General features: G+C 46.6%; 8 protein-coding genes, 1 long non-coding RNA gene and 1 pseudogene across 22 annotated transcripts; 3 read left to right on the top strand and 7 right to left on the bottom strand.

The window, feature by feature from the left end:
• Window positions 1-33,423: 33,423 nt before the first annotated feature.
• LOC110127090 (fatty-acid amide hydrolase 1-like) lies at window positions 33,424-43,074 on the bottom strand. Its single transcript, XM_020877166.2, has 7 exons — window positions 42,867-43,074; window positions 42,448-42,547; window positions 41,972-42,015; window positions 41,237-41,276; window positions 40,720-40,828; window positions 35,365-35,510; window positions 33,424-33,776 (listed from the first exon to the last, which is right to left on the bottom strand). The coding sequence occupies exons 1-7, from the start codon at window positions 43,028-43,030 to the stop codon at window positions 33,648-33,650; spliced, it is 732 nt and encodes a 243-aa protein (XP_020732825.2). The 5' UTR covers window positions 43,031-43,074; the 3' UTR covers window positions 33,424-33,647.
• Window positions 43,075-64,392: 21,318 nt separating this feature from the next.
• Window positions 64,393-97,422, bottom strand: LOC110127089 (fatty-acid amide hydrolase 1). The gene is made up of 17 exons (XM_070467190.1): window positions 97,292-97,422; window positions 96,107-96,250; window positions 83,042-83,423; window positions 75,173-75,286; window positions 73,190-73,324; window positions 72,858-72,991; window positions 72,569-72,775; window positions 72,278-72,318; window positions 71,933-72,057; window positions 69,684-69,809; window positions 69,072-69,169; window positions 67,566-67,665; window positions 67,273-67,313; window positions 66,271-66,310; window positions 65,667-65,775; window positions 64,994-65,139; window positions 64,393-64,775 (listed from the first exon to the last, which is right to left on the bottom strand). The coding sequence occupies exons 1-17, from the start codon at window positions 97,420-97,422 to the stop codon at window positions 64,647-64,649; spliced, it is 2,202 nt and encodes a 733-aa protein (XP_070323291.1). The 3' UTR covers window positions 64,393-64,646.
• Window positions 97,423-100,359: 2,937 nt separating this feature from the next.
• On the bottom strand, window positions 100,360-123,454 carry NSUN4 (NOP2/Sun RNA methyltransferase 4). Of its 4 annotated transcripts, none has more exons than XM_070468211.1 (6): window positions 123,319-123,454; window positions 119,076-119,419; window positions 114,215-114,369; window positions 110,766-110,926; window positions 104,372-104,496; window positions 100,360-103,767 (listed from the first exon to the last, which is right to left on the bottom strand). In XM_070468211.1, the coding sequence occupies exons 1-6, from the start codon at window positions 123,409-123,411 to the stop codon at window positions 103,491-103,493; spliced, it is 1,155 nt and encodes a 384-aa protein (XP_070324312.1). In that variant the 5' UTR covers window positions 123,412-123,454; the 3' UTR covers window positions 100,360-103,490. The 4 variants fall into 4 exon arrangements, with proteins under 4 accessions (XP_070324312.1, XP_020732786.2, XP_020732794.2 ...); XM_020877127.2 differs by lacking the exon at window positions 123,319-123,454 and adding an exon at window positions 121,438-122,901 and having other exon boundaries at window positions 100,360-100,922; XM_020877135.2 differs by lacking the exon at window positions 123,319-123,454 and adding an exon at window positions 119,916-120,262.
• LOC139035249 (uncharacterized) lies at window positions 122,917-139,633 on the top strand. Its single transcript, XR_011487895.1, has 2 exons — window positions 122,917-123,152; window positions 139,481-139,633. It is a non-coding gene; the product is annotated as an uncharacterized lncRNA (long non-coding RNA).
• A 1,715-nt stretch (window positions 139,634-141,348) lies between these two features.
• UQCRH (ubiquinol-cytochrome c reductase hinge protein) lies at window positions 141,349-151,627 on the bottom strand. Of its 6 annotated transcripts, none has more exons than XM_070468213.1 (6): window positions 151,501-151,608; window positions 149,659-149,765; window positions 144,939-144,965; window positions 144,318-144,465; window positions 144,062-144,207; window positions 141,349-141,561 (listed from the first exon to the last, which is right to left on the bottom strand). In XM_070468213.1, the coding sequence occupies exons 2-6, from the start codon at window positions 149,710-149,712 to the stop codon at window positions 141,529-141,531; spliced, it is 408 nt and encodes a 135-aa protein (XP_070324314.1). In that variant the 5' UTR covers window positions 149,713-149,765; window positions 151,501-151,608; the 3' UTR covers window positions 141,349-141,528. The 6 variants fall into 6 exon arrangements, with proteins under 6 accessions (XP_070324314.1, XP_070324315.1, XP_070324318.1 ...); XM_070468214.1 differs by lacking the exon at window positions 151,501-151,608 and adding an exon at window positions 150,034-150,057; XM_070468217.1 differs by lacking the exon at window positions 144,318-144,465 and having other exon boundaries at window positions 151,501-151,627.
• On the top strand, window positions 150,121-168,290 carry LRRC41 (leucine rich repeat containing 41). Of its 3 annotated transcripts, none has more exons than XM_020877150.2 (10): window positions 150,121-150,354; window positions 154,174-154,260; window positions 155,046-155,116; window positions 161,122-162,268; window positions 164,989-165,249; window positions 166,192-166,356; window positions 166,447-166,545; window positions 167,095-167,217; window positions 167,440-167,515; window positions 167,612-168,290. In XM_020877150.2, the coding sequence occupies exons 1-10, from the start codon at window positions 150,156-150,158 to the stop codon at window positions 167,829-167,831; spliced, it is 2,448 nt and encodes an 815-aa protein (XP_020732809.2). In that variant the 5' UTR covers window positions 150,121-150,155; the 3' UTR covers window positions 167,832-168,290. The 3 variants fall into 3 exon arrangements, with proteins under 3 accessions (XP_020732809.2, XP_020732811.2, XP_070324311.1); XM_020877152.2 differs by lacking the exon at window positions 150,121-150,354 and adding an exon at window positions 150,433-150,547; XM_070468210.1 differs by lacking the exon at window positions 150,121-150,354 and adding an exon at window positions 150,609-151,333.
• RAD54L (RAD54 like) lies at window positions 156,376-195,299 on the bottom strand. Of its 2 annotated transcripts, XM_020877153.2 has the most exons (19): window positions 194,651-195,299; window positions 194,487-194,573; window positions 192,822-192,944; window positions 184,127-184,187; window positions 183,290-183,425; window positions 182,751-182,820; window positions 182,343-182,631; window positions 181,178-181,302; window positions 177,318-177,468; window positions 174,775-174,901; window positions 173,671-173,745; window positions 173,391-173,521; window positions 172,765-172,875; window positions 172,496-172,619; window positions 171,863-171,941; window positions 171,391-171,570; window positions 168,717-168,880; window positions 168,392-168,617; window positions 156,376-164,829 (listed from the first exon to the last, which is right to left on the bottom strand). In XM_020877153.2, exons 1-18 carry the CDS (start codon window positions 194,651-194,653, stop codon window positions 168,404-168,406), a joined length of 2,250 nt encoding a protein of 749 aa, XP_020732812.1. In that variant the 5' UTR covers window positions 194,654-195,299; the 3' UTR covers window positions 156,376-164,829; window positions 168,392-168,403. The 2 variants fall into 2 exon arrangements, with proteins under 2 accessions (XP_020732812.1, XP_020732813.1); XM_020877154.2 differs by lacking the exon at window positions 156,376-164,829 and having other exon boundaries at window positions 168,214-168,617; window positions 194,651-195,298.
• Window positions 195,300-213,759: 18,460 nt separating this feature from the next.
• Window positions 213,760-214,158, bottom strand: LOC110127067 (HIG1 domain family member 1A, mitochondrial pseudogene; annotated as a pseudogene).
• Window positions 213,760-231,496, bottom strand: LURAP1 (leucine rich adaptor protein 1). The gene is made up of 2 exons (XM_020877113.2): window positions 230,862-231,496; window positions 213,760-220,933 (listed from the first exon to the last, which is right to left on the bottom strand). The coding sequence occupies exons 1-2, from the start codon at window positions 231,057-231,059 to the stop codon at window positions 220,412-220,414; spliced, it is 720 nt and encodes a 239-aa protein (XP_020732772.1). The 5' UTR covers window positions 231,060-231,496; the 3' UTR covers window positions 213,760-220,411.
• Window positions 219,981-243,439, top strand: POMGNT1 (protein O-linked mannose N-acetylglucosaminyltransferase 1 (beta 1,2-)). Of its 3 annotated transcripts, XM_020877109.2 has the most exons (23): window positions 219,981-220,072; window positions 220,856-220,927; window positions 235,278-235,448; window positions 236,057-236,171; window positions 236,298-236,416; window positions 236,914-236,979; window positions 237,071-237,184; window positions 237,933-238,050; window positions 238,250-238,348; window positions 238,508-238,635; window positions 238,767-238,837; window positions 239,066-239,141; window positions 239,341-239,424; window positions 239,514-239,555; window positions 239,764-239,822; window positions 240,179-240,251; window positions 240,334-240,462; window positions 240,547-240,672; window positions 241,638-241,702; window positions 241,890-241,934; window positions 242,168-242,303; window positions 242,546-242,655; window positions 242,754-243,439. In XM_020877109.2, exons 3-23 carry the CDS (start codon window positions 235,329-235,331, stop codon window positions 242,839-242,841), a joined length of 1,983 nt encoding a protein of 660 aa, XP_020732768.1. In that variant the 5' UTR covers window positions 219,981-220,072; window positions 220,856-220,927; window positions 235,278-235,328; the 3' UTR covers window positions 242,842-243,439. The 3 variants fall into 3 exon arrangements, with proteins under 3 accessions (XP_020732768.1, XP_070324319.1, XP_020732769.1); XM_070468218.1 differs by lacking the exons at window positions 219,981-220,072; window positions 220,856-220,927 and adding an exon at window positions 231,009-231,026; XM_020877110.2 differs by lacking the exons at window positions 219,981-220,072; window positions 220,856-220,927 and adding an exon at window positions 234,672-234,803.
• The last annotated feature ends 354 nt before the right edge of the window (window positions 243,440-243,793 follow it).

Here is a 243,793-nt window from a genome sequence, read left to right on the forward strand (position 1 = left end):
GATGGTTTACAAGGTGGAATGCCAGTCTCCATGAGGGCTGAGGACAGCAGAGATGGCCACCCTCCAGCAGAGGTCTAAGGCCAATCTCATTCATCCCTCGTAGGAGTTCAAACAGAGAGGTTACTCTGGGACACAGGTATATGTTTCTTTAAAATGCAAACAGTAAGACCAAATGCAGTCTGGAACGAAGCTCCCTCTCTGCTGAGGGCCGTCTAGGGTTCCAACCCTCAGTGTACTCAGCACTCACCCCTACGGGCAGGTACAGCTGTGGGGCCTGACAAGAGAAAGGATTGGGCGCCCCCTGCTGTCAGGCCTCCAGAACTGCGCCCTCTCCCCCGGGTGCTCCCTGGCCAAGTGACCCCACCCCAACCCCCAATCACACAAGGCCTCCTCCTTTCACCCCCACCTCCAGATGTCCTTGGTTGGCTCAGAGAACCTGTCCCACCTTGGGGCCCAGATTCCTCACTGGCAGCTGATTGGAAAAGGGGATGGCCCAGCCGAAGTAGGAGCAGTTGGCCGGGAGATGGAGTTTCACAGGCTGTCTTAGCAGTTTTTTTTATCTCCTATGGGGCCAAGCAGGTGGAGAGACTAACACAGGAAACTGGCTTAAAACGGAGAAGACTGTGACCCAGGGGAGGGGAACAGGGAAGAGGAATCTGATGGGAGGGGGCGGCGAGAGAGCAGAAGGGCACAGGTGAGAGGACAGTGAACAGGGCTGGTGAGGTAGGCACAGGTGATGGAAGGACAAAAGGTCTGCACAGGTGAGGGCACCATGATCTTGGCGAGACTAAAGTGGGCAGGGAGGGTGTAGAGTGAATGAGGCCACCAGGGAGTCCACGGGCAGGAGTCGGTGCCCCCCACCACCTGCCGTCCACCGGTGCACACCCGGCCCTGTGTGTCCAGCCAGCCCTGCGACTGATGGCCAGGCCCCTGCTGGGGCACTGAGGGCAGGCACTCAGGAAAGGCAAGCAGCTTGGATGTCTGTAGTCTCTGGACTGTGGGGCACACTGGGGGCAGTGGGCAGAACAGATTGAGTTCAGAGCTGGGGGTGTTCTAGGGGACTGTGGTTGTGAGCCAAGCCCCAGGGGTCCTCACACAGGCAGGCCCAGCCCCTCTCTCCTGTCACAAAGCCCCAAGGGGAGGCCTGTCCCGCTGGGCTAGGGTCCAGAGTGCTCAGGCTTCTAGTCCGCTGGGCCCTCTTCAGGGAAGAACAGAGCCCTATGTTCTGACCACCACCACCACCACCTCCTCCCACTACACACACACACACACACAACACAGTGTGTCCCACCTGGGACAGCCATGCCCAAAGAGGGGAAGGGGCAAGATCATGCTCTTCTCTCAGCCCCATCTTCCTCCAGTCCCTTGCTGTTTTGTGTGCGTGTGTGTGGGGGGGGGGTGCTGTTAAGGAGACCATACGTACAGATTGTCCCACCTCAAATCCATGATTTCTGCCTCCCAAAGCACTTACCCAATCTGTCCCCTGAAAGAGAAAAGCCAACTTCATTATCTCCCTTTCTCAGCAAAGGCCTTTTGGGAGCAGGAGGGAGGCAGGCTAGGGTGGGCAATGGGTAGCTCTCCTATTGCCACTCAGCAGATGCGCTGGGCTAGGACCTGGGTGTCCTGCCCTATCTGGGGCCCTGTGGTGGGTTCATCCATCTGCTCTCCAGCCTCTTGGAACCTTTCCAGACACGCATTTCACAGAAGCCAAAAGATCTGTGGCCATAAGGAGGGGTGAGGTCCTGGGGAAGCAGACTTGAGACCCACCCCCTAAGTCCAGTGAGGTTGTCTTGGTCATAAGGTGAATGCCCCTAAGGGGTCTCAGGGCTCTGGTACCAAGAACGGCCACTCAGGACCCCAGATGAGGAAGCACAGAGCAATGAGATGACCAGGGTGGTGCTGAGCTTCCCACATCTCAGAGAGTTCAAGAAGAGGCTGGAGAAGGAGGCTGGATGGGATGCTCTTGAGAAGTCCTTCCAGACCTGGAGCCCCCGACGCTCCGAGTAGGAATGGGAAAAGTCACCCACCCTCAGTAGGGACCCCTTGCTCCCCAATCCTCTTCCTCCCCAGCACATAGTGAGAAGAGTCTGAGTGGCCTCATTTCTCCAACTTCCCTCCCCCGACCCCCAGGTTCACCCAGGGAGCCTGGAGTCCGACCTTAAAGATGGCCCAACCCAACCCCTGCAGCCACCCCCTCCGCGAGCTCCCCCATCTCCAATAAGCCTCCTGCTCTGCCTGACTAGGTGGGGGATGGTGTGCCAAGGGGCTGGGGAGGGGGGCTCATCAGCAGTCGCGGGGCTGCTAATAGACCATCCTCGGCCACATCCTATTACCGAGCAGCCCCTCCTAAGCCCCCCAGCCTGGCTGGCCTGCGCCTCTCCGCGGCCCCGGGGACCAGGCATCAGATTGGAGTCAAGATTCCGAGAGTGTCATTTGCCGCCGTTGATGGTGCTGATAATAGGGACCGGCTGGCGGGCGGGAGCGGCGGCGCAGAGGCGGATTCTCTATTAAGGCTTCCCCCCTCAGCGCAGGCAGCGAGTGTGGGAGGCAGGCCAGAGAGAGTCCGGTGATGGGCTGGGCAGCTTGCCTCTGCCGCTGTCTGCTTCATTAGCGCAGGCTGGGCCTTTGGCAGGCAGCTTGAGGCCTGGGCAGTGATGGGGTCAGAGGACGCCAATCCCGGGAAGAGGGGTGGAGGACAAACGGGAAGCCCAGCCCACCGCTTTGCCGCCTGGTGCCTGGAGAGTCAGCCTACTCCCATCCCATTTCACTGCCTGGGACCCAAAGCCTCTGATGCCAAAGGGAAGGGGGAGGGGAGTCCTTGCTAAGCTACCTGCTTTCAGAGCGGAACCATACAAAAGGCTAAGAACATACCCACACCCCCACCCACGCACATATACACATACACACCCAGCACCAAGGAAACCTGCCAGAGCCTCCTCTCAGGAGCCGAAAGCCCTGCTGGGAGCTTGGCTAGTGGGTGTTCTTATAGAGGACATGGCTGCCCCTGCACTCCTCCGGCACCACCACTGCCCAGTCCCCTCCATCACCACCCCCCACAGTGCACAGCCTCCCTATCTCTATCCCCAACCCCATCACTGTTGCTGCTCAGCAAGTGGTTAAGTGCACAGACTCTGGAGCTCCTTCAATTACTAGCTGCATTACCTTCATCATCTTTAAAATGGGCATAATTAGCTGGCTCATTGGGTTAAAATGATTAAACAAGTTACTACACACCAAGAGCTTAGACTAGCACAGGGCACATAATACTCTGCGCTGTTATTATAATTCCTGTTCTCACCATGATCAGTTTTATTACTGCCATCTCCATACTCATCTTCCCCACCTCCACTACCTGCTTTAATAGTGGCAGCAGCTATCATGTGCATAGCATTCACCAAGTTCCAGGCACCATTCTAAGTACTTTACATATATCAACTCGTTTCATCCTTATGACAACTCTATGAGGTAGACACTATTATTATCAGATGAGGAAACTGAAGCACAGAAAAGTTATAAAATAACTTGCCTAAGCCTACACAGTTCACAAATGTCAGAAGCAGAAGTCAAATCCAGACCGAGTTCTGATCTGCTATGCCAAGCTGTCTCCCACTGGGCCCTGCTTCCTTACCTATGGTATTGGCACCTTTTGACTGCTGCCAATACTTCTCTATCACCTCCCTCATTATCAGCACCCTAGCTCTTTCCCTCCTCTCTTAGCACATTAGTACCACCACCACCACTCCCTCCATAACCGTCTCCATCTCCATGATCATCATCAACTCTATGTCAATCTGAACCACCACCAGCTTCTCAGCCCTGTTATGCACAACCTACCCAGAACCCAGTCTTGCTTCTGCCCTCCCCAGGCTCTGTGCCCTTAGAGGTGTGAATGTTCCCAGAGATACAGACATGTTCATGTGGTCAGATCTGGAAAAGACAAAGAAATTTAAATTGCTATGAAGCTATTCAGGTGCCAGCTAGAATTTAAGGTTGGCTGGAGCCTGCAAGATATGTTTTGCAATGCTGACTTCTCAGTTCCCCCAGAAGGCCCAGTATGGTTTAAACACCCTTTTAGCATTCTGAGAGCCTCTAATGTTGAAAGACACCTTCTACCTCACAAATAGATGGGTTGAGAACTGACTTATCTACACAGACACAACCCCCACCCTATTAGGCTACTTAGAAGTCTGTCTTCTCAACCTACTGAAACCCTGGAAGTAAGCGGGGGACACAGCTGCATTCCTCTCCTTGTCCAATTTCTTCTCCAATATGTCCTCCACCTCCCACCTCCACTCCACAACACATACCCAGCACCCATGAATAAATGGACAGATGAACTCCCCTTGGGGCTGGAAGGGGAGGAAGGATCTTGCTGCCCATGGTCCTGAGACAGCTTTGCTCTTTAGGGATACACGTGCATGCGTGTGTGCTCAGTTATATCCTACTCTTCGCAACTCCATGGACTGTAGCCTGCCAGGTTCCTCTGTCCATGGGACTTTTCCAGCAAAAATACTGGAGTGGGTTGCCATTCCCTCCTACAAGGGATCTTCCTGACCCAGGGACCAAACCCATGTCTCCTGTGTCTCCTGCATTGCAGGCAGATTCTTTACCACTGAGCTACGAGTGAAGCCCTTAGGGACACACAAGTTCCCTCTTATCCTTTACAGATAAAAACTAGTCTTTCATTTTTCCAGGGCCTGTTACAAGTTACCACTCCCACCACCATTCCCTGAGCCTATCCCTATTTACAAGGCCCATAATTATTTGCTGAGCCTATCACTATTTGCAGAGCCTTAATTATGTGCCAAGTTCATCAGTGTTTGCAGAGCTCATTACCATCTGCAGAGCACATCCCATCACTGATTCCTAAGAGTGTCACTGTTACAGATCCCATCATAATTTGCAAGGTATGTTACTGGTTTTTAGAGTTCAAGAATTCACAAAAACCATCCCTATTTCCCCTTCATGGATCAGAGCCTTGTCGTGGAGAAGGGGCCTGCATAACTCAATGAAACTATGAGTCATGCCTCACAGGGCCACCCTGCAAGACAGATGGGTCATGAGAGTTCTGACAAAATATGGTCCACTGGAGGAGGGAATGGCAAACCACTCCACCATTCTTGCCGCAAGAACCCCATGAACAGTACGAAAAGGCAAAAAAATGACACCAGAAGATGAAACCCCCAGGTCAGAAGGTGTCCAATATGCTCCTATGGGGAAGAGCAGAGGGCAGTTACTAACAGCACCAGAAAGAACGAAGCAGCTGGGCCAAAGCAGGAATGACGTTCAGTTGTGGATGTGCCCAGTGATGAAAGTAAAGTCCAATGCTGTAAAGAACAATATTGCATAGGAACCTGGAATGTTAGGTTCATGAATCAAGGTAAATTGGATGTGATCAAACAGGAGATGACAAGAGTGAACATAGATATCTTAGGAATCAGTGAACTAAAATGGATGGGAATTGGCGAATTTATTTCAGATGACCATTGTATCTACTACTGTGGACAAGAATCCTTTAGAAGAAATGGAGTAGCCCTCATATTTAACAAGAGTCTGAAATGTAGTACTGGGGTGCAATCTCAAAAATGACAGAATGACCTCTCTTCGTTTCCAAGGCAAACCACTCAGCATCACAGTAATCCAAGTCTATGCCAAACCACTGATGCTGAAGAAGTTGAAGTTGACCAGTTCTATGAATACCTACAAGATATTTTAGAACTAATGCCAAAAAAAAAAAGTACTTACTTTTCATCATAGAGGATTGGAATGCAAAAGTAGCAAGTCAAGAGATACCTGGAGTAACAGGCAAGTTTGGTCTTGGAGAACAAAATGAAGCAGGGCAAAGGCTAACAGAGTTTTGTCAAGAGAAAACATTGGTCATAGCAAATACCATTTTCCAATAACCCAAGTGACAGCTGTACACATGGATATCACCAAATGGTCAATACCAAAACCAGATTGATTATATTGTTTGCAGCTGAAGATGGAAAAGCTCTATGTAGTCAGCAAAAACAAGACCTGGAGCTGACTGTGGCTCATATTATGGGCTCCTTATTGCAAAATTCAATTCTACTTTCAGAAGAAAGTAGGGAAAACCACTAGCCCATTCAAGTATGACCTAAATAAAATCCTTTATGATTATATAGTGGAGGTGATGAATAGATTCAAGGAATAAGATCTGGTAGACAGAGTGCCTGAAGAACTATGAGCAGAGGTTGCCTCTATAACATTGTATAGGAGGCAGTGATCAAAATCATCCCAAAGAAAAAGAAATACAAGAAGGCAGAATGGTTGTCTGAGGAGGCTTTACAAATAGTTGAGGAAAGAATAGAAGTGAAAAGCAAGAGATAAAAGGAAAAATATACCCAACTGAATCCAGAATTTCAGAGAATAGCAAGGAGAGATAAGAAGCCCTCTTAAATGAACAATGCAAAGAAGAAGAGGAAAACAGCAGAGTGGGAAAGACTAGAGATCCTTTCAAGAAAATTGGAGATAATAGGGAACATTTCCAGAGAAGGCACTAGCACCCCACTCCAGTACTCTTGCCTGGAAAATCCCATGGATGGAGGAGCCTGGTAGGCTGTAGTCCATAGGGTCGCTAAGAATCAGAAACGACTGAGCGACTTCCCTTTCCCTTTTCACTTTCATGCATTGGAGAAGAAAATGGCAACCCACTCCAGTGTTCTTTCTTGGAGAATCCCAGGGACAGGGGAGCCTGGTGGGTTTCCATCTATGGGGTCGCACAGAGTCAGACACGACTGAAGCGACTTAGCAGCAGCAGCAGCAGGGAACATTTCATGCAAGGATGGGCACAATAAAGGACAGAAACGTAAGGACCTGACAGAAGCAGAAGAGATTTAAAATATAAGAATACACAGAAGAACTATACAAAAAAGGTCTTAATGACCAGGATAACCATGATGGTAAGGTCACTCACCTAGAGCCAGACATCCTGGAGTGTGAAGTCAAGTGGACTTTAGGAAGCATTACTATAAAGATAGTGGAGGTGATGGAATTCCAGCTGAGCTATTTAAAATCCTAAAAGATAATGCTGTTAAAATGCTGCACTCAGTATGTCAGCAAATTTGGAAAACTCAGCAGTGGCCACAGAACTGGCAAAGGTCAGTTTTCATTCCAATCTCAAAGAAAAGCAATGCTAAAGAATGCTCAGACTACCGCACAGTTGCTCTCACTTCACATGCTAGCAAGGTTGTGCTAAGGTAGCCTTAAAGGTAACCTTTAAGACAGGCTCATCAGCTTCCCTGGTGGCTCAGAGGTTAAAGCGTCTGCCTGCAATGTGGGAGTCCTGGGTTTGATCCCTGGCTCGGGAAGATCCCCTGGAGAAGGAAATGGCAACCCACTCCAGTACTCTTGCCTGGAGAATCCCATGGACCGAGGGGCCTGGCAGACTACAGTCCATGGGGTCGCAAAGAGTCAGACATGACTGAGCGACTTCACGTTCAAGATAGGCTTCAGCAGTATGTGAACAGAGAACTTCCAGATGTACAAGCTGGGTTTAGAAAAGGCAGAGGAACCATGATCAAATTGCCAACATTCACTGGATCATAAAGAAATCAAGGGAATTTCATTAAAAATATCTACTTCTGTTTCATTGACTACACTAAAGCCTTTGACTGTGTGGATCACAACAGACTGTGGAAAATTCTCCAAAAGATAGGAATACCAGACCACCTTACCTGTCTCCTGAGAAACTTGTATATGGGTCAAAAAGCAACAGTTGGAACCTTACATGGAAGAACTAACTGGTTCCAAACTGGGAAAGTATGACAAAGCTGTATATCATCACCCTGTTTATTTAACTTATATGCAGAGTACATCATATGAAGTGCCAGAGAGTGGATGAATCACAAGCCAGAATCAAGATGGCAGGAAGAAATATCAATGATTTCAGATATGCAGATGATACCAGTCTAATGGCAGAAAGTGAAGAGGAACTAAAGAGCCTCTTGATGAAGGTGAAAGAGGACAGTGAAAAGGCTGGCTTAAAATTCAGTATTCAAAAAACTAAGATCATGGCATCTGGTCCCCTTGTGCATGCATGTTAAGTTGCTTCTGTCATGTCCAACTCTTGTAACTCTATGGACTGCAGTTTGCCAGGCTCCTCTGTCCATGGGATTCTCCAGGCAAGAATACTGGGATGGGTTGCCATGCCCTCTTTTCAGGAGATCTTCCCTTCCCAGGGATCGAAACCGTGTTTCCTGTCTTTCCTGCATTGATAGGCAAGTTCTTTACTGATAGTACCATCTGGGAAGCCCCTTCGGTCCCATCACTTCATGGCAAATAGAAGGGTAAAAAGTGGAAGCAGTGACAGATTTTATTTTCTTGGGCTCCAAAATCACTATGGACAGTGCCTGCAGCCATGAAGTTAAAAGAAGCTTGCTCCTTGGAAGGAAAGCTGTGACAAACCTAGACAGCATTTTAAAAAGCAAAGACATCACTTTGCTGACAAAGGTCCACATAGTCAGAGCTATAGTTTTTCCAGTAGTCATGTGATGTGAGAGATGGACCATAAAGAGGGCTGAGTGCTGAAGAATTGATGCTTTCAAATTGCGGTGCTAGAGAAGGCTCTTGAGAGTCTCATGGACTGCAAGCAGACCAAATCAGTCCATCCTAAAGAAAATTAACCCTGAATATACATTGGGACTGATGAATGAAGTTGAAGCTCCAATACATTGTCCACCTGTTGCAAAGAACTGACTCATTGGAAAAGACCCTGATGCTGGGAAAGATTCAAGGCAAAAGAAGGGGCTAGCAGAGGGTGTTATAGTTAGATAGCATTACTGACTCAATGGACAAGAATTTGAGCAAACTCCAGGAGATAGTGAAGGACAGGGAATCCTGGTATGCTGCTGTCCATGGGGTCCATCCACAGAGAGTTAGATGCAGCTGAGCAACAGAACAACAACAACATCCTTATTTGTTGAGCCAAATCCCATATTTAGATCTAATGGTTTACAGAGCCTGTCACCATCTGCAGGGCCAAGGTCAAGGCAGAGTATACACAGGGTGCTCAAGCAGCTCTTATGATCCATCCTCCCCAAGCACAGAGTCAGAGAAAGACAGAAGGAAATGGAGTCAGAAGGAAAGAAAGGAAATGAATAACAGAGAAATCTGTATTAATTTAACAACACTCCTATGGGCCTAGGTCTGTGTTGGGCTCTGTAAACAAATAAATGGCATGATACAATTGTTCTGGAGTCAGACTCTGTGTTAAGTAATGTGTAGTTATGATCTCATTTTATCTTAACTATATTCCAGAGAGATGAGGAGGATGTCCCTGGCTAGGAGACATTAAATAACTTACCCATCATCATAGAATTTAATAGGCCTAGAACTTGAACCTGGGTTTGTTTGTCTCCAAAAACCATCTCTCCTGCTTTTCATGGGATAAAATGGAGGGAAAGGGAGGTGAGAGGGTCCAGAGAGGCCGGCTACCTGTCTGAAAAATAGACAATGCCCTGCATTTAAAATAGTCATAAGGGGGAGGTAGGCATTTGAAAGCTTTCCTTTGAGTGCCCCTAGCCTGATGCGGACTGAGTCCAAGAGGGGACCGAGCAGTCCACTGAGCATCTAGGACATCCTGTCTCCCCACCTTGGGACAGGCCAGTTTCCTCTCTCCACCCAGTTCTGAAGCTCCCATGGCCTTCAAACCTGAGCATGAAGACATCAGAGCGACAGAGAGGCTTGTCCAGGGTGAGATACAAGCCCTGGAGACAGAGAGACACAGAATGAGAACCATCAAGATTCAGAGAGATAGCCAAACCAGAGACAGAGTCACAGAGACAGATAGAGAGACAAAGTCAGACACAGGGAGACCCCTGAGAAAAAGAGAGACCAGGAGCAGCAGAGACAGTGGGTAGGAGCTGGGAGGGCATGACATGGGGCAGGGCTCAGGGCATCAGTCTGCAGGAGCACCTCTTCGGGCCCCACTCAGAGGGTCCATAGCACTTGGAAAAGGTGGGGGAGGCTCCTATTAAACAGGGCCTTCCCAGGATGCTCTGGATACAGGTATGAAAGAATCTGCTGGACACTACCCCATTCCTTGGGCACAGAGCCCAAGCCCATGGTTTAGGCCTATCTCTGTCCCCCTTTACCATCTTGTGGGTGACTAACAGATTGCCACATTGAGCTTAAGTGGGCTCCAAGCCTGTGGAATCTGGTAGATGAATGCTTTCCCTGAGCTTGACGTTTTAGCACTCTCCTCAATCATCAGCACCGAGTCACCCCACACAGGCAAGCAATCTTCCTAAAACAGCACACTTGCAGGGCAGACTCAGCAGGCAGTGTCCTGAGCGACCCCCTTCCCTCTGGTTGGCCGCCCCTGCTATCCCTATATGGAAATCCTCTGATTCCTGCCGCCAAGTCTTGCCCCCCAGGCTAGATAATTGGCTGCCTTTCTTGAAAAGATCCCTGCTGATTTCCAGCTGTGTCGAGGGTACAAAGTAAACATGAGATGCTTGGGGGACTTGCACACAGTAGGTGCAATCAATTATCAAGGCACTGTGGGCAGGGACCCCTTCCTCTTTGCTGGTCCCCACCTTCACCCCCAGGGCCAGCGTGGAACCCAAACTGGAGAAGAGTGAGTTGGACTTTGTCTCTTCACCTGATCAGAGAAAAGATATCTAGGAGGCCCCAGGCAGACGTGGGGTCTCACTCCAATCTTTATCCCACTCGCCCCTGTCCCCAGCCTCAGATGGGCCATGGGCTTCTCTCTCCAGGAAGGTAATGGCTTCTGGCCTGAAACAACTGAGCCACTGAGCCGCTTCAGATCGGTCTCCCTCTCCCCGATCACTCCTCATGTACATGTACGTGGGGGCTGGAGGGAGGGGGTTTGGGCTCCCCTCCCCTAAGGGCAGACTGCCCAGACTGGCTCCCCATCCTCTCTGTGCTCTCCTAGGTAATAAGCCTGAATGGGGAAGGGAAATTGTAGTGGGTCCCAAGGGGTCCCCCTTCTCCCCAGCCTCCCTCCTTTGAAGGAGGGATGTGAGATTTCATTGGCTGCCGGGGGTTTTTCTGCGGTCTGCCTCTTCTAAACTAATTATAATAATAACAATAGTAGAAGTTCCCACAGCTTGAGCACCTACACTCTGCTAGCCACCCTGCCACATGCTTTACATCTCCTTTATATAGTTCCTAGGAGGAAGGGTCATTCTATCCCCATTTTAAAGATTGGGCCTGAGGCATACAGAGGTGAAGTGCTTCCCCCAAGGATATGTATCTGTTGAGTGGTGCAACAGGATTTGGATCAGGGCAGCCTGGGGAGAAGGAGGGCCTGACCCAGCTAAGGACCACTGAGATGCCACTGAACCCAAATCCGGAGATCCCCTGGATGTGTCAAGGTGGGTGCTTTTCCCATCTTCTTTCTCTTTAATCCTGCAGGCCTCCTCCCCTCCCCAGGGTGTACCCCTGAGGTGGCCCCTCCCCATAGCCTATGCTGTGTGCTCAGTTGTATCTGACTCTTTGCGACCCCATGAACTGTAGCCCACCAGGTTCCTCTGTCCATGGTATTCTCCAGGCAAGAATACTGGAGTGGATTGCCAATTCCTTCCCCATAGCCTGGCTGCTGATTAACTGTGACTCAGCCCTCACTGCAGCCGGCTGATCAGACCTGCTCCATTGGCAGCCAGAGGAATCCTCCCTGATGAACTCAGGACTCTCACACCTCTATGGGAGGGTCCTATCCGGTAGGTTGGGAATACCCAAGAGAATTTCTTCCTGATGGTCTGATTCCTCCAGGTTCACCTCCAGGGGGTTCCAAACCAGAGAGGCTGGAGCTCCGGGAAGGTCAACGAGAGAACCAAGCCTAGACAGCATCAGGATGTGGCTATGCTTATACAAGGAGGGGACTCTCCTCTATCATGCCCAGCAGCCTGAGATACCAGAGCACATCTTCATCCCACCATAGAACCCCCCTTCCCCCATTTCCCAGGATCCAAGGGTCAGCCCAGACTACCTAAGGTGGATCCCAGATTTTGAAAGTAATTCTCTCTCTCTCTCTCTCTCTCTCTCTCACACACACACACACACACACACATATCCTCTTCTCAGTGACAACAATGTTGTGTGTGATGGACACAGGCACAGATATGCACACAGCACAGGGGCTGGAGGCAGCAGCTAAATGTTTGCTAAAGACTCATTAACCCTGACCCCACTTCCCCATTGATCGAGTCAGCCACAGGGTCACTCTATCACTGCCTAGGGCATAGGGTAAAATATCCTCCGTGCCACAGTAATTGCCCTCTGCCACCTTGGCAGTATGCACTGTCTGCCAATGCACAGGGCTGGCCTCTCTCAGAAGCTTGGTGTGCATGTGTGTGATGTCCATGGTCATTTTGTGTGTCCAGGATGAGTGCCTGTCTGTGTTAGTGTGGGCCCTCAGTCGTGTATGGCTGTGATGTTTGTGTGGGGGTGTGAGGCTAGGGATACACATATCAGCAACCACAAAAGCATACATGTTACCATCGGCATACACTGAGCATGAAAGCATGTGTGCTCCCTGGACACACTCCAGTCACACACAGTGAACATTTTACAGATGAAAAGTGGCCAAGACATTCCTGACAGCTTGCTTGTCTTGGAACTAAACTCTGTGCCCTTTTCCTAGAGGGTTAGCAGGAAGCCTAGCCCTCTTTCCTCAGCCTCCTTCCTGACCACACCTAAGGGAAGCAGCAGGCCCAGAGACCTGGTGAGGAAAGTCTCTGACTCCCAGCCCCACAGAGAAGACCCCAGCCAGAGTCACCAAGAGGTCTCAGCTTATTTCCCAGCCCAGCTTCATGCCTCAGTCCCTTCCACCCTATCGCAGAAGCCCAAGAGGAGAGATATTTAGAGATATGGGCCACGCTGGGAGACTCATACTCAACAACACACACTCACTCACAGACACTGGCACACACTTGTCCCTGGGGTCCTTCTAGGGAGGAAGGCAGGGAGGTCTGTGAGAGAGTGCAGGCAGGAGCTGTGCATCGGGACCACACATCTGCAGAGCCCAATGTGCAGCCGCATATCCACCTATGCCAGGGGCGTTTCTGCTGGAGCAGCTGCGAGGCACCAAGTCTGAATGCAGGATGGTGTGTCTGTAAACGGTAAACGGGCCGCCTATGTCTGCAAGTGTGCATGTGAACGCTCGTGTGACTGTGAGCCAATGTTGCCTCAGTGTGTGAACGATCGCAGGCTTGGCTTACCTGTGATGCCGAGCCTGGATGTGTCTGGGTACACGCCTCTGTGTGTTCTCACGTGTTTTGCAGCTTGGGAAACACAGTGTGTGTGAGTGTTTGTGGGCTTGTGTACGTAGGATTATCGTATGTAACTCTTTGTGTGTTTGTGACTGTAAGTGTGTGATTGTGTGTGAGCGTGTGCCTGGAAAGGTGCCGCGTCCCGGTTGCGGCCCCACCTCGGGCTCCTCTGCGGCCGGCGGCCTCCGTCACCCAGCTGGGAGCGGCGGGCAGCCCGCCCGCCCCGGGGAGGCCCCGCCCCCTCTTCCCGAGTAAACTTTTCCCAAATCCCCGAGCCGCTTAGGGCGAAGCCGCCCCCGCGGCCTAATCCGCGCCCCCCGCGGATCTGCATAATCGGGTTAGCTGCCGCGCTCCCTCCCGCTCCCGCCGCCGCCGCCGCCGCGCGCGATTCTCTCGCTGTCACTTAGGGGGGCTCAGCGCGATTTGCGGCCTAATCCCCCGGGATCGCTCGGCCGCCGCTCCCCGAGGGGCCGCCAGATTGTTCCCTTCATAATTGATTGACTCTATTTGCCGGATTGGGGACTTCAAAGCGCCGGCGGCGTGGGGGCGCCTGGGAAGGAGCGGGGCCCGCGGCGGGTCGGCCTGCCTGGCCCGGCGAGGCCCCTGCCCCGGCGGGCGCCGTCCTCCCCGCGGCCGGCCGGGCCCGGAGCCGGGAGGTGGGGCAGGAAATCCGCCCGTGAGGACAAGGGTGGCGGCGGCGACGCCGACCCGGGTGATCACGTCGTGACCGCCCTTGGCAGCCGGCGGCGAGCTCTGGGCCGGCTCAGTGCTCAGCGCTCCCGACTTTAAACCCGCGCTCATGACCTGAAAGCCTGCAGAGTGTGAATAGCCACCCCCCCCCCCCCGCCCCCAAATGATAGCTGAGGACTCAGGTTCAGAGAGATCGCCTTCGTCTGGGAACACCTTCCAGAGGGCCGCGCTGTGCTAGGTGCTGGGACCCAGCTGTGAGCCTCACTGACACCCGGCTCTCAGGCACATACGCCCAATTTCAGTGAAGAAGGTGGGGGTGGGCACGTAAGAAATAAGTCAGGAAATAACATGCACAGAAAATAAGGCAAAAATAAGTGATAGTAACTGGGACCTGGGCAGGTAAATTAGCCTGAGCGGTCAAGCAAGGCTTCTTGAGCTGTTGATGTGTACTCTGGAACCTGAATGCTAGGGAGGAAGCTGCTCTGTGAAGAGCTGGGGGACAGGCCGTGGGGCAGAGCACCAGCTCTTACCAAGTAGTAAAGCTAGGCCTGCAACTCAGGCTACCTGACTCCAACTCCCAGAGGCTGAAGTCTCCCCTTTCCTTTTCCACCTGCCCAGCCTAGACTAAGCCCCAACCTCAACACGGGCTGAGCCCTTAATGTCTAGACCGTCTTGTTCAGGCACTTGTCCAACTCCACCCAGCCCACCCCGCTGCCGGCTCCTGGACTTGCTGATTTGAGCTGACCCCTGAGTGCTTCTCTATCTCACTGATCAGAGACTGCTTAAGTGGGCAGTCCTACACCCAGAGACTTTTTGGAGCTGTGGTCTGCTGCATCCCCCACTCCTGAGGAGGCATGGGTAAAGGCATGAGGGAAAGGCAAAGGGTGCTGGAGGGGTTTCCCGCACCCTGCCCAGCCTTAGCCAAGCTCCCAGGAATCCCTGGCCCAGACACGGGAATCCCCAGAAACGCTTAATTAATTCTTGATTACCCACTGTCTCTGCAGCTGCCATTAACCACCTCCCCGGTCAGGGCCCAGTTAGGCCATGTAATTAAATTAGTGCAGGGAGAACACTCCCAGGCAGGAGCAAAGTACTCCTGCTGGGCCTCTTCGATATTCCAGGAGACTGATAAGGAAAGGCTCAGAGACACCAGGGTCACACAGCAGGGCTAGATGAGGGCTCAAGTGTAACTCCCCCGAATCAGTTCTGGCTCCCTCCTTCCACCTCTCTTGAGACCTCTACTCTCAGCATATATTTTAAACCTTAAATGTCTTCATAATGACAAGAGATTTGCTTGCTGTCCTTAATTAAATTTATGCCAATTCACTGAGCTTTTGGAAGGGTGGATTTGGGGCAGGAGAGGGGAGACCCGGATTTCCAAGGAAGCAGGAGATAGAGATGAGGGGTGTTCTACGGAGACATTTCCCACCTTCAGGATCAGGGGGCGGGGCAGAGGGAGATGGTTACAGCAGGATGGCAGCATGGGAGGGGGAACGGGGGCACCGCAGAGGACTGAGATGGTCCACAGAGCTCACTTGGAGAAAAGGGGGAGTCACTTTCCTTTTCACAACAGAAACTAGAGGAAATAGCCTAAAAAAACACCCTGAGGGTGGAAGTATATGCACCGTGTAAGCCAAGGCAGAAGGGGCTGGAGAATCTGGGCCTCTAGAGTGAGGAGGGCCTAGCTGAAGTCTTCACAGCGACATCCTATGAGCCAGGCCTCCCTCCCTGCATCTTCCCTCCCTCAATCCTGGAGGATGCTGGCTGACAGCCTCCTCCCCCAAACCCAGCTCCTTGTCACTTCAGAAAATCAGAAATAAGCCTTAGTGATTAGAGGGAGACGCGAGTGAGATGGGGCTTAGAGGCCCAGGCTCAGGGAGGTGTTAAGAGGCGAGTGGGACTCAGAGTATTAGGGGGGCAGAGTTAATAGCTTCTCTGGATACCCCTCCCCCCAGGACTGTGGAACCCAGGGGAGGAGGGAGAAGGAGAGGGAGAAGGCAAAAGGATGAGAAGATAATGGGGAAGAGAGTGGAAAGGAGAGGAAGGGAAGTAGGAGGTGAAGAAAAAAGAGCTGATGGGAATGGGGAACAGAGAGAGAAAGAGAGGAAAGGCAGGAGGGATTGGGACTGAGGAAGAGGAAAGAGTGAGACATGAAAGCAAAGGACAGGTGAGGGAAATAGTAGATGGGAAGAAGAGAAGTACAAATTAAATCATAAGATGTCATTTTGCCTATTTGGTTGAAAGATAATTTTTTAAAGATAATAGCCAGTGTTGATGAGAGCAGAGGATATGGAGAATTGAGAGTACAAATTGGCACAATCTTGGAGGTTCTGGAGGTGGAGAGCATTTTGGCAGTAATTATCAGAGTCTTAAATATGCATCGCCTGGGGCCAAACAGTTCCATTCGTGGGCATCTACCCCACAGCAATGCTGGCCTCTGTGCACAGCCATGGAAGGACAGAGGGGGCTGCTGCAATGCTTGTCATCCCAGACCTCAGAAACAACTCAACATCCATCTGACCAAGTACATTATGGAGCAGCCACACCGTGGATTACTATGTACCCAGGAAGAAGGAAGAACTCTGCTGATGTGGAGAGATGTAGCTGATGTATTTTTCAGTGAATAGAGTAGGTCATTAAACAATATGAATAGTAGGCTTCCAATATTAAATGTTAAAAAAACACTTAAAACTACGTGTGGTGTACATGTGTAAATGTATAGAATCAAATATCTGAAAGGAAAGAAAACCCCTGATTATTGACTGTGGGATTTATGGGGCAGGAGGCAGGGTGGGGACTTAGCTTTTCACCTTGTATTCTTTTGCATTGTGTTTTTACAATGAGGTTTTTTTTTTTTCAAACTATGTATTAGTTATGTACTAATAATATTTAAGAATACTGCTTTTTTAAAGAGGGCTGTGGAGGGAGGGGAGGGCGGGAGTGAAGACTGGGAAGGATGGAGGCAAGAACAGGAGAGAGCTCGAGGCAGAGAGCAGAGAGGAGGAGAGGAGTAGCAGGCTTGAGGGGTGGGAAGGGAGGGGGGCTACCACCAGGCAGTGCCCCAGAGTGCCCAAACACATTCCTCACCCCTTTCCCCATCCCAGAAAATCTGGCTGAGGCCTGAGTAATTGAAGGCTAATTGGGTTTTAGGCTTGTTAATGCTCCTGCGAATGTTTGCAGTGAGGAGAGCCAGTCGATCCGGATAAATGACTCCCCGTGGGACTCCAGGGTGGGAAGAGACACAGAGGGGGGAGGGCCTTATGGATGAAGAGCAGGGGCGCAGAGTTTTTTAGCCCACCCTGAGGGGAAAGGGGTGTGCAGGAGAAAGCGGAAGAGCCCTCAGACTTTTGTGAGGTAGGGGAAGTGGAAGGGAAAGGCCGGGTCTGGGGCTGAGCAGTAGTGGGTCAGGGTTCAGGCAGGCAGCAGAGAGGACACCAGGAGGGGGACCAGGGCCTATGAGCCCAGCCCAAAGCCCACAGACTATAGGTCTGCTCTCCAAACGGAGTGAAGTGAGAAGTCTGGCCACCAGAGAAAGTCATTGGAGGTGCCACCGGGGCCTCTGCCCACACTCAGGAGCGGGTCGTTTGGCTCACAAAGGGATGGGCCCCTTTTAGAACTATTCCCTGGACTGAGCTGAAGTAGACCCTTCGCACCTATTGGAGCATCCTGTACCATCCACACCACAGCCCTCCCTCCCAAATTCCCCACCACTGAGTCCAGCCCAGGAGCCGTCCAGCCAAGAGGCAGCTTGCCCACTGGGAGGGTCTCGGAGGCTCGCCCTTCCCTAACCAGTGGGCATTGTTGGCTTATGACTGTGGAAGCTTAGGGAGGCACCATGACGCTGACGTAAAGGCATTGGAAGCGGGGAAGGTGCTGGAGGAAGCACTGCATCTCTAGTTCTCCCTGAAGAAACCGGCTGATGCAGAGGAGACACCGTGAAGGGGAGTCAGGCCCAGGCAGATAAAGAAGAGAGGGAGACTCTTAGCATGGGAAGGTTTTGTCTTGCAGAGTAGCTGCCCTGGGGAGCTCTGTGTGCTCCAAGAGCTGGAAATCCTGACTCCTGACTCCCAGGAACCCATGAGGAGGCCCTTCTGCGGGTAATCCCCACCCTCGATAATCCCTTCTCTTCTCCAGGGGTCAGGGATACAGGATGTGCTTTTAAAGGATCAGCTGCACATTTGTTCCCTCCTCCTCCTCCTCCTCAGGCCTGACTCGGGGACTCGGGTCCCTGTAACAAGGCAGGGAAACGTTTAATGAGTTCGTATTCCCTAAGAGCACAGTGACTGACAGCCGCCCCGGGGGTCACCACTCTTCTTGTCCTAGAAGACGATGCAGCAGCTGCTGGGCTGTGTGTGTGCGTGTGCATGCACACCTGGGGCTGGGCCCGAGAGGGGCTGGCCAGGGACACCCTTCCCACGAACAGAGGCCACCATGAGTGTCTGAGAAAAGGGAAGGACACGGGGACTGCTGTCCCTTTGTGGGGTACCTCTAGCCACACGGCCCAACCCTTTGGTTGGTCTCCTCACATCACCCTCCACACTCAGCCCAGGCCAGCTTGATGGGAGGGAGGCCAGAGGCTGCCCACAGTGGGGTTTGAAGGAATCGGGGGGCATGGTCGATGTGGAGGCCTGCGTCTGCATGGGTAATGAGGCCAGGGACTGGCTTGTCAATAGCATTTAAGTACTTTTCTCCCATTTTCAAGCCAGACTGAATTATTTATTCGCTTCTGGTCAATCGCTGGTAATGTCATTAGCATTTGTCCATCAAAGCTAGGGAATAGAGGGGAGTGGTCCCCCTCAACAGACCCCCATATCCCAAACTGACTCTCAAAGGTCAATCAATCCAGTCCCCTAGCCCTGTTCTCAAGTCGCCCAAGGACCAGAATTTCTGAGACCATGCTGGTATCCAGGACATTCTCTGTCCCCAGGACATTCTCTGTCCCCACATGCCACAGCTTCTAGTCTAATGTGAGAAGAACCCAGAGAGTGGGCATCCCTCCTTTTCTTCCCACACACACCCCATCATTAACTTAGAAAGCCGGCCCTCCCACATTCAGGCATCACAGTCACAGGCTGATCTCTCGGAAAGCGAGCGAAGCTGGCGTAGAGGACCTGGGTGGACGGTGGGGTGGAGGGCCCTGGAGCAGACAGTCTGAGTTGGGGCTGTGCCTCTTCTCTTGTTTCAGAGCCTGTTCTGCTTCCTCACACTCAGCTTCCCCACAGACTAGGCTCTCAGAGCAGAATTCTGCTCTTCTCACAGGATGCTACCTGCTACCCCCTCAGATGAAGCTCTCAGACCAGGTGCTTTCTCTCTCCTCAGTCAGCCCCCTCTAGACAGAATCTGCCTCCGCTTTCAGGCCAGGATCTCCAGACTGGGTCTCTCTCCAGGCTCAGTCCACAGGACAGCCTGTACCACTGAAACCACAGGGGCCAAGGATTAATCCCAGGGGAAGGACAGCTGGGCTTCTGGGCTGCAGGCATCTAGGTCAGGAGCTCCTGTATCCAGGCCCTTCACTGATCAACCTAATCTTCTCTCCCTAAACTTGAGACTTAAAAAGGAAAGTGAAGGGTGAGACTTCTCACAGAGATGTAGGAGGGAGTGTGCGGGGGGCTTATGGGGAGTGCTCTGGGGAATAATGCTCATGAAAAAGTGGGGGCAGGACTGGGCAGAGGGAGAGGTCGCACGGTGATGCAGTTGTCACAGCAGCCTCAGCCAATCCCTCAGGAAGCTCTGGCACTAGAATGTTCTTTCAGAGTCAGCCCAGATGGAGGTGAAGAGGCCAGAGCTTTGTATGCCTGCATTGACCAGTCACCCTGTGGACTGCCTCCAGGGAGAGGGCCTCCCTGGGGAAGGTAGCTAAGGGCAATACTCCAGGGAGGAACTTGACCATGAGCCCTCAGAAGACAACACTCTGGCAGCTGCAGGAATGAGTGCCTTGGCCCTCAAGGAGGGTCCAGGCGTCACTGAAGCATCCACTGTGGGCTCTGGGTAGCACGGATGGATGGGGCACCAGGAGTCTCAGTGGGGTGGCTCAGTTCATGGACATGCAGGTAGCTATGAAAGTTGATGACATGGCCGGCCAGATTGTTCCAGCGAGCATAGCAGGGTAAGTTTTGGGGCCACATGAAGGGCAGGCACAATGTTGGGGACAAGGCAGAGAGAGTTAGGGGACACCAGTGGACCAAAAGTTTGGAGGACAGGGTGGGGGCAGGGGGCGGTCTTCTGCCTGCAGCTCCAGCCTGGGTCCAGGCCAGGGCCTGGTGGGCCCGGCAGGTCTGGGCAGCCCGAGTGATTGGGAGGAAGGCCCCCCTCAGCACTGCCAGCTCCTCAGTTGATAAGCAGGATTAGCCTCCTCTTCCTCAGGAGGAGGGGCTCGGCTCCTGCATCAGCCACCAGCTCTGGCCCTAATCCCCCTCGCTTTCTAATCCACCCACGACTTTCTTAGGCATTAACGTTGGGCTCTCAGCTCCCTAAGCACCACCCTGAAGATGGGAGCCAGGCTCTGAAGGGAATTAGGCCAGCCTCAGAGGACGGCTCTGCAGACAACTGGAGGGAGGCTGAGAACCACCCCCACCCACCCGCCTCTCCTCCTCTGCAAGCCACCCCACCCCAGACAGGGTCCAGGGTCTCATGGGGTCTCTTCCAGATAGAGCCAGGCAAGGAGGGGGTGCAGAGAGAGGCTGAAGAGGAAGGGGATCCCCTCGGCTGTGTGTGAAGTCTGGGGTTGGTGCAGACAAGGAGATGAAGGTAACCATAGCCTGGCAGAGGCAGAGAGACAGGAGAGTTCAGGACACGCTGTGCCATGTGAGATCCCAGAAGGCCAAACTTAGGCCAGGTTGTGTAGGGCCTTGAGTTCCCCCTGCTGAGGAATTTGGACTTTCCTTTGGGAATAGAAAGGCGCCTTGGTGGGAAAGTGGTAGTATTTAGAGCAGCTGCTTTGGTGCCTGTGAAGGACTCGGGGAGAGGAGCAGAGACTGGGGGTGAGCGGGCAGGCAATGAGACCCTACCAGGACACTCGCCCAAGGTCACCCAGCACCATCTCCCAGTGCGGTGGGACAGCACAGCGCACCCAGTGGTGGCAGGGGCAGTTGCGGCCCCAGTCTGCTCAGGGGCTCCCTGTGGAACTGTGAAGGAACACCCTGGGGTGCCCTGGAGAGGCGAGATGGAGCAACAGCCCATTAACTGTTGGCATCTGTCCTATCAGGCCTCTTCATTATTCATTATTAGTTATTCAAAACAGGGTGCAGCAACCAGGCCACAGCCCAGGGACAGAAGAAGTGACCTTCACCTGCCCCACGACACCTCCCTCCATCAACCCACTCCTAGATTCGTCAGAATGACCACCCACGGGCTACTTTCCTCTTAGTGGGGCCCCAGGCAGGGAGCTGAGAAGGCAGGAGAGGGTGTGAGGCTAGGAGTGCCCAGGTCCTGGAAGCCCGGAGGGCCCATGTGTGCTCAGGAGCTGCTTCCTGGCAAAACCCAGCTTCTCCCTCTCCACCTCCCAGCCCCTATCCTGGGTTAACTCGTCTGTAGATGCTTCTTGTTATTAGTAATTCATTAAACAAAGTACTCACTGAAATTCTCCTTACCGCATCCCTTGGGCAGGGAGGCGGCCGCTTGCCCATTTTTTACAGATGAGAAAAGTGAGGCTCAAAAGGCAGTCACTTTTCCTAGACCCACACAGCTAGTAACAACATAGAAACCAGGGAAGCAGAGGGGACAGCCACCCACAATCCCAGAAGACAGAGCGGGGCAGTGGTTACAAGCGTGACTGTTATAGTCTGATGGGTTGGGGTTCAAATCCAAGGTCTGCCTGCCAATTTCTAGCTGGGTCCCAAGTTTCTCATTTATAAATGAGTTGATAATGCTGACTCACAAGCCCCATTCTGTGAACAGAGACACAGGGTCGCAGTGGGAACCCAGGCAGGGGGCAGAGAGACACACAATTGCTGTTCTCGCTTCCACAGGACCCTGAGTGGACAGGCAGAGGCAGAGGCTGGTCCCCAGCTCTGTCTGCTTCCAGAGCTCTCAGATGTACCTGTCCGAAGGGGTTGGCAGGCAGTTGGGGTCCCCAGGCTCCTTGAGGGTGGGTGGGCAGTAGGGCCAGGGAGTATTGAGCGGGCGGTGGGATGTTAAAAGGCGGGAGGTTCATCACGGCGGGTTCATTAGGCCACCCCGGCAGGCCCCTCTCATTGGGCCCCGCTAATGAGCTTGCGCTGGATTATCCGCTCCCACCTCCGCTCGGTTTACTCTGTCAAATCGAGTTTGCATTTTAAATGGGAATTTGACAAGACGGGCAATTTGTCTGCTGACGAGGTTAATGGGTGTTAGCCCTGCGGACTAGGAGGGAGAACCCCTGCCCCAGCCCAGCCCGGCCTCTGCCCAGATCAATGACCCTGACTGCTGCTCCTCCCTCCACTGCAGCCACCCTGGGCCTCCCAGTTGCCAGAGGCTGTCCCTGTGTCCGGCTCACCACCTTCAAGCAGTCTTCCCAAAGGCACCCTGCTACTGCTCAGGTGGCTTGACATCCCCTCCACCTGGACTCAGGGCTCCTGAGGGCTGGGCCATATGATGCCTCTCAGACTAGGGGCCTCCCCTCTCAGACTCAGGTTCCCAGGGCAGGGCCATCTTTCCCCTCAGTGTTGGGCTTCCAAAGTCTGGGCAGTGTCCCTTCCACCTCCCTCTCCCACATGGGACATGAAATGGAGCCTGGGTGGTGGGGGTAGGGCGAGCTGGCATTGCCACATTTCAAATTTTAGCACTGGAATGTGGCTGGAATGGTTTCTAATCTTGGAGCCCCATCTAGACCAAGCCTCAATATTGGGGCTCACTGGGCGAAGGGGCTGGGGAACCCTTCTAAGACTTCCTGATGGTGCCTGACTTCCTTGAGCCACCCCCTCCAAGGCTGAACAAGAACCCAGGTTCCTGGGACCTCCACAGGAGCCCAGGAGTGGCACCAGGCCAGGGTGGGCTCAGACTATAGAAGAAGATGCTTCAGCCGCCCCTCCTCCCCAGGGCCCAGCGCCCTTCCCCGCCCTGGCTAATGTGCCACAATTACCTCCTAAGTGCCCAAACAAATGTGGCTGCTGGGGAAAGTGACACGGGCTCCAGGTGATGGATTCATGCCATCGGGGAGCCAGGCGGAGCGGGCCCCGAGCGGGGGGGCAACACTAATATTGTATCAGCGTCGGCGCCGGCACCACGAGCCGGTGATGAATATGTGTCACTTTACACGGCGCACACTCGGGGGCCTGGCTGCGCAGGCATGGAAAATAGAGTGTCTGGGATTAATGATATTGAAAATGATAGAGAGCAGATTGGAAATGGCTTCGCCTGCCCGACCCGCGGAGATGGAAACGTACCTCACAGCTATCTGCCCGGCCCGGCCCCCACCTGCCCCCCACCCTCCACCAGTCGCAGAGGCCCATGCACCATGAGGACCCTGCATCTCTTTCCCATCAGCAGCTCCTTGGGCTGGCACTTATGGGGGTACACCTATGTGCAGAGAGAAGGGCATCAGGGAAAACTCAGCCCCTGACTGACCTTTGATCTTGGTCCCAGCAGACCCGTCACCCAGTGAATCTTGACCTTGGCCACAGAAGAAGCCCTGACCCTGACTCCCACTGAGCCCTGCCTCTGGCCCCTGGCTGAATCTGCAGGAACCTGAGCCTCCTACCTGACCACAGGGGATGAGCAGTGGAGATGGGGTGGTGCAGGGATAAGGCGGGAGAGTGTGGACCCCTCAGCATAGTATATCCCCTACTGGAGGGCAGTCAGGGTCCAGTCAGGCCCTCCATGGTGTAGACTCCTGAGCCAGTAAGCCCGGGAACAGATGCCTTGTCCGTTGATGTTATTTTTAATGTTTAATTAAATGCTGCTTTTATGACTGTGTCTGCACACATAAATAAGTGTGTGTTTATGTGTATGAGTATGCTCAGTTACTTAGCTGTGTCCAACCCTTTGTGACCCCATGGCCTGTTGCCCACCAGGCTGCTCAGTCCATGGGATTCTCCAGGCAAGAATACTGGAGTGGGTTGCCATTTCCTCCTCCAGGGGATCATCCCGACCCAGGGATTGAACCCATGTCTCTTTCATCTCCTGCTTTAGCAGATGATGCACCTGCTTTTCACCACCGAGCCACCTGTGAAACCTGTTTGTGTGTTCACAAATATACCTGTAGGGTGTGTCTGGCATGGGTAGGAATGTAGGTACTGGGCATGTCCTTTTGTGTGCCTTGGTGTGCACAGGCATCTATGGGGATTCTGTGCATGCTTGTGCCTTATCTTAGGCCACTCTGTGCAAGGGTCTGAGTATGCCTGTGGTGTGTATGTGTCTATGTGTGCCTGTGTGTATATGCTTACCCACAGATGGAGGGACTCTAGTATGTGGGCTTTGGTCAAGGAAAATTCTTGTATGAGGCCTAATCCTAATCACAGGCTAAATTCCCATCATTAGGGCAAAATGCCTTTCCCTATTGGAATGGCAGCTATCCTACTGGGATTCTAAATTTGCCAGATGGACAGCAACCCTGAGATCATCAGCCCAGCCTCAATGTCCATCTCAACATCAGTCCCCACACACCAAGATGAGGAGGATTCACCTACGTCAACATCATCCATTCAGTAAGTAAGTATTGGGTTGGCCAAAAATTTCATTCGGGGTTTCTGTACAGTGTTACGGAAAAACCTGAATGAACTTTTTGGCCAACTCAGTACTTCCTGAGGGTTTGTAACGTGGCAGTTACTGTCTTTGATGAACAGGACAAACCTGTTTCTGACTTCTTGGAAGGTACAATCCATTGGAAGACACTAAACAAGCAAACAGATAAGTACACAGATAATGCCAGTGTAAAAAGAGCCACAAAATAAATATTCAGAAAGCCACAATGGAGTTAATGGGGTGACAGAGCCCAGTAGAGGAAGTGGTCAGGACAGACTCCTCCATGCAGGTGGCATTTGAGCTGAGGGATGAGAGAACAGTGTGTGTAAAGGCCCTGGGCACATTCCAGCCCCTGTAAGGAGAGAGAAGTCAGGGGAGACGCAGGAGGGGAGTGAGGCCAGGACAGATGGGGCCTAGGAAACCAGGGTGAGGAGTTTAGGTTTTGTTTTCCGTAGGATTATGGAGCCACTGGAGGGGTGAACCAAGAAAGTGGTAAGATCATATTTGCATTTTAAAAGAAATTGGAGGTGTTGAGAGGACAAGTAGGAAACCTTCCAGGAGGTTCTGGTCTCAGCACCAGGCCCAGGATCTATATCATCCCCGTCCTACCAGAAGCTCCCACATGCACCATCATTAATACTAAATACTACCAGCTGGTGCTTCACTGAGGCCCTCCCAGCAGCATCCTGGGGCCTTGGGTCCCCACACTTTCCCCGGTCCTGCCAGGACACCCCTACCTGGACCCTCTTTGCCTCACTCTTCATCCCATAGGATCTCCTGGAAATGCTGTCTCCCCAAAACCACCTGAGTCTTCCTGGCCCTTCTCTCTTCCGAAGACCAGTCCTGGGAAATCCAAAAGCTATTGTGAAGATAGCAGGAGGGGAGGAGGGGGCCTCCCATTGGCCGTGAGAAGCCCAGATCTAGGGAAGCCTCCAATTCTGAAGGGTGAGGCGCAGCTCCTAGGCAGCCCCCTCTCAACCGTGGGAACTCTGAAAACCACCCCCATCCGCACGTGTCCTCACAGGGTCCTAGCAGAGTGGTACTACACAGGGAACACCCCAGTCTGTCTGCCTCCGAGTGTGTGAGCTGCTGGAGGGAGGAATCCCAGGTGTCTGGTTCCCTTCAAGCCCACCACTGGCATGCAGAGGCCCACGGAAATGTGAGCAGAAAGGAAGGACTGGCATCAAGTCCCAGGGTTGGGACAGGAAGCAGAGCTAGGTGACCTGACTCCACCCCCAGAGCCAGCACCACTGCCCTGCCCGGGGGAGGAGACAACCTCCTCCACCCACACCAGGCCCCCCAAAGGCTCCCTGCGGGCCATGACTTCTTTTGGAGGCAGTGGTAAGAGGGGGCTGAGGTCTCTGGGCTGCATCTCTCCCCCTGCTTGGCTCCTGTCTCCTGTCTTCTGCTCACTTGCGTTCTCTCTCAAGCTCTCAAGCTCTCAATCTCTCCCGGTGTCTCTCTGCTGCTTTCTCTCCCTCCTTCCCCGCCTCTCCCTGAGTCATTTGCAGAGCGGAGATGGCCTAGTCCATCTGGGAGCGAGAGCGCGGCTGGTGACGGAGGCGCAGGTAATAGCCGAGTGGAGGAGAGAGACGTGGAAATTTATGACATTGAAAATGACTGAGAGAGAGTGTGTGTGAGAGAGAGAGCGTGGGGTGGGCGGGAAGGGAGAAAGAGGGAGCGTTCGTACTCTCTCAAACCCACACACTCACAGGCTCACGCTCCCGCCCTACCCCTCCCTCCAACCTTGCAGAGAGGAGAGGACATAGGGGAGAGGGCTGCCAGTCCACAGAGAGGCAGGCAGGAAGGCAGACAGACAGATAGTGGGTAGGGGTAGGACAGACTGGGCAAAGGGAAGGAGGGGGAAGAACAGCAGGGAGACCAGGAGACAGCGAGACTGGGGACTTCTGGGGCAGAGAAAAGCAGTATTTGGCTGTGGTGTCTGCTTGTCCCTGTCGTGGTCCCCATTTCAGGAGCTCTTATCTGAGGGCAGGGGTGTCCCCATGGTATATGGCAGCAAGGAGTCTGGGGCCTGAGCTAGAGCTGGAGATCATTTAGGGCTGAGTCTCAGAAAGGGCCAGAATCTGCTCCAGGCTGCCCAGAAGGCCTCTGTCCTCTTTGCATGGCTGTCTCCCCAACTCCCCAACTGGGTGAGGGGGGCAGGAAGTGGATGGACTAGCCCTGGAGACCACTCAGCTCCTCCTTCTGACCATGGGAGGAAGGCCAGAATGACCTGCCCATATCCTCTTGAAGTCACAGGAGAATTTGTTTCTTTGGGGGTGTTAAGCCCCTAATCCTTTCTGCCCTAGCCACTCCTAGACCACCCCCCCTCCAGTGGCGCTGCTGGAGACAGGAGTAATTAGACAGCCTTCAGAGAACTAAGCCCCCACCCTGCGGCCAACCAGACCCAACACTCCAGTCCCATCCTTGGCTTCACTCTGTTACCTCCTGGCTCTAATGCTGCTGAGTCCCTTCCCAGTGGAAGACCTTAACCCTGGGCTCAGCTCTTTGCTCAGATTCCTTCCTTCTCTGGGCTGAAGTTTCCTCATCTGTAAAACACCTACACCCATCCCCCTTGGGCCAGAGAAGCAGTGCCAAGGCTGAGAGTGGACTCTGGTCTACCTAAGCCTAGAGACTCTTCTCCCTTGGAAAGTGTGGGTCGTCCTAGCTCTAAAGGTGCTCTCAGCAGTTCTGGCTTACTTTGTGGGTGAAGGCAGAGGAGACAGAACTCCCAGGCATTGCCCCCCACCAACCCCATCACACACACACAGCTGTCTTCCAAGGAAGCCTACATATCAGGTACTCCAAGGACAGAATCTTCCATGCCTAGGTACCAACAGAAGGCTGAGGTCACACAGCTAAGAAAGTCTAAGCCAAGCCCTGGCCTACATGCCCAGGCCATGCACCTGGCCCCTTGTCCTGCCAGATGTGAGCAAGATAGGTGCCTTAGGGCTCTGAGAGACCTTGCCCACCATCTCCAGCAGCTTGGAGCCCAACTCTGAACAGGTGTCCAGATTTCCCCAAAGTGAAGATCATTCCCCACTCTACAGCTCTGCCCCCATCTCCCTGCCAGCCTTACACTAAGACCCCTTCCTCTCTCCTCTCTTCTTCCTCCCCTGTTCTGTAGCCCTCTCTGCTGGAAAACTTCCTTGGATCAACCCCTCCTGGACCAGAGCATCTGAAATGCGGTAATTGAAACATAAGCTTTAGGGCCAGAAAGGCCCCAAATTACAGCTCTGTCCTTGGGTTGAGTGACCTTGGGCTCTTTATTTAATGTCTCTGAGCCTCACTTCCTTATCTGGCAAATGGAGCTACAAATGTCTGGCCCCAGGACTGTGGGAAGGATCACAGGAAATCATGGATGTAAAGTGACTAGCACAGAGGAGGTGCTTGGTAAATGCCAGTTGGCATCTGGCCCCAGGTACCACCACGACTGTGTCTTAGCTTTCTGGAGCACTTAGAGGGATGAGGGTGAAAGCTAAGGGTGGGGAGAGAAGGAAGAACAGTGGCAGCAGCTTCAGAGGACTCTTGCTCACTTGGAAGAAATGGAGCCAGAGCTATAGGGGGAGACTCAGGGCAGCCCCAAGAGGGACCTCCCCATTTTGAGACCCAGGAGGAAGCCGCCTGGTCTAGGGTGTTCTGAGGCCCTTGCCCTCATTCTGGAGGCAGCTCCAAGGCAGTAGTGGTTGCTCTGTCTGGGGAGCAGTGGGGGAGGTGAAGAGTTCACTAGGCCCACAGGCTGCAGGCCGAGGGCCTCCCACCCAGCCCCCGTGCCCTAGCCCAGCCCATTGTGGCCGCATAAAAGGTGACGGATGGTTAATGGGGGAGATAACAGGATTCATAAGGGAAATTTATCGGTCACTCTGGTGGTATAAATATGTTTATAGCAGACCAAGGGGAAATGAGGAAGCCCTAATAAATCACTGTAAAGCCACCAGCCATTAATAGGCGAGTGGCTGCAGGAACCCCAGTGTTGGTGCTTGCAGACACCCCCTCTGGCTGCCCGCTAATGGCGTGGCGGGGCTGCAGACTCATCAGGCCGGAAGCTGGCCCCCCTCACCACCATGGTGGGAACAAGACCCCAGGGGCCACCTCTGCCAGACCTGAGCTGACCTGGTCACCTTTCCATGGCCCCCTCAGTAGACCTAGGCTCAATCAGACTGGAAGGGGGCTGAAGGGATAGGATGGGGGTGGATGGGGTGTCCCAAATCTGGGAGGCCCTGGGGCACAGGGATGAAGGAGGATCTGGAGTCAGACCTGACTTCAAACCTGGATGCTGCTAGTCCCCAATCCCTGCCCTTCTTTGAATTTTCTTGTCTGCAAAGTGACTTCACAACCTCAGAAAGCTGTTGGAAAGAAGAGAAAGATAACTCACTAGTCACAGGGCTTGACACCCACAAGCCTCAATAGGTGGCAGCTATTCTTAGTCTTACTTTAGGCAGGGTCTTCCCCTCTGAGGCAAAGTGCTATGCACACATGAGAACACCCGTGTAAAAGTGGATTGAATTGTCCCCATTTTATCAGGAAGGAACCTGAGGCTCAGAAGTTAAGAGGCTATCAGAAGCCACACAGCTAGAAAAGAAGGGGCTCTGCTTGATTCCCAAACCTAGACTTTACCTTCTGCCCTTTAAGCTCTACTCCTTCCTTCTTTCTGGGGGTTCCTTGTCCCCACCCACAGCAGAAGAAAGGGCCCTGAAACCCTAAAGGCAAAGCTCTGGGAGCCAGGGCAGCAACTTGCTGGTGCTGGTGACCCAGGCCTAAGCTCCTTGGCCTCCAACCCCTCCCCTCCGGCACGGCTCCTGCCCTCACCCTTTGCAGAGCAAGTGCTAGACTCAGTGACTGTGAACTCAGTCCAGAACCAGGCTTGCTGGAAGCCTTTCAAGTGATCTGCACAGAGTGGTTTGTACTTGGCTTTTCCCATCCAAACTCTTGGTCTTGGTCACAGTCTCAGACCTGACCAAAGGCCCCTCTAGCCCATCTCACTCCTTCATCCATTTGGATGTATGTTGCTCCCTCCACAGGGCACAATACTCACCAAGGCCCTGCCCTTATGCTACTTGACTGAAACTTCGTGGGAAAAAGTCACACCTGGATCATAGAACAGAATGGAGTGTGTGCTTAGGCTAAGGCAGGCAGAGCAGCTAGGGAGGCCCAGAGTCAAAGAATGAGCAGCAGCCCAGTAGGAAAAAACGTTTCCAGAGAGGAGAGCCTGGGAGGCAGATAAGACTTCCTGAGCCCCTGGGGCTGGCTGGTTTCACGTCTCCTCTTTCAGTGCTGAGAGGCCGCACAGAGACCCCCGCATCAGGCTCTGTCCTCACTTCGTCCCTGATCTTCACCTAATGCTCCCGGTCACCTGACTGCACAGCAACCTGCTCCCCAGTTTCTGCCAGGACAGGCTCCTCTGCGAACTTTGCTCCCCACCCTATCCGAACTCCACATCTACCCCCAGGGTCCCAGCCAGCAGTACAGCCTCCCTCAGCCCAGGAGGCCTGGGTCTCCACCTGGACGTGGGGAGGAGGAGCTGCTCCACCTCTACCGCCCCCGCTCCGCGGAGAAGGAATCAAGGCACCTCTGCCTGTCCGCTTCTCGGCGCGTTTCTCCAGATCTCTGTCTCTCGGTCTTGCCCCCCTGTCTCTGCGGGTCTCTGGCTCTCTTCCTTCCAGCCTCTCTTCCCCGTCGTCGCTCTCTCCCTCCCGGTCTCCGACGCCGTCTCTCCCGCTTCTGCCTCCCGAGGCCGGGCGGGGGGGAATCGCTCCGTAAATAGGCGGATGGCCCCGGGCGCTCCGGGCGCAGACACTCGTTTTTAGAGCCGGTAATTGACTCCTTTCAGTTGATAATTCATGGCTTGCATATGCGCTTTAATACGGGCGCCCGGGGAGGGCGGCGGGCGGGGCGGCCAGTGCGCGGAGCTGCGAGCAGCGGAGCGGCCGGGAGCCGGCCGGACTCGGGCGCGTGGCGTCCGGGCGTCTGTCCCGCCATGTGAGGGAGGGGGAAGGCCGCCTCCGCCGGGTCCGTCTGTCTGGCCCACGCGAGACCGGTGCGGGGGGATGAAATCTGAGTGCGGGGAGTGGGGCGCAGAGGCTCGGACAGCGCCCGGGGCAGCGAAGCGAGGCGGACCGTCAGAACCTTCAAGATGGATGGGGAGGAGACGGACACCCCTTCCCCTTGTAGCCGAAAGGGAAACTGAGGCCCAGAAAGGAGATAGGTCTTATCTGCATACCACAGCGCAGAAACAGGGCCGGAACCTCAGGTCCCGCTTCCTAAAGGGTCCTAGGCTGGGGCCTCAGTCCCAGCCTCCGTAGAACCAACCACGCCCCTGGGGAGATTTCCTGTCTCTGAGCTCAACCCCTCTCCATGAGCGAACCACCCTAAAGCTCTCAGAGTGGCCCCCCAGGAGGAGCTGGGGATTCTGGATACAGACTCGGAGACCTGAACCGACTTCTCGCCCCCTGGTGACCCCCAGGCCAAGAAGGAGCAACCCTCTTCCTCTCCCACCTGGCCTTCACCTTCTATGGAGGTCTTATCCTGAGGCGGTGACTGGGCCTTAGATGCCATCATTATTTCCGTCTTACAGAAGAAACTGAGGCTTGAAGAAGCTGGGAGACTTGCCCAAGGCCGTGGAGGAAGCAGAGACAAAACCTGGACCTGTGGGCACCCAGATGAAGCTCCCCACGATGGGAAGTAATAGGAGTGGGAAAAGGAGGGCCAGGAGATGCCCTGTCTCTGGAGGTTCCATATACACCAAAGCACCTCGAAGAAGCCCCTAGGAAGAAAGGCTCTGAGAAGGCCAGTGACCTGCCTACAGTCAGGCAGACGGGCGTGGGGGTGGGGGTGGGGGTGGGGGCGGGGAGGTAAGGGTTGGGGGAGGTAGGGGTGGGGGGAGAGGCTTCTGCTGAAGAAGGTGTTGGCAGGAAGTGAGAGGTTAGAGGTCAGCACTGGAGCTGGAGAGGAAGGCAGTTGTTGACCCCAAACTTCAGCTCAGGAGAAATGAGAGCAGCCCAGCCTGTAGGGAAGTCTGGAAGTCTGGCTCAGGGCAAGGGTTCCCATTTAATTATGCTCCTTGAGCTGGTATCTGCCACTCCCTTTCCCCAAGCTAATTTTAGCCAAAAATAGGATTCTTCCCCCATCTCCTAAAATCTGCAAATGCACCTGGTTTATTCCTGGTCCTCCTATCTCACTACACCACCCAGTATGGAGCTAAGACTGGGAAAGTCTTGATGACAAGCGAGAAGGCCAGGTAATGTCTGGACTATGTGAAGCTCAATGCTGCCCCCTGGTGCCCAGGCTTGTGCGGCTAGCAGGGTGAAGGGAAAGGAGGCAGGAGACATTTGAGACAGAAAACCTCTCTGCTCCTCCACTTCTCTGAGCCTCTTGACAAGGTGTATGTGTTGGTGTTCAGTCGTGTGGTGCTCTTTTATGACCCCATGGACTGTAGCCTGCCAGGCTTCTCTGTCCACAGGATTTCCCAGGCAAGAATACTGGAGTGGGTTGCCATTTCCTTCTCCAGGGGATTTTCCTGACCCAAACATCGAACCAGGTCTCCTGTTTTGCAGGCAGGTTCTTTACCTGCTGAGCCATCTGGGAAGGCCTTAGACCTCCCTCTTATGGGATAGGAAGTACAGAGAAGGAGCCATACTAACCCCTGACTGAGAAGATACCATGAGGATCCTTCTCCTGCAGAGATCTCAGACTCTGTGCTAGAGCCTAAAGAGAGGTGGAGGCCAAGGTGAGGTCAGCATTAGTCCTGTCCAGCCTGCACCTGGACACCCCAGATGGTTGTTTCTATTGTAAGTGGAGTCAGAACTGCCTTTTTAGTATGATTCCTGGGGTCTCCATCTTAGTTCAACACGGGCCTTTTTCTGCCTAAAATTCCATCATTTTTGTTCCTGAGAAGGTACTCAACAAATGTAGAATAAATGAATGGATGGGTGAATTCCATTTATTTGCACTGGGATATTATCTCCAGGAGTTCTGGGCTATCAAGCGCAGGGAGGAATGAGTTCATAAGTTTGCCTAGTTGATTGGAAGTGGGGCCACAAAGAGGAATGGGATAGAGGAAGGGGAAGTTTTTTGGGAGGAGAACCTCAAGAGAATTCAGGTGAACAGAAAATCATAGAGGAGATTGAGGGCTCAAAGAAGGCTTCCTGGAGGAAGTGACATTTGACACAGGACTTGAAGGGCAGTGAAGACAGTGATGATGTTTAGTTGAGGACAGTATGGACAGAGGCACAGGCACACCTTGTGCTGGCAAGAGGGCTCCAGTTTGAGAGAAAGGAGGGAGGTTACGCTGTGGTGGAGCCATGCCAGAAGAGGCTGCAGAGGTGCTCAGGAGGTGCTGGGTGTCAGGCCAGAAAATTTAGCAGCTCATGGGCAAAGCTCTGGACTGTGAGTGGGGGACTAACTCCCAACACAGGCTGTGTTCTGACTTGGTTTCACTCCCATGGCCTTGCTCTATGGAACTTTCTCTAGAAAATGGGAGCCATGGCAAGTTCTTGATTAGAAACGTGCCTAGGAATCACCTCTCCCATAAGAGTCAAGTACTGGCAGGTAGCACAGACTATATCAAATCTAACCCCCTCAGTTTGTAGATGGTAAGACTGAGGTCCAGAGAGGGGAAGTAACTTGCCTAGCATCACACACCAAGCCAGTGGCAGAGCCAAGATTTGGACCAGGTCTCCAAGCTCTCTGCTTGGGGCCTTCTCCCCTCTGCTACAGTCTGGGATAGCATCTCAGAGGCTGGAGGAGAGCAGCTGGAAGTAGCAGGCCACAGGAAGTCTACAGCCCTGCCTCCCCATCTAGACCAGAGATCATGAAGCCAGCCAGTCAAAATGTTTATTGAACCCTTCACCCTGCTCCCCATGCTGGGATAATCTGGGAAGTCTGTGTACTGAGCAGCCACACAGAAGGACAACAAAGAAAACTTCTAGTGGGCTTCCAGGAGGAGGAGAAATGAGGCGGATCTGGTATTCTTGAGAAGGAAGGAACATTGAGAGCAGACTTGGAAGAGGTTGTAGAAAGACCTCCAGGAGAAGGAGTGTCTTGTCACTTGGGTTCCATCTGGTTCTTGACCAAGGTCTCCACCTCCTTCATAAATCGGAGACACAGTTCTTCTTCCCATGGCAAAGCGATACACTGCACAGCCACCGAAAGCCCCACAGATCCTCTCACCGCCTGCAGGGAGAGAGGGCCTATGGACTCAGAGCCTGGTTCCTGCTCACAGGCCCCTTGCCCAGCCATCCTCACCACCCATAGGTGTGTGTTAATCCAAATATCTCACCCCCAGTCTTTATTAAAGTAGACATGCCCTGGATCTCAGAGTTCCAGGCTTCCTCAGCTCTCAGCAAAACCTGGAAAAACTGTTCTGCTTTGCCTACAATTCTCCAGGGTTAGGATGGAAAACTTGCTCCCTGTGTAGACAGCTGACTTTAAGGATGAAATATAAAACTGAGTATCCACCCCAGCAAAGGAAAAGAGAATGTGCAAATCCCTGACCCAGGACCTGACTGCACTTCTGCAAGGAAAGGGGTGCTTTGACAACCAAACACAGCTCAAGGAACATGGGGGTTGAGCCTGAGTCCCTGCCATGAAAATCAAACATACTTGTAGGCATTCAAACATGTTTTCATTGCTTTAAGATACCATATAAGCCCTTACTTGCTTTTGTCTGTGGAGCCAGGTCCCATGGCTTCGAGTCCTGGCTCCTTCACTTCAGCTGGCTATGTGGCTTTGGTCAAGTCCCTTAACCTGCCTGTTCTTTCATTTCCTCATTTGCAAAACCTCATGGGACAGTTATGGGATTTAATGATTTAATATATATACAGCACTTTTAAACAGCTCTTGGAACAGAGTAAGTGCTCAAGACACATTAGATAGTATCATTATTGTTATTTTCACAGAATTCAGGTCAGCAGTTCCACTGGGTAACTCTAGCACTAAAATCAATTTCCAGGAAAAATAAGTTACTTAATGTCTGACTCAGACATATGCATACTTTTCAGAGCCAGTTTCTCTTTCCCTCTCTCTCTTCCTCTCTCCCACCCAAGTCAGAGCTGTTATTTTAAGCCATGAATTCAATAGGTCCATAGAAATATTTCCTTGTGAAGCCCTCTCTGAATTAATAATAGCATTTTTTCAACAGTTCCTACATACAGGGCATTATGCTAATTGCTTCAGTCTTTTTCGATTTAACCTTTAGCACAACCCCACAAAGTGAAAGTAAACCCCAAAAAAGTGAAAGTGAAAGTCGCTCAGTCGTATCAGACTCTTTGCGACCCCATGGACTGTATATACAGTCCATGGAATTCTTCAGGCCAGAATACTGGAGTGGGTAGCCTTTCCCTTCTCCAGGGGATCTTCCCAACCCAGGGATTGAACCCAGGTCTCCTGCTTTGCAGGTGGATTCTTTACCAACTGAGCCACAAGAGAAGCCCAAATCTTGTCTTCCTAGAGAAAAAACTGTGTTTAGTTCAGTTACATAGTGACCTGCTAACCAGTCCCTTCACCTTGTAATCTTCACAGTAACCTCCTAGCCTTCACCTTGCTTCACCGGCCCTGTCTCTGGGACCGACCTTCCCCACAGAAGTGTCAGGGAAACCACTGCTTTTGCACAGTATTCTCCCCTGACAAGGGCAAAGGCTGACTTGGAGGTCAAAATAGTGTGTCTTCAGTGATGGGGTGAAACTGTAGCTGAGGTGGTAAAGAGCAAACACTAAGAGGGACCGGCCCCACCCCACCCCAACAGGCAGAGAGGGAAACTGACCTCCAGGAAATTTTTGTCCAAGATATCTCTGTAGTAGCCTTTATAGAAGGCCAGTTCCTTCTCATCCTGTGGCGTCACAGTGGTGACGGGCACCACGCCGGCAGGGAAGTTCAGGACGTTGTAAAGGCTCAAGTAGGAGGTGCTTGCTGTAGGAAGATCCAGGTTAGCTCAGGAAAATTATCAGCTCAGAAAACTCAGGGGACTTCCCTAATGGCCCAGTAGTTAAGAATCCTCCTTGCAATGGAGGGGGTGTGGGTTCGATCCCTGGTCAGAGAACTAAGAGCTCCCATCCCTCGGAGCAACTAAGCCCAAGCAGCACAACTAGAGAGTCTGTGTGCTGCAACAAAAGATCCCGCATGACACAATGAGAACTCCAAGTGCTGCAACCAAGACCGGAGGCAGCCAAATAAATAAGTGATCAATTTTTTAAAAAAGAAAGACAGGTGGGACAGAGTGTGGGTGGGTGCCCCCTTGGGATCTTTCCTGGAACTGCAGCCTTCTGCTTGCAATAGCCGTTTCAGTGCAGGGAGTCAGACAGCTGCCTACTGCTCCCCACAGTGGAGGGAAGGAGAGAGTCAGAATCTGCTCTGTGCAGATGGCCAAAAAGCACATGAAAAGATGCTCAACGTCACTAATTACTACGGAAAGGCAAATCAAAACTACAATGAGGTATCACCACACACAGGTCAGAATGGCCATCATCAAAAACTCTACAAAAAATAAATGCTGGAGAGGATATGGAGAAAAAGGGACCCTCCCATCTACACTTACATTCATAAGAATGTAAATCAGTGCAGCCAGTATGGAGAACAATGTGAAGGTTCCTTACTGTTAAAAAAAAGTTAAAATAGAGCTATTCTATGATCCAGCAATCCCACTCCTGGGCATATATGCAAAGAAATCCATAATTCAAAAAGATACATGCACCTCAGTGTTCATCACAGCACTGTTTATAGTAGCCAAGATATGGATGAAGTCTAAATGCCTATTGACAGAGGAATGGCTAAAGAAGATGTGGTATGTACATACAATGGAATATTACTCAGCCATAAAAAGAACAAAATTATGTCATTTGTTACACGGATGGACCTAGAGATCGTCATACTGAGTGAAGTAAGTCAGACACAGAAGGACAAACACCATATGATACTGTTTATATGTGGATTCTAAAGCAAATAATACAAAAGAACTTACTTATGAAACAGAAGTCATGAATATAGGAAACAAACTTATGGTCATCAGAAGGGTGGCAGAGGGATAAATTGGGAGATTTGGATTGACATATACAGAGGAAGTGACAAATAGATTCATGGGATTAGATCTGATAGAGTGCCTGAAGAACTATGGATGGAGGTTTGTAACATTGTACGGGAGGCAGTGATCAAGCCATCCCCAAGAAAAAGAAATGCAAAAAGGCAAAATGGTTGTCTGAGGAGGCCTTACAAATAGCTGAGAAAAGAAGAGAAGCGAAAGGCAAAGGAGAAAAGGAAAGATAGATCCATGTGAATGCATATTTCCAAAGAATAGCAAGGAGAGATAAGAAAATCTTCCTCAGATATCAATTCAAAGAAATGGAAGAAAACAATAGAATGGGAAAGACTAGAGATTTCTTCAAGAAAATTAGAGATACCAAGGGAACATTTCATGCAAAGATGCTCAAAATAAAGGAAAGAAGCGATATGGACCTAACAGAAGCAGAAGATTTTAAGAAGAGGTGGCAAGAATACACAGAAGAACTATACAAAAAAGATCTTAATGATCCAGATAACCACGATGGTGTGATCACTCATCTAGAGTCAGACATCTTGGAGTATGAAGTCAAGTGGGCCTTAGAAAGCATCGCTACGAACAAAGCTAGTGGAGGTGATGGAATTCCAGCTGAGCTATTTCAAATCTGAAAGATGATGCTGTTAAAGTGCTGCACTCAATATGCCAGCAAATTTGGAAAATTCATCAGTGGCCAAGAACTGGAAAAGGTCAGTTTTCATCCCAATCCCAAAGAAAGGTAGTGCCAAAAAATGCTCAAAGCACCACAAAATTATACTCATCTCACATGCTAGCAAAGTAATGCTCAAAATTCTCCAAGCAAGGCTTCAGCAGTATGTGAACTGAGAAGCTCCAGATGTTCAAGCTGGATTTAGAAAAGGCAGAAAAGCCAGAGATCAAATTGCCAATATCCACTGGATCACAGAAAAAGCAAGAGAATTCCAAAAAAAACTTCTGCTTCATTGACTACACCAAAGCCTTTGACTGTGGAAAATTCTTAAAGAGACGGGAATACCAGACCACCTTACCTGCCTCCTGAGACATCTATGCAGGTCAAAAAGCAACAGTTAGAACCAGTCATGGAACAAAGATATGGTTCCAAATTGGGAAAGGAGTACATCAAGGCTGTATATTGTCACCCTGCTTATTTAACTTATATACAGAGTACATCATGTGAAATACTGGGCCAGATGAAGCACAAGCTGGATTCAAGACTGCCGGGAGAAATATCAATAACTTCAGATACGCAGATGACACCACATTATGGCAGAGAGCGAAGAGGAACTAAAGAGCTTCTTGATGAATGTGAAAGAGGAGAGTGAAAAAGCTGGCTTAAAACTCAACATTCAAAAAACTAAGGTCATGGCATCTGGTCCCATCACTTTAAGGCAAATAGATGAGGAAACAATAGAAACAGTGATGGACTTTATTTTCTTGGGCTCCAGAATCACTGCAGATGGTGACTGCAGCCATGAATTAAAAGATGCTTGCTCCTTAGAAGAAAAGCTATGACAAACCTAGAGAGCATATTAAAAAGCAGAGACATTACTTTGCCAACAAAGGTCCATCTAGTCAAAGCTATGGTTTTTCCAATAGTCATGTATGGATGTGAGAGTTGGACTATAAAGAAAGCTGAGTGCCAAAGAATTGATGCTTTTGAACTGTGGTGTTGGAGAAGACTCTTGAGAGTCCCTTGGACTGAAAGAAGATCAAGCCAGTCAATTGTAAAGGAAATCAGGCCTAAATATTCATGGGAAGGACTGATGCTGAAGCTGAAGTTCCAAAACTTTGGCCACCTGATGCAAAGAACTGGCTCACTGGAAAAGACCCTGATGCTAAGAAAGATTGAAGGCAGGAGGAGAAGGGGAGGACAGAGGACAAGAAGGTTGGATGGCATCACCAACTTTATGGACATGAGTTTGAGCAAGCTCCAGGAGTTGATGATGGACAGGGAAGCCTGACATGCTGCAGTCCATGGGGTCACAAAGAGTCAGACACGACTTAACTGATACACACTACTATATATGAAATATATAACTAATAAGAACCAGCTGCATAGCACAGGTAAACTCTACTCAGTACTCTGTAATGGCCTATGTGGGAAAAGGATCTAAAAAAAAAAAATAGCGGGTATATGCATGTGTGTTAGTAGCTCGGATGTGTCCGTATCTTTGCGACCCCATGGACTGTAGCCTGCAAGGCTCCTCTGTCCATGGGATTCTCCAGGCAAGAATACTGGAGTGGGTTGCCACTCTTCTCCAGGGATCAAACCTGTGTCTCTTGCATTGAAGGCAGATTCTTTACCATCTGTGCCACCAGGGAAGCCACCCTGGCCTCATTACATTGTTTTTTTTTTTTTTAATTTGACTGTGTCAGTTGTGGCTCATGGGGTATGTGTGTGTGTGTGTGTGTGTGTGTGTGTGTGTGTGTATAACTAATTCACTTTACTATACACCTGGAACTAAGACAACATTGTAAATCACTATATGCCAATAATTTTTTTCATATATAAAAAGAATCCACACTGCAAAGCCTTACTCAGTGCCAGGCACTACACTCCCCTCTCTACACTGCTGAGTCCTTGACTCCTTCCCTCCTCTGTGAGATGAGGATTACTATTCCCTGTGTACAAATGGGAAACCAATGAGGCAGACAGATACACAAGTAGTGGCTGGCAGAGGATGCAGCTATGCCCTCCAGTACTCAGGACTCCAAGAGGGCTGGAGTGCAATCCTGAGTTGAAAATGTAGCTCCTCCCAGGAGCCACCTGTGTGCAGGGAGTGAGCATCAGAGTGTCAGGGAGGTGGACAGAAGACACTAGAGCAGAGCCACATGTGGGATATGCCTTGGGCGACCACTGTAGGGGGACCCAGAGGAGAGGAGCCCAGGCTTGAAGGGGATTTGCATTCTGCATAGCATTGCGTCTGAGACCTGCGCCTGCACTACACATGGGTGGCTGCCCTGTGTTGAGGCTTGCTTGCATCTGCAGGTGGGCTGCTGGGTTGAGGCCACCTCTGGAAGTGAGGCTACAGAAAGCATAAGAGTGAATGGGTATGCTAAGAGAAAGAAGTCAGACCCCTGCACCTCATACCTTTTGATTTTACTTATATGAAATCCTAGATGAGGCAAAACTACAGTGATAGAAAGCAGACCAGTGGTGGTGTGAAACACAACAGAACATGAAGGAAATTTGGCTAATGATGGAAATAGTCTCTATTGTGATTAGGTGGTGGAGGAGAAGGGGAAGACAGACAATGAGATTGTTGGATGGCATCACCAACTTGATGGACATGAGTTTGAACAAACTCTGGGAGTTGATGATGGACAGGGAAGCCTGGCGTGCTGCAGTCCATGGGGTTGCAGAGTTGGACATGATTGAGCAACTGAACTGAACTGATACATGTATACATACATATGTTAAAATTCACCAAGTTACTTAAAACTGGTGAATTTTATCTCATGCAAATTATACTTCAATAAAGTTCATTTAAAAAGTGAATGGAGAGACTTTCCTGGTGGTCCAGTGGCTAAGACTCTATGCTTCCAGGGTAAGAGGCCTAGGTTCGATCCCCGGTCAGGAAACTAGATCCTGCCTGATGTGACTAAGATCCACTGCAGTGAAATAAATTAAAAAAAAAAAAATTGAAGTGAATGGAGGAAATCCCCTGGTCGTCCGGTGCTTAGGACTCCGTGCTTCCATTGCAGGGTGCCACAGGTGCGATCCCTGGTCAGGGAACTAAGATCCCAGAAACTTCACAATAAAGCCAAAACAAACAAACAAACAAAGGGAATGAAAATTGGTAGGGACTGATAACGGGTATGAGTTTTCTTTTCAGGATGATTTAAATGTTCTGGAACCAGATAGTGATGGTGGTTGCATGACATTCTGAATATACTCAAAACCACTGAGTTGTAGGCTTTAAATGGTGAATTTGTGTTATCTGAATTTTATCTCCATTTAAGAAAATTTTTTAAAATAGTAACTAACATCAGAGGTAAAGGCCAGAGGCTGTGGGAGGACTCAGAAGTCCTGGACACCACACCCCCACCCCAACCCCACCCCCTGCCAAGGACCCAATGTTCTCTCACTGTTTGCCTTGGCAGGATAGCCAATATAGAAGGCGGGGTCCAGAGCTGGAGACAGCAGCACATCCAGGTCCAGGGACCTCCACTTGGCTATGAACTCTTGCTGATATTCCTGCAGGAATAGTGGCAGGCAGGAAAGGTGAGACTGGCAGAGGTCACTGTTCGCAGGACAAAATCAGACGCCACCAGGCTGAGTCAGGTTAAACACCAGGAAGAATTCCCAGGCTGTGAGGTGCAGACTGAGATGGGGGTGGGGCAGGGGGAAGTCAGGGTCTTCCCAGGGGCCAAGGAGGAGGGATGGGAAGGACAGTCTCAAGCTACAGTAATCTGGGGACAATGTATCATCCTTGCCCCAGGGAGACAGACTACATTAACCTCCTGGTCATCTTCCTGGTGCAGCTGAGCTTCCCCTGAAGGCCAAGACAGAGATCTACCATCTGCTGGGCTACTTCTGTCACCACCCAGGGGTCTGCTGCCCCAGTTCTGGCCATCCCTCGAGGTCTCCCCAGGCAGGTATTACCTCCACTGCTTTGTGCAGCTCCCACAGTTTCTTGGGTGTCCTGGGGAATGAGGAAGAAGGGGAAGTCCAAAGGTCAGCATGGGAGGACTGCTTTTTATACAAATGAGGCATGACACCCAGGAGGCAAGTTCTGGACTCTATGCAGGCTGCAAATCAGCTGATGGTCTGGGAATCACCCTGTATCTTGTCCCCTGGCCAAGACCCATTACCTCTCCAATGTTCCCAAGAGGACCCATCCCCTGGTCAAAGCCCCACCACCTGTGACAGGAACCCACAGGGTCCCTTGAAACCCCAGGTCCCTTCCCCTAAACTATGAGGCCCCAGGTCAACCCTCAGGCTGCTCCAGCCCCAGTTCCAACCAGCACCTCAATTCCAAGCCCACCGGGCGAAGCCCAACAGCAAACCCAAACCAGACTCCTCTCCCAACCACATCCTCACCCCAACTCCAATCTTAACCCCAACCCTGACCCAAACCTAACTTCAACTCAGGTCTGACTTTTGTCCCAACCTAACTCAATTCTAGTGTGTACTCAGAGTTCAACTCCAAAGTAAACCCCAGTCCCACCCAAAAGTCTAAATTTAACCCCATGCTGGGCATGATTCTAAAGCCCTTATTAGATCCCAAAGCCTTAAACAGCCCTGCTCACAGTGGACAAGGCCTCCAGCCACATGACCCTCACCCAGTTCCCAAGGAAACCCCTTGTGAATTGGACCTGAGGAGCCTTGATCACTTACCCTACTCCATACAACATTAGCCAAGTCTGGCTAACCCGGGGCTCCTGGAGGTGGGGAGAGAGGGGGAGGGCACTTTCAGAAACCATAGGGCGATGTCATCTGCCCGGGACAGGGGTCTAGGAAGGGAAACTGCCCCGCTCCCCCCCAGACCCCTGACCACAGCCCCAAACCCGGATCCCCCTTTCTAAATCCCCTTCCCTCTCACTGAAGCCCCATCTCTCTGAGCTTCTCTGAAGCCCCCTCCCCTCTCAGACAGCACTGCTCTCTTTTGACCCCCATCTCCCTTCTTTCAGTTCCTCTCCCATTGAGTCTTTCTCTGAACCAGCACATTCTCTGGGCCTCATCTTCCTCTCTGACCTGACCCCCACCCCCACCCCACTCCTCACCTCCAAGGGAGCCCCTTCCCCTTTCTGAGCCCCTTGTCCTCTCTGGGCCCCTTCCCACTCCAGCCCCTCCCATTCTAAACCCACACTCACGATATACTTCCAGATCCAGGCCAAGAAACGTTTGAGTGAGTCTGGCAACCTGAGAAAGGTGACTATTTCCTTCATGGAGGGGTCCAAAATGTCCCCCTGACTGAGGAACCACAGACACACAGCTGGTCAGTTATGGCTTTCAGCTGGCCGTCACCCAGCCATCAGCTTCCACACTGTAGATAAGCTACAGAGAGAGGTTTGACCCAAAGAAATACTCTATTCCCAGCAGCACCACCCCAGAACATGTGCGTCCTAAAGGCAGGGCTTCGTTGGGTGACTTGCTGCTTAGGGTCACACAATGAGCCAGAGGCACCAAAGCAGCCCAGGCCTGCAGCTCCCCACCTAGGGCTCGGCTGCCACCAGCCCCTTCCTCAACCCCATTTCCACCACACCCCACATCTGAGTCCCAGCAGACATACAGTTTCTCCAGAAGGCTGGCCCCTCCATCAGCAAACAGATTCCCTAGGAACAGGTTAAAGTAGGCATACTCTGTTCGGGGAACAGAGAAGGGGATGACCTGGGGAGAGAGAGGCCGAGTCAGGGCCTGGAGCTCCTCCCGCTCTGCCCCATGTTCTCTCTGCATCCCTCAGGAATTAAAGAGAGAATACCACATCAGTTCCTCAGCAAGCTTGGGAAGCATTTGGGCTCTGCCCACTCCCTCACCCCCACACAGAGATGAGGCAGAATTTGAGCTGCTTGCTTAACAGTGATCCAGCCCCTTGCCAAGTGCTTTATTGGGAGCTCATTCTATCATCACAGCCACCCAGTGCAGTAGCAACCTGAGGCTCATAGAGATGAAGAGACTGGCTCAGCAATTCTCAAAGGGGTGGTGGGGCAGGGACAAGTCACTGGGGCATGGGAAGTAGGGGAAGGAGGGGGGCACTCTGAGGACAAGAGGCTCCTTACAGCCATTTGATGGAGACAACAGAAACCCAAGCTCTAGGAATTACAGGACTGAGCCTCAGAGTTCCCGCTACTGAAGGGGGATGCCTTCCTCAGGGGATGGGACCCATTCTGCCCCCACCTCCACTCCGTCAGTCTCCAGTAAGCCTAGGGGAAACACAGTGATCTCACTAGCACAAACTCAGAAGTAACCTTTCTCTCCAAGAATGGACCAGCCCAGCATCCTCACTGATCTGGCCTCCCTCCCAAGGGTTAAGTAAGCCTACCTGGTGTCCTGCATCCCGGAGCAGCTTGGATGTGAGCTTCACAGCCCTGGCCATGCTAGGTGATGGCTGGGTGAAGCCATCTGATTCATAGTAGCCAATTCGAAGGGGACGGTTACTGGAGTACACCTTAGGGAAAGAGGGGCTGGGTAGGGCTCTGAGGGGAGATTGGCCAGAAGACAAGGTGGCCTCATTCCAAGGGCCCCTTGAAGCCTCCCTATATACTCTCCAGGGTTTAGGTCCTCTGAAGAACCCTCCAGAAGAGGAAGAAATGGATGGGGACATGACTGATTGGATAGCTGGAGTGGATAGTTAAACAGATTCACGAGTGAATGGGTGGGTATATGAGATGGTAAATGGGTGAGTGGGCAAGGGTTAAACAGATAAATGGGTGGGTGGATAAATGAATGGATGGAGGTGAGTGGGCAGGCAGGCAAGTAAGTACATGAATAGACACAAATATCTTAAAGCCAAAGAAGGGTCAGGAGAGGAAAAGAATGAAGAGACCAATAGAGGCAAATAATAGATAACAGACTGACCACAGGCTGATTGCACTACAATATGTGTAGGGAATCAGATGAATAGACACTGGCTGAATGGTAGACAAAGACTCTCCCTACGCAGCAGATCCTGGAGTCGGATAGGGCTGGGTTCCAAGTCACTATGTGATCATCAGAAAGTCATTTCACTTCCCTTCAGTTTCCTCACTTGTCAACGGGAGGAGTGACACCCATTCTATAGAGTGAGTGTTAGTATGAACTACAAACAGCCACCACACAGTAGGTACAAATAAGTGTTCCTGAGTGAGTTCATGCAAAAATGAAGAGGCAGAGCTAGAAGGGTCTGGAGCAAAGTTCTGGTTCAACATCTTCATTGTACCAATGTGGAGGCTGAGGCCTAGAGAAGAGATGTGACTCGGCCAGGGTTACGTAGAGGCCTAACAGCCCAGCTTCCCTTGATACCAGGCTCTCTACACCACACTTGCTGAGTTTACTGCCCCTGTGTGTTGGGTAAATGATGATGGAGTTCCTCTCTGGAGTAATATCATCTATGGCTCCAGGTGGCACAGAAGCCAAAGCAGCTGGCATCTGGTCAGGTTGGGGAATGAACTGACTGAGCATGTGGGCTTCCCGCTTGCTGCACCTTGGGCTGGGAAAGGAAGGCTTCCCAGGGAATGGGCCTAGTGGCTGGTTGTTGAGGACTGAAGGGAGAGGAGAGGGAGCCCTCCAGGCCTGCTCCCTACCCAGCTCACCTGCTCCCTGAAGGGCAGGAAGGGTGTGGTGGGGTCCAGTCGGTGCATGTGTTCACTCAGCAGCGCTCGCAGGCACAGTGCCAGGCTCTCCACATCCCTGGCCATGGGGCCAGCCACTGTGATCCCTGAACAGAGCGGGTGGAAAGAGGCAGACATGTCGCATCCCTTCTGCTCTGGGGACCCACATTGCCTGGCCTCAGAGGGTGGGACCCAAGGCCATGATCAGGGCAAAGTGAAGAGGCCCTGGGGCCATCTTGGGTCAGGGGTTGAGAATGAGTGGAGTTGGCAGACTAGCTCAAACAACCTTCTGGCCTTACGGGAGAGTCTCCTCTGGGGCAGAACACTAGGAGACCAGCAAGCGAGGTGAAAGCTAGAGAACAGGAAGCACCTCTCCAAGGGGCAAGGGTCACTGGACTAGAAAGCCAAGCAGAACCTTCCCCCATACTCCTTGGTCACTGGTGGTGCTGGTCTGTCTGAGATACAGTGAAATGTCTTTGGGAGAAAGGCAAGCACGTTGCCTTTGAATGGATGTGGCCAACACAGACAAGAGCTTACCTGCTTTCTTGCCCTTGACAGCAGAGGCAACTCCAGAGTAGCTGCAAAACCCACCCACCCAGAGCCCAGCTCAGCACCTGAAGGGAAGGACTTAGGTGCCAAAGAGGCTTGAACACCCAGCCAGTGCATTCCCCCAGGGCCCAGCACACAAGAATAAGAGCTGCCCCAACCCTCCCATGACTCTTTACTGTTCACAGCATAAATCTGAGCCCTTTTACTGCCCTTCAGGGCTCTAAATTATCAACTCTTTCCATAACTTCCTTTTCTAGCCCTTCCACACATACTCACACATTGCTCCAGGCAAAATAGGCTGCTTATAGAATTACAGCCTTCTAGATGCTATTCGACGGACATGAGTTTGAGCAAGCTCCAGGAGTTGGTGATGAACAGGGAAGCCGAGCATGCTGCAGTCCATGGGGTTGCAAAGAGTCAGACACAGCTGAGTGACTGAACTGAACTGAACTGAAGATGCTTCTCCAACTCAGCATGTTCATCCTTCAAAACCAAGCTCAAATGCTGCCTCCTCCAGGAAGCTTTCCCTGCCCTTGACCTGCTTGTAAAACTTGGCCTTTAATAAATTCTATTGAAGAAAATGTCAAATTCATCCCTCTCTTTGACCCTCTCTTAAGCCAGGATTCAGTTCAGTTCAGTTGCTCGGTCGTGTCCGACTCTTTGTGACCCTGTGGACTGCCGCACGCCAGGCCTCCCTGTCCATCACCAACTCCCAGAGTCTACCCAAACTCATGTCCATTGAGTCGGTGATGCCATCCAACCGTCTCATCCTGTGTCATCCCTTTCTCCTCCTGCCTTCAATCTTGCCTATCATCAGGGTCTTTTCAAATGAGTCAGCTCTTTGCATCAGGTATAAGCCAGTTGGATGTTAAAGAACACAACAGGGCTGGGGGCTGGGTCTGAGAGTGTTCTGTGTCCCTGTTTAGGGCTACACAGTGTAGGTAGTCAGAGTGGGGTTGAAATATGGGTGAATTGGTGGATAGATGTATGAGTGAGTGCAAAACAGATGGAAAAATTAATGGAAATATGGATGAATTGGTGGGTGGATGGATGAATGGAGGAAAATGTGGATTAATGGATGGCTAGTTGAGTAGAGGATGGAGAGATAAATGTCCAAATGAACGAATAAATGAATGGAAGGAAGGATGTATGTTAAGTTCTTCAAAGGCTTGGATAATTGTCCATTTTGTTCACTGATGCATCCCAAGTACCTAGTTCAGTGTCTGGCACAGAGTAAACACTCAATAAACATTTGTCAAATAAATTAAATGGCAGATGAATAGTGAAATTGTTTGATGGATAGAAACTGGGATGGCGACTGCAAGGATGCATGAATGGATGAGAAATTGATATTGATGGATAAGTGGATGGATTGATGTATGAGGAAGGAAAAGTGGGGGGGAGTAGATGAACAGATGGACGGATGAATGAATTAATGAAATAATAAATAAGTGGACAGTCTACCCACTCCCTCCTGTACCAAACGGTGTGTTTAGCTGCAGGGCTGAGGCAGGAGTTACTGGAAGCCCTCCTACCTTGTCCACTTCCCCTGGTACTGAGCAAATGAGAATCGTTATATGGACAAGACCCCTAGTTCCTCCAGGCTGGGCTGAGCCAACCCAGACCCCCCACCACCAAGTACCTGAGACGGTTTCCTGTGACCCGGATACCACAGACACCACAAAAGCTGGCTGGAATACGGATACTGCCTCCAGTGTCGGTACCCATGCCCAAGATGGAACCCCCTTCTGCCAGGAGAGCTCCTTCACCCCCTGAGGAGCCCCCAGGCGTCTTCTTTAAGTTCTGAGGGTTCAGAGTCTGTCCATAGATGGGGTTGCTGCAATCAAAGCTGAGGGAAGCAGAAGAAATGGGGCTGGGAGGGGAAGATATAACTGGAGAAGACTGCTCTGCCCAAAGAGAGGCCAACCTCCCTTGGAGTCAGCCCCAGGACCGGTGAGCTCCCCTCGTGGGCCAGGAAATTCTTGGTGTCCCTTCAGTTGAGGCAAGAGGCTGCTGCTGCAGGAGAGACCAATCAGGACTCCTAAAATGAGAATCAAGGAGCCCACGGCCCTGCTGGATAGTGGGGAACAAGTTACAGAGACAGATAGAAATAGATGCACTACCGGCTGAGTGGGGTGGGAGGAGAACAGGGAATGAGAACAATTAGAGAGCAGGAGTAGAAACAGAGATGTAACTTTTCAGTACCTCTGGGCCTGAGGGCCCTTAAAGACCATGGAGTCCACCCAAGTGTTGTCAGATGAGGACACTGAGGCTCAGAGTGCAGAAAAGACTTGCCCAAGAACCTCCGTCCCAAGGTGTACATGACCAGCCCCACCTCACCCTCAGCCCTTCAGTGGCAGCTTCATCCTGGGCCCATCCTTGGTCCCAGCCCCGGTCCCGGCTCTGGCCCCTGCCCCAGCCCAGGTTGACCTGCCTGTTGCAGAGACCTGAGCAGTGTCTGGGAGATGTTGGTCTTAACAAAGGGAATAGCTCCCTGAGCCTTTAACACTTTCACAATGACTCCGTCCTTGGCTGCCGGCTTCTCCAGGAACTGGGCCAGGCCACAAGAAGAGTCATGGCCCTGCAGGGAAGTGACACAAGCTCCAGCCCCTGGGGGTCAGAGTGGAACCAGCCACCGAACAGACTCTCTCTTGCACTCCACTCCCACTCACAAGCATTCTCTCACCTGCTGAGATGCAGGCGCTACACCCTTAGGATTCATGAGTGACAGGAGAGATCAATGGTGAAGAGATTGGGTTTGGGAGCCTGATGGCTGGTTTGGTTTCCAGCTGGCCACTTTCTAACCATGGGGCCTAGACTGGGCAAGTAACTTGCCAATGTCACACACTCAGATGCTCACATGTACACATGCGTGTGTATTCCCCAAGGCTTACCATGCAGTCATAGGTGTCCTTGAGACTGATGGGGACCCCATAGAGGAGTCCTCGCTCACTCTTCTTGAGTTTCTTCAATGCCTGCAATTGATCCTCACATTCATCTAGGAAATCCGTCAGGCAATTCACCTCCTGGTGTGCCTTCAGTGCCTGAGCATCATTGAGGGAAACCAGAGAGGGGCTCAGGGCGTGACCAGGCGTAGGACACTGAGTCACCTCAGCCCCTCTGCCCATCCTGATTCAGAGCAGAAGTGACGGATGACTGTGGCACAAGCTCCCTCCCAAGCTGGCTGCAGTGCCACAGGGTTACACCTGTCCCCCAACTATTCCACCCAGAGCCCCAGGATTGGGCTCTGACTGGGACTGCACCTCCTCTAGGTAGCTGCAGAGGACACTCTCCAAACTCAGCTCGTCAGCATGCAGCTTCTGAACCAGCTTCTCCAACGGCAGCTCCAGAATGGGCTTGGGGTCCAGTTCTGGCTCCTGCAGAGACAGGGGGGGCAGGCAGATATCACACTGCTCCACTCAGGGCCCCCCCACCATCAACATCATGCCCAGGTGGACACAGAGTACTCATCACATGGTCCTGGGCCCATCCTTAGCTTTAAAGACATCTCCCAATCAGTCTCCAGGTTGGCATAAGAGCCCTCCAGGGGCACAAGTGTCCTCCTCTGTGTCGGCCTCCCCAGAGTCCAACCCCAGGGCCCAGCGCAGAGAAGGCCGGGCCCCTCCTCATGCAGCTATCCAGCAGGGCCACCCGAGGAGTAGGAGGAACTCTACATGAACATCTTGGGATGCAGGGCTTATGAAAAGTGAGGCTCAGTTCTGTGAGGTTTGCCTTCAGGAGTCACCCCCCAGCATCCCACCTTTCCTTCTTCTCTGGTCCTCCCATACCTGCTGATCTGACCTTGGGGAAAGGTCAGGGTGGCAGGAGAGCTGGGAGCCAGCCTTGACCACAGCCCTGGTCAGTGGGGTAACTCAGGTGAACCCCTTCCCCTCCCATGGCCTAGGTCTCCTCAGAGAGGAAAGTATCAGAATACAGTCATGAGTCAGCCATACAGCAGAGCATAGACAAGCCCCCCAAGCTGCCCTGAGCCCAGCCCCTGGAGTGTAAGGCAAAGCCTGAACCACCCTGAGGACTCCTAATCAAGGACCCAGCACACAGTGGGCATTCAAGAAGATGAAGTTGCCTCTCTTTGTCCTCCATGGTCCCAGCTGAGCCCCTGATGCCTTCAAGTTGGAATGTGGGCTGGGTGGGCCTTTCTTGGTCCTGGAGGGGAGGTAGGGAGACAGAGGGATTTTCCTGGGAGGTTGGAGCTTCGAGGCTTCTTGGACTCTTCCAGTCCTCATCTTATTCTCCTCTGTAGCATCTGACTGTTAGAAACTTTCCTTCTGGAAGCTCTCTATGCCCTCAACACCCCTGACTTCCCTCTCCCTTCCAGCAATTCCTGCACAGTCTCCTCTGACCTTCTTCCTCCAGTAAATGTTGGTTACCTCTCTCCCTACCTGTCTACCTTCTCTGGGGAACTCAGCGGCTAGTTCTCCCCATTTCTCCAGTCCAGACCCACTTCCTATCAGGCCTCAGGCCCCTTTACCCACCCATGGGCCCACAGACATCCAGGACTCATTATTTTTCTGTCAAACCTGTTCCTCTTCATGAGATTCCTAACCGATGACACTTGTGTCATCAACACAGTGAATCTCAGAGGCCTTGGATCCTCACCCCAAGTTCTGATCATGGCTAGATAAATACCAACACAATTACACATAAAATGTGTTACAACACTTAAATATACGTCAGGCCACCTTCTAAGAATTTTATATATAATAGTTTATATTACTCCTTGCAACAACTCTAGGAGGTAAGCTGTGTGATTTTCTCATTTTACAGCAGAAGAAGATGCTGAGGCAGAGAGCTGTTTACCCAAGGATCTAGATTCACTGGGAAGTGCAGTCCCAGCCACCATTCTCTTATCCACACTCAGTGCTGACAGGTGGTTCTGCCTTCTTCAAATCTCCCACTTCTGACTTCTCAGACTCCTTCCTGCCTAGAGCCTTCTCTGTCTCTCAGTTTTCTTCTAGCCTCCTCTCTGGCCTCCAGGCCTCTAGTCTTTACCTTTCCAACTCAGCCTCTTTACTATGGCCAGAGTAACACGTGTAGTTGTTGTCCTCAGTCCCTCAGTCATGTCTGACTCTTTGTGACCCTTTGGTGTGTAGCCCACCAGGCTCTTCCATTCATGAAATTTTCCAGGCAAGAATACTGGAGTGAGTTGCCATTTCCTCCTCCAAGGACTGTCCTGACCCAGGGGTGGAACTTGAATTTCTTGTGTCTCCTGCTTTGGCAGGCAGATTTTTTATCTGCTGAGCTATTGGGAAACCTCAAGAATACTGGTGTCGGTAGCCATTTCTTTGTCCAGGAGATCTTCCTGACCCAGAGATTGAGATTGTGTCTCTTGCATTGCAGGCAAGTTCTTTACCGCCTGAGACATAACTGCTTGTATAAAACCCATGCCATGTTCCTAGTGCAGTAAGTACCAGGTAACTGAGAATATTGGTGTATCTATATGTGAACACATTAGATGTTTATGGTGACCCTTGTAGAAAGAGAATGTTGTTGCAACTTTATTCTGAGGGCTCCCCTGGTGGCATGATGTGGACAAGTGCCCATCATCCACATAGACCCTGGAAGCCATTGCTCCCTGGCAGTTGTCCTTGTGGCCACTGGTGAAAATGACAGCCTGACAGGAACTGGGGAGAGATGGGAGAGAAGGCCAGGGAGGTGTGACTGCCCCCCGCCAGCGCTCCAGTGACCTAGGGTGGGGGGCTTTCAAGGGTCCGAGAAAGCGTTTTACCAACCCTGATGAATGGAACAAATACTAGAACAAATTCATGAAACTCACTAGAATCCCACTCAGCAAGGACAACATTATTGCTGAAATGAGAATGTCACTTGGAAAATGCTTGCTGTATACCGAGGCACCACTGTCAAAATTATTAACTTGTGGACAATAATTATAATGTCACTCCATCATAGAAGTGAGTAGGTTAAGGCACAGAGGAATTATTTAAAATGTAAATGTTAGAGTCAGGATTCGAACACAGGCAGTCCAGCACTGTCTTAACTACCACACTCTTAACCAGCGTGTTACAAAACTTTTCCAAAGGCTTTTAAGATTAGGTTCAATGAAATTTATATGACATTCTAATAGCAATGTTTATTGTTAACAACAGAGATCCCTGAAGACTATATAAAATCTCAAAAGGTATCAGAAGAGCCAGGAATTCTGCACGTCACTGCTACTGGTTCAGCAGAAACTGAGCGAGACTCAGCCTAAGGAATGATGCATTAGTGTTGAAAGTCTCTACTTAGTGAGACTGCAGGTCACCTAATGATTCAGCTTATTGAGAGAGCTTAATAAAGCTCTTAATAAAGCTTGAAAGATAGGGACATCTTCAAAAGATGATAGCCATATCAGAAGAGCCCCACAAATTTTCAAAAAAATCAACAAATTATTCAGAAATTATTACAATAATTTGATGAAAGAATTGAACTTCAAAAAAAAAAAAAAGAATTGAACTTCAACTTATATCACTTTTAAGCCATTTTAGTATATAGTTTAGAACAAATCACCCCCTCCAGCCAAGCCCCACAGCTCCCAGGACATCTGGCCTTCTGCACACTCAGCTAGTGCTGCCTCCATGTGTGGTTTGGAAATCAAAGAAAATGCACTTCAAAGTTTTTAGTAAATTGGTTATTAATATTTCCAAAGTGGTCATTACATATGTTTAATATCAAAAAATCCCTCAACCTTCAGGGTGGCAGTTTCCACCTGAAGTGACCAGAGCCTCCTAGCCAACAGCTGTCAGTCAGTAGACTCTACAAATATTATTTTCTAAGTGTTCTATAGCAGCAGTCCCCAATCTTTTTGGCACCAAGGACTGGTTTCATGGAAGACAATTTTCTCATGGTTGGGGGGTTGCAAGCAATGGGGAGACTCTGTAAATACAGATGAGGCTTCGCTCACTCACCTGCCACTCACCTCCTGCTGTGAGGTTCCTGGGGTTGGGGACACTCCCCCGCCTCCCCACCACTTCATAGAAACAGTGCCTTACCTCAGGTACTCCCTCTGGTACTGCCTTTCTTGTTCCCTCCTCCTTTTGAAAAAACTCCTACATATCCTTCAAGGCTTAGTTCCACAACCACTTCTCTGTGAAGCCTTCCGCACACAACCCTCTCCAGGTAGCAGATCACCTCTCCTGCCAAGTCCCACAGCTTTGAGGGCATCTGACCTTTGCCACCCTCAGCTGAACTGCCTGCCTCCCTTCATGGTTCTTGCAGCTCTGCCTCCATCACACCCCACCCAGACTGGGAGCCTCTTTAAGGCAAGCTTGGGTCAGACATCAAATGTCAGATTATCTGAATAATGCATCTGTCCTCAGGGTGCAGCAGAGGCAAGACCCAGGAGAATCCTTTGTGAAATGTTCCTAAATGGAAATGAATTGGATTTGTTTGAACCCTGTGAGGGTTTGACCTATGTTTCAGCCTCACATCCGCCTAGGTCAGAAAGCTGCTCACCTGACCTTGAGGGTAACCCTGGCAGAGGAGTGATCTGAGTGGAAAGGTGCTCAGGACAGACCTGTATAACTTTGTTGGGAAGAGAATAAGGTGCTGAGAGCCAAGAGACTTTGAGGGAAGGCTGGAGACTCCATGGGTGATCTCACTCCAAACCCTTTACAGTCTTCCAGCCAACCAGACACCCCTTTCCAGGTATAGCCTAATAGCTACCTATCCCAGATATCCACACGTACACCAACCAGATGCCTAGACACACCCAAAACCAGATATCCTCACACACCAGGCACAATCACATGGGTACATACTCAACCAAACATACAGACCCAAACCAGCCACACATATCCAGATGAATATACCCCAATGAATAACACATATACACTCAGCCAGGCCTACACAAAGACACATAAAAGAACACAAACAGCTCACAGCAGACACACACCCAGCCAGCACACAGGAGGGACACATTAGCAGACCCTGGTGTTTGCAGTGTAGGAACCTAAACCTACCACTTTGCACAGATAGGGCCTCCCCGCACACACAGGAATCCTCTCCATCACACGGAATCACTGCAGTAACCCCATTAGCCCAGATTTCCTCCTCCTCAACCAGGGAGGGGCAGCTGCTCTCTGGGGGCAGATTGATTTATCCAACTAATTAGCCCCAATTAATATTAATACACAGTCTCAGAAACTGCAGCAGCTAGGGCAGAGGAACTGTCCACCGGGGCCATCAATCACCATCCAGGGAGATGGCAAAGGACACTCAGGAACTCTGGAGCATGGGGACAGCACCTCAGGCACTACCCCAACCCCCACTCCCAGAGGGAGTCTACCACAATCACCAAAGATACCACGAGCCCACCTCTCCTTGGGCAGATGGGGAATCCAAGGCCCAGAAAAAGGATGGTCACATCGTGCAGGCTACCCAACAAACCACAGTCGCAGTATAGAGTTGTCTCTATGCCTCTCCCTCCCCACTCTCTGCCACTATGGACAGGCTCCTCTCGGGACAGACAGACCTACATCTCAACTGCAAGCCACAGTGAGTGCCTCGTTGTCTTCCACCATTGCCAGTCAAATTGGCAGATTCACAGATTTAGAAGACGAACTTAAGGTTGCCAGGGGGAAGGATGCAGGGAAAGGATAGTTAGGGAGTTTGGGATCAACATGTACACACTGCTATGTTTTAAACGGGTAACCAACAAGGATCTACTGTATAGCACAGGGAACTCAGCTCAATGTTATACAGCATCCTGTATGGAAGGGGAGTTTAGCAGAGAATGGATACCCGGAGACATGCATATACATGGCTGAGTCACTCTGAAGTCCACCTGAAACTACCATAGCTATACCTCAATATAAAATTAGAAGTTTAAAGGACAAAAAAATTAATTAACTCAGATTCACTTCAGAGCCTGTGCTCTTAACAATTAAAGGAAAGAAACATAACTTCCTGTGAAGACCCCACCTTCAGTGATCCCCAGTGTTTTGCATTTGTGATGTGCTCAGCAAACATTTGCAGAACCCCCACTTGGGGTATGAAGGGGACGGGAGGCAGAATTTGAAGACCAGGGTCCTGTCCCAGTGGGGTCTAAGGGTGCTGAGGGGCTGAAAGAAGCCTGGCCTCCTACCTCCAGTTGCCTCCATCAGTTTTACTTCAACAAATATCCCAGGTAAATACCCACCATGCAGCCAATCCCTGTGACAGGCACTGGAAGAAAAAGAAAACACACTGCCCCTGACCTCAAGGGGCTCAAAGGACACAGATGAAGGAGGAACTGATAGGGACACAAGAAGCCAGCTTAGGGAGCTGGTGGGGAGGAGGGGCGGGCGCTCCCTGTCTTCTGAAGGAGATGAGGTCATGGGAGGAGCTCTGTCCTGAGGTGGGACCCACTATTGGGATTGAGGGTCAGTGTTCACTCACCTGCTGCCGGAGACGTTCTGCCAGGGCTGCCATCCGCCTCAGAGCCTCCTCCCTACGCTTCTGCGCCCTGGGGATCTTGCTTCGTGCTGGAGCCTGTGGCCAGAAGAGCACGATGGCCCCCAGCAAGACAGCCCCTAGCAGGGCCACCAGGAATAACACCACTAGCGGGTGAGATAGCCAAATCATCCCAGGCATTGTGGGACCCTTGTAGATGCACCAACTGCTTCCTCAGGAAGGCTGCCTTTTTATTTGTCAGCTCCACCCTCCCACACCTATTTCTCAAAGGGGCAGGAGCCCCAGGTGTTGACAGAACCTAACTTCATCCCAACTAGTTCTTACAGCCATCTGGACCTTTCCTTATGCAAATAAAGTTCTCTCTTCCTCGGGCCAGGCAGATGAAGAGGCTGTGGCAGAAACTAGCCTGAAGAGGAGCCCAAGACACCAAGTGGGCAGGTGACTAGGCTCTGATCCCACTTCCTTCACATTCTCCTCCCTCATCCCACCCCTCAGACACCCCACCAGCACCCCAGCCTGACCCTCACCAGTTCTCAGTGGGCTGCTCCTATGGTTTCCTGTGGTTTGCAGGATAATCACCAAACCCCTTAACGTGGCTCTCAGGCCACAGGGAGGTGGACTGAACAGCCCACCTGCCCAGAATCAGCAGCTCATTCTGGGGGTGTCTGAGGCCCAGGCAGAGAAGAAAGGAAGGGACACCTGGGGATGCAGGCAAGGTTCAGAAGGCATTCATCCCAGGAGACATGATGTCAGGAAGTGAGGACCAAGGCAGGTAGGCATAGTCCTCACTCCTTCCTCTGCCAGCCCAGCTGAACTTTTGTTCCTGATTCCCCAAGCAAGGCCACTGCTGCCCCTGGGACTGAAGCCTCCCTAGTCTACTGCTTCACCCTTCCAGACCCATCTCCCATTTTATCACTGGACTAGGGACTCCCTACCACCAAGGAGAGCAGGCATCTTCAGGGTGGGGTGGGGTGGGGTGGGGTGGGGTGGGGTCGGGTGAGGAGGTGGATGTGACTTCCTGCAGGAAAGACCAAGAGGATATGCAGCGGCAGAGCAGGAAGGACTTGATTTGGGCATCCTTCTGCACCCATCTGTTCGGGCCTGATCCTCTGTATCAGAGAGGGAGAAAGGAGCAGTCGGTAACATCTGAGGCTGCCAGTCACTAGCAACCTGGAAAATGGTGGCTCTACCCTCAAGCCTGGGAAGTCAGAAGCAGATTTGGTGGCAAAGAGATGGGTCTGTGGTTCTAACGTTGAGTCTGAGCACCCAGAGCCGGGTTGGAGTCAGCAGTTGACCTACTGATCATGTCCTAAAGGGTAACCCCGAGGTCATCTACCCTCTACCACTCTTCACCATCTCCAAGAGGCCTCTGGAATTAGCCTTCTTTGACATTTGCAAACTCCCTGTGACTTCCTTCTGTTCTCCCACCGTTCCTTTCCCCACCCCAATGTGCTGTCACTGAATCCTGACTTACCCTGACAGCTCAGGTCCCCCAGGCACTCCTGCTGCAGAAACACTCCTGCTGCAACCAGGGCCTTGTTACATCACGCTTTCCAGAACTGCAACCCTCCCTTTCATCACCTCATTTTATCTCCGCATCACACTTACCATTCACTGAAATCATTGTTACTTATTTCTTACCTCCCTCCCTGAAAAATAAGCTTCTTAAAAGCAAGTACCTCATCAATCTTTTGCAAAGTGCCTGGCCCATGGCAGTTGCTCAATGATACTTCTTAAATGGATGAATAACAAATGGGTCGAGCCCTTTATTTTTGCCTTTACCTCTATGGATCTCCTCTATTACCTTTATGGCTCCTTTCTAGCAGCATTTAACACCTCTCAATTCTTAAAAAAAAAATAATAAAAACAAATTCTTGAAGACCTTCTCAGATCTACATCCTACATAGCTACCATGTTGACATGTTTCTTCTACTCCCAGCCAAGCTTCCCCAGTTATCTATACTTGCTGCCTTTATTTGCTCACCTTTCATTCACACCTCCACCCAATCCAGTCTGATTTATGCCAAGTCATTCCGACAACCTTCCCAAAGTTAATTCGGCAGCATTTGAAGTCTTTGCCTCCACCTTCTTCCTTAATTAATTTATTAATGGTTGCACTGGGTCTTCACTGCTACATGTGGGCTTTCTCTAGTTGCAGCGAGTGGGGCTACTCTTCCTTGTGATGCATGGGCTTATTTCAGTGGCTTCTCTTGTTGCAGAGCACGGGCTCACTAGTTGTGGCGGACAGGCTGAGTTGCTCTGCAGCATGTGGGGTCCTTCCAGACCAAGGATCGAACTAGTGTACCCTGCACTGGCAGGCAGATTCTTAACCACCGGAACACCAGGATTATCACTCCATCCTTCTCTTTTTTCTTTTTTTTAAATTGTATTTGCTTATTGGCTACACTATGCAGCATGTGAGATCCTAGTTCCTTGACAAGGGATTGAAACTGTGCCCTCATGCTTTGGAAGGTGGAGTCTCAACCACTGGACCTCCAGGGAAGTCCCTCCACCCTTCTTAAAATACATTCATTTCCTGGCTTTTGTGACAATGCAGCTCTTGGCTTAAATGTCACTTCCTTCAGGAAGTGTTCCCTGACACACACACACACACACACACACACACACACACACACCCCAGGATGAACCAGGTACCATTTAGTTTACTTTCATAAAACAAAATTGTGCTTCAGCTTTATGGCACTTCTAACAAGTGTCTTTATGTGATTGTGCATTTGGGGTCTGTTTGCTAGAAAAGTGGGAAAAGCTTCCTTCAGCAGGGACAATTTCTGATTGGTTACCCAGAGGTGATACCTGGGGGAGGAGTTCAATATATTTATTGGATGGATGGTTATGAAGGAGGTATCCTAGAGATGGGGAAGTGGATGGATGAGGACTTGCAGACTAGGAGAAAGTCACAGAGTGAATATAGACTGGGAGCTATTTGTCCTTACGGGCACAAATCAAGGTCACAGCTGTAGTAGGATAAATGTGAAAAGGGCCGGGGGCCAGGGCTGACCATGACACTCCTGTTTAGGATGAGAGAAGGAACAGGAGGTGTCAGATGGGTTCACTAATAAGTCATCCACTCCTCCATTCAACAAGCCTTTTTGGGGTACCCACTGAGTACCAGGCACCATGCTGGGTGCTGGACCTACAAGGGCAAACCCCACACAATCCTGATCCCAGGTCGTCTCATCTGCCGCCATACACAGGGACAGATGCCACCTGTGCCATCTGATGCCACATACAGACAGTACTACCACTCCCAATCTACATGTGGGGAAACGGGGAAGACCCGCCAAGGCTGGACGGGACCTTCAGGACATGATAAGACTTGATTATGTGGCTGTCTTTTATGCCCAGGTTATCTGGGGTATAAAGGTTCTTTCTTTGGCTCTGATCTGATTGATTATTTATTGGTAACTTGAATGAGGTTGGAGAGGTTCAGTGTTCAGATTTGTGGATAGACAAAGCTGGGAGGCTGAACAGAAAGTTTGAACAACAGAGCCAGGATCCCAAAGGCTCTCAGCGAGCTGGGGTTCTGGGATAACCCTACAAGATGGTGCCTCCTAGGGACAAGTGGGAGGTACAATACTGAAACCCTTCTGTAAACACCTGTCGCCAGATACCAGCAGAGGAGCACAGTGCTTGGACATGGCTTCGGTCTCCAGGGTTGTGGTCACTTAGCACAGAACTTGGCTCTCAGAGAGGGTTTACTGCATGTTCTTGGGATGATTGTGCAAACAAAGCATGTACACTAAGTTTAGAGTTGGGTATGTAGATTCAAGTTTTCTCTGCTCAAGTCTTTGACCTTTAGCAAACTGGCTGATCTACCCAGTGTGTGGGATCTTAGCTCTGACCAAGGATTGAACTCATGCAGCCTGTCTTGGAAGCACTGTATCTTAACCATTGGGTCATCAGTGAAGTCCCTGTCAGTAACCCTTTCTGAATTTCAGTTTTCTTATCTACAAAATGGAAGCAATAGTGTCCATTTTTCCGATGAGATAATGGATTATCAACTCCACAGCCTAATTGATGTTGGATTCTATTATTAAGATGCAGACCCTGCGTTCATGCTTTTAGGCATGAACAGAAGCATCAGGAAGCCCTTTCAATACAGCCTGACAGTTGTAAGAGGACAGCCACCCTTACCTTGGATTAGTGGGGCAGGTGGCTCCTTAGGTAGAAAAATGAAGAATTCCAGGCAGAGCAAGTACAGTGAGCAAAGGGCATGGAAATGGGAGGTATATAGTATCCCAAGAACTGCCTGAGGGTCCCAAGGAAGGGGAGGAATCCAGATTGGTCAGTTGCACGGTCAGGTGAAGCATGGCCTTGTGGGTAAGAGCCAGGAGTCTGGACTGAGTACAAGCTCTTAGGCATGATGAGATTTGCTTTTAGAAAGGTCACTCAACTGCCATACGAGTCCTGGCCACAGGACTGGAAAAGGTCAGTTTTCATTCCAATCCCAAAGAAGGGCAAATCCAAAGAATATTCAAACTACCACACAACTGCACTCATTTCACATGCTAGCAAGGTAATGTTCAAAATATTTCAAGCTAGACTTCAACAGTATGTGAACCAAGGACTTCCAGATGTACAAGCTGGATTTAGAAAAGGCAGAGGAACCAGAGATCAAATTGCCAACATCCAATGGATCATAGAAAAAGCAAGAGAATTCCCAGAAAAACATCTACTTCTGCTTCATTGACTACACTAAGGCCTTTGACTGTGTGGATCACAACAAACTGTGGAAAATTCTTAAAGAGATGGGAATACCAGACCACCTTACCTGCACTCTGAGAAACCTGTATTCAGGTCAATAAGCAACGGTTAGAACCAGACATGAAACAACTTACTGGTTCAAAACTGGGAAAGGAGTATGTCAAGGCTTTATATTGTCACCTTGCTTATTTAACTTATATGCAGAGTACATCATACAAAATGCTGGGCTGGATGAATCCCAAGCTGGAATCAGGATTGTTGAGGGAAATATCAACAACCTCAGATAGGCAGATGACACCACCCTTATGGCAGAAAGTGAAGAGGAACTGAAGAGCCTCTTGATGAAAGTGAAAGAGGAGAGTGAAAAATCTGGCTTGAAACTCAACATTCAAAAAACTAAGATCATTGCATCTGGTCACATCACTTCATGGTAAATAGATAGGCAAAAAATGGAAACAGTGAGAGACTTTATTTTCTTGGGCTCCAAAATGACTGGACAGTGACTTCAGCCATGATATTAAAAGACATTTTCTCCTTGAAAGAAAAGCTATGACAAACCTAGACAGCATATTAAAAAGCAGAAACATCACTTTGCCAACAAAGGTCCATATAGTCAAAGCTATGGTTTTTCCAGTAGTCATATATGGATGTGAGAATTGGACTATAAAGAAGGTTGAGCATTGAAGAACTGATGCTTTAGAAGTATGGTGTTGCAGAAGACTCTTGAGGGTCCCTTGTACAGCAAGGAGGTCAAACCAGTCAATCTTAAAGGAAATCAACCCTGAATACTCCATTGAAAGGACTGATGCTGAAGCTGAAGCTACAATCCTTTGGCCACCTGATGGGAAGAGCCAACTCATTGGAAAAGACCCTGACATGGGTAAGGATGAGGGCAAGAGAAGGGAGCAACAGAAGAGGAGATGGTTGGATGGCATCATCAACTCAATGGACATGAGTTTGAGCAAACTCCAGGAGAAAGTGAAAGACGGTCTGACCTGCTACAGTCCATGGGGTCACAGAGTCAGACACGACTGACCAACTGGACAACAACAACAACTCAAATGCCAGTTGGAGACAACCAGTCTGGAGTGGGGAGGCCAGGCAAGAAGCTCTTGCAGTGGACTAGGGAGTAGAGGAAAGGCTGAGACCAGGCAGTAGTCACGTGACTTAGAGAGCCTTGAGGCCACAAGACTGGTGGTCAGACAGGAAGAGGCAGTGGTTGGATTATGCTGTCACTCTTCTGGGCCTCCGCATCTTGGGACATCAGGCATAGAATAAATCAAATATTGATTCTAATTCCCCACCTCATTTCTATATGTGGAAAACAAAGGCAGGTTGGGTCATTCAGGACTTGATGACACTTGTATTATGTGGCCTGATCCAAGTCACCAGTAAGTACTTAGTCAAATCAGAGCCAAGGAAAGAGCCCTGGGGTTGTCCTGCCCAGAAAACCTGGGCATGAGAGATGGCCACATAATCAAGTCTCATCAAGTCCTGAATATCCCAACCAGCATTGGTGGGTTGTCCCAAGTTTCCTACATACAGAAACTATGTGCTTTCTAGCTGTGGGGCCTTTCTGCAAAGTGAGAACACAAATACACACAACAAGGTTAGTAGGATAAAATGACATGATGGCTATGAAGGGTCTAGATATTAGTTGGCTCATATTCAGAATGTTCTTCTCACTTGCCCTGATTAAAATCATTTTATCACTCCATGTATTAAGTTGGAGAAGACTCTTGAGACTCCCTTGGACTGCAAGGAGATCCAACCAGTCCATCCTAAAGGAGATCAGTCCTGGGTGTTCATTGGAAGGACTGATGCTGAAGCTGAAACTCCAATACTTTGGCCACCTCATGCGAAGATTTGACTCATTGGAAAAGACCCTGATGCTGGGAGGGATTGGGGGCAGGAGGAGAAGGGGACGACAGAGGATCAGATGGTTGGATGGCATCACCGACTTGATGGACATGAGTTTGAGTAAACTCCAGGAGTTGGTGATGAACAGGGAGGCCTGGTGTGCTGTGATTCATGGGGTCTGAGGAACTGAACTGAACTGAACTGATGTGGAGGAGAGTACAGCAACCCACTCCAGAATTCTTGCCTGGAGAATCCCAATGGACAGAGGAGCCTGGCAGGCTACAGTCCATAGGGTCGCAAAGAGTCAGATATGACTGAAGAGACTGAGCATGCACATTAAAGATGTAGGTCTTTAATAGCACACCTGCCTGCCTCCTTTCATTCAACAAATATGCTCCAGAATGCAGCTCTGAGAAGACAAGATCCTAGTCTGCTGCATTTATCACTGCAGTCCCAGCATCCAATACAGCTCCTGGTCCCTAGTAGATGCTCACTTGGTGTTCACTGAATTAACTAAACACCTTATAGGCACCATTCCACATGCTGAGTACTGTGATGAGCATGACAAAGTATAGTTCTCAGGAAGCTTATTTGAGTGGAGACACACACACACACACAAACCCAAATGATCCTAGTGACAATGGTATTAAGTCTAAGGGGTGGCATGTTATAAGATGTCAGAGGAAGCTGTTTTCCAAGTAGGTGATCAGGGAGGGTGACATTGGTGTCAAGTGTTCCAAGCAGAGTGACAGCTAACACAAAGGCTCTGGAGTGGGGACCAGCTTGAGATGATCGAGAGACCATAAGGTGCTCATGTGGCTAGAGCACAGGGAATGAGAGGAAGAGACATCCAAGATGAGGCAAGGGAGGTGGGCAAGGGCCACGTCATGTGGGACCTCAAAGGACTTGAAGAGGCCAGATTTTTGTCTCGTTTGATTGGGAAGTCATTGCAAGTTCTTAGGGAGAGAGGTGACTCAATCTGATATACACTTTTATGGGATCACTCTGGCTGCTGTATGGAAAACGGACTGGTTGGACAGGTGGGGAAGGAAGCAGGGACCCCAGTTTGGTTATTGGTGTCCAGGTGAGGGGCAGGAGGCTTGGACCAGAGTGAAGGTGTGGGAGTGGAACGCAGTGGGCACTTGTTTCCTCACCGACCACCTCCCCTGCCCGTGGCAGCACTTGGCCGCATCGTCTAACCTTTCCCTCATCCCTGATCATGATCGAGCCAACATGCTTGTGCCAAAATCTGCCACCCACACAGACCCCAGAGCCTCTCAGAAATGACAGACAGGCTTGGAGGAGCTTCAGCACCACTAAGAACAGGGCTGGGCATGGCCATGCTGAGATTAAAGCGGGGAATCCATAACCCAGTTATTGACTGGAATTATTGATTAGAAAGAATGGAAGTGAGGTCTGAAAGCACAAGGCTATCTTAACCAAAGAGAGAAATGGGGCAGGAAGCTGAGGCAGATGCTGAGTGATTCCATGGAAAGATATGAGCCAAAATGACAATAGCAGCAGTTATAAGAAATCAGGGCAAAGTGCAGCAGCTTCTTGGTCATCCCAATCAAGGTGTCTCTGTGGATTAGGCCCTCTAGTCAGCTCCCAGGGAGGCTCATGTCTGCCCTGAGACTTGCCCCACCGAGGCCAGGTTACTACTGACAGAAAGTACAGGTGCCACTGGGCACATGATGTGGAGGGGAGGACACCTCTGGAGAAGCAGGAAAATCTGGGCAGAGAAGAAAACCTTGGGAAAGCAGTTGTCCTGGAAAGAATCTGATGTGAGTCAGGTGGGAGCCAGGGGCCCACCCTGCCCGAGGGCTCAGGCCAGACACATCTTTGACAGCAAGAAGACGAGTTAGGGCTGGAGCCAGGGAGGCATGAGGAAGCTCTGCTTGTGGGCCCAAGCTGCCCCCAGAGCGGCCCAGATGAGCTACCCGCTGCCCACCAAGCAACACAGGCCCAGACAGCTCACTTCCACCCCAAACCACCGCCCTAGCTCAGGCCCCAGGCCCTTCCTCACACTAGGATCATGGAACAGCCTTGTTACCCGCTCCAGGCTCTGCCACTCCAGTCTACTCTCCTCAGCACACCTGGGTGATCTTTCAAGAGCACCTCATTGCCCTGGAGACTGGATTCAAGTTCCTGAACTGGCCCCCCAAACTCCCTTCATCTGACCCCCACCTACACCTCTCTGCTGCTCCTCCTGGGCCCACACAATGCTTCCATATACCAAACTCGTCCTAGTTTTCAGGCATATTTTTCCCTCTCCCTGGGATGTCCTCATTCCCTCCCTCAGCCTCTGGGAACCGTCTCTACACAACACAGGTTCTCTTCCTTCAGGAAGCCTTCCCAGAACATCCAGTTCTTGACTGGTCCTGCAAGCACTCTCTGCCAGATCATCTTGTCTTGGGCTTGCCTCAGACTTGCCTTCCCAGGCCTGTGGGCTTCCCTCCCCATACAGCATCCCAAAATCCCTGCTGCCCTGTGCCCAGCCCTGTGCTGGCTGCTGAGGACGAAGATGTAGAAACAGTGCCCCTTCGTCAAGGAGAGCCAGTGTGCTGAGGCGACCCACCTGCAGATGCCCACCACCCAGGGCTGACTGGACAGAAACAGCCCCCCTACTCCAGGACTCAGAGGGATCTGAGCTGGGTCTCAAAGGATTTAATGGCAGAGGAGCAGAAAGGGCCTCCTCAGCAGAGGGATAAGAGAGAAGAAAATGTCTAATGAAGTAGGGCTTAGTCTGAGGGTTGGGAGGCGGAGACGGGGAGGCAGTGGGTGAGGGTGAAGAGCTGGGGTTGCAAGAGCCACCCCGAAAAACCCGTGTCCATGCTGTGAGTGACAGGAACTAGAGGAGGTTTGGGAGCAGGAGACGGACATGGCTAAAGTCGGGTTCTAGAAGGGCGGGTGTCCAACCCCCGGGGCCCTAACAGTGATCGCCAGAAAGCACACACCAGACACCAGTTCTTGACTGTTAGTCATCATGTCATGCCCGCTGGCTGCCATGGTGAGGAGGGTGGTCAGGACAGAGAGCGGACCTGGGGAGGAAGTGAGGTCCAAATTCAGTGGGTCTGGGCTTCTTGTAGAGGGCGACAGGGGAGGGACTCAGGAGCTTCAGCCCAGGCCGAACACTCCTGGCGGGGCGGCAGCGGTGCCCTGACTAGGCTGGATGCAGCTCCGGGCGGGTCTCGGGCACTCCAGGGCCGTGTGGGCCGCGGTCAGGATAGCTGCTTGTCCGGGTTCATCAGTTGCTCCACCTCCCGCATGAACCGCAGACACAGCTCTTCCTGCCAGGGCAGAGCCACGCACTGCACAGCCACGGGCAGCCCCACGCTCTTCCTCATAGCCTGCAGGGGACACAGGCGTCAGGACCCGAGGCGTCCAGGCAGGGCCCCACCTGGGCCCGGGAAGCACCCCAGCTGGAAGGAGGGGCAGCACAGCAGGGCCCGCCCACAGTCTCTAGGGGTCCTGCCTTAAGAAAGGCCGACAAGGCCTGCGCCTGTTTATACTGTCCTCTCTACTAGAGGAAGGGATCCCAGCGGGGAGAGGAGGGGAAGGGACTCACCTTCTGCAGCATCTTGTCCCAGATATCGCCAAAGTAGCCCTTGTAAAGCTGCAGCTGGGCCTCGTCCTCGGCGGTCACTGTGGTGACGGGTACCACCCCCGCAGGGAAATCCAGGCAGTTGTAGAGCACAGTATAGCTGATGGCCCCTGAGACACAGCACAACGGGCTGGAGCAGGTCAGCCGACCTTCCGTGACGACTGTCCACTCCGAGCCCCCATCTTCCACCCTGAGAGAGAGCACTGGCCTCCACCAGCAGGGAGGGGTTCTCTCCTAGGGCTGAGACTTGAGTAGAGTGACAAAGCCCAGGAACCTGGATTCAGGGCAGGCTGGAGAGCCCGCTGATGCTGGCCCTATGCCTCCACCCCTGCAGCTTCATTGCTGTTTTCTTGGTTTATCTAAATCCCACCTGGACTTCAAACACCACTTCCCAAAAACCATAGACTCTGTAACAAGACCTCCAACTTGAATATCGCTGAGGACGAGGAGCTCATTCCCTCCCAAGGCATACCACCTGACTCCCATCTTTCCAGCCAACCAGACTGCGAGCCTATCGGGGTGGAGTCCTCCCCCAGGGCTCCTCTCCTTCTACTTCCCAGCAACCCCACCAGGCACAGGGCAGAACTCAGAAGAGAAGAGACAGGTGAGAGGGGTGTGATGGGGCTGCCAGCCTCACCTGCGGCCTTGCCTGGGCCATTCAGGTCTAGAGCAGGGCCTAGCATGGGGGTGAGCAGCACATCCAGCTCCAGGGCTCTCCACTGGGCTATCACGGAGTGCCGGTATTCCTGCGGAGGACACCCGCACACCCAGTGAAGCCCTCAGACCCAGCCCATTACATGGACTCTGCAGCACAGGCACTGAGGCGGGGTGACTGGCCCCATGCCTGCCCCAAATCTGAACTGAACCACAATAGGATGGAGGACCTCAGGATATTCAGACAGGGATGCTTTCAGGGGGCACCAAATGCTCCATGGAACCACAGAGACCACTCTTCCTGCCAGGGAAGGGCCACAGAGTGCTGGTTACAGGCAGCACCAGAGTGGGGAAGAGGTGTCCAGGGCAGGAGTCCCACCTAGGCCGACCCAGGCCCTTAGGATGGGCCTCCAGGCAAGTGAGGGTCACAGAGCAGGCCCCAAACGGCCCGATCCAGGGAGTAGGAGTGGGGATGATGGGCTACTCCAGGGGAGCAGAGGGACCAGTGCCCAACAGACCCCGAGGCATATGCCCTGTCCGACCCCACCCCCACCCACCCTACTCTAGACCAGGGGCTCTGGCCTCACCTCAATCTCATGATGCAGTTCCCAGAGCTTTCCAGCTGACCTGGACAGAGGGAGTGGAGTCACCGACCATGATGATCACAGCCATGAGGATTAGCAACATCAGGCCCCTACTCTCAAAACCTCCCAGATCTCCTTCCTCCTCAGACCTTTCTCAATTCCAGGGCACTCTGAGAGGAAAGCAGTGCAGGGCAGAAGTTCTAATCCCTAAAATTTATATCCCATGGAGTCCCAAGAGGGACTTAGGCCAGACCCCCAGCTACTCTTAGGACACAGAGCCGCCTGAGGTCCTCAATGCCTGGTGGTGAGAAAAGGAATGGGCTTCCCCCGTGGCTCAGCGGCAAAGAAGCCACCTGTAATGCAGGAGCCACAGGAGACACAGGTTCAGTCGCTGGGTGGGGAAGATCCCCTGGAGGAGGGCATGGCAACCCACTCCAGTATTCTTGCCTGGAGAATCCCTTGGACAGAGGAGCCTGGCGGGCTCCAGTCCACTGAGTCACAAAGAGCTGGACACAATTGAAGCGACTTAGCACACACACATAAAAAAGAAGGGAAGTCCACAAGTTGTAAGGGCCTGAGAATCAGGCAATTTACTCCCATCTTTTCTGCCTTGAGGCCCCGAGGGGCAGGCAGGAGCAGGTGCAGTGCAGTTCGGTCTCTACAACCAGCACTTCTCATGGGTCCCCAGTATCCCCCGCTCCTTGCCACCCACTAGCTCCTTTCTGGGCCTTTCCACCCATATCCAGGCAGGGAAATCTCCTCCTCTTCATCCTCTCCCAACCCTGCTCGCCCTCAGGTCCTTACTCTCCAACCTTTCCTGTATCTTGCTAAGACATTTTCAAGATTGCCCCCCCCAACCCCAACCAAGGCCACTGAGGTTGCCACCCTGCCTAGACCACTTCCAGACTCAGAAGCTACTTCTCTCATCATTTCCCATTGGAGAGCACTTGGACCCAGGTCAGGGGAACAGGCGTGTAGGCATCTGGGCATGGAAAAAACTCTTACTGAGACTTCATACTGTTGAGAAAGGCTGAGAACCTTGGGAGCTGCAAAAGAACAGACAGTGTCAGTGACTGTTTAGGCCGGGTGTGGCAATAATCTTCAGGCCACCTAGGCCTCCTCCCTCTGTCCTTCCCCGCAGGCCCCAGGTCAGCACTCCTCTCAGCACACAGGTTGGTTGAAGATGGAAGAGCATGAGGGGAGGAAAAGAGATAGGGTGGGGGCTGAGAAGAAGAGGAGGCTAAGGGAAGTGGGAAAGAGCCCAGTGGCGCCCACCCTTCCACTCCTTGTGTCCTCACCAGAGGCTTCATCATGAAAACCAGCAGTCCTTTAAGCCATCCGGGCAGCCTCAGAACTGAGATCAAGTACCCCAAGCAGGGATCCACGAAATCACCTTTGCTGGGAGACAAAGGGTCCGGTCTAGGTGCATCCACCCAAAGCGTCCCTCCTGGCTCACCCCCACCTGCGGCATCCCCCAGTCTCCACTCAGTGACTCTACCTCCCTCCTCACCAGACTCCGGTAACTGCAGCTTCCAGCCTCTTCATCCCAGCCTCTCCTTTCCAATAGGTGACATGTGTCTGCAGACCCTTTGGGATGCTTGGGCTCCACCCATATCCACTGGAGCTCCCCAAGGCAGGGCTCCCTGTCTCCCTCCATTGCAAACTCAGCTCGGAGCAATAAGAACTGTGGGCAGCATCTCCCTGGCCCAAAGATACTGCCTAGGGCATCTCCCCACAGATGCTGATGCCAGCCTGGAGGCATGAGTGGTGTAATCCCGAGTGGGTGCAGTAATCCTTGCCTCTGAGGCTATCTCTGCTCTCAATCTCAGGGAAAGGTCTCAAGCAGCTGATCCTGGAGCCTCACCCCTAGGGCCAAACTGAGGGGTGGCCCTTTCCACTGAAGTGAAAGTTGCTCAGTCGTGTCCAACTCTTTGTAAGCCCATGGAATAGTCCATGGAACTCTCCAGGCCAGAATACTGGAGTGGGTAGCCGTTCTGCTCTCCAGGGGATCTTTTCAACCCAGGGATCAAACCCAGGTCTCTGGCATTGCAGGTGGATTCTTTACCAGTTGAGCCACCAGAGAAGCCCAAGAATACTGAAGTAGGTATCCCTTCTCCAGTGGATCTTCCTGACCCAGGAATTGAACCGGAGTCTCCTGCATTGCAGGCAGATTCTTTGCCAGCTGAGTTACCAGGGAAGCCTCCCAGACCATACTTGGCTACTGACAGAAGTCCAGTATGTCTGGGCATGTCCCCAGGAGGCAACTTCACAGACCTGCCCTGCCCCCATCAGCCTTTAGAACTGAAAACATCCCCGTGGGACCAGCTTCTCAAATATGAGCTCTGCAAAGCCCCATAAAGCAGGTGTGATCCAATCTTCTGACTTTTCAGACAAGAAAACAGATCCTGCTCAAAGGCAGAAGATGTGGCACAAATCCGAGGAGTGTGGTCTATGCCTCTGCCCTCCTGCTTGACTCCACCCTTGTTTCTCAATCTTTCCCCAATAGATAGGCGACTTCCTGCACAACTCAGCCCAGGGCCAGGCCAGGGCTGCTCAATCCTGCCTCTCCGCACACTGGCACCTTTCCAAAGTCTCCCTGACAAGGCAGTTCTAGGCTCAGCTTGAAGCCAGAGGGGTGGTAAGGTCCCTGCCCAGAAAGCTCCAGGCCTTCTTCAGGTTCTGCCGAGGCCTGTCCTCCATCTTCCCCAGTGGCCTGTCCCAGGGAGGAACACAGCACTCAGACGCTCTCCTTGTATCTACCCATGTCCTGATCCCACCACCCACCCCCAAACCCAGTCACTCACAAGCTCTGTAGGAAGGTCGTGCCACCATCACTGAACAGCCCACCCATGCTCAGGGTCTCCACAGCATGGGGTATGTTGCTCGGCAGGAAGGGAACCAGCTGCAGAGATGGAGGCATGTAAGGTTCCAGACCTAGAAACCCTTGGGTCCCATCCCCCAAAACACACTGTCCAGGCAGCCCTCAGCCCTCACGGTGCCCTCACTGGAGCCACAAAGGCACCCTTGTTGGCCCATGATGGCTCCCCGTAAGATGTGTATCCTGAGAGGAGACTGGAACCACATATAAGTTGTCTCAGGTGAGTGGCCCCAAGCCTGCCACCTCAGTGCCTTGAGAACTCCTGGACAGCTGTGCACCACTCTTTGTGGTTGATGAGGAAGGACGACTCCATGCAGCTCCCACATCCCAGCTCAGAGGTGAGGTCACCATCAAGCATGTACCCCAATACTTCTGATCAGCCCCTTTTAACTGGTCCCCCAGGGGTCGAATTTGTGACCCCAATCTCAGGACAATCAGGGTGCAAGGGTGCCAGGGATGGGTGGCAGCCATGGGTAGAAGGCTTCCCTGAAGGAGAGGCAATGCCAGGACCTGTGGGTTCCCCTCTCCCCTAGCATACCGTGTGGCCAGCAACCTCGAGTCTCTGCTTGGTCTCCAGCAGGGCCCGCTTCATGGCTGGCGTGGGCATGGTATAGTTGTCAGTCTCATAATACCCTATACGCAGGGGCTGAGAGCTCCTGTAGATCTGGGGGCAGCACGCATGAGTCAGTCAGGTCAGGAGAGGGTGGCCCGAAGCAGGGCTCCCAGAGTTCAGAGCCACTACTCAGCCCCAGACACAGCTTTGAGGCTGCTGCCTAGATCCCCCAAAAACTGACCGCCAGGGAGGCCAGCCCCTGTTGTGTCTGACCCCTTCACAAAACACCTTCCCAGTGACCCCGCAGGTGGACAGAGCAAGAAGGAAGATTCCACAGGCTTCAGGTCTAGATAGGGAGATAGGCCCTGAGCAGGGCCGGGACTCGCCCCAGGCCACTCATCAGGGCAGAGTGGCAACATCAGGGCGGAAACCCAGGCATCCACAGCCTGTTTCGAGAATGCAAGTCCTGGCTCCCATAACAGATTGCTCCAGACCTTGGGACAGAGGCCTCATTACCTCTCCCCCCTCTCGGGAAGGGGCCCTTGGGTAGAGTTAGCTGAGAAATGGGAGCTTGCCCTCCCTCGTCCCAGCCCAGATCTCCTGCTGCCCAGGGGTCTTCACCGTTTCCCAGGCAAGAGGTCTGTAGCGAGTAACGCCAGACCGCTGAGAAACGGCACTTACATCACACAGCTTACACAGTCTACATTAACATGGTTTTACTACACCACTCCTGGAGGAGGGCATGGCAACCGACTCCAATATTCTTGCCTGGAGAATCCCCAAGGACGGAGGAGCCACCAAGAGCTACAGTCCATGGGGTTGCAGAGTCGGACACTATTGAGTGACTAAGCACACACTATACCACTGCTCACGTCTCTAACTTGACTACTGAAATCTGTTGTCCGTAAAGTACAGATAACTTTATTAGTCATTCTTAAAAGACCCTCAGCTCTTCAATAGGATCACCAAACAACAGTTTATCCTCCAAGACTCCTTGAACTGCTCTCCTCAGAATCCTCACTTCGCTGCACCCACCAGTCCTAACATTACATTATGACCCAATCCTAACCAACCCCCTACACTAACATGAAAGTGAAAGTGAAAGTGACTCAGTCGTGTCCGACTCTTTGTGACCCCATAGACTATACAGTCCATGGAATTCTCCAGGCCAGAATACTGGAGTGGGTAGCCTTTCCCTTCTCCAGGGGATCTTCCCCAACACAGGGATCGAACCCAGGTCTCCCGCAATGCGGGTGGGTTCTTTATCAGCTGAGCCACAAGGAAAACCCAAGAACACTGGAGTGGGTAGCCTATGCCTTCTCCAGCAGATCTTCCCAACCCAGGAATCGAACCGTGCTCTCCTCCATTGCAGGCGAATTCTTTACCAACTGAGCTATCCGCCGACAAACCAACATCAATAGTCTAACTTTGTGCTCCTCCCCCCTGCTACTAAGGCTCTGTGTGGGCAGCGCCCTCCCTCACCACAGACAGTAGTACACTCAGCCTTATCTGATCTACAGGCTGTTTGGTGATATGGGGGGGAGCCAGTATCTGACAGATCCCTGCCCAAAGACCCCAGTTTTCTCTGGGAGAGAGATCGCTCCGCTTTTAACTAACTGTTCTTAACTCACTCAGACTCCGTGCCAAGCATTCTGCTGGAGGCTGGAGATAGAGAAATGAATGCTGTAAGAAAGGCTCCTGTTCACTGTGTTGTCAAACGTGGAAGAGGTTCGGGAGTTCTCCCTCAAGCTGTTCTTAGCCTCAAGGCCCCTCCTATTCCACAGCGTCCTGTTCCACAGCGACAGCCCCAAGGCTCTGGCTCCCAGCCAGCCAATTTGAAAGGCTTGGGATTTCCAAATTTAGGAAAGGGCACCATCTGGTGGCTGTCTGCAGAGGTGCTACTGCGCTTAGTCACTAGGTGACTGCAACCCCATGGACTGTAGTCCACTAGACTCCTCTGTCCATGGGATTATCCTGGCAAGGATACTGGAGTGGGTTGCCATTTCCTTCTCCAGGGAATCTTCCCGACCCAGGGACTGAACCCACGCCTCCTGCATCTCCTGCATTGGCAGACGGATTCTTTACCCCTGTGCCACCAGCAGAGGTGCTAGTGCTGGCCTTAGACCCCCAGGGCTGGTTTTCAGGAGACAGGGCCTCCCAGGCCTGCCTGCAAGGGCTCAGAAGCACCACTGAGCCCCGAATCCAACCCCATGCCCATCCCCACCCCTGCTCACCTCCTCCCTGAAGGGCAAGGGGGGCACGGTGGGGTCCAAGAGGAACATGTCCTCACACAGCAGCGCTCGCAGGCACAGTGCCAGGCTCTCCACGTCCCGGGCCATGGGGCCAACCGCGAGCTGTACTGTGGGGCAGGGAGGGGAAGAGAGAGAGATCACCCAGCCCCGAGGGGTTCCGGGGCTGGGTCCAAGCAAGGGCTGGGCCAGGGCCCTGGAGTGTGAGCAGACAGGAGGTAGGAATGCAGACCTAGAGTGACCTGGGGGCCCAACACTGCCCCAAGGAGAGGCAGGAGCATAGGTGCAGACCCCCCTCCTCCAGGGCGCAGAGGGAACCACAGACCTCACCTGCTACCTGTCCATAGACACAGCCCTTCAGGCCACTCTTGCTGGATAAGAAACACAAGAGGTTGGAAATGGGAAATGGCCACCCCCTGCCCGACCCCACATCCAGTCAGCAGCCCTCAACTCTCTCACCACTTTGGCAACTAGGAACCAGGGGCTGGTGGTGCTGTGACACTATCTCCTAGCAAAACCCCAGTCAGGGAATCCCTGCCTGGAGCCCGGAGAGGTGGGAAGCTAAGGCAAGGTCACACAGCAGGACTCAGAGGCTCCCTCCACCTGCCACCTACATCCTACCTGAGGCGGTTCCCCGTGGGCTTGAGGCCGCAGATGCCACAGAAGGCTGAGGGAAAGCGGATGCTGCCTCCAATGTCGGTGCCTAAGCCCAGTGGGGAGCCCCCAGCAGCAATGAGGGCCCCCTCGCCTCCTGAGGAGCCACCTGGGCTCTTGGAAGAATTCCATGGGTTCATAGTCGGGCCAAAGAGGGGGTTACTGCAGTCAAAGCTGGAGGAAGCGGGAAGGGGTCAGCCCCTGTCATGTTGGTACCAGTGCCCCTGCCCCCCACGCTGCACCCCTGGGACCCAACCTGAGCATGGACTGGGGGATATTGGTGTGCACGAAGGGCAAGGCGCCCTGCAACTTCAGCACCTGCACCACCACACAGTCACCCTCCGCTGGCACTCCCTGGTTCAGGCTCAAGCCCAGTGTCGAGTCCTGGCCCTAGAAGGAAGGATGGGTGAGAGGGACATGGTTGATGAGCCAGGGGGGCTTCAACACACAGGGTCTGCTCCCACCACCACCCCACAGGCCAAGCCAGGACACACCTGTGGTGCCCTCTCAAGGCCTTTGGACCTAGGACTTCCTCTGAGGGTGACCCAGGACCCAGAGCTGGCTGGCAGGGACTGGGGCAGGGCACACCTTGTAGCTGAAGCACTCCTTGAGGCTCACTGGGACACCATAGAGCAGGCCCTGTCTTGGGACCTTGCACAGCTGAGTCTCACAGTCCGCCAGGTAGCTGGTCACACAGTTAGTCCCTTTGTTGACTTCCCAGGCCTGGGGGAGGGAGAAAAGGACATACGAGGCTGGCTTCTTTTGTTTTTTCAACTGTGGTACAATCAACATAGCATAAGATTGGCCTTTTCAAATCTACCACCAGTGACAGGGTAACCATTAACATGACCCAGAGCCAGGAGCACAGAGGGTTAAGTAGGCCCAGTACTGGCCCCAATGGGGACACGTGGCCCAGCTTTACCCAGGCTGTCTCTGACCTTCAACTCCAAGACAGACAGAGAGAGAGTGCTCCGAGGACCAGGACACTCAAAGGAACAAGATACTGACCTCAGATGTCCTCCAGAGATGAATAGAGAGTATGTGTGTGCTGCAAGGACCACGACACTCCAGAGGAACAAGATAGTGACGTCAGATGCCCTCCAGAGGCCGAGCTGGGGGGAGGGTGACCCTTGGCCACCCCACCCACCTCCTCCTTCAAGCTACACCGGTGGCCCAGTGAGGCTAGATCCCCATGTTGAGTGGCACCAGGAGTCAATGCAGAGCAGGGCTAGACCCAGGCTTCTGCTTCCTGGCACCCAGCACTCTCCTCTGCCCCAGGCCTGGCCCACACCTGCCCAGGTGAAACCTCCACCCCTCCCCAAGAACACCTGAATCTGAGGAATGGCTGGCTATTACCAGCTGATAAGATCATGAGTGTGGCCCTACTGCCAACTCAGGTATGTGAAATCTGTCTGCTGCCCAGGGCAGGAAAAGAGGAGGCCAATCTGTAGCCAGAATGCTCTCTGTGGATGCTCCCTCTGAAGGGCTGGAGCTTTTTCAGAGACATGGATTTGAAACAAGCAGCCCCATCTGTTGAGACTGTGTCCTTTCAATGCACCTGGCCCAGGGGTGTCCAGTCCTTTCTCCACAGTCCCTCTCTGTCCCCCTCTCAGCTGCAGTCACTCACACCACTCTCACATCCCTGGCACTCATGTCCACCTGCTTAGGGGCCAGAGTCACTGCCACGTACTCTCTTCCGAGAGATCATATCACATACAAGTCATTCTCACAAAGCACAATTTCTTCTTTCTTTTCATTTCAAACACATTTCTTGAGCACTTACTATCAACATATAAAAGACATAGTGTTAGGCCCTAAGGTACAAAGACAAATAAGACTCTGTCCACCAAAAGCCCACACATGTGCCTTGGGAAAGAGAAAGACAAGGCAAGCCCTACAATGTGATGAGAAATGTGCTATTAGTAAGTGAACGCTGAAGAGGAAACCCTAACCCAGACTGGGAGGGGAGGAGGGTTATGGGAAGCTTCCTGGAAGACGTGACTCCTCTCTGGGCCCTGAAGACTCATCAGGGGAGCCTGTTGCACTGTGCAGGGCAAGAGCAGGGAGAAGAGCCTTGCAGGAAAAGGGAACCCAGAGCACAGCAGGCTCTGGGGCCAGGTAACTCCAGCAGCTGAGCTGCTGATGCCCCAAGGCCCAGAATCCTTGACCAGAGAGGACGCTGGAACGCTGAGCGGGCAGCCAGCCAGGAGGCTGGTGCTTGGTCCTGGAGGGAGACTGGTGGAAGACCAGGGTAGTGGGGGAGACAAGGGGATGGTCTAGAGGGAGCTCTAACAGGGAACAGACCAGACTTGGTGACTGATGGGGTGGGGGCGGAATGGGGAGGGAAGTCTGGGCTAAAAGCCAGGTTTCTAGCTAGGACAACATGCTCAGTGTCCCCAGCACATGCACATACACAGAGCCTTCTCTCTCATACACACACACAGCTCTGGCTCCCTCCCTCTCTCCCTGGCAGCCCTTGGCACTGTGGTCCCACCATGGCCCTCCAGCCAGGTTTTCCCACAGCCTTGCAGAGAGAGAGGAGGAAGGAGCAGGGTCACTCCCTGGCCTTACCTTTCCCATGTAGGTGAAGAGCACAGCCTCAGGAGACAGGTCCCCACTGTGTAACTTCTGTACCAGTTGAGGCAGGGGCAGGGCCAGCAGCGCCTCTGAGTCCAGGTCAGGGTTCTGGGGAGACACCTCGGATCAATCCCCTACTCCCCCCAGGCCCCATGTGCCTGCAGCAGACACCTATGGCCCATGCCCCCAAGTCCCAACAACTACCAAGCATGTGCTCACTGTCACATGCCAGCCCATAACAGACATGCCCACCCGCAGCTGACATCATAAATGTGCTCCAGCCTGGGCAGGCCCTTGCCACCTGTGGACAGTACAGATCTATCTCTTCCAGAAGCTCACTCGAGGGGGGCCCAGGGAGAGGCCATGTCCAGGCTGAGTATTAGACCATTATGAAAAAATTTCCCAGGTGGCACTAGTGGTAAAGAACCCGCCTGCCAATGCAGGAGATGTATGAGACAAGGGTTCAACCCTTGGGTGGGAAAGATCCTCTAGAGAAGGGTATGGCAACCCACTCCAGTATTCTTGTCTGGGGAATCCCATAGACAAAGGAGCCTGGCGGGCTACAGTCCATAGCGTTGCAGAGAGTTGGACATGACCGAAGTAGCTTAGCACAGTGGTTGCTGAGTGTGGCCACACACCTTGTTGATGTGCTCTGAGTTTGGATTAAATGTTACCACCATTCCCATTGCACAGCTTAAAAAAACTGAGGTTCACAGAGGGGAAGTGCCTTGATTAGGACTTACAGATAAACTATAGTTCTCTGCCCATTCAGCACAAGCTGCCCACTGGCTGTCTACCTGCACCTAACTACTCAACCCTTTGGCAGGGGAGGGCAGAAAGAAGAAAACCCTGTCCTAGGTGGCTGGGGTTAAAGTTAGAGCCACATCCAAAAGAGAGGTTTTTTTCCATTCATTCCATACATATATATTAAGCATCTACTCTGTACCAATGACCATGCTAGACATAGGGATACAGAAGTGAACAAGAAGGTCACCTCCAGGCTTTAGGGAGTTTGAACAAGGTGCAGAGTTGGGAGTGAGGAGATAATTTGGTGGCTCAGTGATAAAGAATCTGCCTGCAATACAGGAGACCCGGGTTCAATCCCTGGGTCAGGAAGATCCCCTGGAGAAGGAAATGGGAACCCACTACAGTATTCTTGCCTGGAGAATCCCATGGACAGAGACTGGGGGGATACAGTCCAAAGGGTTACAAAGAGTTGGACACGACTGAGCAACTAACACAGATCATTTATAAGTAAACAAATAAGAATTTTAGATAGCCAGAAATAAAGAAAATAACATGGATGTACTGAGTAGGCAGCACACAGGTAGAGAGGGTGATCAGGGAAGAGCTCTCCAAAGGAGGGACGTTGGTCAGACACCCACTGCCAGGCCTCGGAGGCTTCCAGAGTCTCTGGCATCAGCCCCTGCCTGCAGACTCCCGCTGGCTTCCCCCTCAAGGGCTTTGGGCTAATTAGGAGAGCATCTGAGTTCAGCCACCACATCTCATCTCTAACCTCCTCTGCTCTTGCCAAAGTCATCAGCGACTTCCTCATTGCCCAATACAGCAAACATTTGACTCTTCATTCTGCTTTGAGTCTCACAGAGGTGTTCACAGGGCTGACTTCAGGGGTCAAGCACAGGCATAAGCCTGGGCACAGGCATACCCCTTTCCAGGGATTCCCTCCCTCCTCTATGCTGTTTCTGTCATCCACTCATTCAGCCAGTCAACACACATGTTCTGAGCACCTACTCTGTATCGAGAACTACATTAGGGCGATGAATTTAGAGATGGCCAAGACAGACAAGTCCCTGCTTTTAGAGCTTACCTTCAAGAAAACAAATTAATTGAGAAAAGAATTTGAAAAAGAAGGAAAGAAATTTTAATAACACAAGGGACATCCCTAGTGGTCCAGTGATTAAGAATCCGCCTTCCAGTGCAGGGGATGTGGATTCAATCCCTGGTTGGGGAACTAAGATCCCACATGCTGCAGGGCAATGACTGAGCCTGCGTACGCTGGAATAGCAGTCCCCAAACTTTTTGGCACCAGGGACCGGTTTCATGGAAGACAATTTTTCCACAGGCAGGAGGGGTGGGAAGGAGGTATGGGGGTGCGGGGGTTCCTCAGTAACGCAAGCAATGGGGAGTGGCACATGAAGTTTCGGTCACCTGCCGCAGAGCACACCTCCTGCTGCGCAGCTGGTTCCCAGCCCACCATGGACTGCTACTGGTTGGTAGGGGCTGGGGACCCCTCCCCTAGAGCCTATGCTCCACAACAAGAGAAGCCCACACAACTAGAGAAAGCTGGCGTGCCGCAATGGAGACCCAGCAGAGTGAAAGTTTTTTAAAATAAAATAAATTTTTAAATTAAAAAAAAAAAAGTAAGTTAACAAATGATGACAGATCACGATACGTGTGAGAAAGGAAGTAAACAGAGTCTGTGACAGAAAGAACAGCGGACAGACTCAGATGCGCGGGGCAGGCAGAGACATCATTTCAGCTACGACCTGAAGCACAAGAAGGAGCCAGACACAGGGAGAGGCAAAGGCTCCCGGAGGCTCCTCTGGGCACCTGCTCTTCCCTCTCTGATGCTGGGAGAAGTCATGCCTTCTCTTGGCTTCCGCTCCAGGCCCCTACACCTATCACATGGCCTCTAGATCGTCCTTCGGCCTCCGAATTGTCCCTCGCCTGACCCAACTGAGCTCAGACCCACTCGCTCAGCTATTCCCTTTGTCCCCTCTGTTCCTGTGTCCTTCCCCTGAGCTCACTGCCTCCTATCTCCTTTCCACCAGCTCCTCTTCACGCAAGGAAGGACGCTGCCATCTGTCCTCAATTCTACCTCCTTCCAGCCACATCTAATCAGTCACCACGCCCCTAAGCAGCTTTGAAAAATGGCCACCTCTCTGTCTCCTCTACTGAGACCCTTGCCACTGCCAATCCTTTCTCTACTGGGTCACACAGGGGCCACCTAGCTGGCTTCTGTGCCCAAGCTTTGTCACCAGACCACACAGCACACAGCACAACAACGAGTGCGCCTTGCCTGTCCCCTTCAGGTTGCCTCCCACCACAAGGTCCAGAAGATGCTTCTAGGCTGAGGTCCTATCAGACCCCCCTGCGCCCCCTCAGTGTGACACAGCTCACTCACTCCCACCTCACGCCCAAAGCTGAACACCCATCGCACACACCCACCACACAGCCTTTGAAACCCAGACTCAATATCAGGAATATTCTACCCCTTCCCCAAATTTGTTAGAGATACAACAGGGATTTTTTTCTTTTCTTTTTTCCTTTTTTAATGATACTAGGAGAGACAAGGAGAAAAAACGGATCCATGATCTACCCCCAACATACTAGATAACTCCTGCGTGCTAAATCTCTTCAGTCAAGTCTGACTGTTTGTGACCCCATGGCCAGGGCTCCTCTGTCCATAGACTCTTCAGGCAAGAATACTGAAATGGGTAGTCATGCTCTTCTCTAGAGGATCTTCCCGACCCAGGGATTGAATCTGGGTCTCTGCATTGCAGGCAGATTCTTTACAATCTGAGCCATCAGGGAAGCCCAGACAACCCCTGATGACTTTCTTTTTTTAAGGTATGCAAAATGGAAAGGAAACACTCCCCCCACCTCTAGGACCACACTGACAAGTCCCTCTTCTGAAAAGGAAGTCATAGTTAACAGTTTCTGATGAAACCTCATAGGGGAAGAAAAGTTTGTGAAAATCCCACAATGTATATAGTTGTTTATATATATTCTATTTTTGGACAGAGGGATTATACTATATACACTGTCCTATGCCTTGCATTTCTCCCCTCACAATGAAAATAGCAAGATTTTTTTCTGATTATATAAATATGTGGTCATTGTAAAAAATGAAAAATGGCCTACCAATTTGTGGAAGAAAGTAAAAATCACCAGAGAGCCCACCACACTGGGGTAAGGATCACCAGGAGCCTGATCACCACCATTCCCCACCTCACCCAGGGTGTCCACAGAGGTCCTGTGCATGTCAGCTAGAAGCTGTCAGTGAGCTCCTCTCAATTCTCAGCACAAATGTTCATTCTTTCCTCTGCTCTTCTGTGTTGACAGTTGATGACACTGTTGCTAACAGCTATTTTTAAGTCTTCAACTAGTTATCAGGCAGCTGAGACATTTTCTCTTTCACAAGACACCAGAGTAAGTCTGAATGTCCAGGAGGCCAATCTAAGAAAATGGAGGAAATTAAAATGTATATGGAGAACGCAGGGAAGTATACAAATAAGATCTCACCAAGCATGTGGCCATCTGTATGCCTTTTTTTCCAAGAATAGGATATTACAGCTATCATTGAATCACTGCCCCTCCTCAACCTGTTTTTCTCCTGAACCACCTACTGTCTTAATTTCGGATACCCTAGATGGTCCTTCAAGTTGTTTTTTTTTTTTTTAATATTATTCATGGTTTATTGTTGTTATTATTTTTTTAATCACTTCTGTTCTACTTCAAGATATACATTCCATTCAATCATGTGACCACTGACATTGACTGAAACAAAAACCATACTGTCTTCCATTCATTTACTGAATTGTTTTAAAATCAGCTTCTGGTTGGTCTTGGAGATGCCAGGAGATGGAACTACAGGTCAGATCCAGTTGAAGGGAGAGACATTTGTAATCCAGTGGGACTTTGGCAAAGGGGCTTGTAAGGTCTGTGCGGCAAGGGCGTTCAGGTTAAAACCAGAGGTGTAGAGGCACTGAAGTGTGGGCAAGTGGGATGGCTCTCCCAGTCGTCATGGTCTATCAATGGCAGTCCCTCACATCAGTCTAGAAAGGATATTAAAACTTACTTAGGGGGCTTTCCAGGTGGTTCAGTGGTAAAGAATCCACCTGCCAGTGCAGGAGAAAAGGGTTCAATCCCTGGTCTGGGAAGATCCCACATGCCATGGAGCAACTAAGCCCATGTGCCACAACTACTGAGCCTATGCTCTAGAGCCCAGGAACCATAACTATAGAAGTCCATGCACCCTAGAGCTCATGTTAGTCAACAAGAGAAGGCACAGCAATGAGAAGCCCACGTGCCGAAAGGAGAGAGTAGCCCCAGCTCATACAACTAGAGAAAAGCCCGTGCAGCAACAACCACCCAGCACAGTCAAAAATAAAACAATTCATTCAGGCAGTAAGGTGGAAGCAAATGGGCAAACACACGTTACAAATTAAGCCTCATGGTCAACAGAGTGTATGAAAAGCATGCCTCACTCTAAAGTTGCTCTAGAGTCCTGAAAGAGATGAACAATTTTGTGAAGTTCAGGAGGCGCTTGGGACCTCCCCTCCTCCAGCAGCATCTTGGGACACAGGAAGTATCTGGGTCCCAACTCACTTCTCTGCAGTCTATCAGGCAGGAGCTGTACCACAGGCTGCTGTATTCACCCAGGGCCCCCCTGACCTCAAGGCCCCCTTCTCAGTATAGGGCTGGGCTGAGAAAGCCCCAGAAGAAAGGCTGCTGAAACAGCCTCAAAACCCCCAGCAACTCCAGAGCCAAGCAGAAAGAGCCTTAGGGATGGGATGGAGGAGGGGCTTCTCCCTAAGCTCACGTGTGAGCTCAGCTAAATCGCCCACCTTCCCCAATGGCTCAGTGGGTTAAGAATCTGCCTACAGTGCAGGAGACACAGGAGATGTGGGTTTGCGTGGGTTCGATCCCTGGGTTGGGAAGATTCCCTGGAGGAGGAAATGGTAACCCACTCCAGTGTTCTTGCCTGGAGAATCCAAGGACAGGGGATTCTGGTGGGTACACAGACCATGGATCAAAAAAGTCGGACACGACTAAGCAACGAAGCACACAAACTGCCCACCTCCTACTGATCCCAAAGCTATTGTCTTCAAGACCTCACCCCCTGTGCTGACTGCTCAGAACAAGACTGCTGAACTAGTTCTCCCCTTCTTCTGCCAGTCACTAGAAAGCCAAAAGGGAATTTCCCTACTTACTCATCTGTGAGAGCCAAGTTTTGGTGTTCTGAGGCCAGGCTCTGACCCACAGAGGGTGTTTAAACAACTTTTGGGGTTTCAAGGCCAAAACCTGCCCTGGAAGTTATTGTTTTGTTGTTCAGTCACTAAGTCATGTCCTGCTCCTCGCAACCTCATAGACTGCAGCACGCCAGGTTCCTATGTCCTTCACTATCTCCTGGAGTTTGCTTAAATTCATATCCATTGAGTCCGTGATGCCATCTAACCATCTCATCCTCTGCTCCCCACCCCCATTCTCCTTTTGCCTTCAATCTTTCCCAGCATCAAAGTCTTTTCCAGTGAGTCAGCTCTTTGCATCAGGTGGCCAAAGTACCAGAGCTTCAGTCCTTCCAATGAATATTCAGAGTTGATTTCTTTTAAGAAATCTACCATGGAAGAGTTGGTTATTAAAAATAAGGAAAGGCTGTTGCTCCAGAAGGAAACTGGATGCTTGGATCCAGATGCTGTTGCTTGGAGCTGAGTGAGGGAAGACCCACCCTTCTACTACCCCACACCCCTGCCAGCTGGTGGGTTCCTTGCAACCAGGAGGAGAGTCATGTGGGCAGGAACTGTGGGCAGATTCCTGCAGCTGCCCCCACACATTCCTTGGAGCAGGCAGAACTCAGCTAGCTAGTTGCACAGGACTTGGAGTATCTGGAGCAACCAAAGTTCTCTAGGCTGGGCCTGGCATCACTGCAAGGATCCCTAAGCAGGGCACCAGGGAGCTCAGCCAGAGAAGGATCAGACAGTGACGAAGCTTTGCTCACGTAGATAGGGAAAGTGGCCAGTTTGGATTGAGTCCCTAAAAACAAAGTGATTGTTTACTTTCACTGATTGTGTGCCATGTCAGTGAGTAAGGGCTAAAACCAGATGTGTTCTTATTTCAATAAATAAACAAATAAGACATTTTCCTGATCCAGGAATGGTATGGTGTAAATTCATACCAGCACATCCAGCTAAAACCTCAAAGCAATCAAGGCCACACCCAGGGCCAGGCATCCAAGGCTGGGTTCTCCCTTCCTAACCTTTCTTCCCTGCTCCTCTCCACTGGAATGAGGCTGGATGGTTCCACCAGGCATCTGGGTTCTAGTTCTAGCTCCTGCCTCATCCTGTCCCATCATCTGGAATGCCTTCCCACCTTATCACATCCAAATTCCATCCAACACCCCTTGGGGCAAGTCTTCTCTCTCACAGCACAAAGGAACTGAGTTTGGTATTTTGACTTGTAACTGAGTCCAGCGTGTCACACCTAGAGGAAAGCCTCCTCTTACAGGCTGCTTCCCTCACCCCCATACACACACTGAACTGATCCAGAGGGAAAGAAGCTTGTTGACAGGTCACCCAGGGAAGGGCTGGAACTAAACCTATCCATGAAAGGAACTTATAACCTATCCGACTCCACAGCCAGGTGACAGGAGTCCACCTCAGCCGGTAACACCCTGTGGACTTGAGCAAGTCCCTCCCCAGCTCCCTCTGAGCATCCTCAATGAATTTGAACTGTAAGCTCTCAGAAGCCCCTTGGCCATCACTTTATGATTCCAAAGTCCTAAACCCAAGCATCCTATTGGTTCTCATCTTGCAGTTTAAGCGTCCAGTAAGTCCATGATCTTGAGATTATCTGGCACACAGCAAAGCTCCTCTTTGACCCAGTGAGGCGACAGCCTTCGACGACCTGCCCTGTCCCTTTCGTTTCCATTCTGCCCCTAGGCCCCATCTGGCTCAGAAAAGAGTACGGGATGCATGATGGCGAGAGGGGTGTCAGAAAGTTACAAACCTGCGCTGCCTACACACCTGAGCTGCTGGCCGCCCGCCCCTCCGCGCGCCCGGGCGGCTCAAAGCGCTGCTGCCACCCCTCCCCCTCCACACCGATTCCAGCCCCGGCTGTCACCTGGAGCCGGAAGCGCTGCGCCGCCTTGTCCATGGTGCCCAGGCCCGCTTTCTGCCTCCGTCTTGCCCGGACTGCCGAGGCCCGCGCTGTCCGGCGACTGGACCAGCGCAGGGCCAAGGCCGCCGCCACGAAGCAGCAGGCCAGGGCGGCCCCGGAGACGCCGGACAGGCCGGCCCACGGTTCTTCCATCACCACGATCTCCCGCCGCCGACCGCTGCAACCGATAAGGAACCTGCGCTCGCGGACTCCGCCGCAAAACCCGGCCTGGATCAGCCGGGGATCCAGCGCCCGCCTGCGCCGGAGGGAAGGCAGTGGCTTGTAGAGTCGCCTGGCCAAGCGCTGTTGCCTGGCAGCCGGCTGGAGACAGGTGGAGGGCAACGTTCAAGGTGAAGGGCCGCGGTTCCGCTGGGACGGCTCTCCAAGTCCTAAAGCTCTGGGCGGTGCCGAGAGGGAGGAGCACCCGCTTCCCGTGGGCGCCCCTCGGAAGCTCGAGCCTAGCAGCGGTTCAGCACCCGCGTCTGGCCTGGCCTCAGCCCGGTTTACCCAAGACCCTCAACTCACAGAAGATGCTGTGCAGCTCGAGCCACTTCGGGAAAGAGGATGGAGAGCAGCGACAGTCTGTGCTCGCGGACCTGATTAACCCTGCAAAGAGTTTAGCTGTATCATTCCTGGAGAAGCTTGTGTTGGGCTGTGTACCGCAGGGCACTCGCCTCTCCCCTGCGTGGGGCTTGGGGGTGCCAGCAGGAGAGGGGCACAGGATGTTTCTCTCAGGGAGCCCACCTGCTGCCCCCTCCCCTCCTCAGTCCTGGGACCCGGTGTCTTTAGGGAGGTGGGGGGAGGGGAGCGGATTATCTATATACACACACTACTTCTCCAGTCTAGGCCTCTCTCACAGGTCTTTATGTGCTTAATTTCATTTGTCCTCCCAACAGAGAGATGAGGAAAGCATTTTTATCATCCTCATTTACCAGTGAGATAACTGAGGACAAGAGGGATTAAATGACCCCCTCTGTGGGTCATGCAGGTGACTGAGTAGAGATTCAAACTCAGGTTTAATCCTAAACCATTGCTCTTCACCATCAAGCTGTACTACCATGACTGCCCCTGGAAGTGAGGCTGTGTGGGGTGGAATGGGATGTGGGGAAGAGTGCTTTGTAACGAAAACGCTGTCTGCCAAAACACTGCTGTTCATCCAGTTCTATCTTTACCTCTGAATCCATGCTTTTTCCTTGAAAAGGAGGAATGCCTATAATCTAAGATTGTTAGGAGGAGTCTATGAGATCCTGGCTGTGAACTGGGGAACTTGAGGATGTACCAGATCTTCAGTCTGGCCTCATGGAGCTCAAGGTCTGGTTGAGAAGGAAAAAAAACATGCATAGAAAAAACAAAAGCCATGCTTTGGTGGAAATGCAGAAATCATGTGACATGAATCCGAAGAGCAGTAAATACTGGGCCCTTGGACTGAATAGTCCTTGGAAAAGCCAGATAGCACAGTGGTTTAAAATTTGCTTCTGGAGCTCTTAGAGTGTCTGGTAACCCATCCTTGTTGCATGACTGTCCCCATTTCCTTACCTGTAAAATGAGGGTAATAGTACTCACTCTACTGGCCAATTCTCTAGTACTATTGTAAGACTCAAATGAGCTAGCACTTGAAATGCAACCAGAACAGGGCCTAGCCAATCCATGAATATTCATTATTATATTACTGTTGTTGTTCTTTATTATTAGAATAGAGTCCAGCGTGCTGGAGTCTATGGGGCCCGCAAAGAGTTGGACACTACTTAGCAACTGAACAACAACAAACAGAACTACAGAGACGGTTTTTCTGGCCTGAGAAGCCCAAGTTCAGGAACCAGGCTATCTGAGTTCAAATCCTAACTTTGACACTTACTGTGGAACTTTCAGTAAGTCACTCTAACCTCTTGTGCCTCAGTTTCCTTATCTGCACAATGGGAGCTAATAATAGTGACTCCTTCATAGAATTGTGAAGATTAAATGAATTAATTCAAAGAAAGAGCTTAGAACAGTACATGGTCCTTTGTAAGGGCTCAATAAATGTTGATTCGTTGTTATTTTAAGCAGAGTCATGATGCAAGTGTTTTGGAAAGGCAACATGGAGGACTGGGAGAGGCAAGCTGGAGGCAGAGATGTGGAATGGGAGAGCGGGGAGACTTGAGAACCCAGCAGGGAAAGGTTTCCAGGGCTCCACCTGTATTATCAGAAAAGCATCTGTACCTCAACACCACAACATTCCAGGAGCCAAAACAGCATGTCCCTGCACTCAGACTGTGTTCATATTTGCAGTCGCTCAAGCAGGCCCTGATGGGTTTCCTGAGCAGGATCTGGGTCTTCACCCACTCACTGGTGACCTTGAGTGAGTCATCCTTCTGTATCCTCAGCTGTTGAGTGGGAAGACATGTGAGTATCTTGCCAAGTGCAGTTGGAGGTAGGGGCAGGGCAGAAAGGATGAGGGGGAGAGCTTGCAGAAGGGAAGGAAGCTTCTCAGATTCCAGAGGGTTTGAAGCCTGTCTTTGTTCTAGGGTGAGAAGAGGGAGTGTGGTCTGGTTCTCAGTAACTGCTCTGGTTTGTTTCCCTTCATCTCTGTGAGCCTTTCCTCAATACAGAAGGGGCTGGCAGGAGTAGGGCACGGCCTCGCTCCCAGGAACTCACAGGTCCACAGGTGACACAAGATTCCACACTCAGAAGCACTACCTGTGGAGCACTTTATAATTTTTAAAGCACTGCCAGGTCTTGGCCTCAGTTGCCTGAGCCCCTTACCACCTCAGAGGTGGTACTATTATACTATTATACTCTCCTCAGAGGTAGGGGAGTCTTTGTCTTATCTGGTAAATGATTTCAATCCCACACCTTTCTATATCTTTGCTGTGTGCAAAGAGCTCCTCCATCCCTTCAGAAGAGAGCTATGTCCCCACCCTTGCAAATCTGAGCTGAACTTTGTGACTTGTTTTAACAAACAGAATGCAGTGCACAGGATGTTGTGCTAGTTCTGAGCCTAGGCTATGTCAGTTACAAATTGGCACTTGCCTTTGGCACTTGCATCTGTCTCTACAAAGATTAAATGGTGAGCCACTGCAGCTGAGGACTTTCAACACCCCTTGAAAGGAATTCAGAGTGGAGAGCAGAACTGAGGTGCTCTGGGGAAAACTGGCAAAACAGGTCTTCAGATAGATATTTTCAGGAGCCAACTTTATGAGCCCAATTATTGTATTTCCTCACATCTGTTGTTGTTCAGTCACTAAGTCATGTCCAACTCTTTGCGACCCCATGGATTAACAGCATGCCAAGCTTGAATCGATGATGTCATCCAACCATCTCAGCCTCTGTCGCTCCCTTCATCTCCTGCCCTCAATCTTTCCCAGCATCAGAGTCTTTTCCAGTGAGTCGACTCTTCGCATCAGGTGGCCAAAGTATTGGAGCTAAAGTTTCAGCATCAGTCCTTCCAATGAATATTCAGGCCTGATTTCCTTTATGATTGACTGGTTTGATCTCCTTGCTATCCAAGGGACTCTCAAGAGTCTTCTCCATCACCACAATTCAAAAGTATCAATCCTTTGGTGCTCAGTTGTCTTTATGATCCAACTTTCACATCTGTTCATGACTACTGGAAAAACCATAGCCGTGACCATACGGACCTTTGTTGGCAAAGTGATGTCTCTGCTTTTTGATATGCTGTCTAGGTTTCTCATAGCTTTCCTTCCAAGGAGCAAGTGTCTTCTAATTTCATGGCTGCAGTCACTGTCTGCAGTGATTTTGGAGCCCAAGAAAATAAAAGATGTCACTGCTTCCACTTTTTCCCCTTCTATTTGCCATGAAGAGATGGGACCAGATGCCATGATCTTAGTTTCTTTAATGTTGTTCCAAGCCAGATTTTTCACTCTCCTCTTTCACCCTCATCAAGAGGCTCTTTAGTTCCTCTTCACTTTAGTTTCTTCTCATATCTAGAAAAGCACTAAAATTCTTCATGGTGACTGCTCCCCATGACTAGTGGAAACTTTCTGCAAAAATATGTACCTGATTGCACATACTCCCCCTTCACTAAAATCACATATATACTGACCTTCCCCCTCTGCCTCTCTGGAGCAGTTTTTCAGAGCTATCTGAGATGCTGTTTCCTGGGCTATAATCTTCGTTTTGCCCCAAAGAAAACAGCTCACAACTCTCACACTGTGTAATTTTTCAGGCCAGCAGCTGCAAGAGAACTGTTTCCTTTCTCTCTCCTGGAACCCTACCAATGCCATGAGAAGAAGCCCAAGCTTGCCTTCCACAAGACAAGGCCATGTAGCGTAGAGTTTTGCTCAGCCCAGTTGTTCCTGCTCAGGCCCTTATACAGGTCCCAGCCACAATGAGAACAGCCAGCCACTTGAATGCAGATACGTAAGTGAGCCTAGCCAACCAATAGACTCAAAATCATAAACAGTTGCTTAACTGCCAGTTTGGGGGTTGGTTTATTACAAAGCAATAGCTAACTAATCTACCTTCCAATCCCCATCGCCCAGATGAGTAACTGAGCCCCACAGACAACCAGGGACTTGCTCAATACTCCATAGTGAGTGGGAGCCCACTGCAAGTCAAAATTGGATCTTTGAGACTCACTGCTGCCTCTGTAATAGGGATACAGACACCTAGACTCTAGAGCTGTTATCAGACTTCCCCAGTGGTCCAGTGGTGAAAAAACCACCTTTCAGTGCAGGGGACAAAAGTTCAATCCCTGGTCAGGGAACTAAGATCCCACATGCCACGGGCAACTAAGCCCATGTGCCACAACTAGAAAAACCTACAAACCTCAATGAAGAGCCGATGCAGCCAAAACAAAAAAAAAATCTGTTATCAAAAGTTCCTAGTCGCTAACCTAGAAACACACCAACCATGTCTTACCCTTCATCTGTTTTCCTCAACCTGTTTTAACCCATGCCATCCTTCGAATATACACAAAATGCTTTCTCCCTCCTAAATTTATTTGAAACTGGGAGGCAAGTTTCTTCACCATTCTGCCCCCTGAGTTTCTTCATCTGTAAAATGGAGGTATGGTACTACCTCATAGGTTATTGAGAATTAAATGAGTTCACTTTAGTAAAGTGTTTAGAACAGTGCCTGACGTATAGCAAGGGCTAAAAAATAAAAGAGTAAAATAATGTGACTAAACATGAGCCATAACAATAGCAATTTTATTAGAGAAATGTTTTATTTTGATCCTGAGAGCTACATATTTTTCACTTGGCTCTGGGGACATCAGTATGAGTATTGAGTCAGTTTGTATGCCCTAAGTTTGTATCCAAGACAGTGTGGAAGAAATTATCTCATGGGTGGCAAACCAGTTTTTGAAAACCAGACATGGAGAAAAGCACATGCCTCCCTTCTTGAGAAGCATCAGTAGGACATATATATTTACCTCATATTTCACAGAGGGTTTATTCCTGATAGCTTATGTATAAATCAAATCTTAACACATAAATCTATCTTACTTAAGGAACTTACCTGGGGAATCATTCTACAAAGTGAGGATGGCTTTTTATAAAATCAGTATACCTTTGAGGGACATTCAGAATTTTGACTAGAGATGGGCAGAATTTTTGCCTAAAACAAACCTGCACACCCAAGGTTCCCGCAAGTGACTCCGGTCTTTCTCTCTAGGGCTGCCTGTTACTGAACCCTGGTACAACCCAAAGAGGTCTCTTGCCCTTGGTTCTCTAGGGCTGGAATCTTTGCAAGGTGAATCCCTTTGAAACCAGATGGTGTGAGGCTGTTGTCCTCAGTGACTCTGACGTCACTGTACTGAAAGTCTGGATATTCAGCTACCAAGCCCTTTGGCTTCTGCTCAAGCTGGCAACAACCTGCTTACAACTTCCGTCACAAATGGGGTCCCCTAAGAGAGACAGAGCCCACAGCCCCAGCTGGTGCCCTCATCTGCTTCTGTGAGTTGGGTTAACATACTGGTAGAGTTAAAACTCCGGCTTCCCTTGTAGCTCAGTCGGTAAAGAATCTGCCTGCAGTGCAGGAGACCGGGGTTTGATCCCCGGGTTGGGAAGATCCCCTGGAGAAGGAAATGGCAACCCACTCCAGTATCCTTGCCTGGAAAATCTCATGGATAGTGGAGCCTGGTGGGCTGCAGTCCATGGGGTCACAAAGAGTTGGGCACAACTGAGCGACTAATACTTACTTACTTAGAGTTAAAACTCGGTATCTAATGATGACTGGCAGGCTGTCAGGATGATAACAGGTACAAAGAACTGTACTCATTTCTCAGCCTTCCTCAAACACTTTAGGCCCCAGTGTTTTTCTCCTTTGAACACCCTTCCTTTGATCTCTAATGACTGATGTCCCTCCAATAATCTTTACCCCCACCCTGCAGCACACACTGCCTGGCAACTTCTGTTCATCCTTTAAGACCCAATTTAGGGTCCTTAGGTTCCAGATGGCAGATGAAGTACATGCATTTACCTTCTTCATTAAAATAACAGAAAAACATCTTTTTAAAAGAATAACAGAGGTGTTAGTGGTAAGCAAACAAAAAGAAGTAAAATTTTTAAAAGATAGAAAGCAGGTGATATCAAACTGAAGGAAAAGGAAACAGTCTAAGACACTAGAGGGAGCCAGGGTCTTCCCCCAAGAAAGACCCGGGGAAGGTCCAAGCAGGAACGGACAATGAGGACAGTCTTGGGAATATATGGAGTACTGTTTGGAACTGCTGTGACTTTGGGGCTGTTCCCTGCCCCCTTCAATAAATAAACTATCCAGGTTCAAGTCTGAAGAAATACTCTCTAAACGAAGTACCCCTGTTTGAGAAGAGCTGCCACTAAGGGCATCAGGGCTTGTGAAGAACAAAACAAAGAGGAACTAAGTGACTCCGGTCCCCTAGAACAGACAAAGAAGGGGAAAAAGGGAAAGGGACAGTGATTTTGTAGGAGTCCCAGTCAACCTGCCCACTTCTTGGTCACATTCCCTCTGCTGATCAGTGAGCCCTCTGGGTCAGGGGAAAAGCCTCCTGGGAGGTAAGAATGACAAAACTCAGGAAGAAAGGCATACCACTAGTCACTTTCCTAATAATTCATCCATTCATCTCATCAGGTGCAAAAGGCTGAGTTCATTTCTATTCACAGGACAATATCATCATTGATGTATCCAAGTCCCTCTCATATCTTATTTACTCTTTTTATCTTTGTTTCTCAATCTTATCTTCCCTCCACCCATAAAGCAACTCTTATAATTTAATGCCTATTTTTTGCTTGTATATATTCTTTTAAAATGTTGTTTTATATGCATATATTTAATAGCTTTATTGAGATATAATTGGTGTACAATAAACTGCACATATTTAAAGTATAAAGTTTCATGACTTTTTTACATATGTATAGACTTGTATACATTACTACTGGCCACTCCTGGCCACTCCTTCAGAGACAGCCAGTCCTCACGGCTTGGAGGTGTACTATCTTTTGCTTACCAAATAAAATTCTGAGCCATAACTGGTATGTTTAATACTATAAAGATAGCCATCATGCCCAAGTTTCCTCATGATCCTGTGTAATCTAGCTTTCTCTAGGCAACCACTGTCTGTTGTCACTATAGATTTGTTTGTGTCTGATATTTTCTATTCTTTTGTTAAAAATATACATAAAACAGGTAAGTAACAAAGATTTACTGTATACTACAGGAAACTATATTCAATATTTCAGTATCTTGTAGTAACCTATAATGGAAAATAATTTTTAAATATATATGTGTGTGTGTATATGTTTCTGAATCATTTTTTGCTGTTCACCTGAATCTAACACAATATCGTAAATCAACTATACTTCTATTTAAAAAATATCAGTGAGAAAATAAGGAGCTGGTCCATGCCTGCTCTACCAGTGAAAAAAGACCAAGTTAGGGGCTTCCCTGGTAGTCCAGTGGTTAGGACTCCATGCTTTCACTGTTAAACGCCCAGGTTCGATCCCAAGCCAGGGAACTAGGATCTTGCAAGCTACACAGCCAAAAGAAAAAAAAGGAGACCAAGTTATACTTCAGTAACCACATAAATTCTCAGAGGCTGAACACAGCATTTCCCACTCTCGCTCCATGTCTAATGCAGGTCCACAGGGAGTTCTGCTCAACACAGTCACTTAGGTACTCAAGCTGATGTAGGTTCCATTGTAACATATGTTTCATGATCACTGTGGTTGGAATGACAAGGCAAACCCAAGGTTCACTCCATCCAGAAATATAGAAGACACCACTTCCACTAATATTTCATAAAGCAAGTCACATAGCTAACCACAGAGGTAGAGGGGAGGCAACCCTTCTGAGGAAGAGGAGTAACCTTTCCTTCAGGAAGAGGAGTAACTATTTCTGAAATGTCCTCATGCCTCCCATACCCACAAAATTGACTCTATGACTATAAATAAATCATGGTCGTGAACCACAATTCAGTAAGCACTCGTTTAAAGGAAGATCAGTGGCTCAGCTGGTAAAGCATCTGCCTGCAACACAGGAGACCCAGGTTCAATCCCTGGGTTGGGAAGATCCCCTGGAGAAGGAAATGGCAACCCACTCTAGTACTCTTGCCTGAAAAATTCCATGGACAGAGGAGCCTGGGGGGCTACACCCCATGGGGTCGCAGAGTCAGACACGACTGAGTGACTTTACTTCATTTTCACTTTTTTCCCCCTAGTGGCAGAGATAGTGACTCAATGGATAGAGGGAGTTTACATGCCTCAAGCAAGATCCTGGAGCAGTACTCCACCACAGTCAGCCAGGACTTGACTACAGTCTTTGCTGCCAGGGGTATGTGCTCAGTCACTCAGTCATATCTCACTCTTTGCGACCGCATGGACTACAACCCGCCAGGCTCCTCTGTCCATGGGATTTTCAAGGCAAGAATACTAGAGTGGCTTGCCATTTCCAGAATTGATGTGAGGCTGGCTCACTGACTACAGGGAAACTAGCAGAAGGGCACGCTCCTCAGCACCCCTTTGATAAGGTGTCACAGGGTCTAAAGTTAGAATATGGCCTGGGGCAAGCATGTAGGAAGGTCAGGTGAGTAGGGTGCAGGTGAAGCAGGTACTGGTCAAGCAGGGGAGGTACAAAGAGCAAGAGAACAGCCATCTCCTGGCTTAATGCTCCCAGTTGTTCTTTTCAGGATGGCACCTTCAGTTTCCTCTCCATCCTGGTCACCCTTCTGGGCACATCTGACTTTGCCAGCATGCCTTCTGATGGGCACCTCGAACTTCAGTACAAGCAGCAGGGAGTGCCACAGCTCCCTTTACTCAAAGAAGGGAGGGCTAAGGAAGCTTAAGTACTGGACTGACCTTCAGAAGCATTTCCTTATGTCTAACATCCTCATTCAGCAACTACTATTGATAATCACATTCCCAGTGGGAGGCTCCTGGAAATCTGATCAGGTCACTTCCCAGCTTAAAACTCCTACAATGGCTTCCAATTACTCCAAGTACTCACTGCTTCAGAGACCGCTGACTTCCGCCTGTTCTCTAACCTCATATTTCACAAGCATCCCCTTCTCTCTATGTTACAACATACTAGACCTTTCAGGTTCCAGCATATACTCAGTCACATGGCTCGTTATCTCTGCTGGAAGATACCTCTCATATACACACATCCCTTTCCTCTTCGTCCCCAGGTCTGTTTGAATATGTCTTCCTCCAGGCTACCCAAGTGGCTCAGTGGTAAAAGAATCCATGTGCTATCCTCCGTCCTGTGAGGGAGACACAGGAGATGTGGGTTTGATCCCTGGGCCAGGAAGATCCCCTGGAATAGCAAATGGCAACCCACTCCAGTATTCTTGCTTGGAAAACTCCACGGACAAAGAAGCCTGGTGGGTTACAATCCAGGGGGTCACAGAGTCGGATATGACTGAGCACGCACATCCTCCACCACGCTACATAAGGTCTCCCAGGTAATAGGCACTCTACACTTCTCTCAATACTTGGCTCCCTTGTAATTTACTTGTAATTCACTTGTAGTTTCTTTTCCATCCTGCCCACTAGGTTGTACATCCCTTGAGAAAAACGACTTGTCTGTTCTGTTCACCCCTCTCTCTAGTATCTAGGATTAGATCTACCACATGATAGTCTGTACTTTATACCTTATATGTACCAAACATATTGGTACTGGAGTGTTAGAGACACAAAAATGAATACGAGATTCCTGCCCCGAATAATTCTCAGTTCGGGGTTGTGATGAGGAGAGAAAGCACACAAGGGAAGCATTATATTCATAACATATACAGAGGGCAGGGGAAGCACAGAAAAAGAACAACTCAGTCTGCTTTAAAGGAATCAGAGGCTTCCTGGAGGAGATGGAAACCTGGGCTAGCAAGAACAGAGAAAATGGCATTTAGACAGAGAAGAAATTGTATCATGACACAGAGGCCACAGGGGATAGGTTGCGCTTGGGATACACAAATAACTTGTAAGAGAAGGGTGCATTGGGGGATAGGGAGATGAAACGCAATCAACAACCAGGGGCCACTTGACCCTGCAGGCAATGCAGAAAGAACAAAGAATTATAAGCAGGTAAGTAAATGACAGATTTGGGTTTTCCATGTGTCAGTCTTTGCTGCTGTGTAACAAATCATCCCCAAACTCAGTGGTTTAAAAACAACCATTGTGTTTGCTCATGATTCTAAGCATCAGCAAGTTGTGTGATCTTGACTGGGGTCACTCACGCAGTTTGGGTTATTTAACCACTTAGCTGAGGTTAGAAGGTCTTAGCTTGGTGTCCATCACATGTCTCCCATAGCTAGCCTGGGCTTCTTCACATAGCAGTAAAAAAGAGCCAAGGTAACAGTGAAAGCTGCAAGGCCTCTTGAGGCCTAAACTTAGAACTCACACAGCATTCATTCCGCCAAACTTAACTGGTCAAAGCAAATCATAGAGTTAGCCCAGATTAAAGGGGTGAGCAAACAGACTGTGTCTTAGTGAAGGAAATGGCAAAGTTACATTGCATTGGGACAGGATGTGACATTTAGTATATGTGCTGCCGAAGCGAGCACCAGGATGTGACATTTAAAACTTAAAATACCAAGTATTAGCAAAGCTGTGAAGCAAAGTACTCTGTATTTGGATTGAATCACCATGATCTATGTGAAGAATCTTGGCTGTGAGAGACCTCAAATCAGAAGTTCCTAGCAGGGTTTTATGCTACTCCGGTCATGTAGTCAAGTCACATGTATATAACCAGTTACACCAGTTGTAAAAGGTCAATAATTAAAATAACCCTGGGAGTCACCAGGGGAACTTCAGATTTAAATAGCACAATAGAAATACCAATACCTTTATCTGGGCTGTTATAGCCATGCCTTCCTGGAAACAAACTCATTCAGAAGGACAATGCAGATAGTGAAGTGCAGTTTATGACACCAGCGGGCCCAAGGCAGAGCCTCCTCTTAGCCAAGGGCCCCGGCCAGCATTTGTGAAAATCTTTTATACCCCATGTGTACGTGTCCAAACCCACCAGCCCAAATCCCTTGAGGCTTACAAAGGAAGGGTAAATACAATCACAATAACCCCATCATTCACGTGTTATGTGTTCAAACAGTTAATAATCAATAAGCCAGTGGTTACATTCCAATAGATACTGTCTGGAGGCAGGGGTGATTAGTGTCTGTTTTCTCTTAGGCAATGAGTGACCTGGATGTGATCTTCAAGATTCCCCTGCCCGGATGGGGTCTTATCCTTCCATTGTCATTCCCACAGGCGCTGAGCACAGAGTTCAGAGTCCATTGGAGAGGCGGCCTAGCACGATCAGCACCGACAGGCCTGAGATGGAGTCCAGGCCCTATGAATTCCTTCTTCATTCCCCCCTCTTAATGCTCTTAGTTTCCATAACGAGCATCATTTATTGAGATATATTGTACCTTAGCCCTCCTGCCACCCACATGAGAGAATGCTATCAACCTCTGGGTTACAAAATGCACAAGGCACTGTAGGAAGCAGGGCTCACAAAGCAGTATGATCAAGATTACTATAGCAACAGTTCATTAGGCATGGCTTTCACTTGATTTTGCATATCCTCCAAGGCAGTAAATACATCTTCAGACAGGTCAGGGATGTACACACAACATTTGCGCAAGTCCCTCCTTGGGCTGCTGTGAGTATGTCTAATGCCACCCTATTTTGAATTACTGCCTTCCTCATCTGAATCTGTTCTTCATTCAAAGCTTGAATGGCTTTAGTACTAAGAGGGCCTGTTTATTGAAATTAGTTAAGGCCTCTACCTTAACCATGATATCCGTTTCCCCTACAGAGGGTACAAACAAGGCAGCAAGATAATCATACCACTGGAACACGAATCGTGTCCATCTTGCATGCAGATAAGGCAGGTTTACTGGAGGCTGGTGTAGGCTAGGCTTAATTCTGCCATGGGTGAAAGCAAATCCTAATGTGCAACACCCCACCCAGCCAACAGGTAACCATGGCCATAAGTTAAGCCCACAGAGCCACTGGGTCCCATTGGGGGCTACTCAGCGGATTCCAGGATTATATTTCCAGTCGGAACCGGGCCACTGAGCAGACTGACTGGGGTGATAGGTAACTTCCAAGATTTGTTTACTATGTTCAGGGGACAAATAACAATACTTTTGGGTCTAGGGGATGGCCTCCAAATCCAACTTTCTGTTCTTCTTGTTCCCAGCAAATAGTAGCAGGGGCAATCAACTGTCCTTTCTCAGGAGTCATCCAGAAATATTCATCCCAGACCTGGTAGTATTGCTCAAGGTACCGGGAGGACTGTCCCCCTTTTGTAAGGGAGCCCTTTTCCTCTTTAATTCTCATATACGAGGTGAAGCTTTTGTTATCTCCGTAAGGCTGGTGTTCATGTTAAATGTAACCCTATGTCCCTGGCCCATTGATGGCTTCTTCTTACACGAGGAGAGCAAAGAAAGGTTATGGTTGGTGAGAGAGAGGAAAGTTCCTTTCTGTTGTTAAAGTCCCCATAACGGAGTGGCGATACCCACCAGGGGAGTCTGTCCATTACTGACAGGGGCATAGCCCCACATACCCAAGTTCAGAATTGCATTGGTGAGGCCGAGCAGCAGGAGTCGTTTACCCAGCTCCATCCTGTAGAAGGCTTGTCCGGGACCTCGTTTTCTTCTTCCTCCTCAGAATGATCTTGGTTTCCCATGAGTCAGTGGGGTCCTTCTGGGTGGTGCACTTGGCGTCCTCCGGGTCAGCGTAGTATGCCTCCTTCGCTCTGGTGTGATGGATCAAGGGACAATACCTGCAACTTTAACTGCAGTAGGGGTAGTTAGAATAACATAAGGGCCCTTTCACCAAAGGGCTAGCAAATCATGTTTCCAATCTTTGACCCATACTTGGTCACCAAGTGTAAACTCATGAATCTGTTTCCCAAGGGGGAATGGCACCCTTTCTTGTACAAACTTATCCGATTTATTACCTTAGCCAGTTCCATCTGCTGTGAAATCCTATCCCCCCTTACCTGAGGCAAATTTGTTGACACCTGTTTTATTATGGGAGGAGACCTTCCATACACAATTTCATATGGAGAATAGCCTTGGGACTGTGGGGTCATCCTGAGTCTGAGCAGAGCCATTGGAAGCAAGTCCACTCAGGAGCAGTCAGTCTCTCTGATCCACTTGGAGAGTCTCTTTAAGTGTCCGGTTGGTTCATTCCACCATCTCAGAACTCTGGGCCTATATGCAGTGTGCAGTTTAAAGTTTTGCTTACTTGTTGTACTAAATCAGCTACAAAAGCCAGGCCATTGCCTGATCCAATGCTGGTAGAAAATCCAAATTTGGGAACCATTTCGCTAAGCAGGCACCGGGCTACTTCTGATGCTCTTTCAGTCCAGTAGGAAAAGCTTTTACCCATCTCAAGAATGCACATACTATGACCAGCAGGTAATGGTAGTGTCGGTGAGGTTTCATTTCAGTGAAGTCCACTCCCAGGTGTTCAAGAGGTAGTGTGCCTTTCAGCTGAATACCCAGAGGTTTTTGTCTGAATACCCGAGAGGCAGCATTAACCTGTGAGCAGGCAGCATGGCCTAGGTGGGTTGCTTGGTGTGTTTGGCTTACCAGAGTGTGTGCCAGCTCCTCCGGTACCAATAATTTGCCACATGGCAATTCCCATCATTTCTTTTCAGTCTTGATGTCCCCTTCCACTTTGGAATACCCGAGAGCTGTTGTCCCTGTTTTATCAGGCTAGTGCCATCAGTATATAGGACCCAATTAGGGTCTGGAACCTTGAGCCCTTCTTTAAAACAAACCCCAGATACCTTACCTCCTCTTTGTAGATCTGTGCCTTCTTCTTCGACACCCGGTAACCTGCTTCCATCAACAGCTGGAGCAGTGCATTTGTCCCTTTCCAGCATTTTTCCTTGGTCTCAGGCAGCCAGCAGCAGGTCATCCCCGTATTGTAGGAGCTGACATCCATACTCTTCCAGATGGAATGAGTCCAGATCAGAAGCCAAGGCTTCCCCAAAGATGGCTGTGGAGTTAGCCTTTGTTATCTGGTGCTCCCGACTGGATCTTCCCATTCAAAGGCAATGATGGGCTGTGACGCTGGGGCGAGGTGTATGCAGAAGAAGGCATCCTTGAGATCTAGGCAAGTGTAAACTTTAGTCCTTGGTGGGAGGAGGCTAAGTAAGGTATAAGGGGTTTGGAACAGTGGGGTATAAAGTCACAGTAGCTTGGTTGACTAGCCTGAGATCTTGTACAGGCCTATAGTCCTGTCCTCCTTCCCTTTTGACTGGCAGGTTTGGCGTATTCCAAGCCGACTGGCACTCTACTAGAATGCCTGCTTGTTTTAATCTATTGATGTGGGGCAATATGCCGGTTCAGGCCTCCATCCATAGTGGGTACTGGCACCCTCTAACCGGGATGGTGCCTGGTTTGAGTTCCATTATCACTAGGGCGTGATGTTCAGCCAGCCTGGGGGGAGGGACCTCAGGGAGGTCAGGTTCCCAGACCTCAGGGAACAATTGAGTTAGCTTTCTCATGCTCTTCCGGCCCATCCGGTTCTGCCTTCAGAGGCTCATGCAACCTCCACTCATCTTGGGTTGGCAGTGAGAGAGGGCAAATAAGTCAGAGTCCATCCAGAAGGTGGGCCTCTCCTCAGGGGAGAAAGTCATCAGTGCTCCTAGTTTGGAGAGCAAGTCTCCTCCCAACAGGGGTACTGGGCACTCAGGAATGTAGAGGAATTCATGAATCACTTGGTGTCCCCCCCCCCCCCCCCCCATCTGACATTTTCTGGGCTGGCAAAACGATTTAATCATCTCTTCTCCCGATACCCCAGTTACATCAGTAGTCGTTTTGGACAGTGGTGCTACAGGTTTTGTTACCACCGACAGTTCTACTCCTGTATCCACCATGAAGTCAATGTTTTGTTCCCCTACTTTTAAGGTTACCATGGGCTCTCAGGGACCTGATATCTCTGAGCCCTGGCAGCCCTAGTTAATTTCCAAGTCAGCAAGCCCCAGAACTGCGAGAGCTTCCTTTTCCTTCCTTGCCTTAGGGCATTCATCCTTCCAGTGGCCAAAACCTCGGCACCAGGCACACTGGTTTGGCTGTAACTGGCCCAGGGCCTCCCTTGGGACCAGTTGAAGGACTGTCCTGTCCCTGGGGCAGATGTTTTCCGGAGGGCCCGAGATAGACTTTCCCAGAGCAGCAGCTTGCACTGTAAGTCTCTTGTCTGTTCTCTTTCATTCCCTCGGCTCTCTGGCAGAGCGCAGTCTCTGCTTAATTCCAACGTCTCCCTCCCCTTCTTGTCAGTACTCATGGGGAGAGGCGGGTATAGCTTGGGCGATTCGGTTGGAGCCGGATCCTGGAAGTGTTGGCCAGAGGTTTCTATCACCAGGATCAGAGCCTGCCCAAATGGCGGCTCTATGAACTCTGGGAAAGCTGGCGGAGGTGCGGTGGCTGTTGCAGAAACTTCACCTGGCCCTGGATCGGGCATTAAGGCGGCCTCCAGTCCTGGTGAAGCACTGGGAGGCAGGCGTGTCATTATCCAGCATGGGGGAGGGGTCAGGTCATCCCTGTCCAAATCCTGTAGAATTTCCTTTTTTATCATCAGTCAATTTTTGTGCCATTAATATTTTTCCCTTTCCCTTCTGGATACAGAACCTTGTCCAAGTAGGAGGGTCTCAAGCTAACCCTAGCCATGAGTCAATAGATGGATATTGATCCAGGTGTCCTGGCTCTCCTGTGACTACTGTGTAGATTGCTTCCACTATTTTTAAGTTCACAGTGTTCTCTGGTGACCATCCTGCTCCCATAGGGGTCCATTCGACCTCACAGAGTATGTGGAGGCAGTTTAGGCTTCATCTTCACCCCATAGTCTCCTCCTAATCCCTTCTTTAAAATTTTTGCTCCAATACAGTTGCCTTAGATTCACTTCCCCCCATCTTGCTTACCTTCTCAGACCTTCTTCTACTTTTCCTTTTCTTTCTATGAAGTTCTCAGTACCCTATGTACTTCTGATATTTTCACTCAGTGACACTTTAATTGCCATTCTGCCTCCTTCCTAACTGGGGTGAAAAGAGCCTTACCTGCCAGACCCCAGCGGGAGAAGGGGGGATTGGTGTGTCTTCACCTGCCGGTCAGCACAGCTGAACCAGAACATCACATGGTCCAAGACTGTTTCTCCCTTAAAGTCCATTCTGCCTTCGTAGGCATGATCAGGTGCGGATGAAAACACAGAAGGGTTAAATATCCCATGTCCCAGGCCATCTCCGGAAAAGCCAATTCATACTCACTTCTGTATCCCCCTCCTTCTAGCCTAACAATTCCGAGGGGGTCAAGAATTTCACAGCAGACAGGACACCTCCTGGGGGAGGGCAGAATACAAGCATACAAGGACCAGTTTCCTATCCTAAAAATCCCCTGGCGATCGCTTGGTAATAATTTTCCCCGAGACAGCGTGGACACACCTCCTAAATGACCTTCACAAATTTCCTTCCTAAACCCTAGCACGCTTGTCAACCTGTGTACCAAGCAATCACCGTCTGCCTATTCCAGGCTCCTGTGGGTCCCCGCTCCTTCTAGTCCCTCCCAGGGGGGTGATCAGGCCCCCTCTTCCACCCTGCTGGGTGGGTCCCTCCTCACCCGAGCACTCAGTTCCCCTGCTGCCGTCCACTACCTGCTGATGTGAAAGGTCCGGGCGTTGAAAAGCAGAATCATTCCAGAGGGGCGAGGCACCTTCCCCCCTCTAGGAGATTCATGCTACAAAGCCTCGGGGTGGCCTCAAATGAGACCTGTCTCCTCAAAGTGAGGAGTTTCCCGGCTAACGCACCAAATGTTATAGCCATGCTTTCCGGGAAACAAACTCACTCAGAAGGACAATGCAGATAGTGAAGTGCAGTTTATGACACCAGCGGCCCAAGGCAGTCCCCTTTTAGCCAAGGGCCCCAACCAGCATTTGTGAAAATCTTTTATACCCCATGTGTACGTGTCCAAACCCACCAGCCCAAATCCCTTGAGGCTTACAAAGGAAGGGTAAATACAATCACAATAACCCCATCATTCACGTGTTATGTGTTCAAACAGTTAATAATCAATAAGCCAGTGGTTACATTCCAATAGATACTGTCCGGAGGCAGGGGTGATTAGTGTCTGTTTTCTCTTAGGCAATGAGTGACCTGGATGTGATCTTCAAGATTCCCCCGCCCGGATGGGGTCTTATCCTTCCATTGTCATTTCCACAGGCGCTAAGCACAGAGTTCAGAGTCCACTGGAGAGTCGGCCTAGCACGATCAGCACCGACAGGCCAGAGAGGGAGTCCAGGCCCTATGAATTCCTTCTTCAGGGCCAACAGTGAAAAACCAGACATCCAGATAGATAAACAGAGCTTTTCCAATCCAGCTGTAAATCAACTCTCTTCCGTAATGTGAAATTCTAGAATAGGCAAAACTATAGTGACAAAAAGCAGATGAGTGGTTACACGGAACCAGGGATTATGGAAAGGAATTAAGTGCAAAGGAGCATAAGAAAACATTTTAGGAGATGGAACTGTTTTCTATATTTTGATGGTGATGATGGTTATACTATTATAAGGAATTATCAAATACATTTAAATGGTAATTTAGTACTGATAAATTATATTGTGTGTAAATAATAACAAAAAAGAAGAAATTTTTTTAAAGTATCATGCTACATTTAATCTTTGGGACTTAACATTTAGTATTTTATTGCTAAGAATCATTCCTATTGTTATGTGTCACTGTAGTTTATTTGTTTCGAAACCAGTATAATATTCCATTGTGTGAACAGTCCAGTTTATTTGTCCACTCTCTTGCTCGTGGCTATTTGGGTTTGCTTTTGTGACCAGGGCTGCTATGAAAACATTCTTGTATATATCTCCTGATGTACATGTAAGAGTTTCTCTTGGATTTATCCCTAGTATTGTAATAAGTGAGTTGTAGGTAAACATTCAATTACAGGAGATAATCAAACTATTTTCCAAAGTAGATCTCTGCTTTGACCCCATCTGCAGGAGACGCTATCCCCTTGAACTATCACTGCTTAGCATTTAATTAGCACCAGGCTGGCTACCCAGGAGGCCAAGGGAAGAAACCCAGGCACCTATGGTGTCCAAGCCTCAGCAAATACTGAATGTTGAGTAAGCAGCAGGCAGGAACCACACAGCACACATAGAAGCTAATTAGAGTCCTACTCCCTGGAGCTCCATCTTCCTAGCTTTACTTGATTTTGAGTCTGAAAGATCTTTCAGGGCCCTCAGTTATGATGCAAATTCCAAGAAAGGAAAGGCTTAACCTCATCTAAAATCCTTCTCAGCTGACACCTCTAATACCCAAACAAGGATTAGCAGGAAAGGCTTAAAGAACAAAAGGAGAGACAGAAAGAGGAAGAGAAGGGTTAAGCAAAGTAGGAAGAATCCTCTTCCATGCAAGAAGCAGTTTTTCAGAAAAAAAAACTTAATAAAAAAGTAGTATCTGCAAGTGACCATAAGCAATTTTTAATATCCCTACCTTTAAAGAACTGCCTTCTTTGTGCTAAAGTTACAAAAACAACACAACTAACAGTCAGGCATTCAGTTCAGTCACTCAGTCGTGTCCGACCCTTTGCAACCCCATGAATCGCAGCATGCCAGGCCTCCCTGTCCATCACCAACTCCCAGAGTCTACCCAAACCCATGTCCATCGAGTCGGTAATGCCATCCAGCCATCTCATCCTCTGTCGTCCCCTTCTCCTCCTGCCCCCAATCCTTCCCAGCATTAGGGTCTTTTCCAATGAGTCAAGTCTTATGAGGTGGCCAAAGTATTGGAGTTTCAGCTTCAACATCGGTCCTTCCAATGGACACCCAGGACTGATCTCCTTTAGGATGGACTGGTTGGATCTTCTTGCAGTCCAAGGGACTCTCAAGAGTCTTCTCCAACACCACAGTTCAAAAGCATCAATTCAATATTGCTCCAAATACATACTTTGTGAGGTGAGAGCCTGTGATGCTGGGAGAAGAGCTCTGAGGGATTTGAGGCTTAGCCAGAGAACTAGCAACAAAGCTCAGTCATGCACCAGGAACAAGAAAAAAAAACCAAAAAACCTGAAGATAACAAAATAAGACATTAGGCAATTCCTAGATGCTCAGAGAGCTGCCATTCTGAAAAATGAAGAGGCCTCATTTTCTCCCACAGTCCCAAACACTACATCCCCAGCAGTTCCCTGGTCACCTGTCATACAGGAGCTCAAGGAATACTTACTAGAGGAGTGAACAAGGGAAGAAACACACAACAGAGTATCACAGCCCTGTGGCAGAAGCAGCTTCCCAGCCACATTTGGGCAACAGAGCTGTTGACAGTAGGAGGATGCCTGGAATTATTTGCCTCTGGAGAGCTTTCTTAATGTAAGTAAGCAGATTATAATGCACTGGGTTAACATTTTCAGTTACTCATTCCTGAAATCAGATCATGGGCCACATGGAGAAACTTGGCAGGCTTGTGTAGGCCCTTCAAATGCTCAAGACTTATCATGCAAAAGTCATCTCAAGTGTGAGAAGGGTTCAGTAACCAGAGGCCTGTAACCAGGCTGAGGTCCTGGACTCTGGGTACCTGAGAGTTAGTGCTCATTAGCAGCACCTGGTACAAGAGGAACTAACAAAACTTGGACTGACATGAGACCACCCCCAACTTCAGCCCCAGCTCCATGGAGCTTCAACAATTTTATTGGCTAAACACTTTTTCCCAAGTTTACAGCATCACTGGTTCCTCCTCCTAAACCCCTAGTGGGGCAGGAACCTTTAGCACAGGCTCAAAGATGGGGAGCGGGGATTGGAAGTGGGGTGTAATAAGTGAGTTAGAAACCTGCTGATGCTCCACAATTGGACAGCAGGACAGAAAAACTCCTATTTCCTACTGCTGAAAACCATCTATAGAAAGACTTGAATGGGATGGAGATTAACCACTGGTCTCCACAAGAGTACACCCAGTCTTCCTACACCAGGACTTCAGGAACAGGGCAATGCTACGTCATTCTACACATTTTGCAAAAGTACATAGGCCCAAAATTGGCCATGAGGTTTGGGATTACCAGCTCCCCAACTTGGCAGGATGGGAAGAAATAAAATGTGTTCATGAAAAGCTTTCGGAAGTGAGTCAAGTCTTCCACCTGAACCTTGATGCTGTATTGATTGTCCAGGAGCTCGATGGCACCTTGCACCACATACTCATTCTGTAAGTGTGAAAGTGAGCAGGTGGAATAGACAACGTGGCCTCCTGGTTTGGTGGCAAGGAGTCCAGCCCTGTAACCAGAGAGAGAGAGTGGAAGTAACTAATGAGCTTCGCAGAAGCAGAAGGGCAACAGAAGAAGCTGGAAGGACTGGGGAGCCAGTTGTGGGATGGATGACTGTGTTAGCCTCTGCATGCCTTCCACAGTGACATCATCTGAAAAGCTGTTCTCAAAGCAGAGAGCAACCTAACCTTACTCCAAGGGCTCTCCTCCAGAAGCTGTCTTGAAACAGTCACCTGATCTTTGACTCCAGTTATAGACCAAACACTGATACTGGCTATACAGATATAGACCAAACACTGAACCAAGTTCTTATCCCAGCGGTACAGAGCCTTGACCTCAGTATATATTTCAAAATTGTGTTAATCTTTGACATGGGGTTAAGGGTTAGCCTGGAGGTAAAAGTGAATCTGTGCAGTCCATCCTGCTATGTATTTCTACCATACAGAGTTTTTATGTCCCAGAGGAAGACCATCCTGTGATGTTTGTCTCCTTCAGACAGATTCCCAAACAGAAAACCCTTCTATGGGCGATGGTCTTGGCAACAGCTTCTAGCAACCCAGATTCCCAGATCACTCTTTCCCAAAGTCCTGAGTTTTTGTAAATCTGTTACTCACGCAAGAAGCTGCACCTGCAACATAGGCAACATCTGCCGCTCCTTCTTCCTCGAACGCTGAAAGATGTTGTTTTCCTCCTCATGAAGGGAGTGGCGGTCTGTGGTACAAGGCACATCCACTAGCACCTGCCCAGAAGTGTAAAAGATCAAGTATTAGAGCTCCTTACAGGCTCCTTTTCCTTAGGTCAGGGCTATTTTAGTCCCTTGACCTGGAGGATTCTGCAGAGTGCTCCCTTGGCCCATCCCCCAACTGCAGAGTATCTGACAAAGCTTCTCACTTTAACCTGGTGGACAACTGTGAAATAAAGAGTGGGAAAATAGTACATCTAGGCATACTTATGGCTGGTCAAAAAACGAAAACCAACATATAAATAATTGTAATTAAATAATTGATATCAACCTAAAAAGAAGTCTTCAGTGTTTCAGAGCTCTGTCCTTGACTCTATACCTAGCTATTTGAATGAAAACATCCAATTTACAGATGACATAATGCCCAAAGGGTAGCTAATACACTGAGTAACAGGATCAGGATTCAAAATTATCTTATTCTAAAACAATGTCGTATTCAACGTGGAAAAGCTTATTTTTTCCATTTATTTTTATTAGTTGGAGGCTAATTATCAATGTGGAAAAGTTTTAAAGTGAGAGATGCAAAGTCATTCACTTATTGGGGAATTCCCCAGCGGTCCAGTGGTTAGGACTCCCCACTTTCTCTGCTGAGGGCCTGGGTTCAATCCCTGGTCAGGGAACCAAGATCCCACAAGTCACACAGCACAGCCAAAAATAAAGTCATGCATTTATTTATTAAAAGCCTACTCTGATGGGCAGCAAAACAAAACAAAAAGAGCCCTCACCTTCCCCAAAAAACCAGTCCTATATTTACATTTCAAAAAAAGTAAAAATTATCTATGGAAAAGATCTGTAAATTTTTAGTTAAGCAGAAATTCCATGTAAATTAGTAATGACCCAGGGTTCAATATTCTGATGCATTCTTTGGCTACATGAATTGATACAGCACATACAGAGTAAGACAAATGATTACCTTGTACACTGGTCAGGTCATATCTCAAGAAATGTGATGGGACTAGCGTTCAGAAAAAAGAGACATTAATTAAATAAGAACGCTCAGAGAAGGGATAGGAAAGCTCAGAGAAGGGTCACTGGGATGTTTAGAAACCATATGACAATACCCTCTGTTTCCTGAAACCCTTGTAATACAAAATACCTAAAAAGGATAGATAAAATACATTTTAAAAATAGTCAATATTTTAAAATGCGTAGCTCAAAGAAAATTAGAAAAATCTGCAGAAGCCAAAGAAAAATCAGGAGTACAAATCCAAGGAGGCATTCCAGAGCTGAAGCTGATGGCTTCTTTTTTTTTTCCAATTTGAAGTATAGTTGATTTATAACGTTGTGTTAGTTTCTGTTAAACAGCAAAGAGATTCAGTAAAAAATATATATATATATATTATTTTTCAGATTATTTTCTATTATAGTATAAGATACTGAATATAGTTCCCTGTGCTATATAGTAGGACCTTGTTCCTTTTTTCTTTTGGCTGTGCTGTGTGGCTTGTGGGTGCTCAGTTCCCTAACCAGGGATTCAACCCAGGCCACAGCAGTGAAAGCCCAGAATTCTAACCACCAGGCAACCAGGGAACTCCCAGGACCTTGTTTATCTATTTCACATACAGTAGTTTGCTTCCACTAATCCCAAACTCCTAATTTATCCCATCCCTTTCTCCTTTGGTAACCATAACTTTGTTTTCTATACCTGTGAATCTGTTTCCATCTTGTAAATAAGTTCATATGTATCTTTTTTTATTAGATTCCACTTGTAAGAGATTTGTCTTTCTCTGAGTTACTTCACTTAGTATGATAATCTCTAGGTTCATCCATGTTGCTGCAAACATCACTATTTCATTCTTTTTTATGGCTGAGGCATATTCCATTTAATATATGTATCACATCTTCTTTATCCACTCATCTGTCAATAGACATTTAGGTTGCTTCCAAGTCTCGGCTCTTGTAAATAATGCTGCTAATTATAGTTTTGTCTGGACAAACGTCCAGGAGTGGGACAGTTGAATCCTATGGCAACTCTACTTTTAGTTTTTTGAGAAACCTCCATACTGTTTTCTATAATGGCTGCACCAATTTATATTCCCACCAACCATGTAAGAAAGTTCTCTTCTCCACAACCTATCCAGCATTTATTATTTATAGACAATTTTTTTTTAATCTTTTTGGCCATGCCACACAGCATGTGGGATCTTAGTTCCCTGACCAGGGATCAAATCCGCACTCTGTGCATTGGCAGCGTGGAGTCTTAACCACTGGACCACCAGGGAAGTCTCAATTATTTGTAGACTTTTTGATAATGGCCATTCTGACCAGTGTGAAGTCACATTATAGTTTTGATTTGCATTTTCTAAAAATTAGGGGCATTTTTCCATATGCCTGTTGGCAGGATTAAAATTATCTAATGTAGAATTAAAATAAACCTTCCTAAATAAAAAAAATTTAAGAGATTACACAGTGAAATAAACAGTAAGTAAAACACAGTAAATACTTTGACAGAGCCAAAACCAAATATATCAGGGACATCAATTGTTTTAAAAGAGAAAAATTTACAGATTGGTTCAAAAAACAAAACCCAATTCTAGGGAGTATATGAGAGACATATCTAAAGGGTAGTTATTTAACAAGGCTAAATATAAAGAGATTGGAAAAGGTATAACTGCAACATATATAAAAGGAAAGCTGTTAAGTGGGGAGATGGGTAGGTATCCTGCCATGAAAATGCAGAGCTCTGGCACTCCAGCTGATGGCCAAGTAGAGCTCTGGGAGAAATGAAATTACCAAGAGTGTATGGAGTCCTGAGATAGTATTCTTCTTTGAATCTGAAGTGCTTAACACTTGCCTAACACAGTATGTAGTACAGAACTATTTGATCAACAAATAAATTAACAAAGACATCTTCAGGACATTAAAGCTTTTTTCAAACATCTGAAGCACTTTCACATGAAATGGGAGGCAGCGCATTGTAATAGAAGGCATAGTTGGAATCAATGAATGGAAATAATAAAAATAAAAGGGACTGTGATGATGACATTATTATTAAATGCTTTCTATATGCCAGGAGCATTCTACATGCATTCCTATCACCTATGGGATAGGCATTAATATTATCCTTACTTTACAGAGGAAGAAACTGAAAGCTTAAACTGAAAGATTAACTTCTCTGCCTGATAAGTGACGGAGCCAGGATTCCAAACCAAGCAGTCTGACACTAGAATCCTTGAACTCAGCCATATACCATAAAATTTAGAGATTTTAATTCAGTAGGAGAAAGAATTTTTTCTAATAACAAAGGTGTTCAACCACAAAACCTGAGTGAGCCCCTGTCACTGAAAGTATGCAAGCACAGGCTGAATAATGATGATGGCTACTACCTGCCTAATCTTCATGGCCAGCTGATGTACTGAGCACTTTCCCTGGATATGATCATTATTAATCCTCATAATAATCATTTCCTATTTTACAAACAAAGAGGCTGAAGTTCACCAAGATCAAGAAGCTGTCTCAAGGTCAGTAAGTGGCACCTCTGTGATACAAAAACAAGTTAGGTCAACAGCAGAGGTCACGCTCTCTCTACTCTGCTGCCTGTGTGCCAAAAAGGCTGAATAGGGGATTCCTACACAGATGGGAAGCAGGTCTCTCAAGCTATCCAAGATTCTATAAGCCTTGGTCTTTCTTTCCATGTCTTAGAGTGGCTGAGGCAAGATGGTAAGAACTGAACAGAAGAGAAAAATGTGTCAGATGACAACACAAAGGCAATAGCTACATATATTTTATATTTTTAGAAGTATGTGTTTTAAATAAATATTTTTTAGAATGTGCTGATTAAAAAATACAGGAAACTCTCCTCCACTGTTGGTGGGAATGTAAATCAGTGCAGCCACTATGGAGAATAGTATGGAGGTTCCTCAAAAAACTAAAAACAGAACTACTGCGTGTGTGTGTGTGTGTGTGTGTGTGTGTGTGTGTGTACTCAGTCGCTCAGTTGCATCCAACTCTTTGTGACCCCATGGACTGTAGCCCACCAGGCTCCTCTATCCATGAGATTTTCCAGGCAAGAATACTGGAGTGGGTTGCCATTTCCTTCTCCAGTGGAACTTCCCAACCCAGGGATTGAACCCACCTCTCCTTTATCTCCAACACTGGCAGGCAGATTCTTTATCACTGAGCCAGCTGGGAAGCAGAACTACCATATGACCCAGCAATCCCACTCCTGGGCATATAACCAGAGAAAACCATGATTCAAAAGATACACGCATTCCAATGTTCATTGTAGCACTATTTACAACAGGCAAGACACTGAAGCAACCTAAATGTCTATCAACGAAGGAATAGATAAAGATGTTGTACATATATACTGTTATTGTTGTTTAATTGCTAAGGCATATCAGACTCCCTTGCAACCCCGTGGACTGTAGCCTGCCAGGCTCCTCTATCCATGGGATTTCCCAGACAAGACTACTGGAGTGGGTTGCCATTTCCTTCTCCAGGGGATCTTCCCGACCCAGGGATCGAACCCTCCTCTCCTGCACTGCAGGTAGATTCTTTACTGAGGAGCTGCCTGGGAAGCCCACATGAACAAGAGAGTGGGTTGCCATGCCCTCCTCCAGGGGAACCTTCCCACACGTATTAATACAATGGAACGTTATTCAGCCATAAAAAGGAATGAAACTGTGCCATTTGCAGAGACATAGATAGACCTAGAGACTGTCATATAGAGTGAAGTAAGTCAGAAAGAGAAAAACAAATAAAATATCACTTACACATGGAATCTAGAAAAATGATATGGAAGAACTTCCCTGCAAAGCAGAGAGACACAGGCGCAGAGAATAAACTTACGGATACCAAGAAGGGAAGGGAAAGTGAAAGTGAAAGTCGCTCAGTCGTGTCCGACTCTTTGCAACCCCATAGACTATACAATGCATGGAATTCTCCAGGCTAGAATACTGGAGTGGGAGATCTTCTCCAGGAGATCTTCTCCAGGAGATCTTCCCAACCCAAGAATCGAACCAAGGTCTCCCACACTGTAGGCGGATTCTTTACCAGCTGAGCCACAAGGGAAGCCCAAGAATACTGAAGTGGGTAGCCTATCCCTTCTCCAGCGGATCTTCCCGCCCCAGGAATCCAACTGGTGTCTCCTGCACTGGCAGATTCTTTACCAATTGACTATCAGGGAGTTCCCGGAGGGAAGTGGGGGTGGAATAAACTGGGAGACTGGGATTGACATATATATACTACTATGTATAAAACAGATAACTAATAAGAACCTACTGTAAAGCACATGAACTCTACTTAAGGGTATGTGGTAACCTAAAAGGGAAGGAAATCTAAAAAATCTAAAAAAGAGGGGATACACGTAACTGACTCACCACGCTGTAAAGCAGAAACTAACACAACACTGTAAAGCAACTATACTCTAATAAAAACAAATAAGAATTTAAAAAATAATAAAAGAAAATACAAATAACTTAAAGATGTAAAATTACTTTCCTCTTCATTCATAACAAAAATGTAATTAGATGCTTCAGTTTGGCAAAAACCAAAAAGTTGGACAACTCGAGGAAACAGTGCCCTTATTCATTACCAGTAGAAGTGAAACTGACTTAGCCTTCACGGGGAGTGATTCAGTAACCTCTGTCAATATTCTAAGTACATATAAACTGTTATCCAGCAATCATACCCCAAAAACAAAACCAAAAATTTGACTACAGGGCATATTATTAACTAAAAAAATATATATAAACTTCAGAATAGTAAGCATAATACACTACCATTCCTATTATTTTTTATATACACATTTATATTTGTATATACACAAAAAAAATATTTTAAGGGGATACAGAAGAAAATATAGACAATATGTAGGGAGAGGAAGTAGACAGCTGTGAGGCAGAATTAAGAAGGAAACATACTTTTCTCCAGATACCATATTGAGCCTTCTGCATTTTACATCATGTACTGTATTAATATTCAAAACTAAATAAAATGAGCTTAATCATACTTACTTTAATGAGGGTTACTGTGCAGCCAAGTGAGTAGTGAAATAAAATAAGCCTAATTAATTTTTTTCCAGGCAGACAGGTTCAAACTCTTTTTGTTCCCTCTAATCAAGATAGTAGGCAGTCATCTAAGCTGAACTGATGGTTCTGCAGATGGCTGTTTTCACCACATCACCCAAGGAGAGAGTTGGCCAGGTCCACAATCAGCCCTACATCTTCAAATACATATGGCTAGATCCTACCTGCTCAGGGCCCAGCACCAGGAGGGAATGTCAGGTTTGGCTAGCTGGATGTCCCAGGTCAGGAATCACTCACCCGGTCATAGGTGTCCCCCTCCAATTCTCCCCACTTCCTGCCATCCCATGATGTGACTCGAACTCGATTCTTATCCCTGACATCTTGAGGCACATAGTTGTGAAGGACCCTCTGTAGCCTGCTCGTTCGTGATGTGGAGAGATCATTGGCAGCAAGATTGCCTGTGGGAGTATAAATTTTTAGAATTGTTTTTTCTACTTCTGTAAAAAAACGCCGTTGGACTCTTGACAGGAATTGCACTGAATCTATAGACATTCTGGGTAGTAGGAACATCTTATGCCTGCAGGAATAAAGAAACTTCAGAGGCCATTGCACAACGAAGTATCCCACCAGCAATGGTGCTGATGGAGAGTCAGACAAATTCTCAGGCATAGCCAATCAATGCAGACCCGCCAGGCAGGGGCAGGTGGAGGAGAAACATTTATTATATGCAAAGCACAGTACTAGACACTCTGGAGTGGGGGCTGCAAAGGCAACACCAACTTAACCCAGAAAGGTTATATAAATAAACAAAGCAGACTAGGTTAAAACATTTATTTCTTTAAAAAATATGCTCTCACCTTTATTGAAATATGCATTTCTCTTCATCTTTGGTAGATACTACATATTATTTACCCCTAATTTAAATTCTACTCTTATTCCTTAGTATGGGCTTCCCCAGTGGCTCAGCTGTAAAGAATCTACCTGCAATGCAGGACACGTAGAGACATGGGTTCAATCCTTGGGTCAGGAAGATCCCTTGGAGAAAAAAATGGCAACCTACTTCAGTATTCTGGCCTCGAAAATTCCATGGACAGAGGAGCCTGAAGGGCTACAGTCCATGAGGGAAAAAAGAGTCAGACCTGACTGAGCAACTAAACAACAATTCCTTAGTAACAGAACTCCAATTTTATTTGAGAGAGAGGGGCGCAATATTCCCCAAAAGACTAAATTTCCCAGCCTCCTTTTTCAACTAAGTAAAACTATAAGACTAAGTTCTGGTCAGTGAGTTGTAGGCAGAATTATTGTGTGGGACTTCTGGGAAGATGTTTAAAAGAAGCTGATACAGGGCTTCCCTTGTGGCTCAGTGGTAAAGAATCCACCTGCCATGCAGGAGACATGGGTTTAATCCCTGGTCCAGGAAGATCCCACATGCCATGGAGAAGCTAAGCCCCTGCTCCACAACTACTGAACCTGTGCTCTAGAGCCCAGAAGCCGCAACTACTAATACCACAGGCCACAACTACTGAAGCTTGTGTGCCCTAGAGCCCGTGCTGTACAATAGGATAAGCCACCGCAATGAGAAGCCTACATACCACAACTGGAGAATAGCCCCTGCTCGATGCAACTAGAGAAAAGCCCATGTAGCAACAAAGACCCAGCACAGCCCAAAATAAATAAAAATTATATATAAAAAACAGAGGTTGATACAGGGACTTTCCTGGTGGTCCAGTAGTTAGGATCCTACCTGCCAATGCAGGGGACACAGGTTTGATCCCTCATCTGAGAAGATGCCGAGGGGCAACTAAGCCCATGTGCCACAATTACCAAAGCCCACGCGCCCCAGAGCCTGTGCTCAACAAGAGAAGCCACTCCAATAAGAAGACCATGCACCACAACTAGAGAGCAGCCCCCTGCTTGTGGCAATGAGAGAAAACCCACACAGCAGTAAAGATCCAGGATAGTCAAAAATAAATTTTAAAAATTAAAAATAAATAAATAAAAAGAAGCTGATACAATCAGGAGATGCGCCCCTTTTGTCCACGCTTTTCTTCCTGCCTGGAACTTGACTGTAATGATTGGAATTCCAGTAGTCAAGCAGTCATGTTGGAGGCATGAGGCAATCCTGAGGATGGAAGACAGCAATAAAATAGGTTGCAAAAAGAAAGAAGAAACCCTGATAACTGTGGAGCCTCCATGCCAGTCCTGGACTGCCTATATTCCAGCTCTCTTACGTAAGAGAAAAATAAACATTTCTTCTTTAAGTCAGTTAGCTAAATTTTCTATTGTATACAACCAAGCTTAATCCTGAATGATTCACCACCTAGCTTTAATTTTCCCTTTTGTGATAGACACGAGTTTAAGAAATATTCCACTTCACTCTTGGCTCTAAGAAAAATATTACTGTGAGCATAATGATAAATGGCAATTGATACCTGGCCCCGGAGTCAAGGAATGAAAGAGAGCAGTGGGCACTGCGGTGAAGAATTAGAGAGTACATACTTTTATTTAGTGAGTGAAGCACTTTAGTCTCCCCACAAAGAAATATGTCCTAATTTTTGAGGGCACTCAAAGAAGTCAAAATTGGATTCTCTGCTCAAGAGGAATTTGCAGCAGGATATCAATTGAGAAGAGAAAATCTGGGTTCCAGTTCTGGACCTATCTCTAACACCTTTAGAAAAGCAACTCTCAATTACTTCTCTTTGGCCCTTCTTCCTCTTCTGAGTTCCAGTTCCTCCTCATCCAAGAAACTCCACCTTATCCATTCCCCCTTCTGATGGATTCTCACAGCACTCAGTCAGATCAGCATAGCCCAGCTTAGGGTGATTGGACCCATTAAGCCATATCAACATTTCTTCATTCCCTCTGGACTTACAGAATGTAGAAATCAAATATAGTATCTCTCTGAATCACCTGTAGGGCCTACCTTGAGGCTGGAAGCTAATTCAAACTGTGCAAGTTGACTGATAAGAACTGGAAAAGAAGGGTCCAGGTCCAGTAAAAAAGGCTATGGCAAGAGAAGCCTGGCTGAGCTCCATGATCAGTATCACAGCCATCCCCACCCTTCTGGCTTTCCTGGTGGTCCAGTGGTTAAGAATTTGCCTGCCAATGCAGGGGTCATGGGGTGAAGATTCCACATGCTGCGGGGCAACTATGCCCGTGTACCACAACTACTGAGCCCATGAACCCAAGAGCCTATGCTCTGTGACCAGAAAAGTCACTGCAAAGAAAATCTTGAGCACAGCAACAAGCGAGTAGACCCCAGTTGCCACAACTGGAAAAAGTCCATGCACAGCAACAAAGACCCAGCACAGCCAAGAATGAATGAATGAATAAATAAAAATCACAGCCTCCTTGTGAATCTTTCTCAAGATAAAAATACTTCTTATATTAAGGCAGGATGTCAGCAAATGGATGGCTGAAATGAACATTTACAATGAACAAGGCCCAGGCTGAGCTATACTACTGAGTAAGTCTTAGGCCTGTCCTCAAGGAACTCCTTATCTTGGGGAGAAAGAACATGTATACCCATTATCCTCTGATGCAAGGCTAATGTACTAACTGTTTCAAGGGTGATGCCCAGGGTGTGAGGGCACAGGAGACGGAGGACACACTTCGCAGCTGGCCAGCAGAGATCATGAGAGAAGACTTCCAGGAGGTGGCACACTTGAGCTGAGGCTTGAGAGCTAAGAGGGTGATAGGATGGGGGTATTCCAGAGAGAATCTGTAACACCAGCCCTCTGACTTACGGCAACAGCCAGTCTGAAGCAATGCTAATGTCTTTCCCCCAGGGGCTGCACACAGGTCAAGCACGGTGTCACCAGGCTGCAGGCCAAGGGCCAGGACAGGCAGCAAGGAGGCAGCATCCATCAGGTAGTAATCCATGAGACCCAGGCTGCCACGCCTAGAAGAGAAGAGACCACCTTAGAGTGAAAAGCCAAAGTCAGGAGACCCACTGGAAGTCAAGGTCTCAAGTCCATACCCTCATGGATTACTGAGCTCTATGTAGCAAAAACTCATTTCTCTGACCCACCCTCAGGTATGTACTCACTCACTCATTAATCTACATAACAGCCAGGGCAGCCTTTTAAAACAGAAATCAACTCACCCGATTCCAGCCACACTACTCATCTTGCTATTCCTTAATTAAGCCATGCATACTCCTATTTTGTAGTTGTTCTGCTTTCTGCATGCAGCATACATCCTTCAAATATACCTCATTTGCTTCCTCACTTCCTTCAGATCCTCCGTGAAAGTTACCTCACCAAAGAGGCACTGGTATGCCCTGACCACTCTATCTGAAAATAGCAGCCCCCTACTCCCATCTATCTATCTTTAAAGTACTTATTATTCACTTTGTTAAGTATAGGTGTGTGTGTGTGTGTGCCTATTTTTCTCCTTCTCTCTCTCCCTATTAGAGTGAAGGTAGAGACTTTGTCTTGCTTTGTTCATTATGACATCTCCAACACCCGAAACAGTGAATGGAATATGGTAGGAACTCAGTTTTATTAGGTTACATATTGAGATACAAAGTTCTTTCTGGGTTCAGAAAAGAATGCCATTCATTGTGCCTGTCAGAGTTAAAATTATCTGACTTAGGTTTGGATGAAGGAATGGACTTTCATTAGGTTAAAAAAAAGGGAGTGGGGTGGGGAAGAGGCGCATTCTGAGCAGAAGAAAACAAAAAAATCAAAGGCACAGAACCAAACACATAGCTTCTTTCAGACATGGTGAGAAATCTGGTGTGTTAGAAATACAAGGAGATCCAACCAGTCCATCCTAAAAGAGATCAGTCCTGGGTATTCACTGGAAGGACTGATGTTGAAGCTGACACTCCAATACTTTGGCCACCTGATGTGAAGGGCTGACTCATTGGAAAAGACCCTGATGCTGGGAAAGATTGAGGGCAGGAGAAGAAGGGGACGGGATGACAGAGGATGAGATGGTTAGATGGCATCACCGACTCAATGGACATGAATTTGGGTAAACTCCGGGAGTTGGTGATGAACAGGGAGGCCTGGCGTGATGCGGTTCATTGGGTCGCAACGAGTCAGACACGACTGAGCGACTGAACTGAACTGAGAAATACAAGGTACATGAGATTGAAGTTGGAAAGCAGATAGAGGCCAAGGTTGTAACATATCGAGTTTGGACTATAACCTGTAGGCAGTTATCAAAAATTTTTAATTTTAATCTCACTCAGCTAGTGAGAGTTTTAGAAAGGTAGGTAGGCTAGAAAGAACAAATTAGAAACAGAGACACCAGTGAAAAGACTGTTACGAGAGTCCAAGTGAGAGCTAGTGACACACAGATAGAGGCAGCAATCATTAGGGTAGAGGGGGACGACAACAACATAACAGTCACAGAAGGACTCCTCACTCCCAGTTGTCATAAGGGCAACTGCGGTGCAGCCATTCAGCCTGAGACACAGTTCAGCACGAACAGCCTTTGGGGACAGTCTCAAGGAGAGAGAAAACTTGGTCCTTGCTGCCCTGACAGGAAGGCTCTGGGAGAAAGATGTGACAAGACGTGAGACACAGCACCACTGAGGATCAGCTACAAGAACTACAATCCTTTCACACTTGAATTGTCTGTGAAACTGTGTGCCTTGTACCTCACAAAGGAGAAAGATGAGAAATCACAAAAAAACATAGAATTGCTATCATAGCAGTACTGGCTCACAAAACCCATTCTTATCAAGTTCCTTCCTTTTATTAATTTATTTTTTTTAAGTTCCTTTCCTTAAGAAGCATTACTCAACCTTTTTTTTTGGGGGGGGGGGGGGCGGTTCATAGTTTTGAGAATTGGTTAAAAGTTACAATATCTCTTTTCAAAAAAAAGGCACAGTATACTTATAGCTGATTCACATTGTTGTATGGCAGCAACCAACACAACATTGTAAAGCAATTATCCTGCAATCAAAATTTTAAAAAGAAAAGCAAAACAACTTTTCAATTTCTGGAGGTTCCTGGACTCTCTGAATACATTTTTGAACTTCCCAGAGGTTAAGATCCCCTTGATTTACAGGGAATCCATCAAGACAAGAAGGAAAAAAACTCAAATACAGAGAGCTGCTTTCCCCCTACTCTCAGGGTGTCCTCAGGCAACTAAGGAAACCACATGGTCTTACTCCATGGATCTGCCTAAGGCCAGGGCCTCCAAATTGGCCTCTAACCCTGCTCCAATCTATCCCCTCCTTACTGTGACTAAATGATCTTCCTGAAACACAACTTTGATGGCAATAACATCAACAGTAAGAGATACTACGTATGAGTGTTATATTGCAGGGACTATACTTGGTTTTTAACATGCATCATTTGATTTAATTCTTACCACAACTCTATGAGGCAGGAGAACTCAGATACTAGAGCCAGACTACCTGGATCTCAAATCCAGCCCACCTGCTCATCAGTTGTGTGACCTTCAGCAAATTACTCAACTTCTCTGTACCTCAGTTTCCTCATCTATAATGAGTATGTACCAGATAGGATTAGTGTGATGAAACAAATTAACAGAAGCCAAATGCTTAAAACAGTATCTGGCACATAGTGAGCTATACTGTCAGCTATTACTATCATTACTTTCCAAGTTATCTTCCTGATAACGAAACCAAGGCTCAGGTATCCAATGCCACCTGTCTTTTTTTTTTTTGGTTGCACTTCATAGCATGAGGAACTTCTCCAACCAGGGATCCAAGGATCAACATGGCGGCCCGTGCAATGAAAGTTTGGAGCCTTAACCATTAGACCACCAGCGAAGCCCCATATTATCTAATATCAATAAGTGGTAAAGACAGGATTCAAATCTAGGTTCCCTTAACTCCAAAGCCCATGCTTATAACCACTCTGTTATTCCTTTCCTCTGCTCTGAACCCTTCTTCAGTGGTTCTCTAGAACACATACTGGCCATTTACAGCAATATATACTAAAAGGCACACAGTATGAAGCTACCCAGCCCTGGTATTCCAGTCATTTATAAACAACCGTAAACCATCAGGGAACTCCCCTTTCCCCAGCCTGCAAACTCCTGGAATTCAAGATTCCTATACATGGCTTCCCATGTACTTTTCCAGCCTCATCTCTTACTTCTCTTAAGCATACAGTCTTCCTTCAAACCAGCAGCTAAGACTACTGCAAAGACTCCTAATTTACAACCCCATTTCTAGCCTTGCCTCTCTCCAACATATTTTCCACACAGCAGCCAGAATGATATTTTAAAAATTCAAATCTGATCACGTCATTCTCCAGCTTAAAACCTTTATGGCTGGGACTTCCCTGGTGGCCAGTGGTTAAGACTCTGTACTTCCACTGCAGGGGGCACAAGTTCAATCTCTGGTCAGGGAACTAAGATCCCAGATGCCAAATAAAAACGACAACAAAACAAACAAACAAAAAACCCTTTCATGGCTCCCTCTTCCTTTTAGAGAAAAAGTCCATAATCCCATATGGCCTGTAAAACCTTCCTTATCTGGTTAGACGGTAAAGAACCCTCCTTGCAGGCGGAAGACCTGGCTTTGATCCCTGGGTTGGCAAGATCCCACTCCAGTATTCTTGCCTGGAGACTCCCCATGGACAGAGGAACCTAGCAACCTACAGTCAATGGGGTCACAAAGAGTTGGACATGACTGAGCAACTAAGCACAGCACAACCTTCTTCTGTAGCCTCACTCTCCCATCCCCAACCCCATGCCACCAGTTTTAATTCCTATTCAGTTTTCAGGTCTTAGCTTAAATTTCACTTCCTCAGCACTAGATCTTCTAACTATAAGACTTCATGGCATCTTGTACTTTTCTTCTGTAGCACTTATCACAACCATAAATAGTTAACAGTTATCTCCCTCACTACACTGCAAGTTCCATGGGGACTTGTGCACTTCAGAGTGCCTGGCATTTGGTAGACAATATCTGCTGAATGAAAGAAACAATCCTTCAAAGATCAACTCCCACATCCTACAACTACCACTGAGCTCTCCTTTTCTCAATTTCTAACACAATTTAGCATTTTATTACAGAATCTTTTTTCATTCAAATTCACATACATCTGAGCATTGGATAAGATGTCTGGAAGGTCTCCTTTTCCCCAGTCTAATACTAACTTTGTGTTCCTAAGCAAGCCCTATTTCCTAGACAAGGCCCACTTCTTTGGTATCATGAGGTTACCTGTCCTACTCTCTTTGATGGGGGCAAAATAAGAAAGCAATTGTAAATAACACACATTTTAACTAGAAAGGGTGCAGTAAGTGCTCATATAAGAAGTGTGGGTTTTTTTCCTTTCTTAGGAAGTAGCATAGAGCAGGCTCAAAGTGCAGGTACTGGGGTCAGACTGCCTGGGTCTAAATACTAACTACACCACTTACTACCTAAAGGACCTACAGAAGTCAGTACCTTAATTTCTCTGCACCTAGGTTTCCTCAAAGATAAAAGAAAAACAGTAATATTATCCACCTCAGAGGACTGTTGACAGAACAAAAGGAGGTAAGGCCCAGCATGTATAAGCACTTAGTAAATATTAGCAATATTAGGATTCCTATTAAACAGGACAAGAGCTTCATCTCTTCCTGTATACTTCTGGCAGACACTCAGCACAGCGCCAGCCATGCTCCAGATCCTACCTGGCAGGAGGGAAACGGCTGACATCCCCTCTGGTGAAAGTAAAACAACGAAGATTTGGACTGCAAGCCCAGGACGCAGGGGATGGAGCAGCAGTTTGGCTATTCTCAGGCTCTGGTTCCCTGTGGAAGATAGCTTCATTCACAAAGTCCCTGGCCTTCAGCTGCTCCAGCTCAGCACTCACATGATCCCCAGAAGCGAAGTTATTGACCAGTGCACCATACTTCTGCTCTGAGAGGAGACTGACCCGGATCGACGGCCAGAGATCTCCAAATTGCACACTGTAGGTCATGTCAAAATTCTGCAGAGCCAGTCGAGTAGCAGGAAATTTGGGCTCTGTGGAAGCCTGGAAGAAAGAGAACAGGCTTATAGGTCTTCCAGGCCTCTATCCCCTTACTGCCTGAGCCCACCACCACCTTAGAGTGCTGGGGCAAATATGGATCCAGCTAGTGCCCACTCCTGCCTTCGCATTGTGCCTCTGCCTGCCAGAGAAAAAGTGTATGAGAGAAAAGTAGTGGGAAACTGGCCTTTCTAACTCAGTGCTGTGAAAGTAAACTCTAGCTCTCACAATAGCATGTGGGTGTCACCAAAAATGAGGGCACTCCTTGAGACCTAGGAGAGGACTCTTGAGGTAAGTCTATAGAAGGTTGGTAGCAACTATAGAGGCCCTGGGCAAAGAACAGATTTAAAGATGGAAGACATTTTTTTCTTTCTGAATAGTCCTTCCATTTTCTAAAGCACTTTCACATCTCCTAGTTTAGATGAGCACCATAAGAGACAGCGCAGTGGGATACAAAAAATATGAACCTTCTACATTTGGTGGAGAAGAGAGGGTAACTTACCTAAAGGTCATGCAGTGACTGACACCACAATGCTCAGTATCACAGGGCTGAGGGTCATTTGGGGAAAGTTCCCGGATTCCAGGAAGGTGGGATGAGAAGAGCTCATAGAAACCTTGAAGTGTGAATCAAAGTGGGGACGTACAGAATGACTGCTATGGCGGTAACAGAGAGGGGCGTGAGTCAGGCTTGAGGAGTACAGAAATGGGTCGAAAGAGAAAAGCTGAGGAGTCCAAGTTGGCCCTGATTGCCACAGCTGGGATGCTTACTATGGCTGGCAGCCCTGTTACTGTCTATGAATTTTGGGTTGGCTTCGATTTTCGGATTGCTTGGAACTCCTTCTCTGCCCTCATTTCTTGTTATGGTGGGGGCTCTTGCTGCGACCATGACCTCTGCTATGGTGGGGACTCTTGCTCTGTCTCAAACCTTTGCCACGGTGGGGACTCTTGCTCTGGCTCCTGCTCTGGCCCTGCCTTCTGCCACGGTGAGGACTCTTGCTTTGGCTCCGACTTCTGTTACGAAGGGCACTCTTGATCGGGCCCTGACTTTTGCTAGGTTGGGTACTTTCACTCTGGCCCTCATCTTCAAGACGTGGAGGACTCTCTTCCTGGTTTTTATTTGTGCTTTCTTGGGTACTACTGCTCCCACTCCGACTTCTGCTAAGATGGAAAGTCTTTCTTTGAGTCCAAGTTGTGCTAGGGTCATGGGCACTCTCACTCTGGCTCCAACTTGTGCTTTGGTGGGCGTTGTTGCTGTCACTACACTGGCATTCACTAATAACCAAAGTTGAACTACAGCTGGCATTAGTACTACAGCTGGAACTCTTGGTTGAAGGCACAGGACAGCTGTAGGGAATCTGGGAGGACTCCTTGTGGGAGTCTCGAGAAGCCATGGAGTAGACGTGGAGGCCACATGGCATAGCATCAAGGTGACCCCGGGCTCTGGGGGCAATGGGTAAATTTTGGGGGTCAAAGGGTGTTCTCAAAGGGATAAAAGAATAGATGTGGGTAGAACATGGAGGCAACACAGGCTGGCGATGAGGTTGGAGTGGGCCCCGGGGAGTGCTATAGGGGCCACCAGGGGGCACCACAGGCTGGTTATGACACTGAAGGGGACCTGTGCATTGATTGAGGGGACCAGAGACTAGGCCAGGATCGGGGGTGGGGGGAACCATGGAATATACATGGGTACTGCAGGGGGGTCCTATGAGGGGTCCTCGGGGGCCGGCCTGAGCATAACTACTGGGTAAGACAGGATCACAAGGAAGGCGAAGGGGAAGGGAAGCAGGGATAACTGTTTTGAGGGTTCTGGGAACCACAGTGGGTGCAGTAGTTCCTTGGGGAAGTTCTTTGGGGCAGGAATTTGAGCAAGTTGTGATGGTTGTCACCATACAAGAAGGACCAGAGATGCCAGAAGAGTGGGAGGGAGGTGGAGGGGAGGAGCTGGGCTTGGGGGCCCTGGGCTGGTCAGGAGAGTGCTGGGTGACCAGGGAGTGACATCTGTGGGGAGAACGTGGTTGTTTTACCTCTGAGGATTTGGGAGACTTTGCTCGGGGACAAACAGGCACAGGGAGAGGGGATTCCTTACAGCTTCTGCAGGGGGGTGACTGGGGTGGATTCATAAACTGGTTGCCTGGAGGTGAAGGGAAGAAGGCAGAACAAGGACAGTGGGAGGACAGGGGAAGAGGTGGTTCCTGGGGACAGGGGGGACCAGAAATCATAGCACCTGGGGTTATTCGGAAATAAGAGCTACCACCAGTCTCCCAGGAATAAATGGACTCAAAGCAAGGCTTCCTGGAATCCTGTAACTGGGAGTTGCCAGGACTCCCAGGGGATAGGTGGATGGCATAGTAAGGGTTCCCAGGGGCAGGTATGTGAGACTCTGGGGGAAGATGGGAATAGTGATAAGAGCCCTCCTGAGGTGAGCTGGGAGAACTAGATGTGCCTGGCTGAGAGGAAAGTGGGGAGCCACAATAATTTTTCCCAAAAGTCGGGTCAAGCTGTGGTTTAGGTTCATGAGAGTCTAGATGCTTAACATGGCCATGGTAAAAGTTGTCAGTGGGTGGGGAAGATGCTGAGGAAAGAGGAGGATCATTGTAACTTCTCCCTGAGGACCAGGAAGAGAGCAGAGTAGAGGTCATGGCCCCAGTACCCAAAACCCTCTGAGGAGGTGGAGAAATTATAGGTCTAGTTTCCACATGCCGATGGGCCAGGGGAGGTGAAATTACAAGCCCAGTTCCCAGGGACCTATGAGTAAGAGGAGGTGAAATCGTGGGGCCAGTTTCCAAAGGCACATGAGTGAGGGGAGGGGAGGTCACCGGGTTGGTTACCAGGGCTGGAGGGTATCCACCATAGTAACAGAGGTAACTCTGCTGGTCTATGTAAGGGCCTCGGGGACAGAGACGTGGTGTTCTCGGAGGACTGATCCAGCTGCAATGAGCGCTCCGCTGACGGGCAGGGGGTGACCCCACAAGGCGGAACCGCTCAACACAAGGACTTGGAGGGGACGAACCCAACAGGATAGGCTCCCGGCAGGAGGGCCTTCCTAGATGTGGAGAACAGGGTTCAAAACAACACCCCCCTGGGCGCAGAAGAGCCTGCGGGGTTGGGGAGGAGGGCGGTGGCGGCGGGGAAAGAATTGGTCGGGGTAGGGAGGAGGGCTGGCCGGCTAGGGAAGAAATTCCAGGGCTACAAGAGAGGCCAGAGAAAGGAGCTCTGGACAAGTGGGGTGAGCCCATAAGGTGGGAGGAGTCGCTGCACCGTTTGCCTGGTTGTGGGGAAAGGTCTGGAGGGTGGTCGCTATAACCTTTCCTGGGAGCCAGAGGCAGCTCGAGGGTGAGGAATGGGGTTGAATCCTTTCCCGGAGGGCAGCGGAGACCCGGGAGGGAAGGGTAAGTCGCTACGTCACTTTCCGAGCGGAGAGGACGGCGGGGCAGGAAGGTCTAGGAGGAAAGGAAGAGAAGAGATCATGGGGGGTTGGGGAGGGTGGGGGGGAGGGGGGAAGGGTGGGAGAAAAGGGGAGGGAGGGGGAAAGGGAGGAAGGGAAGTGGAAAGGTTAGTGGGGGTCCAGGGAAGGTAACCAAGTGCCGGGAAACAAGAGGCGTGACAGAACTGAAAGAAGGAGGGCGGAGGTGATGACGTAACTTAGGGAGGCGGAGTCTGGAGTCCGCAGACCTAACTAGAGGGGCAGCCGAAGACTTGTGACGAAATAAGAAGGCGGATAGAGGCGAACACTAAATAGGTGAGAAGGAGACACCCAGTCACGCCGCCTGAAGGGTGGGGGAAAGGTGACCCAAAGCGTTCCAGAGGCGCTGGAGTAGCGAACCTAACTGAGGGTGCGAGATGTGACAGGGCTGGAGAAGTTTCCCGAGGGGCGGCGGTAAAAGGCTGCTATCACTGGACCTTACCCATTTCTTCTTATGTCGTTGTCTCCGCGGGATCGTCGCAAAGCCCGCACGCTTCAGCAAGTCCCGAACACCTCTCACTACGAGCGCAGCCATGTCGGCGTGCGCCGCTTTGTAATTCCGACCGGAACCGCAAAAGCAGACGCTTAGGTTCCGGAGAGGTGGTGTGCCCCACTGTGGACGAAAAGGGGAAAGAGTTACGGCTGACTCTCTCCTGGGGCTCCGCCCTCCGATACGAAGCGAGTGCAAACCCCGCCCAGCTAGGGATCTGTTGTTGTTTTTAGTCACTCAGTTGTGTCCGACTCTTTGCGACCCTCTAAACTGTAGGCATCTGGTCCCATCACTTCATGGGAAATAGATGGGGAAACAGTGGAAACTGTTAGAATTTATTTTGGGGGGCTCCAAAATCACTGCAGACGGTGATTGAAGCCATGAAATTAAAAGACACTTACTCCTTGGAAGGAAAGTTATGACCAACCTAGAGAGCATATTAAAAAGCAGAGACATTACTTTGCCAACAAAGGTCCCTCTAGTCAAGGCTATGGTTTTTCCAGTGGTCATGTATGGATGTGAGTTGAACTGTGAAGAAAGCCGAGCGCTGAAAAATTGATGCTTTTGAACTGTGGTGTTGGAGAAGATTCTTGAGACTCCCTTGGACTGCAAGGAGATCCAACCAATCCATCCTAAAGGAAATCAGTCCTGGGTGTTCATTGGAAGGACTGATGCTGAAGCAGAAACTTCAATCCTTTGGCCACCTGATGCGAAGAACTGACTCATTTGAAAAGACCCTGATGCTGGGAAAGATTGAAGGCAGGAGGAGAAGGGGACGACAGAGGATGAGATGGTTGGATGGCATCACCGACTCGATGAACATGGGTTTGGGTAGACTCCGGGAGTTGGTGATGAACAGGGAGGCCTGGCGTGCTGTGATTCATGGGATCGCAAAGAGTCGGAAACGACTGAGTGACTGAACTGACTGAAACTGTAGCCCACCAGGCAATTCAGTCCATAGGAATCTCCAGGCCAGAATACTGGAGTGGGTTGCCATTTCCTTCTCCAGGGATCTCTTGAGGGTCTGAAAAAGAGCAATCATTCGCAGAGAATGGTGGCTCCCTCTGAATGCTTGTAGCTTTAGGAAAGGCTCTAAATTCCCCTAACCCAGTTGAGGGATCAAGGAGGACTGCGAACTGATTGTAGAGTACAGAAAGAGTTCAGTTCAGTTCAGTTGCTCAGTCGTGTCCGACTCATTGCGACCCATGAGTCGCAGAATGCCAGGCCTCCCTGTCCATCACCAACTCTCGGAGATTACTCAAACTCATGTCCATTGAGTTGGTGATGCCATCCAGCCATCTCATCCTCTGTCATCTCCTCCTCCTCCTGCCCCGAATCCCTCCCAGCATCAGGGTCTTTTCCAATGAGTCAACTCTTCACATGAGGTGGCCAAAGTATTGGAGTTTCAGCTTCAGCATCAGTCCTTCCAATGAACACCCAGAACTGATCTCCTTTAGGATGGACTGGTTGGATCTCCTTGAAGTCCAAGGGAGTCTCAAGAGTCTTCACCACCACCACAGTTCAAAAGCATCCATTTTTCAGTGCTCAGCTTTCTTCACAGTCCAACTCACATCCATAAATGACCACTAGAAAAACCATAGCCTTGACTAGAGGGACCTTTGTTGGCAAAGTAATGTCTCTGCTTTTTAATATGCTATCTAGGTTGGTCATAACTTCCCTTCCAAGAAGTAAGTGTCTTTTGATTTCATGGCTGCAATCACCATCTGCAGTGATTTTGGAGCCCAAAAAAACAAAGTCTGACACTGCTTTCACTGTTTCCCCATCTATTTCCCATGAAGTAGTTAGGTAGGCAAAATGAGGCAAGAAGAGCCTTCTAGGCAGAACTTGTATGGAGAGAGATCCAGAGATAGTGAAAAACGAGGCTACTGAGGAGGTTTTTCAATGAAGCTGGTTTCAGGACATGTCATTTGTACTCCCCTGTTCAAGGCACATACCTAATTTTTGTATTTTTCTAAAAAGACAGTCTCCCGAATTTTGTAAGCTTCAGGCCACATTACTTTTCTGACAAAGGTCTGTCTAGTCAAAGCTATGGTTTTCCCAGTAGTCATGTATGGATGTGAGAGTTGGACTATAAAGAAAGCTGAGCGCCAAAGAATTGATGCTTTTGAACTGTGGTGCTGGAGAAGACTCTTGAGAGTCCCTTGGACTGCAAGGGGACCCAACCAGTCCGTCCTAAAAGAAATCAGTCCTGAATATTCATTGGAAGGACTGATGCTGAAGCTGAAACTTCAGTACTTTGACCACCTGATGCAAAGAACTGACTCCTTGGAAAAGACCTGATGCTGGGAAAGATGGAAGGCAGGAGGAGAAGGGGACAACAGGGGATGAGATGGTTGTATGGCATCACCGATTTGATGTACATAAGTTTGAGCAAGCTCTGGGAGTTGATGATGGACGGGGAAGCCTGGTGTGCGCCCATGGGGCCGCAAAAAGTCTGACACGACTGAGCCACTGAACTGAGGCCCTGCAGAACTTGACTTCACCATAGGAGCCAGTGAAAAGGAGGGACATGATCAGATAATTGTTTTTTAAAATGATCATCTGATAGCCAATGATCACTGTAGATGGGAGGAAGGTAGAGAGATCAGATGAGAGAAGATCATGGTCTGGATTGTGTTGTGGCTGTGAAGATGGAGAGAAGAGGATGAATTCCACTTACAGAGGAGAGAGAAGTACAGAACTTGTTGACTGACCTTATCTATAATAGTACAGATGACACCACCAGTTAATAGCTGTCCTCTTACCCTGGTGTTATTCTTATGACTTGTCACCTGATATGTATTTATTTTCTTATAGTCTGCTAAATAATTTTCAAAAGGTTAAAAACATAACTTATAAAATTATAAAATGAACACGTGCCAAAGACTTTATTCATCATCATAAACTGCTTAACCATTATTATCCTAAATAATGAGGGAACCAGTGAGATGGTAAGACTTGTTCAAATAGAAATTTGAGTTTCAGAGATTTGGATTATCAGCCAGACGAATGCTGAAATGAATTTGCTAATAGTTGCAGAAACACTAATATCCTATTAAGCAATAAACTGTACTGTTAGAGATTATCTCTTTTACCAGAGGGAATTAATTTCCATCTCTAGTGGACAAAAATTCATTTTCATTTCTATGGATAAGAATTATTTGCATTGCTTGCAGACAAGATTTGCATTGCCATCAGTTTTTTACAAGTTAACCTCTATTGGTACAAAGTTGTAAGATTACCTAGTAATGTGAAGTCAATCAAAGGTATGCATGCATGCTAAGTTGCTTCAGTCATGTCCAACTCTTTGCGACCCTATGGACCTGTAGCCTGCCAAGTTCCTCTGTCCATGGGATTCTCCAGGCAAGAATATTGGAGTGGTTTGCCATGCCTTTCTCCAGGAGGTCTCAAGCCATGGATTAAACCCACATCTCTTATGTCTCCTCCATTGGCAGGTGGGTTCTTTTCCACTAGCGCAACCTGGAAAGTCCCTTAATCAAAGGTATACCCCAGCACTACAATAAAATATCACCCAGTAATCTTCTGGGATTTACAAGCCCATTTACAAGCTCTGGACAATTTTTCTGGATGTCTCCCGTCATTAGGATGTATATTTTTAAAAGCAAGGATTTTGTTTAATTCATTGTTGAATTATCAGCCCCTAGTACTGTATATGGTACATAGTTAGCTCTCAAATATTTATTGAATGAGTGAGTGAAAAATGAGAAAGCAGAGATGTGAGTGTAAACAGTTTCCCCAAGAAGTTTGTTACAGGGACCTAGCAGTCATAAAGTAGAGGGAGGTATGTGTATAGAGAAAGACCTTTTTTTTAAAAAGCTCATAGTAATACCCTATATGGGAAAAGAGTCTGTAAAATAATGAATATATGTATATGTGTAACTGAATCACTTTGCTGTATACCTTACACCAAATATGGAGTGTCAGGACCACAGCCACAATCTCCCTGGGAAGGGACCCTTTCCACTCCAAACCTCAGTTTACCCATCTAGAAATTGGGGGAACAAGGGGAGAGGGTTGCACTAGATCAGTAATTCTCAAACATTTTGGTCTTGGGACCCCTTTAAAATCTTAATGATTGTGTTAAGTAAAGGTTATTTCCATCCAAAAAAAAAAAATCTTAATGATTATTGAGAATTACTGAGATTTTGTTTACTTTATCAATATTTGTAAGCTTAGAAATTAAAACAAATTTTTAAAAATATTCATTAAAAATAATAATAAGCCCATTACATGCTACCATAAATATTTATATGAAAAATAACTATATTTTCCTAAAAGAAGTTTAGTCAAAAGATTGGTATTGTTTTAAAAATCTCTTGCAGAGGGACTTCCCTGGTGGCCCGGTGGCTAAGACTCTGCGTTTGCAGTCCAAGGGGCCCAGGTTTGATCCCTGGTCAGGAAACTAGATCCCACATGCTGCAACTAAGACCCAGTGCAGCCAAATAAAATAAATTTTTAAAATATATTAAAAAACAAGTCTCTTGCAAATTAATGTCTGGCTTAGTAAAGCTGGATTCTTAGATATTCTTCCTCAGTTCAGTCACTCAGTCATGTCCAACTCTTTGCAACCCCATGGACTGCAGCATACCAGGCCTCCGTGTCCATCACCAACTCCCGGAGTTTACTCAAACTCATGCCCATTGAGTAGATGCCATCCAACCATCTTATTCTCTGCCACCCCCTTCTCCTCCAACCTTCAGTCTTTCCCAGCATCAGGGTCTTTTCAAATGAGTCAGCTCTTCACATCAGGTGGCCAAAATTCTTCCTCGGTGTGTTGTAATATGTTGTTTTAATTGAAGTATACATAAAAAAATCCAGTCTCACACAAATATATAGTTAGAAAAGAGAGGTATATTTTTATAGCCTTTCAAGATAACTATGAATATTCTTTGATACTGCACCAAAATTTGACAAGTGGTAGTTTCCTTTAAGGCAGTAGCAATGTGAAATCTGAAACCATATCAAGAACTTTTCATAGTCTGTTTGTTACATTAAAATCTGTTCAGTTCAGTTCAGTCACTCAGTCGTGTCTGACTCTTTGCAACCCCATGAGCCACAGCACACCAGGCCTCCCTGTTCATCACCAACTCCCAGAGTCTACCCAAACCCATGTTCATCGAGTCGGTGATGCCATCCAACCATCTCCTCCTCTGTCGTCCCCTTCTCCTCCTGCCCTCAATCTTTCCCAGCATCAGGGTCTTTTCAAATGAGTCAGCTCTTTGCATCAGGTGGCCAAAGTATTGGAGTTTCAGCTTCAACATCAGTCCTTCCAATGAACACCCAGGACTGATCTCCTTTCAGATGGACTGGTTGGATCTCCTTGCAGTCCAAGGGAGTCTCAAGAATCTTCTCCAACACCACAGTTCAAAAGCATCAATTCTTCTGTGCTCAGCTTTCTTTATAGTCCAACTCACATCCATACATGACTACTGGAACAACCATAGCCTTGACTAGAGGGACCTTTGTTGGCAAATTAATGTCTCTTCTTTTTAATATTCAGTCTAGGTTGATCTTAACGTTCCTTCCAAGGAGTAAGCATCTTTTAATCTTGTGGCTGCAGTCACCATCTGCAGTGATTTTGGAGCCCAAAAAAATAAAATCAGCCACTGTTTCCCCATCTATTTGCCATGAAGTGATGGGACTGGATGCCATGATCTTAGTTTTCTGAATGTTGAGCTTTAAGCCAACTTTTCCACTCTCCTCTTTCACTTTCATCAAGAAGCTCTTTAGTTCTTCTTCACTTTCTGCCGTAAGCGTGGTGTCATCTGCATATCTGAGGTTATTGATATTTCTCCTGGCAATCTCGATTCCAGCTTGTACTTCTTCCAGCCCAGTGTTTCTCATGATGTACTCTGCATATAAGTTAAATAAGCAGGGTGACAATATACAGCCTTGACATACTCCTTTTCCTATTTGGAACCAGTCTGTTCTTCCATGTCCAGTTCTAACTGTTGCTTCCTCATCTGCTTACAGATTTCTCAGGAGGCAGGTCAGGTGGTCTGGTATTGCCATCTGTTTCAGAATTTTCCACAGTTCATTGTGATCCACACAGTCAAAGGCTTTGGCATAGTCATTAAGCAGAAATAGATGTTTTTCTAGAACTCTCTTGCTTTTTCAGTGATCCAGCGGGTGTTGGCAATTTGATCTCTGGTTCCTCTGCCTTTTCTAAAACCAGCTGGAACATCTAGAAGTTCACGGTTCATGTATTGCTGAAGCCTGTCTTGGAGAATTTTAAGCATTACTTTACTAGCCTGTGAGATGAGTGCAATTGTGTGGTAGTTTGAGCATTCTTTGGCATTGCCTTTCTTTGGGATTGGAATGAAAACACCTTTTCTAGTCCTGTGGCCACTGCTGAGTTTTCCAAATTTGCTGGCATATTGAGTGCAGCACTTTCACAGCATCATCTTTCAGGATTTGAAATAGCTCATCTGGAATTCCATCACCTCCACTAACTTTGCTCATAGTGATGCTTCCTAAGGCCCACTTGACTTCATATTCCAGAATGTCTGGCTCTAGGCGAGTGATCACACCATCATGATTATCTGGGTCGTGAAGATCTTTTTTGTACAGTTCTTCTGTGTATTCTTGCCACCTCTTCTTAATATCTTCTGCTTCTGTTAGGTCCATATCATTTCTGTCCTTTATTGAGCCCATCTTTGCATTAAATGTTCCCTTGGTATCTCTAATTTTCTTGAAGAGATCTCTAGTCTTTCCCATTCTATTGTTTTCTTCTTTTCTTTGCATTGATCACAGGACGGCTTTCGTATCTCTCCTGGCTATTCTTTGGAACTCTGCATTCAAATGGGTATATCTTTACTTTTCCCCTTTGCTTTTCGCTTCCCTTCTTTTCACACCTATTTGTAAGGCCCCCTCAGACAGTCATTTTGCTTTTTTGCATTTCTTTTTCTTGGAGATGGTCTTGATTCCTGTCTCCTGTACAATGTCACGAACCTCCGTCCATAGTTCATCAGGCACTCTGTCTATCAGATCTAGTCCCTTAAATCTATTTCTCACTTCCACTGTATAGTCATAAGGGATTTGATTTAGGTCATACCTGAATGGTCTAGTGGTTTTCTCCACTTCCTTTAATTTCAGTCTAAATTTGGCAATAAGGAGTTCATGATCTGAGCCACAGTCAGCTCCTGGTCTTGTTTTTGCTGACTGTATAGAGCTTCTCCATCTTTGGCTGCAAAGAATATAATCAATCTGATTTTGGTGTCGACCATCTGGTGATGTCCATGTGTAGAGTCTTCTCTTGTGTTGTTGGAAGAAGGTGTTTGCTGTGACCAGTTGGTTCTCTTGGCAGGACTCTATTAGCCTTTGCCCTGCTTCATTCTGTACTCAAAGGCCAAATATGCCTCTTACTCCAGGAGTTTCTTGACTTCCTACTTTTGTATTCCAGTCCCCTGTAATGAAAAGGACATCTTTTTGGGTGTTAGTTCTAGAAGGTCTTGTAGGTCTTCATAGAACTGTTCAACTTCAGCTTTCAGCGTTACTGGTCGGGGCATAGACTTGGATTACCGTGATAAAATCTGTTGGTCTATCTTGTACTTTCATCGAATCTTTTGCCTATTGCATAATTGTTAGATCTTACAGTGGTTATTTGGAAATTGTTGGTTCACTGAGTTATGCAGATCTTCCACATTTTCATATTCATTATACAATATAAAAAATCAAATTTGTTAATATCACTACTCATCTCATCAGAAAATTCTTTAAATGTTAAGAAGTTTTTAAGCTCACAGTGGTGGGTGTAAATTTTTCAGAATCCTAATTTTTCATTAAAAGTGCAAATTGTATTTTTGGCAACAAATACTATCAATTGACAGTTTTCCTCAAAGTGGAAAACTTTTTCTTACTTTACTTCTCAAGAAAATGCTAGCATATTAAAATACAATTGATTTTTGTCAACTGATCATGTATCTTGAAACCTCGTTAAATGCAATTATGTTTTAGTAGCCTTTTTGGAAATCTTCTAAGACTTTCTGTGCACAAAACTTGTCTTTTATGGAGTCACTTTTACTCATTTTTTTTAATTTATTTCTTTATTTTTGACTGCACTGAGTCTTCATTGCTGTGTTTGGGCTTTCTCTGGTTGAGGCAAGCAGGGGCTACTCTTCGTTGCAGGGCAGTGACTTCACTTGTTATGGAGCAAAGACTCTAGGCTCCAGGACTTCCAGTAGTTGGGGCACACAGGCTCAGCAGTTTCAGCTTGCAGGCCCTAGAGCTTGGGATCAGTAGTTTTGCACAGGCTTAGTTGCTCTGTGGCATGTGGAATATTCCCAGACAAGGGATTGAACCCATGTTCCGTGCATTGGCAGGGGGATTCTTATCCACTGCACCACCAGGGAATTCCCAGTTTTACTTCTTTTTTTCCAGTCTGTATACCTTTTTTTTCCTTTGCCTTACTCTGCTGGTTATGACTCACAGTACGCGGTTAAATACAAGTAGCAGTAGTAGACAAGATGCCTTGTCTTGTTTCCATTCTTCAGGGGAAAACATTCAGTAATTTGCCATTATATATGACGTTTACTAGACTGAGGAAGTGCCCTTCTGTTCCTAGTTTGCTGAGGTTTTTTAAGTCATGAAGCGTCGTTCATGTTTCTTCAAATGCTTTTCCTGTATCTATTGAAATGATCCTATGGCTTTTCTTCTTTATTCTGTTAATATGATGAATTATATGGATTGATTTTTGAAAGATGAACCAATGTTAAAAACCAACTTTTCAATTTTGCAGAGGGGAGCAGGGTGAGGAGGAAGGAAAGGTTTTTAATTATGAATTCAACTTCTTTCCTTGATAGAGGGCGGTAGTTTTCAACCACAGGTGATTTTTGCTCACAGGAGATATTTGGTAACATTTGGAGTTGTTTTGGGTGTTAAAGCTGGGTGGTGCCTCTGGCATCTAGTGGGTAAAGGCTAGGGATACTATTGAAAACCCTGCAATACACAGAACTGTCCCCTCATACAAAAAATTTATCCAGCCCAAAAAGTCAATAGTGCTGAGGTTAAGAAACCCTGATTTGAATTTTCTAATTCTTCTTGTACCAGTTTTGATAATTTGAGTCTTTTCAAGTGTCTGTTCATTTCACCTAGGTTGTAAAATTTCTACACCTAAAATTATTCAGAATATTCCATTGTTGTTATCCTATTAGTGTCTATAAGCAGTAGGCATCAAACCACAGCCATAAGCCAAATCAGCGTGCAGCCTGCTTTTGAAATATTGTTTTAGCACAGCCACACCTTTCTTTATTATGGCGCCTTTGCTGCTAAACAGAGTTGAGTGCTTAGGATCTGAATCTTTACAGAGAATGCTTGCTGATCCCTGCTTTATACAAACTATAGCAATGTTGTCTCTCTAGTTACTGTAACTTATGTATGGAGTTTTTTTTGTTGTTGTTTTTTTGTTTTGTTTTCATTTTTTTTGGTCGCACCACATATGTGGGATCTTAGTTCCTTGATCAGGGGTGGAACCCATGTCTCCTACAGTGGAAGCGTGAAGTCTTAACCACTGGACCACCAGGGAAATCCCTGTCTTGTCTTTTATACTTTATCAGCCTAACTAGAGGTTATTCTATTTTATCAAACTTTGTAAGAGCCAACTTTTGATTTTGTTGGTTTTCTTCTTTGTTTCTTTTCTATTCACAGATTTCTACTCTTTATTTCTTCCTACCAAATTTATTCTTTTTATTGTTAGCTATCCCTTAAAGAAATTTTTAATAGATGAAATACCTAGTATATTTACCCATATAGTTACCATTTCTGGGACTACTCATTCTTTGTGTAGACCAAAATTTCCATTTAGTATAATATATTTTTCTGAAGAACTTCCTTTAATATTTCCTGTCGTCCAAGTTCTGCTGACAGTGAATTCTTGCTTTTTGTTTGTTTAAAACATCTTTTTTTGTTTTCTTTACTACTGCACTACCATGGTTTTTTAACATTATATAAGTTTCATGTGTACAACATATTTCTACTTCTGTATATACTACAACATTTTTGTTTTTGTTTGTTCAGTTGCTAAGTCATGTCCAACTCTTTTGCAACCCCATAGACTATAGCCCGCCAGGCTCCTCTGTCCGTGAGATTTCTCAGGCAATAATACTGAAGTGAGTTGCCATTTCCTCCTCCAGGGCATCTTCCTGACCCAGGGATCGAACCGGCATCTCCTGCATTGCAGGCAGATTCTTTACCACTGAGCCACCTGGAAAAGCCCACACTACAATGTGCTCACCACCAAATATTAAGTTTCCATTTGTCACCATAAAGTTGGCTCCATTTACCCATTTCACCCTTCCTCCCATCCCCTTCCTCCCCACCCCTGCCTCCCTCCCCACCCCCTGCCTTTCCCCTCTTAACCACTTCTCTGTCTTTAGAACATCTTTATTTTGCTTTCATTTAAGGTATTTTCACAAGAAACAGAACTCTGGGGTCAATTTATAGTTCTTTCAGCACTTTAAAGATGAGTCGTTTCTAATGAGAAGTATGTGGTAATTCTTAGTATATAATATGTCTTTTCTGTTTTAAGATTTGCATCACTGGTTTTCAGAACTTTGAAAATAAATGACTTGGTGTGGTGTGTATTTATTCTGGTTGGGGTCTATTGAGCTTCTGGGAACTGTGAATTTGTAGTTTTCATAAAATTTGGAAAAAAATGTTAATATAATTTTATTTATTTATTTTTGCCTGTGTTGGGTCTCCATTGATTTGCATGGGCTTTCTCTAGTTGCAGTGCGAGGGGGCTACCCTTAGTTGCAGTGTGCGGGCTTCTCATTGCAGTGGCTTCTCTTGTTGTAGACCACAGGCTGTAGGTACCTGGGCTTCAGTAGTTGCAGCATGTGGGCTCAGTGGTTGTGGCACACAGGCTTAACTGCTCTGTGACACGTGAAATCTTCCCAGACCAGGAATCAAACCCACATCCCCTGCCTTGGAAGGCAGATTCTTATCCACTGAACCACCAGGAAAGTCCAAATGTGGAAAATTTTAATCATTACTGCTTCAGATACTTGTTCTTGCCCCTCCATTAACCCCTTCCCCCTCTTTGCTGGGCCATTTGATATAGTGCCTCAGCTTAATTTTCCTGTGTTCATTTATTTTTAGTGTCTCCTTTCTCTTGTGCTTCAGTTTTTATACTTTCTTTTGTTATGTATTCAAGAATATTCCAGTACACTCATTTTTCCTTCTTTAGCAGCATCTAATCTTTTGTTAATCTTGTCCAGTGAATTTTTTTTATTTCAGATATTGTATTTTTAAGCTTTGGAAATTATATTTGATTCATTTTTATATTTTCTACTTCCTTTCTCATTATGTTGATTGCCATTAAACCCTTGAGCATATTTGTAATAGCAGTTTCAATGTCTTTGTCTACTGTCTTATCATCTCTGTCATTCTGGGTCTGTTTAATTTTTTTTAATTAAAGTATAGTTGATTTACAATGTTGTGTTAGTTTCAGGTGTACAGCACTGTGATACAGCCATGTATATATATGTTCTTTTTCAGATTCTTTTCCTTATAGGTTATTATAAAATATTGAGTATAGATCCCTGAGCTATATAGTAGGTCCTTGTTGGTTATCTATTTTATATATAATAATGTGTACATGTTAATCCCAAACTCTTAATTTATCCCTCCCCTTCTTTGGTAACTTTTCCCCTTTGGTAGCCACAACTTTTGCTTTCTATGTCTTTAGGTCTATTTCTGTTTTGTAAATAAGTTCATATTTATATATAATTTCCACATACAGGCATTATCATGTGATGTTTGTCTTTTTCTGTCTAGTTTCTTTCACTTTAGTCTGCTAATGTCTAGGTTTAGCCATCTTGCTGCAAATGGCATTATTTCATTCTGTTTTGTGGCTGAGTAATATTCTGTTGTGTATGCATACCACATCTTTATCCATTCATCTGTAGATGGACATTTAGGTTGCTCCCATGTCTTGGGTATTGTAAATAGTGCTGCAGTGGGCATCGAGGTACATGTATCTTTTTGAATTATAGTTTTCTCCAGATACATGCCCAAGAGTCTGTTTACTATTTTTCTCCTGGTCACATTTACCTGCTTCTTTGTATGTCTGGCAGTTTTTTATTTTTTTTACTGAGCACTTGGTATTGTGAAATTTACATTGTTGAATGCTGGATTTTGCTGTCTTTAAAATGTCTTGGAATTTGTTCTGGCAGGCACTCAGGGTTTTTGTGTGTTTGTGAATCAGCTTGATCCTTTCAAGGTTCCTTTTTTAAAGATTTGTTATAGCCTATCTTGAGTAGCTTCTCTCTATGGCTAGTTTTAGCCCTGGAGAGGTATCCCTTTCTGGAGTTCAAGTTGAATGGGAATTCTCCACAATAGCTGGTCAAAACTCAAACATCTCCTAGCCCTCTGCTTACAACTTTGGGGATTACTTAGTTTACAGTTACCCAGTAGTTGCCTGGGTACGTGAAGTTTCATTCTACTCATTTGCAGCTTAGTATTCAGCAACACACTTAAGCATCCTCTAAGATGAATTAAGAGCTAGCTCTCTGGTAACTCCTTCCTTTTTATGATAAAACAAGATAGTAACACTTTGCTAAATATTCACTAAAATCTGAGTAATGAGTTTAGGGCTGTTCACTGTAAAATTTCAGCTTTGTTGTTTGTTTAAAAACTTAATCGATGTTTGATTGGATTACATACAACAAATATAATACTACCATGTACAGTAAATCCCCTACATATGAACAAGTTCTGTTCCATGAGCACATTCAAAAGTCCAATTTGTAAGTTCAACAAAGTTAGCCTAGGCACCCAACTAACACAATCGGCTGTATAGTACTATACTAATAGGGTTAGAATACTTTATACACAAATCATACATTAAAAAACAAAAAATAAACAAAACAGTTTTAATCTTACAGTACAGTACCTTGAAAAGTATAGTAGTACAGTACATACATACAGGGGATGGCATCAAGTGAACAGACAAAAAGAGATACTGATTGGAGGAGGGAGAGGAGATAGCAGAGCTGAAGGATCATCAGCAATAGGAGATGGAGGGCAAGCTGCAGTTTCACTCACACATGATGTTGATGGCACAGATTCTGGTTCTTTGCTGGATTCAATTCTATCTGCTCTCTTGAAAAAATGATCCAGTGATGTCTGGGTAGTAGCTCTTTTTTCTCATCATAGATGACCCCATAGCACTAGACTGCATTCTGAACAACTGTTGCAGGCTTCATGTACTGTTCTATGTTTGGGTCAAAAATTCACCTCAAAAACTAACAGTGCCTCCTCAAAGAAAATCCCCCTCCATTTCCTGTGTCATAATTCCCTTCAGTTCCTCACTTAGTTCTTTTACCTCTTTCCTCTCTTCGTCCTTTCTCTGGGCCTCCAATTCTATCAGATTTCCTTCTTATGTTGCACAAGAGCTTAATGAAATCGTCCCCTTACAGATCTAGCTCCAGCTTCTCACTGAGGGTCACTGAGTTGCTGAAGACCTCTTTGGACTCTTCATCCACCTTCTCAAATCCATGAAAATCATGAACAAACTCTGGGCAAAGTTTCTTCCAAACCGCATTCATGGTGACAACAGTAACTTCATGCCAAGCAAAGTCAGTTTTGTTTTTTTTTTAGTGGCCTTGTAAATGTTACAGTCCTTTCAAAATTAACACAAGGCTATTCCTAATTCATCATTCACCTTTATATCTGATGAAAAATGTGCTGGAAAGTCACTCTAACTCCCTTGTCCATAGGTTGGATGAGCGACGTAGTATTTGATGACAGATGCACTGCTTTGACGTTGGGATGAGAGCCATCCATGAATGGGGTGACCCAGAGTATTGTCAAGCAGCAAAAGACTATTGAATAGGACGTACCTTCCAAGCAAGATTTCTCTACCTCTGGGATAAAGTGGTGGAAAAATCAGTTCTGAAAAATGGTCTGTGAAACCCAGGCTTTGGAGTTACTATTTCACACAACAAGGAGAGCCTTTGGCTATGTTTTTAAGGGCTTTGGGGTTCTCTGAATGATAAACTAGGAGAAGCTTCAGCTTCAAATCACTGGGAACATTGCCGCCAAACAACAGAGTTAGCCTATCCTTTGCTGCTTTATCGTCTGGCATCAACTTTTCCTCCTTACTGATGTAACTTTGATCTGGAATCCTCTTCCAATACAGTCCTGTCTCATCCACATTAAAATACCTCCTCAGGTAAATAAGTGCCTTCACCAGTAATTTCTTGAAGCATTTCAGTAAATTCCCGGACAGCTACTATATCTGCACTTACTGCCTCACCACTTTTACATTGTAAAGATTGGTTCTAGCCTTGGACCGATGAAACCTGCCACATATAGTGTTAAAAGATGTGCTCTCTGATTCTTCGCTATGTTTCTTCAAGTCTTCATAAAGGCTTTTAGCTTTCTCTTGAATCAGTATTAAGCTAAGCAGAACTTGACAGTGCTGTTGATCCTGCATCCACACACCGAGAAGTTTCTTTATCGCTTTTCTACATTTCTTTGATATTATTGTTGGCAATATTAGCACAAATTTCACGTTCCATGATCTTGTTCTTTAGAATAGTGCAATTCATGTTATAAGAACAAGTGACGTCTACTATCTTTTCATGTCACCCCACCCTCAATTATTTTCACTTTTGTTTCCATTGTTATTACTTGGTGCTTCTTAGCAGTACCAGCTACATCACTGCTGCTTTTACACTTGCTTCTGGACATCCTGTGCTTGAAATAAAGATACTATACTACTGTACTATACAGTACACAAAAGCACAACCACTTGTAGAGGATGCATGCATGTGACAATGTATGCCAGACATGTGAACTTACCTGATTGGACATGCAAACACATGTTCACATCTTTGAAAGTTCAAAACTTGAAGGTTCATATGAAGGGAACTTACTATATATAGGTATTTGGGAGGATTGTATGTAACTGTTGACGTGGGTTCTAAGTCAGAAATGGTTGGAAGATGCTGGCCGTCCCTGTAGCTAGGACAATAGGCTCAAAGAGCTTCTAAATTAAAGTGGCCCTTTGCCCCACTTTTTCCAGACACAATCCTTCAGATTCTCAGAAGCTCCATTACCATGTATGCCTGTGAAGCCTCAGTCTTGCAGGCTATATTGAATATCAGTCTGCTGATTACTTCTGAAGCACAAAGCACTCATTTCTGGCATGGCTCACTTTCTGTGTATGATTATTTACATATAGGTCTTTCTCATGTGCAAACTAAAGGTTGCAAACTAGTGAGCTAAAGCCCCAGCCCATAGGTGTGTTTTATTTAGCCTAATGCTTTGAAAAGTTAGTTCTTCACATTTAACAACTGGGAGATTTCACATAAAACAAGTGATCTGGCAACACTGGTTGTGCCTTTCTACAAAGCAACAGTTGAATGCAGTATAAAGGCAATTTTCCAGGGCCTGGAGGGCCTGCTTCCCTCATTTATCACTCAGATGCAACTTCTAGTCCTCTGCTGTCTAACATAGTAACCGCACAAACCTACTGAACATAAATTAATTCAAACAGTTATAATTAAATAAGATTTAAAACTCAGTACCTGTCACATTAGCCACATTAGCATATTGGACAATACAGAAGAGAACTTTGTCGTCACTGCACACTGCTCTATTGAACAGTGCTGACCTAGCCTGTCTCAATTCGAACAGGGAACATTTTTGCCTATCCCTTAGGCAACATACTTTATTAGTGATAACTGTGGAGCCTCATCACAATTTACTGTTTTTATGGGGAAATGTGCCAAGTTCTAACTCTAGACATAGGCTTATGGATGGTTCACAGGACTACAAGTTGGCCTCTATTCCACATGCTTGGAACTTACTACAATGTTTTTGTTTTTAATAATTCCAAGCTTTAACATTAAGTCACTGTCATCTAATTCAGACTCTGTTTAAGTTTTACCAACTGTCCCAGTAATATCCTTAACAAAAGGATCAGGTTAGTCACATGTTGCATGTGTTGTTGTCTCCTGTGTGAAATGGTTCAGCAATCCTCCTTGACTATCACACCCTTGACACAAGGATTATTTTGTACAATGTATTATTTTATAGAATGTTCCTCAATTTATCTGGTTGGATTTATCTTACCTATTTCTTACAGGAATCTATGATGCTGTGTTCTTCTTATTGCTGCCTGTAGGAGGTCCATTTATCTGTCCCATTATGGATGATATCAGCTTTCATCTAAGCTGTCTGCTAGACTTCTCCAGTGTACTTTCTCCTTTAATAAAATATATATCCCCTTCTTACCAAACTTTCAGTTGATTCACTTATATAATTAGTATGATTCATGGATTTCTGCTTTATTTAGTGAGTTATAATCCACTACTTTCATGTTTTTAATGCTCAAGTTGTCCCAGATTTGGCTAGGGGTTTTTATGTACTTTTGATACGTCCCTATCATTCTTTGAGCACTTCCTTCTCTCTGAATCAAATGTTCAGGTTGATCTTATACTTTCCCCACCCCAGGCTTGGAATCACCCATTTCTCCAAGCCCTGGATCCTTTGACTGGATAATAAAGCCCTCTTTGTGGGCCAAGGTGAAGAATGTATATATTCCCTACGTATACACATTGGCATCTGTATTTACCTACATTGAAATTTGTATTTATTTAGTTCATACCAATAAGAACACTGCAGGCTTCATTCTGGTTTTATCCTCTTCTATATTCATAACTCCATTTTCTGCTAGCTCTCATTATCTCCAATATATCAACTTACTGGATCAATTCCCCCTGTATGTATGTACCCAATCTCCCATTGCCAGCACTGCCTGGCCAGATCCTCTTTCCTCACCCTGTTTAGACTCCAGTACCCCTCTCTTGAAAGTGAAAGAGGAGAGTGAAAAAGTTGGCTTAAAGCTCAACATTCAGAAAACTAAGATCATGGCATCTGGTCTCATCACTTCATGGGAAATAGATGGGGAAACAGTGGAAGCAGTGTCAGACTTTATTATTTTTTGAGGCTCCAAAATCACTGCAGATGGTGACTGCAGCCATGAAATTAAAAGAAGCTTACTCCTTGGAAGGAAAGTTATGACCAACTTAGAGAGCAGAGACATTAAAAAGAAGTATTAAAAAGCAGAGACATTACTTTGCCAACAAAGGTCCCTCTAGTCAAGGCTATGGTTTTTCTAGTAGTCATGTATGGATGTGAGAGTTGGACTGGGAAGAAAGCTGAGTGCCAAAAAATTGATGCTTTTTAACTGTGGTGTTGGAGAAGACTCTTGAGACTCCCTTGGACTACAAGGAGATCCAACCAGTCCATCCTAAAGGAGATCAGTCCTGGGTGTTCATTGGAAGGACTGATGCTGAAGCTGAAACTCCACTACTTTGGCCACCTCATGCAAACAGTTGAGTCATTGGAAAAGACCCTGATGCTGGGAGGGATTGGGGGCAGGAGGAGAAGGGGACGACAGAGGATGAGATGGCTGGATGGCATCACCGACTCGATGGGCATGAGTTTGAGCAAACTCTGGGAGTTGGTGACGGACAGGGAGGCCTGGCGTGCTGTGATTCATGGGGTCGCAGAGTCGGACACAACTGAGTGACAGAACTGAACTGAACCCCTCTCCTCTCTCCCTTAAAAAAGTATTTTTAAAGAAAAGCAGTCTTGTTGGACACTGAGACCAAAAACTGTTTGCTGTTATTTTTTTGGCTGTGCTGTATGGCTTGCAGGATCTTAGTTCCCCGACCAGACACTGAACCTGTGCCCAACTGCAGAGAAAACTCGAAGCCCTAACCACTGGACTGCCAAGGGGATTCCCAAGACACTTTAGAGATAAAAGAAACTTTCATATGAACTGAGTATTTAATGATATTAAGCAATTAGTGTTACTAATGCCAAAGTAAAAATTTTAAAGGTCCTTATTATTGCTAGGTAATGAGTACATGGGGGTCGATGATTATTCTATCTATCCTCATGCTTAAAATGTTTAAATTAAAAAAAAAAAAAGACAGAAGGCAAGACTGCTGATCATTGGACTTTATTAAGATGAAATCACTGATAATTACACAGAAATTACTTGCCTAAGCCAAAATCCTTGAGTTTCACATGAACTTAGTTACACAAATAAACATCATGTTCAAAACCATGAGGAAATATCCCAATGCCCAGGTGATGAAGGCTGGGTTGAACAAATCTGCACACTTATTTCAAGCTGTTAAACAGTTTATGGGCCACCTAGATGGGGGAAAGAAAAGGATGTCATCAACTGGCATGTTTAATGTCATGAATTAGAAGGCTCTTCATAACCTGGAGCAGCACTGCCTCTTCCCTAACCACTCACCTTCTCACACTCTTCTTGAGCCCTAATGAACTCCCCTCAATTACTGGAATACTTTCTTCTTAACTGGGAATCTCTTTCCCACTTCTTCATCTTTTAATTTTCCTTTAAAACCTAAATTACATATTTAGGTTTTAACAAGCTCCTGTCCTTCCTGTCTTTCCCAAATAAACGTATGACTCCCCATCACAGTGCTTACTAATTCAACAAATATTTATAAAACATCTACTATATGCCAGATACCATTCTAGACTCTGAGTCACTACGGTAAACAAGACACTATCTGTGTCCTATAGAACTTAAGAAGACAATGAGAGAAATATACGTATAACTTCTGGTAGTGATAAATGCTATGAGGAAAATAAAATGGTGGGGGAAAGGAACAGCAACTTTATTTTTTTTTGGGGGGGGGGACAGCAACTTTAAATAGAAGGTTCAGTAAAGGGCATCCCAAGGTTCTACCCAAAATATTTACCAATTTACTAACCATTCTGCCTCCTGTGCTGGCTTATAACTCAGTGAAGGGAACCATGCCCATCCCATTCCCTGATCTTAACCCAGTTTTGACTCAAGGAGTATTTAAATAACATTCACCATTTTAATAATTTTAAGCAATTCATTTGTATGGCCTTAAGTAATTCACACTGTTCTACAACCATCAACCTCCAGAACTTTTCCATTTTCCCAAACTAAAACTCTATACCCATTAAATAAAGGCAACTACCATTCAATTTTCTATCTCAATGAATTGGACTACTCTAGGTTCCTCATATAAGTAGAAAATTTGTTCTTTTGTGTTTGACTGATTTCACTTAGCATGTTTTCAAGGTTCACCTATGCTGTAGCATGTATCAGTTTCCTTCCATTTTAAGGCTCAATAATATTCCATTGTATGTACATACCACACTTTGTTTATCCACCCCACCAACAGACATGTTTTTTGAGTAACGTACTTATTTCTTTTTATTGCCAAATAATATTCCTCTATATGGATACATCAAGTTTTATTTATCAGCTAATGGATATTTATATTGTTTCCAACTGTGCTATGAGTATTTGTGTACAAATTTATGTAGAGATGTTTTCATTTGTCTTGGGTGTACACCTAGGAGTAGAATTGCTGGGTCATATGTTAACTCTTAAGTTTAACCTTTTGAAGAACTGCCAGACCTTTCAATAAGGCTGTACCAATACACATTCCCATAGGCAGTGTATATGAGGTTTCTAGTTTCTCCACATCACCAACACTTATTTCTTAAGATATAGAAAGCAGTATATAAGTATTTTGTATATAAGTTTTCCCTCTTTCCACTAAAGTCACGTTGAAAAAAGAGCTGTATGAATAATTATAAACTAGAGAATGGAAAAAATATGAATATACATCAATGGAAAGGAATATAATGCTCCTTCAAATGTGTTATGTTATTATGATTTCATTTTGTTTAAGAATGTTAGCTTGTATAAGAAAACATGTTAGACAGTATGACTTCAGTTGGGTTTTTGTTCTTATTAAAAAAAAAAAAAAAAAAAAACTCCAGGGAATTCCTTGGCAGTGGGTCCAGTGGTTGGTTAGAATTCCATGCTTCTACTGCAGCACGCACAGGATCAATCCTTGGTCAGGAAACCCTGCAAAATGTGCAGCATGGCATGGCCAAACAAAATTTTCTTTAACTGTCAGAATGTGTTTATAGGAGCTGTGTACAAATATGTGTGATGTGCATTTGTGTGTTTGCACTGTATATTATAGAATTAAAATACCTAAATTGGGATTGCTGAAGCATAAATTATGATAGTGGAGGTCATTAACTATTTTGTGGGGAATTATTTACCGACTCCCTTTACCCATTTCTCCCCATACTTTTTTTATTATAGCCATCCTGAGATGTGAAGGGATATCTCATTGTGGTTTTGATTTGCATTTCCCTGAGAGCTAATGGTGTTAGGCATCTTTTCATATGCTTATTAGCCACCCAATTTAAACATAAACAATCATATCAAACTTTGCCTACCCTGTACTTTATTAAAATACCTTACTGTTACATATGTAAGGGAGTCAAAAACAAGTTTAAAAAAAAAAAAAAACTTTTGTACCAACTATTATGTATAAGACACACTGGAGGATATATATTAAAGAATAGCCTTTTGTACTTAAAATACAGAATCCAGTATCCCTACTGCTTAGCAGTGTAAACTGGAACATCGTATCTCTTTTCTGAGCCTCAGTTTTTTATCTGTAAAATGGGAATATCTATCTTCAGTGAATCAGAGGATTATGTAAGATAATATATGTAAAATGCTCAGCATTGTCCTGCTCCTAGGATGGAAAGAAAGGTGGTCATCACCAAGTCTTCCCTGGCCACTATAAGCTTTCCCCTTCCGGACTTTAGGCTGACTTACACAGTGGTCCCTTGCATGCAAGAAGTCAAAGAGCTCCTCTGTGCAGTCCTCCTCTGTCTGTGACCTGGAGGATACACGCTGATCACAGAGCTCTAGCCGCTCCCGAGCCTTCACACATTTCTCCAGCTGCTCGCACTGCTCTCTCACTGTTGTTAGAGGATCCTCGGAGAGAAACACACAAAATGGGGATTTCGGGAGACCCACAAACCACATGCATTAATACAACCACCAAACCAAGGTGCTGCCTCTGAATTACCGTGCAGAAGGCCAGCTAGCAGAGCCACACTGCCGCCAGAAAGAGCAGAATGGGGTCTCCCATTTAATTCTGATGCTAAGTAGTAGGGGAAAGTTTCACATTCCTGCCTTCCAGGGTTGCCAGTATGCACTGAAAGCCTCAGTCCTATCTGAAAAACAAGGTGATACAGGAAACCTGGCCAAATTTGAAGGACATCTAGAAGAGGCCCGCCTTGTTTATTATCACATCATTTTGGGATATATAATGTCTGAATTTTAATTCCCCTCACTGGACAACTGGCCTATGCACCCCAGCCGACCACCTAGAAAGGCCATGTTAACATGGAGAAGGATCATTTAAGATTCCTTCTAGAATTCCTTATTAGACCACAAAGAGCACATGGTTGAGTACCAGGCCTTCAAGTTGCTACTGTGCTCTCTGATACCATGACTGTAGAAGCCCCAAACCCAGAAAAGACTCAGCTTCCCAGGACCACATGCCACAAACACTGAACAGGAGTATTAAAGGATTTTTCCACTCCCATTCTCTCCAAGGTGTTGAGTATCCTTAAAATGCCCTTAGTTTCATGAAACTCAAAACTTTCTTCTACTGAGATGGTTCCAAACCTGAGACAGCTCTTACCACTAATTCCTCTTCCTCTTCTTCCTCCTACAAAATGAAAACAAAATTAATGTCAGCAGCAATTTTATGACATATATATTCACAATCATACTGATGTTGTAATTACTCAGGATAGACAGTATTAATCATGTTTTAAAATTTTCTGTATTTTATGGTGTTTTAACACTTTAGGAGCCTTGCTAATCCTGGAGACAGCCCCTCCCAGGGCTGCCTAATTTCTAGAGTTGGCAAACAACTTGTTGCCAGGGGGCACACATTTCAAAGAAACCAATCCAAAACCCTTCTTACCATCTACCTTTATATAACTTTCCTACACTAAACCAATTATTGCCCCTGTACTAATCACATCAGGTTAAGTACCAAACAAAAAGAGACTAGCCCAAAGTCGACAGCCTATTAAATTATCCAGGCTTAAACTTGCCAGTATGTCAAGGCTGGATATTGTCACTCTGCTTATTTAACTTATATGCAGCATACACTATACAAAATGCCAGGCTGGATGAAGCACAAGCTGGAATCAAGACTATGAGGAGAAATATCAATAACCTCAGATATGCAAATGACACCACCCTTATGGCAGAAAGTGAAGAGGAACTAAAAAGCCTCTTGAGGAAGGTGAAAGAGGAGAGAGAAAGTTGGCTTAAAACTCAGCATTCAAAAACGGAAGATCATGGCATCCAGTCCCATCACTTCATGGCAAATAGATGGGGAAACAATGGAACCAGTGACAGATTTTATTCTCCTGGGCTCCAAAATCAATGAAGATGGTGACTGCAGCCATGAAATTAAAAGACGCTTACTCTTTGAAGAAAAGCTATGACAAACCTAGACAGCGCATTAAGAAGCAGAGATCTTAATTTGCTATATAGTCAAAGCTATAGTTTTTCCAATAGTCATGTATGGATGTGAGAGTTAGACCATAAGGAAGGCTGAGAGCCAAAGAATTGTTGCTTTTGAACTGTGGTGTTGGAGAAACTGTTTAGAGTCCCTTGGACTGCAAGGAAACAGACTGCAAGGAGATCAAACCAGTCAATCCTAAAGGAAATCAAGCCTGAATATTCATTGGAAGGGCTGATGCTAAAGCTGATGTTCCAATACTTTGGGCACCTGATGGGAAGAAGCGACCCATTGGAAAAGACCCTGATACTGGGAAAGATTGAAGGCAAGAGAAAGGGACGACAGAGGACAAGATGGCATCACCAACTCAATGGATATGAGTTTGAGCAAGCTCGGGAAGACGGTGAAGAACAAGGAAGCCTGGCATGCTGCAGTCCAAGGGGTTGCAAAGAGTCGGACACGACTGAGTGACTGAACAACAACAAAACTTGCCAGAACATGCCTATCCTGCCTCACCTAGTCCTTCTTCTGCTCCTGATTGGTTCTGGCACCTCCCCATGTGGCCCTGGGTGGTATGGCCTGCCCTCTTCTCTTGGGAACTATAGTCAGTCAGTCCAGTCGCTATATATAACTATATATAGTCAGAAACTATAGTAATAAACTTCATTCAAAAACAGCTGTCCTATCTTGGTTATGCTTTGAAGAAGGGTAATAGACATCATACTAGACAGGGTCACTGATATAAACAACTTTACAGGTTATACAATTTAAATAATTTTAAAATAAATTATAAAGTAGTCTAAATTAAAAAAAAAAAAAAGTTGTCTCCATGCTTGTAACCTTACCCTACCTGATTAAAACAAGTCCTGAATGGCTGATTCATGTCAATGTATGACAAAAACCACTACAATACTGTAAAGTAATTAGCCTCCAACTAATAAAAATAAATGGAAAAAAAATAAAACAAGTCCTGAGTATATTTAAAGAAGAACACAGAATCTCATGTTCATTAGCAACAAACTTGTGTGTACAATGCTCTAAAAGTTTATGCACTTTGTATCTGTAATGATTTGATTAATTATAATAGACCCTTAAGGGGCTCCCAGTTTAGTAATAACAAGCACTAATCAAACATTTTCTGATATAGAGTCCAGCTGTCACAGTAAAATTGCCATATCAATTTTAATGTATAGATTTTGCAAATACTATGCTATATGTAATACCTAACTGTATCTATAATGTCTGTCATATATTTATGCTCATTAAACATTTTAATTATAGGGAAAAAAAAAAGATTCAGGGACTTCCCTGGTGGTCCAGTGGTTAAGAACACACCTTGTAATGCAGGGGATCCAGGTTCACCCCCTGATTGAGGAAATAAGATCCCACATGGCTCAAGGTCAACTAAGCCCACCTGCCGCAACTACTGCACCTGCGTGCTCTGGAACCCACATGCAATGACTATCCCATAATGCAGCAACTAAGACCCAATGCAACCAAAGTAATCAGTCATTCAAGTTGTCAACTGTTCATATGGAATCAGCATGTGTATGTGTGTTAGCTGCTTAGTCGTGTTCAACTCTTTGCGATCCCATGGACTATAGCCTGCCTGGCTCCTCTGTCCAGGGAATTCTCCAGGCAAGAACAGTGGAGTGGGTTGCCATTTCCTTCTCCAGGGGATCTTCCTGACCCAGGGATCGAACTCGGATCTCTTGCATTGCAGGCAGATTCTTTACCATCTGAGCTACAGGAAAGTCCCCAACTTAAATATATTTTCTTCTAAATTCTGAGACATACCAGTAGTACCAGAAATAGCTAAATTTAATCCTGACATTCCCAAACCAAGTTAGGTAGAAAGCTAACATTTTTTTCCTATGTACTGAATTTGAATTGGGTAAATGAAAATAGCCAAACCTAAACTCTCCTTTAGCCAGAATTTAAAGATAATTTCTGTCACTGCTTTTTGGCTTGCTTAACTTTCAGGACTCTAAGTACACTATCAATATATAAGTGCACCAAAGCTCTACACAATTCCACTCACAAGCTTAAAAACATCAGGCCCTACCTATTATTTCAACCTCAGTTTCTTTTCTTCCAAGGGGTATGGGGGAAAAAAAATATCTTTGAGAGGAAGAGCAGTCTTGAATCTGTGGCATAGTAGTGCCTGATCAGTAACTCAACCTGTCAAAAGTAAAGCATTTGCCCACTGGTGCATGTACATGTCCACGTTTGCAGGAAGGGAAAGAAAAGGTATATATAGAGAAAAAAAAAATAGTTCAACAATCCCTCACTGTGTTTTCAAAACTTTGTACAATCTGCCCCATTCTCTACCATGATCTTTAGGGAAGGGACCAAAGCTTATGAAAACTGGGAGTGAGGGACAGGGCAGGTTTCACTGTAATCCAGGCTGCTTATTCTCAAATTAACAAAGGTGTCTTCTAAATGTGAAGTTATTACTTAGGATGTACAAGTCTAGTTTTCCATTAAACAATATTTCTTAACCTTGCTCTTAAAAAAAAAAATTCATCCTGAAAACAGTTATTCAAAAAAACTGAAATCCCATTCTGCCTGAGTTAGAAATCAGAAATCAATATCCTAGAAGCAAGACCTTTATATCCTTTCCCTATTAGCAGTGTTACTACACTGATTATTTTATTGATCATTTTTGATAACTTTGTGTCAAAAGTATCATGGTATATTTTGAGAAAACAAATCCAAATACAAGTCTGAATATGGACTACTTCAGGTAAACTTCATATCCATGATAAAAACCAAGGTCACACTAAATAAAAAGATTCAACCTGTAAGATGTATAGGTTCTTCATAACCTCAGATTTTTTCATTATAAAACTGACTACTTGTTTACTTTGTTTTCTCATCTACTGCTGTGATGAGCCCTACTGAACTTTCTGGTATACTTCCAGTTGAACCTCCTGAGACTGGCTCCATTTCTTTTTTGTCCTTTTTCTGAAAATAAGACTAGAAAAAATTATGGGATAAACTAGTTCCCAATTATTCTTAACCCATAAACCCAGAACAACTGCAGGGAAGTGACCAAAGAACAAAAGATAGGAAATGTGATGGGAAACAAAACTAGCTGGCTTCTGTAAAACCATGTAACACTGTGGCTAAGCCTTGTCTGGAACCACGCTGTTTGAGTTCAATTCCTGGCTCCGTGATTTATTAGCTGTGTGTCCTCAGATTAGATATTTAACCTCTCTATGCTTGTTTCCTCATGTAAAATGGCAATACTATGACTACCTAATACCTCACAGGGCTATTATGTGGCTTAAATGAATTAGTACATATAAAGCACTTGGAATCGTAAGCAGCCAATAAATGATTAGTATTAAACTGGCATTCTCAGTCTGAGAAAGAGCTCCCTCTCTCATCACAGAATTATTCCGCACATCCCCACACTCACTGTCCCCAAAGACACTTTTCCCTTCCCCCCACCCAAGGAAAACGAAATCACATTTTCACAGAAACTAGCCTAAGGCCTGATGCCCGGAAATATACCAGGATCCCTGACCCGAGCTGAGGCAGCTTGCTCCCCAAATTCGTCAAACTAGAGGCTCTGAACAGCTGATTGACTAAAAACATAAGCAGGCCTCATTTTTACAAAACTTTAGTCCACAAAACATTTTTGTTCTCGTTAAACCTTCATCTCATTCACAGAAGGGAAAGCCGAAGCCCAGAGAAAGCCTACTCACCTACTTGCCCAAGGTCACCCGACGAACTATGGGGAAAGGTACGGGGAACCAGCTCTCCCAACCCTGCAAACTCTACTGGGAAACGGGGGCCCAGAGGGTCCCGTGCTTTGGCGGGTCAGGTCCTGAGCCTCAGGGCTGTGAAAGGAGGTCGAGTCGCCCGAGAGTCTTACCTCCTTGGGATCTCCGGACCCGGTCAGCATCCTTTGCTCGTCCTCTAGCCCCATGTCCGGCTGCAGTTCTGGACTCAACACAAGCAGCAACAGCGGCACCTATTCCACTTGAGGATCAAAAAGGACTTGTAAGGGTCACTCAGCGGATATCCGGCGATCTGGCCGGAAGTGCGGCAGACTAGTCGTAGGGGCGAACACACGCTCCGATTGGCATGTACTACAGTCCAGAGGCAGGGGGCAGGGAGAGCTGGTATTTGCACCAGAGAAGGATTTGGTAAGGAATATCCCCTTAGCCACACTATGCCCAAATATGTTGACCTTGGGGAATATTTGAGTTATTGATTTCTAAGAAACTTGGGAAGTATGCATAAATACTTGATATTCTTTTAACGCAGTTCCCAGTCTTCCCCACATCGTCGATGGAACCGTCCTAACTGCTGACCTTCTCAAGATGGCAGCCCGAGACCGCTACTCACGGACTCGCGCACCTCCCCAAGATGGCGGCGCCCGAGGCCTGGCGCGCCCGGAGTTGCTGGTTCTGTGAGGTAGCGGCAGCAACGACCATGGAGGCCACGTCCCGGGAGGCGGCGCCAGCGAAGAGCTCGGCCTCGGGCCCCAGCGCTCCCCCCGCCCTGTTCGAGCTGTGCGGGCGGGCGGTGAGCGCCCATATGGGGGTTCTGGAAAGCGGGGTGTGGGGTAAGTCGCGGGATGAGGGGCTACCACTGGCAACGAACGGAGGCGGCCCAGCGGCCGGGGGGCGCGGGGGGCGAGGCCAGGAGGCCTGGGGCAAGGCCCAGCTCTGGGCACTGGAAGTCAGACCTTCGGGTCGGAGCAAGAATTCTGTGACTGGCAGGACTGGCCAGAGTAAAGACGGAGACCAAACTGCCAGGTGGACCCGCACCGCGGCCCGGCTGGGGGGCTCGGGGGGCGAGGCCAGGAGGCCCAGTCTGGGGTGAAGCGGGCAGAGCCCGGGCGACAAGAGGCAGGACTGACTAGCCGGGCCTTGGTCACCGAAGTGACACTCGGACTGGGTCGGGCTGCAGAATATCGGATGCCGAACGGACGGGCAGGGATGGCACTGCTACTTGGGGGCGGGGGCCGAGGCCTGGAGGCCCGGCCTAAGGCCAGGAGGCCAGGCCGGGGCAACCTAGCCAGACGGACGGCGCGCGGCCTCCGCTGTCTGCCTGACAGACCGTGGGGGCCGGGACTCTGGAGGCCAAGCCGCTGGGCGAGGGCAGCCAGCGGACTGGAGAGTGAGGGGATGGGGCTGCGGGAGAGGCCGAAAGTCTCGGGGCGCCGAGGCCTTTCTGACGGCCCGGGGCTGAAAGGAGCGAACTGACTGACGGCCAGGGCGTCGGGTGCCAAACTGAGTGAGCGACTGACTGACGGGCAGGGCCCGGAGCGCCGGAGGCCGCTCGGATTGGCCGGAACGGCGAGGAAGGGCCAGAGAGCGGGTGAAGGGAGGCCCGGAGCGGGTCGGCAATCGACTGAGGCGCGAATGACGGACAGGCGGGAAGGGCCACGGAAGCCCCAGGCGCGGCGAGGGCCTGGGGAACCCGAACTGGGAGGGGGCGCGGCGCCGCTTGAAGGCCTGGGTCTGGGTGGAGTGAAAGAAGGCCCGGGGCCTGAGAGAGGCCGGGACCGCGAGGCCCGGCCTGGGTTGAGGGCGCCTAGGGTGAGTAGCAGAGGCGGGTGGCCGGGGGCCCTGGGATGAGGGCCTGGGACGTGAGTCAACTGTCTGGGGGGCCTGGCAGTACAGCGGCGGCGGGGCAAGCCGAGTAACGGAGGAGGGAGGCCTGCAGGCGGATGGGCGCGAGGAGGCCGGGCCTTGGGGTGGCTTACTGCTGGTAGCATCCAGGCATCTGCGGAGGAAAACGCGGGTGGACGACCTGGGCACCGATAGTGAGTGTGAAAGAGAGGAAAGTGAGAGCTCTGGGGTAGGCCTGCCTGCCTGGGCCGAGGAGGCCTTGGGCCTGACAGACTGCTGGTGCGAGGGGGTGGGGCCGGAGGCCTGGGCTGAAGTTGGGTGAGGAGATCCCAGGCCAGGCCAGGCCAGGCCAGGCCGAGCCGAAGGCCCCGGGACGGGGGAGGGGATGGCAAGAGAGGAGGCCCTAGGCCCTGGCGGTGAGAGGGTCTACTGTAGGCCTCAGCGGGTGTGGTGGTGTCTTTGCCTGGAGGAAGGCCTGAGGAAGGCCTCCCATAAGGTCAGGAGTCAGGGCTCATTCCTGGGATGGGGGATTTGGATTACACCCTGAAGAGGCCAATGTGGAGAAAAGACCCTGAAGTTTGGGGAGCTGGACCTTCAGGAATAAGCCCCAAAGCTGTGGAGTGGTTAAGGAGGTTCAAGGATGTAGGAAGGCCTTTGGTGAAGTGGGGGTGGGGCACCCTTCCTAAAGAAGCCCAAATGTCTTGTCTGGTGAGGGAAGACTTAGCAGTCCTCAGGCCTGGTGAGGGGGAGAGGATTGTGGAGGCCCTGGACCAACAACTAAAAAGAATAGGGTCAGGCTGACCGGAGGAATGGGAGAAAAGTCCCAGTGGAGCTGGGCAGGAGACAGAAAAGTCCTGGGGAATTTGGAAGAAGATACAGTGGATCTGGCTGTGTCAGCCCAGAGCTTCTAGAATGCTAAACCTGACTAAGAGGGACTAGGACTGAGGGTGAAGTTCCCAAGTTGGGACAGCAAAGCATTAAAGATATGAGATAGAAAGAAGCAAGAGACTCAGGTTCGATCTCTGGGTCGGGTAGATCCCCTGGTGGAGAAAATGGCAACCCACTCCAGTATTCTTGTCTGGAAAATTCTGTGGACAGAGGACCTTGGTGGGCTACAGTCCATGGGGTTGCAGAGTTGGACACAACTGACATACACACACAGAAAGAAGTAAGGAAGAGCCTGGCTTAGGAAGATGAGGAAAGGTAGAGAAGAGTTTGTGAATAATAGGGATGAGAATCTCTGTGAAAGAGGATGGCTATGCAGAGAGAAGCATATTGGAGGCACAGAGGAGGAAGAGCTCCCATGGGCCTTGCCCAGGTGGACAGTCACACAGAAACAGCTGAATCAAGTTAGGCCTCTTAGAAGGGTGAAGTAAGAGGCCTGCTAGCAGTGCTATTTTGGAGCAAGGTCTCAGTGTGGGCTAACAGCCAAGAAAGCCTTCCTGGAAGTAGTGCACTAGCATTTCTTTGTGTAGGGAGAGAGAAGGCGAAAATGAGTAGAGGCAGCAGGAAAGGATATAATGAGGAATAGAATAGGTATGTTACACCTTGAATGCCAGTATATGGAACTTGCACTTTATCTTGAATGCAGTAGAAAGATTTCATTAGTATATTAGCATACAGAATTAATACTTTTCTTCAGAGGGTACACTGAGTACCTACTATGTACAAAGAATTATACTAAGCTGGATATCAGGATTCAGTTACTGCACAAGTAAGGATAAAAGATCCTGGGATGTAAGTTTTAAAAGAATTTCCTTAGGTATCAAGATCTTGAAACTTTTTCTTGGCAGGACAGAGAAACTTTTGACAAAATAGGAATAATAATAGCTAAAGTTTTGTGAAATTATGGCCAGGTACAGTCTTCAAGTCTGGTCTCTTCGAGTCTACAAGTATGGTCTTCTTTAATTTTCACAACCATCTTAAGAGGTAGTTATTATTATCTCCATTTTAAAATTAAGGAAATTGAGGCTCAAAGACATTAATTTGTCCATGAATTCATAATTAACTAAGTGATGCAATCAGGATTTCACCCAGTTTTGTCCAATTCTAGAGACTATACCATTTAGCCACAATATTGTAATGCCTCTCAGATCTAGGGAAGTTAGCAGGAACGAGTTTTGTTTTTAAGATATATTGAATTAAGAGTATAGAACCTAATTATTTCTATTCTTCATAGGAAAGTGCTAGTTCAGGGTACAATGGGAGCCCAAAGGATGGAAGTGGCCAGTCTGGAAGAGTGAGAAGGGAATTCAGGAAAGGCTTAGTAAAGGGCATGTGATACATGAAAGATGAGTAGTTGATATGCTGAAAATGGCAAGAACATTCCTGGTGGAGAGAACAGCATAACAAAGGCAGAAAGCAGGGAGATAGATAAATGAAAAAAGGTAGTTTAGTATGACTGAAGTATAGGGGGCAAAGCAGGGAGCTGGAGAAGTTAGTAGGGCTCATATTATAAAGGACTTTTTTTAATCACACATATTCAATAGGACCTTTTAAATGCAGAATGGTTCATTATGCTTGGGCAGATTATGCTTGGGCAGAAGTGAACTGCCAGCTCCTAAATGAGCCCATCTGCTTGCTTTGTGGGATTATCTCACCCTTGAAGATGTGCATGCCTCTGAAATTCCCGCTGTGAACTAAGTGTCTGAAGATACGTGGACCAGAGTTTGATTTAGACTTAGGTTAGCTTCTAAAGGTTCTACTTGTCAAATGAGAAGTCTGTCTTTCTGTTTTCCTTTCCAATAGAATAAATAATGCTTGCAACCCTGGGAGAAAAAAGTAAATTTTGTGTTTGGTTTTTGTAGCCCTCCCAGGCCCAATACTTCAAAGCATCTTACCTCTGCTCAATATATATTACTTGGAGAGGATTGAGGAAACTGCCCTCAAGAAAGGTGAGTGTTTTTCTGTCTCTTTCTCAGTGATTGTAAGCAAGGCACCATAATGTTCTTCAGGTAAATATGACACTTGATACCTGCATAGAACTTCATGCTTTTCAAAAAGTACCCTCACATCTATTTTCCTATCTAATTTCTCAATGTCCTGTGAAACACAAAACAAGTATCTGACCCCCATTATACTAATAAAAATGAAACCACAGGCACACCACAATTAAGAGCAAAGCCAGGTAGAACACAGATCTTTTGTTTTGGGCTTTTTTGGTCTTACCTCATGGCTTGAGGGATCTTAGTTTCCCAACAAGAGATTGAACTCAGGCCCTGGCAGTGAAAGCACCAAGTCCTAACCACTGGACTGCCAGGGAATTCCCGAGCCCAGATCTTTTGAAATTTTAGTTTTTCTGTTTTATCAGACTACCTCCTAAGCTCCTTGTTTAATACATGTTAACAGCTATCATTCATCCTTGTCTCAAGCACTGTCTTAGGCTGTCTATCTGGAGAAACTTATTTAATATTTTCATCAATTCTGCAAAATCATTATTAACTGCATTTTGTAGATAATGAAACTGAGGTACAGAAAAATTAAGTAACTTGCTCAAGGTCACACAGCTAGACTATGGTTTGCTGATATTTAAACCCAAACAGTCTGTCTTTAGAGCCAGTGCTCTTTACCTGTCTGCCGTATTTCTCCTGTGAACCTAGAAAAGGACATTAAAAGGCTGATGTACTTCAGTCATGGAGACCAAGGAGCAGCCAAGTAAATGGGATGTTTCTCTCTACAGGTCTCTCCACTCAGGCCATTTGGCGCCGACTATGGGATGAGCTGATGAAGACAAGGCCTTCCAGTTTGGAAGTAAGTTAAGGCACCAGGTAGAACTCTGGCCTGACTTTGCATGGTGAAAGCAGGAATAGCACACAAACACAAGCTGGGTACCGGTAAAGTGCAGGGGCAGGCATGGAATGAATTTGAGAAGGGGGCTCCAATGGCTTGTCACAAAGTTCTTTCCTGTTAAACATTTGTCACTGACTTGCTTGTTCACCATGTTTGCAGGTGACATAAAACAGGGAAAGATAGTGATCATGTTGGACGGCAGAACCTGGATTCAGGTCTTGATAGGGCTGGAACAATGGTCAAACCTAACAGGATGAAATTGAACAGAATAAACTTAACTCTTGAGTCTAGAAAATTCCAATTTCATGACCTCAGGGTAGTGGGTGGAGGAGTCTGGCTTAGCAGCAGCTAGTATTAAAAAGATTAAGGGGGTTTAGTCTACAGTGTGCTGAAGCCACTCATATAATGACTGTATCCTGAACTGTGTGAACTAATGTAACTATAATGTAGACTGAAGGACACAGGGGATGATAAACCTGCTTGACTCTGCAGTGGTCAGGCTATCCCTGGAGTATGGAGAAAGAAGTCAAAGCCACATCATGTGAGTCACATTTGGAAGACTGGAGATGTTTTTCCTGAAAAAGAGAAGACTTGAGCAGTATGAACTGTCTTGAAATATCTGAAAGAGGGATTAATAGGTTTGTTCTGGGTGGAAGCTAAAGGAAGACAAACTTTTGCTAAGCTGAATGTAGAATTTTTAAACTGTGAGCTTATTGGTGATGAAACAAGCTAATTCCAGAAGTAACAAGCTTCCCATCACTAAGTGTTTAATAGGGTCTAGATAACCACCTGACCCAAGGGTATTATAAAAGAAATTCAGCATTGTTGGAGATGTTGGACAAGATGACTTTTAGGACTCCTCTTAGCCCTAAGATTCTATTATTCATTGGTTCAGATATAACTCACCAGAGCTCTCATCTCTTGCTGCTGCATAATCAGTTGACAGGACAGACTAAGTTCAATAAATATTTACTCCAGCTTACCACATACCATGTCTTATGCTAAATATTTTAAGTATAGACATAATCCCTAGTCTTGAGAAACTATCAGTTTACTGGGGAAATCTACAAACAAATACATCATGTATGGCAGGGCAAGTCGTATGACTGAGTGTAGCAAGGAGGTTAAAGGAAAAGAGAACAAGAAAGTCTTCTTAGGAAGTAATCATTTGAATTGGGCGATACATGGTGAATGAGGCCAAATGACAAGATAACACGCTCTTATCAGGAACTGCAGATTTATTTTGTAAGTATACACTAGGTTCAGTAACATTCAGCTCCATATCCTTTAGCTTCCCACTTCCAGATCTAGTTGCAGTCCCTGGAGTTCAGCACAGACACTGAGGCCCAGTGAAATTATCAGGCATATGTACAGGATTTAGGCCTTAAGAGGAAGAGAAGTGGACACAAGAATGTTAGAGAATGGAAATAGCTTTCTGCAGTCTTTAAAGAAATATGACTCACTTTGTCACAGTGTTTCCCAAGTAGTATGGTTGACTAGGAAGTGATGGAGATTGTAATATCTTTCTCTGAGAAAGCTTTTTCCACCATTATCTCAAGCTTCCTGGAAAGAAATATCTGTTTGTTAGCTGTTTCCTTGTCTCAGTATTTCAGAATATTTAGGAAGCCCCAGGCCTGATGGCCTCACAGTCACCTACATAAAGGTCTTAACTTGGAACATATCCATTCCAGAGGGTGTCATCTTCCACTTCCCACTTTTGCATAACAGTAACCTTCACTTCATAATCAAACAGTTGAGTGACTGTATAGTTCTAGGCACTATACTGGGTTCTAAGTATACAGTGGTGAGCAAGATAGACATAGCCCTACTATAAAGCAATAATATTTCAAACTGTGTAGTACTAGTATTTGTGTATATTAAGAGATTTGTAGAATAAGAGAGAGATTCTGGAAACAAAGCAATGAGGAAATAAAGGATTATTCAATAAATTGTTCTCTAGTAACTGGTTAACCATTTGGAAAAAATAAAGTTAACAGTCTTGTTTGGCAGAAACCAACACAATTCTGTAAAGCAATTGTCCTTCAATTAAAAGATAAATTTAAAATGTAAAAAAAAAAAGAGCTTCACTTTACAGTATACTCAATTTCTATATAAGATTACTTTGTAAAAAGTAAAAGCACAAAACAATTTTTAAAAATAAAGGTGACTGGTTATCTAGTCTCAGGGTAGAGAGTACTAGTAAATGGGTAGAACAAAATAAATATATATATATATATATATATATATAGAGAGAGAGAGAGAGAGAGAGACACATTTGGCCACATAAAATGCCAACACTATAAACACAATTTAGTGAAAGATTCTGCAGGCCAAGAATACTGGAGTGGGTTGCCATTTCCTTCTCCAGAACATCTTCCCAACCCAGGGATGGAACCCAGGTCTTTGCAGGCAGATTCTTTATCGGTCTGAGCCACCAGGGAAGCCCAAACACAATTTAAAAGGTGCATAAACTAGGAAATTATGAATGTTTGCACCAATATTTGCAAAATAAAAGGATACAGAATAAGACAAAGGCAAACAGTAAAATAAAATGAATAAAGATTTGGATAAGTCACAAAGTATACAAAAATTTCCAATAAAGTAAAAAAATGTTCAATTTCATTAATAATAAAAAATGGGAAAGTAAAATTATACCTCTTTAAAAGATAATTCCAGGGGTGGGCAGAACTTGCGTTTTTAATATGTTATTGGTGGGAGCAGAAATACTAAAACTTTCTTGGTGGGTAATCTGGTGATAACTGTCAAGAGTCTTTTAAAAAATGCTCAAATTCTTCAACTAAAATTATATTTTATGGTATATAAAAACTGAGATACTCATGATTTATTTCCAGATGTTCATTATAGCAAAGTTTAATATAAAAAGTTATAAACAATTTAAATATTCAATAATATAGAAATTATTAAACATAGTACATTCATATTTTCAAAATATTAATAAAGTCATTTTAGAAATAGTTAAGTACATAGTGGTAAAAATGTTTAATGACGTGGTAGTATAATCTTTTTTTTTTTTTTAAAGCCCAGAATTCGAAAATGTTCAGAATTGTCTCAGTGTTACAAACACAAATACCTATGGCTTGTCACATATACACTCCAAAAAGTTTGTTTACACATGATTTTTTATTTGCTTCCATAAACTATTCCTGTTATCAGAAAAACAATGGACAGTATAGTTTGAGTATGGCTCTAAAAGTTTAATACAAGAAAATATTTAGCTCTCCCTGGTTTGTACACACATTTCTTCCTGACCAGTACCTGAGCTACCAGCCCATTGTGGATGGGCTAAGGATTAGTTGTGTTGGTAAGCAAATGCCACTTCACCTTTTTGATGACGTGTGACAGTGAGTTGCTATCTACTTATGCATTAATTCATCAAAAAGGACCCATTGATAGTCATCAGCTAATTTTACACATTTGATTTTCATAATTCTATCATGTAGGTATAGTTATCTTCCTGTTTATATATGATGAAACAAACAGGAAAAGTGATTTGCCTGAAGTTTCAGTCTGTGAATGGCAGACCTATCCAGTTGTGGCAGCCAGGCTCTGGAGCACATGCTCTTAATCACATTGTCATGTTGCTTTCACTGGTTATCACAGGCCTGAGGTGTTCCAATTTCAAGTATTCTCTCCCATTGTCTTCATGAACCAATAAAATGTCTGAAAAACCCAAGTATTTAGTTATCTAAAGTTCATATTACACATGCCTTATAGTTGGAAACTTACACCTTGATTTTCACATTTGTCCGTTATCTTAGACCCAGATCTCATAGTAACCCATCTACTTCACTTGTGAAGTTGAAACCTTGCTAGGATTACCTGCAAGTTATCTTTCAAGACTGTGTGGGCCAGCAAATATGTGAAAAATGTGTTGAGTGAGGATGGATTGAAGGACTCAGGAATACATTCTTTACTTCCATTAAGGCTAAGTAGAGATTTGGATGCCAGATATTTTTTTCCTGCTCCCCTCGTGCCCCCACACTGCTGCTAAGGGGTCTTTCTTATTGCTGCCATCCAGTTAGCTCAAACATGAAGTCAATCCTGATTATTACAGCACTCTCAGGCAACAGCTCAAGCAAAGGGAATGACACTTTTGCCTGAGAATAGGAGCCTAGCTCCTGACAAGAACCTCTTTTGAGGGTCAATCTGGTAGGAGGAATGCATGGAGGTAGGGTAGAAGCCAAAAGAAGTGTCTTATTTTTAGATTTGAGGAACCTCAGGCCCCTACTACCTTTGCTTCAGGCTGAATAAGCACCCTGCTTAACAGGCTTTGCCTCCATGAAGTCCATTTCCCATGTAGAGTAATTATCATTAACAGTAAAGTTACATTTTGTATTATAAACTGTAAAAGTTTATAAAGTGCTTTAATTTACACTTACACTGTCTCATTTGATCTCTACAACAAACCTGTGAAGGTGATATCCACATTTTACAAATGAAGAGGTTCGAAGAGGTTGAGTATGCGGCAGAGCTGGCACTTTTGTCATCAGACTTTCTATGCACCTTAGGAGAGAATGGGGATTTAGAGAAGTATTTGCCTTTTGAGGTTGGCAGGTCCTTTTGAGGTAGGTAGTAGTTTCTAATCTGTTATATACATCAGAATCATCTGGGGAGAGATTTGAAAATAAAGATGCTTGGATCTTACCTCAGATGTAATCCCCAAGTCTGGGTACATGGCATATGAATTTTGGAGAAAAAGTCCACAGTAAGTTTGATGTATTCCAAAGGTTAAAAATCACTTGTGTTCAGAGTTCTCCTAAATGTATCAGAATAGCCTGGTGAAACCTCCTATCCATCTAGGTATTGCCTTGGAGAAAACTAAGACTTGGTCCCTCCTCTCCAGGAATTTCTAATCTGGTTGGGATGAGACATGATGTACACAGGCAGAGTGACAACACCATGAGACATATTTACCATTGTTACCATTACCAAAAGACATGAATAGTCGAGTATGAGTTCCAAAAGAAGTAGGAGGTGGAGTAGTAAGGGGGGGCAGTCAGTGAGATCTACAACCTTAGGGAGAAATGAACAGCCTCAAAGAGCAAAATGTTGATAGGTCCTTTCAGGGAGTCTGTTTGACCAGGCAGTGGAGACCATTTCTGGCAGATGTAGGAAAGGACAAAGGCAGGTTTGGGTCCGTGAGGTGACCAGTTTTGCCAAAGCAGAGCTTTCATGAGCAAGTGAGAGATACAGCTTCTCAGGTAGGCAGAGGCCATATTGTGGACAGCTTTCCCTGCCAGGCTTTTGAGGAACTTCAAATGTGCTGCTGCCCTGATGCCCTTGGCAGTGGGGTTCAATAGGGGTATTGGAGAATAGTATAATCAGAGTTATTTTTGATTACAAAGATTAACCCAATGGACTTGTGCAAAAGTTTGGGAAGGGAAACAAGGAGAGCAATCAGGAAGCTAATGAAGTACCAGGTGTTAGGTAATAAGGGGCTGAACAAAGGTGGCAATGATAAGAATGAAAAGGTAGGATCAGATGCTAAAAACAAATGTGAAACAACTTACAGAAGTATTTCACTTGAGAGACATTTTGGCAAAATTGTCTCTGGAACCAAATTTCCTTGTTTCAGGTTTTGTTTTTTGCTGCACCACACAGCTTGTGGAATTCTTACTTCCCAACCAGGGATTGAACCTGGGCCACTAGCAGTGAAAGCTCAGAGTCCTAACCACTGAACCGCCAAGGAATTCCCTCCTGGGTTTCAAATCTTAATCCTACAGCTTAATTATGTAACCACAGGCAATAACATTTGTGTCTTGTTTTTCTTACCTATAAATTGGATCTAATAGTAATATATACCTCAAAGATGTGATTAAATGAACTTGCATGTTATTTAGAACATTACCTGGCTTAGTAAATAGCTAGCTATTGGAAGAAAGGAAACTGGATCCTATGGGTAGCACTTAGTATCACAGCTGTCTGGAATGTTCTTTGCTTTTCAGAGCGTGACCTGTTGGCGAGCCAAGTTTATGGAGGCCTTTTTTTCCCATGTTCTACGTGGGACCATTGATGTGTCTTCTGACAGGCGTCTTTGTGACCAGCGCTTCTCACCTCTCCTGCATAGTTCCCGCCACGTCCGGCAGCTCACCATCTGCAACATGCTGCAGGGTGCAACTGAGCTGGTGGCCGAGCCCAACCGCAGGGTTCTGGAGACCCTGGCCAGTTCCCTGCACACCCTTAAGTTCCGCCACTTGCTGTTCTCCGATGTGGCTGCTCAGCAGTCACTTAGGCAGCTGTTACATCAGCTTATTCACCATGGGGCTGTCAACCAGGTGTCACTGTACTCCTGGCCTGTGCCCGAGTCAGCCCTTTTCATTCTTATCCTCACCATGAGTGCTGGCTTCTGGCAGCCAGGCCCTGGTGGTCCGCCCTGCCGCCTCTGTGGAGAGGCCTCCCGAGGCCGGGCCCCATCCCGAGATGAAGGGTCCCTTTTGCTGGGCTCACGCCGGCCTCGCCGAGATGCTGCTGAGCGATGTGCTGCAGCTCTGATGGCCTCCCGGCGTAAGAGTGAAGCCAAGCAGACGGCCAGAGCTTCACCTGCCACTCGGGTAACACGCCGGAGCACACAGGAGAGCCTGACAGCAGGCGGCACAGACTCTAATAAGAGGGAGCCACTCCCTCCAGCCGCCTCCCATGAGGCTCCTGGCACCAGACGCCCACCCTCTGCTCCAGCTACCACCTCCTCTGCCTCTGCTTCTTCTTCCACATCCTCATCTAAACGGGCTCCAGCCAGCTCAGCCCCACAGCCTAAACCCCTAAAGCGTTTTAAGCGAGCTGCAGGGAAGAAGGGTGCTCGCACCCGTCAGGGGTGTGGCGCAGAATCTGAAGACCTGTATGACTTTGTTTTCATTGTGGCGGGTGAGAAAGAGGATGGGGAAGAGATGGAGATTGGGGAAGTGGCTTGTGGAGCTTTGGATGGATCAGATCCCAGCTGCCTGGGGCTTCCAGCATTGGAAGCCTCCCAACGATTCCGCAGCATTTCCACCTTGGAGCTTTTCACAGTTCCACTCTCCACAGAGGCGGCTCTGACACTGTGCCACCTGCTGAGCTCCTGGGTGTCTCTGGAGAGCCTCACACTCTCCTATAATGGTGAGTGCCCTGGAGGGCTGAGATTTGGTCTCCCAGCAGCACCAGCTGTGCCCAACCCTGTTGGGGGGAAGAGGGGCTATGATCAGGAAGCCAGAGGAGTGGCCCTACCCACCTCAGGGAGGAGACTTAGTGGCAGACTCAGTGCTACTATGGCTTGATCTAGTTGGAAGCAGGGGTTCCTGAGGAGCAGTGAGAATCTTAAGAGTCTACTTTAGATATAGTAGGCTAACCAAGGGCAGGTGGGAAAATATAACATATAGGCCCAAGGAGAGGGCTGAGATTGGATCTTACCTATCATATCAAAGGAGCTGTACAAAAAGGTGTGGGACACTTTTTTTTTTTAAAGATCAGACCAGCAACCTAACAGTCCTCAGTTCTTGCCCACCTTGTTGTGCCCAGCTAGCCAAACTTCAGTTCTTACTAAACCCAGGAATCTGCCCGTTGCTGAATGCTGCTGAAGTCACACAATTGCAGATTGGTGCACTATATACATTCCTGGTCATCAAGCTCATATGAACCCTGTTTGCAATGTTAGCTCCATTCCTACTCCCAAATCCTTTCCTCTTTTCCTTTCCTAGCAAAACTCACCTGCTTCAGAGAAAATAGAAGCCATCACACATGAACTCCTTCAACTTGTTAACCAACCTATAAACTTATGCATTTGCACTCTTTTCATCACAATGGGATAAATGGCTGTCCTGTCTAAGGCTAATTCATCTGCTTGTGCTCCAGATCCATACACTCACCTCCCTAGGAAAGCTTGTTTTTCAAATGCCTTAATAAGAACTTTTATATACTGCCTATTACATGCCTGGCATACTTTAAATATTCTTTATTAACTGGTTTAATCCTTACAGTTGTGAAGCTTACAAGGGTCACTTTACAGTGACTTGCCCAGGATAAGTCAAACCCAGGTAACTTGGCTCCAGGATTCATGCTTTTAAAGCACTAACCACTTAATGCTGCCTCTCTTCTCTGGATCAGGTATCCACCAAAAACTACCACCATACCTCCTCCATATGTTCTACTTATGAACTACTGTCCTATTCTCTCCTGACCTTCACAGACAACCTTAAGAGTCATCTGTGCTTTCTTCTACTCACAGCCACTTCAGGCTTGCTTACACTCCCTCTACTGCATTGTGACCAAGGTTATCCATGTTGCTAAGTCCAGTATATACTTTCTAGTCCTCATATTCTTGATTCTGCATTTTCTTCTTCATGTAAGTCTCACTTCTACTACCTCAAAATTTCCTGACTTTTTCTCCCTTTCTGGACAGTATTTGCTTTAATATTCAGAGTTTCTCAAAGCTCTCCCACTTTACGTGTTTCCTGGACAATTTTGTCCATTTCCTTGATTTCAAAGGCCAACCATAGTGAAGACACCTCCATTTTGACATTAGCACATATCTTAACTCCAGACCAGTTTTTCCATCTGACAACTAGGAATCACAGTATTTATAAAACACATTCCCCAAGCTGAACGGATCCTCTTCCTTCTGTTCTCAGTGACATCACAGATGATTCAGTTGCCCAAAAGAAACCTGGATTCTTACTCCACATAAAGATACATCTCTTACTCCACATATATTAAAGATACAAGTTGTATCTTTATAACCTCTCAGAATCACTTATCTCCACATCTGATTCACATCATTACTTCTCACCTGGATTCATCATTTCAGCAGTTCCTCCATACTCACCATAGTTGTTTATGCCACAATCCAAGTAATTTCAATGTGCAAATCGGTCATTCATTCATCTAAAAACTCAGTGGCTTCTTGTCACCTACTTAAGTTTTACTTACAGGGTCATTCATGTTCTTACCCCTGCTCACCTCTATAGTTGAATACTTCCCTCCCTTATACTTCATATACCAGCCACATTGAGAATTTTTCAGTTCTTAGAACCTGCTGCTTTCTCCTTCAGGTCTTGATATATGCCAAGTTCACTCTGCCAGTCACTCTTCTTCTGCCTTTTAGCCTCTTTTATGTTTAGGACCTTCCTGGAAAGTCTTTACTGATGTAAGCTAGCCTGGGTGTTAAGTACCCATCCTTTTATTTTTTCACAGTACTCTATTTCCCCAGTTCCCATCACATGCTTTTGTTAGCAGGTAGGAACAAGATCTGCTGCTCATGACTTGTCTAGCAAAAAAAAAAAACAACGGTTTTACCAAGGGCTAGTTAAGGTTTAGTTAAATGACTCAACAGGAGACTGCTCAGTCCAGAGATAAAGGTGTAGCTTCCACAGAATTACTTGCTTTGTGGCATTAATTACCCTAACCTTTCTTGATCCTACTCCCTTCTGTGGGATATAGTTTTCTGCCCCATTCCTACCCAATGACGCTTTTAAAGTATTCCCTATTGGATCATTGTCATTCTCCAGCTTAGTTTTAGATGTTACCCATGACCTACAAAAAGTCCAGAGGTCTCTGCTGTTTCCTAGGCCCATCATTCAGCTAGCAGCCACAAGCTGCCACACATTCTATCATGTTTTGTGACTCTGGCCTGACTGATGCTTGAGGGCATGACTCAGTAGAGTAGACACCAGTCGGCTGGTTACCTGAGGAAAAAGCAAGACAATGGATGAATAATCGAGAATCACTGAAAATAATCTTATCTGAAGATTTGATAGTTTAATCAATAGAAATATCTAAAGTTGCCTCTGAATGTTATCCCTGATGTAACTCCCACGATTGATCTAATGTCTTTCCTGCCATAGGCCTGGGCTCTAATATCTTCCGTCTGCTGGACAGCCTGCGGGCCCTGTCAGGCCAGGCTGGATGCCGCCTCCGTGCCCTGCATCTCAGTGACCTGTTCTCACCATTGCCCATCCTGGAGCTGACACGTGCCATTGTGCGAGCCCTGCCCCTGCTGCGGGTCCTCTCTATCCGTGTGGACCACCCCAGCCAGAGGGACAACCCAGCTGTGCCTGGGAATGCAGGGCCCCCTAGCAACATAATTGGGGATGAGGAGATACCAGGTGAAGCATTCATTGTGTGTGTATATTTCCTCACAAATGTGCAGGTGTATTTGTTTGGGCCAGGCAAAACATTTCTAATCCAGGCCTCTAAACCACCACATTCCTGGCTTATCTATAATCTGTTCCCTTTAGAGCCTGCTGGTTCAGCTGGTCAAGAATCCTCCTGCAATGTAGGAGACCTGGGTTTGATCCCTGGGTTGGGAAGATCCCCTGGAGAAGCGAAGGCTACCCACTCCAGTATTCTGGCCTGGAGAATTCCATGGACTGTAGAGTCCATGGGGTCACAAAGACCTGGACACGACTGAGTGAATTTCAGTTTTAAAGATAACCATGGGTTGGACAGATCTCAGACCAACACTAGCCTAATAGGGAGTCACTGGCACATCCACTCCAGAAAGGGGTCTGAACCAAGAACCGAACTGACCAAACTGATGGGTCCCCATGCTATATGTTCCCTTAGTTCCTATGTGTTTCATATTCTACCATTTTGCATGTGCTAAGTCACTTCAGTTGTGTCTGATTCTTTGTGACTCCCATGGACTGCAGCCTACCAGGCTCCTGTGTCCATGGGATTCTCCAGGCAAAAATACTGGAGTAGGTAGCCATTTCCTTCTCCAGGGGATTTTCCCAATTCTGGGATCAAACCCACGTCTCTTATGTCTCCTGTATTGCCAGGCAGGTTCTCTACCACTAGTGCCACTTGAGCCCACCATTCTGCATACTCTTATTATTCTTGTGTCTGAGTAGTCTTGGATTAAAAGCACTGTTATAACGGGCAAGGACTAAACTGTGTATTAGCATACTGCCCAGCATATATAGGTACTCAAGGACAAGTAGATGAATAAATGATTTTTCAGTGAATCCCTTAAGGACAGGATGAGACCTGCAATGGGAGTGAAGTAGATACAACCAGCTGGAATCTTCTCTTCCTACCATATCCAGAAAACTGCCTGGAACAGCTGGAGATGGGATTTCCACGGGGAGCCCAGCCAGCCCCACTGCTTTGCTCTGTACTGAAGGCCTCAGGTTCTCTGCAGCAACTGTCCCTGGATAGTGCCACCTTTGCATCTCCCCAAGATTTTGGGCTTGTGTTGCAGACACTCAAAGGTATGATCCAGCTAGAATGATAAAGGGAAGAATAGAAGGGGACTTTGTTCTTTGGGAAAGCTAAGGTCCATGAACTTTCTCCCAATCCAGAGTACAACCTAACCCTAAAGAGGCTGAGCTTCCACGACATGAATCTGGCTGACTGTCAGAGTGAGGTGCTCTTTTTGCTACAGAATCTGACTCTTCAAGGTAAGTTCTTCATCTAGAACCCAGAGACTCATTGGTCCTCACTGCAGAATTGCCACAGTCTCACTGAGTCAACAAGCCACTGTTCTGTTCTTAGTCTTACATCCTCATAACTATAAAATTATAGAACCTGCATCACCTTCCTTGTAGAAGGTCCCCAACCTAACCCTTCTTAAACTAAACATGGGAAATTATTCACTTGTAGAGTACCTCACCTAAAAGTTTTCTTACCTTCCACTAGCTGACAGAAATGATGGTGGTGGGAAGGGATAAATGTATTATCAGGCCCCCCTCATAGACTTGTCACTAATGTCCACCCTTGCATAAAAGGAAGTGAATGGAGAACTGTCCCATCTAGAGAGTCTCCCCATAGGCTCAGTTTCTGGTTTGAATCCTGACTTAGTTGCAACCTTGCTTGAGGGTTTGGACAAATTATTTTCTTCTTCTGGGACTCTATAAAATGCTTATAACCCTTTTTACGGCCCTGGGGGCAGGTGGGGCAGCACCAGTCCTCAGGCTGCCACCAGAACTTATTCCAATTTTTCTTTACAGAGATTACCTTCTCCTTCTGCCGTCTGTTTGAGAAGCGCCCAGCCCAATTTCTGCCCGAGATGGTTGCTGCTATGAAGGGCAACTCCACACTGAAGGGCCTCCGGCTGCCAGGGAACCGCCTGGGTGGGGACAGGGCCCTGAGGAGGGAGGGGGAAGGAGCCAGTCCTCTGACCTAGAAACTCAGTGGGTGAAGGCACAGACCTCTCCACTGGGAAGACAGAAGTTGGGATATAGTTGTGCTGGGGCTTTAGGAGGCTGAGCTTCTCTCCAGCCAGAATTGGGTTGGGATACCTTTATTTCCTATTCTGGGGTAAAGGTGATGAGCATTTCTCCCCATCTCCTCAGGGAATGCTGGCCTACTGGCCCTGGCAGATGTTTTCTCAGAAGATTCATCCTCCTCTCTTTGTCAGCTGGATATCAGGTACCCGTGGGAGTGGGGAATGACAAGGGATAAAACTGCAGGGACACAGACTGGGGATTAATTGATTCCTGGGTTTCTGTTCCTTACCCCTACCAGTTCCAACTGCATCAAGCCAGATGGGCTTCTGGAGTTCGCCAAGCGGCTGGAGCGCTGGGGCCGTGGGGCCTTTGGTCACCTGCGCCTCTTCCAGAACTGGCTGGACCAGGATGCAGTCACAGCCAGGGAAGCCATCCGGCGGCTCCGGGCCACCTGCCATGTGGTTAGCGACTCATGGGACTCATCCCAAGCCTTCGCAGATTATGTCAGCACCATGTGATGGGCCCATGCCTCATAGGCCCATGCTCAGTACCATCAGCTTGCAGGGGCTGAGGCATGGGCTGCCCAGAACTCCCAACCACCAATTCTGTCTCTTTCTGCTACCTTTTTTCTCTTTTTTCCTTTTTCCCTTGCACTGAGGTCCTGGAGGCCTTGATGGGGCCCAGCAAAGGCATTCCCACACCTGGGATTCCCACACCCAGTACCCTGGGCCAGGAGGTTTCAGTGGTCATCAGTCACTGAGGACAGCCCCCATCCCCTTCCCTGCCCCAGGGTTCCTGCTTTCCTTTCTCAAGCAGGTACCCAGGCTTTAGTGACGTATAGGAGTGCCCATTACCAGGCCTCTCCTCTGCTGGGCTTACCATGCTGCTTCCAGGCCTCAGTCCCTTTCATACTTTTATTCCTTTCTTTTTTTTAACCAAAAAGTTTTTCTTATAAAATAAATTTTGGGCAAACATCATGCAGCCCTTCTTGATTTTTCTCTCAGAGAACAAAATTCAACAGTGCCCTATTGGACAGGGAGTCCCCTCTCCCCATCTCTTTCCTCTAACAGCTACACACCAGACCAGCTGGTTAAAGGTGGAGGCCCCGCTGCTCCTCATGGGAACGCTGGTGGAAGACAAAGGTGATGGCAGTGGAGGCAGCATCCCAAGCAGCCTGGAGTACCTCATCCTTGAGCCCCCGCTTATCAGTGCTGTGGTTCCACTGAGCCAGATCTGAGGTGCAGTCAGAACCATCAGGGGGTGGCCAGACCTGGTGGTTGTTGACACAGCGGCGGCAGCGCAACCTGGGGGCAGAGGATAGAACTGTGGTTACAGTGGGTCCCAGCTCCATGCTGTGTAGCAGCGTGTTCAGACATAATGGCCAGCAGGGGCACCGCACCCACCTGTCATGTGTGTCACTGAGGTTAGCCTCATCCAGGGTAAACAGCTCCTTCAACTCGCCGAGAGAGAAGTGTCGCTCCACATCCTGCTCCTCATCCACCACACAGCTGCTCAGTGCTTTCTTGTGGCTCTGACGCTGAAAGATCTTCTCCTCAATGGTTCCTGCCTGGGGGGTGGGGGCAGGGGTGGAGCCCAGGGCTAAGTCACCTCCATACATAGGGGGCAGGAAAACCCAGGGGTTGAAACTATAGCTGCACAGAAGGGGAGATGAATGAGAAGTAAGAGTCTTGCCTCAATAACCTCTGATCAGCTCAGTCCATTCTCCTAGTCTACCTTTTGGGAATATAATTTGGACATGTCTGCCCACCCAGGATATTTTCTACACCGATAGAGGGTTTCAGGACCTGGCTAAATTTCTTTAGGATGAGCTGAGGTTTACCTGCAGCAGCGTTATCTGACCTCCACACCAAGCCCAAGTCTCACTCACTCAAGTAAATGTCATTTGGGTATGATATGCCAGGTCTTGTGCTAACACCAGACAGAAAGAAGAATCAATATGATCCCTATCCTTCAACTCATAGACTAGTGAGACAGAAACATATAAACTAACTGGTACAATGACAGAATTCGTGACCCACAGGAGGGACAGTAGTGTGAAATAATGTTGAAGAGCTTGAGAGTAAAGATTATCTTTAAGCTGAATCTTGAAAAATGAATAGATGGTTTACAAAGAAAAACAGAACAGAAGCCATTCCAGGCATAAGAACAAAATCAATAAGCCTGGCCTACTGAGAAAGTCCCATACTGTAGAAACTTGGATGCTAGGCTAAAGAGCTCGGCCTTGTCCTGAAAGTACAAAGCAAAAACTAGAATTTTTGGAAGGCTCTTTCTGGAAGTAGTTGTGAAAAATGGGTTATGATAAGGCCAAAGGTAAAGAATTAGGATGCTGCTGCAAAATCCAAGTGGGAGATGACTGTGACTTTAGCATGGGATGGTGAGGAAGGTTAGATTAAGATGGTGGGACACATGTACACCCATGGAATCAACTGACATTGATTCATGTCAGTGTATGGCAAAAACCACCACAATATTGTAAAATAATTAGCCTCCAATTAAAATAAATTTTTTAAAAATGCATGCCCTTTCAAAACAAAAAAAGGACATTTTGAGAAGGTAGAATCAATGATAATTGGAATCTGGTTAGGAAGCAGAGAATGGTTCACAGGATTATACTCATATTTGGGTTGGATGGATAACCGTCATTAAGTGACAAAATTCAGAAGGGGATACTCAAGACATTCAAGTAGAAATATACAGTAGGTGATAGTCTCTTGTTTTAGTAATTAGGAAGTCAATAATACACTGAAAGCAGGTTCAGTGGCAAAACTGGTGAGTTTAGTGAGTAGGAGATGAGATGAATTAATCTCTAGGCTTTGGGAAAATCTGACAGTGAATGAATGGAAAATAACCCTAGGTAGTCACTACAATGGAAGAGAGGGTTGAGAAACTTATTTTTAAGGTGAGAGCTACTTGACCATGTTCATAGACATCAGGGGAATAAAGGAGAAACTGATTAACTAAGAAAGGAAAGAATGGGGAAAGGGTCTAGAGCAGAGCTGGAATGATAAGTCCCAAGTAGAAAGGAAGGAAATGATTCTCATTTGAGAATGGAAAAAAAGAGCAGATGTAGAGACGGACAGAACAGAGAAAGGTAGGCGAGAGAATTTAGGTTTGGTAGCCTACATTTTCCCTGTGAGGTGGAAGACCAACGTGTCTGCAGAAAGAAGGAAAGATAGGATTAGGAAGAAACTTGTGGGAAAAACTTGAAGTGGTTATTGAAGGAAATGAGATACGGCCCAGCTCAAAATGGAGAATGTGAACTTGTGGTAGTGCCAATCTAAAAATGCAAGTTTTATCTGGTGCAGAAGCTGCAAACAGCTGTAATGATCCAAGACTAGGTATTAGGGGAAGAGTGGCAGAAAGGATGCACAGGGAGAATCAGGCTGAATAGTAAGGGAAGTCAAGCCTGATTGGGAGGAACTGGGGCAAGTAGTAATTAAGGACATTAGGTTGAAACAGATGTAGAAGTCAAGGAAACATGAAGGCCAGAGTGCTGGAAAACTGCATGGCCCCTGAAGTCAACCAGGATGATAGTAGGACTTGGGGAAGTAATGAAGATTGAGCTGATGTCCAAACTTATTAATGAATTAGGTAAACAGCAGAAGGTAGATAAGTGTAGCAAGGAAGAAAAGAGGGTAGTTAAGTAAGGCAACATGAGCTTCAAAAGAGGTACTATAGGATGGATGGTCTGAGTGGTCACTGAGAACCTGGAGAATGCCAATACCACCACTTAGCCCGAAAGATGGAATGTGAGAAGACTACAAGGCAAGCGGCACAGGAGAAATCAGGTTTAAGAGAAAGCAAGTATCCTGTGAAAAGAATGAGGCCATAGGGGAGTTTATTATCCACAGGCATCCAGAGAGCATAGTAAAAAGGATTTGAGGAACAGGGTAGAGAGAGGGGAAAGAGCAGAATGAAGGGCTCCAGGCTAAGCCCATACCCTGCTCACCACTACAGGCAGAGGGGCCACACAGAGGCAATGAGAAACACCCAAGGTGATCCTGAAGGTCTTATTCCATGACCCACCCCTACTCTGGACATTATCACCATCCTTACAGACAGCAGGCGATAGATATAGCAGGTCTTCTTTTGACCATCACGCCAGACCCGGGCCATGGCTTGCTCATCATTCGCTGGGTTCCAGTCAGGGTCAAACATGACCAGTCGGTTAGCCCCGATGAGATTGAGGCCACAGCCCCCAGCTTTGCTGCTTAGCATGAAGACAAAGTCAGGACTCTGGAAAAAGAAAAAAAAAAAAACTGCTTATATCCCAAATTAAGAATCTTATGCAGACCACCCAACTGTTCTCTCACGTGTGGACTGCCAGTTTGCCTGCCTACCAGCCAATTTATCAGCCCACAAGCTCAGTTCCCAGCACAACCTTTATAAACCAACTATCCTAACCCTACCACACCCACCAGAAAAAAAAAAAGAGACCCTAAAGCAGGGGCCCCTTATAAATTCTTTATCAACCTTTAGTCTTCATGTTATTGCACTGGTAGCATGGGGACAGTGGCCGTGCACTTACCGATGGGTTGTTGAAGCGCTCCACAACCTTGGCTCGCTTCTTAATGGACATTGTGCCATCTAAGCGAACATATAAGTACCTGAAGGGGAATCCAAAGATCAAATCAAAAAGTAAACAGAACATAGAGGGGGAAGGGGAGGGTTGGACAAATTGACTGACATATATACATATAGCTAGTGGGAAGCTGCTGTATAGCACAGGGAGCTCAGCCTGGTGCTATGATGACCTAAAGGGGTGAGATGAGGGGGAGGGAGGTTTAACAGGGAATGTATACTCATGGCTGATTCACACTGTTGTTCAGCAGAAACTAACATGACATTGTAAAACAGTTATCCTCCAATTAAAAAAAAAAGAAGTAGAGTGTCCTTGGAGGCAGAGCTACTGAAGAGATAGAACCAACCTCTCCTGAAACCCTAAACTCCCAAAGGGATTGGCAAGGAGCTAAGGGGCCAGGACTGTCCTGTGGAATACCTAAAGGACCAGGGACTATTCTGTTTGGAGATGGAGCAATAAGGAACAAACATCTGGAAAGTCCCTCCTGTGCCTGCATTTTGGGCCACATCCACCAATCCAAACACCTGTTTTTCCTATGAATACAGGAGGTGAGGTTTCCCTATGACAGCTCTTCCCTACCTTCGGGCCCGGCAGAGTTTCTCAAAGAGGTCCAATGTCTGAGTGTAATTGGACACCAGCACTACTTTGTCACTGCTGTGGCTTCGGGTCACCGCCAGAATGTAATCAAGGACCAGCATCTTACCTAGGAGATCAACAACTATCAGCCCCCAATGAGCCATCCCAGTGGCCAGGATTCTTCCTCTTGAGATGGAATAGATCGAGCACAAAGAGACAACTTCCTGTCTCTCTTCCCAGAGGGACCCAAAGACTGGCAGGAAAGGACTCACCTGACAGCTGAGGCTCTAGAGCCTTGGAGTTATAACCAGGGGGAAATATGTCCAAGGTACCTTCAAAGCCATCTTCCTCTTCCACACACTTGTCATAGATTAAAGCTGGATCTGAAAAAAAAAAAAAAAAAAACCCTCCAAATTGCCAGCTACTGGGTTTAGAAGTTTCACTTCAGTGCTCATTAGAACATGCTCTAGAAACCTACCCAGACCTTCCTCAGCACCAGACTTGTTTCCAAAGCCCAGTGTGTAGTCAGTGCCACCTGGGATCATGAGTAGACAATCTTGCTCACTAGTGTGTTCTGTGTTCTCCCAACAAGAGGGGTGTTATACCAGAGAGGGCAAAGTTTGTTATTTTCCCCCCATCCAACATTATATAGGCACACTTGTGCACACACACTCTCATGCACAGTCTTGTATGCTCCAAGCATCAAACATGGGTCAAGCAAGGCTAAGCTAAATTTTCCAAAGCAAAGGGTCTGGTCTAGTGCATGAGCTTATGCCTTGGGAAGGGTTAGAATCACATGTGGCCTCCATGAAGACTACAGACAAGTTTCAGTAAAGGTGGCTGAACTACCTTCCTCGCTCACTTTCACAGAGGACCCCAGGGCATGGATCTAACTCACGATTACAGAGTTTCTTCAGTGAGGTGATGGAAGAAAGAGAAGACACACTCATCTTGCCCTCACGCAACTCTTCTGCTGGCTTGGCCTGTCTCAAAAACCTCTTATATAATTCAATCTGAAGTGGTGTCAGCCTTTTAAAAAAAAACAAAAAGAAGAGTAGCTTGGTCAGCAGGAAATGCAGGACCACACTTCTGCCTTCTGAGGACACCTTGAGAGCCCAACCATACCTCAGGGGCTGACCTTTTACCCACTCACTCCACATCCCTCAGTTGTTCAGTACCTACAACAAACCACCTGCTCGATCTTCACAGGCAGATATTTAGAAAGGATATCAGATGTCCTCCGTATCAGGCACCTGGAAGAACAAGATAAAAAGGCAAGGGGCTGATAAAACTGCCACACTAACTACCAGAATAAAAGCTGACACCGAAGGACCAAGGCTCTTTGTAGTATCAAATATCAGACACTCATCAGCTCTATGGCAAAGATGTCTATATCAGGGTCCCAGCCATGGGAACGGAGACCCTTTCTTAGGGTCTAGCTTGACGGACAACTCTTTCTCTTCTTCAGAATGTTAGCTTGTCTTCAAGAGAAGGCAGAAAAAAAAAAAAAAGAGAAGGCAGAAGTCTTCTACTAAGCCTGGTGCTCTGACAGGGAAATCAATCTGTAAACCACTGAGTTTTTATGGGAGTTTCTCCTTACATTTGCCCACTGCCTACTGACAAACGGCCCTAAGTTCAATTAAATTCTGCCCCTACGACCTGGCAGACCAGGAAGGACAGAGATCAGGCACCTGAGCAGCAGCTCCTAAGAGCACATGGACTCTTTCCTGTCATCTTAACCTGAGAGGGAGGTGGCAGTTGGCAAAAGCAAGACTCTTCAGAATATAAATCATCAAGTATATATAACTACAACAGAATAACTTTAACAGTCCAGAATATACCTGCCCCTTGAGCAATGTGGCCCCCATGGAAAAAGCCCCATCAGCTCGGGAGGCAAACCACCCATCCTTCAGATCTACTACCTGTCACAGAAAGCTGTGGGATGTGGGAAGAGAAGCTTGGTGCTTTAGATCTGAGACACACAAAGTACTAACAATGCTTCAAGGGATACAAAAACTTCCTCAGCAGGATGCTAAGTGGCACCAAACCAGACCACAGGGGCCAAGGCCAGGAAGAAAGCAGGGAATCAGCCTGCCAGACCCCTTCATTTACTCAGTGGCTATTATTGTCAGGGCACCATCCCACTCTCTTCATAGAACCCTACCCTCCAAAGGCCAAGGCCCCAAAGGATTGGCCTTGGATAGCTAAGAAGGCAATTCTGATGACCTAATGTGGGGGGACCCCAAAAGAGGTACTACTACTGTCACCCCAACCCCCATTACCTATTCACAATGCTGGTGAGCTCCCGCAGTCGCTCCTCTCCTACACGCCTATCTTCCTCACTGGCAGCTGCATCTCGACCCTTCAGAATTGGCAATTCAAAATGCTTCTTGAACTCCTGGGCGGTTCCTAGCACAGGAGAAAAGGTATTAAAGAATGCAGAAAAGTAATGACCTTTCCACTGCCAGGAATGGCAGACTACTTTGTTACAGACTAACCTTCCTGCCAAGAACAACAAAGCTGAACAAATTGTAGGCAATTTCTGTTTGAATAGATCAGAGAGCTACCAAAGCAGTAAAGACTTGAAAGGCCAAATATTAAGATAGCAAGTATATCAAAACTCAAATATATACCTAATTACATTAAATGTAAATGGACCAGGAACTTCCCTGGTGGTCCAGTGGTTAAGGTCCCACAGTCCCAATGCCAGGAACACAGGTTCAACCCCTGATCTGGAAGATTACACATGCTGCAGGGCAATTAAGCCTGTGGGTCTTAACTAGTGAGCCCATGCCCTAGAGCCCCGTGAGCTGCAGTGATCACGAGAGATAACAACTGATATAATCATTCTATGCCCATACATTCTGGTTTTCACTTTCAGTAGAGTATTCAGTGAATTACATGAGATACTCAATACTTCATTATAAAATAGACTGTGTGAACTGCTTTTACCTAATTGTTGGCTAATCTAAGTGTTCTGAGCACATTTCAGGTAGGCTAGGCTAAGTTTTAATGTTTGGCATTAAATGCATTTTTTTTTAAGGTGTATGATTTTTTGTGCTGCATACCATTTTATTTTTTAGTTACTTTTTTGGCTGCACTGCGTGGCATACATGATCTTAGCTCCCCAACCAGGGGTTGAACCTACACCCCCTGCAGTGGAAATGCAGTCTTAACCACTGGACCACTAAGGACATCCCTTAAATGCATTTTTGACTTAAGACATTTTCAACTTATAATGGGTTTAGTGGCACAGAACCCCATCATAAGTTGAGGAAGATCTGTACTGATACATGCTACAATGCTGATGAACCTTGAAAACATTATGCTAAGTATGAGAAGCCAAACGCAAAAGGTCTCATATTATATGATTCCACTTACAGGAAATATCCAGAACAGGCAAGTACACAGAGACAGAAAATAGACTGGTAGTTGATAGGGGTTGTGGTAAGTGGGGTTGGGAGTGACTGTTAATGAGTATAGGATTTTGTTTTAGTCAGGAATTTCAAAGATCAGGTACCTCACAAAAGTGGATCCCAAATGGCCAATGAATATATGAAAAGGGGTTCCACTTTTACTCAAAATTAAATAAATGTGAAGAAATGCCACTAAGCATCCAGCAGAATGACCAAAAAAAAAAAAAATTTAATCTCTTCTAAAGATAAATATTGGTGAAAAAAAGCAGAGGTCAGCAAATTACATCCACAGACCAGTCACCTGTTTCTGTAAAGTTCTATTAGAACACATCCATGCTCATGCATTTACATGTTATGACTGCTTTCACAGTACAGCAGAGCTGAGTACCTGTGACAGACAGTATGGCCTATGATCCTACAATACTTACTATCTAGCCTTTTAAGAAAAAAACTGCTGGCCTCTGATGTAGAAACACTGAAATTCTCATATACTGCTAGTACAATCACTCTGGAAAACTGGATTATTTACTAGGGCTAAACGCATACATAACGTATGACCCAGCAATTCCATTTTTATGACAGAGAAATGCATATTATTCTCATGTAAAAAAAGGTAGAAGAATGTTCATGGGATCATTATTCAAAATAATAAAAAATGGAAAACTCAATTGTCTATCAACAGTAGAACTGATAAATTCTGGTATATTAAAAAAAATGGAATAGTATACTAAAATGAAAAACAAACTGCCATAGACAACAACATGAATTACTCTCAAACATTATATTGAACAAAACAATCCAGATGCAAAGTAAAATATATGATTCTTTTTACATGAAGCTCAAAAATGGGCACTAACAAACCCTTCCACAGATGTACAAGAACTGCCCAATGTATGATTTTTAGGGGCTGGGGGGGGCAGTGAGGAGTTGCTGCTTAATGGGAAGAGTCCCAGAATTGCAAGATGAAAAAGTTCTAGAGGTAGATGGTGGTGATGGTTGCACAACAATGTGAACGTATTCAATGACACTAAGTTGTACACTAAATAATGGTTAAAAACAAAACTGCCCAAGACAGTCTTCTCTGAGGCAAGAGCTCTTCTGAGGCTGCTAGGATATGATGAGCAAAAATACCTGGGGGTAGTACTTTCATCTCTAGCTCATGGAGACCATGCCCTGCACAGCCCCTGCCACCTCTACGGTGGGAAAAAGGGCCAGGGTGGGCCTTGCTAAGCTGCCCAGCAGAGCCAAGGTCTCCCCACGGCTCTGGTACTCCTTGACAAGAGAAGTCTTCCTAAGAGTGTCTAGTAACCCATATTTAACTGTGGTCTCCTCTCTTCTCAGCTAGAGTTAGACTCGCAAGGTTACATCAAGGCCCCTCTCTAGTGTAGCAGAAAAGGCCAGATTCTTACCCAGGATTCCCGAATTGACAAAGTGTACCAAGCTGAAATACTCAAGGAGATCATTCTGGATGGGGGTCCCGGAGATAAGCACCCGTCGGCTGGTGTTCAAGCTGTCCAGGGCTTGATAAGTCTGATTCTCGGAGTTCTTGAGCCTGTGTCCCTGCAAGGAAATTAATTCTCACTGAGGTCTGGGCATAATGTGGCCTCCCTAATAGTAGCAAAGTCTTGTGTAGACAGAAAAAGGGGAATCAAAAGCATTACAGGTCCTGAGCCTTGGGAACTGGGCAGGGGCACCAAGAGTGAGAGTTTATCCACTCTCTTGGGGAGAAACAGGCCAGGCTCAAGGACAGACCTTCAGCTTCTAGATCAATGCTACATCCATAAAGCAAGGATTCCGTTTCTTCCTCTGCCCCCATCTCCAAAGCTACAGCAGTCTGCCTATCCTCTTCAAGGATCATCTGGACATGTTAGAGACCCAGGCGTTCAGGGAATTCTCCTTCCCCAACTAGCCCAACCATCCTAGAACCTCCTGAGTCAGATTCCTTCTGTATTAGACTCCGGGCTGTGTCTGGACTGTCAGTGGTAAGGGAACTTAGTCCAGGTTCCTCCTCCCCTTTCCTCAGAACCCATCCAGTTCAGATCTAAAGAAAGAGCCTCTCTCTGCATCCCTTCTCAATTCCTATATCACCGCCACCCATCCCCCTCCCCCACCCAGCACTTTATCTCACCAAGGCAGAAACTTTTAAAAGCAGAGACCATGTCAGATTTGCTTTTTAACTTAATGCACAAGACAGAGTTCTCTATTCAATGAATGTTTGCTGAAGAATGAAATGAATAACCAACATTGCTATTGAAGAATTAGATACAGAATTTTATTTAACAGAATGACTGAATGTTGTATACCTAAAACAAAAACATTTTATGTCAATTGTATCTCAATTAAAAAAAATTTAAAGACATCCTAAACAAAATTAAGTTTTAAAATGACTGAAAGCTCAAGCACCAGTCCTGAAAAAAAAGGCTGAGACTTCTGAGCTGAAGAGGGAAAAGAAACTTTACACTTGTGAAGAAATTACCCAAAAGGCCCTGGGGAAATGCGCATCAACAGCTGGAACCCTCTAAACAGAAGCTCCCCGAAGGCAGGCAATCATGGGATCCCCAGGGCCTGACTCCTCTAACAGGTACTTCATAACTCAATTTAATGAACTGAGCTGATACACTACCTTTGTGGGTCTCTGTGGAAGAAAGGGCCAACCCCAGCTCCTATGGAGCCGCCCTGGCTCCAGACCCAGCTCCTGCCACCACTGGCCACAAATTTAAAACCCAAACCCTGGCATCTCAGCAAATCAAATATTTGGCTAGCTAAAAAGTTGTCAAAAGTTCTGACTGAATTTCTACTCTGGCAGAATTCTCAGCTTATCCTTTTAAAATCAAAAAAATGATACCAAGGTTAAATACCACCACTTCTCTCTCATGAGCCCCATGAATAGACTCTTGTTTTTAACACATTTCCCCAGCATCTGACTGGCTTTGTGTTCTAGAACTTGTAAAGAAACGTACATGGAACCGGTGAGGCATACAGGGACAGACAGTCCTTCCATAGCCAAGCCAAGCTTCACCCTACACCAAGCTTTGGTTACACCCGAGGCGGGAGTGGAGAAGAGTCAGGCCTTAAAATCTCAGACCTGGATTCAAGTCCCAGCACTCCCCTAAGCTTCTGTTTCCTAACCTCCAAAACTGAGGTGAAGACAATGTCAGTCCCTCCCATTTATAACACCTTACAAAATGGTTCCATATACTTTCTTTCTTGATCTGGATCATGTCCCTTTCAGGTAGACAATGTGCCATCTCCTCTACAGTCTGAGAGCAGTCTCATCCACAGACACGCTTATAAGGAGCGAAGCCAACACTGATTCCAAGTGTTCTCACTTGCTCTGCCTAACTCAGATTACTATGTGGATCAAGATTTTATACAAAGTTATCATGCTATTATCTTTCATTATTTCTGTGTGTTCCAAAGAAAAGCATCAGCTAGGAGGAAGCTGGGAACATGAAAGCCTGGAGAAAAGGCTTTCCAGGATCTAAACAGGACAAACTCCTAGAGTAGGCTGACCATCTTTTCAGGACTCCGGCTTCCTCAGGTCTCTGACAATCAACACAATAGGGAATGGTGACCCACTACAGTACTCTGGCTTGGAGAATTTCATAGACAGAGGAGCCTAGTGGGCTATAGTCCATGGGGTCACAAAGAGTAGGACAGGACTTTCACTCTCCTACTCTGACAAATGAAAGATAGACGAGGGGCTTCCCAGGTGGCCTAGTGGTTAAGACTCTGCACTCCCAATGCAGGAGGCCCGGGTTGAATCCCTGGTCAGGGAACTAGATTTCACATCCCCCAACTAAGAGCCACAATGCCACAAAGAAGATCCCACGTGCTGCAACTAAGACCCAGCAGAGCCAAATAAATAAATTTTTTTTAAAAAGGTAGATGAGTCTAAGGGAAGGCCAGGACGCTGCAGTATACAAAGAGGCAGCTTGGAACCTTGTACCTCAGAAAACAGGAGAGAATGAGGGGAAAAATGAAACACTATAGAGCAAATGAAAATCTAGATGCCCTCAGCCCTCAAGGGCTCAGACTGCCATCAGCCTGCCTTCCTTTCCCCAACATCCTGGCCTCTAGACCAGGCTCCTGGCACAGTCCCTTTCCATGATGAAGTAAATGCCAGGGTGCTGTGCAGTGGTCACATGCACACTCCACCTCAATCTGCTAAATCCCTTACTCCTACCAAGGAATGGCCCATTAGGGTATCAAAAGTTGGCAGACATGCCAGATAACGACTCTTCATAAGGACAAAAGTTCAACTGGGAAACAGCTCAGGGCTAGCAAGCATGGTTACCCTAAGTAAGCTTTTCTTCTTTGTCCCCTCCCCAAAGACCCTGATACTAGGGTAATCTATAGTCCCCAAAGCACCGTCAAGCCTGCCATCAGTTAAAGATGGGGCCAAGTCTTCCAGCCACCCCTCCACTAAAGTCCCAGGGAATGCCCTGACTTTCCCCAAGATGTAAACAAGATCAACAGGCCCAGGGCAGCCAAGCCCCCTTTAGACCTGGGAAATTCTTTATACCAGGAAGCTCCCAGCCACCCTCACTCCTTTCTAAGTAGTAACATCCGTACCACCCTTCATGCACAGTGCTGGAAAAGGCCCGAAAGCAACAACTGCTATATTTCCCTCAGTCCCAGAGAATCAACACAGGTTCATAGTGTGTATGAACTATCCGCACCAGACTTTCCTATCTCTGTGCATCTGTTCACGTGAGTCCTCTCAGCCTACATAAAAATCAGAGCTGACATTTACCAAGGTCTTATGACATACCAGGCACTGTGATAAAAGCTTTCCTTCATTTAATCCTCACAATAATCCCATAAGGCAGATATTATCACCCCATTTTACTGACACAGAGAAGTTAAGTAATTTGTCCAAGGTCATATTACTGGTATGAAGCAGAACAGCCAAGATTTGAATAAAGACTTCTGTGAACCTAGAACCTGTTCCCCTAAACCCTGTACTGTGTTTCTCCATCCATCCAAATCCCTCCCAGCCTTCAAAGTCCCTTGGTCTAGGAAAACTGTGTAGAGGGAACAAAATCAGTCAGCCCACAGCACCTCACTCTCCTTGGCATCCCAAGCACTACTTAACCCCTCTTTTGGCAGATTGGTACCCTGGGCTCTCCTCATCTGCTGATTCTGAGGCAGTACGTTCTGTCCTCAGCATCTCCCAGTAACTAGCACAGCCCTTAGATGGCACTTTTCAGTGAGAAGACGCTGACAGACTTTTCTCCCACCACTCAAACAGCAGTAGGTCAAGTACCTCATCACATATGACCAGTCCAACACTTCCTTTCTGGAGGACTCCAACGTGAAGGCGGAAAGTCTCATAGGAAATGATGAGGATGGGAGAAGGCACTCTGGCACCACGCTGGTTCATAAATCCCTCTAGGACAGAAAAGGTGTCAGGACAGCAAGTCTGAGAATATGCTAAAGAAAAAACCAGTTTGATGATTCTGTAATTTAGCCTGGAAACAACTAAACTCTTTTTCATGGTAATTCTCTTATCCTCCACCCACTCCCTGCCCTCGACCCCGGTTATCAGTGAGGATACGCTTAAGAAAGGAGCAGGCTCCCATTATACAGAGCGAAATAAGCCAGAAAGATAAAGACCATTACAGTATACTAACACATATATATGGACTTTAGAAAGATGGTAACGATAACCCTATATGCAAAACAGAAAAAGAGACTCAGATGTATAGAACAGACTTGTGGACTCTGGGAGAAGGCGAGGGTGGGATGTTTCAAGAGAACAGCATTGAAACATGTATATTATCTAGGGTGAAACAGATCACCAGCCCAGGTTGGGTGCATGAGACAAGTGCTCGGGCCTGGTGCACTGGGAAGACCCAGAGGGATCGGGTGGAGAGGGAGGTGGGAGGGGGGACCGGGATGGGGAATACATGTAAATCCATGGCTAATTCATTTCAATGTATGACAAAAACTACTGTAATGATGTAAAGTAATTAGCCTCCAACTAATAAAAATAAATGGAAAAAAAAAAAAAAAGAAAGATGATAACGATAACCCTATATGCAAAACAGAAAAAGAGACTCAGATGTATAGAACAGACTTGTGGACTCTGGGAGAAGGCGAGGGTGGGATGTTTCAAGAGAACAGCATCAAAACATGTATATTATCTAGGGTGAAACAGATCACCAGCCCAGGTTGGATGCATGAGATAAGTGCTCGGGCCTGGTGCACTGGGAAGACCCAGAGGGATCAGGTGGAGAGGGAGGTGGGAGGGGGGACCGGGATGGGGAATACATGTAAATCCATGGCTAATTCATTTCAATGTATGACAAAAACCACTGCAATGATGTAAAGTAATTAGCCTCCAACTAATAAAAATAAATGGAAAAAAAAAAAAAAAGAAAGGAGCAGGTTGTATGGAGGAGTGCAGTCATGTTTGTTAAGGCTCCTACCCAGCTTTTGGTCTATCTCGTCCTTAGAGCCTCCATCGATGGCCAGAGGTTGGATCCTCCCTCCAAGCCATTTCCCAACTTCATTGTACCAGTTCCTCACTAGGCTGGAGGGCGACACCACCACTGCCTTGTCGATTTCTGGCTTGCAGTCTGGACTCTGGCGCAGAAGCGTCCACATCAGTGTGATGCACTGCAGTGTCTTGCCCAGGCCCATCTCATCAGCCATGATGCAGCCATGGCTCCCGGGGATGCGCCGACTGGTGACACACTCCCACAGGAACTTTACTCCCTGGGGAATAGTAACAGCTCTCAGCCCCCTTTGGCACCCCACTGCTGCAGCTTCCGGGATGAGAGGCTCTCAGGCCCAGCCGCTGCCCCAGCTCAAACCTCACCCCCATCACCATTTACCTCTCTCTGATGAGGCCTCAAGACCTTACTCAGAAGAGGATCAACAACCACATGAACGGGAAGTTTTTCCCTGAGAAAATACAACCAGAAAACAGAGCTCAGACACAGCAACGGCACACCCTCAGAAAGCTATGGGCACACCCTCAGAAAGCTATGTCCTGTTGATCCAGAGGCAGTTGCCTAAGACAGGACCTCTCTGGCCCGTGCAATCAAACCATGCATTAGCAAATTCCTCTCCAGGGTGAGAAAGCGAGGAGATGGCATTGGGTTCCCTATGTCATCACCTGAACGTCCCCTGCTCCCCTGAGTGAGCCTGGTGGGAAAGGATGAGGTAACCCACCAAATGGACATATCTACACACTCTTCCCCAGGCACTCTCCTCCCCAGCTACTCACTCTCTAGATGGTACCGCAGTCACGACAGCACTCTGAAAACACATGCAGGTCCCAGGGTGAAACCACACCAAAATACTCTCTGCCCTCTAGGCTCTGTGCGCTCACAGGGGACCACAACTGCTCAAGAAACACCAGTGCACGTACCTGTCAAACTTCAGCTGGTCATGGGCGCTCAGTGGGGGAGGCTCATACAGAACCAAGGCACCTTCTTCCAGGGGGTCATGGAGGGCTCGGCGGACCCCAGCCCGTTTGAGGCCCAATGCCCGAGAGCCCAGAGGACCTAGAAACCAACAATTTGTCATTTAAGCCTCTAAGCTGAGGAGCTCCAGCCGGCTCAGGTTAAATGCCTATCCTTCACATAACCTTTCCAAAGCTTCCACATGACCCTCTCCCCCCAGTACCCCTCTCTCCAGATGCAATTTGGGCACCTCTACCTAACCATTAACCAGCCTCCCTCAGATATTACTTCTCCTACTCAGCTACAAGCTTCTGGGGGGGCCAGGTCTCTTTCATCTTAGATCAAAACAACCCTGGAAAGGTCTGAAACCCTAACGGAGCCTTTCAAGACTGAAAGCTCAAGAGTTTGCCTCCTCCCCACAGCCCAAGTGAGCACAACGCTCTGCCCTTTGTACAGAGGGGGAAACCTGCAGAACCTAGACCCCCAACATAGTCAACCTTGTAAAGGAAATGCTACTGGATTCACTTGGACTGAACGGAGCCTGGGTCCATCAGCCACCCTGGCCCACCAGAAGCTTCCTACACACTGGCACATCCCCACCAAGATGAGGGGCACTTAGTCTTGGTGACCCTATCAAACACAGACCTCATGCAGGCCCCAGGAGAGTGACCCCCACAGAGTCAGCACTGGACAGGCATCTTTAACTCCAAGGTAAGCTTGTACTTACAAAAGCAGATGTTTTTATCTATTTGGGCATATTCACACATGACTAATTTAAGAAACAGAAGAGTCTCCACTTTTACCTTGATAATTTGGAATGGGGATTTTGAAAGGCTTTGACAAAATGCTTCGAATAAATGCTTCCTAAAAAAAGAAGAAACAAGGATTCAGGACTGCTTGGAGATGTTATGGGATATTTTTATAAACACAGTCAAAAATGCCCAGGTAAGCATCATAATATATTTAGACCACTGTAGTTTGACTACATCTCATTCAGATGCATCGAGAACAGAAGATGTGCTCCATATTAAATTATTAGGTTTTGTAAAATGGCTTTCATCTTTGAGGCTTTGCATGAAGTTCCACAAATCCCCAGGGACAAGGCAGTGCCAAAGCAAATACCTGGCCTTGGTTAACCACAAGACTCAGAACCTTTAGCTCATGAAAGATCATGCCAAGCAAGCATACATAACTATTCCCTAAGCTGCAGTGCCTTAAGAAAGCACCACAAACTGACCCGATCCCAGTACTAATAAAACTCTCAAGTCTAGATTCAACCACTGTCCTATAAGGCTATATCTTTCCAAGCATAGCTCACACTTCTTTTGTAATCTCTAATCAATCCTGCTTACTGCATCTAATTCCCATATCAATTTTCACATCAGCCTCCTCGGGAACTAAACAGCCCTTCAAAGAGTAGTGGTCACAGGAGAAAAAGGAGCAGTAGTATCAGTAAAATAATGTTGATGACAACAAAAATGACGGTAATGATGATGACTAATAATGTATGTCAGATGCAGTGCTAAGTCCTTGCATTCATGTTACCAATCCTCATTAATAGCTCTTTGAGGTCTCTATATTACTGGCAACCCTATTTTACAGATGAGCAAATTGAGGCTGAGTGGTTTCCCAAGTCACACAACCATGATGTCTGTAAGACTTTCCTGATTTCAGGGCCTTTATTTGTAACAGATGGGCAATATGACTTCCTAACCCAACCTATTTGAGTATAGCATGTGGACCAGCCCAGAGTCAACAGCTTCCTGCATGGAAAGGCACAAGAGAGGGGAAAACATGAGCCAAGAGGATATGAGAGAGGGGGGCAAGCCAATCACCAAAAATGCCGGGGACAAGGATGACAGGAAGTCTCTGTGCCATCACTTCAGCCTGGAATCAGCACTGGGCTGGGGCAGAAGGAGGCACGGGAGTCCACAGTGTCAGCTCCTGAGCTAACTGACAACTCCCATCTAAGTTCTCATCTATAGACACCTGAGCCCTCTAGGCAATTACAATAGCCTGTGAACCTCAACAAAATTAATAAAGAGTTAGCCAAGAGAGCAAGGAGAAAACAAGAGCAGAAACGCTGAAGGCAGTCTTAATGGAATACATTAGTGGGAAAGTAATGAAAAATACTCCCTTCTAGCAAAAACACAGTTTAATAAGGGGGAGAAAAAAAAAGCAATTGCCCTGAAATTTTTATCTTTTTATTCTGATCCACCTGTATAGGTTATAAATTAAATTCTAGAAACTCAATGTACTTTAAATAAGAAGACTGTAAATTCATTATGGCAATGTATTGCAAGATAGAAAAGAAATGTGGAGAACTGAACTTCATCACCACGCTTAAATAACACAAGGCCAGTGTTGGAGAAAGGCTCCAATTCTTTATTTGCATATTTCTTTGCAGCTGAATAAAATCTTTTGATTATTTTTAATTATCAAAGAAAGGATAATGAGAAACTTATACATGAAAGATGCTAACAAAAAGCTACCATTAAGTCAAAGAAGAGGAAAAGGAAAAAGATGGACTCAATTTCTTCCCTAACTTGGCATCAATTCTGCTTTTAATTCTGAAACTGAGATATTATTTTCAAGATTATCAATGTAAGAGGCTAGTATTAAAGCTCTAAGAAGCCAAGAATTTATGCTCCAAATTTAAAAAGACTTTCAGTAAAACCCAGGAACTGTGAGTTCTGCAGGTAGAAGTGCAGGCTTGTGGAACTACTGTGGAAGGAGGTGAGGACCCCTGGCTAAAACCATCTGAGGGCACACACAGCCTGCAAGATTTGCAATGCAGCTTCCAAGAATCTGGCCTGGGAATAGTCATTAGACTCTGACAGAGGCAGGGGAAAGCATGCTCTCACTCAGTTTGTTTCGTTAATGAAAATCCACACCACCCTTTCCTCCAGATGATAGAAGAGGGAGAAGAACATTCTTCCTCCTCCCCAAGGTCAAAGCTTCCTTCTTCCACAGTCATTCTATCAGGGCTGCCTGATCTTTCTCTATTTCAAGTTTCTTCTACCAGCTCTTTCTCACCAGCATTTAAGACATGCTTAACTCTCTCCTATCTTAAAAACAAAATGTCCTTTGACCTCATATCTCCTCCCCTTCAAACTTCTAGAAAAAGTAGTCTGTTTCCTCTTATCTCCCACTCCTCCTATCTTCTGAAATGATTCTGCCCAAGGTCACCAATGGCCTACAAGACCTTAAATTCAAGAGATATTTTTCTACCCTATCTTACTAGACAAAGCTGGTCACTCCCTCTCAAATAGTCTCTGCTTTTGACTTCCAAGACACCATTATCCCACTATTTTGTCTTTCTGGGCTCCTCCTCTTCTGACCAATCCCTTTAAAAGTCAGTGTTTCTCAGGTTTGACCCTAAGTTCTTCTGACTATACATTCACATGGACATGCCAATACACTTTTTGGAGGTGTCAAACTCTATGCCAATCACCTCAAATCTATTTCCAGTCCATAACACCCTCCTAGGTACCACAGCCACATGTGCAAACCTAGACAACCCACAGGACTTAAAACTCATTGTGTCTAAGACTAAAGTCTGCCCCCAGGTCTGCACTGACTTCTGTAGTCCTAAAGCATTTTTTTCCTTTGGGGATCTTTCCTCCACAGCTTTCACACAGGCTGTTCCCTTTACCTGGAACATTCCCTGCTCTCTTCACCTGGCAAACTCCCCACATTCTTCAGGACCCAACCTAATCAGCATGTCCCTCAGATTCGAGTCTCCACCAGCCTCCGGACTGTTAGGCCTCTTGTTTGCAAACTCTCACCACCCTCACACTTATCTCATAAGATAAATCCTGAATTAAAACAGCTCCAGAGGACTAATACTACTTTTCTAAGCTCAAGAAACAATTAAACCATATTAATTTAGTGAATTATATACATATGGTAAAACGATCACAAAAAGCAAGGGATGATGAACATAGTTAGGATGGTGGTACCTCTGGGAATGGGAAAAGAATTATGACTGATGATGTTCTAGCACTGGGTGGTGGGTTCACAGATGTTATTTTGGTTTATACCTTATACACATTATACATTTTATGTTTCTGTATTCATCAAATAGTATGTAAAATGTTTTCTGAATGCATAAATAACCTCCATTACACATTCCTATCATATTCCCATTTTCCCTTCAAAATGTCCCTATAAAGGAAAAACACAATCCTGTGTCTCTACCATTGCAAGAAAAACAATAAAACACCTAGGAATAAACCTTGCTACAGGACATCCTTGGTGGTCCATTGGTTAAGAATCCACCTGCCAGTGCAGGGGACATGGATTTGATCCCTGGTCTGGGAAGATTCCACATGCTGAAGAATCAGTACTACTAGCCTGCGTCACAACTACTGAAGCCCTTGCACCCTAGAGCCCATGCTCCCCAACAAGAGAAGCCACCGCAATGAGAAACCCACTCATAGCAACTACAGAGCAGCACCTGCTTACCACAACTAGAGAAAGCCTGTGGGCAGCAACAAAGATCCAGCACAGGTAAAAAAAAAAAAAAAAAAAATCCACCTACAGAGGCAAAGGCCCTAAGGCCCTGCTTATTTAACTTATATGCAAAGTACATCATGCAAAATGCCCAGCTGGATGAAGCACAAGCTGGAAGCAAGATTGCCGGGAGAAACATCAATAACCTCAGATACGCAGATGACACCACCCTTATGGCAGAAAATGAAGAAGAACTAAAGAGTCTCTTGATGAAAGTAAAAGAGGAGAGTGAAAGAGTTGGCTTAAAGCTCAACATTCAGAAAACTAAGATCACAGCAGCTGGTCCCATCACTTCATGAAAAATAGATGGGGAAACAATGGAAACAGTGACAGACTTTATTTTCTTGGGCTCCAAAATCACTGCAGATGGAGACTGCAGCCATGAAATTAAAAGACGTTTACTCCTTAGAAGAAAAGCTATGACCAACCTAGACAGCATATTAAAAAGCAGAAACATTATTTTGCTGACAGAGGTCCACCTAGTCAAAGCTATGGTTTTTCCAGTAGTCATGTATGGATGTGTGAGTTGGGACTATAAAGAAAGCTGAGCACCAAAGAATTGATGCTTCTGAACTGTGGTGTTGGAGAAGACTCTTGAGAGTCCCTTGGACTGCAAGGAGATCAAACCAATCAATTCTAAAGGAAATCAGTCCTGAATATACATTGGAAGAACTGATACTAAAGCTGAAGCTCCAATACTCTGGCCCCTGATACAAAGAAGCAACTCATTAGAAAAGACCCTGATGCTGGGAAAGATTGAAGGCAGGAGGAGAAGGAGACAGCAGAGGATGAGATGGTTGGATGGCATCACCAACTCAATGGACATGAGTTTGAGTAAACTTTGGGAGTTGGTGATGGACAGGGAGGCCTGGCATGCTGCAGTCCATGGGGTCACAAAGAGTTAGACACGACTGAGAGACTGAACTGACAGAGGCAAAAGGCCTGTATTCAGAAAAGTGTAAGATGCTGATGAAAGAAATCAAAGATACAAACAGATGGAGATATTCCAATTTCTTGGATTGGAAGAATCAATTTTGTGTAAACATAAATGAGTATACTACCCAAAGGAATCTGTAGATTCAGTGCAATTCCTATCAAATTACCAATGGCATTTTCCACAGAACTAGAAAAGAAAATTTTACAATTTATATGGAAACAGAAAAGATCTTGAATAACCAAAGCAATCTGGAGAAACAAAAATGAAGCTGGAGGAATCAAGCTCCCTGACTTCAGACTATACTACAAAATTACAGTAATCAAGATACTGGCTCAAAAACAAAAATATAGACCAATGGAAAAGGACAGACAGCCCAGATATAAACCCACACACCTATGGTCATCTTATCTATGACAAAAGCAGCAAGAAAATACGAGAGAAAAGACTTCAGTAAATGGTGCTGTGAAAACTGGACAGCTATGTGTAGAAGAATGAAATTAGAACACTTCCTAACACCATACACAAAAATAAACTCAAAATGGGTTAAACACCTGACTATAAGGCCATATGGAACCCCACTCCAGTACTCTTGCCTGGAAAATCCCATGGATGGAGGATCCTGGTAGGCTGCAGTCCATGGGGTCTCGAAGAGTCAGACATGACTGAGCAACTTCACTTTCACTTTTCACTTTTATGCATGGGAGAAGGAAATGGCAACCCACTCCAGTGTTCTTGCCTGGAGAATCCCAGGGATGGGGTCGCACAGAGTCGGACACGACTGACGGGACTTAGCAGTAGCATAAGGCCATACACAATAAAACTCTTAGAGGAAAACATAGGCAAAACATTCTAATCTTTTTTGATGCACCTCCTAATGAAAATAAAAATAAACAAATGAGACCTAATTAAACGTAAAAGCTTTTGCACAGTAAAGGAAACCACAAACAAGACAAAAAGACAACCCTCAGAATAGGAGGAAATATTTGCAACTGAAGAAACTGAAAAAGGATTAATCTCCAAAATATACAAACAGCTCATGCAGCTCAGTATCAAAAAAACAACCCAATCAAAAAAATGGGCAGAAGACCTAAATAGACATTTCTCCAAAGAAACCGTACAGATGACCAAACAAACACATGAAAAGATGCTCAACATAATTAATTAGAGGAATGCAAATCAAAACTACAATGAGGTATCAACTCACACTCATCAAAATGGCCATCATTAATAAAATCTACAAACAACAAATGCTGAAGAGCGACTGGAGTCCTCTTGCACTGTTTTTGGGAATATAAACTGGTACAAACACTATGGAGAACAGTATGGAGGTTCCTTAAAAAACTCAAAATAGAACTAGCATATGAACAGCAATCTCACTACTGGACCTATACTCAGAGAAAACCATAATTTAAAAAGACACATGTAGTGGTCAGTTGTGTCTGACTCTCTGTGAACCCATGGACCAGAGCCTGCCAGGCTCCTCTGTCCATGGGATTTCCCAGGCAAGAATACTGGAGTGGGTTGCCATTTCCTTCTCCAGGGGATCTTCCCGACCCATCGAACATCTCCTGCATTAGTAGGCAGATTGCTCACCACTGAATCACCTGGGAAGCTCACACCTGAAACACACACAACACTGTAAATCAACTATACGCCAATAAAAATTTTAAAAATGAAATATCAACTCTCTAAAGCAAAAAATAAAGTTATTACAAAATAATGAAACAGCATTGAAACATGTATATTATCTAGGGTGAAACAGATAACCAGCCCAGGTTGGGTACATGAGACAAGTGCTCGGGCCTGGTGCATTGGGAAAGACCCAGAGGGATCGGGTGGAGAGGGAGGTGGGAGGGAGGACCGGGATGGGGAATACATGTAAATCCATGGCTAATTCATTTCAATGTATAACAAAAACTACTGTAATGATGTAAAGTAATTAGCCTCCAACTAATAAAAATAAATGGAAAAAAAAAATCATAAAAAAAAAAGAAAAAAAAAATAATGACTATACTTCCTTGTGTTGCATGTCCTTGTTGCTTATTTTATAAAAAAAAAGACTGAAAAAAAAAAAAACTGATGAATTCCAATGTTCACTGCAGCACTACTTACAATAGCCAGAACACGGAAGTAACCTAAATGTTCATCAACAGAGGAATGGATAAAGGATAGATAGTATGTATGTGTGTGTGTGTTCATCCACAATGGAATTAGCCATAAAAGGAATGAAATTGGGTCATTTGTAGACACATGGACCTAGAGATTGTTATAAATGAATGAAGTAAGCCAGAAAGAGGAAAACAAGTATCATGTATTAATGTATGTAAGTGGGATCTAGAAAAATGGTATAGATGATCTTATCTGCAAAACAGAGACACAGAAGTAGAGAACAAATGCATGGACACCAAAGGGGAAAGGGAGAGGGTGGGATGAATTGGGATTGACATATATACACTCCTGATACTATGTATAAAATAAATAACTAATGAGAATCTACTGTATAGCTTAGGGAACTCTATTCAGTGCTCTGTGGTGACCCAAATGGGAAGGAAATCCAAAAAAGAGGGGAGATATATACACACATACACGTATGGCTGATTCACTTTGCTGCACAGCAGAAATTAACACAACATTGTAAAGCAACTATACTCCAATCAAAATTAATTAAAAAAAACAATCTTGTGTCGCCTCTATTCTCAATACTACACTATTTCTGACACCTGACATGTGGGTTTTCCACACGTCAAGCAAATCTTTGTTTCCACTTGGGTTCCCTACACCTTAATTCCAACACTATGTTCCAGGAGAAAGCATCAGAAGCAAATCTCAGGTCTAGGTGCTTCTGACCACAAAGTGAAAGTGTTAGTCGCTCAATCAGCTCTTTGCGACCCCATGGACTGTAGCCTGCCAGGCTCCTCTGTCCATGGGATTTTCCAGGCAATACTGGGGGGGATTTTCCCAACCCTGGGATAGAACCCGAGTTTCCTGTAATGCAGGCAGTCTTGAAAGGCTCTGACCACAAGCTACAAATCAAATGTTACCACAACCCCTTCCTTAGATTAATTCACTAGCTGGTTCAGAGAACTCAGATAAAGTTTACTTACTAGATTACTGATTTATCACAAAGAATATTAAAAGATATGAATGAATAGCCAGAAGAACAGACACACAGAGGGAGGTCTGGAAGAGCAATGAACACTGGAGCTTCTGGCCCAGAGGAGCTTCGGGTGTGCCTCTTCCTGACTTCCAGCTCACTAAGCGGGAAGTTCTCCAAACCCTCCCAAACCTTTTGTGTTTCTAAGGAGGCTTTTGACACAGGTAGGACTGATTAAACATTGGCAGGTTGGTTCCCCTGGCAACCAGTCCCAAAGATACCTGCCTTCCAAAGTCCATTAGTAAATTCAGGTGTGGCTGAAAGGGGTTCATTAGGAATAACAGAAGACATCTTGATCCCTCTTATCATTTAAATTCCAAGGGTTTTGGGAGCTGTGTCTTGGTGTCCCTCAGACGGTTTAGAGGAAAAAGCTTTGGATGGAGTTAGGCAGATCTGACAATTTTGTAACTTTAAGCAAATTATTTAACCCCTCTAGGAGTCAGCTTCCTTATCTTAAAAATATGAGTTACATGAGATAATGCACATAACCTGCCACGGTGATGATTACTTTTGATTTTACTAAAGGATACAGTGAAAGCTATAGGCTCTGGTACTTCTTAAAAGCCATTATGCAAAATCAGAGACAGTTCTCTGACGGGTTCCAACACCCTGCCTAAATGGGGACGTCTTCGCTCTCTGCACCTCGTTGTCGTCACCAGTCTGAGCCACCTGAGAGCTGGTGCCCAAGTAGCTACAACAAGAGGAATTCCAAGTCAGGCACACTAAGGAAATCTCTAAGAAAAGAGGTCAGGCCTTTTCCAGGCCCTGGGAGCTGTGGCGAGGTCGAAAGCTCCCACTAAAGCATCTGCTGGCTACTGTGTGAGGACTCAGGGAGCCTCCCTAGACAGAAGAGGGCACACACAGACATTGACAGGTTATAGCTCGGGCTTACATGTTGACTGCTGTCCAGACAGGGTGGTCGATTCGTTAGCTGAGTCAAAGGTTTCCGAAAAGGAGACAGGAAACACTCCTGGCTCTGGGTCTCACAGCTGGATTTCTTAGGTTTCTTAGGAGTCTAGGAGAGAGAATTGGGGAAGATGAAGTCTGGATGATACGGAGTTAGCCACAATGACAACTAATATTTAAAATGCTCATTAAGCGTGAAGCACTGTGCTAAACTCTTCACATGTGTTATCATATATCATCTTCACAGTAATCCTAGAATACATGTTTACATCCTGATGTAACAGGTGAGAACAGTGGAGCTTAGTGAGGTTAAAGAACTTGCCGAATTTGAGGGGCAGTGAAAAGTAAAAGTCGCTCAGTCCTGTCCAACTCTGCCTTCCCATGGACTATACAGTCCATGGAATTCTCCAGGCCAGAATACTGGAGTGGGTAGCCATTCCCTTCTCCAGGGGATCTTCCCAACCCAGGAATCAAACCGGCATTGCAGGCAGATTCTTTACCAACTGAGCTATCAGGGGCAATGGAAGTGAATGAAGTGGGCCTGTGACTGGCAAGTCCATCAGTAGCACTGTCAAGCTGCTCACAAATCTTCGCTCCAAAAGCCCCAAGGAATGACTGAGTGACTCTTTGCTTTCCTCCCAGGGTTTACCAATGGAGGCCAAGAGTACAGCTGCTCCCAACTCCCAGGCCCCTCTCGTCAGTCCCCACCATGTCTGTGAGAACACCAGCACTGAAAGCATTTTCTGGAGCAACCAGGAGCAGACAACACCAAGTGCTGCCCCAAGTTCAAGTCTGAGACCCATGTAAGTGACAAGGGGCAGCCAAGGCAGCCTGCACACCGGCAGTGCAGCTACAGAACGAGCCCCACTGAGCCATCAGGCAAGAATCCACTTGTAGCAGCTTGCCAAGGTATCTGAAGCTACAAGACACAGCTGAAACAAACACCAGACCCCTTCCACTCTCTCTATGGGCTTTCACTCACATGTTGCAACCACCCCAAACTGCCTTCTAGATATTTCTTAGCTAATCCCTTCCTCCAAAGTTCCAATGACCAAACCACTGCTTCTTGAATTGCTTTCTCTGAAGTTCATGCTACATCATCATCCTACTGATTTAGGTTACATAGGTCCTGCCCACAGCTAGCCCCAAAAAGCCTCCAAGGCAGGGCTCAGTCCAAAGCCGAATGTGGTGCCCTTGATTATCTGCAGGGACTGGAAGGGCACCACCCCTCCAATCAAGGCCCAAGGAAGCTCAGATTCTACCGTAGGCCCAGTGCACTCTACTGTTCTGTGACACTGGGCAGGTGACAAAGAGAAAAAGAGCTGCTAGTTGCTGCTGGGGCCTCCTCTTTTTTCCCAAGGTAGCCAAAGGGTCCAACCCAATCAGCTCTTTGCTTTGGAACACCCCTTCCTATCAGGAAAACTGAGGCATACTAGCTTTTAGTGAGCACCTTGAGGACAAAGATTTTATTTATCCAGTTCGATGCCTGACACATAGTAAGCACTCACTAAAAGAACAGTAAGCACTGAAAGGCTTCTGGAGGTGACAGGGTACATTTCATGAAACCCCAGAAACCAAGTCTAGGATTTCTCTCCGCCTAAACGGCCCTGCAACCCAATGTCCCCTATCCCCTTGAGGGCAGAGTACTCACCACTGCTCCAGGCTGCCAGTCGTCATCATCAGAGGGTCCATCTTCCGGTTTTCTTTTGGCCAGCTGGCTGGGAGCTAGGCTCCTCCTCTGTAAGAAGAGGACGGAAACAGTCCATTAGACCCAGTCATAGGGCTAGCCACAGTCTCCCATAGGCCCATACTTACCATCCTGGACCCAGGAATATAAAATGTCAAGTACCCATTAGGCAAAGGTCAAAGGCACCCAGCAGCTGAGAATGTAGAACCAGCCTAGTAAAGAGCGGGCTGCTACTCTTTTGAGAGCATGGGCTAATTAAAGGAGCAGGGATGGAAGGAATACAGCCAGGGGCTGAGGTTTGGGCCCGAAGTATGAAGAGTGTCGGTCTCCAGGTAGCCAAGGCGGGAGAGAAGGGCAAAAAGGAAGTACCCAATCAGAAGTGGGTAGAGGTCTAGGATGGGGGGAAGAGACAGGGGAAGGGACGGCCAGACTGGGCAGAGGGGAGTCGAGATAACGGCCCCAGATGGACCTGAAGGCAGCGGGTAGCAGCGCGGAGCGTTGGGGGGCGGGGGGGGGGGGTGTGAAAATCTGAGGCCTGGGGAGGGCGAGTCCCGAGAAGGGATTTCCCAGGTCGAAGTGCGGATGCGGGCCTAAGGGAGGCAGAGCAGGAGTCCAGGCAAGACACGCAGAAGACCCGGGCTTGGGAGGGGAATCCCAGGCAAGGCTGGAACGAGCCGCAGAGCTGAATCCCAAGCACTGCGGCTTAACCTTCCTCTACCCAAAGCGCGCGTTAACAGCCGCCAGGACTCCCGGGACCCGCCAGGCCCGGTCAATCGAACCTCCCGCGGTGCCGCCACCGAACCACCCATTGGCTGCGTTCGATGCGTTCGGCGCTCGCGCCTCAAAAATGGGGGCGGGCCTAGCCCTGCGGTCGCGGAGAGGCCGGGGCTGTAGAGGTGGGTTGGCTAAACGGATCAGCGAGGAGGTGGGACTTAGGAGGGAGGGCGGGATCCGCGGTGGCGGGAGCGGTTGGGCGAGGTGGGTGGGGCAAGAGGACCAGCTAGGTTTTTGTGCTTGGGGCCAGGGCTTGCGTTCGGGTCCACTGGAGCTTTGGAGAGGCTGTTGTGCTGCCTGCGAAGCAACTGAAGTGATGGTTTACTTCAGATGGGGCTACGAAGGACTTGCGCCTGTGTGCAGAAGGCTGGGAAAGGGGGTCTTAGTATGTGACAGAGCTGGAGAGGAGGTCGGAGTTAGATGTCGCTCCTCTTCCCCCATCCCCACCCGCCGAGGGTGGGGGCAGTTTTTCCGTCTGGACTCCCTACCACGTGGTCGGCTTAGGCAGTGAAAGCTCCCAGGGGCCTTGATTTTTAGGTCTGGGGTGTCTCGAAGAAAGCTACCTTCCTTTCCTAGGCAAAACCGTGCTGGCGGCAATGTGCCTTTGGAATCAGGCCTAATCCTATACACTCAGTCTTCCTATAGGCTCAGTCTCTTAAAACGTCAATTACTTCATAACGAAACTGTATTAGTATTTTGGCTATTCTGAGAGTTAGATAAATTAATGTGCTTAAATTTATCGATATAATGCCAAGCACAACCTAGGTACTCACTAGTAAGGGGTATACACATAGCATTTATTGCCAGGTACCTCTAAGTTTCTGAGTTATAATCATTTAATAAAGAAAGCTGAGCGCTGAAGAATTGATGCTTTTGAACTGTGGTGTTGAAGAAGACTCTTGCGAGTTCCTTGGACTGCAAGGAGATCCAACCTGTCCATCCTAAAGGAAATCAGTCCTGAATATTCATTGGAAAGACTGATGCTGAAGCTGAAACTCCAATATTTTGGCCACCTGATGTGAAAAACTGACTCATTTGAAAAGACCCTGATGCTAGGAAAGATTGAAGGCAGAAGGAGAAGGGGACGACAGAGGATGCGATGGTTGGATGTCATCACTGACCCAGTGGACATGAGTTTGGGTAGGCTCTGGGAGTTGGTGATGGACAGGGAGGCCTGGCATGCTGCAGTCCGTGGGATCGCAAAGAGTCAGACACAACTGAGCGACTGAACTGAACTGAATGCTCACAACTGTGAGGCAGGTTTATTATTGTCCCTGTACACTAAAAAAATTGCTCACAACCTAAAGTTGAGAGTTAAGTTTTGTTTGGTGGAAATTTTTAGGACATCAAGCCCAGGAAGCAGAATCTCAAGTAACCCTAAGAGAACTGCTCAGAGGAGGCAAGGGGGAACTTCCATATATAGAAGTTTTGCAACACAGAGCAAGTAGTCAGAAACATCTAAAGTGAAAGTGTTAGTCATTCAGTCGTGTCCTACTCTCTGCAACTCCTTGGACTGTAGCCTGCCAGTCTCCTCTGTCCATGGGATTTCCCAGGCAAGAGTACTGGAGTGGGTTGCCATTTCTTTCTCCAGGAGATCTTCCCAACCCAGCATTTGAGCCTGGGTCTCCCGCATTGCAGGCGGAGTCTTTACAGTCTGAGCCCAGGGAAGCCCTAAAAATTATTGTAGAAATAATTGAAGAAAGCCAGAAATCACAAATTAAGGAATTTAGTGCTTTTCTGTGTATGGGAAGATGCAAGATTCTGGGCTCAGTGAAATTAGTCCTTTGATCTGCACCTCAGCTCTCTGGGGCCAGTATCCTGTGCTTTCGGGCTTCCTTGATGGTTCAGACAGTGAAGAATCAGCCTGCAATGCAGGATACCTGAGTTGGATCCCTGGGTTGGGAAGATTCCTTGGAGAAGGGAATGGCAGCCCACTCCAGTATTCTTGCCTGGAGAATCCCATGGACAGAGGCACCTGGCGACTACAATCCATGGGATCACAGAGTCAGACAAGACTGAGCAACTTTCACTCACATCCTGTGCTTTTACATCCTGTGTTTCCTCAGGGTTCACCTTAGAGAATGGCTGCAGTCTGATGGCTGCTGGACGGCAGGTATTCTTCTTGTTTCCTTTATGAGTTCCCCCAGGGCTCACTACTTTCTGTGGTGGCTGCAAGTCGCCAATCGCTGATGACTGTGACATATTTTGAAAAGACCCTGATGCTGGGAAAGATTGAGGGCAGGAGGAGAAGAGGGTGACAGAGAATGAGATGGTTAGATGGCATCACCATCTCAATAGACATGAGTTTGAGCAAACTCCAGGAGATAGTGAAGGACAGGAAAGCCTGGTGAGCTGCAGTCCAAATGAACAACAATGGCAGGCAGTATTCCATTTGTCATCCCTATTTTACAGATGAAGAAACTGCTTAGAGAAACTAAGGTTACACACCTTGAGAATAACCAGGATTTGAATTTAGAACCATTGCTCTTCAGTCACCATGCTGTGGTAAGGAGGGGCTGAGCTAAATCTTGTGGGGCCTGAAGCTTTTGTAAGTACTTGTTTAGACCTTCTAAAGTTAGGTACACATTAAAATTAGGTACTCAGGGCTTCCCTGGTGGCTCATTGGTAATGAATCTGTCTGCCAGTGCAGGAGACACAGGTTCATTCCCTGGTCCAGGAAGGTCCCATATGCTGCAGAGCAACTAAGCCCAGCCTTCACAACTGCTGAGCCCACACTGTGCAGCCTTGGAGTTGCACCTACTGAGCCCACATGCAGCAACTACTGAAGCCCAAGTGCTCTAGAGCCCATGCTCTGCAACAAGCCACCACAATGAGAAGCCCACACACAACTGGAGAGTAGTCCACTCTCACTGCAACTAGAGAAAGATCACAGACCAGCCAAGACCCAGCAGAGCCAAAAAATAAATAAATAAAATTAGGTTCTCGATATATATATATATATATATTTTTTTTTTTTTTAATGTAAAAACAATTATGGAATCTTGGAAATTTAGGTCCCTTTCTTCTGAAACCTCTAGGCAATTTATCAGAAAGCCTTCCTGCTGCAGTCTGTCTTCTCCTCAATTAGAACACTCTAGTCCCTAATAACTTCCAGGACTCCAGAGTCTGTGGAGGTGGGCCCTGAAGCTTACCTTTAGCTTTATGGTAAATCTGCCTCTGATGACAACTATTATTATTTGCCTGAAGTGGGACAGGATATACTTGCTTACTGACTTTTTAATCATGTATTTTAATTTAAAGATAATTACCAAAAAAAGCTAAAAAAAAAAAGAAAGATAATTGCAGATTCATATGCAATTGTAAGAAATAATACTGAGAGATACTATGTACCCTTTACCACATTCCCCTAATGGTAACATGTTGCAGAAGTATAGTATGACATCAAGACCAGGATATTGACATAATGCAGTCACCATACAGAACATTTCCATCACCTCCTGAGAATCCCTCATGTTGCCCTTTTATAGCCAGCCACTTGCCCCTCTCACTTCTACCCCTTCTTTAATCCCTGGTAACTAGTAATTTATTCTCCATTTCTATAGTTTTGTCATTTCAAAAGTGTTATCTTAATGGAATCATATAATAGTAACTTTGTAAAATTGACTTTTTCCACTCAGCATGATTCTCTAGAGATTTATCTAGATTGTTGAGTATACACATATATGCATATATTTGAGTATATGCATATCATATCAATATTTCTTACTGTTGCCGAGTAGTATTCTGTGATGTGAATGTACCTCAGTATATTTAACTAGTCACATGTTAAGGACACCCAGGTTGTTTCCAGTGTTGGCTCTTATGAACTGCTACAAGCATTCATTTGCAGGTTTTTGTGTGAACATGTCTTTATTCTCTGGGATAAATGCCCAGGGGTACAATTGCTAGGTTATAGAGTATTTGCATGTTTAGCTTTTTAAAAAACTCACAAATTGTTTTCCAGAATGACTGTACCATTTCACATTCCCACCAGCAATGTATGAATGATCCAGTTTTTCCACATTCTCATAAATTTGATGTTATCACTGTTTTTTACCTTAGCTGTTCTGGTGTCAAGTAATATCTTGTGATTTTAATTTGCATTTCCCTAATTGCTAATGACATTGAACATCTTTGTATGGACTTGTTTGACATCTGTATTTCTTAGTGAAATGTCTCTTCAATATCTTTTGTCCACTTTCTAATCAGATTGTTTTTTACAGCTGTTTTGAACATGCTTTATGTATTCTAAATAGTAGTTGTTTGTCAGATATGTGGTTTGCCAATATTTTTGTTCATTCTGTAGCTTATTTTTTCATCCTCTTAACAAAGTCTTTCACCAAACAAGCCTCCTTAATTTTGATGACGTACAGTTTATCAGTTTTTCCCTTTTATGGATCATGATTTTGATGTCAACTCTAAGAACACTTGACCTGGGAACTCCTTGGTGGTTCAATGGTTAGGACTTGGCACCCTCACAGCCACAGCCCAGGTTTGATCCCAGTCAGGGGAACTAAGATTCTGCAAGCTGCATGGCACTGTCCCCCCCAAAAATGGTTAAAAATAGTAAGAAGAGGGGCTTCCCTGGTGGTTCAGTGGTTGAGACTTCGCCTTCCTTTGTGAGGGGTGTGGGTTCATTCCCTGATTGGGGAGCTGGGACCCCACATGCCTCAAGGCTAGGAAGCAAAGGCATAGTGCAGAAGCAATGTTGTAGCAAATTCAATAAAGACTTTAAAAATGACCTACATCAAAAGAATCTTAAAAAAAAAAAAAGGAACACTTGACCTAACCCTAGATCCCAAAGATTTTCTCTTAAGTTTTTTCATAAAACTTTTGAGTTTTATGTTTTGCATTCAAATATGTAGTCCATTTTGAGTTAATTTTTTATATAATGTATGATATATAAATGGAGAGACTAATTTCCTATCGATATTCAGTTGCTCTAGAACCATGTTAAGAAGTGATGAAATGGGACTTCCCTGGTGGTCCAGTGGTTAAGAATCCACCTTGCAATGCAGTGGACGTGGGTTTGATCCATGGCTGGAGAACTAAGATCCCACATGCCGCATGGCCTAAATAAATAAATAAAAAAGATTAAAGAAGATAATTTAGTTGATACAAACTTCATTTAACACTTCATGATCAGACAGTAGCCATCCAGAAAACTGTTAAATGGAGCAAAAGACAGATAAAGAATAATAAACAGGAAGAGAAAAATAGAAAATACCTGATCGACTGGGACAACATAGTCAAACCTGTCTGGAGTGAGAAGGAGCAGAAATTAAGTATAGAGCCCAGAGCTGGCTTGGCATTTGGGGATGGCTGAGGATATAGAGATGTATGTTTCTGCTGAAGCAGAGTATTTACAGGGACGTGAAGGTTATCTAAATTTCCGTGTCACCACAAGCAGGAGTGGCTCCCTTTGGGCCTTGTTGAAAAGGCTATCTTTCCTTCACTGAATTGTTTTTGTACTTCTGTCAAAAATTAGTTGGGTGTATTTGTGTGGATGCATTTCTGGGATTTCTATACTGTTCCATTGATCTATTCTGTTCTACTATACAATCTTGGTAACTGTAGGTATATGTCTTGAAACTGGATACACTGAACCACTTTCTTTTCTTTTTCAAAGTTGTTTTACCTATTCTAGTTTCTTTGCCTTTCTGTATAAATTTGAGGATAATCTTGTCTGTGTTTACAAAAAACTTGCTGTGATTTGGATAGAAATGTCATTAAACCTATTTACCAATTTGGAAAGAATCTATATGTTTACTGTATTGAACCTACTAATCCATGAACACAGTATGTCTCTCCATTTGTTTAGATTTCTTTTATTTCATTCATCAGCTTTGGGTAGTTTTCAGTATACAAATCCTATACTTTTTTTTTTTTTTTTCAGATTGACACCTAAGTTTTTTTTTAATGATTATTAGTGATATTGTGTTTTTGTTTTTGATTTCCTCATGTTCATTGCTAGTATATTGAACTGAAATTGATTTTTGTATGTTTAGTGTATATTCTGAGACCTTAAAGAACTAACTTATTAGTTCTAAGAGGCTTTTTGGTAGGTTCCTTGGAATTTTCCATATAGGCAATCATGTCATCTGCATATAGGGACACTTTTATTTCTCTTTCTAATGTATATGCCTTTTATTTACTTTTTCTGCTTTATTGCACTGACTAGAACTTCCCATAAAATGTTGAACAAGAGTGATAAAAGAAGACATTCTGTCTTGTTCCGTATCATGGGGGGAAAATATTGTCCACCATTATGTGTAATGTTAGCTATAGGTTGTTTTTTTTTTTTTTAGCCATAGGTTTTTTGTTGATGTTCTTTAACAAATTGAGGAGCTCCCCATTTTTCTGGGAAGTTTTATCATGAACAGTTGTATTTTGTTAAAAGCTTTTTTCTGTATCAATTGACGTGATCATGTAATTTTGCTTCTTTAGCCTACTAATATGATAGGTTACATTAACTGATTTCTTAAAGTATATTTTTTAAAAATTAATTAATTTTTTATTTTTGGCTATGCTGAGTCTTTATTGCTGCACACGGGCCTTCTCTAGTTGCAGCAAACGGGGTCTACTCCCAAGTTGTGGTTTGCAGGCTTCTCATTGTGGTAGCTTCTCTTGTTGCACATCATGGGCTCTCCAATGCTGGCTTAGTAGTTGTGGCCCATGGGCTTAGTTGCCCTGCAGCATGTGGAATCTTCTCTAACCAGGAATCAAACCCATGTCCCTTGTGTTGGCAGGTGGATTCTTAACCACTGGACCACCAGGGAAGTCCCATATCATTCTTAATATCCAGTATCTAACAAAAAATTGTGGGCAAGAAACAGGAAATGTTCCTCAAAAGTCCGTCATAAAATCCTACCTTATGATGACACAGATGTTAAAATTAGCAGACAAGAATTTTAATGCACCTGTTATTAATAGTTTCAAAGACATAAAGAAAAATATGTACAAATAAAATGCCACTCCACTACATAGCTACTAAAATAGCTACAATTAAAAAGAGTGACACTATATTAAAGTGTTGGTGAGGATGTAGAGCCTTTTCATACTGTTCATGGGGTTCTCAAGGCAAGAATACTGAAGTGGTTTGCCATTCCCTTCTCCAGTGGACCACGTTTTGTCAAAACTCTCCACCTTGACCCATCCTGTTTGTTTTTTTGTGCTCCAAAACCACTGCAGATGGTGACTACCCCGTGAAACTGAAAGATGCTTGCTCTCGGAAGAGAAGCTACGACCCATCTAGACAGCATATTAAAAAGCAGAGACATTACTTTGCCAACAAATGTCTGTCTAGTCAAAGCATGGTTTTTCCAGTAGTCATGTATGGATGTGAGAGTTGGACTATAAAGAAAGCTGAGTGCCACAGTGCTTTTGAACTGTGGTGTTGGAGAAGACTCTTGAGAGTCCCTTGGACTGCAAGGGGATCCAACCAGTCAGTCCTAAAGGAAATCAGTCCTGAATATTCATTGGAAGGACTGATGCTGAAGCTGAAACTCGAGTACTTTGGCTGCCTGATGTGAAGAAGTGACTCATTAAAAAAGACCCTGATGCTGGGAAAGATTGAAGGCAGGAGGAGAAGGGGACAACAGAGGATGAGATGGTTGGATGGCATCACCAACTCAATGGACTTGAGTTTGAGCAAGCTCTAGGAGTTGGTGATGGACAGGGAAGCCTGGAATGCTGCAGTCCATGGGGTTGCAAAGAGCTGGACACGACTGAGCGACTGAACTAATTGACTAAGGATGCAGAGCAACCGGCATTCATATACATTACTGGTTGGAGTATAAAATGGTAAAAGCATTTTCAGAAAAGAGTTAGTGTTTCTTTTATAAAGTTTTACTTGCCTTATGACCCATTCATTCCGCTCTTGTATTTATCCAAGAGAGGTATTTATTTGAGAAACAAATGTTCACAGAAGAGCTTGTACATGAATGTTCACAGAATTTTAATGAATAAGAGCTCCAAACTGGAAACAACACAATTGTCCATCAAGAGGTGAATGGATCAACAAATTATGGTATATTCATAAAATGGAAAACTACTCAGTAATAATAAGTAACAAACTTTGATATGTAAAATATGTATGAATCTCAAAAACATGATGCTGAACAAAAAAAAAGCCACACATAAAAAAGTAGATGTTGTGTTATCCTACTTACATGAAATTCTAAAACAGAAAATACTAATGTTTCTTGATACAAAGCAGATCAATGGTTGCTTGGGGCCAGGGCAGTAGAGACTGACTGAAAAGGAGCATGAGATAAATTTTTGAGGTGATGAAAATGTCCTATGTATTAATAGTAATAGTGATTACATGAGTGTATATATTTTCAAAACCCATCAGATTGTAACTTAAAATGCGTTAATTTTCTATATGCAGATTATTCTTCAATAAAGTTGATTTTCATTAAAAAGCAAAATAAAGATAATTTCAGATAAATAAAGAGAATCATCACCATGAGATCTGTACTACAAGAAATGTTAAGCAAAATTCTTCAGACTAAAGAAAAATGACACCACATAATCCACAGAAAGGGAGATCACCAGAAATAATAAACATGTCTGTGTGGTAGGCAGAATAATGGCCCATCAAAGCTGTCCCTGAGCTAAACTCTAGAGTCTATGAATGTGATAGGTTACATGGCAAAGGAGAGTTAAGATTGCAGACTGAATTAAATTTGCTAATCAGCTGACCTTGAGATGGGGAGATTATCCTGGATTATGTGACCCAGTATAATCACAAATATCCTTGCAAGTAGCGGAGGGAGGCAGAAGAGTCAGTTTCAGAAAGCAGATGGCCTCTAGAAGCTGGAAAAGGCAAGGAAACAGATTCTCCCCTAGATCCTCCAGAAAAGAAGGCAACCCTTCCAGCACCTTGACTTTAGCTTAAGGAGACCCATTTCAGACTTCTGACCTCCAAAACTATAATAAGTTTGCATTATTTTACACCACCAAGTTTGGTGATAAATTTGCATTGTTTTATAAACACTAAATTTGGTAATTTGTTACAGTGGCCACAAGAAAATAATACTGTGGTTTATTATAAAAGTCTGGCTTAAATTTTTTTTCCTCCTCTTAATCTCTTTAAAACTCATATAACATGTTGAAACAAACATTATAAACTATATTCTGGAATTTATAACTTATGTATATAAAGTACACCTGATTACAGTAACACAAGGATCAGGCTGGAGGGTAAAAATGAGACTATCCTATTGCAAGATTCCTGTTTTATATGAGGTAGTACAATGATTGTCTTATCACCAGTGAAAGAAAGGTGTTAAAATCTCCAATTATGATTGTAGACTTTTTTTCCCTTTAGTTCTACCAATTTTTTTATTCATGTAACCTGAAAGCTCTTTTATTAGGTGCAAACATTTAAAATTTTTAAGTCTCTATGTATTGGTCCTTTTAGCATTATAAAATGTCCCTCTTTTTCTCTGGCAATACTCCTTATCTTGAAGTTTATTTTGCCTGGTATTAATTTCCAACATTCCTTGGATCAGTGTTTGCATGCTATATTTTTCCCAACCTTTTAATTTCAGCTTATTTTTATCTTTGTATTTAATTACATCTCTTGTAAAGAGCAATAGTTGGATTTTGCTTTTTTATTCAGTCTAGACAGTCTCTGTTTTTTAATTGCAGTTTAATTCACTTACATTTAATGTAATTATTAATAAGTTTGAACTTAAGACTGCCATTTGCTATTTGTTTTCTATTTGTCTCATCTGTTGATAGAATAAGTGGATAGGAATTCACCAGGGAGATAGAAGACTTGACCAATACTATCAACCACCTAACCTAATTGACATTTATAGAACATTATATCTAACACTTGGAGAATGCTTGTTAATTTCAAGGAGATATGGAACATTCACCTAGATAGGGCATCTTCTGGGCCATAAAACAAGTCTCAATAAATTTTTAATTCATACAGAATATATTGTCTGGAATTTAATTATTGTTCAGTCGCTAAGTCATGTCTGACTCTTTGAGATCCCATGAACTGCAGCACACCAGGCTTCCCTGTCTTTCAAGATCTCCCAGTTTGCTCAAACCCATATGCATTGAATCAATGATACCATCCAACCATCTCATCCTCTGTTGCCCCCTTCTCCTCCTACCCTCAATCTTTCCCAGCATTAGGGTCTTTTCCAATGAGTTGACTCTTCACATCAGGTGGCCAAACTAGTGGAGCTTCAGCATCAATCCTGCCAACGAATATTCAGGATATTTCTTTAGGATTGACTGGTTTGATCTCCTTTCTGTCCAGGGGTCTCTCAAGTATCCTCCATCGCCACAGTTCGAAAGCATCAATTCTTCAGTGTTCAGCCTTCTTTATGGTCCAACTCTCACATCTGTATGTGCTACTGAAAAAAACACAGCTTTGACTAGATGGGCCTTTGTTGGCAAGGTTATGTCTCTGCTTTTTAACATGCTATCTGGGTTTGTCATAGCTTTTCTTCCAAGGAGCAAGCGACTTTTACTTTTGTGGCTACAGTCACGTCCACAGTGATTTTGGAGGCCAATAAAATAAAGTCTGTCACTGTTTCCACTTTTTCCCCATCTACTTGCCATGAAATGATGGGACCAGATGCCATGATCCTAGATTTTTGAATGTTGAATTTTAAGCCAGCTTTTTCACTCACCTCTTTCACCTTCATCAAGAGGCTCTTTTGATGAAGTTCCTTTTCACTTTCTGCCATTAGATTGTTATCCTTTGCGTATCTGAGGTTGTTGATATTTCTTCTGGCAGTCTTGATTCCAGCTTGTGATTCATCCAGCTGGGCATTTCACATGATGTACTCTGCATATAAGTTAAATAAGCAGGGTGACAATACACAGCCTTGATGTACTCCTGTCCCAATTTTGAACCAGTCCATTGTTCCATGTCTGGTTCTAACTATTAATTCTTGACCAGCATATAGGTTCCTCAGGAGACAGGTAAGGTGGTCTGGTATTCTGATCCCCTTAAGAATTTTCCACAGTTTGTTGTGATCCACATAGTCAAAGGCTTTAGCATAGTCAATAAAGCAGAAGTATAAAAATAAACTTTCTAAAAAGCCGCAAATATTTTGGTAGTTAAGCAATATACTTCTAATTGACTTATGGACCAAAGAAGAAATAGCAAAGGGAATCAAAAAACAATTTTAATAAATTGAATAATAAATAAACTGAATAATAATAAAACACAAGATATAAAAAATGTATGAGATGTAATAAGTAAAGCAGTGCTTAGAAATGTACAGCTTATTTGTTTAAAAATAGAGGCTTAAAATCAAGAATATGTTTCCACCCAAGAAGCTATAGAAAGATAAGCAAATTAAATGCAAATCAGAAGAAAAAAATAATAAAAATTAGAGTTAAATTTGATGAAGAAGAAAACAAACAACAGAGAAAATTAATAAGGCCCAAATTTGGTGCTTTAAAAACATTAATAAAATGGATAAACTCTGAGCAAGAGTCTATTAATCAGTAATAAAATGGAGCATCACAGATTATACATAGGAACAAAAGAGAAGTTGTCACTACAAATCCTACAGACATCAAAGGATAAAAAGTAAGGAACTTCTGGGAAGATGATGATTATGATGGCACATATGTTTTCTTTTTCTTAATTAATTAATCTATTTTTGACTGCACTGGGTCTTCATTACTGCGCTTGGGCTTTCTCTAGTTGCAGTGAGCAGAGACTATTCTTTGTTGTGGTTCACAGGCTTCTAATTGTGGTGGCTTCTCTTGCTGTGGAGCACAGTTTCCAGGAGCATGGGCTTCAGTAGTTGCAGCACTTAGGTTCAGTAGTTGTGGCACCTGAGCTTATGTTGCTCAGTGGCATGAGGTATCTTCCCAGACCAGGGATCGAACCCGGGTCCCCTGTGTTGGCAGGTGTGCTCCTAGCCGCTGTACCACCAGGGAAATCCTGGCACATCATTTTTCAATCTCTTCAGATCCCCACATAAAAACTGACATGGCAACTGGAGACTCAAACTTTTAAGAACATGGGCAACATTTACAACAAAATTTGGTGACAATTTATCTCCACGATCCTAAATTACAAGCAAGTGGGGACAAACCACCAAGAGCCACCAGACTATATGGGTTCAGCATCTGTACAGAAGAAAGAAGGAACCAAAGGGATGGTATCTGAGAGAATAAAAATAATAGAATCCCTAAAGTGTCAAGAGGTGCTCACTGGATTCAGGAAAGGCCAATGAGAACAGTAAATGAAACTTAGGAGGGATCTGCAGTCTAAAATAGCAGGTGAAGGGACTTCCCTGGTGGTCCAGTGGCTAAGACTCCGTGCTCCCAATGCAGGGGGCCCAGATTAAACCCTCGGTCAGGGAACTAGATCCCGCGTGCCACAACTAAGACCTGGTGTAGCCAAATAAAAATATTTTTAAAATTTATAAATATCAGCTGAGTGCAAGGGACCCACAATGAGAAGGACTAAGTGGCTGGAGCAGGTCAGACACCTATGAATTGTCATAACCAACACACCTGGAGAAACTGCTAGGAGTGGAATAAAAATATAGTGGGATAGGGACATCAGAGATGAATAAATTGAAGATGGATACCAATCTAGAGCCAGGAAATCCCAGGAAACAAATCAGACAAAATAACAGAAGAAGGAGTTCTCTGATGTTATAAAAGCTTTTCTGAATCCTGACTTATTCTTTAAGTTCAAGAAAACTAATTTCACAGAAAATGAACAATAGGAAAGTCTCAAGGTCAAATGTCACATAGAGTTATTACCAAAAAACTTTAAGAATAACATTAGACAATGAAAGCACATCACAGAGATGTGCCACAAAGCAGATCAAAACTGCAATCTACTGTTTGAAAACAAACTAAAAGACACTAAGAAAATGATATGTGAAAGAACAACAAAAATCCCAATTAGAAAAACTCAGCTTTATTCCAGGCAAATAGCATTCAAATCCTTTGACCCAAATCTCTTGTCTCACCCTGTGTGCTAAAAAATTGACAGTGGTCCTAGTATCTTTCCTATCAAATGTAAATCCCAGCTAAAACTGGATTTTCCTTCTATATTAAAATGTCTTTAATTTGGTGCCCCTATATTAAGCAAGTCAACACGCTTTTTTTTTTTTTAATCCAACCATTCTTGTCTGTTTCCAAGGGACATTTTATATATCTTATGATGTTCCTACCCTCTTGGCCTATCATACCTACCCAAAGACCCAAATTAGGTCTTCCTGAGAAATTCTTTCCAAACTTAACTTCCATCTCATATAGGTGTATTTATGTTTTCAAATGTTTGTATATCTTGTTTTCAGCACCAAATTGTACTGTACTAAAATACATTGGCATCTGCTCACAAGATCCCTATACTGGACTCAAGAGAAAAATCAGTTATTATCTAAGCCAGGGGATCCCAATCAACTGGTCAAGTTTAAGACGTGATTAGTTGAAGCTACTGATGTTCACACTCTTGAAAATTCATCTCTCTTTAAATACCTTTCCCAGGACTTCCCTGGTGATCCAGTGGCTAAGATTCCATGCTGCCAGTGCAGGGGGCCCAGGTTTGAATTCTCATCAAGGAACTAGATCACATATGCCGCAACTATAAGATCCCACATACTGCATCTAAGACCCCATGCAGACATATAAACAAATATTTTTTTTTTTAAAAAGATTACTTGTAGAACTAAAATTACATAAGGGCTAAGAAGAAAAGAGTATAGCATACCATGACTATATGCCCTCACAATGTAGATTCATTATAAAGTTGTTTAATGAGGGGGAGAATGGCAAGTGCATTTGTAAAATACTCTTTAATGTTTTCAGTAATCATATTGGTGGTGGTGTGTTGTGATTGAGATGGAAGAAAGGAGTAATTATGGAATATTCTAAATCTGTCATCTCCTGTGTCTTTTTTGTTTTGGCCACACCACATTGTGGGATTTAGCTTCCTGGGCAGGGACTGAACCCAGGCCCTCAGCAGTGACAGTGTGAAGTCCTAACCAATGGACCACCTGGAAATTCCCTCCTATGTCCTTGAAAACTATGATTCTTAAGAAAGGAGCTAGAGAAGAGATTAAGTAAAAGTTCTTTAATCTTTAATTTGAATTGGAAGTATCACTGTACTCATGAATTATTTTAGTGTGTGTATGTATATGTGTGTGTGTATATATATATATATATATATATAGTCTATTCACTGAATCTATAGCTCTGTCCACTGAAAAGGCCTAGCTGTGTCCTTGAAATATAACTTCGCACTTAAAAAACTGAAGGCTTCTTAGAGAAATGGTTGATTCCAGTCTGGGGCAAAAAGTGTACAAGATAACTGAGGAATATTTTGTCAAAACAATCAGTAAGGAGAGCTGTCAAAGATTACTAGAGTCATCAGAACTAAGAAGTCAGCCTAGTGTCCACTGGCCAAAGTTGGTGCACTTCAATATGACAACATGAAACCCATCAAGTATATATAAAACCTATTGGTTCCTAGAACTTCCTAAGTGGTGCTAGTGGTAAAGAACCCATCTGCCAGTGTAGGAGACCTAAGAGACTTGGGTTCAATCTCTGGGCAGGAAGATCCCCTGAACAAGGGCATGGCAACCTACTCCAGTATTCTTGCCTAGAAAATCCCATGGACAGAGGAGCCTAGCAGGCTACAGTCCATAGGGTCACAAGACTCAGACACAACTGAAGTGACTTAGTATGCATGCATAGATTCATAATGATACATATATTTATTATAATAATATTTTTAAGAGTAGTCAACTTTGGAGTATGATAAGGATTCAATTCATTATCTTCGAAACTGGTGAAAAAAGAAAAGTCAAAGTGAAAGTTGCTCAGTCATGTCCAACTTTTTGCAACCCCATGGACTATACAGTCCATGGAGTTCTCCAGGCCAGAATACTGGAGTGAGTAACCTTTCCCTTCTCCAGGGGGTCTTCCCAAACCAGGGATCGAACCCAGGTCTCCTGCATTGCAGGCATATTCTTTACCAGCTGAGCCACAAGGGCAGCCCCAAAAAAGAATCAAATATTTATTTTACCTTTCCTATGTGAACTGTACACTCAGAAATCAAATAGTAGACAAGAGGATGTTTCTATTTTTTAAAGTATTTCAATGGATAAATAAAATTATAGAATTATTGGCACCATTTTGTAATCCTCAATGAATTAATGGCTTTAGGCAATAAACATCAACACCTGAAAAAAAATCATAATCATAGAGACAGGATTCATATGCCTCTTAAGAGTCCTGCCAAAGTGATCAAATCTGAGTCTGATTCAGCTTCTGGAGTCAGCTACCAATTTGCAGGAGATATTGAGGACACAAGAACATTCAGAACTGTATTAGGAGTATCTAAATCAGCAAAATCCAGACTGTGGTAAACTCTACATGTCAAATGGCCCAGGTTGTTAAACAAATAAATTGTAAGGAATCAAGAAAAGGGATGAACGGGGGACTTTAGGTTCAGTTCAGTCGCTTAGTCGTGTCCGACTTTTTGTGACCCCATGGACTGCAGCACGCCAGGCCTCCCTGTCCATCATCAACTCCCAGAGTTTACTCAAACTCATGTCCATTGAGTCGGTGATGCCATCCAGCCATGTCATCCTCTGTCATTCCCTTCTCCTCCTGCCTTCAATCTTTCGCAGCATCAGGGTCTTTTCAAATGAATCAGCTCTTTGCCTCAGGTGGCCAAAGGATTGGAGTTTCAGCTCCAACATCAGTACTTCCAATGAACACCCAGGACTGATTTCCTTAGGATGGACTGGTTGGATCTCTTTGAAGTCTAAGGGACTCTCAAGAGTCTTCTTCAACACCACAGTTCAAAAGCATCAATTCTTTGGCGCTCAGCTTTCTTTATAGTCCAACTCTCACATCCATACATGACTACTGGAAAAACCATACTTTGACTAGACAGACCTTTGTTGACAAAGTAATGTCTCTGCTTTTTAACATGCTGTCTAAGTTGGTCATAACTTTTCTTACAAGGAGTCAGCGTCTTTTTACTTCATGGCTGCAGTCACCATCTGCAGTGATTTTGGAGCCCAAAAAAATAAAGTCTGACACTGTTTCCACAGTTTCTCCATCTATTTGCCATGAAGTGATGGGACTGGATGCCATGATCTTAGTTTTCTGAATGTTGAGCTTTAAGCCAACTTTTTTACTCTCCTCTTTCACTTTCATCAAGAGGCTCTTTAGTTCTTCGCTTTCTGCCATAAGGGTGGTGTCATCTGCATATCTGAGGTTATTGATATTTCTCCTGGCAATCTTGATTCCAGCTTGTGCTTCCTCCAGCCAAGCATTTCTCATGATGTACTCTGCATATAAGTTAAATAAGCAGGGTGACAATATACAGCCTTGACGTACTCCTTTCCCAATTTGGAACCAGTCTGTTTTTCCATGTCCAGTTCTAACTGTTGCTTCCTGACCTGCATACAGATTTCTCAGGAGGCAGGCCAGGTGGTCTGATATTACCATCTCTTTCAGAATTTTCCAGTTTATTTTGATCCACACAGTCAAAGGCTTTGGCATAGTCAATAAAGCAGAAATAGATGTTTTTCTGGACCTCTCTTGCTTTTTTGATGATCCAACAGATGTTGCCAATTTGATCTCTGGTTCGTCTGCTTTTTCTAAAACCAGCTGGAACATTTGGAAGTTCACGGTTCATGTATTGTTGAAGCCTAGCTTGGAGAATTTTGAGCATTACTTTGCTAGCGTGTGAGATGAGTGCAATTGTGCAGTAGTTTGAGCATTCTTTGGCATTGCCTTTCTTTGGGATTGGAATGAAAACTGACCTTTTCCAGTCCTGTGGCCACTGCTGAGTTTTCCAAATTTGCTGGCATATTGAGTGCAGCACTTTCACAGCATCATCTTTCAGGATTTGAAATAGCTCAACTGGAATTCTATCACCTCCACTGGCTTTCTTCATAGTGATGCTTCCTAAGGCCCACTTGACTTCATATTCTAGGATGTCTGGCTCTAGGTGAGTGATCACACCTAGATTATCTGGGTCATGAAGATCTTTTAGATTAGATTAAGAGACTTAAAAAGACATCAAATGTACTAAATGAAGTAAGTCAGAGAAAGACAAATATGATATCACTCACGTGGACTCTAATTTTTTTTTAAAATGATACAAGTGAACTTATTTATAAAACAGAAACAGACTTACAGATATTGAAAGCAAACGTATGGCTGCCAAAGGGGAAATGTGTGAGGGAGGGATAAATCAGAAGCTTGGGATTAACATACACACACTACTATATATAAGATTGACAACCAATAGGGACTCACTGCATAGCACAGGGAACTCTACTCAATATTCTGTGATAACCTATATGAGAAAAGAATCAATATACGATATGTGTAACTGAATCACTTTACTGTACATCTGAAACTTATGCAACATTGTAAATCAACTACACTCCAATAAAATAAAAAGACATCAAATGTTTTCAAATGGACAAGACTATAGTATCTATGGATGTACATTTGGATGATGATACTATAAAATAGATACAAAGAAGTTAATACTGTAGTCAGGAAATGGCTGCTTATTGGCAGCAGAGTAGTGTTAGTTGTTCAGTCATGTCCAACTCTTTGCAACCCCTTGAACTGTAGCCCACCAGGCTCCTCTGTTCATGGAATTCTCCAGGCAAGAATACTGGAGTGGGTGGCCATTTCCTTCTCCTGGGAATCTTCCCAACCCGTGGATCAAACATGTGTCTCCTGCATTGCAGGCAGATTCTTTACTGTCTGAGCCACCAGGGAATATAATATAATGTATTATATATACATTTTATAAATTATATATACATTACATAAAATATAATGTAAGTGCTTTGTAAATAGTTGAAGATGAGTAGCTATGTAAATAGTTGAAGATGAGTAGCAAATTCAAGTTATGTATTTTGGAATTTCATGGAAATTTTTTTTTCAAATATTTTCCATCCTTTGATTGAATCCATGGATATGTAGATATGAAGGGCTGACTGTATTTTCTTCTCTCTAAATATCAAATTCTTAGCAAATAAATAGTACCATATACACTTTCAAAGTAAATTCACAAGTTTTTTGTTTGTTTGATTTTGCTTTAACCTGTCATGTAACATACTGCCATGAGTCTTTGGATGTGGCATCTAAGCAAAAAAAGCTGCATGTGGTCACTCTCTGTATGAGAGATATAAATAAGTAAGGAGACAACATTTTTGTGGACTATTTTTAAAGCATGATAAATAGGATTATCAATATTATTCATGATTTAAATATTAGGTATACATTACAGATCATCTCCATATCAACAAATATGTAAGGGAAACACTAGAAATAAAAATTTTATAATGTTCTTATGCAGTGCTTGGCAGCAGAAGAGGATTATAATTGGGATGGGGCATATAGACAGGACTTCTGGGTAGGTTCTAGTTCTTGACATGCCAGTGGTTATAGGAGTGTTTAATAATTCATTAAGTTTTTTTTTTTCTTGTCTGACCCAAACAATTTATTTTCCGCATAAACATATAACCTCAATATGAGATGTCTAACTAAAGCAAGCACCACCAACAAGACCAAGACAGCATCTCCTCTTCTAAGGTTGAGGTTTTCCCCAGAATTCTTGATACAGGGAATAGCCCATACCAAGAGTCTTTGCTCCCATAACAAAGCCTTGGGCTGCCACACGCATGTGGATCAGGTAAACAGACATTTTAGTATTTCCCCTGCTCTTCAATCTATATAATCCATATGCAACAATTGCTGCAAAACCTGCGATTCTAATGGGGACAAATGGTGCCTCTCTAGCTTTTCAGATAAGTTTAGATCCCTGATCTTCATGATATGAAAAAAGAGAAATATCTGTGTCGCTTGACATGGTGACTGAAGAATCTTCAGACAACTTCAAGACGTTTCAGGTTCCTACCGGATTCTGACCCCACCTTAATAATTCATTAAGTTTTATATTTATTTTGTGTGTTTTCTACACATGTGCTTTATTTTTCCAATGAACAGTTTTTTAAAAAGAATAACAAGGCAGTGTTATAAACGGTTTTATGCCAATAAATTCAACAACTTAATTGAAACAAATTCTTTGAAAAACACAACTTACCAAAACTAACTCAAAATGAAATTAAAAGTTGGAATACCTCTATATGTATCACAGAAATTGAAATTATCAAAACCCTCCCCCACAAAGAAAACTCCAAGCCCAGATTATTTCACTGATGAAGTCTATCAAATACTGAATAATGCTACCAAACTTACAAAAATGTTTTCAGAAAACAAAGTTACTTCCTAACTTCTTTTAAGAGGCCAGCATAATCCTGATACTAAAACTTAAACAAAAGTTTATCAGAAAATGAAATAGTTATATTTTATTATATTGAGGAATTATTAATTTTAGGTGCACTAATCCAAATAAAAGTCCTTATATTTTAGAGATACATAATAAAACATTATAAATAAACTAGACTCGTATCTAGTTTTGCTTCAAAACAATCTTGGTTAGGGGAAGAGTAGTTGAGGGAATAAATAAACCAAGATTGACCAGAGTTGACAATTATTGAAGTTGGGTGATGGATGCATGGAAATTCATTATACTATTTTCTCTAATATTGTTTTCACTCAAGATTTTTCATAATATAAAACAAAAAATAACTACAAAATGATTAAAAGACATTAAATATATTAAAACAATAAGTTCACAACAATAATTTAAAAAGAAAGTAAAACAAAACAAAACCATTGAACACAAAGTTGCTACAACATCAACTTACTATTTGAAAGGAATAAATAAGGGCAGAGATTTAAGCACTTATCTTACTATTCTGGTATGAACTTTATTTCAGGGTAACCAAATGGTCCTGAAGAATGTAAAAAAGTTTTTCTGTAGAGAATTAGAACTAATAGAAGAAAAAATAATAGCATTAGAGATAATTATTTTGTAATTGCTAGTGAAATGACCAAATTATAAAATGGTCATAAATGGATGGTAAAACAATTTGGTGAAGAATTGATAGAGAACCTTATGATACAGGGTCAGCCTATCACCACCTGAACATGGAAGGAGCCTGGGATATGAAATAGGCAGTGAAGGAGAGCCGTCTAACCAAGAATACCTGTGCTGCTGTGTCAGTGAAAAATAAATCTTTATTCTGTTAAATCACTGTAATATGGGTTAATTCATTATAAAGGTTGGCTTACTTTAGAAGTATATCATTTATATATATTAAAACACATAAGCACATAGTTATATTTCGAAGATACATACATATCCAAACACATACTGAACACATTGAAGTGTGTGTCTGGGTCAGGGAGAGGAATGAGAATAGGGATCAGGGATTAAAAGAAGAAAATCAAACAAAAAGGGGCCTTGTATCAACTGATAACAAGAGGTCACCATGCTCCGCCGAGCATGGTTTAACAAGGAATTAAAAAATAATAATTTAAAAGAGAGACAACTAATCTACTCTCTGTAGAGAGAGCTCAGGCTAGTGTTAGCTTGTAATTATCTTCTACCTTGAGGATGAACAAGGTATGATCTGGAGAGGAGGCAGTGTTGAAGACAGAGCCTGTTGGAACCCTCCACTACATTCACCAAGGAAGTCTCAGGTCTGAAAAGTTCCCTAACTGAGACTTTCTCCCAAGTATGACCTTCACTCTCAGCTCTCTTTGGTAGTGATGCAGGAGGCATTTGCCATTCTCTAAACATGGGGCCTGGACCTGGCTATCTTCCCTTGGCACCACCTCTCACTCCAGGCTGAAGGAGGCTTGACACAGCTGAGAGGCTTGTTCTGGGCCTGGGTGCATCTTCCTGCCCACCATCCATCTCTGCTTGAGGGCTGAATAACTGTCCTTTCTCCAAAGATGTTCAAGTCCTAATCTCCAGAATCTGGGAATAGTTTACCTTATATGGCAAAAATTACTTGGAAGCTATGGTTAAGGTAGGGATCTTGAGATGGGGAGATGATTCTGTTATCACTGTGGGCCCAACGTAAGCACAAGGTTATGTAATCACAACGTAATCCTCCTAATAGGAGACTGGAGAATCAGAGAAAGATGTAAGAATGGAAGTAGAGGTCAGAAAGGCGGAATACTATGTTGCTGGCTTTGAAGATGGAGGAAGGGGCCATGAGTCAAGGAACACAAGCAGCCTCCAGAAGCTAGAAAAGGCAAATAAATGGACTGCCCCCTAGAGTCTCCAGAAGAGGTTACCAACACTTTAACTTAACCCAATGAAATTGATTTCAGACCTGTGACCTCCAGGACTGTAAGATAATACATTTGTGTTGTTTTAAGCCATTAAGTTTGTGACAGTTTGTCATAGCAGCAATAGAAAACATGTACACTGGCTCTGCTGCTGGGCAGTATAACCTGTTCTCCTAGGAGAGTAAGGTCTGTGAAAAGGAAATGGGGAATCAGGGAAGACTTCCTGGAAGCCCCTGCAGTCAGACTGACCTAGGTTCATACCATAGTTCATTTACTATCTATCTGTTAATAATGCATTATTTATAGTGTTGCTGAGAATGGAATACTACTTTAAATTTCCTATTCCTAATTAACCACTTTTTAAATTATAAGTCACGTCTCTTCCTGGACACATATTTATTCCTCCATTCTGGGTGTTACTGAACACCCGGTACGCACCTGGCCCCATGTACAGAGTGAGTCTGAGTCCACTGCAAGCTCCAAACATTTCTCACCTAAGCTGCCACTGAGCTCCCGGTCAATCCAGTGCTCAAGTTCACGACCCTATCCTAAATGCAGGCTCTCATACCTGAGCATTCACATGGTCTCAGGTCTCCTTGATGGACTCATCCCAGCAGCATCACCCCTTACCCTCTCAGGTGCTGTTTCCACAGCTACCAAGAGCAGTCTCGCCTCTGCCTTCACCCTGACCCTGACAAATGTCTGCAGCCCACTTAGAGGATAGTATGTTCCCTCTGGTTATATTTTCAAGACTCCATTTTCATCTCATTCTTTTTTGTCTTTCTGCATCTCTCTCCCTTTTCATGTCTTCTTCTTTGAGCTCCTAAACAGGTCCTCTTCATAACCTGGAAAGGTCTAAACTAACAGGAGAGCTAAGCCTTAAACAGCCAGTACAGAGGCAGGTAGGAGGGACCAAGGGTATGTGTTTACTGGCTTCTCTGGGAGTGAAATGAAATCTAAGGTATTGAGATGGGATATCCAGGTTACCTGGAGTTCCAAGGCAGCCCCACTCACACACCTCTCTAGCCTCTCAACACCCTCAGATGCCTATCCAAACTGAGCTGTAACCCCTTGACTTTGAAGCTCCCAACTCCTAGGATCCAGCTGAATTTATCTTTCGTCTCCCACCCCATCCCCTGCTTCTAATGTCCAGGTCTGTAATGGTGAATTCTGATCCCATGATGTTGGGCCTACTCACCCTGCCTTCCCAGAAAAATATTTGGTCCAGGACTGATTTTCCTTGTATCCCTGGTCCAGATTAATGCACCCTTTACCCAATTCTGGTCCAAGGGTCTCTTTCCTCAGAGCCTGTTGCTCTTTCTGTAAACACCAAGCTGCCTCTCTAGGTAAGAACCTGAATGTTAAAACAGGGAGAAAATTGCTTTCAGATCCTTTGGGCTTGGATGATGTTGACAGGGTGCGGTGGGGGAATGGTCTGGCCAAGTGATGGAACTTTGGTGGATGGGCAGGTTGGCAGGTGATCTGGCTTCTTTAACCTGAGGATCCTCACAGAGTTACCACGGGCAAATCTGGGGCACTCTCTGCCTTCTCTAGGCCTGTCTCTCTAACCTGTCAGTGCAATGAGAGGGCTGGTCTTCATTAAAGCTCTATTTGAGCCTGAAGGTTTCACCCAGCTACTCCAGCAATGGTGCATAATGGCCACAAGAGGGCGGACAACCTCTTCAGCTCAGGAGTTTGTAGATGAAATCAACCAGCAAGCTTAAAAAAGGGAATACAAGGGTTTCAAGCAGAAAGGTAGTTACCCGAAGTCACCACAAAATGGCAACAGGGTCAGGATACTGGGAAAGGGTACTTGAATTCCCAGCCTAAAGGGAGGTCAGGAGCCCCGAAACCAAGAGGGATCGTAAGGAGAGGGCTGGTGGGCAGCAAAGAAGAGACTTACTTATATTCTTTAGAGATTTCAATCCCTTTGAGAGGAAAGGAGGAAACATGGTCTTTAGAGGAGAGCCACAAATCAAATGTATTGCCCGAAAAGGATCTGGGTGGGGGTTTCGGGACAAGACTTGAGGAGCTTATGGGAACTAGAGATGAACAACTTGGCTTCTGTCCCTCCCCCAACATAGAATGAAAAGTAGAGAAACTGCAGGACTTATTCTAGGATTTGAGGAAGAGTCCTCAAGTCAGGAAATGAAGTCACTTAGTCATGTCCAACTCTTTGCGACCCCATGAACTGTAGTCTGCCTTGCTCCTCTGTTTGTGGGATTTCCCAGGCAAGAATACTGGAGTGGGTTGCCATTTCCTTCTTCAGAGGATCTTCTCAACTCAGGAGGGCACAGTAAATAGGCAAGGATCACCTGACATCCTTTTTTTCTCCTTTTTGCCTTTCAATAATCTATTAATAGTTTCAGGGCTCAGGAAAGACAGGGACCAAAAGAAGGGCAGTACCTGGGGTTCCAAGAGTTAATTTCCAAGAATTCATACTCTGACATCAGTCATAGCCCTCATCTCCACCCTGTCTCTGGGCCTGTCCCCTTGCTGAGCCCCAGGTTGGCAGCTTCCCTGAGTCCCTTCTTTGGTATAACTCACTAGGGCCCTGGGACCCAGGGCCAGAGCCAGTGCCCTGCTTGCTCTGCAGTCCCAGGAGTCTAGAGCTTGCTCTAAGAGAGGAAGGAAAGCAGTCTTTCCCTCCTACTCTTCCCCTCCCAGGATGCGGGCCCTAAGACCAAACAGCTTCACTCTTTCTCTGCCACGCCCCCCACTGTAACACAGACCAGGGGATTCCTTGTGTCCCAGCCACAGGGTGGCATCCTAGTGTCCAAATGGTGGAAGGTCTGGGGCAGGATGGGGGAAGGGGAATCACAGGATCTGAGAAAATATCCCCCCCTTTTGGAGACTGTGGTACACCCCAAGCTTCTCCCTCTGGCTCCCATCAGAAGTTGAAGAGACAAGGCTGAGGGACTCATCTGCATATTAAAGGCCTGAGGCCCAGAGTAGAAACTGAGAAGGTGTGGAGACACAAAGGCTGAACCTTCTGGCAGACAGATTTGGAGCCAGAATACAAGAATGGAGGCAACCCAGGGACAGAGTAAGACAAGGGACTATGGCAGGGCAGGCCAAACAGACTGTTGAGAGTCTGTAGGTGGAGGCCCCTGCCAGTTTCCTCCCTAAAAGCAGAGAAACAGGAGTGCAGGCACCAGACAGGCAGGTGGTCAGAGAGGAAGTGAGAATCCCTAGAATAAAATGAGAACTCCCTGTTTAAATAGAAAGAACCTTTCTAAGAAGTGCAAACATCTGACTGAGAAACTTTCCTGCCAGGAGGGTAGTATATTCCCATTTACAAGACGGAATGGTAGGGAGAATAAATAATATGGTCTCACTCAGCAGCAGAGGCTCAAATACCCCTATATTTATCATCACTAAAAGACTGGTACAAAGGAAAGGCTAATCCATCCTGGCAGGAAATGACATCACTCACCAGACAGGAAGGGGTGGCCCTACCAACCCCAAAGGCTTCTGGGAGGGCCAATCCATGGAGGGTTGGCCCTGAATGTCCATGTCCCTCCACAATCCTCCATGTTGGCCAAGAGTGGGGCTAAAGTTCCTAGAAGTTGGGTGAGGTAATCACATCCCAGTCCCTTCATCAATGATTTCATAGGGATGCTAAACCCTCAAATCTTTACCTGGTTGTGGGGAAAGGAGAAGAGATACTATCACACCTGGAGCCACAGGTCAAGCCTCTAGAGTCCATGTATCTATGGAAATAGCTCTAGGGACCCAATAATTGAAGGTTAAAGGCAGAGCCTCCCCAGGGACCAGAGGGATGGTAAGGCCAGGTTTCCTGGTAACTGATTTCAGTGCAGCCTCTTCCTAATTCCAGATAGAGGGAGAACAAATTCAAGGGAGACCAGGGCCTAGTGATGAAAGAGCCATAGGAGTGCAAAAGGGTGGAAGAGTTGTTACAGGAAGGTCACATCATCCTGGCACTGGCCCCAGTACCAGTGGGTCTCAAAGCCCAGCTTGGCACTCTCATCCTCTGGCGGCTCAGGAGGTGCACCTTGCAGCCCCTCCCCTGGGGGTTTCCACATGGCCCTCAAGCTCCCTAGCCTGGTGGCTGTCAGGTCCACCTCAGTCCTGGCCCTCTCCCCACCAGGTATAACCTTTGCCCAGTCCATCTCAGGACGGGGAGCCCCAGGGGGGCCATGTTCATCCAGCTCGCTGGGCGCCACTGTGTCCAGGAAGCTGCCGATGGAGACACTGTCCAGCCGGTCAGTGGAGCTGGTGTCTGGCAGGCTGTCCCAGCTGCCTCGCCTTGAGCGGCCTGGGCTCCCGCCTGTCAGGCTATATTGGCTGCTGGTGAGGCTGCTGCAGTGGCTGGTCAACGTCCCCCTCTCCTCCAACAGCCAGCGCACCGCCTCAATGCCCTCGTTCAAGGTCACCAGCTGCTGCAGGATCTTCACATCGATGGCTCTCAGGTAAGCCTAGGGGAGTGGGAGAAGAAATCAGTCCTAGGTTCTGGGCACGGGTTTCCCCAGTGTTTCTAGAGGCCTCTACCTTGTAATCCAACAAAATATGCTTGACTTTCAAGAATCATGTAAATAGAATGGTTTGGACTGTAGGCATTAGAAGCAGACAGATTGTTGCTTAAAATCTCAGCTCTACAACTGATCAGCTTTATGACTGTGGGCAACTTTCTTGCCTTTGTTGGGCCTGGGTTTCCTTGTTTGTGAAATAGGTTTAAATGACTCACCTCAAAGGGTGGTTGGGAGAGTTTTGAGATGTTGTCTGTTAAATATGGACCACTGTACCTGGTATAGAGTAAGATCTCAGTAAATATTAAATATTAAAATCCAATCCTACTGAGATTTAAACTTCACAGATAGGATATTTACTACTGAACCAGTCCAGATTCACCAGTAAGACTTAGAAGCGGTTATCCAAAAAGTTGCCTTGTGGGGGGCCAAGTGTTAATTGGGAAATAGATTGGGCCAAACAGAGGCATGAGCTGGGGGCGTGGCATAAAGAGGATGCTAAGCTGGTCCCCCAGTCCCTCTGGGGTGTGGCAGTAGCTGCTGTGGGGAGGGAAGGGTTGGCTAGAGCTTCAAAGGGTCAGCATCCTGCTGGCTAGGGATTTGGGGCTTCCCTCTACTATACACCAGTCTCCCTTGCACTAAGGGCAAGTTTGACTTACTGGGTAATCTCTAGGGTCCTTTCCAGCTCAGATGCACTGAGTTATCTTCCCCAAGCACAAGTCTGAACTTGTCCCTCCCTTGCTCAAGAACCTTTAAGGGCTTTGCACTGCTCTCAGAAAATAAAATCTTTGGAATATTTTAGCAGCAGATATTCAAAAGCCTGTCATAATATGGCTCGTGCTCATCCCTCTAACTTCATCTCTACCATATCTCCATGGGAACTCCAGGTCCTGCCACACATAACTTTTAAAATTTCATTTCATTTAGTTTCACTTTTAATAAAAGTAATAGATTACATAGATTAAAGAAGCAAACAGTTCTGCAAGATTTGTTAAGAAAAGTAACAGTTTCCCCATTCTAAATCCCACTTGCCAGAGACAACTATTATTAATTTTTAGCTGTTTATTTTGTTGTGTGCGTGCCCAGTCGCTTCAGTTGTGTCTAACTCTGTGTGACCCTACAGAATATAGCCAGGCTCCCCTGTCCATGGGATTCTTCAGGCAAGAATACTAGAGTGGGTTGCCATGCCCTCCTCCAAGGGATCTTCCGAACCCAGGGATCAAACCCATGTCTCCTATGTCTCCCGCATTACAGGTGGATTCTTTCCTGCTGAGCCATCAAGGAAGCCCATTTATTTTGGTACTTACCTTCTAATTTCTAAATAACTGCTTACTGATTTTTAAGTATTTTCTATTGACTTTGTACATAATAGAAGGTTAAGGATTTAACTCTTTCATCCTACTCCCTATATCCCTGCCATACTCATACCCTCACCATTTTATTACAACATATGAAATAAAATTAATTATTCAGCATTTACCTTATTAGAATTTGGAAATGCTACTCACAGCTAAGCTATGTGGTTTACTGTGGTTACTTTTCCTTTTTTACAACTTTAAGTTTTCCTTTTCAGATAATAATTATTATCCTTATTATTACTACTACTACCACAACTATTTTGCCTAGTTTGGTATATTGTTATCAGTAAGTCATCCCTAAACTCTCTCCCAGTAGTCTGAATTTCCCTCTCAAAGCTTTACTTTTTTTAATTGAAGTATAATTGCTCTACAAGGTTGTATAAGCTTCCACTGTACAATAAAGTGAAACAGCTATATGTATACATATATGCCCTTCCTCTTGAGCCCCCCTCCCACCCCCCACCTCATCCCTCTAGGTCATCACAGAGCACTGAGTTGAGCTCCCTGTGCTATACAGCACCTTTCAACTAACTGTCTATTAGACACATTATAGTGTATATATATCAGTTCAGTTCAGTTCAGTTGCTCAGTCATGTCCAACTCTGCGACCCCATGAACTGCAGCACGCCAGGCCTCCCTGTCCCTCACCAACTCCCAGAGTTCACCCAAACCCATGTTCATTGAGTCGGTGATGCCATCCAACCATCTCATCCTCTGTCGTCCCCTTCTCCTCCTGCCCTCAATCTTTCCCAGCATCAGGGTCTTTTCAAACGAGTCACTTCTTCACATCAGGTGGCCAAAGGATTGAAGTTTCTGCTTCAGCGTCAGTCCTTCCAGTGAACATTCAGGATTGGTTTCCTTTAGGATGGACTGGTTGGATCTCCTTGCAGTCCAAGGGATTCTCAACAGTCTTCTCCAACACCACAGTTCAAAAGCATCAATTCTTCGGTGCTCAGCTATTTTTTATAGTCCAACTCTCACATACATATATGACTACTGGAAACACCATAGCCTTGACTAGATGGACCTTTGTTGGCAAAGTAATGTCTCTGCTTTTTAATATGCTATCTAGGTTGGTCGTAACTTTCCTTCCAAGGAGTAAGCGTCTTTTATATATATCAGTACTACTCTGCCAATTCATTCCACCCTCCCCAAGACTTTTAAACATATCACATGCTCTATCTAGTCCCTCTTCTCCGAGGCAGCTTCTGACCTGCTCCAGTCTGTCCCTGCTGCACACCTACCCTCCAGAGATCATCTCCCTCCACTATCACCTCGGGGACTCCCTTTGCCTCTCTTGAGTTGGATCCCAATTCCTGGATCCCACATCTTTTTCATTGATTTACTCCTTAATGTATGTGTGGCACTTTTCCTCCAGTAGCTTCCCAAGAAAAGTCTGCATAGACTATACCTACATAGGAGGTATATTTTTTTGAAGCTTCACATGTTTTAAAACATTGTTATTCATTCCTCACACAATTGACTGATTAGCTGAGCACAGAAATCTAGGTTGAAAATAACTTTGTCAGAATTTAAAGCATTGTTCCATCATCTTCTAATTTTCAGTGCTACATTTAAAAAGTCTGATGCCATTCTGATATTGTATGTGACCACCTTCCCACTCTTTCCAGAAGTTTTTAGGATCTTCTCATGATCCTCAGTGTCCTAAATTATCACAATGATTTACCATCATGTGATTCTGCTTTCATCCTCTGAACTGGTCTTTTGTTGGGCACTTTTAATCTGTAGGCTCATGTTCTCCAGTTCTGGGAGATTTTAATTATTTCATTGATGATTTTACACACACACACACACACACACACACACACATATATATGAAAATACATATATATATATATATATATATATATATATATGAAAGAGTGAAAGTGTTTAGTCGTTCAGTCGTGTCCAACTCTTTGCAACCCCATGGATTGTAGCCTGCCAGGTTCCTCTGTCCATGCAGTTCTCCAGGGAAGAGTACTGGAGTGGGTTGCCATTTTCTTCATCAGGGGATCTTCCCGACCCAGGGACCAAACCTGGGTCTCCCACATTGCAGGCAGATTTTTAACTGTCTAAGCCACCTGTCCACCTACACACACACACACATTTTTTGTTCTTCCTGGAAATATCTTTATTTGGATAGAAGGTACCCTGAATGGATCCTCTATTTTTTCTCTCTTCCTCCTCTTTCTATGTGTATTCTAGTTTGTGAAACATTTCAACATTATCAACCCTTCTATTGATTTTTTCAATTTTTTCCTATCATGTTTTTATTTTCAAGAGTTGTTTCTAGATCTTGGATTTTTTTTTCTTCTTCATTTTCTTTTTAGGTGTGGCATGCAGGATCTTTTACTTGCAGCATGCAGAATCTTTAGATATGGCTTACAGAATGTTTAGTGGGATCTAGCTCCCTGACCAGGGATCAAACCCTGGTCCTCTGCATTGGGAGTGCAGAATCTGAGCCACTGGACCACCAGGGAAGTCCTTACATGTTTCCTTTTATAACTTTCCATTTTTTGTTCATGACTGCAATATTATCTCATCTCTTTAAGGATATAAGTAACAATTATTTAAGTTCTTATCTCTCTGAATATCTCTATTCAAGTTTCTTTTTTTTCCTGTTTGTTTAAGTCTATATAGTTAAAGGCTTTCATCAGTCTTATAATCAATCTTAAGCTGATGCTCACACTTCAGACTGGTCTCTAAAAAAGCTGATTGGAAACTCTGTGCCTGAGGCTTGCCAACCCTGAACCTCACTAAGAATCATTCAGTGAGGCTGTTCAGTTGGGTAAAGTAGGTAGTATCTTTTGTGTGTGTGTGTGTGTGTGTGTGTTTCTCTTGGGTTCATAAGATTCACTATATTATACCCATTTAGAGAATATAATGTAAGCAAAGCTGCCATTATTCTGGGAGCCAAGTAAGGGAACGGCTGGGAGGTGTATTACATAACATTTGGCATATTTTAATTTAATCCCTCTTGCTCTCAGACACTGCTTGGTGTCTCCCAATCTGGAGACCTATGGTTTTATTATTTTTTAAATATATATTACTTGGTAAGTGTTTATTGAACTATTCAGGAAATAATTGCTTCACTCAGACCAACAATGATAAGCCAAAAATAAGACTGAGTATTTGTACACTGGAATTAAACAGTCCTAGATTCAAATTCCGGTTTTGCCGCTAATGAGCCATATGAAATGGGAATATTTTTTTCCTTTAAGCCATCATTTCTTCATGGTAAAAGAGGATACTCTCTAAAGGTTTATTAAGAAGTAGAAGGGACATTCACAGGCATGGCATACTGTCTGACAAGTATTCACTAATCAATAAGAGGTAGCTACACCTATTATTATAATTAACTTAACTACTATGGCATAAGCACAGAAAATCTTGTCCTTGGAATTATTTGTGTTTTTGGAAGAATATCCAAACTTGAATTCAATTAAACAAATGATTATTGGGTACCTGGATCTTCTAGTAATTACACAAAGACAACCTAGACAGCATATTAAAAAGCAGAGACATTACTTTGCCAACAAAGGTCTGTCTAGTCAAAGTTATGGTTTTTCCAGTAGTTATGTATAGATGTAAGATTTGGATTATAAAGAAAGCTGATAAAAAATATTAAAAATATATAAAATAATAATAATAAAATAAAAAATAAAAGAAAGAAATAAATAAAAGAAAGCCGAGCACCAAAAAATTGATGCTTTTGAACTGTGGTGTTGGAGAAGACTCTTGAGAGTCCCTTGGACTGCAAAAAGATCCAACCAGTCCATCCTAAAGGAAATCAGTCCTGAATGTTCACTGGAAGGACTGATGCTGAAGCTGAAGCTCCAATACTTTGGCCACCTGATGCAAAGAACTGGCTCATTTGAAAAGACCCTGATGCTGGGAAAGACTGAAGGTGGGAGGAGAGGGGGACGACAGAGGATGAGATGGTTGGATGGCATCACCGGCTCAATGGACATGAGTTTGAGTAAATTCTGGGGGGGGGGGGGGGGGAGGGGAGTTGGTGATGATCAGGGAGGCCTGGTGTGCTGCAGTCCATGGGGTCACAAAGAGTTGGACACGACTAAGCAACTGAACTGAACTGAACACAAAAATAATGGAGAAACTCTCCCTACTTAACAGAAGCTTACAGTTTCAATAAGGAGATCTGGTCATAAATAACTGAAGTACCATAGACTATACAGACTATTAATGACACAAGATAAAAGAGATTATATTCAATTATTTCATGCTGGGGACAAATAGATTAAAGGTGAAACCATTTAGTCCATGACCAAACTAAATGCATTAAACAAAACTTCTCATACTAAAAATGCTTCTCCTGCTTTATTTTCTCCTGCCTTCCTTCCTCTTTCCTCTCTTCTTCCATCCCTCCCTCCTTCCCTTTCTTCCTGCCTTCCAGCCTTCTGCCCTTCCCCTTCGTCCCTTCCTTCTGTTCCCTTCTTTCCAAAACGTACATTTCCAGTCTTCTGCGATGATAAGGGAGTAGTGGGCAATTAGTTGCTCAGTTGTGAAGGGAATCTTAAAGAGTATGATTCTTAGATAGACATTCATCAACCCATTTGTGTTCAGCTCCATTTGCCTCAGTTCCAGAAATATCTGAGAACAGCTCCTGAGACCTTTGAGGTGCAAAATGGATTGCTTTTCTGCTTTCTTCACTGCTGGCTTGGAATTCAGCTTTTTTCAAGTCTACTTAGTTACTACTCTTCCTTCTGCTTTCAGCTTCCAGATTTTATTCCTATCACCTTCTCTCCTATTCTTATCCTAATGGCTTCATGGCTTTAAAAATAAGCTCTTTACTGGCTTTTAGTGGAGTTTCAAGAGGGAATGAAGTAAATGCATGTGTTTAATGTGCCATCTTGAACTGAATTCCCATTGACTCTATTCAAGGCCCAACTCAAATGTTGCCTCCTCTAGAAAGTCTTCCCCATACTTCTTCAAGACAAAATTAAGCCACTCGGTCATGGAACAGTATTTATTGAGTGTTTTTTATAGGCATGGCATTTTGTAGATAAAGCAAGAAAAGACACCATTTCTTGCCCTTGGAGTGGATAAGATAAGACAAAGATACAAGCACTTAAAATTCAGAGCAAGAAATGCGAGGGAACATAAATGCTGCACAGAGAGCTGTGGGTACCTAGAGGACTACAACCTAACCAGGGGAGTAAGGAAATGCTTCCTAGAATAAAGAACAGGAGCTGCGACTTGAAAGTCAAGTGAGTCTTAGCCAGACAAAGCAATGGAGAGTCATTGTAACCAGAGGAAATAGCTTGCTTCTCCAATTCAGTTGTGCCTTTCCAGAACACAAATCTGACCATGTCACTCTACAGTGAAGACATTCCAAGAAGTACTCCATGGGTTCCAGCACCTGTACCACAGTGGCTAGTCTGTTTCTACCCTAACCTAGACTATGAGCTCCCTGAGAGTAGCAAGTCCCACCCAGTTCATTTATGGTGCTTAGCCTAGGATTGGGTAGGTCGGCTTCAGTGCTGTGATTCTCTGGCCTTCATTTTCTTTGGTGTCTTTGCTGGTCTCAGGGTTTGGGGGCTGGGTTTTATCACATTGGTGGGAAATGAATCTGAGCAGCAGATCCTGTAGTCCTGTGACAGTGGGATTCCCTGACTGTGACAGCACAGCTCCTCAGAATAGAAGAAAGCAAAGCTTTCTTGCCAGAAAAAGAAACACTCATTTCACACCAGTCTCTCTGGAAACAGAAAGGGGATAAACAGCGCAGAAGAGATGCAGCCTCAGAGGCCACTCCAACCCAATTCTCTTCCCAGGGGAATTCAGGTTCCCCATTCCTCCCTTAACAAGGACACATCAGACGCTCTGACCAGCCCTAAGGTCACAAGTACAGCTCACTCACAGGCTCAGTCTAAGTCAAGTCCTAGCACAAAAACCCAGAGATCTGAGTCTTAGCTCTCTGGTTTGAAACTGAGATTCCCAGAATATTGTTACCCTCTCCACCGTCCCCCTTCCCTCCCTCTAGAAGTAGAAAAACCGAGGCCAAAGAGAGTCAGGTCTCTGCTCAAAATCACAAAACGACTCAGGAGCAGAGCCAGGACTTGAACCCAAGCCTTCTCTCTCCCTGCCTAATGCTTTTTCTCAACTGTTCTGTGGGGGTGGGTTGCCATAGCAACAGTTCTGTGGGTGGGAGGATTAAGTATGGGAGGTTGCCCTTGTTTTCCCTTCCCACAGATCCCAGAGTCTGTCTGGTTCACTCAACTTTTGAGTAGGGGAGGGAAGTGGCCAAGAGGCAGGGATGACCTTGGCCTCAAGGGCAGGCCTGCCCGCTCCCTGCAGGAAAGCTGGGTGAGGGGCAGTTGAAGGACACTATTTACAGGGCTTGGACTAGTTCTGCCACAACTGGCTCCAGGGGAACCCCCCCACTGCCCCACCCCTTGTCCTCCCCAGCGCAGAGTGCATAAAGAGACCAAAGGCGCCTTTGCAGAGGAGGGAGAAAGGAATGGAGTAGGGCACTTAGGGAATCTCTCCCTGAGCAGGACCAGAAGGCTCCCCCCCTTGTGTCTTTCACAGGTAGTCTTGGGCCCCAGGCCAGGCTGGGTCAGAAATGCAGAAAGACCCAAACAAAAGTGAAATGTATCCTTTCAAGTTTACCAATAGGTAATCTCCACCAGGGCTTCCCAGGTGGTGCCAGTGATAAAGAACCCGCCTGGCAATGCAGGAGACTGAGAAGACACCAGTTCGATCCCTGGGTCAGGAAGATCTCCTGGAGGAGGGCATGGCAACCCACTCCAGTATTCTTGCCTGAAGAATCCCATGGACAGAGGAGGCTGGCAGGCTACAGTCCATGGGGTCGCAAAGAGTCGGACACGACTGAAGCGACTTAGCACACACGCAGTCTCCACAAAAGACAGGAAAGAGTTAAAGCCAGAGAGACCAGCCAAGGCTCCTCCCAGTGTGAGCTCAGGCAAGCCCCTCAGCACCTGCAAGCCTGTTTCCTCTGTGAGAGGGGAAAAGGATAACTGCTTTTCTCCCTCCAGTGACGTAAAAGACATTTATTGCATCTGGCACAAAGCAAATCTCAGTACTGAAAATGTAAAGTGCAGGAGAATCATCTGAATTCAAAACTTGGCTATACTTTTTACTTTTTGTCTGACTTTGGGCAGCTACTTAGCCTCTCTGTGCCTCAGTTTCTTCATCTATAAAATATCCCTTACCTAATAAGTTTACGTGAGAACTAGGAGACTATCTTATAAAATGTTCAGCATGATTCCTGGCACATGCACTTGGTGAAAGTTAGTTTCCAAAGCAAGACATTCTAAGTTAGCTCTTTCTCTGCCCTGAGCTAAAGTTTGTACAGTGAGGAAAAGCCAGACCCTTCCCTTAGGTGGGCACAGTTACAGCCCTACTGGGGAGAATCTGGCAATAGCTTCCAATCTTCAAGGCCAAATGCACACATGGCATTCAAATCCTTCCCCCAGGGAGCCTTCCCTGACTGCTTTGCCCACAAAACTCTCCTTCCATCCTCTCAGGAAGCCCCAAGACCTCCCTCCCAACGTCTCCCTACACAAACACACAGACACACACACACATACACACACACACCCCTCAGCATGGCACAGAACTGGGCACAGTGGGGCTCCAGGAAGACCTATTAGCTGACACACTGTGGGCTCCTGGTTCTAGGCCAGAAAGTAGCTGGCAATTCCTCAGTTCCCTAGAATTGGTTGCAAAGTGGTGGCAGGTGTAGATCACCCCCTTCACCGGAACCAGGGCCTTAGGGAGCCTGGGAGGCCCCAACTGCCCTTTTGGCTTTGAATCTAGAGCAGCAGCAACAGGGAAGGGGCTGGGTGCTGGTTTCCTCCTCTTCTCCCCAAGGAAGTGCAGGTGAGATGCAAATCTCCAATGTACTGGGGGGGGGGGGGGGGTGCTGGCAGGAAAGAGACAGGGTCTGAGGAGGTGAGACCAACTCGCCGGTGCTGCTCCTCTGTGTCTGCTAAGCTCCTAGGAACTTTCAGATATTGTCTGTGGGTGTGGGGGATGCTGGGGAAAGAGGATGTTTTTAGTGGCCCTAGTCCAGGCAGTTTTCACCCAAATCTCTTCTGTGCAGTGTTGGGGTGGATACTGGAGCCACAGAGGAACAAACCCCGGGCCCAGTTTGGAGGAGGAGAAAAAAAAACTGTTGCCCTGTAATGGTGGCTAGGGGGAAAGGAGGAGCTAGATTTGTGCTGTCCTAGCTTCTCAGGGCTTCCCAACCCTCACCTCTCCCCTCCCAATTATTTGGCAAAAAAAAAAAAAAAAAAAAACACCAACTTACCAAATCCTGCACCTCCCACTTGGAGTCAATACTCCACTCACCCTTGGTGGGGAAGGCAATTAATGAACCCCAAGGATTAAAGATTGATCTGGTAGGAATCCTGAGGAGTTAGGCAGGTGGTTTTAACTCTCTCCTCCCCAGCCCAACTCTGGGTACGCGAGTCCATCCCTCCCGGCCCCACGCTAGAGACTCCGTCCCCCTGGCCCGTGCAGCCCACACTCACCAGCTCCATCCTCAGCGCCATGATCTTGTCCCCCAGGCTGTGGCCCGTGCTAGGCGCCCCGGGGAGCAGCGGAGCGCCAGAGGTTCCCGGCTCCCACTCGCCTCGCAGCCCGCGGAGCAGCCCTGCAGGGGTCTTCCTGCCCACCTTGCCCTCCACGTCTCGCAGGTCAGGCGTCTGGGACTCCGCAGTCCCCTCCATGCGGGCCTAAGCCTGAACGGGGTGGGGCGACCGGACGCCGGGATCCCGCTCCCGGGGGGGTCCTCCTTTTTCGGCTGCTAGTGCGGGGCGGAACCGGTGGGTCCCCGCCCGCACTCTGTCGCGGAGGGAGGAGGGCGCCGTAACACTCAGAAAAGCGGCGCAGAGCTCGGTATGTGTGTGTGAGAGTGTGGATCTTCGGGTGCTGCGCATACACCTCTGGCTACAGAACGGGTGAGGCTGGGTGATGCTGAGTATTCACCTGAAGGAAACTCAGCGCCTTCTCCCGACTGTCGCGCTGAGTCCAGCCAGGCACTCAGCAGGCGCCCAATGAATGTTTGCTGAAGGAAGGTTAAGCGCCCTCCGTTAGGGAAGTGGGATTTTAAGGAAGAGTGCTAACAGAGCTACAGAGGGTTTTGGAAGCCTTCTTGGAGTAGATTCTTAACCGTCTGAGCCACCAGGGAAGCCCCTAGAGTAGAGGAGCTGGGTCTAAAACAGTGGTTGGAATTTAACTAGACTCACACACACACACACACACACACACACACACACACACACACACAGTGTAGCCACTAAATTTAGACTAAGGGAAAGGAAGTCAAGTTCTTCTGGCCAGTGAGGAGAAACCAATATTGAAGCTGATGCTTCTCATACTTGACTGTACATATATGGATTATCTGCCAATCTTGTTAAAATGCACATTATGATTCTGTAAATCTAGGGTGGGGCCAGAGATTCTGCATTTCTAACAAGCTCCCTGCTGGTGGCCATGTGGCTGGTCCAGGGACCACATTTTGAGTAACAAGGTTATAAAAGATGGGTCTAAGATGCTTGGATTTTATTCTATGGGCAATGAGGATCCATAAAAAAAAAAAAAACCAAAAAAAACTTTTTTGCTCTGACTTGATTTTGTTTTTTAATCCAAGTAATTCTAGTCCATGGCATCAGGAAGGTTTATTATTAAAAGATAGTTACCCTGACCTATGCTTTCCCACATCTAGTCCCAATTCCCAGAGGCAACCACTTTTAGCTATTTTTTCCTGGTGTTTATACTCATAGCTCCACAATAGGCTTTTATCACCATCTCCTGATTTTAAACATTGTCTACTGACTTCCTATTATGATACACAAGATTTACTGCACTTTCTATACTTCCCTCCTTCCATTGGCCCTATACATTTCTATCATTATTTTTTAGGTTGTTACCTTTGTAATTTTAAGTAATATACTTTTCTTTAGTATGCCTTGATCCATGAAAGGGTTTTAAATCAGAGACAGACAAAATAGACTTGCCTTTTTGAAAAAATACTCTGGATTGTGCAAGGAGAATTAAAGGGGTGAATATCTGAAGTCAAGGAGACAAGGTAGAAGGCAAGAAACTAAAATGTCCTGCACAGGGGCTGGTTGTGAAGTTGGAAAAGAATTAGACCTGAATGGAGGAAGAATCTTTAGAAGGTATGATGGACAAGACTTGATAACTAGTAACATTCATTTATCTATACTGTCATTCAATAAGTATTTGTTCAGAAAGCAAATGATTTCAAAAAATATTATGGAGAATCTGCTATGTTCTAGCCATGGTATGTGGTACAAAGAATATAACGGTGAGCAAACAGACCTGGCCTGATTGCTGGAGAGAGACAGGGAATTGAGGGTGACTCCCAGCTGTTTGACCTGATGCTATTCACCAAGGAAGGGAACCCAAGAAGACTGGGATTGAGGAGAGATGGTTCTTGCAGGAGTCTTGTTGAACTGAAGGGGCCTATGAGAATGTTCACACAATAGTTGAACACAGGTCTGTCTGGAGCTCAGAAGAAAGTCTGCAGAAATGAGTTTAGAAATCTAGATGAAAAAAAAAAAAGAAATCTAGATGGTTAGAGAGCTCATGAGAATGGATGAGATCTTCTATGAAGAGTGAGTTTGAGGAGAAAAGAGGGTTGGGGAGAACCCCTAGGGACACCTTTTTAAAATATGTTGGGATTTATTCTGTTCTAACACATACTTACTTATTAGAAGTCACTGATTGCCTGAACGACTAAGATAAGCCCTGTTAACATTTTGAGGATACCATCACACCATTTTAAGAAGCAGATGGAATACGGAGAGCTCGAAAAAAATCTAATCTATCTTCTGGCTTCCTCTGTGTCCTTTTAATCCACTGTCCACAGAACAGTAAATTTTCTCCTGAATTGAATTATATTGCTTCCTGCCTAAAACCGTGCCATGGCCACCCACTCATTTCAAATAAGCATCACCATCCCCTGGAAACTTTTTAGAAATGCAGTATTCTGCTTTGCCCTCCAGACTCCTAAATTAAAAACTCTAAGAATGGGGCACAGCAATCTGTTTATTTGTTTTTGTTTTTTTGTTTTTTTTAGAGCATTTTCAAGGCTACATGCTTTATTTTTTTTTTCCATTTATTTTTATTAGTTGGAGGCTAATTACTTTACATCATTACAGTAGTTTTTGTCATACATTGAAATGAATTAGCCATGGATTTACATGTATTCCCCATCCCGGTCCCCCCTCCCACCTCCCTCTCCACCCGATCCCTCTGGGTCTTCCCAGTGCACCAGGCCCAAGCACTTGTCTCATGCACCCAACCTGGGCTGGTGATCTGTTTCACCCTAGATAATATACATGTTTCAATGCTATTCTCTTGAAACATCCCACCCTTGCCTTCTCCCAGAGTCCACAAGTCTGTTCTATACGTCTGAGTCTCTTTTTCTGTTTTGCATATAGGATTAACGTTACCATCTTTCTAAATTCCATATATGTGTGTTAGTATACTGTAATGGTCTTTATCTTTCTGGCTTACTTTGCTCTGTATAATGGGCTCCAGTTTCATCCATCTCAATCAATCTGTTTTAATAACCCCTCCAAGTGATTCTAATGCAAGCTGAAGTTTGAGAACCACTGTGTTAAGCTAAATGCTTCGCACCTCCTGAACTTTATTAAGTGTTGTTATTATTATCAGTATAGTGAGGGGTTAAGAGGAATCTGGAACCAGACTACCAGGGTTTGAATTCTAGCTCTACCAACTTTGTGACACTGAGCTTCATTTTCTTTGTCTCTAGCATTGGGATAGTAATAGTTCCTACCTCTTGGAGCTGTTGTGTAATTAGATGAGTTAATATAGTACGGTGCTTACTTAGAACAGTGACTGCCATGCAGTAAGCATCATATATGGGCATCCTCATTTCACAGAGAAGGGAACCTGTGCTGAGACGTAAAATGACCTGCCCAAGGTCTAGAAAAGTGGTATAACCAGGTTTTAATTACCCGTAGTCTTCAATGGCCTCGCATACACTAGACCTAGGTGCAGCCTCGCTCAAGCAAAGGGAGGTGGGTGTCTATGTTCCAGGCCTGTCGCCCTTCTGACCCTGGCGCGCATCGAGGTCTAGTCCAAGGCTCTAAGACTCCGACCCAAATCGGGTTTGCCATCACGCGGTCCTGGAGGCCGGGAAGCGGCTCTCCCCCAGCCGCCCACCCGGCCAGCCGGCTGCAAAGCATCCGAGGGACGGGGCACTAGCAGGACTCGCGGGCGGCAGACACGGGCCGCCGCCCTAAGCGCCGCCCGCCGCCCTCTCACCCCGCGGCGGCGGCGGCGGCGGCGGAAGCGGGGAGGCGGGCCGGCCGGGCCGGGGCGGGGCGGCGAGCGGCATGGAGGAGGCGGAGGCCGCGGCGCGCCGGGCCGAGCTGTGCGGGCCCGAGTGGGGCCCGAACGGGGCCCGGGCTCCTTGAGATGTGAGTGTCTCTGGACGGGGTTCCAGGAGGGGTGGCTTGTCCCGGGCGGATCCCCCGACTGCTCGGGCGGCCCCGAGCCCCGGGAGGAAGAAAGCAAGGCCAGATCGGAGGGGGCGAGGGCCGAAGCGGATAGAGAATGGTGGTGTTGGGGGTTCGCTGCCCTTTGCTCACCCCAGCACTGGGAAGGCCTGGGGCTTCATTCTTTTAGGGACTGATGAGCCTGAGAGTCGATTATTTGGCCTCCACCCCTGGGACCGTGAGCAGTCCTGTCAGTTTCCCCAGCCCCAGGGGAGTTTCCAGGTGTTCTGACCCCTTTGAAGGTTTCCTTTCCAGAGTGGTTGAGCTACTTTACCTGGGTCACAGAGCATGAATGCCTGCAGGGAAGAATTCCTGGGAGGTCCTCCTTCATCTTCCCAGAAAACATCAGGCTCTGGGAAGAACACCTTACCCCATGTGACCCTCTGGTCTCCTCAGATTCCTGCAGGCATGGGTTGGCCAGGACAGTGGTGACCCCCGCAATACGACATGGACGACTGGAAGCCCAGCCCCCTCATCAAGCCCTTTGGGGCGCGAAAAAAGCGGAGCTGGTATCTTACCTGGAAGTATAAACTGACCAACCAGCGGGCCCTGAGGAGGTTCTGTCAGGTATAGAGGTGTCCCCAAACTCCCAGGGGCTCCCACTCAGCTTTGCCCCCAGCCTAGGCTAGGGTCACGGGACCTACCTTGGCTGGCCCCACCCCAGAAAGAGGCAGCAGCTTCCTAGAAGGGAAACTTCTTTGTCTCCCGTCCCTACCAGGTAGTGGTTCGGGCCCAGAGTTCTGGAATCAGAACCCAGGTACAACCTCCTAGGCTTCTGACAAAGCTAAAGTTGGATCAGGAAGGCTTTGCCCAGGGCACACACCTGTCGGACAGGCAGGGCTAGGACCCAGGTCTTCTGATTCCCCGTGTGGTTCTCTGGGACTGGCTCCATCTCTAGGAACTAATTGTGGAGGGGACCAAGGAACTCAAGGCCTCCAATGGAAGAATACAGGAGTTCTGGGTAGGGAGCGCCCTGATGGAAGGGGAATGCCTCTGAAAGAGGTGGTCATGAAACTGGACCCCAGTCTGGGGGAGTAGAACTGGTCACACAGAGGGAAGACAGGCAAACCCAGGTTCTCCCCATGTCATCACTTCAGCCAGAGCTCTCATTTCAGAAAGACCCTCAGTGATCTGGAGGGGATACACCTCTTTATCATCCCCGCCCCTCCCCTCAGACAGGAGCCGTGCTTTTCCTACTGGTGACCGTCATTGTCAACATCAAGTTGATCCTGGACACACGACGAGCTATCAGTGAGGCCAGTGAAGACCTAGAGCCAGAACAAGACTATGGTAGGGCCAGGCTGAGGCTGGGACTGGTGGTGGAGGGAGGTCCCCTGGGATACTCAGGCTGAAATGGCAGGCAGATCCCAGACTTGGCTGGAGGGACCATCTCCAAGACCTGTCACACCATCACAGATGACGCCCTGGGCCGACTGGAGCCTCCACGGCGCAGAGGCAGTGGTCCCCGACGTGTCCTGGATGTGGAGGTATACTCAAGCCGCAGCAAAGTGTATGTGGCAGTGGACGGCACCACGGTGAGTGGGCTGGTGCCTAGTGTAAAATATGTGAAATATATCATATGTAGCAGGTATTATCAAAAGTGATAATTAATATTAGTAGGCAGTTACTTCATTGATTTATTTATTTTTCTAACTACTTCCTACTGCCTTCTTTGATCTTGGCCTTGACCTGGACACTGGGAATCCAGAGGTAACCAGACCTGGCCCTTACTTTGAGGGGTTCAGTCTGATAAACTGTGACAGCTCCAGCATGAGGCAGAGATAGTCAAGGGCTCTAAAAGTCATGACAGCGGGAGCATATTGTAGAAAGATGGGATCTCTTTTCATGGGAGAACTATGGAGACCTCCTGAAGAGGTGGCCTTCAAGCTGGGTTTGAAGAGAACTATGTGACCAGAGGCAGAGGAAGGAGGGGAGGTTTTGTTTCATGCAGCTGTTGCTGTAAGTGCCCGTAAGACAGAGAGACCTCAAATGCCAGAATGAAGAGTTTGTCCTTGTCTCCACTACTCTGCAGGTGCTGGAGGATGAGGCCCAGGAGCAGGGCCGGGGCATCCATGTCATTGTCCTCAACCAGGCCACGGTGAGTTTCTAAGGGTTAGGGGACCTAGAGGGCCGGAGCTAAGTCCTCCTTGCTGGTGACACTAACTCACAAGAGGTGTGTCTCCTGCCAGGGCCATGTGATGGCAAAGCGGGTGTTTGACACCTATTCACCTCATGAGGATGAGGCCATGGTGCTGTTCCTCAACATGGTGGCACCTGGCCGAGTGCTCATCTGCACCGTCAAGGTCAGTGGCTTGCCCTTGGCCCCATTCCCAATGCCCCTAATTCAACTCTGCTTGTGGCCCTGGGTTCGTGCCCCTAATATAGCAGAGTGGCAAAAGCCTCTGGAGGAAGGTGACCAGATTCTAATCCTAGCTTTGTCAGTGGAGAGCACGACAGAGTCCCTACCCTTATGGAGTTTATACCCACAGGGCAAGATCAACAGAAAGCAGCCAGATAAATCTATAATGTCAGGAAACTATAACTTACATGGAGAGGAAAATTAAGCAAGGGAGACAGGGTGATGGAGTGTGTTTTAGAAAGGGAAGGCCTCTGTAAGTGAAATGACGTGTGCACAGAAAGCTGGAAGAAGTGAGGAGTGAGCCATGTGAATATCTGAAGAAAGAGCATTCTAGATGGAAAGGCAAGCACAGAGGCCCCTAATTGGAAAGGTGCTTGGCCTGCTTGCGGAACAAGCCTGCCAGTGGAGCTGGAGCAAGATGGGGGAGGGGAGGAGAAGGGTAGTAGGGGGATGGCAGGGAGATGGCAGGGGACAGAGGTGGGTACTGTGTGGGACCATGGTAATGACTGATTAGCCTGGTGACCTTGAGTGAGTCTCAGAATCTAAGCCTTCAGTTTTCTGGGATGTGATAATTCGAAGAGCTGATTTAAGTAAAAGGTTTTACATGGTGCTTGACCTGTAGTTAGTATTCCCTGAGGTCAAGTCTCCTGGAGCTATGCCAGTCAGGTTGATCACCTTCTCTGGTCTCCTAGGACGAGGGCTCCTTCCACCTCAAGGACACCGCCAAGGCTCTGCTGAGGAGCTTAGGCAGCCAGGCTGGCCCTGCCCTGGGCTGGAGGGACACCTGGGCCTTCGTGGGACGAAAAGGAGGTGCCGGCACCATAGGCATTCACCCTGTAGTATTCAGGGCCTGGGAGGAGCAAAAGTTCAGGAGATGGGGTGGAGTAGGGGTCCGATCGAAGCTGGTGGTGGTGGGCTGGATGAAGCTGGGCCAGGAGACGGGAAGAAGATCCAGAACTAGAGCCTGGATCTAGGGCCCCCATTGCCCCTCATTTCTGCCCCCTGCCAGGTCCTGTGCTTGGGGAGAAGCATTCTAAGTCACCTGCCCTCTCCTCCTGGGGGGATCCAGTTCTGCTGAAGACAGATGTGCCGCTGAGCTCAGCTGAAGGTGGGGTCAGTGGGGGCTGGGCTCCAGGGCAGTACCTGGGCTGGGGGTAGGCATTTGGGTTCTCTTTACAGGGCTTCGTTCTCGACTGGGTGTCTGGTATTCTCCAGACCACACTGGCCTCATTCTCCCATCCTGTTGACCTCATCTCCCCCCCGTCAGAGGCAGAGTGCCACTGGGCAGACACAGAGCTGAACCGTCGCCGCCGCCGCTTCTGCAGCAAAGTCGAGGGCTACGGGAGCGTGTGCAGCTGCAAGGACCCCACCCCCATCGAGTTCAGCCCTGACCCAGTGAGTGGGGCTTTGGGCAGTGAGGCCCAGACTCTTCCCCAGCTTGCTGGACCTCAAGGAAAGGTCCAGGGTGGGCTTTTCCTGCCCCAGCCTGGGAGGGAACCAGGAGCTGAACACTCTTTCTCCCTCAGCTCCCAGACAACAAGGTCCTCAATGTGCCTGTAGCTGTCATTGCGGGAAACCGGCCCAACTACCTGTACAGGTGAGCCCGGGAGTGGGCTGTATCTAGCACTGAACAGGAGGTTGCTAGTGGTGGGAACCCCAGGCTCATGTACCTGCAGGAAGAATGCTTGAGGTGGGTGGAAAGGCAACAGATTCTGGGTCCCTTCACCTATGTGGGTGAACATGGGGAGTTGGGGCCCATCTGTAAGTACAGAGGAGTCCTGATTTGGGGGGACAAAGAGGTCTAATCCATCCCTGGGCCCCCCAGGATGCTGCGCTCTCTACTCTCAGCCCAGGGGGTGTCTCCCCAGATGATAACAGTTTTCATCGATGGCTACTATGAGGTGAGTGGGGCTTGGGGGCTTTGGGCAAAGCAGAGTGCAGGGTTGCAGGTACTGAGTAGCAATGATCACAGAGGCCTGGCAGGGGAAACAGCCCAGGTAAGGGCTGTGAAACATGCAGGGCTTGACGAGACAGAACCTGCAGAGGTGGGCCGGGGGTGGAGTTGAGGTTGGGGGCTGACATGTTGGCCGTGCCCCTTAGGAGCCGATGGATGTGGTGGCGCTGTTTGGTCTGAGGGGCATCCAGCACACTCCCATAAGCATCAAGAACGCCCGAGTGTCTCAGGTACCACCTGGGCAAGGATGGAAGGGGCGGACACTTGGCTCCACTGTTCACCCCAAAGCTCATGTGCCCTATTCCTACTCCCCACCCAGCACTACAAGGCCAGCCTCACTGCCACTTTCAACCTGTTTCCGGTGAGTAGTAAGGACAAAACTCTTGGACTTAGAGGGGGAAAATGAGCATAAGTCTGGTCTTACTATATAGCAAGCTCTTCCTCTCTCTGGGCCTCATCCTCCTGATATGAAAAATGGGGGCAGTGCAGCCTGAGAAGTGGGATGGAAGTGGGAGCGACATGGGATGAGAAAGCCCCCTAGGGCTCATGTTGTCCTCCTCCCCCTTTAGGAAGCCAAGTTTGCTGTGGTTCTGGAAGAGGACCTCGACATTGCTGTGGATTTTTTCAGGTGAGAGGGGTGCTCCTCCATGCAGCTCCAAGCTGCATGGGGCCTCTTTGCTTGACTGGGTCTCCAGGGAGGAAGCCCCCCCCCCCCCCCCGCCCGCTCCAGTGGGGGCTCTTAGAAAGCTTTCTGGAGGAAGCAGGCTCCAAAGTGGGGGGAATGCCTGAGCAAAGGTAGGCTGGCTGGTGTTGGGGCAGGAGGAGAGAGCAGAAAGGATGAATGGAAACAGAAGGGATGAATGGGGTTTGAGGGGAAGGTGGAAGGAGGCATGACTCCTGAGTCCCATCTCCAGCTCTTCCAGCATCACTGTGTGACTGGGTTTGTCCTTGCCCCTCTCTGAACCCCTGGACCCTGCCTCTCAGTTTCCTGAGCCAGTCCATCCACCTGCTGGAGGAGGACGACAGCTTGTACTGTATCTCTGCCTGGAATGACCAGGTAGGCTGAGCAGCCAGGGGTCAGCTGAGGGATGGGTAGAGGCCCCAAGCTAACACTTCCTCTCGTGGCCGCCTGTCCACAGGGCTATGAGCACACGGCGGAGGACCCAGCACTGCTGTACCGTGTGGAGACCATGCCTGGGCTGGGCTGGGTGCTCAGGAAGTCCTTGTACAAGGAAGAGCTTGAGCCCAAGTGGCCCACACCAGAAAAGGTGCCCTGGCAGGGAAGGGTGAGTGGGCTGGAATCCCCTGCCAGCTCGAACCTCTTGAACTCTGAGTGTCTTCCACGCTGCCAGCTCTGGGACTGGGACATGTGGATGCGGATGCCAGAACAACGCCGAGGCCGAGAGTGCATTATCCCTGACGTGTCCCGATCCTACCACTTCGGCATCGTTGGCCTCAACATGAATGGCTACTTCCATGTGAGTAGGAGGCAGGGGTGTTGGGGCAGGGGGGCACAGTGTGGTAGATGGGTCAAGAGCATGGGCCCGAGCAACCTCAGCTCTGCCACTCACTAGCCAGTTAGCCTTGGGAAATTATTAGTAACTGCCTTTTGCATTAGTTTCTTTATTTGAGAAAGGAGGATAAAAATACCACCTACCTCACAGGGTTGTGAGACTTAAAGAAGTTAGTATGAGTAATATGCTTTGGACTGTAAACATTATATAAGGGTCAGCTGGTATTATTTTTATTATTGCTATTCTTAGCACTAGACTGTGGGTGTGGGGAGGGTATTTCTGCAGCCACGCACTCGTCCAGCCCTGCGAATTGTGCTTTCTCCTATCCTTATAAGTGCTGAGGGTGAAGCCTCAGCCTGAAGTGAACAGGGAGGGCCCCAGTCCCCACCCCTTCATGGCTGTGTCCAAAGGGCCACTCCCCAGTTATAGTCAGGGAGACCTTGAGAGAACCCAGTGTGAAGGAATGGACAGCTTGCAGTTTGGAACCTCCTAGAAGCCAGGAGCACCTTCAGAGGCTGGTTATTATAAGACCCCCACTCATTTCTGAGAGGAGCAGGGAGTGACCTCCTTTCCCTCACCCTCAGCTCCTTAGTCATGAAGTTCCCTCCCTCCCAGTCCTACCTGTCGCTTTGCAAGCCTCATTCCCAGCTTCTGTGGCCCTGGAACAGCAGGCCCAGGGAGAACCACTGGAGACAAGGACCAGCTCAGGGGTCAGTAGCATGAGATGTCAGTGTGAACTCTCTGGCAATTGTGGAGCCAGATTAAAGCTAGTAGCATGCTGCCAAGAGGATGAGGAAGACAAGGAAATTAGAGGGACTTCTATAGGTCTAGGACTTCATCTGTGGGTCTCATGGATATGTGGTGGGTCGGCAGGCAGGTGTGGGCCAGCCGGGGTAAGGCCCTGCTTTTTACCTTCACATCCCTTCCAGGAGGCCTACTTCAAGAAGCACAAGTTCAACACGGTTCCAGGTGTCCAGCTGAGGAACGTGGACAGGTAGAGGCTGCGGACACAAAGGGGAGATCTAGGAGTCTTGATAACCAGTACTTGACAGGCCCTTTCCACCCTGGGGCTGGTGTATTTACCCCAGCCCTGTTGCCCCCAATCCCCATGTGATCCCTTGAGGGGTTACCCCTCCCCTGGACTGATCCCCTCCCCTGACTCAGCTCTCCTTCTCCTTCAGTCTGAAGAAGGACGCTTACGAAGTGGAAGTTCACAGGCTGCTCAGGTATGGCTGAGGGCAGTGAGAATATGTGTCAGGGAGTGAGGAGAAGTCAAACACTGGGAGTCTTGGCCCCAGAGTTTGTGGGGCCCAATGCAAAATGAAAACCAGGGTCCCTTGTTCAAAAATTATTAAGAAGTTCAAGATAGCCACAGTAGAGCATTAAAAGCACAGGGCCTGTGTGACAGAGTCATGAGGTGGGCCTTGTCTTGGCCTTTCTCCCCCGCCCCCTGCTGCAGCGAAGCGGAGGTTCTGGACCACAGCAAGAACCCTTGTGAAGACTCTTTCCTGCCAGACACAGAGGGCCACACCTACGTGGCCTTTATCCGGATGGAGAAGGACGATGACTTCACCACCTGGACTCAGCTTGCCAAGGTGCTCCAATACCATACCTCCCCCAGGAATACCCTTTCCCAAGATACAGGGAGCCTTTCTGGAGTCTTGTACTTCAGAAACTTCTCTTCATACTCTCAGAGCCTCTCTTCTAACCCCCTTCACAAATCCCTAGTCTTGAAGGTGCTGTCTCTTGCAAATTGAGATGGCTGCTGAGTGGGGTGGCGCTGGGCCCTCACCACAGCTCTCTGACCGATGTCTTTGCCACCGCCCCCCCTCCCCAGTGCCTCCGAATCTGGGACCTGGATGTGCGTGGCAATCACCGGGGCCTGTGGAGACTGTTTCGGAAAAAGAACCACTTCCTGGTGGTGGGGGTCCCAGCCTCCCCGTACTCGTGAGTGACCCTATCCTGTCCTGGGAAATGGAGACTCATGGGATTTGGCGATGTAGCTAATGACTGCTTCCCTGTCCATATTCCTATTCTTTTCTCAGGATGAAGAAGCCACCATCAATCACCCCAATTTTCTTGGAGTCACCCCCAAAGGAGGAGGGAGGCCCAGGAGCTGCAGAACAGACATGAGACCTCCTCCAGGAACCTGCAGGGCTGGGTACTGTGTACCCCCAGGCAGGCTAGCCCTTTACCCAATCCTGTAGGATTTTGTAGACACTGGCAGGGGCTGGGTCTGGTTTGTTTTTAACATGAGACTTAATTACTAACTCCCAGGGGAGGGTTCCTCTGCTCCAACACCCCTGTTCCTGAGTTGGAGGTCTATTTATTTACTTCCTTGTCGGGAAAGGGCAGGAGAGTACCTGGGAATCACTGGGATCCCTGGGCAGTGCATCCTGTCTTTTGCATACTCCCTCCTCCCAGGCCTGACTCAGAATCTAACGTATTTATTGACTGTCCTGAGGCCTTGGAAACAGCTGGAACCTGGAGGGCCTTGATTCTTTTTTTTTTTTTTTTTTTTGGACTGGGGTGCTGCCCTGAGGGTGGGGCAGGCTCTTACTCAGGAAACTGCTGTGCCCAACCCATGGACAGGCCCACCTGGGGCCCATCTGCTGATGCAGACTCACTCAGAGACCCTCAGACACTGAACCAGGCCTCTTCTCAGCCTCCTCTTTGTCCAGATTTCCAAAGCTGGATAAGGTGGTCATTGATTAAAAAAGGAGAAAAGCTCTGGGGATGTGTCTTGTGACTGTGTGTGTATGAGAGAGAGACACACACGGATGGGTGGGAGAGAGAATGGTCATGATAGATGGTGAGTTTTCTTTACTATCCTCCTCAGGTTTATTTTCCACTTGGGCTTCCCTTGTGGCTCAGTTGGTAAAGAATCCACCTGCAAAGTGGGAGAGCTGGGTTCAATCCCTGTGTTAGGAAGATCCCCCGGAGAAGGGAAAGGCTTCCTACTCCAGTATTCTGGCCTGGAGAATTCCATGGACTGTATAGTCCGTGGGGACACAAAGAGTCAGACACATCTGAGCGACTTCCACTAGTGCCATTTGGCCACCAGGGGATGCCCGAGTCTCAAACT

Source organism: Odocoileus virginianus, chromosome 5 (genome assembly GCF_023699985.2).
Source record: "Odocoileus virginianus isolate 20LAN1187 ecotype Illinois chromosome 5, Ovbor_1.2, whole genome shotgun sequence".
Classification (NCBI taxonomy): domain Eukaryota; kingdom Metazoa; phylum Chordata; class Mammalia; order Artiodactyla; family Cervidae; genus Odocoileus; species Odocoileus virginianus.

Bases quoted from the DNA above. Each gene is read 5' to 3' on its own strand.
- LOC110127090 (XM_020877166.2), bottom strand. From the start codon at position 43,030: ATGCAGAGAGAACATGGGGCAGAGCGGGAGGAGCTCCAGGCCCTGACT. The intron at 42,548-42,866 runs GTATGTCTGCTG...GTGGTTCCTCAG, and splicing joins GCCAGCCTTCTGGAGAAACT to TCAGGGGGACATTTTGGACC. The intron at 42,016-42,447 runs GTGAGTGTGGGT...CCCCACCTCCAG, and splicing joins CCTGGATCTGGAAGTATATC to GAGCCCCGGGTTAGCCAGAC.
- LOC110127089 (XM_070467190.1), bottom strand. From the start codon at position 97,422: ATGACCTGCTGCTGGCTGCCTGAGACCAAGGAAAAATGCTGGAAAGGG. The intron at 72,058-72,277 runs GTGAGGTCTGTG...CCTGCCCCACAG, and splicing joins TGTCTATGGACAGGTAGCAG to TACAGCTCGCGGTTGGCCCC. The intron at 67,314-67,565 runs GTGAGGACACAA...GTTCTTTTGCAG, and splicing joins TTTTCATGATGAAGCCTCTG to CTCCCAAGGTTCTCAGCCTT.
- NSUN4 (XM_020877127.2), bottom strand. From the start codon at position 122,649: ATGGGCTCACCCCACTTGTCCAGAGCTCCTTTCTCTGGCCTCTCTTGT. The intron at 114,370-119,075 runs GTAGGATCTGGA...CTTCTCTTCTAG, and splicing joins AGCCGTTTCCCTCCTGCCAG to GCGTGGCAGCCTGGGTCTCA. The intron at 110,927-114,214 runs GTAAGTCAGAGG...ATACTCCCACAG, and splicing joins GCTTCAGACTGGCTGTTGCC to GCAATCTTGCTGCCAATGAT.
- UQCRH (XM_070468213.1), bottom strand. From the start codon at position 149,712: ATGGGGCTAGAGGACGAGCAAAGGATGCTGACCGGGTCCGGAGATCCC. The intron at 144,966-149,658 runs GTAAGACTCTCG...TTCATTTTGTAG, and splicing joins GGTCCGGAGATCCCAAGGAG to GAGGAAGAAGAGGAAGAGGA. The intron at 144,208-144,317 runs GTAATTCAGAGG...CTCTAACAACAG, and splicing joins GCTAGCTGGCCTTCTGCACG to TGAGAGAGCAGTGCGAGCAG.
- LRRC41 (XM_020877150.2), top strand. From the start codon at position 150,156: ATGGCGGCGCCCGAGGCCTGGCGCGCCCGGAGTTGCTGGTTCTGTGAG. The intron at 166,357-166,446 runs GTATGATCCAGC...CTCCCAATCCAG, and splicing joins TGTGTTGCAGACACTCAAAG to AGTACAACCTAACCCTAAAG. The intron at 167,218-167,439 runs GTGGGGACAGGG...CCATCTCCTCAG, and splicing joins GCTGCCAGGGAACCGCCTGG to GGAATGCTGGCCTACTGGCC.
- RAD54L (XM_020877153.2), bottom strand. The intron at 184,188-192,821 runs GTAAGCCCGAGC...TTCTTTTTTTAG, and splicing joins GTCTGGACAGCAGTCAACAT to GAAGCATTTATTCGAAGCAT. The intron at 173,522-173,670 runs GTACTGAACAAC...TTTTTTTAAAAG, and splicing joins GAGCAGGTGGTTTGTTGTAG to GCTGACACCACTTCAGATTG.
- LURAP1 (XM_020877113.2), bottom strand. From the start codon at position 231,059: ATGGAGGGGACTGCGGAGTCCCAGACGCCTGACCTGCGAGACGTGGAG. The intron at 220,934-230,861 runs GTGAGTGTGGGC...CCACTCCCCTAG, and splicing joins TGGCGCTGAGGATGGAGCTG to GCTTACCTGAGAGCCATCGA.
- POMGNT1 (XM_020877109.2), top strand. From the start codon at position 235,329: ATGGACGACTGGAAGCCCAGCCCCCTCATCAAGCCCTTTGGGGCGCGA. The intron at 239,142-239,340 runs GTGAGTGGGGCT...CGTGCCCCTTAG, and splicing joins TCATCGATGGCTACTATGAG to GAGCCGATGGATGTGGTGGC. The intron at 242,304-242,545 runs GTGCTCCAATAC...CCCCCTCCCCAG, and splicing joins CCTGGACTCAGCTTGCCAAG to TGCCTCCGAATCTGGGACCT.